Raw genomic sequence first — 220,936 nt, 5'->3', positions numbered from 1 at the left:
AATGTTCTCTCTCCGCCCTCCCCTTCAGTCCCAGCTCTGATACTGAGAGGCGCGCGACACCCATACATCACCGCTAAATCGTAACAGGGCGCGAGACCGCCCCCCCACCCCCACCGTGCCACGTGATCCACCCATCCGTTGTAGGGGCTGGTCGTTCGTGCGGGTGACGAACCAGAGCATTTTATTACGTCATCATTCAGCGCCACCCTCTCGCGTGCAGGCGCGGGTTGCCGGGGCTGTTAATGTTTCCGGGAGCGGGGCCATCACCCGGAACCGTTCCCCTTGGGGTGACCGTTCCTAGCCGGACCCGGCGGCGGCTGCACTCCGCCAACCGCGCCGCCTCATGGCCTTCAACTTCGGGGCAGCCACCGGCGCCGCCGCCGCCGCGAACCCGACAGGTGCGTGCGGGACGGCCGGGGCGCGGAGACCGGCTGCAAGGGGGGTGGCGGGGCAGTGGGTGTGTCCGCTCCGTCCCTCCCCCCACCCCCCATGGCGCTCGCCCTAGCGCCAGGACGGGTCGGAGCGGGGGGGGGCGGTGTCTGGTCGGGACGGGAGCCGGGCGTCGCTGCTGGAAGCATGAGGCGGCTGGGCAGTGGGTCCGGCCGCTCCCCGCCCCCGTGGCGGTGACACCCCGGCCGTTCCCCCGGCTCGCTGCCCGCCTCGCTCTTCCCCCTCCGTCCCGATGAGTTACCACCAAACCAAGCACGTTGGGCGGCGTAACCGCTGCGCTGAGCTCGCGCCCGTCGCGTGAGCTCGGGGCGCCGCTCCGGCCCCCTCCCCCCCCAGGCGCGAGTGCTCGTTGCCCCCAGCCGCGCTGGTCTGTTGCTGCGCAGCAAATGCGTCCCTCTTAAAGCCTCATGCCATTGAAATAAGGCTCGTGCGGGAGGGGCCCCGGGGTGAATTTTTGTATCCGTCCCTCCAGGGTTCTTGCAGGCTGCTTCTGCAGATAGTGTCACGTTATGGTATAGTCCTTTCTCCGTAAAGCCAGCTGAAGGTTCCTTATCTTTGCACTAAAGAGAGGCACAGATGGCAGAGCAGTGTAAAAAAAACAAACAAAACCCAAACCAAAAACTAAACAGGGTTTGTCTTGAATAGACCATTTTAATGTGATTATGAAAAGTTTAATCACGGTTAGCTGAGATGAGGCTGTACATGATGTGTACTAGTTGGCACTGATTAGTCAGTCATGATCATTGTTATCAGGTAACTTAAGTATTCACAAAAGTCTTCATGTTCAAGCACAATAGGGTGGTTGCTCTTTGCTTTTTAAGAGGCGTCCTTAGATAGTTTATCATTTGTGTGACATTTTCTAGTGTGTGGGGAGGAGGAAAGGATACATCTAACTTGAAATCAGAGGAGGGGAAAGTTCTTTTTAAGCTTTGTAAATGTTTTTGGCATGTCTAGGCATAGCTGTATTTGTGAACTAGACACCAAAGCTTTAAGAGGTTGTGCTAAAAGGCAAGTCATTTCCAGACCCTTCAGAGCACTTAGACTTCCAATACTTTGTCTGCCCTGGCATTTATCCTCCCTGCAGAGGTAACTCAGGCTCTTACTTGAGTGATGCCCCTAGTCTGGCTTCCATCCATGCACAAAAACCTCTTGCCTGACTGCTGGTGGTGTTTACACCCAAGCTAGCTAGCTGGCCTAGGGTACAGGCTAAAGCCTGAGTGTTGCTTACACTGAGGCTGGTGACCCCCCCCTCCCCCCCCATATTGCAGCGTAGATACAGGCTAAAACACTCGGGTGCTGATAATTCTCCAGTGCCTTCCCAAAAGTCCTCCTGTGTGCACAGAAACACAGTTTCTCCCACAGTTCACTGAGAGAGAATCGTAGAGTGATTCATATTATGGCAGTGTTAAGAACGCTGGGATATAACCACAAAAGTCCTCGTGAGTATAGTACCAGTGTGGACGCAGTATGGACACACCTGAATATGGCTTTGCAGTGTGCCACTCACACCCGAGTGCTGATCACCCGAATTAACTCTGCAGTGAAGACATACCCCTGGAAAATTGTACTGCTTTAGCTATACTGGCTGTATAATATAGTTAAAATGCTACAACTCCCTAGTCTGGACTCTGTTACATTGTTGTAAAACTTTTCCCATATGGGAGAGGGAATAACATACTGATACACCTGCATCCATGCTAGGGGTTGTACTGGTATAACCATAGCAGAAAAAATCGTGCCTCTGACACAGTTACATGACTGTAACTTTCATGGGTAGATCAGGCATAAGTGTGTGTGGAGCGGGGGCGGGGGGGGGGGGAGAGAAGTCTTACACTTTTTTATTTGTGCTTTAGCTTTGTATCTGCTAACAGCATAGGTTAAATAGCAGAAAACTTTGGACTACTTTGGAAAACTTTCCGTTTGTGTTAAATAAATGAATCTCATTTGAAATGGAATAACTTCTCTTCTCTATGCTTTTTATTTCTTTAACTATTTGTTTTTCTTGTCCCTGGCTATGGAAAACACTATTTTTTTTGCTTCAAACTAATGCTGCGTGCTCTCTTTCTGCTTCCCACCTGTTAGGATTTGGTGGGCTTGAGACTGCAAACTCCACTGCCAGTGGGTTTAATTTTGGGGGTTTCGGATTAACTGCCAATCCTGCAGTGAATTTTAATATTGGGAATTTCGGTGTGTCCACTACCTCAGCGCCACCATTCAATTTTGGTAACAGTCTGGCAAGTGCAGGTAGATAACACACACACACTTGTTTGTAATGAATGTTGATAGCAGGGGTCCAAGAATTCTTTTCAGATCTCTGGTATCTAAGTATAAAAAACTACTTCAATACTTTTTGTATGGCCCAAATTAGGGAACAAAGTTTTTAATAACTTGTAGCAAAATCTCTAAATGTGATTTTTAAAACACTTCCACTAATTTCTGGGTTTTGTATGCAAATCCAGTGAAATAGCTGTTGAAAGAAAACTACTTGGTCTGTCAAATGCCCATTTTCTCTAAAAACAAAATAAATCATGGTGTCCTGCCAGTCTAAATCTAAGTCTTGATTATTTAGCAAATGGTCAGATTTACTGGCAAACTGTAATCTCAGTTCTTTGTTCGGATATTGGTAATATTGAATAATTACAGAGTAAATCTGTAAAGTCGCATTTCCTTACTTTAGATTCTTGGACTACTGTAGTCATGTTTTTCATCTTTCCTATGTCTCTTCATTGGACTTCAGTTGGTTATCATGAACACACCACACTTAACTAGTTTCTGTGGAGAAACAAATTTTATACGATCAGCACAAAATCAATCGCCCTTGCTTTTTGTTTCTGTTCAAGTACTGTTGTTCATCTGCTGAAATAATGCACAGATGCAAGGTTGTCTTTAAAAGATGCTCTAGCTTTTTTTGTTCTTCCTAGTGTGGACACTGGTTATTTGTTGCGAAGTGAATCAGCAATCCAGTGTAAATTAGTCAATTGAGTAATCACATTGATTTATTTTAAATTTAGTCTTATCTTTTTTTACGTGAAAATATTTGTGCCTTGTGTGGTGGTATACTATTTCATATGTTTCCATTTATGTAGGGTTAGCCCTGGGATCTTGTTCTTGCAGCTGCTCGTATAGGAATTACATGCATTCCACAGTCTTACCATATTTTTTTGTATTATAGCACCCATCTCACTTTCATGCACCTGATGAACAATGTAAATCTTATTTAACTGATTTTAGTCTGGTACAAATTCTAATCAATTGTCTTTTTCTAATGGATATGGGCTAAATTAAAACCAAACCTGAGATGCATGTTTTCATTGTGTTAGCAGTTTAGTACTACAGTTAAACAATTTTCAAGCAAAGGTATCAAGTTGGCCAAAGTACAAAATAATAATAATAATTAAAAAAAATCCCATGATCTGATAGTGCTTCTCACACAGTTTGTCATTACACAGTGAGTTTGAAGCTCTGGGTTTATCACTGGAAACCTCTTTCATCCAGTTGCATAAAGCTGATGCTCTGAATGAGTAAAAATCAAGTCAGGTTGAAAATTAAGTCTGGTTTAAGTTTCATTCTGAGTGCACAGGGATGGTAAATATAATAGATTTATAACTAAAACATGATTTGTTTTGATTCAGATGTAAACTGTATTTTGATAAACTGACATGTCATTTCCAATGACTATATCCATTTGTTGAATCATGTACACCATACTGTTTGATATTTCTATATAAAGCTCTTGATTGAATATAATCTTGCAATTTTAACTAAGGTTGTATAACTTTTCCACTCATAACTGCTTTCCTGCCATACATAACATGTCATTTCAAGCTGACTGTTTCATTACACTAAGTTTAAAAAAAAATTTTTTTTATTTTATTACATATAACTTACAAATGGCTTTACAACAGCTGGTCTACATAGTGGACTTTTTTTTTAGTTGGGGTCTGTGAGGTGCTGTCACTCCTCCTGCTCCATATGTGTATAGGAGGCCCCTGGGGGAGACTGAAATAAGTTTGGGCTGTGATGCCATTGTTTTCATCTAACCTATATGATATAATGTCTTTGCTTTTCTGCTGCCTGGCCAAGTTCAGGAGTAAGAACAGAGTGGACTGATCAGATTTGCTGAGTTAAAGAATCTAAAAGGTATAATAGGATGGCTTCTTTAGGTTCTGTTCGAGGAGAATTTCTATCTTTTTGTCTGAGTACAGTTTAGAATTGCTTTTTGACTTCTTAATGCTCCAGGATACCCAAGTCTTGTCAGTGAAATAAAGTATATTTTTCATCTTTTGTCCTCTAATAAGGTGATGGTTACTTTCACACGTGTCCGGATCAGGAATGTGTGTCTGAGCAATTTTACATTGGATTATTGCAATGCACACCGCATGAAGTTACCCCTGAAAGCCCATCAATGTTTGCAGCTGGTGTAAAACACCACTGCTTGCCTGCGGGGAACAGTAGCTGCAAGAAGCTGCTTAGCCCCTTTTTTTGGATAAATGCACTGGCTTCCTTCTTGATTCCAGATTAAATTCAAGTTGCTGATTTCAATCTATAAAGCTGTATATGGTTTGAATCTTGGATATGTAGAAGGCTCTTGCTTTCCCCAGTACAGCTGCAGTAGTTGCGAGAAGCTAGAGCTCAAGAGGCTCAGCTACAAATGTCTGGGGCTGGAAATTGTTTTCTCGGGACAGGGCCCTGGACTCTGGAGTTTGCTCCCTTTGCCCCCCAAAAAGGATGGAGATGGCTGAGTTTGCTGCTCTTGAGCAAAGTGCAAGGCTCATATATATAATTTATCTGGTTGGTTTGTTGGGTAACTTTGAGTGGCAGTAAATTATTATTATACATCTGCTTGAAATTATGTATTTAAAAGGAAATTTTGAGGAGGAAAAATGTGTCCATAATACTTAGCTGCACTATAATATCTCGGTAGAAATAAATGCTGTCCACTTGTGCCCACCACCAAACTATACACCCTAACTATAAAGTGGTGCTCACGTGGAGGCGTCTAAGCTTTTGCCAAAAGTAAAGCCAAAGAATAATCTAAACAAAACTTACAAACTAACTCTCCCCCTCCACTTTTGTTCGCCACCCAAAAACTAAGAAAACCACTTACTCAGCCTTGTCTGGAATGAGACCAGTGAGGCATTCTGGTATATAAAAACGTGAGCATGTCTTAAAGTTACCAGGCCTCCTCTGCTGCCTATCTCTTGAGATTTTACCATGGGATCATCAGTAGATACAGCCTCGGTGCTGTGATGGGAAAGCAGCTGATAGTCCCTCAGGCAGACTGGCCCTATATTGTACAAATTATAACACTTGGACATCTTAAGAGTGTCTTGCAGACCACCTCCTCTCCCATCTATGATTACATATCTCTGTGGCAGCTACAGTAATTGAAAAGTGAATCTCTCTTCTTGTGCTCTTCATTTCCCTACACGTGCTCCCTTCTGTTTGGTTCCCTTTTTCCCTGGATATGCTGCTCAGCCATATGGTCCTCTTTTTCCCTATGCTCCTCTAGTACTTTGTTACTAGGACATGATTCTGCTGTTGGTGACTCCAAGTCCCGGGGGTTCTGTTCCTATTTTTAATACTGTGTAGCAGAGGCCTCTAGTAGAGGCATCTAGTCTGGTTTCTTCAGGTTTCCAGCTGCTCTTACAGACTCTTATCATGAAGAGCCTGAACACCTGTAGAAGCAGCAGGAAATAGAGGGGATCCAGCACCATATGACTAGTCAGCTGTTCACAGACCCCAGGTTTGGGAACTGCTGACTTAAATTTTTGGCTAATAAAAGTAAAACCTCAAGCATGTTTGCTGGACTGCATACAGCCAGTGAATCTTGGAGGGTGCAGGTGTTGCTAGCTCTTACAAATGCAGACCAAGGGACATCCCAAACCGTGTACATTGCAGTGATGTAAAGGGGGATCACAAAGGCATGGCTTACCACTGTGAAATCCACACCCAGAAGGAAAGTTTGCAATTTCCAAATATTTCAGAGATGGAAGAGGACCACTCTTTGCTGTTGATAAAAGATTGTGGGCTTATGTTTAGCTGGTTAAGAGTAATGATTCAAGGTACTGATTTTTTTTTTTTTTTTAATGTGCCTGGGATTAGTGTCAGGGTAAAGGTACCCATTGCGTATATGAAATCCTGATAGCCCTTCATCTTATGGCAATAACTCAATCTCATCCAGTCAAGTCTTTTAAAGTACTGCCTTGTATTTGTTCTGCTGTCTTGGCCAGGCAGTGAGATGGCACAGTCGGCGTTAGAGGTTTGAAGAGGTGGTATTCTAAAATTGGGGGTGCTATCAATTTACTGAGGACATTTCAGCCCATGCATCTGAACTGAGATATAGATATCTTACATATTTACATGTTAAAGAGGTTCTACTGTATGGCCCTTTGACTGTTCCTCTCAAGAACCGAGTACTTCCCTCTGCATTGTAAACTATTCCGACAAATCCATCCTCCTAACAACCTGTGTGCCACGCTGTGGACCTGATCCTGAAAACTGATCTCCACAGAGAGACAACACCAGGGGAACGTTACAGTCTGGACCGGTGTTCTGCTAGGTCACTCCAATCCTTGATTCTGGGAGCCAGCCTTACCAGGCTCTGCTGTGAGAACACCCACTCCTGGGCTGTTCACGCACAGCCTCTGCAATGTAAACTGCTCCTTGGATTGTGCAACCGAATGGCACTAGCCAGTATCTCTGGTCCCTGACACAACCCTAGGAACCTCCGTCTTGCAGTGTTCAGTTATGCCTGCTGGACGCTGCAAGCTTATGAGTTCATCAATTTAACGAAGCAATAGTATGTACCAGGCTTGTTATCCCACGGGGAGTCTCTGACACGCTTCAAACCAAATGCACAGCTTCAGGTAGAATAAACACAGATTTATTAACTATAAAGATTTTTTTTTAAGTGATAAGTCAAAGCACAACAAGTCGGATTTGGTCAAATGAAATAAAAGCAAAACGCATTCTAAGCTGATCTTAACACTTTCAATGCCCATACAAACTTCTCACCACAGGCTGGCTGGTTGCCAGGCTCTCCCCTTCGATCAGCGCTTCAGTCACTTGATGGTGACGTCTGTAGATGGAGGTGGAAGAGAGAGGAAGCATGGCAAACGTCTCTCCCTTTTATCATGTTCTTTCTTCCCTCTTGGCTTTGTCCCCACCTCCCCCCTTCAGAGTCAGGTGAGCATTAGCTCATCACAGTCCCAAACTGACCAAAGGAATGGGGGGAAGGGGGGGTGACTCACTCAAGAATCCAACAGATCCTTTTGTTGCTGCCTAAGCCAGCATTCTTTGTTCCTTTGAGGCTGGGCTGGGTTTGTTCCATACATGCCCTAATGATATGTGAACTGCCTCTCTGCTCTTGGAGAGTTTTTGCCTGGGCTTATTTTAAGCCATGAAGACACATTTTCAGCCTCATCACTATATACATGAAATTACAACCTATAACATTACTGTAACAACCATTTCTATAACATCACTATAACAACAATGCTCAGTGCATCATGAGCCTTCCAAAGACACCCGACATGACAAACTTTGCATTTGATACCACACAATCATTTTATGAGGATGAACATGGGGGGTGTAGTGTGTTCCCACAAGGTACAGAACGTCACAGAGACCCATTCATCCATGCCCATGGAAGTCAGTGGAATTCCACAGGAGTCTACCCCCATAGATTTTTCTTGCAGGATTGGGACATAGAATGTCATCCTTCTGCTGACATGAGGGACACTGGCTTTGCCACAGGGGTGTTGTAGTTATAAAAAAAACAAACACAAGCATAACTCCACAAAAAAGAGAATTCATACATTATTCCAGAGTTTGAAGCAAACTTTACTGTCTGTGTTCTTGCTCATATGCAACCATCGTATGTAAGATGCTTAGTTCTACCAAAGTGTTTGTAGTTCTTTTATAGTTTTAATTAAATAGATTCATAGATACTAAGGTCAGAAGGGACCATTATGATCATCTAGTCCGACCTCCTGCACAATGCAGGCCACAGAATCTCACCCACCCACTCCTGCGAAAAACCTCTCATCTATGTCTGAGCTATTGAAGTCCTCAAATTGTGGTTTAAAGACTTCAAGGAGCAGAGAATCCTCCAGTAAGTGACCCGTGCCCCATGCTACAGAGGAAGGCAAAAAATCTCCAGGGCCTCTTCCAATCTGCCCTGGAGGAAAATTCCTTCCCAACCCCAAATATGGCGATCCGCTAAACCCTAAGCATATGGGCAAGATTCACCAGCCAGATACCCAGGGTCCTTTATATTAAAAACTTACCACCCCATCCAACAAAAATCCAGTTATTCTAGACTCTCTAGAGAATTAATGTGACAGATATTAGTACTAGCTATAATTTTCTGTAGATGGGGAGAGCACATCTGGGACTGAGCAACTTAAGTTAACTAAAGCCTAAGGGTGTGGTGTTTTTTTGTTTTTTGTGTTTTTTTCATATCCATAGGTCACTTGTCATTTATGTATTGCTTTCTTGGTCCCACTTTCTCTTCTGTTTACTTTATTGTCAATAAAGTAAATAACTATGATCAGAAAAATTTGCTTGTGTCACAACACATTCATCTGTCAGCATCTCCCTTCATAAAACTCATTGCGTTGGAATGTGCAGTTTACCGTGACCTACAAGAGATTGAACCTTGTGGCAAAGCCACCTTGTTTATTTGTACAATTTATTTACTAGGTGCTTTTGGAGGATTTGGGACAACTACCACCGCTCCTGGATCAGTATTTAGCTTTTCTGCTCCTACCAACACAGGCACCGCTGGTGAGATACCATCATTCTGATTTAGAATTAAACTTAGCATCAGTCTTCTAGAAGTTTTATCTGTTTTTGCTGTTCATATGTAATTCTTCTATTTATCTTTGATTTTCTCCCCTCCTCTAAGGACTGTTTGGTGCTACCCAAAACAAAGGTTTTGGATTTGGTACTGGTTTTGGCGGAGCAGGAACTGGTACCGGCCTAGGTACTGGTTTAGGAACTGGGTTAGGCTTTGGAGGATTCAGTACCCAACAGCAGCAGCCCAGTAAGTACAAAGACTTCTTTATTTCTTTTAAAAGCTAATGTTAGTAAGCAAAATATCTCTTGTTCATCGCTCCTGAGTAATCAGAATATTAGCATGAGTTTACTTGAGTAATGGGCAAATAATAGAAAATTCTAGCAACCTAATATATTAAGCTGCTTTTTTGTGCCCCCAGAACCATCAGTGAAGGGTTTACAGATCTCTGCACCCTTCATAGTCTAAGCCTTTTACACAGAGCACCAGAACCTGAAGAGGGAGATGAGGCAACTAAACCTCACTCACAGCACTAAATTCACCTCCAAGCCCCATATCTCGCTAGTGGGGAAATTGGTCTGTTGTGGAAGAAAAAGACCAAATAGCCTTGACATTTTAATGTGAATGCTTAATTCACCATTTGGCAGGCCCCTCACTTCAGGTGCCTCTTGCTCAAACTGCTACAGGTTTCTCCATGAGAATGAAAAACTTTGGCACATTCCCAGTAGTTTCAAGATGTACCAATAGAGTGTCCATCCCCTTGGACCAAAAAAAGAGATGGATCACTTATCTTTTGAGTTATCTGCTACCTATCTTGCTGATGCTGTACACTGCCTGTCTACAACAAGGGATCTCATGAAAAAGCTGGAGGAGCAAGGGTTCTATAGAGCATCCTGGAGAGTGTTGTCCTTTTGCAGTTAGGGATGTAAAATAGTAAACAGTTAACCGGTAAGCATTAGTCTTCCCGGTTAACCCAGCTAACCATTAACCCCTGGCCTCGTGGGCGGGCCCCTCTCCCTTTAATCGGTTAACTGGGTAAATGATATAATTTAAATATCATTTAAAAAATTAACGGATTAACATTCCTGTTTGCAGCATAATACCCAGGTACCTTCACAATGTGCCTCAGGATGGCCTTTGCTTTTCTGTTGGCAATGTAGCCATCCTTACTGCAGAGCAAGCTAAATCCTATGGTAAGGTAGTTCTTTTCCAAGTTTAATATTGCCCGCCCTTTCCAAGAGGGATATCTTTGGGAATAGCCTAGATCAGGGCATGGGTTCCATGTCTTAACAAGGAAAGACTCTGTATGAGTGTGGGCATGACTTATCCAAGGGTCTCTCTAAATCAAACAGAAATTTCAGCTCGTTTCTCTTTATCTACAGAACATGTAGGTTAAATTCTAATGGAACTTGGCCTTTCATTCCTTATTTGAAAGAGACCAAGAGAACCAGGCCAAACTCTTTGAGACATTGCCCAAAGGATCGGCCCGTAGCAAGAGACTTGCTTGCAGTTCCTGGCTGCATGGGGCAACATTGCTTCTGAACATAGCTCGCTTTTTGTAGTAACTTTATAAACTGAATTATTTTCCTCCCCTGCCTCCTGAAGCAGTCACATCCCATCTTCCCTCCTGTCATGTAAAGAAGGAATCAGTTTAGAGCACCATCAACTGTCGATTTCAAATTCAGGCAGTGCTCCCTTTTGGCCCCAGCTTAAAAGGTTTACAAAAGTCTGTTCCATTTATTTTTTTGGTCTCCAAGAAGTCTGGGTTTGATCCAACAAATTCTGGATAGTGGAGCATAAATGTATCAAAAAGGAATCCAGCACATTGGTGATCGCTGTTGTCAGTCCAGGAGACTTCTGAGCATCTTGGTTATAGCATGCATATCTGCACAGCCCCATTATAGGAGCCCTCAGAAATACCTACGCTTTACCTTGGGATCTCCATGTGTCGTATTGGTCCCTTCTTTTGGTTTAGCATTGGCACCAAGAATCTTTACCAAGTTGATGGTGGCAGTAACAGCATCATGAGAAAGGAAGGAATTGATTACAGATTTGGTTTAAAGAAAAGTCAGGATATGTATAGATCTATGATCTGCTGACTGCTTTACTGTGTCACAATAACAGATGTACCGTTCAGATTTTAAAGCATCCAAGAATGTTTATCCAATCATGTCCCTCAAATGGGTAAATATAGACACCTCTTTTTAAAAGGTGTGCCTCTATGTAATTGAATGTCAGACAATTCCATCATCACTTTTAAGAAGGGTAGGGGGGTAATAATGTCATTCAAAAAATCAAACTTTGTGCTTTATTATTTACCCACAGACTTCTTGGTGTCTTCTCTTCCCCCCCCCCCCCCCAAAATGCGCAAGAAGCTCTAGTATGGTGTGCATTAATCAGTTAATCTTTCTTTCTTCCTCAAGAACTGTGTGTTTTCTGTATCTGATTTTAGCATTAGGTGGCTTGTTCAGTCAGCCCACTCAGGCACCTTCCCAGTCCAACCAGCTGATAAACACAGCCAGTGCACTTTCTGCTCCCACTCTCTTGGGAGATGAGCGAGATGCTATTTTGGCAAAGTGGAACCAGTTGCAAGCCTTCTGGGGGGCAGGCAAAGGATATTTTAACAGCAACATTGCTCCGGTGGAGTTCACGCAGGAAAACCCATTTTGCAGATTTAAGGTATGATACTTCTGGTATTTATCAGAGTACTTATTCTGAGACTATTTGCAGTCTTCTGTTTTAACCTAAATGCATCATGGGAGTTGCTTAGAATTAGCAATAGCTAAATTATGTAACATAGTATGTTCTTCAAGGTAATGTGTCCCATTCTAATATGCCTGGGACAAAGCTCTGAGTGGCGTGGTTGCTGAAAATCTAGGCCCTGATGAAGTATTACAAATGACATGCATGCTCATGTGAGCAATATGACAAATAAAATATTCCAGGATAGTGTTAAGAGAATTAAGGTCACTAACCATCCAAGATGAGCACTAATCCATTAGAAATGCATTTCTTCTGGTGCAGATCACTTAAATAGTAACACTTAAAATTCTTTCAAATTTTTAAGCTTTAGAAGACCAGGATATTAGGGGTTTTTTTGAGATCCAGAACAGCAAACTTAATGTTGCTCCCTGCATCAACCTCAGCAACAGGAGAATGTTTTCTAAATTTGGCCTGCCCATATTCTCTTTTGCATTAGCAAATTCAGGCCAGCTTATTCTGATTTGAACTCATCTGCTTTTATCTGCAGGAGTCTTTAAGTTGTCCTTATGCCTTGTCCCAGTTTCCAGTTCTGCTGTGTCAGCAAAGAGTACAGGGTTCCTCATCCTCCACAGATCTGATGATGCTTACTCTAGCTCAGCTACAGATCAATTAATGGACATATCAAAGACAGTAATAAGCCTAGCTTTCTGTACACATTTGAGATACTTCCCTAAGAGAAGCAGTTTTTACTCTGAATATTGATGTAGTTCGTTGTATAATTAAGGCTGGATTTGACCTACAAGTCACAGAATATTAGAAATGTTCTAAAACTGAACCTATGTATAGTAAATACATAAAGGGGTGTAAAACAAGATGGCAGGTATTTGTCTGTCTTCATAATGTATTTTATGGTGCAGTCTAGTAATAGGAGCTTCTTGTGGGAAACTTGACACCTTTTGAGCAATCACTTTAATATAGGTATCAATTCTAAAAGTCTTACACCCACTTATAAGAGGACTGCTCTTAACAGAGAGCTACTAGTGCTTTCTGCAAATTATACAATACACTTAATCTTTCTCATAAATTTAGCTTTCCATTAATTCTGGGAAGTGCATTTCTGTGCTATATATTTAATCTTATTTGTCCTAGGGCCTTGAGTAGTGCCCTGGGTTGATTCAGGCTGATGGACTTTTTGTACGCAAGTGAAATTGCTTTGAGGGAACTCTTGCTGAATCTCGTTTGACTTTCTCGTCTAAGAATGTAGAGTGTACACTGACACAGGAGTTGTAAGTGCAACAATGCATCATATATTAAAGATCCATTTGTAGCCCCTCCATGCAATTCACTGTCTTTGCTATATTGTATCAGGAATCGGGAGATCTCAATGACTTGCCCCAGGTGTGCTAAGAAGCAATGCATTTGAACCTTAAAACACTACAACCCCTCAGTGCATGAAAACAGTTGCCTTAAAGCAAGCTGGATAATACTCACTAATTCATGACTGTTTTCAAACTGTCCTGCAGTCTTAGAAAATTACTGTTGCTATAATATGAACAACAGAGTTTCTTTGTGTTGGGATATTGAGTTGCATCAGCCAAAGAGTGTAATACTTAATCTTACTGCAAGTTTATCACAGAAAGAATAGAGAGGTTTTTAAAAGAAAATAGAGAAGATAAGATTAGGGTGGTTTGCTTTTTATTTAATTTATTTATTTATTTATTTTTTAAATACAGGCATTCAAAACTCCATCACTACACATTTGAGATGGAAAAGTAACTGTTTTGGGGGTATTGGAGTTCTCAGATGTTCTGTCTTGATCAAGATTGTTCTATTTCATTTAAGCCTTTATACCTATAGAAGCACTCAGTATGTACACCTTGAGTTGTGTTCCCCTGTATCTTCCTACTCCAGTCAATACTGCATAGAATGGAGGTTCCAGAAATCCCCAGAGGCTGGAAGTGACGCAGTTGTGAAAAAGGCTATAATTCTTTGGTATATTAATAGGAGTGTCCTATGCAAGACGTGGGAGCTATCTGTCCCACTCTAATCAGCATTGGTGAGGCTTCAGCTGGAGTAATGTGACCAGTTCTGGTCACCAGACTTTAAGAAAGTTGTGGACAAACTGGAGAAAATCCAGAGGAGAGCAACACAAATGAAAAAATTTAGAAGACTTGACCTATGTGAAAAGGTTAAAAAAGCTTGGGCATGTATAGTCTTGAGAAAAGAAGACTGAGAGGGACCTGATACAGTTTTTCAAATATATTAAGGGCTGTGGGGGATGACGATCAATGGTTCTCCATGTCCACTGAAGGTAGGACAAGTCAAAAATGGGTTTAATCTTCAGCAAGGCAGATTTAGGTTGGATATTAAGAAAAGCTTTAACTATTTGGGTAGTTAAGCACTGGAATAGGCTTCCAAGGGAGGTTGTGGAATCCCCATCATTGGAGGTTTTTAGGAACAGGTTAAACAAATACCTAGATCATCCCTGACATTGGTCCTGCCTCAGCACAGGGGGATGGACTACCTAGATGACCTCTTTAGGTCCCTATCAGCTCTAAATTTCTATGATTTTTATCTTCCTTTTTTCCTTATTTCTATATTACAAGGGGTTTTTAATACCACGCACAAGTTAAAATCCCCTCTCCTATGTTTACATTTGCATTTTAGAAAATGTATAAAACTCTGTTTTCTGTTTAATTCAGCCCTGTTCCAAAACATTAACAAAATTTCTGTTGTCCAACAGTATGGGGGGAGGGATAGCTCAGTGGTTTGAGCATTGGCCTGTTAAACCCAGGGTTGTGAGTTCAATCCCTGAGGGGGCCATTTAGGGATTGGGGGCAAAAATTGGGGATTGGCCCTGCTTTGAGCAGGGGCTTGGACTAGATGACCTCCTGAGGTCCCTTCCAGCCCTGATATTCTAGGTTTCTAGAATCTTCCGAACAGGCCAAAATTTCTCAAAGGCAGAGAATGGACATTTCTGAAAATTTACCTTTTTAAAAACTTAAACTAAAAACATGCCTTAGAGTACAGTCTGTCATTTTAGAAGTTCTGTGAGTGTTCTCTCCTACACCCATGTCTTGATGTATCCCACTTTCAGGTGAACCTTTAACAACATCCAATTTGGCTTTTTCCACAGGCTGTGGGCTACAGTTGCATGCCCAACAACAAGGATGAAGATGGCCTGGTGGTCTTAGTCTTCAATAGAAAAGAAGCAGACATTCGAAACCAGCAGCAGCAGCTAGTAGAATCACTGCACAAAATTTTGGGAGGAAACCAGACCCTTACGGTCAACGTAGAAGGTGTTAAAACACTTCCAGATGACCAGTACGTGAATATCTTCTTGTGCAATTTTGCCCCCTTCTCTATCTGGTTTTCTCTGCGTGTATAATGTGTTGGCTCTCTTAAGGTCAATCTGCTTCAGTACAAAGCTTCTGCTGAAACTCCTTTTAAGAGTCTTATAGGGATATTCAAATATATGTTTGTTTGTATTCTCAATATAGTATCATCTGTGTTCTTCAACGGTATCCATTTTTGTGTACAGGTTTTGGCCTATTCTTTTTTTTTTTTTTTTTTTTTTTCCCTTCTCCCCCTTTCGTTTCTTTCCACTGTTTCTGTTGGATCACTAAATCCAGTTTCCTTGGTTTATATGGCATTTGCATCACCAGTGAGGCCAGTAAAGTTCTGGCAATAGAATAATCTTGTGATTCCTCTGCTCCGCAGCAGTGCAGGAAAAATCAGGGATATGCGTAGTGGTTACTGCAACTGGGTTAAATGCACTAAATATTTTAGAAAGCGGAGGGCATTCCCCACCAGTAAGATACTTAAGGTAGACAGTGGTGGTGTTTGTTTTTGTTTTTTTGGGGACCAGTGCTGACAAGGTATTCTAGCATTTGAGCCAAGAAATATTTGCTTCGGAATTAAGTCTGCTTACTGACTGTTACTGGCTACTTCTGCCTGTGGTGTGCCAGAGGACTGTTGTTTACACTGGACTACCTTAAGTATTTCTAACATCCCCATGACAGTAGGCACCTTGTGGCTGTTACCATCCACACACTTGCTAAACTTAGAGCAAAGACTCCACTTTATCCTGACATATAGACTGATTTGATGTATGAAAAGACACGAGATGTGATACTCCAGTATCCAGTTTTTTCCTCCAATGATAGAATTTGGGCTGGTTCTAGGGATGGGTGAGCAGGGTCGTCACCCTGAGCACCAACTTACTGGTTGCTTTTTTTCTTCTTTGCTTTGATTAGGCACACTTCCCACTCTCCTCTACTCCTTCCCCGTCTCCCCCTGATTGGTTGGCTGTCCTTTTCTTTTGCTTGGCCACTATGGAGGGGCATGCTGATGTTTTCTGCCCTGGGTGGGCTAGGCTAATGTAATTTAGGAAGATACGTGCATGATATCCTGTTCATTTTCCTTTGTTCCCAAACTGTGAACCCTAGTGGTTTCCAATACATGCTGACAACACATCCGTGCGTAGATATTTTTAAAGCTGTATAATTTTGTAGTTCAGTTATGTTTCATTAAACAAGTATTTGACTTCTGAACAGTTGATTAATATTTGTGGTTGTAATTCTGAATGTGATGCTCACTTTTTTGTTTGCTATATTAGTCACCAGTAAATATTTTCAGCTTTTTTTTTTTTTTTAATTGACTGGAATGTATTAATTTAAAATAATGATGCTGTTCTGTTCATCGGTTGGCTCCAGGCTTATAATTGTATTTCAGTTGTTGTTTCTGTAAACCATTAACTGATCTAGGGTACTTGTATTCTTATAATTTTCTTTTCTGTTGCATTTGCTTGTTCAGGACTGAAGTTGTCATTTATGTTGTTGAGCGGTCACCAAATGGGACTTCAAGGAGAGTTCCAGCCACAACCCTGTACGCTCATTTTGAACAAGTTAACATAAAAACATCACTGCAGCAGCTTGGAGTTACCCTTTCCATGGCCAGAACAGAACTTTCTCCAGCACAAATCAAACAGCTTCTACAGAATCCTCCTGCTGGTATGTACTGGAGTGTTGCATTAGTTGGTAAACAAGCCCTTCCACGTTCTCCAGGTGTCCGAGAGTAAGTGACTGGAAAAAATGACATTTTTAATCAAAGGGTTTTTAAGCTGACCTTACGTACTAACATGTCTGTTCCAACAAAGTAACTTTATTTTTCTCAGTTGATGAGATACAAAGTTATGCAAATAACTAATACAGGGGTAGACAATACTATAAACCAAACTGTAAGAGTCTTAAACTAGTTCAGTTCATCTTATTAACTGCTTCATTGGGTCCAGCAAAAGTGATATGCCAGGACAGTAACTTTTGCAGGTAAAATAAACACCATAGGGTCCTGTATTCACTCCTCCCAACTTTCTGAGTCATTCGGCCAATACACATCAGTACATGTGCACAGGCGGTAATTGTATCCCTTTGGATGAGTGCAGTGACCTTTTTGATTCCTCATTTGTTCACTTGCAATATCATAGATACTTGGCTTCTGTTTGCTAGTCTGTGGCCTAAAGAGAATAGTTTGTAGGATCTTCTCACACTTAAATATGTGTACATTTGGAATAACTCTTTGCCTGCTCTCCAGGTTCAAAAATCTCAAATTGTCTGTTTTTGGCTTAGATAAGTTGCCTGTATTCTGGATGTGTGGGGTTGTGTGTGGGGTGTGTAATTTTTTTTTTTTTTTTTTTTTTGTGGTGGTTTTTAAAGGCCAAAAATAACATTAAAGATTGACGTCTATTTTAATCTTTGATTCCATAGCTGGAAATCAGGCTCTTTGGTAGCAAAATTAGGATAAAAAATTTTTAACTAAGGGAATCGATTTGAAATCTAATCCAATTTCAAAAAATGAATTCAAAATAGTGTTATGTACTATACCTGTGGTTCTGCTATCACGTTCTGCCATTTTTAAATGATTTTTCTCTCCCCTATTGCTATGTGAAAGACCCACAAAAAAGGGGAAACTGACTATATGGGGACAAAGTCTGTTCAATGCACAAAGTAACAACTTCTGCCCCATCTTTTTCAGATATAGTAACTTTAGGTGTAACTAACTACTGATCTGTGTTTTGGAATACATTTTGTTTTTTAGAACTGCTTCTTTATTTTGTGCAGCTAACGAAGCTTTAGCATAATTGAATCATTGGCACCTTGTGCTTCTCCCATCTGTTTACCTTATGCGTAGACTCTAAGCTCTTTGGACATGAACAGTCTTTTGTGTAGGAGCCCAGCACAACAGGCCCCTTACTGGAACACCTGTGCGTTACTGGAATACAGGGGAAATCAGCTGCCTTGCTGGGCAGGTCAGGTGCCGTGTGATGTGAAAACTATTGAAGCACTGTTGAGATTGTCCTTATGGAAAGAATTTCCATTTTCTCTTATAGGTGTTGATCCTATTATCTGGGAACAGGCCAAAGTGGATAATCCTGATCCTGAAAAGTAAGTCTGGTTCTTTTTTGTGTTTTGTTTTTTTTGTAAACATGGATATATGGTGTGAATTTAGCCTTAAAAACCAAACACTTTCTAAAATAACTTTCAGGTAACTTTAGGAGATATTTTAGGGGTACAGCTGTATAATGTGATAACTACAAGGTAGGTAATGAGAGGGTTGCCACAGAATCACAAACAAAATCTCCCTCACAAAAATGCCACTTTAGTAAATCTGCCTCTAGGACCCAGGGGAAGGAAAGACACTCACTCAGCCCCCTCTGCGGCTCCTTCCTTCCCTCCCTCTCTCCAGGGGTGGCAGGTTTGTATAACTTTTGGTGGTGCCTAGAACAGGTCCAAGTCGTGTGTGTCGTTGTGTGGTGTGTCGTGTCGTTCCCACTCCCCCCCCCCCCCCCCCATACCTGCCTTGTAAACCAATATACAGTAACTCCTCACTTAAAGTAGTGTCGGTTTACGTTGCTGATTTTTTGAGGGGGTTACAAATGGCAGAAGGCTGTAAGTTCTTGCTCTAGGGTATATGTTAATTGTCTGGAGTTGTTAGCTCGCTATATCTGTGAACTTCAAACCAGCACGTTTCTTGGTCAACCCTACCCTGCTAGTCCTGCAACTCTAAATAAACGTCATTGCCTACACTGTGGGGATGAGTGGTGAGGACTTTTGAATGTAACACCCATAATTACAGTGACTTCTCATTCTTGTAATGAACAGAGTCTGCAATTCAGGAATATATTGTTAAATATAGCTGTAAATCTTGAGTTGTTTAATAACCAATCACTTCTGTTCCTGTAGGCTTATCCCTGTACCAATGGTAGGTTTCAAAGAGCTGTTGAGAAGATTAAAGGTCCAAGACCAGATGACTAAGCAGCATCAGACCAGATTAGATGTAAGTGTTAACTTGACACCATTCGTTTTGAACATGGTTGCAGACAATAGATTTAGCACTCGAAAAGTGTGACTCTTGTGGCCTTGTAAATCCTGATTTCCGACTGCTGAGAACTAATCTGGGAAGTATTAACACCGAGCAATAGTTCTAAACTGCTGCTACTCTAGAGAAACACAGGATATGTCTACACCGTAATTCAACACCCATGGCTGGACGGGGTCAGCTGACTCCGGCTCATGGACTGTAGAGCTGTAAAATTGCTGTTTAGATGTTTGGGTCTGAGCTTTGGGACCCCACAAGGAGGGAGGGTCCCAGATTCCAACCTGAGCCTGAATGTCTACACAGCAATTTTTAGCCCTGCAGCCTGAGTCTTGAGAGTCAGTCAGCTGACCTGGGCCAGCTGCAGCCATGTCCTGCATCTTTTATTCCGCGGTAGACAAACCCATAGACACTTGCATCTGTGCAGTTATGAGCATTTATGAATTTAGCATAATGTGTTTTGAGTAGGTGACTTGCAGTTCCTGTTTCAGCTTCAGTTAAGACTAACCTTATGGAAGCTGTTAAGACTTTTGTATATGATTAACAGAGATTTCACACCATGCTACCTTGGAGCGGAAGGCTTATGCAATAGCTGTTCTCTGGTTTGTATGAATATCTTCTCTCTCATCTGCTCACTTGCAAGAGGAGAATTATCAGCTTTTTGGCTAAGACAGTCTAGATCTACTCTTTTAGTTCACGCATTTTCAAAAAAGTCTCCAAATTAGGCACCCCATTTGACCGGACTTCCAATGAGTGGGGTGCTTGAAAATTCAAGCCGTAGCACCTGACACTGCCTCAGTTTGGGGAGCGTATATTAGGCACCTATCCCCTAGTGATGGATATGACTAGAACAGATACTTTCACGTTTTGAAGGGACACAAGTGGGAAGAGGGTAAGGATACTGACAGAATAAAGCCCCCTCAGCTGCTCTCCTCCTCAGGATAAATATTTAAAACTTTCAGTTAATTACATACAAAACAGAATGATGGTAAGGACAGAGATGGGCTGCACTAGACCCACTTATTAAACAAGGGGGTATGATGGCATTCTTACGTTATGAACTACTCATCTGATTCTCTCTGCAGGTGTTTTCAAATATGGCCCCTTTTCCTTTAGGACTGATCATTGTTTTGAAACTCTGATGGCAGGGGAAACGAATGCTGCTGCTGCTGCTAGTACATGCTTACAAGCAGGAAAATCTTTTTTTGTTTTTTTATAAAAAGATTAAATTAAATTTTTGGATGGCCACCAGCTGCAACCATGTTTTTTTCTTTCAGATAATATCAGAAGATATTAGTGAGCTGCAGAAAAATCAGACCACAACTATGGCAAAAATCGCACAGTACAAGAGGAAACTAATGGACCTTTCTCATAGAACCTTACAGGTAACACTTGGACGCAGTGAGTAATCTGATGCATGTTCCACGGGCAACAGAGTAGACTTTTTTTTTTTTTTTTTTAAACAGCTCTATTTCCCATTCCTGTTTCTTTTTCAATTTGTGTGCAAGTCTCCCTCTCATGAACATAAGAATGGCCCTACTGGGTCAGACCAAAGGTCCATCCGGCCCAGTATCCTGTCTACCGGCAGTGGCCAATGCCAGGTGCCCCAGAGGGAGTGAACCTAACAGGTAATGATCAAGTGATCTCTCTCCTGCCATCCATCTCCACCCTCTGACAAACATAGGCTAGGGACACCATTCCTTACCCATCCTGGCTTATAGTCATTAGTGGACTTGACCTCCATGAATTTATCCAGTTCTCTTTTACAGTCAAGATCAGAGACTTACCAGAAAAGCTGCTTAACTTTGTGGGAAAGTTGTCCTATTGGAACGAGTCAGGTTGTGTTGTTTTTAAATCCAATTTTAAGTAGTTTCAGATCCTGTACCTGCCCCAACTCCTACCAATTCATGACTCTCTTTATAAACTCCTTTCCCTAGTAGGCCCATGAAACTGAGTGTATGCTGTGCAGACAGAAGCACAAATTAATCTGAAATGGCAATTTTTTTTTACAATCCCAATTAATATGGTTATGGTGATAGTGGCTTGCTGGTTGATTGGATTTATTATTCTCTTGTTCGTGTGGTTGGTTAGCTATATGGCAGTTCTAAACTTCCTTCTGTAAGAAATCCCTAATCTCCATTTGAGTAAAATGGACAAATTAATTTTCTGTTTTGCATTTTCTTTAATACCTGTAACTTGCTTTAAGATAGATCTGGCAGATCTATCTTAAACATTTTTTGCTCTAAAGACAAATACAAGGCAAGAGGGGGAAGTGTAAGGATTGAGTGGAAGGAAGGAGGGTTTGAAGAAGGTGAGAGAATTTTGTCTGGTGGATGTATTTCAGATCTGTGGGGCAGCAGAGTAGAAGACAATCTGAGTGGGGAAAGCGGAATAGATGTACATGGGAGTGTGGGGAGAGATACATTTCCCCTGTATCTAACGTGCCACACGTGAAGTAGACAACTGTGGTTTTAAACCCCAGAAACAAATGTACAGGTAGAACATTGTGACTCTGATTTGTATTTTACTATATAGGATATAAATTGAGACACAGCATACAAGAGACACAAGGTGGGTGAGGTAATATCTTTGGATTTCTGTTAGTCCACTAGAAGATATTACTTCACCTACTGTTCACCTACCTTGTCTCTCTGATAGCATGGGAGTGACAACACTGCATACAACATACAAGGCAGCCTTTAGACACGCCACTCTTCTGTTTGAGACATCTGCAGGAGAATCTTGACATTTGGAGTTTATGCACATAAAACAAGTCATTCCAAAGATCATAACTTCAGTGGTTCCTTTTGCAGGTGTTAATTAAACAAGAGATCCAAAGGAAAAGTGGCTATGCCATTCAGGCTGATGAGGAACAACTTCGTGTACAGTTAGACACCATTCAATGTGAACTCAATGCACCTACTCAGTTCAAGGTGAGTGAGTTATATATAAGCTCTTGCAACAGAAAAGGGCTCTTGGTGTACTTACAATAAAGCTGTAAAATAACCTCCCCAAAGCTTGGTTAAAACCATTTGTAGTTAATGTTTTCTTTCATAGGAAGAATATTGACGTTTTCCCTGTTGATTTGAGTCAGCAGACTTGCAAGTCCTAAACCCAATCTTGAAAAAACCCCTTACAAGGTCAAAAACTACACAGCGAGTACTGAAGCAATTTTTATGAACAGTATCAGACTGTTTATTTACTGTATTGTATCCCCCACCCCACCCTTTTTTTTTTTTAAATTAAAAAAAGGAAAAAAATGCAAGAAGCTGAGCCAAAACCTTCACGCTGATGGTACATTTTTCTCTCAGGACTACGGATGTCAGGGGGAAACTGCTTTTCTATCCTAATACATGTGATTCCCATCTATTTTTAGGGTCGACTAAATGAACTGATGTCTCAGATCAGGATGCAAAATCATTTTGGAGCAGTTAGGGCGGAAGAAAGGTACTACATTGATGCAGATCTCTTACAAGAAATCAAGCAAGTAAGTATTCCTTGTGGAGAAATGCATGCAGAATTCTACAACAGCCTGCTTGGGTGGAGGGTGCACAGCTTATAAAAAGATGGAAAACAGTGGTGTTGGAATTGAAGTTTCAGCATGCCCCTTGCCTCTCAAGTGGACTTAGTATTTGCTTGATGCTGTTGCTGAATTTCCTCTAGACTAAGAGCTCTGTTCTTTGCAATCCTGTGCAGTGAAGTTGTTTTCCTGTGGTACCCCACGCAGTCCTCATGCAGGGCTACCCAGAAGTGCAGATTTTGGAAAACCAGTCCTAAGACTTCAGGCTCCCTGGTCCACCAGAGAGCCAGTGGGGAGCTGTGGGTGTTCTGCATGATTAGGCTGGGTCTTCCATGCTCTCTTCAGCAGTGCTGTCAACCCTGGAACTCGCTATGTTTTGGCAAAAGTTTAATTGAATCTGCATTTTTCCAGCCAGCTCTAATCTTGAGTGAACTCCATTGTTTAGGTTTCAGAGTGGCAGCCGTGTTAGTCTGTATCAGCAAAAACAATGAGGAGGACTTATGGCACCTCAGAGCCTAACAAATTTATCTGAGCATAAGCTTTCGATGAAGTGGGTTTTAGCCCACGAAAGCTTATGCTCAAAGGTGCCACAAGTACTCCAAATTCAAATAGTTGAGTGATTTTTGGTAAGGCACTCAGAGGCCTTCAGGCATGACAGTGGTAAAAATGTATTCTGTTTTGCACAAGTCATGTAGTTTCGCTTTTAAAAAGTAAACTTATAGCTGTTATAGTAACTTAGTTATTTTAGAGAGGTTCTGATCTTTTAACCGTCAAGGACTGAGCTATAGTTTTGTGTGATAAATGCTACACCTGAAGTGTTTCTTACATTCTTTAATTATTCTAGCATTTGAAGCAGCAACAAGAAGGCCTGAGTCATTTGATTAGCATAATAAAAGATGACCTGGAAGATCTAAAACTAACAGAACATGGATTGAATGAGAGCATCCCTATCAGAGGAGGAATCTTCAGTTGACTTGTCATAAGCCATTGTTAGGGGTGTATCAAATGCATTATTTTGTTTCAGGGTTCACTTTCAAAGGCTGAAACTGACCGGGTTTAAAAAAAAAAATGCATATCTTAGTATAGGATTTTCATAACTTTGGTATTGGCTGTAATCTTTTGGACTAGCAAAGCCTCTTCCATGCTTTTCAAACTTGATGACCTTTGGAAGGTTTAGACTTATAAAGCTGTATATGCTTTCTTAAGAGAAACTGAATCTGTTCAGATACTGTTCTACTACAAAAGTTATGTACTATTGTACATTTTTACAACAGCATTGTTCTTCCAGGCAATGCTAAGGGGATCTTGTCTTTCAAGTTTTCATTTTTGCAGTGAGTAAAAACATGAAAGGAATCTACATCACAAAATTATGCATACAAAAACAACTAGGCTGTTGCAAACTTGTACATCACCTTGTAAACATGTTTATTATTATTCATTTATCTGCTGGGGAAGTTGTAGATTTAGTGTTTGTGTATTGTGACTTTTTTTGGACTGCAAGGCTATATTTTTATATCATTTTGCTTATTCAGGAAATAGAATAAAATGTCTACTTTAAACTGTGTCCTTTATCATGTTGCCTTTTTATTTCTAAAAAGGCATACTTACATTGTTCATTCTTTGGAAAGATAGCTACTTGGAGATTTGTCAAATATTGTAAAAGGCACTTGTGACTAACAAATCCTGAAATACAGCAGACTTGTGCTATGAAAAAAAATCTACCAAGCATCATACTGTAAAGAAATTAAGTTTGCCTGACTTCTTCCCCTGCATTATACTAGCATTACTCTAGATACAGCATTTGGAATTTTTTTTTTATAATAAGAAATATGACAGATGTCTGTCTTGGGTTCCCAAACAAGGTGAAAATTCCTTGGTAAATACCATTACTCTCTGCAAATTCAGGGTCAAATATTACCTCCATTATTCAGCAAATCCTAGTGAGGTACTACATTTTGTGACACTTGGGTGAATCTAGCCCTTGATTTGTTCCAACTGTATCAGATAACAGTACTTCCAGTGCATTGTTCAAATGTTTTCACTTTCTTCTTCTGCAGCACTAGTTAATGGTGATGGGTCAATTACCTGAAGCATTGCAGACTGTGTGGCTGCCCCACTAGCTAACAGCCATCTCTGCTGGGTGGGGTGCTTTATCATCACCATGAGTGTGTTCAATGAGGCGGAAGGCCTCTAGGAACTCGTTGAAGTCTATGTTTCCATCCTTGTTGAAATCTAGGCTGCGGGCCAGGTCACTGATGCCATCAGCTGTGAGCTCCATGTTCATAGGGGAGCTGAACAGCTTCCAGGTCTGGTGGAATTCCTCAAATGAAATAAGCCCTGCAGGGAAGAAACTGACAATTCAGTTTAGTGACAGTCCTTCCCTCAAATGTGTACAAGAGGCCATGCAGCCCTCCTCTGAGCCTGCCCCTTCAGCAGCACACGGGGGTAGGCAATGGTGCAGTCCTGCACAGAACCGGCAGCAGTCAGGAAAGCCACGTTCCTCACTCCATGATGTTGAAATCATTTACTGCATATGCCTCATTTTCCCATGTATAAACTAGTGACAATACTCCATATCTCCATTGAGTGTAGAGGCTAAATTATGCTTTTCCAGCACTTTCTAAACATGTATTAAAGTATTGTTATAACTACTAATGCAGAGATGACGGGCAAAAATGAAGCAAAGGTTTAATGCATTGTGGCAGGAAGGGAGTTCTAAACAGCTGAGATGCACCAGGAGTGAGGGGAGAAGATACAGTGCCCTCTTACAGATAATTTTTTAGCAGCATAAAAAATGGCTGTTTACTGGGGTGTTGGGGATAATGGAATAGATACTGCAGGGGAATCTTCACCCATTATTGTTGATGCTGGCTAGCTGGCCACTCCCCCCAAGGGATTAACTAATGGGATAGATCAAATGTAACCTCAAACAGTTACACATACCTTATTCTTTTCTAGTGAACTTATCCAGGATAACTTCATATTACTCTACATGCCTACCACATTTTTCATCTGATGCTCTCAGTGTATTACAATCATTTACTGAATTAAATTTCAGAAGATCCTGTCAGGTAGTAACCCCATTTTACAGACGGGAAACTGATGCACAGACTGGTTTAAGGTCTCGATCCTACACTCCTGGAAATCATTGACAAAACTACCGTTGTCTTTAATGGTGCCATTACAGAAGGTAGCTGTAGCACAACTGGGAACAAAACCCAGATCTCCTGGGTCCCCACAGGGTACCTTAACTACAGAGTCATTCTCAGGAGGTAATATCACTTTTGCACTGACGTCCTACATGAGCCCATTTTCACAGCACAAAAAAGTGATTCATCCACAGTTAGAGTAAACTAGACCCATCCTCAGCTTAACCACAGGGCCATTGTGGTTCCCAAGGGCCTTGTTCTAACCATTGAGCAAACTGCCTCCAGTTTCTGAGGTTTAACATACAATGAGTGTGAGCCCAAAAGTGAGATGGAAGAAAACACATCCTTACCTGAATGATCGCTATCTATGATCCTGAAGATGGTCTCCAGGTTGGATCTGTTTCGATAAATGGCTTCTAGCAAGCTTGACTGTATGTGCTGGAAGATATAACACGTTTCCTTTTATGATTAAAACTTACTACCCAGTCCTAGCATAGGCTGGGATTTCAGGCTTTTGTATAGTGATTCGAGTTGTATTGCATAAATAAAAGCAATTCATCTACACCCGAAAAGAATCACCCTTTCACATTACCTTGTGCTGCAAACTGAAACACCTAGAAACCCTTACTAAATACTTTAACTGTAGACAGATCTAAATCTTTTGGAGTTGTCTTGACATTTTGATTCTCCTGGGTAAGACTCTGCATCCCAGTGTGACCCCCATCTGCAAGCACTTAACAGTATTGTAAGGTGCAAGTGGGTTTGCGTTGAGATATCTGATTACACTACAGTTACGACCTTAGTAATTGGAGGTGAGCCCATTCCTAAATCCAGCAGCATGTAAATACAATGTCTCAGAGCCACATCACTACAACTGGGATCTGAAAAGCCCTGAACTTCAGCAACTCTAAATCCAAACCGGGCTCCAGGCCTGAATTTCGCAAGGGGCTGGGTTTCCACACCTCTAATTTTATGGCTTATTCCAAATCTGGATCTATATATGCCAGTTGGGTCCCCAGTTCTAGTGTTGGTTTTTTTTTCTAATTTTAGGCCCCCTAAGTGGCTTCCTGTGGCATGAAAAGAACCCTAACAAAAGCTAATAAAAGGAACACAAATCCGCTCCTACCCTGAACAAAAAGGTTTGGTCCCTACCCACCTCACAGGATTGTTGTGAGGATTAAGGGATTAACTTGCTGGTGTTTAAGGAATAGAAATAAATATATAATTATTAACTACTTGAATAAAATGCTCATTGGCCTGATCTAATGCCCATCGATTTCAGTGGGGTTTGGATGAGGGCCTACAGGAAGAATTTCTCCTAGGCTTTCCTAGCATATTCATGCACTCATCAGCATGGGATCTGCAGGCCCTGTCAGTTTGGTGGTCACGTGGGCTTCATTGTCCAAGCCTTCTACCGTGCTTTGAGGAATGGCTGCACTGTTAGTTACCTCTTTGCTCCGTTGTTCCACAGCTAAGTCATCCAGCCAGGATCTGTACTCCAGCAGGCCCCCTGCAGTGCCGCGCACCAGCTGTGGCCTCAGCATCCGCCAGGGCAGTCCGAAATGCAAGACTGACTCTACTGCAGTTGCCCAGTCACTCAGTGTGATGGTTCCTGTTTGAAAGGGACACTCATGAAAGCACCTTGGGAACCGGAGGCTGAAATTGCACTTAGGAAAGAATGGCGTTGCTTATTTAGTAATCCTGTTGGTTAGATCGTCCACGGGCTACTTGGGACCTCAATGAGCCTTATTTTCACCCCTACAGCTCTGCACTGGAGTGACATTCCTCCAGTCAAGGTGCAGCTAGATCAGCTGATCTGGGGCTGAGAGGATGTCACTACAGGCAGAGATATGGTATCTTTCCCTGTCCTAAGAGCAAAGTTTCCAAAGGTCACAGGCAGCAGCAACCTGGACACCAAGGCCCAAGTTTTCCCACTCTTGCTTTATGCCCCTTTGAGCCCATTGCCAACCAGTGCTGTACAGCTGCCATAGACAGTCTGCTCCATTACACCAGGGAAACCCACCTGGTGCCCTGTCCACTGCCTACCAGTGCACAGGAAGCTCTTTCTTTGCTTAGTCTTACCAGTTCCATCCTGGTCGCAGCCCTTAAATGCACAGATGAGGTCTGATGTGTGAGCAAAGAGCTTTTCCCTGAGCGCGCGAAAGGCTGACTCCTCCACTCTGCTGATCCTAGAAGAAGCAGAAGAGAGCCAGACATTTTAAAAAAGCTCATCACTTGAGAGCGAGATAAAGAGCATCTGCCCCTGCCGGACCATTCACACATGCCCTGGACAAACCCATGTCTCACATGAGTGTAGAGCATTTGTTGTAGGCAAGTTAAAACCAAACTGCAACACCAGATTACACAAGATACCCTGCCATGTAGCTTTGGTGTAACTCATCCCAACACGAATCACGGCACTATGACCAGTGCTACAAAACTCCCCACCACCATCCCACATAACTAGTTCAGGACCCTGCTAAAATCGGTTCAGAAGCCTCACTTGGTCCCAGGAATAGACACACGTGTTATTCCTAATTCACCGACAAAGGTTTGGTTTGTCCGCATTTGTTTCGGTTGTTCAGATGAGATCAGCCACTTATAACATGCTGGATGATCAGCTTCTGAAGTGATCGAGTCAAACTTCTAGATAGTTTGTAAATGGCAAGAGTTACACTCTATATTGAAAAGGGAAGACTGGAAATGGACCAAAGATTAAGAGTTTATGATCATCTTCTGCATAACACATAGAACCTCACCCAGTAATTCCTGTACCAAGCACATAACTTCTGTTTGTATTAAAGCACATCTTTTAGAAAGACACCCAGTCTTGATTAATCAAGATCCAAACTTTCTCAAAACGTCAGGAATGTTCATATCTGGGGTTTTGGATTAGTCAATCTCAATTCTGGTTTAATCCTAAGGCAGAATTTGATGATCCAAAGTGCATCTCTTAATAGCATGGCTAACACTATAATAGCCTTGTATTTTTACGCCATTTCTAACACTAAACTAGAAAGTCTTGCCTTTGTCTCATAGTTAATGTATGGGCTGTCTTGTTAGCTTGATACTGCACAAAATGAGGGATCAGGTCCGGCCCCAGTTTCACATAGGCTCCTCTGTTACTGCCGATCTCGTAATAGTTTGAAGCGGAAAATATGGTCAGTACCTAAATGAAAAAAAAGGACAGTCATTTACAATACACACAGATAATCCACATTTACCAATCAGAGCTCGGATCAAGGAGTATAACTTGTTTGGGGAAAGGAAATTCTAGGAGAATGTTTGGGAAGGGAAGAATGAAAACGATACATGTTCTCTGTGTGCATGGCTAAAGTCACTGGACACCATCCCCAGACTTTTGTCATTTTACTGCATTCTCTTGGCAACATTCTCCTCTCATACATCTATGAATCCCGGCTAACTCTGCTGAAGTCAGTGAAATCACTCTGGATTTACACTTGTGTATCTCTGAGCAGAATTTGGTCCTGTGTCTGCTCGTTAAACACAGTTGTGGTTTTCAAACCTGGCATCACTGCAAGCAGTTTTGAACAGAACATCTGTTTGGAAGCCCCAGGGGTAATTATGCAACGAAGGAGATAGGATTCCATTTTGCAAAGTACAGCACCTTTCAATGCCTGGTCTGTGTGCAGGGGCAGCATCTGCGGGTCAGATCCATCTGGAGTGTAATTTAGTTCAAGATTCCCAGGCCAGAAAGTGACTTAAGGTGGAAAGCACATATCAGTAACTTCAGAGTAAAAACCATACAGGCATTTTGTCCAGTAGTTATCAACAACAGCTATCAACATTAGACTCCAAGAAATTCAGAGTTAAAGCAAAACTCAAAAGAAGCCCAAAGTGATAGTACGGAAATGCACTCCAATACTCTGAACTCTGACCCGTTAGCACTGGCCTATCCAGCTACCTTTCGATTGTGGCAGAACTCATAGCCTTCCTGTTTGCACTCATGAGAGCGGATCAGGAACTGCAGACTGTGCTTCTGGAGAATCTTCTCTGTCACATCAGGCCCAAAGTAGCAGCCGCCTCCTCGCACTGTATTCATTTTACAGCCCTCCTGAGGCATAGGGTCACTCCACAATATATCTACAATCTGAGAGATCAAACACACATGACGACTCTGTACAGTGGTTGCCGCTGCAATGTCAACATTTACCAACACTGCACACACCAGAGCATCTGAGATTCCACAGGTGTCATTTCCTCTAAGCACTGGGGAATACTGAGATATTTCCAATACCATGGTGCGGCAACACACAACCATGGTCTGTATTCTTATTATAGCCATAACACCTAGGAGCCCATGATGAACCAGAACTCCACTGTGCCAGGCACTGTACATACACAGAACAAGAAGATGGTCTCTGCCCCAAAGAGACAAATAAACTAGCGACAACGTATTAAAAGGAGAAGAAGAGTTCCCAGGACTTTAATTTCCCTCAAAAGTTACATTATTCTTAGTGCGGTCTTCTCTAAGACAAATGAAACAAAGTCGAACTCACCTGCTTCCACTCTTCTTGGCTAGACTCGCTTGTTTCACAGGACTCCAGCTCTGACTCGGTCATGGTGACGGAGCTGACACAGGTGAGCTCCTTGTCCCCTGGAGTCTCACTGAACCCCACCTGCTTGCGGCACTTCTCCAGCTCCTCTTGGACCGTCTGCCGGACCCACTGGGAGAGCTCCGTCCTGCTGGCCGTGCTCGCAGCGCTAGCTAGCTCAGGCTGGAGGCATGAGCCAGGGAACGAACTGCTCCTCGGAGGATCAACGCCCACAGGGCTCTCGCCATTTACCGCTTTGGAGTCCATGTGTCTACTCTTCTCTTTTCTCTTTTTGCCCCTTAACACAGAAACAAACTGAAAGAAAAGAGAGAGAGGGGTGGGTCTGGGCACCAGGCTGGGGGCCAGGAGCTCCCAAGTTCTGACCTTGGCTTCAACACGAACACCATCTTTGTGGCTTTGGCCAAGTCATGCAGCACTCCTGGCCTCAGTTTCCCCCTCTGTCAAATTGGGATTAATCATACTCTCTTACTGGTCTGGCCCTAGCTGTTGTGGAGTCCTGCACAAAGTAGGATGTAACCAAGCTAGCGCTGCTGGGAAGGATGGTCTAGTGGAGACAGGATTCTATTCCCAGCTTTGCCACTGCCTGCTGGGTGACTTTGGGCAAGTCACCCCACCCCCCTGTGCCTCAGTTTCCCCATCTGTAAAATGAGGGCAGTGCCTCACTGTTGAACAGGGGTGATGTGACGATAAAATCCTTACATGCTTATGAGGTACTCAGATCCTATGATCAAGAGACCCATGTCAGTACCTGGACAGAAATCGAACTAGCTGAAAGTGGAAAGGGCTGGCAGCAGGACAAGCAAAAGATACTTGATTTTAGGAAGGTAAGAGGAGAGTTTAGTGATTAAAGGAGGTGGGGGATCAGGGATTCCTGTCATTCCTGGAGGGGATGTGGAAAGCTACAAGGGAGCTTACAGAGAGTTTCAGCAGCTGCGAGTGGGTTGGTTGGGCGTGGTGTTACAGGGAGAGATCTTGTGGGTGTTATCACAGCAGGATCCCTCAGAAGAAAATGTGCCCTCCCCAAACCCCTGCACAATAGGGAAGTGTGGTGAAGCGTGGCACACAGAGAGAAAGTAACTTGCATAAGGTCACTCCAGAATCTGCCTAGGGCAGAGCCAGGACTAGAACCCCCATTTCCTGAGTCACGCTGTAGTGCCTTACCCACACCAGACCATCCTCAAGCCCAGTGTTGAAAAAGAAATTACAAGCCAGGGGGTGCAGAGCAAGGGGACCAGTGCTACCGAGGGAAACAATCGATGAGCAAGGGGACAGAGTCCTAACCCTTATTACTGACTCCCTTTGGATCACAGAGCCTGCCTCAGCCAATCCATTTAACTACATCAAAATCCATCACAACCCAGGACCGAAACTACGTTCTTCCCACTGAAAAGAAACCCAGAAGCTATTCTATTCTCCTCCCCTTTACACCTAGTGCACACGCTCAGTTAAGTCAAATCAGTCCATTTCAAGCTGGGATCTAAACATGCTTCCACTACAAAGCCATTCTCTGGGTTTTTATTCTCTCTGGCCAGGATACCAAAGATAAACAAGCTCTCGCAATCACAAACCAGCGGTGCCTTTGTATTTCAAGGAGTCCACAAAGAAGATGTACCTTGTGCCTTTGGATTTTGGCCAGCAGCACCAGGTCAGTCACGTCAGACACCCCACCGTGTAGAATCAGGACTTTCTGATCGATTAAGGTGGCCAGTGGCAGCCAGCAAAAGACATTCTGGAGCATCTTGAGAATTTTCTTCCCATGCACCTAGAAAGACAAGGGCAGGAAGGAGGAGGTGAAGCACCAGGAAGTGTGTGCCAGACACAGAAAAGAACGTGTGAGATTTCAAAGCAAACCTACCTTGTATTTTTGCATGACCTCCTTGGTGAAACCATAGCTAGATGGAAACAGAAGAGACGATTTTGAGTAGCCATTTAGTAACAAGCACATTGCACTCCAATACCCCGCCACAGTCCACGCCCATACCGTAAGTTGACCATGTGGTCCTCGTGGTTTCCGCGGTTCAGATGAACCTCCTTTGGGTACACCAAGAGAAAAGCAAAGAGAATGATCAAGATCTCAACGGACTGTTTGCCTCGGTCCACAAAGTCCCCGTTGAACACATAGGACTTCTCTGGGGAGGGAAGGCCGTTCTACACAAACAAGAAATACAGTCAAATGCCACAGGGCGAGAAGGGGACAGACGGCAAATCCCACCCCCCCTGCGTCCTCTGCACCGCCACCCATACATATATCCATGTTCCAGCTCCTCTGATTCACAGTATCTTTATCATACACAGGTTTCAGAGTAGCAGCCATGTTAGTCTGTATTTGCAAAAAGAAAAGGAGTACTTGTGGCACCTTAGAGACTAACCAATTTATTTGAGCATAAGCTTTCGTGAGCAGTAGCTCACAAAAGCTTATGCTCAAATAAATTTGTTAGTCTCTAAGGTGCCACAAGTCCTCCTGTTCTTTTTATCATACACATCAGCAACTGAAAAGAATCAGTACTGTCATCTAGTCATTGTGCCCTATGGTGAAATTCCGGCTCCACTGATGTTAATGACAAAACTCCCCTTGACTTTTCTAAGGCCAGGATTTCACCCAGTATAATGCTAACTGTACTGTAAAGGATTAGGCAGAAGGAAGCTGGTGATTTGATTGGCTGACTCCTCTGGTGATCCAAATGGCTGCAGTTCCATTGACTTCCACAACCATTTACCCCACCTGAGCGTCTTGGCCAGTATCTGCTCTGCAGCCTCCTATCACTTTACATGTAGGGATACAAACAAGTGGTAAGAAAACAGTCAGGTGTTGTCTTCTAGCTTTAAAAAATTGACTATTAACCCTTGGAAAAAATGTACAACTAGAACAATAGCTGTAATAACAGATTTAAACAACAACCAGGGATAAGCTTTTGTTTAGGGAAGCCATTTCCAAACCAACTGAGCTGAACGTGAGAAGGCAGCTTTGAGAGCTTGATGCTGGAGAATGCTCCCCACTGCAATCGGTGGGACTGCTCCCATGAGTAAAGGCCGCAGGATGGGCCAGTGTGACTCTTAGCAAAGCACAGTACATACCTTGTAAAATATCAGAAACAAGTCATCCAGCCGGCCATGCAAGTCTCCTAACATATGAAAAGACATTCAGTTCAGGGCATGCTTTCCTCCTCCCTGACATTTAACAAAGCAAAGCTGTTCATGCTGTCGCTTAACAAAAGGGACGGCCATTAAATTGCTTTCCATAAATCAAAGCTGCTTTCCGTGTCCCCGGACCCACTAGACGTTGTCATCAGAAAAAGGGGTCCAAAAGAGGTCGAATCATTAAAAAAATAAAATCTCCTCCTAGAGCCACAGAAGCATCTATTACTGTTTGCTGCTACTTACCATGCATTGCACTCCCATCCACATACGCAAGTCTCCCATGGGCAATTCCTGTGCCCAGTTACACTAACTAAAGACGCTCTGCCTTTAGTTACTTCTACAGACACCAATGGCAAAACTGGGTCTATTCAATAAAGCAGCTAATTCTTAAGGATGCATCACAAGCCTTGTTCATTCTCCTTAATGATTAACTGGGTTTTATGGTTAGGATTCCCTGAACTGCTCTCATGGAGCACCCCCACCCAAGCCCCCTTCCCTTCCACAACTTCTCCTGTTACAGCAGAGCTATAGCAGCCTGAATACTAGCATCACTAGATTCACTGACCACAGATATGCATGGCCAAGTCTCAGGGCAGTTCTATTTATATTCCAGCGGCTGAACTGATCTAAAATAGGGAAAGAATACAACTGACAAAGCTCCCGACGCTGAGCAAAGCCTAGTCAGTATAGAGACTCAGGCCCTCTAACGGTCAGGTTTGATTTGACTTGAATGCAGCCGGTAAAGGTGAGCTTTGACATCCGACCTGATTTCCCACTGTATACAGAGACACAGCTATCCCATTTTGAAGCTACACCACCACAAGTAACAGCACCGGATCCTGCTCTGTTATACCCATACTGGGGTTACACACCTATTACAGAGCAGGATTTGGCCTACACTGTTTTGCGTTTAAGAACAATCACCATCCACATGCATGGCTGCTAGTTCTGGATGTTCGAGGGGGTTTCCTTTCGAGCGCTCTTACCGCAGACAGTGATCTCCTCGCTGTAGCAGGTGGAGACATGGTTGATGTTTGGCAGCCGCATGAGATGTCTCCTGGTCTCGTGCAGGAGCTTTAAGACATAATGAGCGTGGAGCTGCTACTGGGAGAAATCAAGGGAATTAGAGTGGGAAGTTCACCACATGACAGTGTTCAGGGAGCGGAAGCAAACGGACTTGGGCAAGCTGTTAGCATGGTACTTCCAAATGGAAAGGGCCACCTAACATGCTACTGCTGGTAACGAGGTGTCCAGGAGAGGTCCGGGGGAAAGGAGACCTGGACTGTGTACATGGGCCAGCCCAGCTGAGATAGCAGTAGCCAAGTTAGGAAGGACTAGCTGCAATTCTTCTATGTGGGAGTATGCTAGGGGCCAGATTTTGAACAGCGCCTTTCACTGAGAGCAATGGGAGCTGCTGCGGCCTGCACGTGTTTGAAAATCTGGCCTGCCGAGAGACAGCAAGAGTTAGCGTGTTGTGGCACAGGACCAGGGCAGCTGTTTTAGTGGTTACCTGTTACCACCTACACGCTCCAACAGAGATCAGGACCCTGTTGTGCTAGCACGGTACATACACAGAAGAGACACTCCCTGCCGGGAAGAGCTTACAAACTAAACAGGTGAGACAGACACAGGCTGAGATAGGAAACAGCAACAGAGAAGGGAAGTGACTCGCCCAAGGTCACGTGCCAGTCTGGTGACAGAGCTGGCGATAGAACTCAGGACTCCTGGCTCCCAGTCCAGTGCACTATCCACTAGACCTCGCTGCCTCTCTTCCAGACAGCCACAGCCCAGATATTCCAGGTAGGAAAAGAGTCTCCTCCAGGCGTTTCTTATTTTTAGTCTTCCCCTCAGAAAGTGTGACTTTGTGTTGCCTTGTGTCCAGGTGAAGCACACGTATCTAGGATTTCTTTAATGCTGCTGAACTAAGGGCACATCTTGACGAACAGTTAGTGCGTGGCAAGCTGGGTTGTAAATCCACCTCAGACTGCCCTGCTGCGCACTAATTGTCCAAGTGAACCCTGCCTGCTCACCTAGTGAGCACTGACCTACCCCTGTTCCAAAGTGGAGGAGATCAAAGTTCATTATGGGACTTTGAATGTACAGCAGCAGGCACCACGTGGATACTTAGTGCACAGACGGTTTGTCTAGCCAAGCCTTTGTAGAGACACCAGAGGTCTCTCTCTCTCTCTCTCTCTTTTTTTTTTTTTTTTTAACAGCACTGTTCTTGAAGGAGAACATCTCAGAGAACTGCTATTATGCAAGGAGCCACCACCTTGTTAACTGAGCTGGTCGGGAACTGGACTTTCTGTATTACAGGAAATTTGGGGGGTTTTAAATTTGTTTTCATTCTGACTCAGAATGAAAACAAAGCCAGTTAGACATTCTCAAAGATACCCTAAGAGAAGCTAAAATAAAAGAGAAGGGATTATCGGAACAGCTAGAGGAAAAAGAGAAAATACAAAAAGAGAATCAGGTTTTACAGGGAATGGTAAAGAAACTAACGTTAGAACAAGGTAGGGCCTCTGCCAATCACAACCGCTGAGAATGTATTATTAAATGTATCCAAACAAAATTGGGATTTGCCACCCGCCAAAGCAACAGCTGTGATGGCAGGAGAATGGGACCAAGCCCAATACGGCGAGATCCCCAACTGGGAGAGAGAATGGGACCCTAGTGAAGCTTGGAATGGAGATATATGGGATGAGTCCCAGGGATTGGAACCTATCGAACAAAACCCTATTGCAGCCATATGACGAACTACAGTCACAACCCCCGCAGAGGGAGGGGGAAATACAACTATCACCACTGTCCCTGTATCAGCCGCTGACCTAAAAGCCATGGCTGATCGTTTGGGACCCGTAAAAAAGGACAGTTTCTCCAGATGCTGTTCTAATGCGTTTTTGCTCGCCATAAGGGAAGAGCTGAACGCCACTGAAGTCTGCCGCTTGGCGGGCGGCTGCACAGCTTCAGGGATTCGGAGGGTCCTAGACAGGATTAGAGTCGACGAGAACAGCAGCATATTGACTGTAATGGGACTTTTCGGAGAGCAAATAGGCAGGCACAATTTCATAGCACAAGCCGTAGCCACAACCCAAGAGCCCCTTGAAGACCCCCAGAATTATTTAACCCGATGGGGTCTGATGCAGATAATGGCTGGCTTAACACCGTTGGGCAACGCCACAGCACTGGATACAGTGGCATTCAGTGTACAATCCTTAAGAGACTGCTGCTTCCCTAACCCCTTACTACTCCAGGAGACTTGGAATTTGGCAAGAGGGTGGCCCAGCTACCCTAGGGGAACTAAGAGGCTTGGTCCAACAAATTACTACCCATTCGGGACCACAGCCCACTATAAAAAAAAGAAAGAGCTGCCTAGGTAGCTACATTAGAACCAGCAGTTACATACACCAATGAGCGCGGCACAAAGGGAATCACGGGGTCCCGAGGAGGATATACTAGAGGACAATCCCATGGATGGGGAAACCAGGGGCGACAAGGAGATCGGTTATATCCAGACCTGCGGTAATATCAGACAGCCTCCTCCCAGCAATCAAATGAAGGAGGTGGGCACACGGGAAATGAGGTTTGCCGGACAGGGCAAACCGAGAACAGTGGAACGGGGCCCCTACACTAGAACTAGTCATGGAAGCCATGAGGTTGAAAACCCCACCAAAAGAGGTGGCTAGCGTAACTCCTAGTGCACCACCCCCTCCTTCCTCACTGTAATGCTTCCCGGACCCACTCCCTTTTCCAGGGCAAGAATAGAGGGGCCCTCTGAATGAGGAAACCCACCACCCCCCGTAGGGGCACAGAGATGGAGGTTCATAGGCACGGTCTCCTGGGATCCCAGGGGATGACCATATCCACCTATGTTCAGCAGGGTGGATATACCCCTACACTAGCTGTAATAGCTACAGGAGTCGCTGTATCCTTAATCAAAACAACCCCAAAAGCAGAAAAAAAAAAGATTAAAACAGGTAGCTTTGAAATCCTTTCAAGGGAAACCTAGTCTTGGGTGGGAATGGACCCAAGTCCCCTTTTCAATGCAAGGGTTTGAGACATTAGGGGATTTGATCCAAACTCCCGATATGGTTGATGAAATTATTCTGGGATCTGACTGGTTGTTCAAAAACAATGGGGTGATTAATATGCCTAGAGGTACTCTTTGGAAGTTAGAAATTCCCCTCAGTATGGACTCAAAAGAAAACAGACTGCGGTAAAATTAATGCTTGTGTTAAGATTGTTGGGGAATGTGTGCTTCCCCAAAAACAAAACTCCTACCCGAGAGAGGCAGAGGCGCAATTGGTGCAAACCATCCAAGAATTAGAACAACAGGGGGTCATTCGAAAAACGAATTCACGCTTTAACTCCCCTGTGTGGCCGTTGCTAAAGGCAGACGGTCAATCCTGGCGTCTAACAATTGATTATGGAAGAATCAATAAGGGAACCATTCCTATGGTCCCTATTGTGATTGATATGACACAGGTCAAGCAAAAAGTGCAAGCCACATCTAAATATTTCTCAGTTATTGATCTGGCCAACTGTTTCTTTGCCATACCCCTACACCCGGACTCACAAGATCGATTTGTCTTTACAATAAAGGAGCAACAATGGACCTTTTGTCGGTTGCCCCAGCGATATCACAACAGCCTGGCTATTGCCCATTGGCATGTTGTGGCTATGCTAGACCAGTTGAGTCTACAAGAAAGGTCTTTTGTGTTTTCATATGTAGATGATATTTTGATATTTGGGGAAACTGAGGTGCAAACTCAAACACTAATGGAAAAAGTTTTGGCACTAATTCAGGAAACAGGGTTCAAAGTATCCTCAGACAAGGCTCGCTCAGTTGGTGCCACCTCAGGTTACATACCTGGGCATAGTCGTTGAACAAGAAGGGAGACAAGTAGATCAGAGGAAGGTAAGGGCACTGGTAGAAATGCCGGCCCCTACCGACACCCACTCTTTAAGAGTTCTGCTAGGAAGATTCAATTTTCTTAGACCACACATTTATAAATATGCTGAAATAACTCACCCATTGTGGAAACTGCTAAAGAAAAAGACAAAATGGGAATGGAGAAAAGAGCAGGACTCCGCTTTGAGCCTACTAAAACCGAAGGCTCTCACAGCCCCAGCCCTGCGTTTCCCTGATGAATCACAGCCTTCTGTTATTCGTTTGGCAGCCAATAACCTGCCCTTGGCTGCCGCACTATTACAAAACAACGAAGAGGGAAAGCTAGTGCCGGTAGCATATGACTCCTGGAAATTACAAGGAGCAGAAATAAATTTTGACCCCTGTGAATGAGAGTGTCTAGCAGCCGTCAGAGCAGTACAATCTTTTGAGCCCCTCACAGGAACAGCCCCTATTACTATCTAAAGCACCCACACTCCTCTCAAGTACATTTTGTCATGGAGATTGATGGGAGGTAAAGTCTCAAACACGCAAATGGCCCAGTGGACGCTTATTTTAGTTAATAGAGGGGTGACCACAGAAACGGTATCCAAGCCAGACATGCTAACACATGTCCTAATTGAAAAAGGGAACCGATATGAATGTCCAGAGGTCACTCTGGAGCAAAGAATTGCCTTGGTAGAGGCACCCACACTGGAAGAATTAGATCCCGTGGGAAAAGAAAAGCACGTCTGGTTTACTGATGGGAGTGCAATGGTAGTAAAAGGGAAAAGATGTGTAAAATACTCTGCCATTAAGTTAGAAGAGGAATCAGAGTAGCAGCCGTGTTAGTCTGTATCCGCAAAAAGAAAAGGAGTACTTGTGGCACCTTAGAGACTAACAAATTTATTTGAGCATAAGCTTTCGTGAGCTACAGCTCACTTCATCGGATGCATTCAGTGGAAAATACAGTGGGGAGATTTATATACACAGAGAACATGAAACATTGGGTGTTACCATACACACTGTAACAAGAGTGATCAGGTAAGGTGAGCTATCAGGGACATTTAGACAATGGATTGTTTCAGCATACCGAGCTCCACTCAATTTATCAGGTTTTAAGGCAATCTGAAAATTCCCCACGGCCCGTGTATATTTATGCTGACAGTGATTTTTGAATGAAGGGGTTACAGTTCTGGATACATGATTGGTATAGGAACGGGTGGAAAGCAGCAGATGGAAAGGATATTGCATATTCAGAGGAATGGAAATGGATTTACCAGTGGGTAACAAAGAACCCTAAACAGTTAAAGGTGTGACATGTAAAGGCACACAGTAAAGGAACGGGTATGGAGGCCACCTGGAGTAATAGGGTAGATATAATAGCCCGACAACACGACACAGCAGTTGTAACCAAAGGTCAGAAAAGGAATGACTGTGCTGACACATCTGAGCCAACAGATGGCACTACAGACCGCCCTAACTGAGTTCCAGGAAAAACAGAAAGACAGGAGTTACTTAATGTAACCCATCAGTTTATGCATGAAGGAGTGGAAGGGACTTTTAGAAGGCTAAAGCAAGCAGCAGAATGGGAGTGTGTGGAAGATGATGTTAAAACATGGGTGCGAAATTGTGTGCGGTGTGCTCAGGACAAGGCTCATCCTCTGCACTGGCAACCCAGGATGCAGCAACGAAGGCTCGGGCCGTGGCACAGGGTTCAAATTGATTTTATTGACAAATTGCCAAGGAGTAAGGAAGGATTCCAGTACTTATTGGTAATAACGGATTCCTTTTCAGGATGGGTGGAGGCATTTCCCACTAAAAATAACAGCACCAGGGTGGTGGCCAAAAAGTTGTTTGATGAGGTAGTATGTAGATATGGCACCCCTGAAATGATAGATTCTGACAGTGGGGGAGCCCTTGTAGGAGAAATACAAGCCTTGGGAACTAAACAAAAGCTCCATATACCATATTGGCCTCAGTCCTCAGGCCAAGTCGAGCGCATGAACCGCACCGCACTATTAAGGAAGGTTTCAGAGTAGCAGCCGTGTTAGTCTGTATCCCCCCAAAAAAAGAAAAGGAGGACTTGTGGCACCTTAGAGACTAACAAATTTATTTGAGCATAAGCTTTCATGAGCCTATGTAGCTGTAGCTCACGAAAGCTTATGCTCAAATAAATTTGTTAGTCTCTAAGGTGCCACAAGTCCTCCTCTTTTTTTTTTTTTTTTTTTTTTTAAACTATTAAAGAAGTGCTGCAGATGGTAGTAAATCACACAGGAAAAGACTGGCCGGACAAACACCCTCTGATTTTGGCTGCCATCCACAGCAGTAATAGATTAAGGACAAAAATTCAACCCTTTCAAATTCTGTTTGGACATCCAATGGGCCTAATGATTGATCCTAGTTACCTAGTACAAGGTCAAGAAGAGAGCTCTAATATAACTCAGCATGATTATTTTCAATGGCTCAAACAGTTACAAGAAGATAAAACCACCCTCCAGTATAGGGTTAATCAGGCCATCAAACACATAAACAACAAAATTCAGAAACAGAGGCCCACAAAGGCAGCCCTGTGGGAAACGGGACCAAGTCATGTACCTTAAAATGGGGAAAAGGGATCACTCACTGGAATGAGAATGGATAGGCCCTTACTCCATAGTGGACTGCCTTAGCCCATTGGTATACCGCATTGAAAAAGATGGAAAACTGAAATGGGTCCATGTTTCACAAATTAAACTGTTTACATAAATAATTATGTTTGAATTCTTTGCAGAAAAGAACATCCCGGAACCTTAGCACGAGGTGCTGCTTAACCATCAGAATTTTAATCCACAGAAAATGAGACTCCAGTGTAAGGTCTGGCTTTACCTGCTTCTGGGAACTTTTAGTGCCCAGATAATTAAAGCGATCATGGGAGAAGATGCAGCCCTGCTCATAAGCCAATCTTTAAGGAATAATTCACTCCCTGCCAACCAATCATGGATTCCTACCTGTGATCCTCAAGGAATGGTATGATAAAAACACTAGCCAACTCTTAAAACCCTAAGGAAATACCTATGTATAATCTCTGGGAAGGGGAAGTGGGATTTAAGGTTTACCTTATAAACACCACAGGAATACCAAATCACTGGGAAATAGGGATTAAAATAGAAGGTCCTTATGGGGATAACAACTGGCATTCCAGCTACCCACGATTACCATATCAATGAGATAAGCCTGTTAAGACAGGGACAATACTAAGAGTTATTGTGGGATACTGTCCAATACCCCGTAGTAAACTGAGCCTATGGTTCCCGGACACATGCATCAGAACCTGGACCAGGGACTATGCTTTTGAAAGAGGTACCCCAATTAAGATAAAGAAACCAGAATTGTTTGTGACTCAGTGTGATCTAGTAAAAGTCTTGTTAAATCCACAATTAGTAAAAATGAAAATTGGTATGGATTGGACTCAGCTGAACGTGTCTAAATTGGAACCCAAATGTTCACCCTACTCCCTTCCTATTCTAAAGGCCGGGATAAAAACACATCAACACCCCAATGGCTGAGCAAAATGAGATGTCGTAGACACCATATTAGGAGGAGCTGGTTTTGGAGCAGGAATTATTAATACTGTAGACCTGGAGGTAACTAAGAATAAGTTAAGTTCCTTGCCACAACTGCAAGATAGTCTCATTCACAAGCAGGCAGATATGACTGTGGACTTGGTACAAATAGGCCTGGGAAACCTAAAAGCAACATGGAATATGTGGGGGTGGTTGACCACCACCTCCTGGCTGCTGTATAAACAACAAATAGAAGTAGGAAATAAAACTGCCTTGGCCATAGGATGTACTGAGATGCAAATTCTTAGTTTAGCATCACTTGAACACAAACTATTTTGGGTAATATCTGGGAATATACAGGTATTAACGCATCTTTTAAAACAATGGAATAGGTCCTTGTTTGACACCTACAAACATGAATGGATGCAATATGTTTCCAGCATGGTTAAGTCTGATTTGTTATTAGGTGAAATTATTGTAAAAATTGCTCACCCACAGTCTGTGGAGACAGAAATATGGAAAGTGAGCCCGCTCCCAAAATTGACAATGGGATCCTTTTGGCTACCCCAGGTTATGGGTCAGTGGGCTGGGAAAGAGAAGTAATTATTGGACACCCGAGGGTGTACAGACTGGAGCCCTCAGAAATGGGTGTGCTTGTCCCTACCTGTCACCACAGAACCATGCAGCAAGGACACATCCTTGGGAACATGCGTATGGGACAAACTAGAAAACGTGACACGTGTTTTATACAACAAATAATGTGTATGTGTTACATCCTGGGAAACAGTATTCTGGGAGGATGCAAGTATTAGCCAACCCTCAGTGAATGAATGTAGATGTAATGCCCGTGTATTATATACTAGCAATCATACGTATTATTTACCAAAGATAGAAGAAGCACAGAGCACTATAACCGCCGCTCCGGTTAATTTCTCTGTTACCCTTGGCCTGGATTGGCACGATCTAACTGATTGCTTGTTGTCAGAAACAAAGGTGACTCCGTTTTTACAGTAAACACAGAGGGATATAGGGAAGCGTGTCATTCAAATATTACATGCAAATGGAGAAATGCTAAAAATTGCTAGGTCTGAAAAAGAACTGACAGGCTATCACCGGTAAAATGTTTTTACTGGCTGGTCCCTGACCTCTAAGGGCATATTGTCTGTTTCACTCATTACTAGTTGTGTTAATATTGTCCTGTGTTTGCTTGCTAGGAATATGTTGTATGTGCTGTTGGACAAAAAGAATGTTTGTTAAATTACAACCACAAGCTCAAATTGCCTCTCAGTATATTGCTATGAAACAGTTGTATAAAATATGACTCACTCAAGAATTGTTCTTGAGAGGTCAAAAGGGGGACATGTAGTAGTAGGATTTTATGTTTGTATTTTGTATAATTTAGAATGAAGGATAAAGATTAATAATGTAGTATGTATTAAATGTACGATTTGACCATATCCTGCCAGCCAGCTTTTTGACTAGCAGAAAAGAATGGCCTAATGGGCCATTGGTAGAGATGCATCAGCCAGAATCAGTGTCTGGGCTGATTTCAAGGCAGTAACTGACCTTTGAGGGTCACCAATTTGTTGTAAGTTTAGCATTTTAAAATAAGTAAAAGAATGCAATGATTGTTTTTCTTTTGCATTGCAACTTGATGTTCGTGTTCAAAATGTTCTGTGTAAATCAATTCTGTGTTGTGTGTGAATGAGGAATGGGTGTTAAGAGAGAAATGTGAAGGCCATCACCGAACCAGATATTCTAGGAAGGAACTGAAGACAGATGCAAAGGCGCCAGGAGGCTGCAACACACCCCGATTGAAATGTCAGAGGAGGGCAGATTGACAACTCTAAAGATAAGACAGGCACCTATCAATGGTGACAATATAGCTGTGATCAAAACCAGCAAGGGGTAACTCCCTGAGAGGCTTGATGAAAGAACAAGACAAAGGATGAGACAGACAATTTAGGAAAATGAGCACTCGTTAAACAACAATTTATTACAGCATGACGGTGCAAAACTCATTGGTCCCAATGAAAAAAAATCACTGTATAATAGGGGGCCTTGCCATGAAACTTTGGGTTTGTCCTGGCAAGACTTCCCCAGAGCATTGTATCACGACCAACGGAACCCAGCTCCTCCCTATCAGTGATCAGCGAAGCTGGCCACTAGATTGATCCGGACTGGTAACTATAACATCGACTGGCGGGACAGTGTGTGTGTGTGTGGGGGGGGTGATTGAATGCATATGCTAATTCTTGTATCTTCAATAAACACGGCGTATTGCCTTTCCCCCTGAAAAAGATCCTGTGTGCTTCTTATAAGCATAACAGCTTCCATCGTCCAGCCAAGGGGAATGGATTTCCCTTCAAAGCTGCTCCTAGATCAGTTGACAAAGAGGGCTTCACTGGTAAACAGATGCTCACCTCCCCGTTCAAACAGGGATAAATATGTAAGGCCAAAGTCTCTACAGGTGTCAATGGATCCAACTCTATTGATTTTAACTGAGCAGTGCCCATTTACACCCGCCAAAAATTTGAACGTAAGAATATAAGGACGGCCATACTGGGTCAGACCAATGGTCCATCTAGCCCAGTATCATATCTATGATAGTGGCCAGCATCAGGGCTTCAGGGGGAGGGTAAACAACAGAGCAATTTTGGAGAGATCCACCCAGTCTTTTCCCACCTTCTGGCAGTCAGAGGTTTCGGGTCACCCTGAGCATGGGGTTACATCCTTGTCTATCTTGGCTAATAGCCACTGATGATCCATGAACTTAGACTGATTATTTTTTTATCCCAGTTATACTTTTGGCCATCACAACCTCCCATGGCAACAGGTTCTACACTTGTATGCGCTGTGCAAAAGTAATTCCTCTTGTTTGTATTATATCGGCTGCCTATTAATTTCATTGGGTACCCCCTGGTTTCTGTACTCTGTGAAAGGGTAAATAACACTTGTTATTTTTCCACACCAATCATGATTTTATAGACCCCTAACATATCCCCCGTTAGCCGTCTGTTTTCCAAGCTGAGCGGCTCTAATCTATTTAATCTCTCCTTAACTGAAAGCTGCTCCATACCCCTAATCATTTTTGTTGCCCTTCTCTGAACCTTTCAGTTCCACTACATCCTTTTTGAGCTGGGGTGACCAAAAGTGGACACAGTACTCCAGAAGTTGGTGCACCATGGATTTATATAGTGGCAATGTGATATTTTCTGTCTGATTTTCTATTCCTTTCCTAATAGTTCCTAACATTCTGTTCACCTTTTTGGTCAGTAGCCTCCAGAATAATCAAATGTAGATTCTGTGGGCCCGTGAAGCAAAAGAAGGTGATGTTCTCAAAAATTTCCTCTTCATATTCCTGACCACGTGTTTGGAAAAAAAGAGGCAGATAACCCCCTAGAATTATCCTTCTACCACCCCACCTCCATGGCAGTGCAATGAGAGAGAACCACTACAATCCCCCTTTGGGAGTACTTACTTGTTTCTGTTTGAAAGCTTCGAGTAAGGCAGTTGCATGATCAGGCAGCAGGGGGAAGGAGAGATGGGGTCCAGTGTAGGAATCTGGCACCTCTACAGATTCATAGTCGCAGAGTTTTTCCAGCTCTGTGTCTTTGTAGCTTTCTTCCTCTGTCAACATGCGACTAATGAAGTCCCCTGGGTGGAGTTTAAAAAAAAAGGGTAATCGGGCCCAATGTGTAATTTCAATGACTTGCTAAAGATCATCAGGCTGAAGGGGTATTCGAGAAAAACCCTGCAGTAGGCTCCTCTCAACATTTTAGTCTTGATTCCAAAGCACATAATCAGGTTAGAAACTAGATTGTGTCTGCATTAGGAGGAGAGGAGGGAACTCAACCTGGTCAAAACTCAGAATTTGCTGCATGGAGGAAATTTTGACATTTTGAAATTTCTTTTCATTCCGATGCAGAATGAAAACAACTATTTTTGAAATTTCCCATAAAACAGACATTCTGAAAACTTTGAGGTTTTGGAAACTTTTCGTTTTGAAATTCCAAAATGAAATTCAGACATCTGAAAGGAAACTCGGACATTTTCCAAAATGAAATTATTTTCAAATTTTGAAAAATAAAAATAAAAAAAAATTCTCTCCACAGGAATTTTCACTGAAATCAACATGTTTTTTTAAAATGTTTCAATCTTGACAAAAATGGGATTTCCCACAGAAAAAAAATATTTCAACAAAACATTTCCATGCAGCTCTAGATATGACTCTGACTAGGTGTAGGCAAGGCCCAGTATGCTCTGTGGCAAGCATTTCTAAAAGCCCTCCTGATTTCTGCAGCATTTTGGTGCAGCCAGTCTGTGGTGAATTTTTTGTGTTTCTTCTCCCCAGAATTAAATGTGAAAATGAATGGTATAACAAAGGCAGAGTCTCTTGTGTTATTTATTTTGATATAATAGTCAATGTATTTTACTCTTCTGTATCCAGATCTTCAGTGTAGCCCAAATGTATTATGTATTGACAATACAGAATCACGTTGTAGGATTTGTTGAGGGAGAAAAAGGTGGGGCACCCAGTTAAGCGAGAGAGGCACTTTGAGATGATGGGATAAGCACATCAGCTGGATGTATTTGCTAAAGTGATCAGCAGTGAAATAGTTAATGCTGACATGTTACCTGTAGAGTTAGAGGTAACACACCACTGGGGGAAACTGGGAAGTCCATACCCCTTAGAGCTACTGTTTTCAGGCTGTCTATCAACTCAGGAAGGCAGCACTGCACTGGTTTGCAGTCATATTTTTACAGTTCTCGCCACAACCATGAGGGCTAGAAACTTAATATTTTTAAAGAAAATTAATATTCTGGAGCAAGTTCTCCAAGGGTGGAGTCTGCAGCTGCAAAATCATGGAATCCACAGGACCCTGATTATTATCGTTTGGGAACATCTGACAATGACAAGCTCTTTTATAACAATAATATTACGGATGTGTACTTTTATTCCCCCTTCAAACTCCTAGAGGGGTAGTGGCTGCTCCAGATCCCCCTTGGGATCTCCCTATTTGACTCCTGACCCCACTTCAAACTCCTGAGGCCTGCGTTATAATCATGGTCTGTCTAACGCATGCACTATAGTCATGGGTCCATCTGACATCTAGACAGGTCTCCCTTCAGATCCCTGTAAGGTCACTCCTTAATCAGCTAGAAGTATCAGCATTGAGCCCTGTGAGTCCACCTCCGTCTCCACACCCTGCACTGAGCGTGCAGCCTTCAGTGCCGCAAGTACCATATCTACGTATGGAATACACAGGCTTACTCTCTTTGCTGCTGCTTGGTGTGAAGTGGTCCATAAGGTAGCTGAAGAAGTTGTGAAGCTGCAGAAGACAAGAAGGAGCGCCATGTTATTCACCCTAAGTTATGAGCTAAAGCTTTGAAAGCTCTACCGCGAAACGTTCTTCAGAACACAGCTCCTCTTCACCTGAGCCTCCACAACCTCCTTTGCATATTGCACTGTATATACAGCAAATCCGGTCACAGCTGTTCTCATTGTGGAGCAGAACAGTGGTCTATATAGACCAGTATCCACTCTCCCAAAGAAGCCAATGTAAAATAATTCCATGGAAGATGTAAAACCCACAAAATGTAGCCAATTGTGCAGTATTACACCATGGGGGGGAAATTCTCCATGAGCTCTAGGTGGCTATTAATTGATACTGTGACGCCTGTGGATTGACAGTCCTGCTCATTTCTACCCTGGGCAATGAAACTACCAATGTACTCTTATTCCTATAAAAGACCCATCTTTTTTTTTACTCTTGCTGAGCCGTTTGCCTCAAAATATCCCGCTGCGGAGAGATCCACTAATTAATTATACATTGTGTCAAGTGATATTTAAGTAACCATCTTTCCAATTTAATGCTAATTGTTAACAGCCAGATTTTCAGATGAGTTCATCCCACTGGAAGCATGTTGGGTATTGAACAGTAAAAAAAATCTGGCCCTGGGAGACCAAGAATAAAGGGCTTCATCCAACGCCCAGTGAAGACAGTGCAAATCTTTCCACTGATGTCAATGGGCTTTGGATCAAGCTGAAGATGAGCATTACCTTATAACTGCTTCTGGAGTGCATGCAAAGACTCCCTTTGCTTCACTCCACCCTCTTTTATTTCAAGGGATTTGCAGGTGGGGGTATGGAAAATAAGAAATCATAGCATCCCTCTCTGAGGGTCTGTCCAGAATTCAAATTTTCCCTTCACCTACTATTTCTCTGATCTAAAATATCTCACCTGCTGAAACAAAAGATGCAAACTTCTGCTTAAGGCAGTCAGGTGAGAAAATGCTGAGCCAAGTTAAGCAGTAAGCGCTCATGTGGCTTCCCTCCTAGTGTTCATAAACCCCCGGAGAGGAGCTGTGACCTGAGGCTGGGTTACCAAATTACGCCCAATCCTGTCCCATTTCATTTGCTCCCCATGGCTTCACGATTAAGTATTTCTGGCTTCCATCATATACAAGTGAACGGGGACTAACAGGCAAAAGAAAGTCAACGTGAAAAGAGCCAGAAGGGGGCTAGGAAGCCATCCGGACGTCAACACCTTACCAGAAAACAGACATCAACTAATACCAAGTATGAAATATAAATAAAGGAAGCAGCAAATCAGGAGCTGCTATTTCATTGCAGGAGACAACTTTTCCTGCCAACCTTCAGATGTCTACCACAAAAGCCTCGAGATGCCACCCACTCATTGGCAGGAAGTGTCACGCAGCTCATGCCTGCTCAGGCAGAACAGAAAACACACATAAGAAAGGGGAACAGAGAAGCTTGCGAAAAAAATTCCTCTATATTTAAAACCCAATTGTGGAAGTCGCTAAATATGCATATTACTCACTTACCTACCACGTGATCTTACAGTCACCCTTCTCCTCTCCTCGTCTCATCCATTCCCCTCCGCTCACACACATACAGTGGATCTTGTATTTTGTCTTCATCACTGATCAATTTTTATTGCAGTTGCTCCTAAAGGCCTCAACCCAATCGGGGCCCACTGGATTTAGATGAAATGCTAAAAGATGGCATGTGCAAGGCCCTGTACATGCACATAGTTTCTGCTCTAAAAAGATTCCAATTTAAACAGACAACAGGAATTGTATTATCCCCATTGTACAGATAGGGAACAGAGGCACAGAGGATAAGTAAGTGACTTGCCCAAGGCCGCCCAGAAAGTCTGCTGCACAACTGGGAACTGAACCCAGGTCTCCAAAGTCTCATCCCAGGGCCTTCCTCTCCAGGAAAGGATTGTGTGGGCCTGCAAAGCACTATGCACATCCATGGCCCGATAAGAATTATGAAGACAACAACGACAAAGGGCACATGATTCCATTGTCTCCTTCTCTTTAGCACCATACCTTGATCTGATCCTGCTCACAGGAGTACTCTATGGATTGGAAAATTCTCCACGTGCACCTTCGGCGCATCTCTAGCCGGGCAACATAGCGTCGATACCATCTTTGGATCAGAACAGCGGCCTTGAAGGCTGTGATGCAAAGAACAGAACCAGAGAGCTGAGCTGCAGTATCTCAGCACCAGGGCGAGTGCTCTTCTCCCTCCCAGCTATGCAGGGAAAGAAGGGAGTTTTCTCCTTCACAAGTGAATCGTAGGAAAGAATTAACTCAGGCTGGCCAGAAAAAGAGAATTCCATTTTGGCATTTGGTTTCGTATCAGGATGAAACCAAGATCACTTCCCATTTAAAAATGAGAGAACGAGACAGACCTGAGACTAGCCAACAGCCCACTGGTTACGGCACTCACCTGAGATGCAGGATGCCAGGTTCAAGACCCTGCCCCAAATCACAGAGAGCAGGGTCTTGAACCTGGTCTCCCACATCCCAGGTGAGTGCCCAAATCACCAGGCTCTTGGGTGTTATGGGGTCTCTCTCTCTCAGTTCCATCCCGGACTCGGGAAACCTTCCCAGAGAAAGTTTAGTTGAAACAGACAGGTTTTTATGTCAACAAAAGGGTATTTTCCAAACAAAATCGTTTTGCTGAAAATTTCCCAGCCAGCTCAGATGTTAACATGACATTATCAGTTGTTCTTCTGGGTAAATCCTAACTAAGAAACACTTTCTCCACTGTCATGAAAGAAAAGTCTGATCCCATAGAGCTCTGTCTATTGTCAGAGACTCCCAAGACACTTCTAGCTCTACCTGGTGGCTCCTCATGGCACGGTTATTATTTAACCAAATCCTGCCTCAAAAAGCTTAACTCTAAATCGACAATTTCCACTTGACTCTCAAGTATCATTATTCTCATTTTACAGATGGGAGCTGGGCCATAGGGATATTAAGGGATTTGCCCAAGGTCACAGAGTCTGTGGCAGAGCCAGGATTTGAACCCAGGCCTGACCTCTGTCCAGCACCTTAATAAAGCTGGGCTTTGCCTGCTCTAAGTCAAATAAATACAGGGCCTGATTCATCACTGCCACTCTAGTTTTACACAGCTGTCACTACACTGATTTCAGAAGGGTTACACTGGCACAGAACTGGCCTAACACAGTGATGAAGCAGACCTGAAATCTCTACCTCTGCTTTAACCTAGCTCTCAGCACATTTCTGTAGGCGACTCTTGCCCATCCACTCTGAGGTGAGCCTCCAACCCATGCACTCCTGTATAGGAAACAAGCAACTACTCCCCAGAACCACTGGGAACACACAAAAGCCACCGCCTGGGTTTGAAACATGCTTCCAGCCAATGAACCGTGCTAATACTTAGCACGCATATATCAGTAGTGCTTTGCATTTTATTCATTCATTAAGCAATCCCTGAATTTACAGCTATTCCCTGCGCTAATAAAAACCTGAACACAAAGGCAACATCCTGAACAACCCTAAAAACAAGGGCACCCATCGTAAGTACAGTAGAACCTCAGGAATGGAGGTTGTTCCTAACTCTGAACAAAACATTGTGGTGGTTCTTTCAAAAGTTTACAACTGAAGATTGACTTAATACAGCTTTGAAACTTTACTACGCAGAAGAAAAATGCTGATTTCCCTTGATATCTTTAGTAGTTTACATTTAACATAGTCCTGTACTGTATTTCCTTTTTTTTGTTTTTGGTCTCTGCTGCTGCCTGATTGTGTACTTCCTGGTTCCCAGTGAAGTGTGTGGTTGACTGGTCAGATCGTAACTCCAAGGTTCTACTGTAATCCATCACAGTCAAAAGCCACAATGAACACACACACTTTGCACACTGCCCTATAAATGGCTGCAAACGTATGTGACCTCAGACTAGTGGGTTAGCGTGAATTTGAGGCTACCAACCTCAACTGTTCAAATCTAAGGACTGTTAGTAACAGCACCTCAGCTGATCTCATCACGGCAATGGGACATGAGTGGAGGCAGATATCTCAGGTTTAGGTCCTCGCAACCTGAGCTAAGATTTCAAGATCAAAATGAACACCTGAAATTGCACCTGGGGACAAACAGGAAGCTAGTGCAGCCTTTGGACTGTTAGTGTAATGTCCTCTCTATGGCCAACCTGCAGGCAACCATGTTCTGCAGCAGTTGCAGTGTCCCAGCGGTCTGCAAGGTTAGCCCGGCATGGAGCACACTGCAGTAATCCAAGCTGGAAGTGACAGATTACACACAGGAGAGATGAGGTCTCAATCCTCACACTCGGCAGATTCTTCGCTTCCAAGGCCAACACTATGCTCATCTAGTCTGACCTCCTGTCTGACACATGCCACAGAACTTCCCCAAAAGATTTCCTAGAACAGATCTTTCAGAAAAACATCACCTCTTGATTTTAAAATTGCCAGCGACAGAGACTCCCCCCCACAACCCTTGCTAAATCGTTCCAATGGCTAATTATCCTCGCTGTTAAAAAACGTACACGTTATATCTGGTCTGAATTTGTGTAGCTTCAACCTCTAGCCACTGGACATTACCCAACCTTCATCTGTGAGATTAAAGAGCCCTTTGCCACGTATTTGTCCCCAGCTGGGAATATGCACTTCCACCCAGTGAAGCCAGCTGGGAAAGCAGGATCAATAAAGGGTCCAGAATCAGGGGTCAGCACCACCATGTTGCGTGACGGACACTTGACAAAATTACCATACTTAGTGACGGACACTGGGGGGGGCTATGTCATTCAATTTTTTGAAAAATTACCACGGACCTCAACATTTTTCCCATGGACACATTGCTGACCCCTGTCCAGCTTTCCCCCTAAACTATGGGCCCCAGGAATGGGTATATGCACACAATGACAGGACATGCACCATCCCGACCAACCTCTCAAACTCTGAGTCTTTCCCTAGTCGGCCAGCACTCATCCAGCCAGCTCACTCTCACAGAAGTCCCTACATTGGTCTGGCACTGGGAAAGCAAGGACACCACCCTGTGCAAATCAGATACAAAGGAGACACAGATTGACACCATCAGCATATTAATGGTGCTTGCAGCCCTAATCAGTTCACTATCTCCTGAACAATGAATAGGCGAGCAGGCAGACCAGAACTCTGTGAGGCACTGGAAAAGATTTGGGGTGGGGGCCTTGTGGGGTGCCAGCCTCAGAAGCTCTGTAGAAGAAGGAATGGAACCACTCGCCAGCTAGCCTGCCAACTCCATAGATGAGTGAACAAAGCCCTGAGTTCAAAGCACTGTACACACATTAACTAGTTAATGCTCGTAGCACCCTGAGAGTAAAATGAGGACAATACTACACTTGTGGTCAGGTGACTTGCCCAAGGTCACACTGCAATTTACTGGCAGGGCTAGGATACAAACCCCAGGAATTTCTGGCTCACTTCCCCATGCTCAGTCCACCGTCCGACACTGTAAATCTCTCTCCTCCTGTGCCTAGTTACTGCAGGTGTCTAAGATCAGGGCAGTATGTTACCTATCCTGGGTATTTAAAACCTAGTCACACCTTGGAAAATCCTAGCTTTTAGTGGCCTGCATCAAAAGTTAATTTAAGTGGGGAGGGGGGTTATTATTTTTATATATATATATATATATATATATATATATATATATATATATATATATAAACACACACACACAAATTTGCCAGTTTGATTTCCTGACCTGATTTAGCCTGTGGGACTATTTGGGAAAAATCCATGCCATCTCAGCAGCCGCCTCCGTCATCTGACGCCTACTTCTTTGTTATGCGCAATGACTTTCTCATTATTTTTAGGCCCTACTCCAGACATTGAGGCTTAAAGCATATTTTAACACTGTTCCTCACTGACAGCTTGGGTTGCGGGACAGGCAGCTGCTTCAAAAATCTAATAGCTGGGCCAAAAATAAACCCACCCCTGGACAAGCGCATTAGGGTGTGTCTACTTTGCAACAAAACACCCGCAGCTGGCTCGTGTCAGCTGACGGGGGCTCACAGGGCTATAAAAGAGCAGTATGGATGTTCAGGCACGGGCTGGAGCACAGGCTCTGGGACCCCACAAGGGGTCAAGTCTCCACTGCCTCACTCAGGAATTCATACGCCCACTTTAAGGCCCTTATCTGCCCTCCACACAGTCCGCAAAGCAAGCAAAAGAGACTCATAAATCATGGTCCAGACCCTCAGCTGGTGTAAATCAGGGCCTATTCTGACTATACTCCAGCTGAAGATCTGGCCCCATGATTCATCTGACTTACCACAAAATCGGCCTGGGAAAATTATATCAACAATTTGTTCGTGCTAGGCCATGGTTTCAGATCACAGAGAGAAAGGACCTTGAACAAATTGGCAAACTGCAGACAGAATTATCGGCAACAGAAACTGCCTAATATACAGGTGCAATTAGATAACATGATGCCTGCATAACCTCATGTGCAGTACTATATGTATTATATAGCTGGACCACCTAAAAGAGAAGTGCCCAAGGTCACAGAGTAAATCAGTGGCACAGATGGGACCAGACTCAAGAGTGAAAGCCTGACTCCACTGAAGTCAATGGGACTTTCACTATTGACATCAATGGGGCCAGGAAAATCCCTTGGTAACAATCCCTCCCTCGGGAGACAAGATCTACCCATGTTCCACACTGATATCCAAAGACATTCTGCTTAAATACTTGGGGCAAAATATTCCAGGTACTTTATCTTAAATTGAATCCACGGACTGAAATTTAAACCCAGTCCCCCTACGTAAAGCAGTACTTCCCTCTTTCTCTAAAGCCACTGCACATTAGAAACAGCAAAGACAGCCCTCAGAAAGTTGAGTTACCAGTCATTTACATTTAAAACCAGATCTTCTAAGTCCACAAAAGATTCAATAGTGACCATACACTGAGCATCTAACATCACATGTGCATTATTTAGTACTGCTAATGTATCAAAAGGTAAGTGACTGTTTTGTTGTGCTGCTTTATACATTATTACAATTGAACAACTGAAAAAGCCATGTGTTCTAATCAACCAACTTACCTGGGTGAGCTGCATCTGGCAGTGTTTGAACTGATTTAAAAAAAGAAAGAAGAAGAAAATAAAGATTTTCTCACATTTTATGGGGATCTGAGTAATAAATTGAACAGCAGACACACACAAAGTAATTATTCACTAGAGGATATAACTCTGCTTGTTCAGCAAACCCAAAGAGTGGTAATCAGAAACTAAAATATGCCCATTCATTGTAGCAAATACAATTCAATAAAACCCAAATCAATGGTGAATAAAATATTGCCCTTTTCACCTTGTCTGAAATCATTAATAACCAAATCTGGTCACTCAAATGAGACTCCTCCAGGAGTATCCCTTAAACAAACTTCCCTGGAAGAATGTCAACCTGTCTAGATACTACAGGGATGAGCACATTAGAAATACAAATAGGTAGTTGAATAAACTGTCTGATTTTAATTTAATGCCTGTGTAATTAAGGAAACCCTACTTTCAAACCTCTACACCGTATCAAAAGTAGATCAATCAACAGCGTAGGTTCCCTACCCTAAGTGAAGATTTATGATTCTTAGCAACTTTAAGATAGATCAACAAAAATATGAAGTAAGGTGCATTATTTTGGCAAATTTTCAACTTAATGTTTTAAATTTTAAACATTAAGGTTACGTGCCTAAACATAACAAAAGTCAAGAAATAGCAACATTAAGACCATACACATCTTCACCACTGCCCCTTTGTGCACATGCATTGCAATGCAGTCTTCACCGACAGTCACATACTACCATATTTCCCAAATAATACAATTACCATACTAAAAGAAAATAGACCCTTGCACAAGTGACATTTTTGCTGAGGATTGTCCTGGATTCTCCAGGAATTGACGATTAATCTTTAATTAAAGACTATGTCATGTGATGAAACCTCCAGGAACTTGTCCAACCAAAACTGGCAGCCCTAGATAACTGTCTAGCAGTCTGGAGTCCCCTTCATGTTCCCGCTCGTATGCCTCATTGATCTCCAGTGCCTCTGGCCCTACTGTGTATAGCAAGATGGAAGATTTCACCCTCTCCAGGTTGACCACAATGTCATTCACTTTAAGGAAAACGTGAAAGCACCTCAGTGTCTTATTTTCTGCCTGGTTCCTAGTGTTTCAAGTGGCTTGGTTCGCTCCATTCTCACCTCACACCCTGAAGATTACATTTTCTATTGACACCCTGTAATAAGTACCTTCTGGGCAGAGACTGGAGTTTAGTTCTGACTTCAGTCAGTGGAGGGGTCAGAGCTACAAAAGGTTATACCCCCATTCAGTGGCTACTTAGGCACCTCTCACAATCCATAATTTCAAACATTCAGGAAAGTTGGGGTGCTCAGGAGAACAAGTTCAAGCAAGCAACAACACCCTTGCTTCCCAATGTGGACAAATGGACAAAACCATTCTGTCCTTTGGGGGATGTGCCACAGGGTTTACACATTGCTCAGCAAAACGTCCCATTGGAGTGTAAGGCAACATACAAAAAGCAGATGAGACATAGGATCAGTTTGAGGCCAAGTCAACTGACCAGCAGCAGGTAGGATGCGAGAGAGAAGGCAGCTCCCTGGTGGCCTGTTGTAGCATTAATAAAACAAATGGGGTTACATTTTACTCAGACATATGCAGGGACTCTGGCTGCAGTGGGAAACTCTCAGACGAATTAAAAATGGAGATAGCCCCAAATGGTTAAAAAAGAACCAGCTTCAAAAGGGCAGATGTTAGATCCTGATCCAAAGTCCACCAGGAAAGACTTTCATTAACTTCAGAGAGCTTTGGATCAGCTTACGCAATGATCTCAAGCCTGAAAAGAAGGGAAAGAGAGACTCAAACTGCACGTATGGATTCCTCACTGAAAATTGGTCTAACAGATCCTGTCCATATTAAATAAAAGAAAATCAAGTATTGAAATGGGAACTGGAATTGGTGAAGAACTCCAGAGAGCCAGATCCACAGCTGGTGTATCTCAGCGAAACTCCATGGCCTTAGTCTACACCAATTTACCCCAGCTGAGGATCTGGTCTTCTTGTTCATTATAACAGCATCAGAAGTGGGAATTTCACACTAAAGCTACAAGGGGAGGCTGTAGGGTTTTGGTTTTATAGTGGTGCTTTCCCCATCTTAGAGACTCAGAGGTTAGAAGTGGAAAATGATCTAGTACATTGAAATGACATTTTGAAGTTTCTCTTGTGGAGCTTCCTCTCCACAGTTCCATCAGAGAGATCAGAGATCGCCTCGCTGGGACATGGACAGGGGCTTGGTCCCAGTGGATCCTCTGAGATGTGTGTGCAGTCCTGGCCCTCTGCACTCTTTCTTGGGCTCCCTGTCCAGGCTGCCCCCTTCTTGGTTCCACTGCAGCATGGGTCTAATGGAGTCATGCTGCTAGGGTTTCTGCAGCCCATGTCTTCCAACAGAAACATTCCCAGGTGATTCCACAGAATGCAGGGTTATTGCCCGTAGAATGGCCATGGGGCTGGTTGAAGATGATACATGTCCATCTGGCTCTGCCCTTAATCCCTCTCCACACAGCTGTGTAGCAGTGCTTCTGAAAGGTCCAGGAAAAGCCAGTAATGCAGCTGCAGAGGCAGGGATTTTGTGGACACAGGACAATTTGGACCAAATAACAGATCCAGTTGCACATGCATAGCTTAAAACTCAGATTCCTTGTCTGAAGAAAAGCTGAAGATTATGTTCAGTTTGTTATAGACAAGCCCCTGTATACGCTGCAGCAAGCTGGATCTGAACCACACAGCAACACCTTTGGTTCTGTAGTACTCTGATGTGGCAGACACATTCTGTGACAGTCTCATTAAATAACAGACAGTTTTTAAATGAATGAAATCTGAAAATGAATATTACACTCAGACCAGTTTCCTCTGTTTTACTTATTTTAAACTAAATTCCATTGTATGTTCTAGTTTTCAGAATCTCGTTTTTAACTGACAAGCGCAGCTGCATGGGAAGTCAGCAGGAGGAAGCTGATTATTTTGACAGCAGGGTACAAGGCACGTGAGACTTTTGGCAGTTGGGGATGCAATTTCGGATTGCGGAATAAACATTAACTGGATGTTTCTGGTAAAATGATCAGCAATGAAATTAGTAATGTTCCTATTTAAAGTGCCATCTGTAGGTTTCAGAGTTAACATACATTTGAAATGAATGAAGCCGTTGTCGCCACTCAGAGCTAGTATTTCAGGTTGTCTATGGACTCAGGAAGACAGTACTGAACAGGTGTACACTCAGCTACCCTTTCAAAGTGGTTGTCACAACCATAAGGGCTGGAAACAATTACAGTTAAAACAAAGATTCTGAAGCGTGATTCCAGGGTATGTGATAGACTCAGCAACAAGTACCATGGCTGCACAGTGGACAGGGCCTTGATTATAGGTTTAAGATGTAAAGATGCTCTGTTAGGGGTACCTCTGCACATGGAACATACAAGGTATCTATTGTGTCTGTGCTACCAGCCCCACCCTGTGTGACATGGAGCTCTTTAACCGAACCCTAATGTTCAGAAAATACTTATCAGAGAGACAAGGTGGGTGAGGCAATCTCATTTACTGGTGAGTGAGACCAGCTTTCAAGCTCACACAGCTCTGAAGGAGAGCTCTGTGTAAGTTTGAAAGCTCGTCTCTCTCACCAACAGAAGTTGCTCCAATAAAAGATATTACCTCGCCCACCTTGTCTCTCTCATACCCTGGGACTGACATGGATACAACAACACTGCAAACAAAATACTCATGTAAGATACCGGCTGCATTTACCGAGATTACTTGGGAATGTGGAGGAACGCATAGGGACATACAGAACATGGTTAACAATATGTATGGACTTCACTGAATGTAGATACCGTGGCTATCAATATCTAGATGCCTTATTGTATTTACAGCTGGGCAAGGTTTTTTGACCGAAACTTTTTTGGGCAATAAATGCAGATTCGGTGCCACCAAAACAGTGCAGTAATTTGTGTTTGTTTTGCTGAATGGTTTCAGGTTAAAAAAAAAAAAAAAATCAAAACACTGTTTTTTTTTCAAAATGATTCCAACCCTGTTACAGTCTTAGGCAACTGATGCATTCTGTTGAGAAACTGATTTTTTATTTCTTTTATGTCCAAAATAAACAAAAAACCAGTTTATACTATAGTGGAGCTACAAATACACATCAGTTTCATGATGCCAGCTATGTGACGGCAATATCTGCGAAAACTGAAATAGAGAAAAATAAAAAACCTCAAACAATAACCATTGCCGTGATCCATTTTAATTAGAAAAATTAAAAATCGAACTCTGTCAAACCCAATCACCAGTGACGAGACAAGAAGATCATTGCATTAACACAATTTAATATAGACACTGTCAACCTGCTTAACCCCAAAATCTAACCTCTAAAAGAGCCAAACCAGTTAATTCTCCATCATCCCAGTTTAGTTTCGCAAACCCACTGCACAAACCAGCCCTCATTTTGGTTTCAATTTCAAAGTCCGTAGAAAGTAGTGTTCATGCCAGCACAGCTCTCGCTATCAGAGCATGAGAGCACAATACGTGCATGTTTACCAGTAACTGACAAATTAACGTGGGCAACGACTGCAACAGATTTGCTTTGCTTTACAGCTTTGCCTCTGCTGCCTTTAATCTCAGCCTCACCTAAAAGCTATTTACTATTATCTTCTTTGGGAACTGAATGTCTGTTTTTATGGGACACAACTATACAACTGGGCCACACAATGTCATCAGGCAATACAGCTGATGCATCTCTATGCTGAATATTTGTGACTTTCTAGCAGGACCTTTATAATCCACCAGGAAAGACTGAAATATTTTATGAGACACACTCACCTTTTTCTGATTTCCGCAGGAAGTAATAGGCATTTGTGGAACTACCACATCCCATGATGGCCGAACGTTTCTATGGGGTTGCAAATAAATACAGTATCATCAAAATCAAGCAAGCAAGCACTGGAAAGAGCATTCAATCAGAATCAGGATGGGTGCCCTGTGTCCCAAGCTGCTGGGAGACAACCATGAATATATTAATACTCAGTAAGGTTTAGAAGCCACAGCTTTACAGGTGATCTATCTTGATTCAAGTATAACCCTGACATCTAATTTTCCCAACATAATGTACATCTGCGCGCAACCTGGGATGGACTCTTTTGGCATGGTCACCAGTTTGATTGTTCCAAGCTTCACGTCAGATATATGAAAGGAAATTTTGCAAGTTTTTTGTTTTTCAATTAAACAGAGATGTTTTAGAACGTTAGGTGCCTACATGCCACGACTGCATTATGTGCCTAAAACAGGTACAGTATTTAGGTTTCAATATATTGATGTAGATGTCTAATTTTAGGCTCCCATGTCTGAAGAGTAGGTAACCCACAAGACTAACTAGTCTGAACCTTGATTTGATTTATAAAAAGCGAAAGGTTGTTAGACAAATATTTATGCACCCTAGACCATATTTTATGATTTGCCTAAGAAATTCAGGCCAAATAGCTTCATTTGAGGCCAGTCAGAACCACAAACAGTCCATACAATTAGATCATTTTCACCTGGAAACAATGCATATTACAGGGGTCCATTCAGAAATTCAACCTGAATGGCAGGGTCACACTAATCAGAGGTTGCAGAGGTGCAGATAAATGATAGGATGTCCAAGACAAGCCTGGAAGCAGGAAAGACGTATTGAGAAGGTGGCTGGAGGCAGGCATTTCCCGTGTATGCATGGGGTGGAGTGGAGTGGAGGGATCAGGTAGTTCACCAAAAGTTTAACGCTACAATAAAGTTAGTCAGAACAGGGCAATTAAAGGAATGCACTCCCCTTGCACTGAACAAGTTTAGTCATTTCTAAATATGGGATGACAACCGTATGAAATTATACATGGGACTTTTCCTTGGGAGTTTGGGGATGTGATAGCATGAGAATGATGCAAAGCAAGCCCCAAGCACATATGACATATTAAAATAAATAACTCTGGGGTGCACTACATCATTCGTTCCATTGGGTGTCTGTGTTTGCGCACACACATAAGCATGCCCTCTCCCTAGGGTATATCCCTAATTATAAGGAATGAAAGGACAGGGATGGCATTTAAATCTATTTGCTATATCACAGCTGGAGTAGAGACTGGTCTAAAATAAACAACTAGCTGTCGTAAGAAAATAATCAGCTTTGTTAAATAAATACAGCTTTTCTTCACCTTCTGGTTTTACTCCTGGGGGGTATTACACCATCAATGAATTGCTTGGATCCCAGCCACTCTCTTTAATTCTCACCATTGCCAAGGGTGCATATTGACAGCACCCAGCCAGCAACACATTTCAGGAATCAGCCAAATTCTGAAATCTCTCCCTCTGGGGAACAATAATAAAACGAAGCCAGTGGGATTCCTTTTTCATCACCCAACGTGCCATTCGTTTCGGAGCCCACAGACACATGAGCTCATACTCCTTCTCGGTACAGAAGAAACTAGAATGAGCAGAGGAGTCCCGAAGGCTAACACAGCTAAGGTGTTCCTGTCCGTTCCTTCCGAGCCTGGAGTGGATGGAAGGTGCACTGCTTTGGTTTGCGACGGAAGGCGGCAAGTGTCGTACAAAAGCTTGTGGGACAGAAGCCTACATTTTAGGAATCTGCCATGAAAGGAACGTGCAGCATTTCGGTCAGCAATATTCCTGGCAACATCTCAGCCACCCACACTCAACTGATGGTGAAGCATTGGTCACAGACAGCGCAATGTGAAAGCTATGGGGTTTACTTCCAACAGAATTCTTGAGGGACAGAAAGATGGTCAGGAAGGAGATGCAGGGGGTGGCAGGGAAGGACCTGACTGAGGGGTGAAGAGGGGAGAGATTCATGGTGGGAGTGGCAGACCAGAACTCAACTAGCTTTGAAGGACATAGAATCCTAGCTCTGGAGGAAGGGGGCCCCTCACCTCTCCCTCTCCATGCCCTCTGCACCTGCCTCCCCAAACTGGCCACGTGCATTCACAAACACTAAGTAACAACGCCTACAAGGCATTACAATAAGAGGGCATTTGCACAGCTTATTCTCACCTACATAGGAAAATCCAGTTCCGTTTTGGTGCCATTAAAGGTGCGAAACCACTGAAGTGAGAGCTGTGCAAACAGCAGCTCTAAACCCAGCATTAAATCCCCACCACCATGGGGCCTTGGGGAAAAACTGCGGAGAGGTGCCAGCCCTAGACTCCAGCTGGCAGGGGCAGCAGCAGCCAAACAGGGACCCCTGGACATTCCAGTCTAAACTGTACAATTTTCTGACTCTCCCTGCCCTGTGCTGATTGCAGGGGCACCATTGCGGGGGGGGGGGGGGGAGAAGAGGAGGGGGGCGGAGCGGGAGAGGGAGGACAGTAATACCCTCCTGCTATCCTGAGTAGCCCTGGCTGAGCTGCACTGCAGCCTCCCCAGGTTGTAAGTGAAGTGGGGTGCTCTGAGCAGACCCTGGGGTTACTTCGCAGAGCCTCACCCTCACAGGAGAGCCATGACTGGTCGGTCCACAGTGTTGTCAGTCAACAGAGCTCTGAGTAGGCGGGGGCTCCCCCAATGAACCAGGTGAGTGGGGGAAGGGGCAGGTCAAACAGGGACTCTCTCCTCCCCCCCACCATCCCTTTCACATGCCTCCTCCCCCGGACCCTCCCACTCTCTGCAGGCAGGGGCCATGGACCTGTGATTGAGGGGGAGGGGGCACTGCCAGGTGATTTAGGGATGGCTGGAGGTAGGAGACACTGCTGGGTGCCATAGGAAAGAATCACACCAAACACTGCCGGCGGGACACCACCCGTGCAGTGCAGCAGCACCAGCCCCAAGACGGGATGCACCACAGAAGTCTGCTTTAATCCCAAAATGCTGCCCTGGAAAACATCCTCCCATCTAATCCTAGACATCAACTCAACCTTACTGCCAGGTCCAGATCGTCCCTCCTGGGTCTCCCCCACTGCTTGGTCTCACATGACTCCAAGGACAAGACTTCACTTCTGGAAAACTATAGCACAGTCAAAAACATCGCAGCATGGGATCTTGTTTCTCCATCTAATTGTGATGCTGTGTTATTTGTATTACCCAAGTGCCTAGGATCCCTAGTCCTGGGCAAGGACCTCGTTGTGTTGTACAAACACAGAAGAGAGAGTCCCTGCCCCAATGAGTTTACAGTCTAAGTGCATGGAGACCGTCCTAATAAACAGACATTAAAAAGCAAAGCAACAGCAATAAAAAACTGCACAATGACCAAGCACACCCACCTACTCTTCAAACCAGAGCCGAACAGATGAAAAAATAGAAGACAAAGAAAGAACAAAAGCACCAAAGAATGACAACTGCGTTGCCAGTCAGGTTTAGCCTGTCAGCAAAGCAGTACAAGTTACGTCTTCGTGAAAAAACAAAAACATATGCACAGTGCAATTTCGCTGCTCAGCAGAGTTATAATCATTGTACTTAAATATAGACAAGTCTTACAAGAGTCCACACCTCCTACCAATGCAGCACATATACTCCTCTGTTGGGTCAGGTATCAAACTGAGACTACAATAAATCTTTGCAGATTTGCAAGTTTCTTTTGGTGTGACGATTCTTATCACTGAGTTTTCTAAACACCCAGGATACATATATTAAAAAGGCAAATGATTCAGAAGAAATAAGGTTTGAGTCAGAGCATGTCTTAGAGAAAAGAAATAACTTGCAAGTCAGAGCTAAAAATTTCCTGGGCAACCCAAGAATTATTGGTTTCAGAGTAGCAGCCATGTTAGTCTGTATTCGCAAAAAGAAAAGGAGGACTTGTGGCACCTCAGAGACTAACCAATTTATTTGAGCATAAGCTTTCGTGAGCTACAGCTCACTTCATCGGATGCATACTGTGGATGAAGTGAGCTGTAGCTCACGAAAGCTTATGCTCAAATAAATTGGTTAGTCTCTAAGGTGCCACAAGTCCTCCTTTTCTTTTTCCAAGAATTATTTTTCTTGATAAAACTTTATGGGACTCAGTTTTGCACTGAGCAGCTACATGAACTTCCCTGAGATTGTCCAGGATGTAAATCAGCACAGAATTTGCTGCCACAGCTAAAGGAATCTAAGGCATCACGCGAAAACACTATGTTGTTTAGGTGCAGGAAAATGCATTGTTACAAAGTAGAAACACAGCTGAGAAAGATTCTACCCAGGACGTATGTCATGTGGGGCTTACACAACAGAATCCAAATTGCTTTGGCAACTGCAGATATGCCTGGATAATCAAGAGCTCAGATAATCAGAATTCAACAGATAGGGAGTCAACAGAATAGACATACACTGGCACCTCATTAGATAGGATCATAGATGCTGGAACTAGGGGTGCTGCTGCGCGCCCTGGCTTGAAGTGGGTTTCCATTATATACAGGGTTTACAGTTTGGTTCGTTGGCTCTCAGCACCCCACTATACAAATTGCTCCAGCACCCCTGGATAGGATGGATAGGACAAGGGGGAGTTGGAATAATCGGGATTCTACTGTATTACTAAGTAGTGGGACCATCTATGGAACGTGGCCAAGCCTGCTGTCAAAAGGAAGATGTTACCATGTCATCTACAAACAACCAATAAATACAAATTAAGATTTTGCAAGAAAAAAAATAAAAAAAGGTTAAAATAAAAGTCCAACAACAAGAAAAAATTAAAGGTAACTGACACTAAAGACCCAACACCTTGTCTTTACCTCCTGATAGCAAATACACATGTTCCTCTGTTTGCCGTAGAATTGGATCCAGCCATAGGCTGGTAAGGGTTATGTTTTATAAACAGTCATCTGCACATGGGCAGCAGATGGGGTGTTGGCAAAGAGAACTGCACTTAAAAAACACTACCGTCTCACGTAGCCGAAAGCCAAAGAACTTCATCAAGGTCCACTTTCCTCCACAGGAGTTATTTAATAACCCTACCACAAAAGACACTGCTACAAAGAAAGAAAAAATAGAAAACTTACCTTGTCCCCAATCTCTAGTTTAAAGAAGGATTTATTTGGATAAACACTTGAAAGCTCTCTGGGTTGTTTTTTTTAAAACGTGGTTTGTTGTTTGTGCATGTTTACACACACACACACACATATATATATATATATATATATATATAAAATCAGCCTTTGATGCCCAATATGATCAAGAGTCTCTGAGATGATTTAGTTGGACAGTCCCATCTGAGGCCTTAAAATGATGAACGAGCTTCTCCAAGCATATCTTCTCCCCAGCCACTCTGTGAAAATTCCCATTTCCTTTTGCACGTCCAGCATGAAGCACATGTGATGGTCTCCAAAGAGAGCACAGACCTTAGGATTTATTTACTGCACAGTTGTTTTGAGATGCTTTCAAAGCCTCCCCATGTGACTCTTACAAAAGGCAAGAGATCTGAAATGGATTAGGATTACTAGCAGGGATTATGGATGGGAAATATAGCACGCTGGCCTCTCACGTTTTAACTGACCAACCAGCTCTTATACACCTCCCGCTGCCTTTTGTAACATGAAAAGTTTCTCTGGGGAAAAAGTTCCCACTCAGTCCCTACTTTGGGAGGAAAGGTCCCTTGCTCAGGTCAGGATTTTGCAGTGCAGAGGACATAGGCAAATTAAAACCCAAAAGAGAAAGCTCCTGGTTCCTGGAATTGCAGAATGGCTTTGTCTTGGTTCCTTTTAGGACTAATCAGACAAAAAGCTTCAAAGTAATACAGATACCCTTGCCAGCACAGGGCAGTTCATAGCTAGAAAATCCGTAGTTAACTCATCTCATCTGGGACCACTACGCTTGCTGGGAATATAATAGTGTTTTTAACCAAATGTGAATCCCAGTGGACGCAGTTTTGCATTCCTAGCTAAATTCTGGATTCGGAGAACTGGAAAGGAGCCTCCTCCACCATCCTTGTATACTGCAGTTCTAAAGGGTTCATCCTCCACATAGATGCAAAAATCCTTATTGAACCATAGGTGTTGGAAATAAGGGTGCTGGGGATGCTGCCACACGCCCTGGCTTGAAGTGGTTTTCATCATATACAGGGTTTACAGTTTGGTTCAATGGCTCTCAGCACCATCACTATACACATTGTTCCAATATCCCTGTACCGAATCCCAGTGAATTTATGTCATCTCTCCTTGTGGCAATCCCTTGCTTAGGAAAAGTAATGAAGAGACTGCCCGAAGAAACCATTATAAAAGTCACACTGTATATGCAGCAGCAACTCTTTCGTACTCGTGGGGCTCTGCCACACTTGGAAAAATCAACCTAAATTTAAAAAAAATAAAGGTACTTGGACATTATGCAAGGCACTGAATTTAGCCGTATGGAGTGGAAATCCATCAACTTCATTTACAGCAGTTAACCTAAAGGCAAATTAAAATAGCGGAGCTCGGTTCATTGTTATTAGATGTTCATGAGTAACCAGACTGCTGCTGGGTGTTTGTGAAAACTGTTTGCAACAAACCACACTGACATGTGTTTGCATAAACTATTCACTGGGTACTTACAGATGACAAATATCTGCAAAACCAGGATCCATTTGCAAACAGGGGGGAAAAAAGCTATATTCACAACAAATGTTAATTGCAATGAGTAATTTGATCATATCTATAAACCACAAAGATTCTGGGTCAGATCTTTAGCGAATGTAAATCAGCAGTCCTCTAGGAAAAGTCCGTAGACCTACGCCTATTTACACCAGCTGAATATCTGGTCCCCTAGCTTTGGTGTGGCTGTTATGAGAAGATATGTGAATGAGAGAGAGGCAGGAGCGGCTGCCAGCTCTACAAATTAAAGTGACAGATACGGAATTAAGAAATCGGTGTGGGCTCCTTTATTCCCACATTCTTCCTGGAACCCTCTGTTTCTCTTCACATCAGTTACGACACTAGCTCTATAACTGACGCTCCTGAGTAAACTGGGTCATAGAAAAGCTTGCAGTGCCTTTATCCAGGTAAAAGTAGAGCATGTAGGTAAGTACGTAATGACATTTAGCTAGCTACAGCATGAGGAGATAAAGGACACATGTTTCTATAAAGCTCTGGTAGGAAAAGCTCACACGACCAATTCAAAAATGTTGCAAGGGACACTGTGAATCAATGTTTTAAAGGGAGCAATTGCTTTGGAAATTATTTTGCTACGCAATGAATTGTATTTAAATTTGATGGCAGAAGAGCACTCCAGGTCCTGAGATGCTGTCTGAATTTATCCAGCAGTTCAACCTCCTGGACTTCGGAAGGGCTGCATGCCCAGCCTCCACTTCCACACCCAGACAACAATCCCTGAAGTCCTGCTATATTGAAGTGTCCTGCATAGAAAACCAGAAAGGCAAAACCCCAGCTATTTTTTTTTAAATTATGTAGAAAGACAGTCAAGATACATTAAATACTTGCCCACTGTTACTTTTTCACATGAGCCATTGCTGAAAGGACCATGTGGATGTTCTGTGATTCCAAAGGGAAGAGAAAGGGGCAGGTGGAGGCCGAAAAAACATGCATTTGTCTCCTCTTCAGTCAGTTTGAGTACATTTCAGTTGAGCTCTCATCTTAGCATGCTGTGCATATACCTATGGTGCGGTACTCAATATAGAATGCCATGTCCGACCCACTTCACCAAGGCCCTGGGGTTTAGCCTGGCAGAGGGTAGGTCTACACTGCAATCGGAGGCGTTACTGCAGCTCTTACCTAGGTCTTCAAATAAAAAGTTTCTTATCACCCCATCCTACAGTTCTGACTCAGGCTAAATTCCCACTGACATCAATGAAAATTGTGCCCTGTTAGGAATCAGACCCTAAACACTGAAACTATAAGGGTAGGTATTTACCTAAATCAATCCTTCCAACTCTTGTGGTTTTGCTACAGTATCACAAACTGAATGAGTGACTGCACAATTGCAGCACGATCAAAGGGAACATAGTTGCAAAATTTCTACTGATGTGAACTTCAACTGTGCAAAGGAAATTCAGTCTCTGTTCAACCCCACAACCCCCTTAGATTTGAGGCTCCTCCAATCTGTTAGGGAAACAACAACCAGTGCCATTATATCCCCTAAGCTGAGCCTGGCTGTTCTATCCTGGAGGAAAGCACATTAATTGTAAGTTACACACAGTCCAGACTTGCTCTGCACATTCCTTTAGCATAAATAGCCACCTCTCAGATTGAGTGGTAATTTTCAGGGAAAACCAGCAATTCAGATCAAAGACAAACGGTGTATTTCCATCCACTCTACAGCAATGCTAAGGGAATGCAATTTAAATTGCTCTGGGGTATCATTGGGAAAACATACCCTTCCATCACCTATCATCCTGCAGTCCAACTAAGGGCCAAATGCTGGAACACAGGAGAACCAGTCTGGTTCCAGGGTCCCATGGGAGGAGTATTGCAGGGAGCCCGCACTGGGGATCCAGGCCCCTGTGTGCTGGGAAGAACACAGGCCTAACCGTTAACCAAACACAGTTCCATGGAGGAGCAGCAATTTGAAGGGCTGCTGTAACCCTGATGCTGTAGCAGTGCCTGCAGACTTCTCACAGCCCATTCCAACCTGCCTAGGGATTGATCCAGATCTCAGCTCATTTTACTCAGGGGTGGTGCTAAAGAGAGGACTATAGGGCTTCCACTATGGATGTGGATCACAGGCCCCTTACATGTTAGATGAAAGAACAACAACAAAATAGCCCTACACAAGCCAGAGGGCCTGCTGAATATTTTTATTTCAGTATTTTCTTACCAGCCAAGCAAAAATAGAGACTTTTTATTATTAATAAACTCATCAGTACATTCATTTAAAGTGCACATTGCATTCCAGAAACACGAGTGAAAATCAGTTCCCTCTCTTTTAAAAATCTGCTAGAAAGCCAACGTAATTAGTAAAACCTTCATTTCAGAACATGAACAAAATCAGAATCTTGCAAGTCAGCTTTACCTGAAATGTTCATGGAATTGTTTTCAACAAAACAACTACAATGCATTAATTTAGTTTAAACGTAATGCTGGACTTGGAAAGCTTCAGCTTTTCCCCCTTTTGTCTGTTGAGAGAGAGAGAGAAAGAAAGAAATGAGCATGGATCCGCACAGATCAGAGAAATAAAGCAAACACTTTAAATTCTCCAACAGAAAAAAAATAAACCCTGCTATCTCAAAAGCTCAACATGACCACTGCTAACCCTCGAGTCAAATCCATGTCCAACTAAAGTCAACAGCCAAACTCCCACTGACATCAGCAGCATCAGGATTTGGCGCTGAAGGAATTCTCCTCTCTTCCAGGAATGGGAGTGCAGCAGCAGCAGTCACAAAATTTCTTTGCTTTGTAATTTTAGAAGGTCAAAGTACAAATATCTAATTTAGACTGCAATTGCCACCCCCTGTACATGCACATGCTGTTTCTTGGGGGCGGGAGGGAAATGAACAACTGAAGTGATTTGTAGTTTAATTGACATATGAGACACCCAAATTCATTCAAATTACAGCAAAATTGGACCATCAAGGAAAACTTACCGTATAGTGCAGCGGCGGGCAACCTGCGGCCCGTCAGGGTAATCCGCGGGCGAGCCACAAGACAGTTTGTTTACATTTGCATGGCTGCCTGCAGCTCCCAGTGGCCGCGGTTCACGTTCCTGGCCAATGGGAGTTGCGGGAAGCAGCAAACGTCCCTGCACCCCAAACCCCTCATCCCCGGCCCCACCCCAGGGCCTGCATCCCCAGCCCAGACCCCCTCCTGCACTCCAACCCCCTGCCGCAGCCCTGAGCCTGCCCCCAACCCGGATTCCCCTCCTGTACCCCAAACCCCTCATCCCCAGCCCTACTCCAGAGCCTGCACCCCCAGCCCAGAGCCTCTCCCACACCCCAACCCCAGCTGAGAGCCCCTTCCACACCTTGAAACTCCCTCTTTCCCGGCCCCACCCCACAGCCCTCACCTCAACCTTCTGCCCCAGCCCTGAGCCCCTCCCACACCCCAAATCTCTCATCCCCAGCTCTATTGTGTCATGGGCATCAACAATCTTCTTCAACTGGGTCACCAGAAAAAGTTTGAAAACCACTGTTTTATAGGACTGTACCTCTAGTCCCTGCTGGACATTTAAACCGCATCATTAAAAGCTTCATAAATTAAGTGTGATTTTTAGGCCCAACCCAGGACTGGAAGAGCAGGCCACTGAACTTCAATGGGAGTTGGGCTCTTATGAAAATCTCAGCCTAAGGGAATCAGGTGCTAAGTTCCCTCACCTCAACAGGACAGGAAATCCCATCCACAGGTACCACTGAGAGCTCATAGTCATTGAAAACAACTATCAGCACCAATATGTTACTTACACATGTTCACTCCCAGGTTCTGATCCGTGTCATGTACTTGTCTGGGACTGCAGCACTCATTACCGTGGTATATATTGTGTAACTGGGGGAAAAGGGGGAAAAAAGATGTACTGTGTGCTTAAAATACCATCTCAAATCCAGGAAGATACGGGTAACAACAGCAAAGCAATAGAATCAATCTTACTAGAAAGAAGCATTCTGCTTGTCCAAATCAAAACAATCAAAAGGCACAGAGTGTTGAAATATCCGGAAGAGTTTGGTAACGCTGACAGCCAAATTCTCTCCTGGTGCAAAATGGCACAGCTCTATAGAGATCAAGGGAATTTTACCCAGCAGCAAATATGCCCTAAATTGTGAGTCTGCATCTATTTGATCAGTTTACTAGAATATTAATAGTATTGATCTCAATTGTTACAGTGACAGAATTCAAATTGTGAGGAAGAGTATAAGCACAATATATAGGGGATTAAATCCTTGTTGCTGACCCTGAGGAACCAATTCCAGAGCTCTTTGCGTGATTGAGGGAAGCTGTGGAGATACTGAGCTACGTATAAAAATAAAACAGGACAACAGGAAGAAGGGGAGATGCAAATTTTTGTAAAACATAGAGCCATTATGGAGCAAGTGAAAGAACTCAGCGCTGGTTAGGCATGCAGTAGCTTGTAAAACTACACTCAGTAGCTATGGTATGCGTGTATTATTTTTTCCTCTTCAAAGCAAAGCAAATTTACTAACACTGATTAACAAAGGCAAGAGTTGCAACAAAAACTAAGTGGAAAATGAACGTTCAACATATCAGGAGCAAGATGCATCACTCAGCGGAAGAGTGGCTGGTCTGAGTATCAATTTGCTTCATTGTTGCATATTATTGTGAAGTGTAGACTCCACACACAGGAGGACTGAGCCTTATGAACTATGGTTCTTTCACTGGACAGTGAGTGACCGACAAAGAAGTCAGAAACCCAAGTGATGGCAGACACTGAAAAGCACTGAGCACAGAAGCAGTGTTTATGGCTGGGGAAAATCATGGGATATTTTGCATAGTTAAAGGAAAATCTTCTGATAATCTAAATCGAAATTAAATATAAACTGCCCTGGTGTGGCAATGGGCATTGATCTATGTTTCTAAACATGATACTTACTTGTTTAAGACCGGCCTCACTGATAATACCTATTCAAAAAAATTAAAGAGCCTGTCATTTTGTCAGATTAAAAGAAATGTTTAAGGCTATTTAGAAACAGTCGGATACAATTATTTAAGATGGATAACGCAAGATCAAAGGTTACCCTATCCATTTTTAAAAGTCAGAGCACTTTATTGAACATTTTTAAACAAAAAAGCTTTGCAAATGCACAAAGTTTTGTCAAGTTCCTGCATTTAAGAGGAACTTGTATCAACCTTCTACCCCTCTCTCTAAGTGTCTGCAGTATTTATACCTGTGCTTGTACCAAAGAAATCATCTAATAATGCTGGTGATACAGTCAACCTGCGTTCCTCACATGCTCCTGTCTGAGCAGTCAGAACACAGCTATGTTACACATGTTCCTCATTTAAAAGTAATAGTTCATAGCATCCTAAAAGGAACCACTACAATTATAGTATATAATGGGTAGAAATCAGTGGAGCTTGTACTTTTAATTTCCTAATGTGCTTCTGAAAGTCTACCATATCTGAATTACTGCCTAAAAACCCCACACAAGAATCAAGGCTGCCCAATTAATTCTGGATGCTCAGTTTGAGACCACTGTAGCCTAATTTTCAGAGAAGCTGAGCACCCACAGTGTCAGCTGAAGCCAATGGGGGCTGAAAATTAAACCCCAGGATTCTCAACTTGGGCGCTCCAAAATTGAGTCACCCACAATTTACAGACACTGGAAAATTTGGGTTTAAGTGACTTGCCCAAGGTCATACACTGAATCAGCAGCACAGCCTGGCTCAGTTCTCCATCACTAGAGCGCAGTTCAAGTGACCCTTGACGACAATCGCCACTCAAATGAGCAAACATGAGCCCTTTGCTGTATATCCTTAGCCATGAAATGCCTGTGTAATTTTCCAAATCCTCACTAAAAACCATCACATTCCTTAATCGCTGTTCTAACCTTCTCTCCAAACAGCAGAATTTTTAGTCAACATCCAGACATCATGATGCAAAATTTAAAAGAAATACCTGAAAGAGGGTCTCAAAATTAATATTCTCCCATCCAGTGGCATTGAGAGCTTTAATGGCTGCAGTTCTGCAAGGAAAGGATGCAACGTCACTCAACAAAAATAATGGTCATAGAAAACGTTATGCAGCCTGAATGAGAAATGTTGGCCACTAAATCAATCCACATCAAAACATCTGCTTGGGGCTTAATTACACTAAAAGATGGTATGAGCTGAATCCAATCGACCATAACTGAATGAGAGGCATTACCATTAGAGGATATAGCTACAGAACTGCAGCCAATCTGCCAACACATTTTGCCCCCTTGCAACAAATAGTCAAATCAACTAAAAACGTTGCTGAGGCTTTTAACAATGCCTCCAAACAGCCTGTCATTTTGAGGCCTGAACACTATGGCTAGGGTTAAATTCTGTCTTCTACTGGGACACCAACACCAAGCATCTTTCCCTTCCCACGATTTTCTTCTGCCTCATGTTAGAGAGTCGTCACCCTGTAACCACTGTGCTTCCAGCCAAAGAGCACTGGAACCAGGCAGTATCGCTCCTTACCTGGTCTAGTTTCTTCTGAGTGAGGCTGCAGGAGCTGAAGTGGCTGCCTGCTCAGCACATGAAGCTGCCCAGGGAAGCACCCAAAAAGCCTGTGTCACCTCTTAAATACAAAAACGGCATCTGGGGTCACAACTCCTACTCAAACTCACCTTCGTTTATCAAATGGAGGAGGAGCTACCCAGTGGTCATAGTTTGTCTCCACACGGAACCACCTAAACAACAAAACAAACCAAAAAAGCAAGTGTAATTTCACCCAGTTGCACAGGTGGCTAATAAAAACAGACATGAGGTTTTTTTGGCATGTTTGTTTGTTTTACTTTAGTGAAAAAGATAAGGTTTTTTAAAATGCTTTTTACTTCTGTTAGCCCTGCAAAGCCAGCATTACTAACAGAGAATCAGCTGGATTCATCTTGTGCATCAACTGAATTGTCTGCTAAATTCTAGTTACGACGACAAATTATTTACCCAATAGTAATATCTGAACCTAGTAGGGTTGCAGATAGGTCATAGATGGCCCAGTTTAGCATGCAAATCTTTTATTACCAGCGATGATACAAAAGGAAGAAAGAATCCAGCATAACTTTCAGATCCCAAAGTGAGTGTGCAAGGCTAACAGTCAGAAAAACATCCTGTTACTTGTAAATTGAGCTGTACATCAGTGACACACATGAATTCGAAACATCCCTGAATCTCCTACACACATGCAGACTAGCATATTATTGCCAGTGAAGCGGATCAGCATTGGATAGCATTCATATCTGTACCAGTAACTGAATTGTACTTCTTGTTGCAGGCTTATATAATCTCAATTGTGTGTATTGTCCTCAGTAAAGAAAAAACAATCCACATGTCCCTTTTCTCCCCCCGGTTCTCAGAGGACTGCCCCTGCCCTGTCCGAAAGTGGCTTCCCTGGCTGAGGAGGGCTGGATGGAGCTCCATTCAGAGACATTAGCAAAAGCATCTCCTGGCTCAACCATAGTCGACACTACAGACCACAAGATGCTGCCCTCCCACCGCGTCTTGGGTCTATTGAACACTCTTCCCAATAGCAGCTCACAAAGGTGAAACAAAGCAACGTTTGTGGCCACTTACGCTCCGGCTGTGGGCTCAAGAGGCCAGATGTCTGCCGGCCCCCTTCTATTCCTTGTGATGACCACGCCCTCTTTGGGCGACGTTCCTGCGACGATGTAGTAAACATCCGCAATGATCGGGGTCGCAGCCAGTTTGAGAACGGCAGCTTGAAAGTCTGCAGCTTTGCTCAGGGTCTAACGCAAAACCAAAATCACTGGGAATCAATACTGCACAGCCTGCCGAGGCACTGCATCAAGACAGCTCAGAGCTGGGGGGCTCTTGGCTCCAGTGAAGGCTGCATTTTATGGAAAGGTCAGTTTTGGCTTAGTGATCAGTAGAGTGGGTATCTGTGTAGTATGGGAATGGTTTTTCATTTAGGCCCTGATCTTGCAATCAATGTATGCACTCTAAGCAGGCCCACTGAAGCCAAGAGGACTAAGCAATGTGCTTGAACTTAAGCACGCATCTAAATGTTGGCAGGACTGGAACCAAATATAAACCCAAATTGTAAACCACATCCTCCCACTAGTGAAAAGTTAATGCCAAGAGTCATTATGTTGGATCATATTAAAGAAGTTCTGTATTAAAATCACAAATGAGTTTGATTCCCCATAGTTTAAATTCCAGGGTATTACTAATTAAGAGGTCTCTTGGGTTTTGGTACTGTTTCTCTCCCTCTATGTGTGAAACTTGCAAGCTGCTAATTGTGTTAGTACATTCTAAGACAGAGTCTGTTCTCAAAGCAATTCACAGAGACTCAAAGCAATACTCTAACAACAGAAACAGCACCCAGAGACTCCTCGCCCTTTTGTTGTATTAACAATTGTGATTAAAATAGAGATAGAGGATGTATGTGGATGGATGCTTGGTGTGGATAATAACTGAATGATCAGGGAGGTGCCAGCCTAAGAATCCAGTGTCCATCGGCTGAAGAAGGCGTCAAGTGGAAATAACCAGAGGACCCCCGGAGGGCAGACTGGAATCCACCCAACAGCCTCAAGAATGGGAGAACCAAAGAACAAGATAACATCTAGCAGCACGGAGCCGTCAGGAATGTGCCATCTGCTGATTGATTCAGCAACAGCATGATGAAGCAATTCCCACAGACTGGCCTAGGAAGAAATTCCTATAAAAAGAGACTCTAAAAAGTGAGAACTTTGGGGTCTGATTCTGCAAACCAACTTCCAGGAGCATCAGATGAGCATCTGACAAGGCCCTGCTCCCTCCTCATGTCCAGGCCACCTGGCCAGTGGCTTGGCATGAGCAACTCTAAGGCTGGTAACTATGATGACAACCTTGCAGAACCTGTGTGTGTGTGTGTGAATGTGTGAATGTGTGAATAAATATGAGATTGAATGGAATGTTATAGCTATAACTAACTGCTTACTATGATAACAACCTTGCAGAACCTGTGTGTGTGTGTATGAATGAATGAGTGAATAAAGATGAGATTGAATGGAATGTTACAGCTGTAGACTATGATTCTTTCTGTATTCACAATAAATGTGGTATTTTGCCTTTTTCCCTTTAATAAGATCCTGCTGGTTTTTAATTTATTGGTACAACATTTTGGTGGAGAATTGCGAAAGGGGGAATATTGGTAAAAAACCTCAGTTATTGTAAATATTGGTGTGCACACCGCCAGCTCTAGTGAGCTAGGCATTTCTATTAGGTTAACCAGACCTGCTGGCCTCCGAGAAGGTAGCAGGGGACCTGCTGGCCTCCGAGAAGGTAGCAGGAAAAACAGATTAAACCAGACCTGCTGGCCTCCGAGAAGGTAGCAGGGGACCTGCTGGCCTCCGAGAAGGTAGCAGGAAAAACAGATTAAACCAGACCTGCTGGCCTCCGAGAGGGTAGCAGGGGACCTGCTGGCCTCCGAGAAGGTAGCAGGAAAAACAGATTAAACCAGACCTGCTGGCCTCCGAGAAGGTAGCAGGGGACCTGCTGGCCTCCGAGAAGGTAGCAGGGAAGAACAGATTAAACTAGACCTGCTGGCCTCCGAGAAGGTAGCAGGGAAAACAGATTAAACCAGACCTGCTGGCCTCCGAGAAGGTAGCAGGGGACCTGCTGGCCTCCGAGAAGGTAGCAGGGGACCTGCTGGCCTCCGAGAAGGTAGCAGGGGACCTGCTGGCCTCCGAGAAGGTAGCAGGGAAGAACAGGTTAACCGGACCGGCTGGCCTCCGAGAAGGTAGCAGGGAGAAATAGGTTAACCAGACCTGCTGGCCTCCGGGAAGGTAGCAGGGGACCTGCTGGCCTCCAGGAAGGTAGCAGGGGAAAAACGCATAGATTAAGCTATGATTTCAGAATCTAGGCTGTGTCACTTGCTAAGTAATACCAGCAGTGACAAAGAGATTGAAATATCCATGTTAAGATGTTTAAAAGAAAACAGGGTAAGCCAGTACCAGAGGGAGGAATGGAGTCAGAAGGAACTCCAACCTCACCTTTTGTTAAAGAAATTACACCTTTTAAACAAAACCTTCAAAAATTTGGGCACAGTCCTTGGACTAAACAAGCCCTAGCTGATCTCTGCACTATTTCGGACCTAGAGGATAGATTGGCTCAGTATATCCTCATATACAAACCTTCTAGTGCTGCCAAAAGAGATGCAGCAGCAATTTGGTTGTTGTGTGAGGCATGTAAGGATTGTTCCCTCCGCTTGTCTTCACATAAAGAGGAAAAGGCACAAACGGAAAAGGGAGCAGACAATTCGAAGGTGCTGGCTACAAATACCCAAAGCCAGCTGAAAATAGTGAAAGAGGCACTCCAGGAACACAAAAAGAGTGAAAAAAGTTAACTCTGCAGAGGCTGGAGGGAGGCAGATAAAGGGGGAGAAGGTCCTATGTATGGCACCCCCAGGCATAATTACAAAGATAAAGAGTTAAAAAAAAAAAAAAAAGTTAACTCTGCAGAGGCTGGAGGGAATTAAGCAGCTAAACTTTGTGAAAATGTTAAAAAGGAAAAGTGTTAGAGAAAGAGCATTCTTGGTTTCTTTGCAGCCATTCTGAAAGAAAAATGGGCCCTTTTCCAAAGGAATGTCTGTAAATTAGCCAGGCAAAAATAAACTGATTAAAATCATTTGACTGGACAATTTAGTCAAATTTGCTAAAAGAACATAAGAGGGTTCTATTGGAATTTAGCTGCCTCAAATGTATAAAGGGAATGTAAGATGTAAAAAAACCAGAGCAGTGTGGAAGGGATGTTAAAGAAAATGTGTATGTATCTATCTCTGTGTGTGTAAATATGTAAAGTTCTAAGGACCAGTTGGTTTTGTTTTAAATAATGCCACTAAAAATCCATTTGACTCTTTAATTCAAAGTTGCAAAACTGACAGACCTTTTTGCTAGACACAGGTAATTAGTGTTGTTTGGCTTTGGGATTTGGCATTTAACCCTTAAAAGGTAACTCAATGCTTTACAAAATTTAAAATGTTTTTAAGTTGTGGCTGCAGCAGTGCAGTCAAAATCAGGAGAATATAAAAAAAAAAAATTCTGGATTCTTTTTGTTTGTTTGTTTTTGTAACAAAATAGCAGATGAGAGTTGTAGTACAAAAAAAAAAATTAAAGACAGTGCCCCTCTGAAGCAACAGCAGGGGTGAGGTGCACAAAACAAAAAGAAGCAATGTTAGAAACACTGAGTCTTAAAATGGCTCTGAGTAATCAGACTGTCACTTTGATAAAGGTACATGAAACCTCTGTAAGCAAAAAAAGAAATAGTGACACCTTATGTAAAAATGGATCTGGATAATGTTATAGAAGTTAAACTATGGAAGGAATGTGCATTTGCCCCAGAACATGTGCAGGGTATATTGTAGAAGGGGCAAAAGAAATGCAAACATACCATGCTACTTAATTAAAATGCTATTAGGGCTCCAAAGGGAGCCACAATAGGTTGGGTTTTCTTTTTCAGATTGCTGTGTGTTTTGGAAGCAGAAGTTAAAAGTAATCAAAACTCTGGTGAAAGTTGATGGTGTCCCTTTTAGTGAGCTGCTGATGGCTTTAAATCCAAAAGCAGGAAGCTTCTGTGAAAATGCAAATTACCTAAATGATAAAGGAAGGAAAGAATTAGCAGCACAAAGGAGCTGCAGATAAAGGACATACCTGGTCAGCAAACAAATTGTCTAAATAAAAGGCATGGGATAACAAGATAATTTTAATAAATTTAATGATAATAAGTATCCCTGTAACAACGTATAGTGTGTATGATTTTTGGAAAAACCCTTTAAGGTCGTATGGTAATGATGCTTCTCAGTTATTACCTGTAAATAAAACTTAAAGCTTAACACAGCAGGAAAAACATTATTAACTTGGTCTGCAGTATAAGAAGAAAAACTCAGGGATTTAATGACTAAACAGTGGGATAATTTCCCCATAACCCTTAAAAGATAAAAGCCATTGAAACCTGGCCTGCCTATAGAACAAAAACAGGAAAATGTGGGGGCAATTCCTCTGTTTTGCCTGCAATCAGCAAGGGTATTTGTAAAAGAAATATTTTAAGCAATAATCTGCCACCCCAAAAGGGGTAGAAACATGTTCTTTTTGTCTTTCAGAAAATCAGGAAAAGCTGATGCCAGCTGAAGAGCAACCCAATACTATGAATCTACTAGAAACTGTGTTTTGTGTTCTATGTGTTGTCTTGTGTTTTGTCTTGTTGCTAGCACCGTTGTGTGTTTTTTAAAAAAAAACAAAAAACAAAAAACTAAAGACCTGCAGGTAATTAAAAATAAATTAAGCTCTCTGTCCCAGCTACAGGACAGCCTGACACAAAAACAAGTACATGCCAATGTAGACTTGGTCCAAATTGGTCTGGGTAACCTAAAAGCCCGATGGAATCTTTGGCAATGGCTTAATACTACCACATGGCTTATGCATAAGAAAAAAAAAAAATTAGAAATAGGAAACTACACAGCCATAGCTATGGGATGCACTGAAATGCAGAAACTTGCACTAGCTACTTTGGAACACAAAATGTTCTGGGTCATATTGGGAAATATTAAGGTTTGATGCATTTGTTAAAAAAGAAAGAGATCATTGTTTGACACTTATCAATATGAATGGATTCAATATGTTTCCAGTATTGTAAAACCAGACTTGTTAATGGGAGAAATTGTTGTCAAAATTGCACACCAACAGTCCCTGGAGGCAAAGGTATTGAAGGTTAGCCCACTCCCCATATTACACATGGGATCCTTCTGGCTACCCTGGACCTTGAGCCAGTGGGCTGGGGAGGGAGGGAAGCTATTGGACACTAGAGGTTGTATCGAATGGACTCCTCAAAAGTGGGTGTGCCTCACCTTGCCTGTTGCCCCAGAACCTTGTAGTAAAGATACATCACTAGGATCGTGTATGTGGCATAAATTGGAATCACAAACTCAAATTGCCTCACAGTACCTTCTCTTGAATAGGCTACATAGAAAGTGACACTGACGATTATAAATCTTAGTGTCAAAAGGGGGATTATGTTGGATCATATTAAAGAAGTTCTGTATTAAAATCACAAATGAGTTTGATTCCCCATAGTTTAAATTCCAGGGTATTACTAATTAAGAGGTCTCTTGGGTTTTGGTACTGTTTCTCTCCCTCTATGTGTGAAACTTGCAAGCTGCTAATTGTGTTAGTACATTCTAAGACAGAGTCTGTTCTCAAAGCAATTCACAGAGACTCAAAGCAATACTCTAACAACAGAAACAGCACCCAGAGACTCCTCGCCCTTTTGTTGTATTAACAATTGTGATTAAAATAGAGATAGAGGATGTATGTGGATGGATGCTTGGTGTGGATAATAACTGAATGATCAGGGAGGTGCCAGCCTAAGAATCCAGTGTCCATCGGCTGAAGAAGGCGTCAAGTGGAAATAACCAGAGGACCCCCGGAGGGCAGACTGGAATCCACCCAACAGCCTCAAGAATGGGAGAACCAAAGAACAAGATAACATCTAGCAGCACGGAGCCGTCAGGAATGTGCCATCTGCTGATTGATTCAGCAACAGCATGATGAAGCAATTCCCACAGACTGGCCTAGGAAGAAATTCCTATAAAAAGAGACTCTAAAAAGTGAGAACTTTGGGGTCTGATTCTGCAAACCAACTTCCAGGAGCATCAGATGAGCATCTGACAAGGCCCTGCTCCCTCCTCATGTCCAGGCCACCTGGCCAGTGGCTTGGCATGAGCAACTCTAAGGCTGGTAACTATGATGACAACCTTGCAGAACCTGTGTGTGTGTGTGAATGTGTGAATGTGTGAATAAATATGAGATTGAATGGAATGTTATAGCTATAACTAACTGCTTACTATGATAACAACCTTGCAGAACCTGTGTGTGTGTGTATGAATGAATGAGTGAATAAAGATGAGATTGAATGGAATGTTACAGCTGTAGACTATGATTCTTTCTGTATTCACAATAAATGTGGTATTTTGCCTTTTTCCCTTTAATAAGATCCTGCTGGTTTTTAATTTATTGGTACAACAGTTCCTTTCAACTCATCAGGCCCATTAGGAAGAATGAGGAAACCAAAAAAGAGAAAAACAACCCCAAGACTGGGATTTTTAAAGGAGCCTAAGAAAATTAGGCCCCTGCTCCCAGCTGACTTTCAATGGGACTTGGGTAGTTAACTCCCTTAGGCTCCTTTGAATATCCCAGCCCAAGCACATGATTGTCAGGTAAGTCCAGGTTTGGTGAACACACATTTTTCCCCACAGCTAGTAAGTGACATTTTTAAAAATTCCATGAAAATAGCTGTCCAACCCGACTTCCACCATTCGGCATAAGAACCAGGAAGGGACAATGACTGGGAATTGAGTACTCTGGTTTCACCATCCGAACTGAGTAAAATATAGAAAGTAGCCAGAGAGCATCAATGATCAAAAGTAAAGGACCTGAGCATGTTGTCAATTTCTACTGAAGCACTTTGCAGGACTGAGCCCTAAATTATGGGATGAAAGAAAAAAGGCTTCTCCAGGCCTTGGTTTTAACTTTGGTTTATGTGAATATTGGTGGCAGTGGGGAGATAAAAATGCAAATGAGTTATTTAGACCTTACTCCTGCAAACTTATACACGTAACTTCATGCACATGGCTAGTCCCATTGATGTCAATGGAGTTACTCATAAGTGTAAAACTATGCACATGCTGAAGTGTTTGCAAGATTAGGGCTGTAGGAAATACTCCCTTAAAAACTGACCCTAACAAATTAACACAGTGCAGGAATTAAAAGAAAACAGGGCTTGTGAAATAAAAACAAACAAATGAGACAGCAAGCACCTTGTATAACAAGGTACATGAAGAAATTAAATGTTTAGCAATGTCAGGCTCTCGGTAACCAAAGGTTTGGTTTTTTTTCCTCATATACAGCTGTCTCAATGTTTGCTCATTATTCCACTGCAGTTATGCAAGAAACATATGGTGCGTATGGTACAAAGGTCACTACCATTGTCTAGACAGCACCTGCAAATTCATTTCAGATGTGCTGAACTAGTATCAGGTGTGTGAATGAGAGCCAAACAGGAAAGAAGCAGGAGGTTAGATTTGTGTGTCACAATGTGTAAGTGCTCTCCTCTCATCACCTTGTTCAAAGTCACTTGTTTGGTTCCCTTAGGTAGCCTGGGATCTGTGCACTGAAATCCTAATAATTGCTTAGAGCTTCGTGCACATACTTCCTATGCAGCCCTCTGTACATTTCTATCTTCATTCCACATAACATGTCAAGATGGAGTTTGGTTACAGACAGTTAATTTTCTTTAGCTTTTGGACAAGATGTACCTGGCATTTCAAAAAAATTATTACTATTGGGGGTTCAATAATCAGCTATAGGGAGAACTCTGCAATTCAGGAAATCTAGTATACTCAGGTTTCAGAGTGGCAGCTGTGTTAGTCTGTATCAGCAAAAAGAACAAGGAGTCCTTGTGGCACCTTAGAGACTAACAAATTTATTTGGGCATAAGCTTTCGTGGGCTAGAACCCACTTCATCAGATGCATGGAGTGGAAAATACAGGAGCAGGTATAAATACATGAAAAGATGGGAGTTGTCTTACCAAGTGTGAGGTCAGTCTATAAAGAGACAATTCAATTAACAGTAGGATACCAAGGGAGGAAAAATAACATTTGAAGTGGTAATGAGAGTGGTCCATTTCAAACAGTTGACAAAACTTCAAAAACAGACTGCAACGTGAAACTGCAGAACTTGAATTAATTTGCAAATTGGACACCATCACGTTAGGCCTGAATAAAGACTGGGAGTGGTTGGGTCATTACAAAACCTAAACCTAATTTCCCCTATACTAATTTCTCCCTACTGTTGCTCATACCTTCTTGTCAACTGTTTGAAATGGGCCACTCTCATTACCACTTCAAAAGTTATTTTTCCTTCCTACCAGTGCAGCTATGTCATAAATATAAAGTGAAGGGTAAACACCTTTAAAATTCCTCCTGGCCAGAGGAAAAACGCTGTAAAGGGTTAAGAAGCTAGGATAACCTCGCTGGCACCTGACCAAAAGGACCAATGAGGAGACAAGATACTTTCCAAGTTGGAGTGGGGGAGAAACAAAGGTTCTCTTTGTCTGTGTGTTGTTTTTGCCGGGACCAGAGCAGGAATGCAGGTCAGAACTCCTGTAAAGGGCTAATAAGCAATCTAGTTAGATATGCGTTAGATTCTGTTTTGTTTAAATGGCTGATAAAATAAGTTGTGCTGAATGGAATGTATATTCCTGGTTTTGTGTCTTTTTGTAACTTAAGGTTTTGCCTAGAGGGATTCTCTATGTTTTGAATCTGATTACCCTGTAAGGTATTTACCATCCTGATTTTACAGAGGTGATTCTTTTACTTTTTCTTCAATTAAAATTCTTCTTTTAAGAACCTGATTTTACAGAGGTGATTCTTTTACTTTTTCTTCAATTAAAATTCTTCTTTTAAGAACCTGATTGCTTTTTCATTGTTCTTAAGATCCAAGGGTTTGGGTCTGTGTTCACCTATGCAAATTGGTGAGAATTTTTATCAAGCCTTCCCCAGGAAAGGGGGTGTAGGGTTTGGGAGGATTTTGGGCGGAGGGAAAGACGTTTCCAAGCGGGCTCTTTCCCTGTTATATATTTATTAGACACTTGGTGGTGGCAGCAATAAAGTCCAAGGGCGAAAGGTAAAACAGTTTGTACCTTGGGGAAGTTTTAACCTAAGCTGGTAAAAATAAGCTTAGGGTTTTTTTCATGCAGGTCCCCACATCTGTACCCTAGAGTTCAGAGTGGGGTAAAATACCTTCCCTATCGCATACCCACCCGTATGTCTAGCTAACAGTGCAGCTATTATGCATTTACACTACTTTGTAGCCACCTGGTCCCTTAAAATACTTCCTGTTCTGTGGGACGGGCGTCTTTTCACAGAAACTTAAATGTTACTGAGTGATAAATTCAGTACTGCAGGGGCTTCTTGCCAAGTAGCTTGAAAGGGCCTCTATTTCCTGCCTTCGGACAGTTTATAGCTCAAAAACTCTCAGCCAATACAATATGCTCCTATACAGGTCATATACTTGCCAGGGTATCTATGTAATTTTCCACGCAAATGAAAAATGGAACGACAAAGTTCTTATTATACTTTGCGTCTTCAAACAGCTAGTGGTATGTGACTAAGATAAAGAAGATAGAACACTTAGCATACGTACATCCCTGACAAGCCAGCTGACTGGGACGTTTCGACTCAGGAAAGCAGCTATTGCATTCTCCCACCATCTTCCCTTATCTGAAAAAAGAAAGGGGAAGTGCTATTATACTTGCAGGCAATTCCTGCTGCCAACCAATACCTATACTGTGTATCTTCATCATCTCTCCCCATCTTACCATCCTTCACTTCTCCTCTCAAGCTCCGTTTTCGATCTCTATAATCCTCTCCCTCACCAACAAAGTACAGTACAATAAATTCTCTAGCCATGCTGCTATTGGGAATCAAAGTGGCAGCCACTGATTACCAACTTCAGCATCAGCTGCAGCAACTTTTGGGTGGAGAATGACCCACCAAGTAGCCACTGCGTCAGGGACCAATACTGCAACAGAGTTTGGGACAACTAGTCTTTTCTCACTTTACCTACACCAAAAACCCAAAAGTAAAATCACTGTAGGAGACTTAATATCAAGTGACTTTAAGGGGCACTGTCACAAGAAGTACTCAACACCTCTCAAGAAAGACCAACACTAACAATTTCAGTCGTAAAGTCCCCACGTTCCTTTCCCATTACAGTTGATGACTCCCTGACTTTTCCATTTATAAACATTATTTCTTCATAGCAGAATGCTGGGCAAGAGAAAGGCTGAGGTTAGTGTAACAGAGGGCAGAGTCTTGTAACACACATTAACGACACGGTCACAATTCAGCCAGCCACACCTAAACTGTTAACAGATTCTAGGGGAAACGCTCCTACTTTTATGTTCCCTGTATAATTTATTGTATTTTAATTCTACAAAGAATGAAAAGTACTGGACAGAAATCTGGAGCACAGCTAAAAAAGTAGTGATGACTCTTTGGCTGAAGAAAACTAAGCAGAACAGAAACTGACATTCATGGTTAAAATTATCCACGGGCCAGAAACACAAATGAGAAAGTCCACAGGAAGAATCCTTCCTGTCACTTAAATAACTTTTAGGCTAATGTAGAGCCATCACCTCCTCTAGTCTCATGACTCCTTCCCTCAATTTTATCTCAATGGTTCAGCGGTAGGTAAAAAAAGCAAGCCAGTGGCAGTTGTTATTCTGCACAACAGCAATACATGCTCCCCACACGCTGCTGTTGGTGCTATTGATCTTTGTAGAGACCAAGGTCATACATCCTTATCATATAAGAGTATATGAAGCAAGATCATCATCTCAGTCCAGTGCCTGGTGGACAAGGGTGCCCTAACTTGACCCACATCGAACTACCTCTCAACTCTGGGGCTCAGACTCATCTCTAATATTTACAATGCTTAATTCTCCTTTTGCCTCCCCCTCATTAAACATTGGTTTGCTTCTTTCAAAAACTGGGATCCAAGGTCTGACCGTTCTATACATGCCTCTACATCTTTCAATCTAAACTCAGGTTCCCAAGGGAGAGAGACTGGCCTCTAACTTAAAGGGACATTGCCACCTCTGCCTTCATTGCTCTCAAATGCTTTTCCATTGTCATCAATTGTCCCTTCTCTCTCCAATGACCCTTCAAGTGGGTCTGCACTGCTTCTCAGTCTTCCTTCATCCCTTAATCCACTGTCTCCAACCACTTCTTCAACCCTTCTTTTCCCACGCTGCAGATCCAACTGCCTCTCTTCTCCTCTTTTCCCCTGTATGCATGGGCCCTACCATACTGGAACAGGCCAGGGGATCCAGGCTTTTGACTCCCTGCACAAGATGGTCTCTTTCTCTCAGCCCCATGTCTCCCTTCCTCAGTGGTGTCTCCTCAAAGGGCCACAAATTCTCCTCCTGCTGCCTCCCCAGAATTCCCCCATCTCCTGCTTCTGCTGTTTGAAGTTCAAATGCTGCCATGTAGACATCCAAACATCTCTCCTCTTCGGGGTGGCCACAGGTGCTTATGTATGCAGGAGGCCAGAAAGTTGTGCTCTACCCCACTTCAGCGGCCAGCATGTTTGAGGGAGACTCTGGCAGAAGAGTCGGACAAGGATAAAAGCAGCTGAACTGCAGTAAGTCCCATCTAACGTAAGAGAGTTGTCAGGCATAAGGTGATAGCTCCAACCTCACTTAGACAAAAGTGCTTTAGAACAATGTTCTACTACATCATTTACAACTAAGAAGTTAAACTATTGAAATGTTTTGGTATGACAGCGCTATGGTTGTGAGCTTGACTTACCTCGTTCATCACCAGAGATTGTAAACTTGTGTGGACTCTGTCCGGTCCATAAGCCCACATAGCCCATAAATGTGGTACCCTTATACGCTACCTGAAATCAGAAAATGTACACCATTCTACAGTTATGGGACAGACATGTTTTTAATACAATGTTCCAAAACAGATTCTTACATTTTACCTGTGGATTTCCAGTGAAGAAATAACTGGATTCCACCATATGTCATTTGAAAAAGTTAACGCAATAACATTATGACATTCAAATATCTGCATCATGATTGAAGAAGGAAACTAAAGATAAAAAAAAGAGAAGATTAAATTCCATTGCATTTCATTGCTAAGGATAACCCAACTGCTATTAAAATGTTGTTCAAGTTAGCGAGTGTCTGACTGTGAGGCAGAATCCTCCATTTCTAAGATAGACAGATATGAAGAGACTGCAACAGCAAATACATCATTTAAAATATTAAAAACTAAAACACACACATTGGTCAGCGCATATAATACTTGCAGAAGTTGTCAGACTGACAGCCATGCAATAAGATTCTTAAAAAGGAAAAGATAATGCTGAAAGGGAAGAATCAGAGAAATCAGAGACGAAAATTACCTGTTAGGCTCTCCAATCCCTCTCCTCACCAAAACTGAACTCTACTGCATGTGTTCAAATATTTTGATCATGTTTTAAATGTGCTCTGCGTTTGGTCTCCTTGGGAGACTATTCTCCAGCCAAATACATCGCACAATCAAGAAGATTTTTCTCAAACTCAGTCTGAGTTCCCCTTTTCTTAACTTCCTTCCATTAAACTCCTGTTATACCCCCATGTACCACCTTAAATAATTCCTCTCCATTCTTGGAGTTTTCACCATTCTAATATTTGTAAACTTGTGTTCTCCCTTCACTATCCTATACATATTTTGCTCTTTCAATATTTCCTTGTAAGTAGGTCTCTCCTGGCCCCAGGTCAATTTTGTTTTAGTATGAATTCTGTCCGGTTTTTCAATTTCTCTCTGATATTGTGGTGCCCAAAAATGAATAACTCAAATGCAGTTACACCATAGCCCCAGAGAGAGAGGCTGGGGTGCTCAGATACTACAATGAGAAACAAAGCTCTGTTATATAAACCTGGACAGATGGCAAAGCACTCTAAATAGCAAATATTCTATTACTCATTTTCTTGCACTCCTCTGTGGATTTGTTATTCAAACCACTAAGTCCAGCTGCTTAAAGATATGCAGACCTGTGTGCCATTCTCAGAAAACAGCATCAACCCGTGCCAAAAACAGACCATACCTGCCCATTTTGCATAAACTGCACGTCAATTGTCATCTTGCGTAAAATATCTCCGAAAGCATAGTCCATGTTCCGACCATGGTAAATCTTTCCCTTGGAATCTTGAGCAACAATACTGGTACAGAACCTTGGAAAACAAAAGCAGAAGGGAACTATCTAAAAACCCCCAAAACACAGAGATTTTTTCAATATTGAATAATTTTTCAGGAAATTTCTTACAGCCGTGACTGAACCTTTATTTTATTTTCTCTGTAAAATGCCATTAGCACTTATGGCGTTGCATATACAAATGTTAAACAGCTACAGTTTAAAAAACCACATGTGGAGACCACAAAGCAACGTAAACACTCATCTGTGACAGTAAAAGTTGCGTTTGCAACCTTCTCTCCGCCCCTTTCAGCATATGTATTACGATGCCATCTTTAATTATATACCATTTCTATACTGTACATATTGCCATCCAACTGTTTTTACTGACTTAGATACACATCTATAATATCCTATAGTACTATGTGCTACTCTTTGTCTGACAGACCAACAGAGTCCATGAAAAGAAAAGGAGGACTAGTGGCACCTTAGAGACTAACCAATTTATTTGAGCATAAGCTTTCGTGACCTACAGCTCACTTCATCAGATGCTGTAGCTCACGAAAGCTTATGCTCAAATAAATTGGTTAGTCTCTAAGGTGCCACTAGTACTCCTTTTCTTTTTGCGAATACAGACTAACACGGCTGCTACTCTGAAAAGCGTCCATGAAAGTTATTTATAGGACAAACACAATTATAACCCAGCACTATAATTCCTAGCTATAAAGGTCAGGTGCTACTCTTGGTACGTAGGCATCTCAGTTTCCTCCAACCATAAAAATACCTTTTCAAGCAGGTAACATGCTGCTTTCATTCACTAACCTTAAAGGTACCAATTCCCAGCCCGCTGCAAATTATCAACCAGTTCAGCAGTTTCTTTGGATACAAAAAATCTAAAATTATGCCCATAAAATAAATGATGTATCTACATTTACCTTGACAAGCCCAGGGTCAAGTTAAAAAGAATTAACTTAGCTAGGTCTCTCTCTTCTCCCTTGACTAAAACAATAATTACCCTTAATATAGCAGGATTGGGCCCGATATTAAAATGCATGCTTTATATATTGGTTCTCAACGCTCTAAAGGCAAAAATCAAAAAAGATATTGAATTATTGACAATGAAAATGATAAAAATATATCAGAATTTAAAAAATTATGTGTACTTATGGTTGTAGAAAAAAATTATATTATTTAAAAAACAGGATGTAATCATGTAATGAAAGACTGTATTATGATGTATGTACACAAGAGAGGCATTCAAATTACACATGCAGCTCTTAACACTGACTGCTCCTGACCTGAGTGCTTACTGTGCAACTTAAAATCTCTGCAATGCCCTAGCCTACTCATCATGAGGTCCATGGAAGTGAGTCCCAGGAGTTGTGCAGTTTTTTGTCTTACAAGACATAGTGAATAGAGCTGAGTGGGAAATGTTTTTCCTGTCTTGGGAAATTTTTCAAAATCTTGAAAAATTTTCCCATCCCAAATAGGGACAAAAAATTGAAGTCTCAAAAGTTTTTGCAAACTGACAATCCAAAAAAAAAAAAAAAAAAAATTAAATAAATCAGTTTAGGTCAATCAAAATGCTTTGTTTTGATTTCAGCCTTTTAATGTTTTATATTTTAAACTATAATTAACTTAAATTTCTAAATGAAAAATCATTTTAAACAGAAAAATGGAAATTTTTCATTTCAAATGTTTCAAAACAGGACATTTCGACAATTTCAAAACTTCCCAAAAACTGAGACAGACAAAAAATCTGTCGAAACCAACCCTTTCCCACAAACAATTTCAGTTTTGATGAATTGGCACTGTCTGACAAAAAAGTTGAGTCAAAAATTTCACAACCAGCTCTAATAGTGATTGAGGCATTCACAGCTCATTGTTACTGGATTGCTAAATTTGCCACTCAAGCATTTGTAGCATGACCTTTAGCAGTGCATGTTATACGTTTAGCATTCCTTAGTTAAAATCTCACTGCACTTAGAATGTGATTTTCAAATGCTCAGACTTGGTAAAATCAAAATAAATTTTCATCAGAACATTAAGACACTTTCCTTCAATGAGAGAGATATCCCCACCAAATTTCAACTTCAGTTTCCTTACACCAGCTGTTGCAGCATTTAAACTTAAAAAAAAAAAAAAAAGCCACTAAGAACATTTTTATACTGATGAAAGCATAACTTTTTCCACTCTCCCGTTACTTGAAAACTAAACAATTTTGGCTCAAAGTTTCCCAAAACATAAAATCCAATTCAGGCAGATTTTAACCCAAAATGTGAGAGTTCAGAGAAGTTATGAGTAACTTAAACCAGTAACCAGGAGTTTAAAATGCAAATTGTTATAGAACCCTAATTATAGCAATCGGTCTCACTCTAATACTGCTCTCTCATAGCAAACCATACCTTACAGTCTTTAACTCTTAATAGACAACTCTTCAGCTAGAAAGTAATTAACCAGAGCTATCTGGCCTTTATTAGCATTAAGAAACAACTTACACATCACAAAATAAAAATCTCCTGTTAAAAATATAGAATTTTATCCATTGTGAGTGGCATCCGAGTCATGCAGTAACACTTGAATGATTACTGAACATTTGATCATCACTTGTAGATCATGGCACACTCAAAGGAGCACATACCAAACTCTAAAAGCCATATTCAGCTCTTTTTTCAACAGGTGCAACTCCAAGGACTCCAGTGGAACTGCACCCAATTACACTTAGGATACCTTTGATCTGAACTAGAAGGAATGTGTTAATGCAATATTTTTCCCTGTCTAGACAAGGTACACACACCTCTATGTAATAATCTACTGCTTATGGTAATAGTGGCACACTGTTTCCATAAAAGAGAACAGATGCCTTAGGATCCTGGAAGAAAACTGATAAAGAAAAAAATATGTCACCCTCGTTTCATAATATGCAGCAATCTAGGATTCCAAACACAGCACCCAGGCTGTTTTTACAGGATTACATGTAAAATATATTATGTTTAGATCATAGAAACGATTAGCAACAAATTAGCTTTCTGTTGCTATTTCATCACCACCTCGCATATGTTTTAGGACCCAATCCAGTGTCCTGCGGAGAATCCTCAACTCTTAATGGCTTCATTGTGAGCAGAGGGCACTGACTACCTCACAGCAGGGGCCCCGCACATATCAGATAGGTTTCAGAGTAGCAGCCGTGTTAGTCTGTATTCGCAAAAAGAAAAGGAGTACTTGTGGCACCTTAGAGACTAACCAATTTATTTGAGCATAAGCTTTCGTGAGCTACAGCTCACTTCATCGGATGCATAAAGTGGAAAGTACAGTGAGGAGATTGGAAAGTACAGTGAGGAGTACAATCTCCTCACTGTACTTTCCACTTTATGCATCCGATGAAGTGAGCTGTAGGTCACGAAAGCTTATGCTCAAATAAATTGGTTAGTCTCTAAGGTGCCACAAGTACTCCTTTTCTTTTTACATATCAGATAGTTATGCTTGCAAAGAGACAGTGTCACCTAGAGTAAGCCCAACATTCAGCTACTGTGATGAAAAGGGGTCAAAACCAAACATGGAGAGCGAATTTTTCCAGATGAAAAATTTGAGTGTCATTTTTTTTTAAAATTAAACATTGCTCTGCAGTGCTGTGAACTCAAACAACCTGTTTCTGTTTCCTCATGCACTAACTAACTGACTGAAAATAAACAAAAGTTAACTTTTCCCCCCCATTTAAGCTTTGTTCACAGTAGGAAAGAGAACTATCCTCATTTTCCCATTGTAGACAAAGCCAAAAAGTAAGTTGCGGCTATAGCCACAATCAGCTAACATGACAGTTTTAAACACAAATGTACTTGTTTCCAAGTGGAAGCTAAGTGATACTTAACAAACAACTTTTCAAAAATAAACAAAACAAAAAACAAAACTCATTTTCTCAGAGCAGACAAATCCTCCTTACTTCTGCTTCTTGAGTGAAATCCTACAGCCTAAATGATTAAACGAATCTAATTTACTTTTTAACTGTTAAGAATCTAATGAGCTTTTGAAGGGATGCACCCTGCCGGTTTGCTTTGACGTTTCAATTAGGGCTGTCAAGTGATTAAAAAAATTAATTGCGATTAATCGCTCTGTTAACAGTAATAGAATACCATTTATTTAAATATTTTTGGACGTTTTCTACATTTTCAAATATATTGATTTCAATTACAAACACAGAATACAAAGCATACAGTGCTCACTTTATTCTTGATTACAAATATTTGCGCTGTAAAAAACAAAAGAAATGGTATTTTTCCATTCACCTAATACAAGTACTGTAGTGCAATTTCTTTATCATGAAAGTGCAACTTACAAATGTAGAATTATGTACAAAAAAACATGCATTCAAAAATAAAACAAGGTAAAACTGTAGAACCTACAAGTCCAATCACTCCTACTTCTTGTTCAGCCAATCACTCAGACAAACAAGTTTGTTTACATTTGCAGAAGATAATGCTGCCTGCTTCTTGTTGACAATGTCACCGGAAAGTGAGAACTGGCCTTCGCATGGCACTGTTATAGCTAGTGTCACAAGATATTTACATGCACGATGCACTAAAGATTCATATATCCCTTCATGCTTCAACCACTCTTCCAGGGGACATGCGTTCATGCTGATGACGGGTTCTGCTTGATAACCATCCAAAGCAGCGTAGACTGATACATGTTCATTTTCATCATTATGAGTCAGAAAATCAACCTTCTGCTCGTGGCATCTTTTTTGGTGGTTTGGGTTTTGTAGCTTCCACATCAGAGTGTTGCTCTTTTAAGATTTCTGAAAGCATGCTCTACACCTCGTCACTCTCAGATTTTGGAAAGCACCTCAGATTTTTAAATCTTGGGTCGAGTGCTGTAGCTATCTTTAGAAACTTCAGATTGGTATTTTCTTTGCATTTTGTCAAATTTGCAGTGAAAGTGTTCTTAAAATGAACAACATGTGCTAGGTCATCATCCGAGACAGCTATAACATGAAATATCTGGCAGAATGTGGGTAAAACAGAGCAAGAGGCATACAATTCTCCCCCAAGGAGTTCAGTCACAAATTTAATTTTTTTTTTTTTAACAAGCGTCATCAGCATGGAAGCATGTCCTCTGGAACGAAGGCTGAAGCATGAAGATACATATGAATCTTTAGCGCATCTGGCACATAAATATCTTGTGATGCCAGCTACAACAGTGCCATGTGAATGCCTGTTCTCACTTTCACGTGACATTGTAATGAAGAAGTGGCCAGCATTATCTCCCGTAAATGTAAACAAACTTATTTCTCTTTGTGATTGGCTGAACAAGAAGTAGGACTGAATGGACTTGTAGGCTCTAAAGTTTTACACTGTTTTGTTTCTGAGTGCAGTTAACAAAAAAACCTACATTTGGAAGTTGCACTTGCATGATAAAGAGATTGCACTACAGTACTTGTGTAAGGTGAATTGAAAAATACTATTTCTTTTGTTTATCATTTTTACAGTGCAAATATTTATAATAAAAAATAATATAAAGTGAGCACTGTACACTTTGTATTGTGTTGTAATCGAAATAGATATATTTGAAAATGTAGAAAAACATCCAAAATATTTAATAAATTTCAGTTGGTATTCTATTGTTTAACAGTGCGATTAATCGCGATTAATTTTTTTCATCACGATTGTTTTGAGTTAATCACGTGAGTTAACTGCGATTAATCGGCAGCCTTAGTTTCAATATATACATTACTGCACTGCACCATCTCACCCCCCATTAGAGCATTAATGTTGCTTGATTGATTTATACGCTCAAAATGCAGTCTGATTCCATCTCATATATTAGACCAGAGATTTATCATCTTCAATCAATTATACTTTATAGCCATTTTGCATTAAGACACTCTGCTCCACTGCCTTAAAATTGGAATATTCTGAGTTTATTTCCCAGGATAAGTGAGATACTTACGCAGAAAATTCATAGGCCAAATTCACGAGAATTCCATCTCCAACACTAATCCCCAGTGCCTTGCATATTCCCAGGATCTCTCCTGCAAAGGGTTGAGGGATAAAAGACTCCAGTTCTTTTGCTACTGGCCGAATGACAGCATGGACCCACTTAGGTACACTTTCACTGAAAAACAAATCCAAAATATCAGCTAATCTTTCCCTTGAAGATGGGTGTGAGCAGTCAGAGTGGTATGTACAGTATCTACACCTCACACATTAACCAGTTACTGGATTCACTGCCCATCTGCTCAGCACAAGACAGAAAGTTGTTTTGCGTTATCAAATATTAATTAGCAGCCACACTTGTGCTAGACTACCTGTAGGGCTCACGATCTTATCCCTCGATCCCACAGCCATTGATCCACATAAGTAATCCCGCGGCGTTCAGCAGGATTCATGGAAGGGAAGCATGTGCTTAAAGGTGTACAGGGTGCAATGCTTTTTCCTCTCCCATTAGGTCCCCTCAAACTCCTAATTTTATACATTTCTAACCAGCCATCACTGTGGTATTGGGGGTTTTAAAATTGCTATTTATCAGGGTGACATTCACTCTACGTACATAAAGCCTGAGTATTGGGGCTTGATGCTGGCAAAATCCACCATCACTCAGAGCACCCTCGCCCAGCCCATGGGCCAGAACCAGCTACCTCCCCTTCCTCCCAGGTGTACAAAGTATGGGCCCGGCCCATCATCACCCACTCGCAACATGGCCTTCCAGGGCCCCTCTGCACGGCCCCTAGGCCTGCTACCAAGGCAGCTGCTCAGCCAGCAGAGCCCCAGGGCAGGTTCCAAGCAAAGCAGCAGCTCCGGTACCATCCAGCAGGGGCCGTCCCGGCATGGGGAGATCTGCTAAGGACAAGACCGGGGGTTCTCAGACTTTTGTACTGGTGACCCCTTTCGCATAGCAAGCCTCTGAGTGCGACCCCCCCTCCAATATATTAAAAACACTTGTTTATATATTTCACACCATTATAAATGCTGGAGGCAAAGCGGGGCTTGGGGTGGCAGCTGACAGCTGGCGACCCCCTGAGGGGTCCCGACCCCCAGTTTGAGAGCCCCTGGACAAGACACCAGGCAAAAGAAGCGGGTGGGGAAGGCGAGTGGAGAGCAAAGGAAGGCGGGACGATGCTGGTTGCCCGCACTCGGGCTGGGGGGGGGGGGTCTCCCTGCACCCTCAGGGTGCTCTGCTGGCTCCATGCCCCCCCGCCCCCCGAGTGGGGCTGTGCAGAGCGTTGCTGAGGCAGGGCCCACCAGTCGGGCGCCACGGTGATGGGCGCCCTCAGAAAAACGAAGGGGGGGGAGGGGAGAGACACCCCCCCCCCGAGCTGGGTGTGTGGGACCGCGGGGGGCCCAGACAGCGGGGCCGGGCGGCGCCCCAAGGGGCGCTGCTACCCCCCCCCCCAGCCCGCCCCGCTCACTCACTCGATGACCCGGGCCAGGGCCGCCCGCAGGAAGGCCGGGTCGAAGTGCCGCAGGGCGGGCAGCCAGCGCTGCTGCGGGGCCTGCTCCAGGCTCACATTGCACAGCGGGGGAGCGGCCGCCGCCCCCCAGAGCAGCAGCCCCAGCCCCAGCGCGCAGCCCCAGCCCCAGCCCGCGCCCATGGCCCCGGCGCCCTCGGCCCCGTTCCGAGCGGGGAGCGGCCCGCGGGGCAGAGCGGAGCCGGGGCCGCCTGGGGCCGAGCAGCCGCCGCCCTCCGCTCCGGCAGGGGCGGGGGCAGGCGGGGAAGCTCTGCCCCCGGGCGGGGGAGGATGTAAATCCCTGGCGCTAGATAAGGAAACGGATTTCTAACCCCAAAGGGAGCTCAGCGGGCTGTAAAGCCGCCAGGTTTCAGTCAGGGCCCGAGCAGCAGGCTGGGCCTTGGGGAAAGCTTTTAAAACATTCCCTTCGCTTGGCTCCAGCCCCACAGACCCAGCCAGGCCTGGCCTCCTTCCATCCCCGTTCAGCCAGCGCCAGCCTTAAACCACGAACGCTGCGTTCCTAGGGCTTCTGGTCCCTCTTTATACAAGGCTTTTTCTGCATACGTGGGGGGGCTTGAACCTTTTCTTTTTTTAATAGTGGGGGTGCTGGGAGCCATTGCACCAAACTGTAAAGCTTGTCTATAAAAGGGAAACCACTTCAAGCCAGGGGGCGTAGCAGCACCCCTACTTCCAGTACCTCTGTATGCATACACACATGGACCCAGGGCAGCAGTTCCCCTTCCTACAGGTATGGACTCACGCTTCCGGCCAACTCTTAAAGCTGGTGTGGGTATTAGATCAACAAAGCATTAGCTATTGTTTACATTTTCTAGAGTAGAAACTTTTAAAGTGGAGGGAAAACGAATTAAAAAAAAAAATCAATCCAGCTTCTAACTTCGAGCTTTGCAACGTAGTGTGAAGCGTTTTTAAAAGGGAACTTGTCAAAAGAAAAGCAGGGTGGGGAGAGGGACAGCCAACAAAAAGGACAGAGATGAGAGGGGGAAACGTGACGGAAACAGGATGCAAATTATTATTTTTGAATAAAAAAACTGCATGGCAAAACGCTACAGAAAAGTAATTGGTTAGGTGCTATCAGAAGGGGGGTGGTGGTGGTATAGACATGCACTTTTTCATCTTTCAGCAGATTTAGGCCTCATTCTGCAATTGACTCAGTGTGGCCAAATCTCTGCCCCATATGGTGTCAGGTTCAGGAGAGGGGCATTGTTTTAGAACAGTGATGCAGATCCCATTCTTCCACTAACTGTTCCAGTTTTGGACAATAGAATACCCTAACTGTGCACATCCACAATCATTTGGTTAAACAAGCTGTGAAATACAAGTTTGTGTTTTATTTTAAACAAAAAAGGGGAAAGTATGCAGTGTTGATGTAGCTGTGTTGGTCCCAGGATATTAGAGAAACAAGGTAGGTGATATATCATCTTTTATTGGAGCAACTTCTGTGGGTGAGAGAGACAAGCTTTCCCGTTTATTGGGAGTTCTTCAGGTCTGGGAAAGGTAAGTGTCACAGCTAAAAACAAGACTGAACCTGCACTTTAGCATAAGCCATTAACACATATTCTAAAAGGACCATTCAAGATTAAGGGGCCTGTTAACACCTCTGTGATCATAGGACACAAAAAGGGGCAGGGAGAAAGGGGTGCTATACTAGGACAAGTCACCAACTCAAAGCAGCACCAGACTCTGCCACAACAACAGATGCAACACTTGCAGACAAATCTCCACGGCTACAACAATCAATGTCCACCACAACACACCTTTCAAGATCCATGGGTCCTACACATGTCACAACATGTGGTGTACCTCAGCCAGTGCACTAAATGTCCCAACAGCTATGGGGGTGAAACCAGACAATAACTACACCCTTGAACGAACTCACAAGAAGATGATAAAAGACAAAACCACCATATCACCTGTGGGTGAACACAGTCCTCATCCTCAAAGGAAACCTGCACAACACTTTCAAAAGACAAGCCTGGGAGTTTAAATTCATAACTTTGCTAGCCACTAAAAAACACAGCCTTAATAAAGACACTGGATTTATAGCTTATTAAAACACTCCGTAACCCACTAACCCTCCTGGAGCTGAAGCCGAAGCCTGAGCAACTTATTTTTGCGGTGGCCCCTGGGGCATACTGCCGGGGCAACTGCCCTGCTTTCTACTCCCGAATACTGGTCCTGGCTTTTATACGCAAAGAAAAAGTTGTTGTGACACAGGTGGGCTGTGTAATTTTTACATCATGTTGGGGGGGTTCAGAAAGAAAAAAGTTGAGAACGCCTGCCTTAGAATATGCGCTAACTACTTATGCTAAACTATCTGCTCAATCTTGTATTTAGCTGTGACACTTTGGTTACCTTTCTCAGACCTGAAAAAGAGCTCTGTGTAGTGTGAAAGCTTCTCTCAGACCAACAGAAGTTGATCTAATAAAAGCGATTACCTCAGTCCTCACCCACCTTCTATTTCTAAAAGCGGGAAATTAAAGTTAACCGTTTTCAAAGTCCTTTAAAAAATTACATGCTTATGAAAGGCACAAAGTTTTTAATCTATGTAAAAGTTATTTTACATGGATTGATCTAGGACTTACATTTTCCATGATTCAGGCAAAACATTTAACAATGAAATTCTCCTTGCTTTACAGTTAATATTTACAGGGACATAACCAGTTAACTCAAAATAAGTTCTATTCAATAAAAGGTAACAGCCTCCCTTCCGAAGATGCTTCTAGAATGCAAGATCTCTTGACGCCAACATGTACAAATGAGACTCATTTGGTGCTGCAGAGTTATATTCAATGGACATCCAATTCTTCAGTACAAGCGATCTTGTACTTTCCAATATAAAAATTATTTTCTAGGGTTATTACTATACCCACAGTAAGGATATAAAACAGTCTGCTCTTTTGTTGTTTTAAGTTATTTCACCAGCCTTTTTCTCTTTTTCAAAAGTGCGTCTCGTAATGCCAGCTAGAATACAAAAAAATAAATTTATTAAATAATAAATAAATTAAATAAAATAAATCGTGTTGCATAACAGTGCAATATTGAGGTATTCTGACTACAAGTTTTCAAGTATTTAACTGGTTGCAGAGTAGCAGCCATGTTAGTCTGTATCCGCAAAAAGAAAAGGAGTACTTGTGGCACCTTAGAGACTAACAAATTTACTTGAGCATAAGCTTTTGTGGGCCACAGCCCACTTCAGCCCACTTATCATAGAATCATAGAATATCAGGGTTGGAAGGGACCCCAGAAGGTCATCTAGTCCAACCCCCTGCTCGAAGCAGGACCAATTCCCAGTTAAATCATCCCAGCCAGGGCTTTGTCAAGCCTGACCTTAAAAACTTCTAAGGAAGGAGATTCTACCACCTCCCTAGGTAACGCATTCCACTGTTTCACCACCCTCTTAGTGAAAAAGTTTTTCCTAATATCCAATCTAAACCTCCCCCATTGCAACTTGAGACCATTACTCCTCGTTCTATCATCTGCTACCATTGAGAACAGTCTAGAGCCATCCTCTTTGGAACCCCCTTTCAGGTAGTTGAAAGCAGCTATCAAATCCCCCCTCATTCTTCTCTTCTGCAGACTAAACAATCCCAGCTCCCTCAGCCTCTCTTCATAAGTCATGTGCTCTAGACCCTTAATCATTTTTGTTGCCCTTCGCTGGACTCTCTCCAATTTATCCACATCCCTCCTGTAGTGTGGGGCCCAAAACTGGACACAGTACTCCAGATGAGGCCTCACCAGTGTCGAATAGAGGGGAACGATCACATCCCTCGATCTGCTCGCTATGCCCCTACTTATACATCCCAAAATGCCATTGGCCTTCTTGGCAACAAGGGCACACTGTTGACTCATATCCAGCTTCTCGTCCACTGTCACCCCTAGGTCCTTTTCCGCAGAACTGCTGCCTAGCCATTCGGTCCCTAGTCTGTAGCGGTGCATTGGATTCTTCCATCCTAAGTGCAGGACCCTGCACTTATCCTTATTGAACCTCATCAGATTTCTTTTGGCCCAATCCTCCAATTTGTCTAGGTCCTTCTGTATCCTATCCCTCCCCTCCAGCGTATCTACCACTCCTCCCAGTTTAGTATCATCTGCAAATTTGCTGAGAGTGCAATCCACACCATCCTCCAGATCATTTATGAAGATATTGAACAAAACCGGCCCCAGGACCGACCCCTGGGGCACTCCACTTGACACCGGCTGCCAACTAGACATGGAGCCATTGATCACTACCCGTTGAGCCCGACAATCTAGCCAGCTTTCTACCCACCTTATAGTGCATTCATCTAGCCCATACTTCCTTAACTTGCTGACAAGAATACTGTGGGAGACCGTGTCAAAAGCTTTGCTAAAGTCAAGAAACAATACATCCACTGCTTTCCCTTCATCCACAGAACCAGATGCATCTGATGAAGTGGGCTGTAGCCCACAAAAGCTTATGCTCAAATAAATTTGTTAGTCTCCAAGGTGCCATAAGTACTCCAGTTCTTTTTAAGTATTTAACTGAAATACCAATATAGCACCCATCATGCAGCGATCCGTGTGTGTGTGTGTGTGTGTGTGTGTGTGTGTGTGTGTGTGTGTATAAAAAATCCTGTTCATTGCTGGCATGTAGCCACCTACAGGGTGGGAGACATTAGCAGGCAAGATCGCCACACAGGAATTCAAAAAATACACCATAGTTAAAACTGTGGCCTTAATTCAGTTATAGTTTGGAGGACAAGTGCTACTAATTATAGCAGGGACTAGATTTTCCTGGATGAAATAGCTGACAGATTTCTTCACCTAACTGTAGCCAAACCAGCAAGATGTGATGCCATTTTAGATTTGGTATTGGTGAGTAGTGTGGATCTCATAGAAGAGCTGGTTGTAGGTGACCCTTGGTTCACGTGATCATGAGCGAATTCAGTTTAAACTAAATGGAAGGATAAAAAAAATGGATCTGCAACTAGGATTTCAAAAGGGTAAACTTTAAAAAAATTAAGGGAAGTAGTTAGGGAAGTGGACTGGACTGAAGCACTCAAGGATCTGAATGTGGAGGAGGCTTGGAATTACTTTAAGTCAAAGTTGCAGAAAGTATCTGAAGCCTGCATCCCAAGCAAGGAGAAAAAGTCCATAGGGAAGGGTTGCAGACCAAGCTGGATGAGCAAGCATCTCAAACAGGTTATTAAGAGACAGTACAAAGCCTATGAGGAATGGAAGGAGGGATGGATCAACAAGGAAAGCTACCTCTTGGAAGTCAGAAAGTGTAGGGGAAAAGTGAGAATTGCCAAAAGCCAAGCAGAGTTGGACCTTGCAAAGGAAATTAAAACCAACAGTAAAATGTTCTATAGCCATATAAATAAAAAGAAAACAAGGAAAGAAGAAGTGGGACCACTAAGCACCAAGGATGGGGAATTTTCCCCCGGGTCAGATTGGCAGAGACCCTGGAGGTATTTTGCCTTCCTCTGCAGCATGAGGCACGGGTCACTTGCAGGTTTAAACTAGTGTAAATGGTGGATTTGCTGTAACGAAGTCTTAAATCATTATTTGAGGACTTCAGTAACTCAGACAGAGGTTATGGATTGATTACAGGACGGGGTAAGTAAGGTTCTGTGGCCTGCAATGTGCAGGAGGTCAAGAGATCATGATGGTCCCTTCTGGCCTTAAAGTCTATGAGTCACCCGACTGGAATCAAGCCAGCCTGCCTGGGCTAGTGCCCTAGGTACTCTATGCACAGATGTATTAACAGCTGTGTATTTAATGTCACACACTTTGCTACTTTGAAACAGAACTTGGCACAAACAATTAAGAAGAGGTACATTGAGATAAAATTGGATATTCACTGCCAAAAGCTTTTATAAAAACAGTAATTTGGAAACAATTTAATTCTTATTTTAAGCATTTAGGAAAGTTTAATATACTAACTAAAATTACCCTTTTAAGGAAAAGCTATTATAACTTTTCTAGTGACACACTAATCAGGCTAGACTTAATAACTTAGTCTAGAAAATATTAAAAATGCCAAGAAACCAAGCAGATTATTTAATACTTTAGGAAAAAAAAAAATCGATATATATTGTAAAAATGAGAGACAAAGACCGCTCATAAACCCCTACACCAAAAACCATGGCAGGCACTATCGTGACAGGGATCATACTCGCACCTAGATAGAATTTATAATACAACCAAGAAAGAGTCAGTGAACTCCTAGATTCAAGCAGTAAACATAGCAGTAGTGACACTTCTTAAACACTGTACAATAAAAAAATCACTAATGTAATTAATGTAATATAAATGTTATTGCACTGTGTCAATGGTGTTAAACTGGAAAAGATCAGTACAATATCACTCTTGTCCCTTTAAGTAGGTATAAAGTAATTTCTTTAAAGGGCAAATGAAGCTTCTTAAAAAAAAAAAAAAAAAAAAAAAAGGACCGACATTTACAAGTACAGAGTCACTCCAGAGAGGTTCTGCCAGAAATGTAGACACATTTAACACAGGGCTGTCAATTAAACACAAAACCAATCAACTAGATTAAAAAAATAGTCACGATTAATCACAGTTTTAATCTCATTGTTAAACAATAACAGAAACACCAATTTAAATTTATTATAATATTTTAGATGTTTTCATTTTAAAATATATTGATTTCAATTATAACCCAGAATATGTGTACAGTTCTCACTTGATATTTTTATTGCAAATATTTGCACTGTAAAAAAAAAGAAATAGCATTTTTCATTCACCTCATACAAGTACTATAGTGCGATCTCTTTATCGTGAAAATTGTTGGGATTTGTAAGGGTTAAGTAAAGACCTGGGAAACCACTGGTGTGCTATCATGGTAATAGAGAGTAGGCATAGGCACGCACTATTTCTTCGCTTAATAGATAAAGTTACCATCCTCTCCCTTCCCTTCCGCTTGTTAAGGATAGATAAGCGCTGCAGCTACATAAGGAATGTGGTTGTCTGAAGGATACCCTGTGTGTGAAGAAGTGTTATCCCCCCCCCCCCCCTTCCCAGCTACATAAATGAGCTCGAGACATGGCCCCTTCCTCCCTTCCCTGCAAACTGCGATTAAGGGAACCTGTGGCTACAATTACATTTCTCTGCAGTATCTTCAAGGTAAAAATGTCTGTAGAATATGCTTAATGCTATAAACAGTGAACGGGGCGGATATATGATATTCAGCATATAGCTATTAATATTCACTATATGGGCATTCATATTATCAAATAAGGGGTTTGGGGGCATTGTAGTAAATGTGGGTATTTACATATTAACTTAGATAAAAGAGCGTGATGTGATTAACTCAGGGCTCTCTCAACAATTGGGTCAAGGGGAACAAGTACCGTAATAAAGAAGTCCATTCACTCAATCCGCCTCTGGGTCCTCCTGCTCATTCTTTCCATCTCTAACAAAAATGCAACTTACAAACGTAGATTTTGTTTCCGAGTGCAGTTATGTAAACACACACAAAAACAAACAATGTCAAACTTTAGAGCCTAAAGTCCACTCAGTCCTACTTCTTGTTCAGCCAATCACTCAGACAAACAAGTTTGTTTACATTTACAGGAGATAATCCTGCCCGCTTATTTACATATGTCACCTGAAAGTGAGAACAGGCGTTCACGTTGCATTGTTGTAGATAGCGCTGCGAAGTATTTACATGCCAGATATGCTTAAAATTCGTACGCCCCTTCATGCTTTAACTTGTAGTCTCTCAAATGTTTTACATTGTTTCGTTTTTGAATGCAGTTATAGTAAAAAAAAAATCCTACATTTGTAAATTGTACTTTCACAATAAAGAGATTGCACTACAGTACTTGTATGAAGTGAATGAAAAATACTCATTTTTTTACAGTGCAAATATTTGTAATAAAAAATATAAAGTGAGCGCTGTACACTTTTTATCCTCTGTTGTAACTGAAAATCAATATATTTGAAAATGTAGAAAAACATCCAAAAATATTTATAATAAATTTAAAGTGGTATTCTATTATTGTTTAACAGTGCGATTCCAACTGCGATTAATTGCAATTTAACGGTTTGACAGCCCTAATTTAAAATGGGGATTTTAGCTCTGGATTTTAAACTATAAAATCAAATTTTAGTTCTTTTAAGCCGTTCCCTTCCCAACAGGGGCTAGTTCGAGCCTTTTGGCTCAAATCACTAACACGCTGCTTGTTTTGCTTCTCGCAGAGATCTGATGTACTGAGGTAGTCTGGCTGCCTACCAAATCAGAGACGTCAACACCTCAATGCAAGTGCAGAGGATTAGTGAGCTCATTAAAGTACCTAAGCTGCTCATTCACAAAGTGAACCTCTTGTGTTTTATAAGAGAGGGTGGAATCAGCACATTGCTGCAGTCAGTGGGGTCAGCCTAGATCCCACTTTTGTGGGAAATGGAGAAGATACCAAGTAAAGAGCAGATTTAGAGGTACTAGTCCAGGGTCATGTTATTTAATAAAACACCATATAAGAATACCCAGGATCTACTTTCCTCATTTGGTTTGTAAAGACAAAAGCCACTGGCGGACCATTCTCAACACTGTTTGGCTGCCCTTAGCAGGGAATAAAAAACCAGAAACAGACCCTGGAGCTACTCACTGGGACCCAAATCTTACCGACAAAGGTGGGTTTATAATGAAGTCAGTACATATGCTCTACCAAAGAGACAGCTTGGTGAGAAAGCCACAAGGCAGGATTTTCCTGGAAATGGCTCTTTGAACACTTCAAAACAGTCTGAGCAAGTATAGCGGCATTATAGTAGTCGGCAACATTTTGGCCTTGAGATTTTCCAGAGCAGATGAGAGGATTTCAGGAGGCACCTTTGATCATAGACACAGCATGCCCAGCCAGAATGAGAGGGAGGACAGACCTGTCTCTGGTGAATAAAGTAATCAGGAAGATGGTGACTGTGAAATGAGGGTTTGAAGAGGAGCCCAAAGGAAAAGAAAAGGATAGACTAAAAGGCCTGTCTGCAAAGCCAATTCTACCACGCAAAGGCAGCATGTTTTGTCACACTGGTGTCCCTGATTGTAGTATAATTAAAGTTTGATCTTGCCGATGCCAAGGGGCCCACGCTGTGTTATAATTACATTCCCATATCATGCTACAGCCCTAATATAACTTCACCACATGATTTGGTGTTTTCTACGCAGACAAGTCCAAGCCAGTTATAAGAAAGCCCCCCAGTACTGGCAGCCATTGGTCTGCAAGAGCCCAGATCTGTGACCTACCCAGGCATTTGGGTAGGACATAGGCTAAGGGATGTATAGACTGCACAAGGGGCTTTTTTATTGGGTTGGTTGGCAGGTGATCATTAGTTTAAGAGAAGCAGCCTATTATATGTTCATTTGAACTAAACTTTGTCACGGGAAATCTTTAAGCACACATAACCTAATAGAGCACGTGAGGGGCGCTTATTTTAGCTGAAATACAAATAACTAAAGTTTGTTGCATACACTGCCCCTGACTAGTCTCCAATTTACTTTGTCACCAATGGGCTGAGTATTAAATACTGACCTGTTTTTCCCTGAAGGAACGTTTATTTTTTGTTCGGACATTGTGACTGTATCTCATCATCATAAAGTTCTTCTGCTTTTTCTTCTCTTTGTTAGTGGAGCTAGCGAACGGATTCATTTTAGTTTTCCTTTTCACAAATTCTTTTCTGTCTGTCTTTCCAGCCTAGGGAGGAAAAAATATCCAAACAAAACAATTAAAGCCCACAGGGTTATCTTCCTTTCTCACAAGTCAGATCATCTAACTCGTCTCCATAGAAATGCCATTTACCCCTGCACACTTTCCACTCCCGGAGCTGCAAATCCAGACTCACTTTGCTTTCCTGAGCGATTTTATGTGCTTTGTGATTGGCTGTTTAACTGTATCTTTTGAATAAGAGCCTCTATTTAAAAAAAAAAAAAAGAAGGTTTTAAAATTCCCAGCATCAGCCACAGTCAGAGACAGGGAACCAGACTAAAGTTAACCATTGGTCTGTGCCAGGTCGGCAAAGAACCCAGGAGGGGGAGGCAACAAGTTACCTAGCTGTCATTCAGGCCTGAGCCCTTTGAAACCTGCCCCTACTGTGTTCTTGTAACTCTGCAGGTTGCAAAGCCTGAAACCCCTGAAAATCTGCAAGGAAGAAGATCTGGAATATCATGGCTCCTCACCATGGCTGTGGCCAGTCTTGTTTCCTTGTCTGATTTAGGCTTCTTATGTAGATGCTCAATATCTCTGAGCGAAAGCAACTCTCCCCTGCAAAACAAAAAGAGATTATGATGTTGTCTGGCATCACGAGAGCTTCCACCATGCACGGATCTATCCCCACCCTCTCTATCATCTCTCATTCGTTCTTGAGATATGGCTTCTGAGCTCACTGCCCACTTTCACACAAGCACCTGTATGCTTTGACCCATGCTGCCCTTATGCATGGGAGGAGCTACCCATAAACATCTGCACAGCTGCCTCAGTGTCCGCCTTCAAATCCCTTTTTAACTACCATACCTACAAAAATCTCAGCAGCGGTCAGTCAGCCGGTGTGCTGAGACCACAGCCTATCAAGCTGATGAGTATCGTCTCATTGTTCCCTTGTGCTGACCCCCCTATATTCACCCGCTGCCTTGTCTCATACTTAGATTGGAAGCTGTGTGGCATGAGGACACATCTTTTTATTATACATTTATACAGCACGTAACACAATGAGGTCCTGGCCCATGGTTCAGGCTCCTAAGGGCTCCTGCAGTAGAAATAATATCCATTACACCACCTGAGTGAAAAGGAATTTTGTATTCTACCTGCTCTCCTCGTCGCTGTCTATTGCAATGTTCTTCCTCTTTGCAGCTTTGCCAGGTGCCGAGTTGAGCTCTTTGGCTATCTGGGCCAGGTGTATTTTCTGGAAGTCTTCTTGAGTTAAAACCCGGCTCGTGCTAACTGCTGCTGCTTTGGCTTTCTGTTCTTCTACAGGCATGCTTTTGATCTTCTCCCCCTTTAAATTCGGACAACAGTGACGATCATCAGGGTCTTTAAAGCAATGGTGTTGTATGGTTTATTTGTACACTATAATCTTATTGTAAAGGCAAGTCCTGTTTCTCTCCACCTAAGCAGGTTGCTGGAGAGAAACAGGACTTGCCTTTATAATAAGGGCATATGGCTGGTTAGGGCAGAAGACAAGAATACGTGGGAGGTGAGAGGCGTAGGGGAGGGAGTAGCACTGGCCTTCTTCAGGTCTACAGCAAAGTTCAACGGTGGGTGTAACATTACCAACAGAGCCCACGTTGGGGCACCACGCAGCCTGTGATCAAGGAGTTCCCAGGCTTTCCAGGAAATCGGTTGAGTGTGCTTGTTCATGTGTAAGGGAGAGAGAAGGAGTAAGGAGCATTAGAAATGTGCCAAAATACTCCTCCTCTTTGCTGAAGATGGAGAGAATTTGCCCTATTCCCCATAGGCCAGTGGTTCTCAACTGTGGTTCACTGCTCGTTCAGGGAAAGCCCCTGGCAGGCCGGGCCGGTTTGTTTACCAGCCATGTCCGCAGGGTCAGCTGATCACGGCTCCCACTGGCCGCGGTTCGCTGCTCCAGGCCAATGGGGGCTGCGGGAAGGGTGGCCAGCACATCCCTCAGCCCGCGCTGCTTCCCACAGCCCCCATTGGCCTGGAGCGGCAAACCGCAGCCAGTGAGAGCCGCAATTGGCCAAACCTGCGGACACGACAGGTAAACAAACTGGCCTGGCATGCCAGGGGCTTTCCCTGAACAAGTGGTGGTCCACAGTTGAGAACCATTGCCATAGGCTGTAAAATATTTACACACAGGACTGATTCTCCCCTGCTTTGACTTGTGGATATTCACTTATACCTGTGCAATGGTGGTGTGACACACCCCTTTCTCATTAGCTACTGTTTATACACCCACTTGGCACAGCTGAAAACTACATTAAAGGTGCAAGCCAACGGAGAATCAAGCCCAATCTTTGAAAATCACATTTATATTTAGGTCAGAAAGTGATGACAAAACTCACTACTTCTTGCTGCTCCTCATCTGAGGAGTGGTGCACATCTATCCATTCCCCATCTTCATCGTCTTCCTCCTCACCGAGACTGGCACTTTGCCATCCATCTGCCAGGGCAAGAGGCACACACAGTGACTAGAACAGACTTAGTTCAATTGCGTGACAATAAATATAGCAATTAAGACTGGATCCCAGATTTGTTTCCTTCCATGTTATCTCTACCTGCTAAATGCACTACTGTTTTTAAAAGCCCTCCATTTGCAGTTCTCAAATCACCTAGTCCAGATACCACTAGAAATAACAAGCAAGCATTAAAGGGTTGTCAAGTTACGGTAGAGGTTGACTGCTATTTAAAAACTATACATTTCAAGTATCATCCACAATGTGCTAGATCACGGATTGGCAACCTTTGGCATGCGGCCCATCAGGGAAATCCACTGGCGGGCCGGGCCGGTTTGTTTACCTGCAGCGTCCGCAGGTTCGACCGATCACAGCTCCCACTGGCTCTGGTTTGCCGTTCCGGGCTAATGGGGGCTGCAGGAAGCGGCGCGGGCCGAGGGATGTGCTAGCCGCCGCTTCCCGCAGCCCCCATTGGCCCGAAACAGCAAACCACGGCCAGTGGAAGCTGCGGTCGGCCAAACCTCCGAACGCTACAAGTAAACAAACCATCCTGGCCCACCAGCGGATTTCCCTGATGGGCTGTGTGCCAAAGGTTGCTGATCCCTGTGCTACATGCTGTACAAAAATAGTCCATGGACCACAAAGTTGTGTCTCTCAGCAACATTCAGATGTGTGTATTTATATAAAAACAGGTAGTTTGGTGGAAATGGCTTGTGGAAGCTGTCAAAGACAAGACGTGCCCCTAACCAGTTTACTTCAGGCACCTGTTGCATCTTGTAATTAACATAGTACACAAGCTATTTAAGGAAGAAACTGTCACTTTATTACAAGTTTATACAGTAACTAGAATCAGATCCTTCATGGAGGTTGTGATGTCATCATCAGTTGTTGTAAGTGGGACCAACCATAGAAATAAACAAGTTATCCCCAAAGTTGTAAGAAAACACCAAAGGCAGCTTGCAAAACACTGGTGTGCCCGATGTCTAAATAACTGGCAATGGAGACAAGCTGTCGTGTAAACCTAATTTACTGCCAGCCTACGTTGCAGTTATTGTAAAGAGCTCTATAAAGTTATAAAATGTGTTTGGAAAAGGCTCTGAAGATAAACAGCGCTACACGAGTGCCCCATGATGTCTACTGCGCAGGGCACCATACAAGCATGCGGTGATATTTTGCCGCATCCCCAACATCCAACCAGTTCACACAGATATAGAAGCAGCACACATTGTATGAAAAAGTCATGTTACATTTTCAACAGCCTGAGCACTGCTCTTCTTAAGTCTTCAAAGTGACTCAAGGACATAGTAAGCAAGCAGTTCTTTATCTTGGGGAGAGCTGAACAGGTGCACTTTTGAAGCCGTATGACCTGCTTTTCCTTGAAGATTAGTCACACAGGCAACAAAACCCCTTTGTTATCTCTTGCTAAAGCAAATACTGCATAAAGCAGCACAGACCCAATGTCAAATATAACTGGGTGTGTATTGCATTCATTCATTCAAGGGCAGCATTAGTGCTGTTTCACTGGACAAATGCACACATGGCCAGGGTTAACTCAAGACATTACAGTGTCAAAGTTTCTGCTTTACAACAAGAGACTTGCACCACACTTTCACATGTAACTAGAACTCTAGTGGCAATGCTGTACTGCCTGGAAGTGAAGAAAAACTAACCAACCTTCCTCGTGTTTCCCTCCTTCTTCTTTCTTATTCTCAACCTCTAATATTTCTGCTCCTGGAATATAATCTTTGGCATCTAATTCTCCATACTTGTGGATTCTGGCTTCTGATGAGGCCTCAGTAGGTTTACCCTATAAGTAAACCAAGTACATGTTGTAAGTAGCTCTTTGTTTTCTTTAATTTCACCAACAGAACATTTTAAAAGGGGCATAAGGTTGGTGGACTCAATCACCAGCCTGGGAAACATGATATGGCAATATACATAGTACTGCTCACAACACACACTGTGGTGTCCCCCCAGCCTCTGGCAGTTTAGTCTTATTGGGATCCAGGAAGTGGGCGGGGAAAGCTAAAGGATCCGCCCCCCCCAGCCCAAGACGGGGGTCCAGGGGGTCCACAGGACCTGGAAAACCAAATAATTACAGGGGACAACTAATGAACAACATGGACAGGAGTGCGGTCAAAGGGTCAAACGAAGGGAACCGGACGGGGACTGGCAGTTTAGTGTCAGGATTTCCACCCTGCCTAGGAGGTCCACAGGGCCTCCTGCAGTCCTCTGCCATAGTTACAGGAGAGCATTCTCCCAGCCCTCTCCTGGTCCTGGACTGCCACAGGTCCTCATTTATATCCCCTAGTGGAAAACATCAGACCCAATCAACTGCTGCTACCCAGCTGGGTCAGTTAATTCCCAACACCTGCCTGCCACGCTGCTCCCCAGAACGGGGCTGGTTGCTCCCCTTAAAGGGCAGACTGCCCTGTTACAAGGTGTTTTTTCACCAATGAAACAAGAAGTGATCAGCCAGTGTTAGAAATCTGCCAGAGGCACACATCCCAGCATGCCCTCCAAAACTCTGGATTAAACTTCTGCAGCTTGGGCCTATTCCGAACAAGCTTTATACATTAATGAGCATTGGAACGACAGAGATCCACAGCCCTCCAGGTTCAGATAATCCCTCCATCCACTTCTTTTAACAAGGTTAGGTTTTAGTCACACAGAAAAATAAATGATGATGAAGAGCTTCTGATATTGCATTTTCAGAGCATAGCACTTTATTGAAAAACATCTCCTCTCCATAGATTAACGATGGATTCTGCAGTGAAGCGGTAAGGACAAAGATACTCTACAGCTCTCAAGGCACTTTGCAAAGAAGCACCGTTATCCCCATTTTACAGATGGGGAAACTGAGATGGGAAGTGACTTGCCCAAGGTCACCTAGTAAGCGAGTGGCAGAGCCAGGAATAGAACCCATGTCTCCTAGGTCCAGTGCTCTGTCCTTAGGCCACACTGCCTTTTGCCTTTAGGTGATCTCTCCAGGGCAAAATGCAATTCACATATTCTTAGTTAAAAGTATGCACACAGTTAACCATGTTCACTGGCTAGAGATGTTCAATTTATTTCATCCTCATTTTCAGGATCACAACCCTGCATTTCAGATACAAATTAATGCACATAAACATCACTTACCCTGAATTTTTTTTGTAACATTTGCGGATTCAGTGATCGGAAGAGATGTATCAGAGTTCTTGCAGACATCATTACATCTACAAAACAAATACCAGGAATAAACAAACACCTTGGAAAAAGCAGGATCTGGATCAAATGAAAAGGAAAGCATTGAGCTAGAATTAGGTTTTGTTCTGTGGGTGGGGAGGAGGGTAAAAGGAAAAGCGCTATATTTCCTACATCTTTCTCAATAGTAACTTCTTAGCATTAATCTATTTGAGAATCCATGTCTTTCCCTTCTACTCTGGGCTACCTACTTTGTAAAACTACCTTCTACTCTTAGCCTTCTTTGCTCTACTCTAGTTTTGTTTATTGGATACATCTCCCCAAAAATCCTTTTTCAAAATTTAAGCAGCTACCAATATCGGTGTGAATCTGTTACTTCTAAAAAAGAAGTGAAGAAGAAAGTGTCTCCAGAACTAGATCAGACATTTCCAAGGTAACTCACACAATCAATATTTATTTAGGACATGAACCTGCATCCCCTACAGTCAGTGATCAACCAATTGACAACGTTCCCATTGATCAAACTGTGCAAGATCAAGCCCTTACGTAGCTTCAGTTCAGGTAGCTGCTAGGCAACTACCCTTTTCCCCTCCCAACTGCTCCATCTCTCACATGAGGACACCTGAAACAGACACAGAGGTGCAGGAGACTAACATGAGAAATACTCTGAACTCTAACCTATTCCTTACATCAGAACACTCAGCATAAACATGGGTAAAAAAAAAAAAAAGCGCAACACGTTTTTCCACCTGCAAAGCACTAAACTTACTTTTATCTTTATGAGATTTGTACAGGGCAAGGTCTTGGAGCAGGTCTTCGGTCATAGCCAGAGGACATCTCGCAGTTATCTCTTTTATCGCATTCATTCTAGAAAAATCAAAGTTTTAAAAAAAAATTTGTCTCAGTTAGAAAAGACCCTGGCTGCAGCATGTTGCACGACCGTGTCTGAGACTCAGGGACGGTCATCTTGAGGCACACAACTCAGTGTCAGAGAAAAAGAGCAGCACGAGACTCAACCCCCGAGGTAGCCGATCCAAAGCATGGCAGCTTTGCATAGTCTGTTCTCCTAGCCACCATGACGGACCAGTTTCCAGAGGTGCAAGTGCTCAGCATCTTTGAAAATTAAGATAAAGTACTGGCACAGCAATCACTAACTAGCTAGAAAGCATCCAAGACCAAAGGGTGGAAGTGGGCAGCCCATACTGAAAAGCTAAAACCCTTTAAATCTGTGGACCATATCTGTGCCTAGAGGAGTCAGGAATCTTGACTGCATTCATCCATGGTTAGATCAGTAAAGGACAGCCTATGCTGGGGACCTGTATGATCACACAGGAGAGTTCCCTTTCAAAGTAACTTTACCCTCACATTGACCCTCACCCTCCCCAGTCTCTCTCTTTAAGGTCCACCCCCCACCCCCCACCCCCTCCTTATGGTTGAAACAATTTTAGCAAGAACCATTCTTAAAGCATGGCTCGAACTAGTGAGCATGTTTCCACCCACAGCCCCATGCAAGTGGTATGAACAGGGACACCTTTTCCTCAGACTCATCTTAGATCTCGATTATAAAAAAAGAGATACAATACGTTGTACAATTACTATTATTATACATCAATCAGTCTATGGCACAGGTCTCGGCAAAATAAGCCAGTTTATACTGGGCGCAGAAACTGGGTTAGCATTCTGCTGGCAACAGCTATGGTTAAACTTAGTTGTAGCTAGCACAGTTTCAGTCATTGTATAGACAGGGAATGAAGTCTTGACCATCATGGTATCTACACCCTGAAAAATCATGGCGTACTTAAGAGTTTACAGATAAATGGGATACGCACAGAACATTCCCAGAGATCTTGTTACCCAGGAAAGCAGGGATTCAGCCACATCTGGGGAGCATCCTGGTGCTCACCAATGACCTCTACGACCAGTGACATAGCAGTGTTGGCAACTAAAAATAAATGGTTTACCAAACTCAAGGCGCACTGCACAAAAGGTTATTTTTTTATTTCAATGGGTGTTTTTCTAAAGAGATATACCAAGCTATTTTCTATGAGTTGTACATTGTTTCTAGCAACCCAGGTTCCCCACGGATCCCAGACTGAGTTATCATGAACTTTCATACCTACCCTACAGTCATAACTTCCCCAGAATTCTTGTCAGTGACAAAGTTGTTGGCTATGGTCATTAATACTGACTGGATGATCTAGAAAGGAAAGTAGAGACAGATGAACACACATTCTTATTATAGTTATACTCATTTGCATACAATGCCATATTCACAAAGGGCAAACTCACTCAAAGCTTGGGACTTGGCCCTTTGAGAGACATTCTAAGCCATGGAGAATTTTTGCGATAAAAATCTTACTACAGGGAGGAAATGCAGCCTAGTGAATACAGCACTGAATGGGGATTCAGCAGACCTGGATCTGCCACTGGCCTGCTGAGTGACTTCGATCAAGTCACATCACTGCTCTGTGCCTCGGTTTCCCTGTCTGTAAAATGGGGGTAATGCTTCTGACCTCCTTTGTAAAGCCATTTGGAGATTTACTTTGATTCAAAGTGATATATGGGAGCCAGTCTGTGACCCTAAGAGTATCCCAAGGCTAAATGGCAAGGAGCTCCAGACTCAGCTGGCCTGACCCACTCAGTATATCCCCATCCACTGTCGTCATGATATTTATCCAAAAAGTAGCATGTGATAAATCATTGAAAAACAACTAACTCACTGATCATTCACATGGTTGTGTGATGTATATACGGTTAACCTGCAAAGAGTTATCCACAAATGTGTGACTAAAATGTGTTTTAACCAGGCATGTCAGGGGAAGTTGATAAATAGGTTTTTCGAGACAAATGAAAGGGACCAGCCCCACAAGACAGGTGTTGCCACGGACAGGGGGCTATTTACTGGTATGGGAGATTGCAGGAAAATCATTTGCAGTGTAAAAATTACAAGCAGGGGTGAAGTCAGCATGGTGTCTGCACCAGGCAGAATGGAGTCTACACCCAGCAGGGGAAAGAACCTCTCTCTTCAGAAGAACACGTTTCAGAGGTTTACTAGACTATAAAAAGAGAGGGGGAGAACCCCTAAAGTTATCCTTCACCTGAACAGTCAAAGAAACAGAGTACTGTGGGCTCCGTGATTGAACCCTGGCTAAGAACCAGCCAGCCATGCAGGAAAACAACTGTGGTGAGACTCTTACTTTGAACAAAAACAACGAGGAGTCCGGTGGCACCTTAAAGACTAACAGATTTATTTGGGCATCAGCTTTCATGGATAAAAAACCCACTTTACAGAAGCATAGGATTTAAGACACCCAGAGTTGCAAGGCAGGTGTTGACTGAACCCCCTACTGGCCTAGGTGAACCCCAAAGAGTCACAGGTATTCATTACCTTTTTTTTTATGGAACATAAACCACAGAATAAGCACAAGTGTTCCCATTTTGAAAGATCAGCGTGTGCTTTTCAATCCCACCTGACACCAAGAGGATGTAATCTCAGAGGAACTGAGCAGACACAACGGAGAAATCACTCCTTGCATTACTTTTCCCCCTACTTAAACAATACCCAGCATCCAACAACACTTCCAGCCTGTGAGTTTTAACACGATTGGGCAGGTTTTTTGTCTCTCTCAGCATAGCTCTGTCAACACGCTCAGCAGTTATATTTCCAGTGTTTGCACACAGTCTACTGTTTAATATGAATGAGATTTGGAAGGATCCTGACCTCTGGCGGCACCAGCTGATGAGATGCTTGCGCAGCAAAAAGAAGGATCTTGGTCACTTCTAGAACAGTAGGAGAGAAAGAGAGAAAGGTTCCACAGTCAACAGACAGCCATTTCTGCTTTCAGAGGCTTATAAGTATCTCCGTGCATCACAACTTCTAATTCTGGGTCCCATCCTGCAGGAAGCTCAGCACCCTGAACTTCCATAGAGAATATGAAGGTCATTTGGAGCCTTGCAAAACCAGATCCTCTGGACCACTCGCTGTCACAATAACGCACACAATCTGATACCACAAAGTTTATCCCAGGCCCTCAGCTGGCCACCTCTTTTTAACCACTGCATATGGGCTGGAGTGCACTTTGAAAAGTCTGCTCTAGAGCACTGGTTCTAAACCACGGGTACATGTACCCCTGAGGGTAGGCAGAGGTCTTCCAGGGGGTGCATCAACTCATCTAGATATTTGCCAAGTTTTACAACAGGCTCCATAAAAAGCACTCACGAAGTCAGTACAAACTAAAATTTCATGCAGACAATGACTTGTTTATACTGCTCTGTATACCATACACTGAAATGTAAGTACAAGATTTATATTCCAACTGACTTATTTTATAGTTATATGAGAAAGTAAGCCATTTTTCGGTAATAAAAATACAAAAGCGTCACAGGACACTATGTCTGATTTTGTAAGCAAGTAGTTTTTAAATGAGGCAAAACTTGGGGGCACACAAGACAAATCAGCATCCTGAAAGGGGTACAGTAGTCTGGAAAGGTTGAGAGCCACTACTCTAGACTGAAATAGTGTTGCAACGTTAACTATGGTGCAGCAAGAGATACAAACTTTGCTAAACAATTACAGACAGCTTCTTGTAGCAGCTTGGTTTAACTCACAGAATTCAGGGGATCCATTCTAGTCTGTATTTAAAGAATTCTAGCTCCCACTTTCAGAAGTACGGAACACACCGTTTCCGTATCCCATACCAACACCTGGTAGCAAAACTGCATCTCTGTTCTTCACCCTCCTCCTTCCATGCCCTCCCTCTCTGACAGGGCAAACTTGATTGTCCACCCTTTATCCTACAGCACCACTGCTCGAAACCGACTGCACACAGGGCAACATGGGAATGCACAACCCAATGGCAGGGAGAGGATACATGTTTTGTCGATGGTTGCTTACCTCTCTGATGGGGCTGCATGAACCGCTGCACAAAGGGATAGAAGTTAAAGAGAAAGAGCTGTGGGGAGGAAAGTTGATACTGGATTAAAAAACCCTGCCAGCGTTTCCTCCCTTATATCTGCCTGTCTAGATGGAGGGGCTGTGAAACATTCATAATCATTTTGTACAGACAATGGTATACACAGACTGCATTGGTGTTACTGGACAACGTGTTTGTAACAGAGAGTGGATTCTAAATGTGTTTTCCTGCTTTGGATTGGGGGGGATGTCGGGGGGGAAATACTGCAATGAGATGTTCAATATTTTCTTTAATAAAGTAAATACTGATCCCAATCCAAATCCCATTGAAGTCAATGGAAGGAAGGGATCCCATTGGCTTTCACAGACTTTGAATTGGGGCTGTCATGCAAGTGTCCCATTTTAGGTCCCCTGTAAGCACAAGTGGGTAACTGAGGAGCGAGTGGGCATGGAAGCTAGTCTTCAAGAAGACTGTCAAAGGGGCACCTGTCAGGGGTGTGGCCTTCATCACATGGCCATGTACCCACTAGGCAATGGACCCGAACCCAAAACCACTGCATTTCAATATTGAACATTTAGGGTTTCATATAGTGTCTGTTGAATTCAAATTTTCAAGTCACTCAATTTTTCTTCTGTCACAGTCTGGAATGAAGAGACAGTCCCAGCAGAACCAGATGGCATGGGCCCTGGCTGGGCAGGTTCCCTCACACACTCAGTACCACCTGAGTTTGCCAACCCCCAGGACAGGCTGCAAGGCCCATCTTTTCTCCTGCGCCCACAGGGAGCTGGACAGAAGGAGAAGTTGGAGGACTGTAGAAATTCTGTTTGTGGGGATTAATACCGTTCAGTTATACTCAAGTTGCTGTTAGGTGGGGAATTGCCAAAGTCCATTTATGATTGACAGTACTTTGAAGAGACTGCCAAAAGCATTCAGATCCCAGGATGGACACTCCTTTATGTAGTTATCATAAACCTCAGGGATTCCTGACCCACAGGTGCTCGAGCTAGGGGCTTGAAGGGGTTTCCATCATATACAGGGTTTACAGTTTGGTTCTATGGCTCTCAGCAACCCCACAATACACATTGTTCTAACACCCCTGGCCTGGCCTGTAAAGCACTCACTGTTACACTGCTGGCCCTCTCAGGCCAGCTAACAGTGCCAGACATGGAGTGGCGTGGTGCGATAGACATAAATCCATTAGGAAATAAAATTAAGTCAAACTCATCTTCACTTACAACAACAAAGTCTCCAGTAGTGAAAGGCCAGAGCGTTAACCCACCGTGCCATCTTGATCATATTCAGACCCATTACTGCCTGACAAGCCGACTTCCGACATGAGAGCTCAAAACCCCAGTGCAGTTAACATGATGTGTACCTCGTGTATTCCAACTAGTCTAGAGATAAGGTCCATGAGCATCATCTTCACTTCAAATCGTTCCTTGGAGGTCTCGAGCTGCTTTAGGAGTTTCTCTGCAAAATCTGGAACCAACATGGAGTGTCAGCAAGAAGTAATAGCACTGGGGGTTCGAGGATGTCAGAGCAGGATGTGCGTCAGTGTCACATCCCAAGAGACTTCACAGAATAAAACAGTCACAGATCATTAGATAATCAGCTATTAAGGCTCAGATAGCCTCACCCTGATGATACAGAAGGTGAACTGGTTCTGCATTAGATCAGCAAGAAGAAAAAACATGAATAAAGAAAAAAATTGCTCATAAAATTGGGAACAGGATAAATAAGCAAAACGGTAAATCAATGGGGTTGTCACAGGGTGGCTTGCTCCTTTAAGGGCCAAGAGGCCTGGGGCCAGCCAGCCCTGTTCAATCAGCTCTGCTTATGCCGTACTTAGCTGCTTCCCTGCCTAAGGGGGCTAGACTCACTGGGATCGGGTGACAGCCTGAAACACCTGGGCCTGAAAGGGTGGAGAAAACTCAATTTGCAGGAGGAACCACAGGGAGCAAAGCTGGGCTCCTGTGTAAGGCCCTGAAGTTGGGTCTAGAAGGACTCCAGAGAAGCATCCTGGGTGCAACCAAGGAGGCCCTGTACCATCCTGTGGGTGGGCTATTTAAACAGGAAAAGGAAGCTGAGCAAGGAAAACAGGACTAGAAGCATCAAGCACAGCCTGCATGGAGCCTCTCTCAGTCCAGGAGACCAGCCTGGCCAGAGACTTTGCTCTGCAAATTAAGTTTGGGAGCTCTGAACCAAAGTCTCGAGATCTATTAAAATCAACTTACTGACGCCCAACTGGGGAATTCAAGCAGGGCACACCAGGCTGCCGAGGGGGGGGGGGGGCAGGGATGGCACATGCCTTTTACACAGCTCCATAGCTTTAAGGTTTTAGGGTCAATATTTCAAGCCAGTTAACATGCACTAAAAAGGAGGCTGAGTGGAGGCCTATCTGAAAAAAAACCAAGTTCATGCTGTCCAGAGGGAAAGAGTACTATTAGACAAAACAGACTAGAAATAAGTGGCAAATTTTTAAATGACTAAGTGATGAATGGTAATTAGTTTCCACTATTTTCCTCGGTTTCTCCAGGAAGTCTTTAAAGCAAGACTGGATAAAGATAAGCTTAGCTCGGACAGAAGTTACATACCAGAAGTTACCAGGTGAAGCTCTGTGGCCAGCGTTATGCAGGAAGTCAAGACTAGATGAGCATAACAGTGGTCCCATCTAGCCTTAAAAATCTATGACTATTCCTCCTAACTTGCAAGGTGCTGTGAGATTTAATCAACATTTGTGAAGTGCTTTGAGATCTGGTGACGAAGTGTGGTATCTAAGCATTCCATATCACGCCCACGTTCAAACAGTGGAGCATAGGTGTCTCTCCCATTGCAGTTTTGCCTGAACATCAGTAACTTGGCTCAAACATGTATTAGAATTTCCAAGGCGCATGTATATCAATTGGCTTGGACACCACGCTTACCTTGGGGATCATGAATCAAATGAATAGCGGAGAAGTTAAACACCTCTGCCTTTTTCTTCTTCTTATGTTTCTGTAGGACAGCAAGAGACAAGGAGACACTTTTTCCTTTCCATGGAAGAGTTGTTTTAAACTAATTTCAGACATTAGTTCTGGAAAACTGCCATTTCACATTACCAGCTTTAAGAGGCATGTTTTGATTTTAAATAGTAAAGTTCATCAGCACTTTCAACATTTCCTGAGTTACATGTGGTTTTCAGCCATACGATTCTAGGCAAAGTCAATCCAAACTGCGTAATGAAAGCTCCACTCAAACTCTTGAAACATACCTCTAGCTATATAGATACTAGTTCCCAACCAGGCACTGGGCATGGGAAACAGCAGTTCAGAAAACATGCCACAATCGTGCCTGACTTACAGTGTACCCCACGCAAAAGGATTGAATGAGATGCAAATCAAGGCAGAACCTGGTCCACAATCTAACTTAGCAAAATCTCTTTTCAACACGTTCTTCCACGTGAACATGAGTATGTCAAGCTGGCTGCTGCTAGAGCAGCAAAGGGAGCTTTGCTTAGAAGACATGACAAAGGGTAGCTGGCTAAAAAGGGACACAGGAGAGCACAAAAATCCAGGTCTTCAAGGGTCCCGGTGTATGAACCAATGAAGGAGAGAACCGGACGTAGATGACTGTGGTCTCAAAACGGGGAAAAAGAGCATGTCGTCTTTAGGCGTTTGATTAAGTTGAGCCCTGCATTGTTAGGGCCGACTGCTTCTAAAATCCTATTTAGCTTTACAAGTATTCAATTTACTACTGTTTCCCTTTCTACCAAGCCACCACTTGGATTCTGCAGCTAGTTCCATGGCAATGCCAAAATGTCCAACTGGGCTTCCCTTACCTTCAGAACCTTCATGGCTTTCTCCATCTTCTTCTTGTGTTTGGTGGTTTTCTTTCCGGTTGCATATCTCACCATGAGGTCTCTGGCTGTGGGCCCTTCATCCTTCGGAAAGGATCATCAGACAGAGCATGACTCAAGGGAATGAGGCTTCAAATAGGATATTGCAGCTGATTGACAGCAACAACTGTCAGGGTCACACACCAGGTTTTCAAAAATAGGAAACCAATTCACTCTACCTCCAAACGTTTGCCATGTAGCCAGCCTGACATTCATTTCAATACTTAAAACTTTGACTTCATACAAGAGAACACATACACCAAGGTTTAGGACCAGGTAACAGCACGTCAATAAAGCAATACAACAGACATGGTACTAGTCATTAGGCAATAGTAACGTATTATTCAACAATACCCAATTCATGAGTAATACTTTAAAAGGATCTCAGTACAGATCAGATAAAGTAGCTGGGGGTGGGAGGATGGCTAGGGTAACAGCATCTATGTACTTGTCTGACCCCCATCACTAACCTCTGTGCACTCCCCACGTATCAGTAAATTTATTCTCACACCACCACGCGAGATAAAGAAGTGCTATTTTCCCCATTTTGCAGATGAAGAACTGAGCCACAGAGAGATTAAGTGGTCACATGCAAAGTCTGCAGCAGAGTTTTAATTTAAAAAAAAACAAAAAACAAACAACCCTGGTCTCCTGATTCCCAGTCCAGTTCCTCAATCACAAGTCTACATGAAGCCTCTGGTAATTCTTTACCTTCTAAACAATCACAGAGCTCAATCCCCAAATCCCCACTCAAGCACATCAACAATTGACTTTAACTGGAGTTTGGCCAGTGGTCAACTACAAGACTGAACCTAAAAGCATCACACTCTTCCTGGAAAAGTACTTTACAGTGTAAGCTCTTCAGGGCAGAGGCCACACCTGCTTTGTATCATCAATGTGTAGTGCCCAGCATGTTGAGGGCACTACTAGAAACAACTACATTCTCACAGTCTGTAAGGGGAAAAAAATTGTTTTTCCTACTAGCTCATTCTTATAATGCGGGTTATGACTTCCCATGCTGCCAGTCACGCAACCATCAGCCCCGGTACTACAAATGGGCCAGTCACTAAGTGGCCCTTAATGATTTTGAAAACGAAGGGGACTGTTTTCCTGATCTTCCCCTCAACGTGCAGGCGTCTTTCCCATTAACAATAACAGCACATGTCCTGAGGAGACTGAATCTCTCAAACTGATGGGCAAATTAACACACAATCCCGTCTATTCTTTCTGGCTGGTGGAGGGTGGGGAGACCAATCAACAAATGGGTGTAGGTGGCTGGCATCCTGGATGGAGAAGAGAGGACAATGCAAGACACACAATACCTACTGTAGATACATGTTGCAGAGTTTGAGAAAGTGACAGCAGGAGAATTAGCCTCTGGACTAACCTCAGATTCTGAATCACTCTCTCTTTTCTCATCTTCATCTTTCCCAAGGAAGAATTTCAAACCAGCAACTAGTATCTGAAAAACATGAGCATTTGGGGGGATAGAGGGGGGAAGAATTAGTTTACAAGAGGCAAAGGTCCCCATGTTAGGTCACCAGTTGCTTATAACAAGAGATAGGAAATGGCGTAAAACGGACAGGCTGACTGAAAACACTAGACATGCAAAAAACCACTGTCAGTCTTTGTTGCCAGTCTTGCAACAGCGAAGCACTGGCATGCAACTGATCGAAGTGTAGCAGGACTTTCACAATGGCCCAAGTGAACCTGTACTATTGCACGAGGGCTGCTTTACTAGCACAGGTATATCAGCAAAGCACCCCAGTGTGGATGGATCTTATTACCGGCTACACTGCTCATCAGCATAGTTTATTCTACCAACCCCTAAACAAGACAAGCTATGCCAGCACAACGGCATCAAAACCAGGAGCTGCGGCCAGCAGAGTTACGTCAGCCAAGGACGTGAAAAGGCGTGATCCTCGACTGACACGACCGTAGCGTAGACACAACTTATTGTGCAAAGTCTAGTTTCCTGAGTTGCTAGTACAATTTTAGTTTTATTGCTCTGAGCAATTAGGCCATTCATGGTAACTTTGGCAGCAACTTTAGATCCTATGCTCAGTTTCACAAGCTTATGGTGGTTTTAAGAAATAGAGTATGGGCCTTTATCATATAACGAACCCACCCATGGCATCCTAGGCATTTCTAAAACCACCACCATTGCAGCATCCAAATACAGGGCTGTTTCTGGGATCGGGCAGCTGGGATACCAGTTATTTTCACTGTTGGAGCTGAGAAAGCGCAACAGTGCCGATCAACGTGAGGCAATGCTCCCAAGAGTCCCTTTTGGCTAGCACTGCCCAGCGTGAGGGGGTACGGACTCTCACACCAGCCAGCAATAGCTAGGCTACTAACTTCTATCGCTGCAGCTCTGTGGGCAGAAGTGACAAATCTATTTCTCTACATCAGAAATAAATTAAGATGTGCTCCAGCTATTTGTAGCCAAAAGTTAATGAAACACCTTCGTGAATAATTACAGTAGAACCTCAGAGTTACAAACAGCAGAGTTATGAACACCAGAAGTTCATAATGTTAGATTTTACTTTATGGGCTTATATGGATCTCATTTGGAACCAGAAGTACACAATCAGGCAGCAGCAGAGACCAAAAACAGAAAAAAGGAAATACAGTACAGTACTGCGTTAAACGTAAACTATTTAAAAAAATGGGAACGTTTAAAAAAGATTTGACACAGTAAATTGTTTCTGTGCTTGTTTCATTGAAATTAAGACAATTAAAAGCAGCATTTTTCTTCTGCATGGTAAAGTTTCAAAGCTGTGTTAAGACAATGTTCAGTTGTAAACTTTTGAAAGAACCACCATAACGTTTTGTTCAGAGTTAGGAACAACCTCCGTTCCCAAGGTGTTCGTAACTCTGAGGTTCTACTGTATAGAAAGGAAGTTGCACAAATACATTTTTTATATATGACAGACAGATATGGCAAAAACAGCTGAAGCAAAATATACTGGAATTTCAGATCGATTTCCACCCACCTTTGTGACTTTGGAAAAGCAGGCTGTTGTGATAACATTGACTGTTTTGGCATCATTCCTGAAATAAGCAAAACATTAACGTACCTTCACCAAGAAGTTTGCTGATTTTAAAAAACAAAACATCATGGTAGATTTAATGCAAAGCAGATTCACTGGAAACAAATCCCACAATACTAGCTGCTTTCATCACACCATCAGCGATTTCAAATGCAAACCAAGAGATGATGTTTCTCCGTTCCATTTGTTGTCATTTTTCCTACACGAAAATGATCAGGTCTAGATACCCAGAAGCATATATGCTTTATCTAAGTTCACACTGGAGAACACCACACAATTGCACTTTGACAACGAAGATGACTCCATAAAAGCAATGACAGGCCCCACAGTAAAAGATACTTCAGGTAATAAGACATTGCCTGTTAAAATTAAATGCAGAGAGATTTGGCTTTCATTACAAAAGCTACTGGAAAGGTTTGACAGAAACAACCTCTAAGAGAGATTTATAAATTCTGTTGGCCCTGAACTGAATTTGAGCTGACTCTTAAATACCTATAAAGCTATTTAGCAATACTGCAAAAGCCCTGTCCTTAAAAGGGGAAGGTATGATGTAGGCAATCTCATCATACCATTCCCTCCAATGGCACATGGCCCATCTGCAACTGCTGGTAGCAAATATCCCCAACTGCTGGAGATGAGGCACGACATGGGAAGGGTTCTGAGTTACTACACAGAATTCTTTCCCAGGTGTCAGGCTGGTGAGTCTTGCCCACATGCTCAGGGTCTAACTGATCACTATATGTGACATCAGGAAGTAATTTTCCCCCGGGTCAGATTGGCAGAGACCCTGGACGTTTTTCGCCTTCCTCTGCAGCCTGGGACAGGGGTCACTTGCTGGGTTGAACTGGAGTAAATGGTGGATTCTCTGTAACTTGAAGTCTTAAATCATGATTTGAAAACTTCAGTCATTCAGCCAGAGGAGTGGGTGGGTGAGGTTCTGTGGCCCAAGTAGATGATCATGATGGTCCATTCTGGCCTTAAAGCCTATGAGTCTATAAGTAAGATGGTCATCTATATATTTTAAGGTTTCCCAGTTTTTACTCTATTGCAATATTTCTTTCCCCTCCATTGTACCAGAGGCATTATTACGCTGCTGTTCTAGAGCTGGCAGACCCATTGTGGCCGTGCCTGACTTATCTGCCTGCCTGTCCAACAGATTCATGGTATATCCAAGATCAGCCCATGAACAAAGCTCCTGAAGCCCAAACACACTCTGCCAATGTGCCTCATGCACCAGCTGTTATCTCTCCTTTCTGTAAAAGGAGTCCTGCCGCACACAGTCAGGCTGAACTCCTGCTGAAGTCCCTAGGAATTCTGCCTGGAATAAGGAAAGAAGGGCTGTGCAAACCACCCCTGCAGAACACTGGGGAGATCCCAAAGAGGCAGCAAATGCTCAAAAGGAGCAGTATTTCTCATCTGTACAGTTCCCATGGCAGGACCAGGAGGTTAAAAGGTGGTACGTACGAGTTAGGTGACAACTCCCCCCCGACCAACCGACACACACTTAGGGATAATTAAAACCTAAAACAATGGGCGAATGAAGATCTTCCCTTGCTATTCCTCACTGTGAAACATCTGCTGAGAGCAGCAGCACCAGAGCTAAGGCAGCAGTGGAATCAGTAAACATCTGTGTTACTCCATTAATACTCAAAGTTCTGTTTTTCTTCTAATACATCGCCATCTTGGCGCTTACTCCGCCTCCTGCTTATTCAAAACGACGCTTGCTTTTACTCCGGAAAACCAACTCACAACTAAAAATATTAATTCACCAAGCACGTAGCATCTATGTACAGGCTTCTTTTCAAATCCTAACCATGCAAATCCTATTTCTTCTCTTGAAGTACATCTACACTTGCAGCAGTGTGTAGAATACAGACAGCGCGCACCCGGCTAGCACGGCTGTAAATATCAGTGTCGCTGGGGAGACACTGCTTAGGCAAGTAGAGTACAAAACACGCCACAAACTTCGGGAAATACCCTACACATTCTTGACGCACCCAAGCAGTGCCTCCCAGGTCTACACTGATATTTTTTAGCAGCGTAGTGTCCCGCTACCTCCTCCCTGCCGGCGCCTTTCCCCACTGCATGGAGCTACATGCACTATACACACTGCCGCAAATGTACCCAAGGGCTTGGACATCAGCCATAGTTGGACTTCACGACTTACTATACAACAGAACTATATTCAAGATTTAATGCATCAATAGAGAGGCTCAAGAAAGCATGTGTATGTACAGGTTTTGGTTGATGGTTTGAAGTATACTTGTTTATTGTTCTTAAAAGGAAAACGTCTAAGATTCTTCCTACGCACCTTCTCCTGCAAAGCCTCTCAGTCATTTCTGCCTTCTAGACTGTGTTCTACAAAACACAATACAACCATACTACAAATGGATTGCCCCAGGGTGCACTGATTTAAAATCAAAGCAATTAAAATCTGTGATTAAAATCATGACTGAGATCAGCAAGTGGAAAACCTTGATTTAAATAAACAATTTTAAACTTGTTTTGCATTTGTACCTTTTTGTTATTTTCCAAAAGAGGGATAGCTCAGTGGTTTGAGCATTGGCCTGCTAAACCCAGGGTTGTGAGTTCAATCCTTGAGGGGGCCATTTAGGGATCTGGGGCAAAAATTGGGGATTGGTCCTGCTTCAAGCAGGGGGTTGGACTAGATGACCTCCTGAGGTCCCTTCCAAACCTAACCTTCTATGATTTTAAAAGAAAGATTGATTCTTATTGGTTGGGAACCATTAAAACAGGTTGATTTGCAAAAAATATAGCCTTTACATCACACTTGATGCTTCTTTTTTCTAACCAGGAAGATGCACTACCTCTAGACACATTTATTTAAACAATTATATTGCTTAAAATACATGTATTCAGATTCTTAATTTTTACATTTTCTGTTACGTTAGAAAGCAACAAATAACATTTCTTATTTATTAGATGATTGTTTTTTGCTTATGATTTGTGTAAGATCTATTTGGATGGAAATTCAAAAATCAATTAAAATGCACAAAAACAGCATTTTAAGATGTTTTTCGTTCGTTAAAGCTATCTTAAACATGCTGGATACAAAAGGAAAAAAGTTTATCAAAACATGTTTTGCATTTAAAACTAACTGACTTATTAAACTAAAGAAGTATTATCTGTAATTAGCGAACTGAATTGATTGCCACCATGTCTCTCAAGATTTTAGAACTAGGAGATCTCATCCTCTCCCACTTAATTTTTATTCATAGATTGGAAGAGGAAAACAAGCTTCTCTGCTTTTTCAACTCCCAATTTGTTTTCTACCTATGAATAAAATAGTCATTGACCTGAACTAGCTGAATAAACTGAAATGAAGAAAATATTCTCTCAGTGCATGCAATAGAGGCTACTGCTGTGAAAAGCTGAGTTAGCCCTTCAACAAACTCTGGTTTCAGGTACTTAGCCAGTGACTTCCACCAGTGCAGTGGTCTGACTTTCTTTAGAATTAGGCAGCAAAGATGTACTTCTTAATATTATTTTTTTGTGTTTAGTTTAAATGATTGTAATAGATTGCAGTATGTTTAGGCCTTAACAAAAGTTGTCCATTTCAAATTTAAATAAAAAAGTATTTTTTTTTTTAAATCAGATTTTTACCCATCCTGGGTTTCCCCAGAATAATCGAGAACCAATTCTGTGCAATCAAACTCACCAAATATTCCTTCTATATAGTTCGATCATCACATCCAGAGATATCTTGGCCGCAGTGGGGTTGCTGTCTCTTAACATAGTATACATGAAGTTCTGCAGTGCCTTAAGAAGAAAAAATTGGGAAAATTATGAGCGAGTTTGAAAAAGTTTTCATAATAAAAAACATTCATTCAAAGTAAACCTGGAAGCCAGCATACTTACTGTATTCACTTTATTGTTCTTGTGTTTAGCATTTATATTCTTGATGTCTGTCACAATGTGAGTATATAAAGTCTGTAAACAAACAGTGACATGCACGGTAAAGTGAAGTGTTTACACTCTGCAGCCTACAAAGTTAATTCCCTAAAGCCCATTAGTACTACCATGCAAGGAGAGCGCCAGTCACTATGGCAAAGAAGTTTTTTCCAAAGCCACAGTTGGGAGAGAGAAAAAAAAAAGTCATTGGCCCCAATCCTACACAAAGATTTATTCATGTGTTTAACTTCACACATGGCAAATGGTCCCGCTAACTTCAATAGGGCTACTCACGGCACACAGAGGGGATGCTACAAGGGGATGTTAGTGTGGAATAAACTAGGGTGTGACTTTAAAGAACAATAGCTATGCTGCACTAGTCTCCCGTGTGGACCCTCCTATTTTGCACTGAGTGATTTTTTGCACTTAACCTTAATCCACTTCCAAAGTGAAGTAACGGTTTGATGAACAGTGAGTGGGTAGCAAGTTGGATTATAAATCTACAGTGCACAAGCCTGCTACACACTATCACTGCAGACCCTACTACCACATCCTACAAGTCCCGTAGGGCACTTTCATCTAGTCCTGTTTCAAAGCAGAGCAGGTCAATGCGCACTAGGGAACTTTTCATGTGTGGTAGCAGGGTCCACACAGACAGCACACTAATGCAATGTAGATTTACACCCTAGCTTGCGGCATACGATTCATCTAGACAACCCCTAAGTTAAACCACAAAAGGAGAAGAAGAGCGTTCACATGGGGAGTTAATGTGGAATACCTATTCTGCACGATTTCCTTATGTAGACAAGACCACAGTCTTTGCAGAATAAAAACCATAGAGAATTGAACAACATCAAATATAGCTGTAATTTAAAAAAAAAAAAAAAGAAAAACTTGTATTGCTGAAATTTCTTTTGCAAATTCAGCTAAGTTTTGACTGGTCTGTTTGACTGATTGTTGTAGCAAGTTTGATTCCAGTCAGTGATAAATCTTTCTGCAACAAAGAAGGCATTTAAATATGTTTATGCCCAGCAGCGCTTTTCATTTACAAGTTTCCCTAAAGAACTCAGGAGTTCCTGTTTGGGTGCTGCACCTACAACAGAAAAGGCCTCAGTGAATAGGACTGTCTATCTCATAACTTTAGGAATAAACTCCTGAATTCCATTCCAGAAATTAGTATCATTTAGGAATGTAGAACACATTCTAACTTATGCCTAGACAATTATCCACAGTATCTCCAAGAGAGGTCAGATATGTTGATTTTTAAATCAATGTAATTATGTTTATTCCTAGTACACCTATGACACGCTGTAGCCCACATTCACCACTTTTATATGGTTATATTTTGTACAAAGTATGCCTTGTGTAGTATCATTTGAAAACTCAATCTGCTGAATATTATGATCCTGTTGAAATGTGTGCAACAACACTTGCATGTAAAATTATGATGGTTACTGAAACATGTTGGAGTTCTGGGTAACGTCCACAACTCAATTTCTCAGAGACAAAGATACCCTAGCATGCCAGCAAAGTGCTAAAGAGTCATTACCAGCTTGATTGGACATTCTCCAGAAAGGAGGGGGTAGCGAGGAGTTGCAAACAAGAAATTTACAATTCATCCAAAGGACAGTTTGCCGCTCACGTACACAATGGAACTGCCTGTCCCTATGATCCAGCAAGGCTGTTTCCAGCACAAAGGGCTAGGGTGTAAGAAGGCGGCGAGGGGGAATGTCCCTAGCCACCTCTCTCCTCCTTCCATCTCTCTGCTCATGACAGCAACGACTCTCAGAGAACTGAGCAAAGTGCGGGGAGGCGGGGGGACCCAGCCTGGAAATGTATTGCAACTCACAGTGAGACACATCTTTTGCTTTTAAGCTTATTAGCCTTAGTAAAATTTAGGAATTAGCTTGCATGTTTATCTGTTTATTTCTCTTGTAACCAATTCTGACTTCTAGAGCTTATCACTTAAGATCTATCTTTCTCTAGTTAATAAACTTCTTTTGTGTTTTATCTAAACCAGTGTGTTTTGGTAGAAGTGCTTGGGAATCTCTACTTAGGTCAATAAGCCTGGTGCATACTTATTACCCCTTGTTGGAATGACGAACTACCTATGAACTTGTACTGTCCAGTGGGCTACTGAGCAGTATGAGACGTACACTTCTGGGGAGCAAGGCTGGAGCTGAGGGATATGTGGGTGCCTCTCTGTATGTAATTCACGGCTGGCTAAGCATAGCAGTCATGTACTCAGCTAGGAGTGACTTTGCCTGCTGGTGGCTGAGAGTGAACAGAGCCTGGAGGGATTGCTGTTCCTCAGCAAAGCAGTGTAAAAGGGATCCCAGGCTGGAGAGCTAAGAGGATACAGCAGTCCAGCGGTTCAGATCGCACCCTGGGGAATGTCCCAACACCATCATCGGAATGATTTTTCCACTAAATCTTAAATGAGTGGCACATGAGCCCACACAAGGAGTTACAGCTGCTCAGGCCCCAGGAAGTCAGGGACACCAGAAAATACTCAGAACTTCTAGGAACCAAGCCCATAACCCTCAATGAACGGCCAATCCCCACCCCAGCCTTTTGAGGTCTCGATTTCATCTCACCTTTCAGGTTTCTAAAGCTGGCCCTTTCATACTCATTGTATTTATCCCTGAGTGTCCATCTCCATAATAGCTGGTCACAGGCACATCAAACTGCTAAAAGCCCAAATACACTAAAATCTTCGCTACTGGAACCAACAGAACTACAATAAGATTATATATTTAGCTACCTGGAAGACCGAACAGGCTGTCTGGTACTGCTGAATTACTTGTGTTTCCTTCTCATAAGAGAGGGGAAAACATTAACAAGAGGCTCACCAAGGACATAAAACCAATTCTTATTCTGCAGCTTACTTTCCGTAGAAGTTTATCATGGCAGCGCAGGAGTTCAAAGAAGAGTTCCAGCAAACTTGTAGGGTTTATTAGATTCTTGTTTCTTAATAAGATCAGAGCTTTGCAAAATGTCTGCAACAAAGAAGTGACCAGAATCACAATCTGAAAATGACTGAGACAAGAGCATTTATTATTCATCTACAAAGAAAAAGAGTCAGGCCCAAATCCTTTTCAGACTTTTACACATGCTTAATTTTACACCCGACAAGTAGTTCCAGCGAAGTCAACAAGACTAATACACATGCTTAATTTACTGTGAACAGTCTTTGAAGGATCAGGGCAAAGATGTGCTCCTGGAGCCCAGAGTGGCTAACTCTGTGGTGGTCCTCAAAACGAGGGTACCACTTCTCTACCAAACTGACCACTCTGGCCTTGATTTTTGGATGCCCAATTTGAGGCATCTTGAAGGAGTCCAACTTTCAGAAAGCTTGACACTGAAAAACTGAGGCACACAAAATTAATAGTCACTTTGGACAATGCAAGTCCTTGCTTATACTGTAAAATAAAATTCTTTACAGAATCCTCTTAAAGACCTTAGCAATAAATATCAGTGCTTTAAATGTCAGATTTACCATTCGAAGATCTGCATCCAAAACGGTGTGATTGTAAGAAAGCAGTTCTTTCAGCTGCTGTGGAAAATCAACAAGATGTTCTGGATAGCAGTGCCCAACCTGTTTCAAAAAACAAAATCTTTATTGAAGTCCCTATAATAAACTCTAACAGTGTAACAATGGTATATTTGCCTGAGAGGTGAATCTGACTCCGTAAAAATATACCCCTTAACCAAATATACATTAAATGACAACTAACTTTTTCAAATTTTGTTGATGTGCAATATATCTTTGAATGCTGAAGTTTCTATCATATTAACTTCCTACATAAAAGCTCACTTCTTTATTAAAGGATTAAGAGTGCTGTAAAATCTGCATTTAAAGGTGATCTGGAACACCCATTCCAAAAATAAGATAATTATGAGTAACAAGTTCTATTTGGCACCACTATGATGTTCCTGAAACATTCTGAAGCAACGCACCTATTAAAAATTCTGCTGAAGCAATGTAGTCCGTCAATGGGGCACAACTGGGTTATTGTTTGTTTGTTTTTTAAATAAACAGTTCAGTTTTTAAAATGTTTTGTTTTTACCATTTTATACTGTAAACCACAGAAAGCAACACTGGAGAATGGAAATTTTAAAAAATATATTGTTAAAATCTTTTCATCTGTTATTTGTCACCTGCTCCTAGCTATATGGGCCATTTGTATATAGCTTACAATTATTTCATTGTGGGGAAAGGTTTTGCAGGTCACCTTTTAATAGTTCAATTTGTTTGTTTTTCCTAGAATTACAGAATTTTACCTGTGCTAAGAAGATCACCAATTCAGCCAGCTCCTTACTGGGCTTATCAGGCTGGAGTTTGAAAATCTCCACATTGGACTGGTAGTGACGATACTGCTGGAGAAACTGAAACACAAATATGCCATTTCACTCTTAGTTGTCATTACTGGATACGACAGCTTCTCAATATCAAGAGATCTAAGGCCCCCATTCTGCTCCACCTGAAAACAGCAGCAAAACTCTCAGTGACTTCAGTGGTACAGGATCAGGCCCATAGAAACCCATTCATGTCAGAAAATCCCCCCCAAAATGGCACTCTTTTTAGCATATGCGCAACATGCCTCAGGTGGCATGTGACCAGGATTCATCTGCTGGTGGGATCATTAGCTTCCCCAGCTTGGCCAGGGTACTGAAGGGGAGCGGACGTGAACACTGCTCCATGCCCCCTGAAATGGCACTGAGTCCCTTTAAATATATAATTATATTTTCCCTGCGACATTCAAGCCAAGCAGCTTTTGATGATACATCTCAAGCGTCTCACGGATGTGACTTTAACAGCTTATCCATGTGAGATGGGAGTAAGTCTCTTATTAGGGTGAGATATTAATATTTACAGTGGGGCACAGAGGCACCAATCAAAATTAGTTTACCGTTCTGCTAGAAACTGTGTGGACCCCCAGGCCCTGACCTTGCAAAGACTTTATGCACTGTGAGTAGTCAAGCACAGGCTTAAGTCTTTGCAGGACTGGGGAGCAGCAGAGCACAGTCCCTGTCCAGAAGAGTATGCATCAGAAGCTGATAAAGCACAAATAGCTGCAGTGAAGGTATAATGCATTCACATTGCCTACAGGCAGGAGGGAGACCGGTGTTGCATAATGCCAGGATGATTAAACAATCATCCTGAGAATTCCTGAGGTTTAAAATTCTGGTTGCAACTCAACCTCTAACCACAGGGGAGATGGAACAGCAAGGAAGGTATCCAGACCTATTGACCATATGTACATTGTGAGAATGGCTGTGTTTAACATCAAGGATCAAACAGAACAGTTCCCCCGCGCCAAAGTTAATGTTCAACATGATTATCCCACTGGCAGAGACACTATCTTGGACCATGCATATGCCAGCAGGGTAACAGTCTTTAACACCCATTGAGAGAGTAGAAATATATTTACAGTTTCTCTTCTTGTGCATCTGACAACGCTTAGAGCTCATCTACACTACCGCTTAAGTTGAGGTAACTTACCTCGCTCAGGGGTTTGAAAAAGCCACCCCCCTGAGCGACACAAATGCCATCCACCTAAGTTCTAGCCACACCAGTGCTAAGTCAGCAAGAGATGCTCTCCTGCCAACAACATCGCTTCTGCCTCTTGTGGAGGTGGAGTAACTATGCCGACGGGAGAGCGCTCTCCTATCGGCATAGCACATCTTCCCCAGACATGGTGCAGCTGTGCCGACGTAGCAAGGTAATGCAGACTACCCCAAGTGTCTTGCCAGTTTTGATGTCTCCCCTACCATCCATCAGTTTCAGATGCCTGGGTATGACTTTCAGTAGCAAAAGGGGAGTTTTTATTTTAAAAAGGAATAGGTAATTGTAAGACTACAAGAACTGGTAAGGGGACTCAGGGCTAGCATAAAGTTACTTCTAGCTTTTTTAAGAAGCTAAAGAGATGGCAAGACGGCAGTTTAAGGGTTCACCAATGCTTGTACAACAACTCTGAATAAGGTGCAATAGCTGTTCCTTAATACTTCCATGAGTACACAAGCCCTAAGGCAACTTTTCAAGTCTCTCCTAGGCATTGATCTACACACAAAAGTTGTACCATATTAACTATACTGGTACAGACTTCGCAGTAGAACTGCCGGTCACCCCTATGGATGCAGTTACATTAGTATAGCAGTGCTTTATAATGGCATAGCTATTCCTGTACAGGGAAACAAACAAATCACACAAGCATAAGGCACCTTTATACTGGTCTAACTATACTGGTAAAAAGATAACCCTAACTAAAACAGTTAAATTGCTAGCAAAAGGTGTCTAGACCAGGGCTACAGCCCTGGCTCAGCTTGATGCTTTAGCACATGCCTAACTTGAAGCATGTAAAGTCACATTGAGTTTAAGGGGTCCAGCCCCATGTGAGAAGGAGAAGGAGTTTTGCCTTATATGCCACCATTTCTAGTGAAGGCAGCTATACCTTAACGGGGGAAAAGGGCGTTTTTACATCAAAACACCTAACTCCAGGCATTGCAGACCAAGCACCTGCATGTGGCCAGCCGAGCTGAGAAGCACAGTGCCTCGTCACCACTAGGATCTCACTCCCCTCCTCGTCCAACTAGTTATCGCCAGGTACACACGCCCTGTGTGAGCAAGAACATACCGCCCTGTGGGGGCAGGGGGGGATCGCGCTGTGGGCGTGACACCGACTGGGGGGGGGGGGGGTCACTCTGGTTACTTTCCCCAGATCCGAAGGGGCGTCCTGTGAAGCTCGCCAGCCTGCACCTTCCCCCAGCAGAAGCTGGTCCATTAAGAGATATTACCTCCCGCGCCTTGTCCCTCTCTGGCCCCCACAGGCCACACCAAGCGGCGTCACTGCCCTCCGGGCCTCCCAAGAGAAAGGGGGTTTTTATTAAGAAGGCACAGAGACCTCGTCCTTGCGCACCGAGGATGGGGGGGCTGGGGCCCAGGGGCATCCTGGGGGCTGTGCGTGGGTCTGACCCCCCCTCCCCTGGCGCGGCGGGGGGGCTCGCTCTCTCACCTCCTCGGTATAAGCCGGCGGGTCCCGCTTGATCAGGTTCTGCAGCTGGGGCAGGTTACTGGGCAGCTTGTTGTTGTTGCGGCCGGACATGGCTGCTGGAGCCGGGGCGCTACTGCCTTCGAGACGCTCTGCCCCTCCCGGAATGACCACGTGAGCTACCACTGGGCGCCGCCATCTTGGCTCCCGGCGCTAGGGGAGCGGCAGAGGGGCAAACTTATTCCAAAAGCGACCGCTCGTGCGTTGTTCGGAGTCTGGTCTCCTGCGAGCGCTGGGAGCCGCCTGCGCCCCCTACAGGCAGAGGGCGCAGGAGAGTGCTGGGCAGCAAGGCCAGCACGAGAGGTGGCGCTCCTTGGGGCAGGCACAGTGATAGGTGCAGAATCATAAAATATCAGGGTCAGAAGGGACCTCAGGAGATCATCTAGTCCAACCCGCTGCTCAAAGCAGGACCGATCCCCAATTTTTGACCCAGATGCCTAAATAGCTCCCTCAAGGATTGAACTCACAACCCTGGGTTTTTAGCAGGCCAATGCTCAAATCACTGAGCTATTCATTAAAGTCTTCCTGCTTAATAGGAATTAGTTGCATTAAAGAGAAAGAGCTGCCCTGGCCAGAGGAGGGGGGATTCCAGATGGGACCGGCAGGCCCAGTTCCCCAAATGAGTTGGGCACCTAGTTCCTGCTGAAATCAATAGAAATTAGGTACCTAAATACTCTGGAGGATCTGGGCCCCTGTGCTGCTCTTCTGGGACCAGCTCCTTTGTGTCACAGGATAGGGATGCACATCTCAGCCCCTTTGCACTGCCACACCAAGGCAAAGAATCATAGAATATCAGGGTTGGAAGGGACCTCAGGAGGTCATCTAGTCCAACGCCCTACTCAAAGCAGGACCAATCCCCAATTTTTGCCCCAGATCCCTAAATGGCCCCCTCAAGGAGTGAACTCACAACCCTGAATTTAGCAGGCCAATGCTCAAACCACTGAGCTATCCCTCCCCCCCACTGTAGAGAGGAAGAGCTGCAATGTAAAGAGGAATCAGGCCCAGAGCCTCTTCAGGGAGGTGCCCTCCAGTGTGGCACTAGCTTTCCTGCCCCACTTTGCCAAAGGCCAAATGTGTTGACCTTCAGGTGAAGCTGCAATGCTTATCTATTCTTCCAGTGTTTTCTTTGGGGTGACAGGGAAAGGTGAGGAGATCAGTGGGGATGGGGTGCCGTTCTGGTATTAGAGCTGTAGGAGGAGGACTGGAGAAAGTTCTGTTGGTTGGATATTGCTTCACTGGAGTGTGAATGAATGGACGCAAGCATTGAGCTTTCTATACGTGAATTTTTATCAAATTAATATGGTAGGATATTAGCATTAATTCTCAGATGGAGTTACTCAACTGTAAATATATCTAGCACTATGAATGAAATTTCAGCTCATGAATGATTACATAGTACAAACTCCAAGGCAACTGTTACAACTTTCGGTGTCTTTTATTCACTTTAATTGGTGTATCTTTAAAAGGAGAAGTCTAACACAAGGAATGTTTGTCAATACTATATTACATGCATTTGTTATATTACATTTCATCAAGATCAGATCCATTTAATCTATGTAATAAATGTTTATACATCAGTTAAACACACAGTGTGATAGGCTTTAGATTATAAGCCTTCTTCAATTTTATTTATAAAGCCTACACACAAATGTTACACATATCCTAGAACAACAAGCATGTGTTATATTATATAAATGAACATGGAACATGTATATCTAAGAATTAAGTTAATTTCAAATCTGCTAGAAAAAATAAACTGGAATTCTTAGTATGTGTTACCTGAGAATATTTGTATCTCCAAGTTATGATTATAATTATATAATAACCCAACCATGTGGCTCAAAGAAACCTTTGCTAATTAGATAAGCAGAAGCAATCTATTACCACTTATAGCCACCAGGAGAGCCCACAGACAAACTGGGCCTTTACTGTCACTGGTTTGCCAGTAGGATTACTGAGGTTACATTTGCCTCACTGCACGTCCTGCCGTGACATGCTGATGTTCAATCACAGTGTTGAGATGATGTCACTGCCCAGATGTTACCTTAATGGATGCAACGACTGTATGTTGGGAACAACTTGCCTCACTGCAGCATTTGTATTTTAAAAGTCGAAGAGCCAGGTGGAGGAAGCAGACTCAAGTTCATTGCTCATTGGAGAGGGAGCCTGAAGCGCTGAAATCCTAAAATCTCACCTCTGTTGAAGTGATCTTTAGCTCTTCCCCTTTACCGGTGAGTGCTTTGTGAAGACCTGTCAAAATAAAACACAGTGGGAACTTTATCCTTTAGAATTTTTCTTTCTGGATTTCACATACAGAAGGGCTTGATTTTCCTCTCACGCTAGCTTTACGCTGTGCCACTCCATTGGACTTACTTCTGATTTACACCAGTTTAAGTCACATCAGAACCAGGGCCATCGAGTACTTGGTAGAACAGTAGGTTACATTTAAAGGACCAGATTCTGCCAGGGTTAAGCTGATTGGCACCTTACTCTGTGAATAGTCCCTTTGCTTTCTATCGGATGACTTGTGGAGTAAGGTGTTACTCAGCGAGGGTAAATGTGGCACAGTCTGGTCCTAAAGGATTATGGGATTTCTCAATAGGCATCAAGGGTGGCCATTCTTCCCAGCTTTTGAAGCCCACACATGGGTAAAGATCCCCAAAATTCAGCACAAGTGAGTTTAGTACTGAGCCTGAGACACACAGGCTGTTTAAATGAACTTGTTGTTCCCTTTGAAACAATGCAGTGCATTTGACCTGCTCTTCTGCGTGAAGCAGGGGGTATTGCTGCAATGGGGGGTTCTGTATACGCCAGATGCCTTATACTGTGTCCCAAGAAATATGCCATTTTTCTGGGGTTGCAATGCAGGATTCTGAGGCTGTGAGACTGCTGTGACCATCGATTGAGCCCAAAGTTGGATCTCACTGATGTATAAGAATAAAGTGAGCTCTTAAGCACATGAGAGTTTTTCCTTGCAGACGGATGGGAAACCTACCTTTTCCTGATGAGGGTTGTCATCATCTTCTGTACCCATTTGGAATTAGGGTTCAAGCATCTTTGCTCTCCAGTGGGCTTCATTGTAGCACTGAAATGAACAAAGAAAACAGAATTTATTTCCATATAATGGAAAGGTCACCATTGTCTTTGTTATCTAGGATCAGGGTCTGAATAGCAGGAGTCTAGCCCTTGGTGAGCTGAGTGATATGCTACATTGTCGCCATGAGCTGGGAGTGAATATAAAATCGAAAGACCTCAAATCAGCTAAAGCATTAGAATGATCTACCTGACATATTTATGTGCACCTAGGAAGCGGGATCTAGGTTCTCATCTAGCCTCAGGGCCTGATTCCCTACAAGCTGTGTAGTCATTTACCCTGTCCCAAGAGAGTGTAAAATGCTCCTGTTCAGATCTGGGGTCATTGACTAAACAAGGCACAGAGCCCTGGAGAATCCCACCCTCCAGGCTAGTCCTTGGTTGGCGTATTTCCATTGAAGTCTGTGAAGCTGTGTTGATTATACCAGTTGATGACCTGGGCCTTAGTCTCTAGCCTCATTGCACTTCGCTTTGCTTGGAATACGGAGATGGACATCAGAACCTGGGGTTACGTTAAAGGGGGAAAAATCCCCATATTTCCTGCCATTGCAACAAGCAGCCCCTCTGAGTGGCGATATCTGAGCAGTTATTACTCACATGATCTCAACATGGTCACAGGAAGAGCTCTTGGGAAACACTTCTATTTTTCCTAAGGCTTTTCGATGAACGAAATCAGAACCTTTCTCTGTGCATCTGCAACGTCCATGTCCATAGGCCAGCTGCCCTAAAAGAAATGGGCCATGAGAGAGAGAGATTAGAATGATATTAGATACCTGAGATGCCTTCAGTAAAATATGTTTAAGTTGGAAAAGGAGAGGTTGAAAACACTCCATTTCATCCTCAGGGCTGCAGAGTCATTTGTCCTGCAATGTTACCATGTGCATATTTACATTAGGTCAATGTCACAAAAAGCGCTACACTCTTTTGCCTTCATCTCGTTAGTTTTGAAGTCAGAGAGCCTGATTCTGCTCTCACACGAGTCAATGGAAAACAGGAGTCACCCCTGGTGTAAAAGTGATGGGAGTGAATGAACAGAGGGAGCAGTTGGACCTAAAATCATTGTTGCTCACAAAGGCTCTGATCCAACACCCATTGATATCAGTGGGAAAGTTCCCTCTGACTTGAATGTACTTTGGATCAGGCCCAAACTGTCTTCCTCTGGTGATTAAAACAAGACAAAAATATGATAGACTGAGGCTGATTTCACACCCTTACAAACTAGGGGACAGTCTGGGCAGAAATCCAAGCCTGCCAAAAACTGTCATATTCATTTCCCTGCTAAATACAAGCAGATCAGTCCGAGTCCTGTGAGGACAACACACACCTTCTAGACACGAGCAGAGCGGACAGATGTTTGTGAGTGGCAGTAGAACACAAACCCTGAACTGAGATCACTTTTTTGCCACAAAAGGAAGTTCCAAGCGTTTATTCTGCACAGCTCTCCAGTTAATCACACCTCTGGCTTTCTCACTGTATTACTCGTCTTTTTTGATACTGCTGCCTCTTACCTTGAATTTCAGCTGCAAGCAGGAGCACTGAACAAAGGACAACAGCCCAGGTTCCCTTCATGGTGATGAGAGCGAAGGTTCTTCTGTATTATTCTTGGATGTCTGGGAGAGGTTGAGGAATGCTTGAGACAAAGTGTGTCCCAGTGTACATTTATACTCTCAGCCTTTTCCCTCCTTGATGCTGATTGGTCTTGATTATTGCCATGACAGCTAAAATAACCAGAGATTATTCAATCTGTGCGGGAAAGTCCCAACACGTGACCATTGTTTTGCTTTGCCAACTGTTCCCTTTTATTTGAAATTCCTGATTTCTCGTAAGGCAACAAACTCGGTTTCACTTTCAGTGAGTCTTAGGAAGTGATCAATGCTCGCCTCTATGTGTGCAGGGAGCTGAGCTGCCTTTATGCTCTCCGAGGCCAAAATAACACCGGGGAAATTCTTGAAGTGAAAGCCACAAATAAACATTGTGTGGGGTGAGGAGTGGGGAGAAGAGAGTCAAATTATCTCAGCTCCTGGCCCTCCATTAAGCGTGCCCTGTTTTCTCATATCTCTTAGGAATCTTGCTCGGAAACATGGACCAAAGTTTTCACTACAAATTCTGTGCAAGTGTGAAGGACATACTAATCGGAAAAAAGTGCAGTATTTCTGTTAATATTTAAAAGCCCCAAAGATGAGTCAACTCACATTTGGGATTAAGCCCTGGTCTACACTAGGAGTTGAGGTCTAATTTAGCAGCATTAAATCGATTTAACCCTGCACCCGTCAACACGACGAAGCCCTTTTTTTCGACTTAAAGGGCTCTTAAAATCGATTTCCTTACTCCACCTCCGACAAGGGGATTAGCGCTGAAATCGACCTTGCTGGGTCGAATTTGGGGTACTGTGGACACAATTAGACGGTATTCGCCTCCGTGAGCTATGCCAGAGTGCTCTATTGTGACCGCTCTGGACAGCACTCTCAACTCAGATGCACTGGCCAGGTAGACAGGAAAAGGCCCGTGAACTATTGAATTTCAATTTCCTGTTTGGCCAGCGTGGCAAGCTGCCGGTGACTATGCAGAGCTCATCAGCAGAGGTGAGTATGCAGAGCTCATCAGCAGAGGTGACCATGATGGAGTCCCAGAATCGCAAAAGAGCTCCAGCATGGACCGAACAGGAGGTACGGGATCTGATCGCTGTACGGGGAGAGGAATCCGTGCTATCAGAACTCCGTTCCAGTTTTTGAAATGCCAAAACATTTGTCAAAATCTCCCAGGGCATGAAGGACAGAGGCCATAACAGGGACCTGAAGCAGTGCCGCGTGAAACTTAAGGAGCTGAGGCAAGCCTACCAGAAAACCAGAGAGGCAATCGGCCGCTCCGGGTCAGAGCCCAAAACATGCCGCTTCTATGATGAGCTGCATGCCATTTTAGGGGGTTCAGCCACGACTACCTCAGCCGTGTTGTTTGACTCCTTCAATGGAGATGGAGGCAACATGGAAGCAGGTTTTGGGGACGAGGAAGATGATGATGATGAGGTTGTAGATAGCTCACAGCAAGCAAGTGGAGAAACCAGTTTTCCCGACAGCCAGGAACTGTTTTTCACCCAGGACTTGGAGCCAGTACCCCCCGAACCCACCCAAGGCTGCATCCCGGACCCGCCAGGCGGAGAAGGGACCTCTGGTGAGTGTACCTTTTAAAATAGTATACATGGTTTAAAAGCAAGCATGTGAAAGGATTAATTTGCCCTGGCATTTGCGGCTCTCCTGGATGTACTCCCAAAGCCTTTGCAAAAGGTTTCTGGGGAGGGCAGCCTTATTCCATCCACCATGGTAGGACACTTTACCACTCTAGGCCAGTAACACGTACTCAGGAATCATTGTAGAACAAAGCATTGCAGTGTATGTTTGCTGGCGTTCAAACAACATCCGTTCTTTATCTCTCTGTGTTATCCTCAGGAGAGTGATATCATTCATGGCCACCTGGTTGAAATAGGGTGCTTTTCTTAAGGGGACATTCAGAGGTGCCCGTTCCTGCTGGGCTGTTTGCCTGTGGCTGAACAGAAATGTTCTCCACTGTTAGCCACGGGGAGGGGGGAGGATGGAGGTGCTAGCCACATGCTGGGGGGAGGCAAAATGCGACCTTGGAACGAAAGCACATGTGCTATGTATGTAATGTTAACAGCAAGGTTTACCGTGAAAGAGTGTACCCATTGTTCTATAAAATGTGTCTTTTTAAATACCACTGTCCCTTTTTTTTTTCTCCACCAGCTGCATGTGTTTCAAGAATCACAGGATCTTCTCCTTCCCAGAGGCTAGCGAAGATCAGAAGGTGAAAAAAACACACTCCTGATGAAATGTTCTCTGAGCTCATGCTGTCCTCCCACACTGACAGAGCACAGACGAATGCGAGGAGGCAGACAATGTCAGAGTGCAGGAAAGCACAAAATGACCAGGAGGAGAGGTGGCGGGCTGAAGAGAGTAAGTGGCGGGCTGAAGAGAGGGCTGAAGCTGAAAGGTGGCAGCAGTGTGATGAGAGGAGGAAGGATTCAATACTGAGGCTGCTGGAGGATCAAACTAATATGCTCCAGCATATGGTTGAGCTGCAGGAAAGGTAGCAGGAGCACAGACCGCCTCTACAGCCCCTGTGTAACCAACCACCCTCCTCCCCATGTTCCATAGCCTCCTCACCCAGACGCCCAAGAACGCAGTGGGGGGGCCTCCGGCCACCCAGCCACTCTACCCCAGGGGATTGCCCAAGCAACAGAAGGCTGGCATTCAATAAGTTGTAAAGTTTTAAACTTTTAAAGTGCTGTGTGGCCTTGTCCTTCCCTCCTCCACCACCCCTCCTGGGCTACCTTGGTAGTTATCCCCCTATTTGTGTGATGAATTAATAAAGAATTCATGAATGTGAAGCAACAATGACTTTATTGCCTCTGCAAGCGGTGATCGAAGGGAGGAGGAGAGGGTGGTTAGCTTACAGGGAAGTAGAGTGAACCAAGGGGCGGGGAGTTTCATCAAGGAGAAACAAACAGAACCGTAGCCTGGCCAGTGATGACACTGGTTTTCAAAGCTTCTCTGATGCGCACCGCGCCCTCCTGTGCTCTTCTAACTGCCCTGGTGTCTGGCTGCGCGTAACCAGCAGCCAGGTGATTTGCCTCAACCTCCCACCCCGCCATAAACGTCTCCTCCTTGCTCTCGCAGATATTGTGGAGCGCACAGCAAGCAGTAATAACAGTGGGAATATAGGTTTTGCTGAGGTCTAACTGAGTCAGTAAACTGCGCCAGCGCGCTTTTAAACGTCCAAATGCACATTCTACCACCATTCTGCACTTGCTCAGCCTGTAGTTGAACAGCTCCTGACTACTGTCCAGGCTGCCTGTGTACGGCTTCATGAGCCATGGCATTAAGGGGTAGGCTGGGTCCCCAAGGATAACTATAGGCATTTCAACATCCCCCAACGGTTATTTTCTGGTCTGGGAATAAAGTCCCTTCCTGCAGCTTTTGAAACAGACCAGAGTTCCTGAAGATGCGAGTGTCATGTACCTTTCCCAGCCATCCCACATTGATGTTGGTGAAACGTCCCTTGTGATCCACCAGAGCTTGCAGCACTATTGAAAAGTACCCCTTGCGGTTTATGTACTCGCCGGCTTGGTGCTCCGGTGCCAAGATAGGGATATGGGTTCCGTCTATGGCCCCACCACAGTTAGGGAATCCCATTGCAGCAAAGCCATCCACTATGACCTGCACATTTCCCAGGGTCACTACCCTTGATATCAGCAGATCTTTGATTGCGTGGGCTACTTGCATCACAGCAGCCCCCACAGTAGATTTGCCCACGCCAAATTGATTCCCGACTGACCGGTAGCTGTCTAGCATTGCAAGCTTCCACAGAACTATTGCCACTCGCTTCTCAACTGTGAGGGCTGCTCTCATCTTGGTATTCTTGTGCCTCAGGGCAGGGGAAAGCAAGTCACAAAATTCCATGAAAGTGCCCTTATGCATGCGAAAGTTTCGCAGCCACTGGGAATCGTCCCAGACCTGCAACACTATGTGATCCCACCAGTCTGTGCTTGTTTCCCGAGCCCAAAATTGGCATTACACCGCATGAACCTGCCCCATTAGCACCATGATGCCCACATTGCCAGGGCCCGTGCTTTGAGAGAAGTCTGTGTCCATGTCCTCATCACTCTTGTCACCGCGCTGACGTCGCCTACTCACCCAGTTTCGCTTTGCCAGGTTCTGGTGCTGCATATACTGCTGGATAATGCGTGTGGTGTTTAATGTGCTCCTAATTGCCAAAGTGATCTGAGCGGACTCCATGCTTGCCGTGGTATGGCGTCTGCACAGAAAAAAGGCGTGGAACGATTGTCTGCCGTTGCTCTGATGGAGGGAGGGGCGACTGACGACATGGTTTACAGGGTTGGCTTACAGGGAATTAAAATCAACAAAGGGGGTGGCTTTGTGAGAAACTGAATGGCCCCCTCAAGGATAGAACTCAAAACATCAAGGATAGAACTCAAAACTGGGTTTAGCAGGCCATTGATTTCACAGAGGGAGGGAGAAGAAAATGAATAGAAAACAAATCTGGTCTATTTCTTGTTCTGAGCCACTTCATCTATCTTTATACATCTTGCTGGCAGCAGACTGTACAGTACAACCGCTAGCCATCGTCATCTCCTGGGTGCTCGGCAGAGGACGGTGCAGTATGACGACTAGCCATCATCTTCTGCTGGCTGCTGATTAAAAGACAGTGCACTGCCGGTAGGACTCAATCGCCATGAGACGAAACTTAAAAGGGAAATAACCTGGCTGAGTCACTCCCATGTTTGCCCAGGTGCCCCTGACCTCATCGAGGTCGGTTAAAAGAGCACCCAGGACTACGTTTACGACGGCTACCTGTCATACTGCCCTGTCTGCTGCCAAAAGGCAATAAACTGCTGCTGTGTAGCAATGCAGTACCGTGTCTGCCAGCACCCAGGAGACATACGGTGACGGTTAGCTGAGCTGGCTCCATGCTTGCCGTGGTATGGCATCTGCACAGGTAACTCAAGAAAAAAGGCGCAAAACAATTGTCTGCCCTTGCTTTCACGGAAGAAGGGAGGGAAAGGGGGCCTGACGATATGTACCTAGAACCACCCGCAACAATGTTTTAGCCCCATCAGCCACTGGGATTTCTACCCAGAATTCAAATGGGTGGTGGAGACTGTGGGATAGCTGTGGGATAGCTACCCACAGTGCAACGCTCCGGAAGTTGACGATTGCCTCGGTACTGTGGACACATTCCGCCGACTACATGCACTTAGAGCATTTCTGTGGGGACACACACAATCGACTGTATAAAAACGCTTTCTACAAAACCGACTTCTATAAATTCGACCTAATTTCGTAGTGTAGACATACCCTAAGGGACTGGAATTGAGATAATTTGACTGTTTTCTCTGTCCCACCCCTGAAATATTTTGCAGGGCTTTAACTTTAAGAAATCCTGCGGGGTTAGTTTCTCTTTTGAGATCACCCAGACAGCTCCCTGCACACATCCCATTTGCGGGCTGATCATTTCCTAAGAGTCATGGAAAGTGAAACTTACTTAGTGTTCCAATGAGAAAACAGGCGTTTAAATGAAAATGGAACAGCCGGCAAAGACAAAAAATTCCACAGGACTATTGGCTTTTGTGACTTCTCCACCTAGACTGTATGCTCTCTACTTAGTTTAATTTACAAGGCAATATTTTCAATGATATTTCAGAAGGAGTGTGGTGCTATGTCGTGTGAGTACGGGCCCTGGATTCTGGCCGTTAGCAATTGTTGTGCCTTCTGCTCTTTCACAACATATGAAATATTAAGGAACTACACAGGTTCGGTGAGGTCCAAACTGTGGTATATTAAAACTGTGTTAAAATTGTAGGTTTTAACTTTAAATTTCGGGGAGGGGGTGGTTCCCCTGGTTCTGCTTGCAGGCTAGAGGGCTCTGTAGTGAAGTGTGTGAGCTGGGCCTAATATTAGCAGCAGCGAGTTTGCAGTCAGACAGCCTGTAGTAAGATAGGGTGAGTCATTCCTTGCTGCTTTAGGGAGCAGCCTGCTTTGTCTCCCTCTGTTTTTGGGTTCTTGTGTGATAGAGTTCTGAACTCTAAGACATAAAGAAGTGTTACATTTGAAGGCTGGAGGGCCACATTGCAGGAAGAGGCAGACTACCACACAGGCGGCACAGACACCAGCAGGAGACACACACCCACACACACCCCCAGTGAAGAGAGAGCTGCTACACCACACCTGGCTATAAGGAGGCACCAGATGACCCCTTCACAGGCCCCTAATAAAGAAAACACTTTAAGCACATACCTAAGTCTTATTTGCATCAGTGGGAACCAACTGATGTGATACAGCATATCTGGGGATTTCTACTCTAACTAAAATAAACTAAGAATTTCCATATTAGAATGGCACGCTAAACAGATAACAAGCAATTAGGAAACCAAAAGGGCAACAGAGCTTCCTGCCATTAATACAAAACAACTGTGGCGTAAAAAAAGACATTGTGCTAGAAAATAATGAACTAAAATGGAAGAATCCTTTAGCCTTGAAAGATATTCTGCATGTTGAAGGACTGAGTATTTCTTGTGTGAGAAGAGTCATTGATTCCAAGGCCAAAAGGGACCATTGTGATTGTCTAGGCCATGTCTACGATATGGGACTATAGCAGCATAGCTACCGTGTTGTAGCTACGCCACAATAGCCCCATCGTATAGATGCAGGCTACCGTGACATCACTGTAGGAGCTCCACCTCTCCAAGCGGGCGGTCTGTCACATTCTTCTGTCACACTAGCTGCATCTACCCGGGAGTAGGGTTGGGGGGGTTCGGTCAACATAGCTACATCACTCAGGTGTGTGAAAAATCCAAACCCCTGAGCCATGCCGACCTAAATTTTAGGTCCTAGTCTGACTTGTATTATGCAGGCCATAAAACTTCCCCAAAATAATTCCTTTGGGGCTAGAGTATCTCTTTCAGAGAAACATCGAATCTTGGTCTAAAAATTGCCAGTGATGGAGAATCCACCACAACCTTTGGTAAATTGTTTCCAGGCCCAGATTTAGGGGCAGGCAACCCAGAAGACCGCCAGGGGTGCCGGAGTTGGAGGCGCTGGGCTTGGGGTGATGTTTTTATTGTACAGATCCTAGCATGCAAATTTATCATCTTATATGACACGGATAAATCATGCATGCAAATCGCGCGTTAAAGTCGTGAAATGGGCTACAAATGCAATAAAAAATGTGCTCAAAATTTTAACAAATGGGCGGTGGGGGGAGCACTGAAGATGCACCTCACCTGGGTTGCCATTTGGTATAGGGCCGGGCTGGATTGTTTCAATGGTTAATTACCCTCACTGTTAAAAAAAATATCCTTTTATTCCAGTCTGAATTTGTCTAGCTTCAGTTTCCAGCCACTGGATCATGTTATACCCTGGCACTAAGCTTGACATAAAGATCTGTACGAGACCCACATGTTTAGAAGAAGTGAGTATGGGCTTGTCTATGTGGGGAATTTAGTGGCATACTTATACTAGGATATTTATACTGCTGTAGGCATACTGGTATAAATCCCCATGTAGACACACTAATCCCAGAATAAAAATGCCTTTTTCCAATTTAGTTTATCAGTTTAGAAGCAACTATTTTTATCAATGGCCTGGAAGAGAACATAAAATAACCACGGATAGTTTGCAGGTGACACAAAGGTTGGGGGAGTGGTGAATAATGAAGAGGACAGATCACTAATACCCAGCAATCTGGATAACTTGATAAACATAGCCAAGTAAACAATAAGCACTTCAATATGGCCAAATGTAAAGTTATACACCTAGGAGCAAAAAGTATAGGCCATACTTGCAGGACGGGGAACTCTATTCTGGGGAGCAATGATTCTGAAAAAGACTTTGGGCTCGTGATGGATAATTAGCGGAATATGTCTTCCTCTGGTGATTGAAACAAGACAAAATATGATAGACTGAGGCTGATTTCACACCCTTACCTTACCTTACCTTACCTTACTCTTACCCGTGTGCAATACTGTGGTCAAAAGGTTAATGCAATCCTGGGATGAATAAACAGGGTAGAAGTAAGGAGGTTGTGTTACCTCTGTATTTGGCACTGATGCGATTGCTACTGGAATTTGGGTCCAGTTCTGGTGTCCACACTTCAAGAAGGATGTTGAAAAATTGGAGAGGGTTCAGACAAAGCCACGAGAATGATTAAAGGATTAGAAAACATGCCTTATGGTGAGACACAAGGAGCTAAGGCTATTTAGCTTATCAAAGAGAAGGTTAAGCGGTGACTTGATCATAATCTATAAGCACCTACATGGGAACAGGAATTTGATAATGAGCTCTTCATTCTAGCTAATAAAGATACAACAAGAACCAATGGCTGGAAGCTGAAGCTAAACAAATCAGGCTAGAAATAAGGTGCACATTTTTAACAGTGAGGGTAATTAACCACTGGAACAATTTACCAAGGGTTGTGGTGGATTCTCTGTTACTGGCAATTTTAAAATCAAGATTGGGTGTTTTTCTAAAAGATCTGCTCTAATTCAACCACAGCTATTGGACTTGAAGCAGGGAAGGTTTATGGCCTGTGTTATGCAAGAGGTCAGACTAGATGATCGCAGTGCTTGGTCCCTTCTGGCCTTGGAATCTACTCATCAAATACTTGACTCAGATGAGTCATTGTCCTGTGGTGAGTTGGTTCTTAAAGGGGTTTTGGAGCTCAGCAACACATGTGTCAGGCTTAGCTCACCTCACACGGTGAAGGAAATCATAGAAATGTAGGGCTGGAAAGGACCTCGAGAGATCATCAGGTCCAGCCCCCTGTGTTGTGGCAGGAACAAGTAAACCTAGACCATCCCTGACAGGTGTTTGTCCAACTTGTTTCTAAAAGCTTCCAGTGACAGGGATTCTACAGCCTTCTTCTATTCCAGGATCTGTCGCTCTAGGACAGCCTGCCACACAGACTGCCCTGAGCGGGAACCCAAGGACTTGAAGACATCCTGGCCAACTGGCCTCCTCCACTGCCCAACTCCAAGCAGGCAAGCATGAGAGCAGAAGCTTTGGGGTCCCTAGCAGTCCGAGTGGACCAAATTGGACAAAAATAAAACAATGAACTTTCCCACAGAGCAGAAATCCCAAGCTTTGACCCGCTCTTGTGTGGGCTGAGCAGTCTTGAGTGAGGAACTTGAGTTAAGGCCAACCTGGAGAGAAGCCATGAACTGATCTTTGTGATCTTACTGTTATTAAAGCCAAAGTTCAGGGAAGGGGTGAATTTATATTTGATAGATTGTAGAGCAGGCTGGGAAGATCCGTGCTGACAACTCGCACCAGAACAGCATAAGAATTCCCCTCTTCACAGATAAGATGAACAGGATGTGTATATAATACACGCACAAATAAAGCCAAGGTCTTGTACATAACCTAGGCAGCTGGCCATAAGCCTTTGTACACACTTTACCCAAACATGTATTTGTTTTTCCTCTAAGTTAGGGTCAAAGTTCTACCTATCCTCAATGATGGCTGGGTGCATAGGCGCCGACTTCGTGGGTGTTCCAGGGCTGGAGCACCCACGGAAAAAATTAGTGGGTGCTTAGCACCCACTGGCAGCCAGCTCCCCCGCTCCCACCCTGCTGTGCCTTCCATCTGCCTGTGGCCCCACTGATCAATTCCTCCCCCTTCCTCCCATGGCCTCCCGACCGCCACGATCAGCTGTTTCGCGGCGTGCAGGAGGCATTGGAAGGGAGTGGGGAGGAGTGAGGACGAGGCATACTCAGAGGAGGGGGCGGAACTGCATGGGAAGAGGTGGGGCAGGGGCAGAACAGGGCAATTTATCGAGTGATCCATCCTGTGTCATCCAGTCCCAGCTTCTGATAGTCAGAGGTTTAGGGACACCCAGAGCATGGGGTTGCTTCCCTGGACATCTTGGCTAATAGCCATTGATGGACCTATCCTCCATGAACTTATCTAGTTCTGTTTTGAAACCAGTTATACTTTTGGCCTTCACAACATCCTCTGGGAATGAGTTCCAGAGGTTGACTGTGTGTTGTGTGAAGAAGTCCTTCCTTTATTTGTTTTAAACCTGCTGGCTATTCATTTCATTGGGTTTTTGTGTTATGTGAAGGGGTAAATGACACGTCCTTATTCAGTTTCTTGACACCAGTCATGATTTTATAGACCTCTCGCCTGTCCCCCCTTAGTTGTCTCTTTTCTCAGGGGAACAGTCCCATCCTTTTTACTCTTGTCTCACACAGCTGTTCTATACCTGTAACCCTTTTTGTTTGCCCTTCTTTGTGCTTCTTCAAATTCTAATAGATCTTTTTTTGAGATGGGTTGACCAGAAAAGCACACAGTATCCACAGTTTGGACATTCCATGGATTTATATAGTGACATGATGATATTTTCTGTTGTATTCTCTATCCCTTTCCTAATGGTTCCTAACATCCTGTTAACTTTTTTTTTTTTTTTTGACTGCTGCTACACATTGAGCAGATGTTTTCAGGGAACAGTCCACAGTTACTCCAAAATCTCTTTCATGAGTGGTAACAGCTAATTTAGACTCCATCATTTTATAGGTATAGTTGGGATCTATACCTATAGTTATAAACTATAAATCTATAGTTGGGATTTTATAGGTATAGTTTTCTGATGTGTATTACTTTGCGTTTATCAGCATTGAATTTAATCTGCCATTTTCTTGCCCCATCTCCCAGTTTGGTGAGATCCCTTTGTAACTCTTCAAAGTCAGCTTTGGACGTAACTATCTTGAATAATCTTGTATAGTCTGCAAACTTTTCCACCTCACTATTTACCCCTTTTTCATAGAATCATAGAATCATAGAATATCAGGGTTGGAAGGGACCTCAGGAGGTCATCTAGTCCAACCCCCTGCTCAAAGCAGGACCAATCCCCAATTAAATCATCCCAGCCAGGGCTTTGTCAAGCCTGACCTTAAAAACTTCTAAGGAAGGAGATTCTACCACCTCCCTAGGTAACGCATTCCAGTGTTTCACCACCCTCCTAGTGAAAAAGTTTTTCCTAATATCCAACCTAAACCTCCCCCACTGCAACTTGAGACCATTACTCCTTGTCCTGTCATCTTCTACCACTGAGAATAGTCTAGAACCATCCTCTTTGGAACCACCTCTCAGGTAGTTGAAAGCAGCTATCAAATCCCCCCTCATTCTTCTCTTCTGCAGACTAAACAATCCCAGTTCCCTCAGCCTCTCCTCATAAGTCATGTGTTCCAGACCCCTAATCATTTTTGTTGCCCTTCGCTGGACTCTCTCCAATTTATCCACATCCTTCTTGTAGTGTGGGGCCCAAAACTGGACACAGTACTCCAGATGAGGCCTCACCAATGTCGAATAGACATTTTTCCAGATCATTTATGAATATGTTGAACGACACTGGTCCCACTACATATCCTTGGGGGACCCCACTATTTATTTTTCTCCACTGTGAAAGCTGACCATTTATTCCTACCTTTTGTTTCCTAACTTTAACCAGTTACTGATCCATGAGAGAACCTCCTCTCTTATCCCATGGCTGTTTACTTTGCTTAAGAGCCTTTGGTGAGGGACCTTGTCAAAGGCCTTCTGAAAGTCCAGTGGATCACAGTGTCATGTCTTTCAGTGTTTCCCACCTTGCCTAAAATATGAGAATGTATCTGTAGTGTTCATAGACTGCTCCTTGCTGCCACCCACCAGAATGGCAGGTCCCTAAGGTCTGTTGTGCTCTGGTGCAAGTGTGAATGGAAGTGGCCTGTTAGAACAAGTAGGGTTAAGGACTAGGAGGAAAATCCTGGACCCACTGAAGATAATAGGTCTGCCAATGATGTCCATGGGGCTGTGATTTCACCTGGTGTCGAACTCTGCTTGAGTAGTGGTGGTGATCTCCTTGAGCAGCTCACTTGAAAAGTGCAGGCTAAAGAAAGGGTGGCTGAGAATGGATTTATCTGAGGAGACATAGGCTTCTGTGTGACCCTCCTCATGAAAATGAGGCTGCACATCACCCTCTTTGGTCTCATTCCTGCTGCTATTTGGGAACAGCTCGTGTCTGGGCAGCCATGCTCTCATCCATGCAGGACTGGTTCCCCTGTGCTCTGCCCCTGCCCATCCCTCTTGGCTTTGCATTTCTACACACAACACACGGCACATTTGCTGTGCAGGGTCAGGCAACTTCAATTCAGGTGCCAGGTTTAACCCATGAATCATTTTAAGTGTCCTTCCAAACATGCCCAGGGAGCAGAAAGGGATGGGGAAGAACCAGGGCTAAAGCTATCTTGCCTGAGCACCTGGCGAGCTCCATCGGCTGATGTTGCAAGGTTCCGTGTTCCTGATCCACAGCCACTCCCTGCAGATAGCTTGAGCTATAGAAACATACTCTCAACTTTGGAGATTCTCCAGCTCAGTCCTCAGCATTGGCCAACATGCTAGCTGCTGTACATGCTTCCCCTGCATGCTGAGTGGCAAAGGGTGGGGTTGTACCTCTTGAAGCACAATCCTTCCCAGGGATTTCCTGCCCCAACACAGACCACAATGCACAGCTTGGCCCTCTGTTTGGGGAGGAAGAGCTGCGAGACTTCCAAAGCCGAATTTTCAAACATGACCACTACTATTGAGTGCCTCCATTTTTGGGTGCTCATCTTGAGACGGTTTAAAGGGGCTGCTTGCCTCTCAGAGTTAGCGAACGCACACACAGCCTCTTGATTTCTCCTGGAGCTGCAGCCACTCAGCACCACTGACAATTGGGCCTAGGTGTGAGCTGGGGAACCTAGAAAACAAAGCACCCAAAACCAATGGTCACTTGAAAATGTTGGCCTTAGTTTCTGGACACTGGTCCTCCTCATGTATTTTTTATTTAAATAGAGAGTGCATGCATGCAGAGCACCAGATGGGTGCACTGTAACTAACAAAATTTAATTCAAACTAATCCCAGAGTGTATATATTGACCTGTCCTACCATGCTGTAAAACCATGTTTGTACCCCTGCATTCTGGATCTCTCAATAGCTGGCCCCCACTGCCTCACCTGATGATGCTGATGACGGAAGATTGTGGGTGTCTTTCACATGGTGCAATGTATTTTGGGATGCCCTCCTACAAAGAGCCCCAGGAAGGAGGAAGTATAGCCAACCTGGTTGCACAGGCCTTAGGTACAGAAGGAGAGGGGAGTCCAGGGGGAGCTCACTGCCATCCTACTCTGGATGGTGGCATAGTAGAGACTTGAGGCTGGATGAGGGCCATAGGCCTGATCCAAAGCTCCTTAAAATCAGTGGGAGTCTCCCACTGCCTTTAATGAGCTTAAGACCAGGAACCAAGAGGATACAATGGAGGCAAAAGGCAAATGGAGAGGGGGCATAAGGGAAGACATATGGATAGAAAGAGAATGAAATCAAGAACTTTGAAGAGAAAGTGTTGGCAAACCACAGGAAAATGGCGTGGCAAAGAGCAAAAAACTCAAGCCTTTTGTGATGTCAGTATATTCCCCAAATGGCCTGTCTAATTTGGTTCTTCCTATGTGAATGACCAAATTGAGGGCCTGATCCTAGCAGATGCGAAGGGCCATCCATCCGCATTGACCTCAAGAACATGAGGCTGCCAAGGGATAACAGGAACCCCTGCGTGTGTGGCCTGGGTCTGAATGCTGTCGCTGCACCACACGGACATACATCTCCGACATGTCTAGCCCAACACATACACCACTTCTAAAGCCACTTCCCCCGAACTCCCCTCCTGGACTTCCATTTTCTTGTTCACTTATACTAAATGGAGTGTTTGTCTGGAAAAGAAAAGAAAAGCAGTAAATCCCCGTAAGTTTTGATGTTCTTTGCCAAACCACAGTCTGCGGCTTAAGCCGCTATTGAAGTAACCATTGTGCCCCGGCAGCCTGAAATGATTACCAACAGAAACAAGCCTCCTAACTCCTTTTTACTCGGGAATCCTCTCTGCTTTGCAGAGCTACTAGGAAGCAGCAAGAAAACGCTGTTGCTCACTAATCCCAGCCAGCTGCCTGGCTGGAAAAATGGTATAACGTGCCCGTCCGTTAACAAGACTTCGTTTTAATTTTCTCACCTTCCATTTAATTTTCTAACATTAAATCAACCGCTCTCTTCCATATGACAGGTCTTCGTTCTCCAGTAGCGCTGTACATTGCATGAAATATTTGTCTACAAAGGTCAGAACAATTACACTGTGACACACCGGAGGCAAAGCAGCACTAAAACGTGGCTTTCAGCCCGATTCACCACTGCCTTGCAGCTTGTGTGGCCACCCCCAATTGTGCAAAGTAATGTTCTAACCCTGCTATCCCCTCATTTTGCACAGGTGTGGTGAGTATGCAGGAAGCCAGTGCAAGCCACTGTTGGGTGCGTTGGGTACACCCTCTGCCGCATCCCCAGAATCAGTCTATTACAGCTGCCCTCTGGGTGACTTAGCAGTCTGCGGTTGAATTCCCCCTGGAGCTCCTTACATAAAGGCTTTTCTTGGTAGTCAGGCCCTATGTTAAGATAGATAATTAATCAAATGGCCTTCGTTTAATCATGATGTGAAAGTGAGAGATTTGCTGTGTATATATATTTAGGCATCAAATGGCTGATGATTAACCAGGGGAATGCACCTCCCCCCCCCGCACCCCCGCTTTGCTTTTGTTTTCTCTATATTGAACTAATATCTTCATTATAACCGCAGGAGACCCCCCCACCTTCCCAGTTCCTCTTTCAGTCTGAGTCTTGCTGACAGTCTGCTAGCTGCATAACTAAGACAGAAGGGAAAAAATAAGAGATTTTCCATTTTATAAATCTGAGTCATAACCCAATTCTAGGTGATCACTTCCTAGATCTTCTTGGGCTCGATCCTATAAGGTGCTCAACATGGTCTCTGATCCAGCAAGGACCAACTCTATGCTTCAGGTTAAGCATGTGGCTAACCAGGGAACATCATGATACCCAGGAGAAAGGGAAAGTGTGAGGGAAGATACAGATCAGAAACCTTGATCCGGTGATTGGGACTGCCTGTAAGAGGAGGATGGGGGAGTAAAGTGAGATTATAGAATTTCTTTGATAAGAAAACTGCAGTTTGTATTGATTAAAAACGTGCACTGTGAAGGCCATGAATCAATGGGCCAACAGGACAGAGCGCTCTGGCCTCAAGCCAGCAAAACGCTGGCAACTGAGAAATAAACAGGACTTGTACCCACCATGGAAGGACATTGCCATTTTGAAATCCAAAGGTCCTAGCATGTCTGTAATCAGCCGAAATGTTATTCTGTCCAAGACCAGCATTGTTCACTTGGGTACATAAAAACGGCCATACTGGGTCAGACCAATGGTCCATCTAGCCCAGTATCCTGTCTTCCAACAGTGGCCAATGCCAGGTGCTTCAGAGGGAATGAACAGAACAGGTAATCATCGAGTGATCCATCCCCCGTCGCCCATTCATAGCCCAGTGAAGTCAGTGGAAAGAATCCTATTATTCCACTAGGCTTTGAATCGATATCTGTATAATAGAACAGAAAGAACTGCAAAAAAATATTCTGTATATATTTGGCTGCTTACAAAAACTAACTTGGATTTGACCATATTTGCAACCATTTTGCACTGGCTCCTCGTGAACGGCGGAGCTTCATTAATACAAAGAACGCTGAACCTGAATATTCACTCAAAGCAAATTTCACATTGTCTATGATCATGATATTCAGAATTTGAAATTTGCACCTTTTGTTTGCATAAATCATCCAATCAGGGAGTATAAGCAATGCCATGACTTAGGTAACCCTCACAGTGTAAATTCCAGAAACTGAATGCTAAATTTTGACAACAAACTGTTTAAAAAATGCTGTCACAATGTCAAGGATAATTTTGAAAAAATGAGAGTCTTGCTATACGTCTTTGACGTTCCAAGGTGCAATGCAGATCAGCGAGGGGTTGTGACATCCCTCCCCTGCAACCTGGAGCGCCTCACAATGCTTTGCTGCTGTAGCTCCCACAAACAGCCTGACGGTCACACCCTGAGGATCTGTGTATAGCTGCAGCCTGCCAGCCACCTTCTGGCTTCCACCTGCGCTGGTTACCACTTTCAGGGTGACCCCAACACACTCCCAGTCCCAAATGTTTCCCCAAAATGTGTGTTCTGCACTGGCCAGGATTTTCCTGGACAATTCGGATATTTTAGGCCCTGTAAGGGAACAGTATCCAACAGTTTGCTTCTTTAAAAGGAGTTACCTAAACGATTTAGCTTGAATGCAGCACTGGATTAGTTTGATTGAAGAATAAACAAGTTTATTTAACTACAAAGAGAGATTTTAAGTGAGTACAAGTACAAGGCATTAAAGTCAGAAATGGTTACAAGACAAATAAAGATAAAATTATTTCTAGTAGCTAAAATTTAACCAACTAGACTTGGTTCGAGAGCAAATTCTTACCATATGCTCCCGACAACAGGGCTGACCAAATTTCAGGTCTAGATCTCTCCCCTAAGTCAAATGGGCTGGTTTCTTTTTTCTTCTCAGATGAAAGAGTAATAGATGGATAGGGAAAGATACCTTGGGGTGTTTTTGCCCCTCACTTTTATAGTCCAGTCCTCCTTTGAAATGCATTTTTCTGAGGGTTACCCCTAGATGAAGTTCATTCCTACTGTGAGGATGGAGACATGGAGTCTTGTGGTGAAAGAGGTTCCATGCTGTTGTTTGCTAAAAGCTAGATGGATCTGTTACTGCTCCTCCTCTTTGTTCAAGAATGGCCACTCGAGAGGTGCTTGCCAATCAACTTTGGTACCTGGCTAGAGGTGTCAGCTTATCCTTTGTCTTTGAGAAACTGATTTACCCTCTCCCCAGACTTGTCTGGTAAAAACATTTCAGACCTACATTCAGCCTATATTTATAAATGCACATATAATGTTGCACATTTCAGCATGATATTATTGACCGGTGAGTTAGTTTTCAAATGATACCTCACAAGGCACATTTTGTACAAAGATGATTACAATAGTGTGTGGCATGTGAACACAGTGGTGCATTCAGTCACAATGCCTCAAACATTTTGCAAACCCCCAAAAACGGCAAAATTCAATTTGGCATGAACCATTCATCATTAATATGATTAATCATTTTAATATTGATTAAATATAAATCCCATTTATCTACATTTCAGGTTATCTGAAACTAATTTGTCTCCCATTCCTGAAACTTGTCTAGACACCCACTTGTTTCCTGAAACTTTGATTTTCACCAAAGCTGCAGATGGCCAAGACATTACAGAAATCATCATATGCCTTTATTGGTACTGGAAATGCACAAACTGAACAGATGTCAATAGCTCGATGATAGAATTTTTTTTAATGTTTATAGGTTTGCAAAACAAACATTGAAAATATCAGAGAATAACAACTTATTGACATGAAGGGCCTGATTCTCCACTGTCCTCCTTGTGGAATTATCTACACCTGTGCAAAGTGGGTGTAAAACGCCACCAAATCAGCATGGTATCATTTTGCCCAATTTGCCCTTAGCTTGCACAGCTGTAAATGGCTACACATGGTGCAAAACAAAGGCGAATTGGGCCTTATGTCTCACTGGGGTTTTTTCCAGCTCTCATTGACTTTAACTAGAGCTGTGGGTATGCAGCATTTCTGGAACTCAGACCCTATGAACATAATCCAAGCCTCGATCCTCCAACCACACTCATCCTTAACTTGACTCACACAAGTATAGGGCCTCATGGGCCTGCTTCTGTGCTTAAACTTAAGGACATGGATACGGATGCGTGTGCAGGATCAGAGCCTGAGTTTACACTAGTGTCTGTGCTTGGATCAGGGAAGGAAGGTTGAATGTGGCTATGCCATAACTTTTTTCCTTCTGACTGCTACCAGCTAAAGAAAGGGTGAGACTTCGGGGGCAGGGGGAAGGTGCAAGGCTGAGTGAGGGGAATGCTGTGTGTTCCCTTTTTTGCCACCTCAAGTATCGACTGTAATGCAATATTGAATAACATCCCTTCCTAGTATCTGAGACTTATCATGACACCGGGTTAGCAAAATGGGATGATCTGAGACTGCAAATGCAGAGATCAGGCATGATTTACAAGAAATAAAAATGCTTTTATATCATAATCTAAACCAGCTCAGCTTTTGATACCCATACTCCCACTGAGTAGTTATTCTGTAATCAGTGTTGCCAACTCTCGTTATTTTTATGGTGAGACTTATGATATTTGTTGTCTTAAAGTCTTAGCTTCTGGAGTCCTGTGATTCGATGAAAATCTCAGCCTTTGTTGAAAATATGTCTGGCCCTCGTGGTTGAAGAGGAAAACCTGAAAATATGACCTGAATGTACCCTGAAGACTCAGAAACCAGAATGAAAATAAAAACCTGGTGGCTCTTAGATCTCGTGATTTGCAGGCCAATCTTGTGCTGTTTTTTGAGGCCTGACTTGCAATTTCTGAACACTTGAGGATAGCAATGCTGAAATGGTAGCCGTTGCTTTCTCCCCAACCAAAAAACGAAAAAATCTGTCCACTCCTGAGGGAAAGAGGAGAGCTCTACTTGCCTTCTGCCACACTGAAAGCATGGGTCAGTGCTGCTCTTCTCTATCTGCATCAGCAGGCCTGAGCCAGAGGGGGCATGTGAACGGCTCTGGGAAGGGCCACAACTTGGGAGGGGATGTGAAGAATCTCCACATCTGCAGAAGGAGCAGAGGTGTACTGGGGACAAGGGGCAGATGAACACTGGGGCTATGCATATAAAGTGAACGTGAGTTTGGGAGCAGGGACAGATACGAGGGCTGGGCACACAAAACTAATTGATTTGGGTCTGGGTGTGCAATGGTCTAGAAAGGAACCAAAGACAAACGCAAGGGCGCCAGGAGGCTGTAATACACCCCTATTAAAATGTAAAAAAAGGGCAAATTAACAACTCTAAAAATAAAACAGGCATCTATCAATGGAAACAAAATAGCTGTAATCAAAACCAGCATAAAAGAACTCCCTAAAAAACTTAATAAAAAAACAAAATAAAAAAAATAAAAATTTTTTAAAAACAAGCATTCATCAAACAATTAATTACAGCATAACGGTGCAAAACTCATTGGTCCCAATAAAAAAAAATCACTATATAAACAGGGTGTCTTGCCATAAATCTTTGGGTTCGTCCTGCCAAGACTTCCCCAGAGCATCGTGTCGCGACCGACAGAACCCGGCTCCTCCCTACCGGTGATCAATCTAGCTGGCCACTAGGTTGATCCGGACTCTAAACTGGTAACTATAACATCGACTGGTGGGACAGTGTGTGTGTGTGTGTGTGTGTGTGTGTGTGTGGTGTAATTAAATGCATATGCTAATTGTTAAGCATCAGAGGGGTAGCCGTGTTAGTCTGGATCTGTAAAAGCGGCAAAGAGTCCTGTGGCACCTTATAGATTAACAGACGTATTGGAGCATGAGCTTTCATGAGTGAATACCCACTTCGTTCATCCTCCCTGATTGAACTAACTTCGTTATCCCTAGCCTGATTCTTGTTTGCATATTTATACCTGCCTCTGGAAATTTCCACTACATGCATCCGACAAAGTGGGTATTCACCCACGAAAGCTCATGCTAATTGTTGTATCTTCAATAAACATGGCGTTTTGCCTTTTCCCCTGAAAAAAATCCCGTGCGCTTCTTATAAGCATAACACTTGGTTGATGCAGGAACATGGGACCCAAAAATGAAAGTTACTTAGCAATACCAGGAGTTCTTGGCGATGAGTCCAGCAGGTGGAGCTGAGGGGCACAGAATTAACTGCCATTTTGGGGTCTGAGGAGAATCCGAGAGCCCTCCGCACCCTGAGGCAGCACTTCATACAAATTTGCGACACTTGATACAAATCTGTGTAATTTTATTGACATTAAAGATCTACTGGCTTTGTATCAGGTCATGTTAGGTCTGGGTTCTGGAGAAACAAAATGAGCTAGAATCCATATGACAAGGACTTAGCTCACTCACGGCTTGCTCAACATCACTCCCCCTTTGGTTGATGGAGTTCAAAAATCAGAAGACAGACCAAACATGACTAATCTTTTTGGCCAAGCTTCTGAGGCCCTACACTCACCTCAAGGGCATTACTCTGTCTACAATGCAATCACTTTTGAAATCTACATCCAACCAATTCCTAAATTTCTGAGAATGTTCTCAGCATCAAAGGGGAGAAAACTGCTTTTGGTGAAAACTGGAAGGGGAAAATGGGGGACATGTGGAACCCCTGATATCTGGTTAGTAGTCTCATCAGCTTCAAACACCTCTAATTGTCTATATATCCCTTAACAGCAGCAATTAACACCTTCCAGCATAATATCCCCATCTCAGTTTAGAATGTTGACATTTTGAATGGCCTATTACAGAGACTATGGACATTTCTGTGACAATTTTATGCAGCGATGCATGACTCAGTTTCCCCCTCTGACTTTGTATTGCTACCCACTGGTTGTGAAGGAGTTAATTTCTCCCATGTGGCAGGGAAATAAGGGTGTTGGTGTTACTTAGACATGGGTGGGTTGGTGTGAATTAACTGTCAAAGTATCAAAGGAGTTGCCTCAGAGGTATAATGGAATACAAACAACCAGATAACACCTGGAGCCAAGGGAAGCAGAACATGTGAACACAACATGCGTGCAACTTGAAAGAAAGGCCTACATGTGGACATACTATAAAGGCCTACAAGGGAATATATGGTTGCTGCTGCTGCTACCTAGGGCAGAGAGACAGATGAAATCCAGGAGGCTTTGGAAGAGAGGGTGGGTAATTTTGCAAACATGGGCTCTCAGTTAAATTTTGCTTTTCCATGGTAACCTGAGGACCCTTAAATATTGTATTCCAGTTGACTGTAAATGCTGGCTTGTTTTGAAGGGCTGTCCTGCTGGCTGTGTCACTCCTCAAAGCGGTGAAGTCTCTCCCAGGGGTCTAAACTCACTTGGACTGGCAGAAGAGCCATGCTGAGAAGCCAGAGGTCCCAGTGTTGGGGTAGTGGAGGTGCAGAACTCACCACTGCGAAAAGTGAAGGTCTAGGGCCTAGAACAAAGGTGATGCTCCCAGAAGGACTGTATGAAAGCTTTCAGAGTAGCAGCCGTGTTAGTCTGTATTCGCAAAAAGAAAAGGAGTACTTGTGGCACCTTAGAGACTAAGGTGCCACAAGTATTCCTTTTCTCTTTGTATGAAAGCTGGAGACACAGAGCACACACCCTGTAAATTGTGACACCTGTCTGATAGAAATAAGAGACTAAGGTACACAGACCCCAGTAGGTGGCAACCCAGCACCTGCAGCATGGGGAGGAATCAGGGAGGGGAGCACACAGAACTACTGGTATGTACGAGGAATAGGGAGCAAACAGTGTCTGGGGAGGGGGTGGGGCTGTGATAGGGCTGAACCCCCATCATCTGCAAGAGTAACACAGGTACCCAATTAGTCATGCTCTGCAGCTGGGGAGGTGAGTCACTACCTGGCTCCTGGCCAGAGGGAGCAGAGCTAAGCCATAATAAGTAGACTGAAGGTGGTTGGTTTGTAGAGGAGACTGGCTTTTTCAGCTGAGAGGAGTTCAGGGTTAGGGTACAGAGACAACAGGGAATATGGGGGTGGTATAGGCTCCTGCAAGGGAAGTCCTGAGATACAGTTTGTAAGGATTTTGGTAGCCCAGAAGGGTAGGAGAACTATTCAGTTCTGTTTGGACTTGTTTATGATACCTTGGAAGGGGTCTGAACTTAAGTGATATGGCCAAAGGGCTGAGCTGCAGAAGACCTGGGCCTGGAGGCAGGCAGCTGGCAGGAGGTGCTGGAGCCAAAGGTCGCAGCAACATCCTGCACGGATGCAAGGGGTGCTCTGAGGGTGTGTGAGCCCTGCTACAGGGGCAAATGGAGTCCCTGGCATGGGGTGGGGGCTGGTTACAGAGAGTCCTTGAAGTACAGGAAGATGGTACACATGGTGCTTGTGGGTGAGAATGGAGGGATAAGGAGCCAGTGGTGTGCACAATGAGTTCAGTTTACTGAAGTAACAAAATGTTACTACCTTAACTCCCCTAGCTTAATATATATATATATATATATATATATATATATATATATATATATATATATATATATATACACAAAACCCATTTCTTGTGTGTGGGGGATCCTAACTCATGATTTTTAAACTTTGGGGTTGATAATATTGCTCCCATGAGAACTGTGAGCCCCTGAAGTGCAGGGGTAAGTTGCAGCATGCTCCTGTAGACGTTCTTTGGGAAGGGCAGGGCTTTGTTATACAGGACGAGTCCCTCAGCCAATGCAAACACTACTTTGTTGAAATCAGTGGTGCTAAGCTGACTTACGTCAGCTGAGGGTCTGTGCCAAAATGGGTCCAGTAATATTATTCATAGTGTGTTTGGGGGAGGTACGTATTTTTTCCTTAGAAGAAAAAAAAGCAATACTTGTATCCAACAAATCTATTTATTTACAAAACACTTGTACAAATTCAAGATATTATTTCAATGTTTAAAAAAAAAATCTAGTCAGACAAAAAACAAAATGTACCTTTATGTATTTCAAAGTATGTCTTTTGAAATGATTGTACATCGATACTTACTATTCATGACAAATTATGTCTCAATGTTACAATCAGTATGATACAAACTGATGGAGGATAAAAATCCGAAAACGGAGGGTGACAATCCCTCTTAAACTCCCTTGTGAAACAAACAAACCAGCACTTTGAGTTAAAGCTAGGGTTAAAACTCTGACCTGGAGTTTCCTGGCTTTTGTTAGTTTGCATCAAGCATATTTTTATCTAAATGTGGGTTTCCCTTGCACACTTTTTAAAAAGCAGAATGCTCTTCCTGAATATTCATAGAATATGAATGATTTACCCAAAAGACTCAGCTGGTTTCTTTGGGATAGGGTTCTACAGCATCTCTAAGGTAAATGCATATTTAAGCATATCAGAGAGGATCGACTTTTTTTTCATGTCCTAGCAAATCCTCTTTGGCTGAGGTCAAGTCCCTGATACCAAAGGACCTGACAAGGCTAACAACAGCAGTTGAAATAACCCAGTGTGAAGAATGCTGACAGATGCTGACACACAGAAAAACAGATGCAGATATTTTATCTTCTGTGGGGCTGATCACACATCATGATGTTCTTGCATGGCTAGAAGCTATGGAATAGCACTCCAGTGAACAGTTAGGCTTTCTGGGTGCTCGCTTCAGATGTGAGCAGGTAAATGGCATGAGCAGTCATGTCCACTAGTAGTTTTGCACAGTCTTCCTTTCTGGTTGCTGCTGTTAGTTATTTCTCTTCAAGAATTTCTGGAAGGGGGAAAAATACTGTCAGTTCTCTGGTCTGGCCTCCTTCAAGTGCAGTGGAAACTATGTTCCATTATTGCATCGCCATGATAGCAAAGTGCATTACAAAGGTAGGAAAATATCCATGCCCCCACTTTACAGGTGGGGAAACTGAGTCATAGAGGTTGAGCACCTTATACTATGTCACACAAGACTAGATTCTGGTACCCTTACTTATGCTGAATAGCACCTTATTCTATGTATATTCTATTGAAGTCAATGGGACTACTTCTGGATAGCGTAATACTTGCTGGGTGTAAATGTGTCAGAATATGGTTTACAGTCACTAGGTAGCAGCACTGGGAATAGAACCCAACAGTCTTGATTGTCAGGACCCCACTGTAACCAACAGAAGATACTGCTTCACTTGAAAACTTTGCGTCAGTGAACTGGAAGCATGATGCACCACAAAACCCACAAATGCTCACAAGAGCAAACAGCAGGCAGGCAGGCAATGCCAAACCAGAAACACACACGACTATACGTGGGCCACATTCGTGATCAGATTTCCCTTCCCAGTCAGAAAACTTTCAAGTGCCCAGGACTGAAAGCCTCATATCTGCTATTCGGACTCCATTACAGGAGTCTGTTAAATGGTTAACCTAGTAACCATGTATGTTTCCACAGGCCTGGCTCTTCTATAAAGTTAAATTAGAGTTGAGCTATGCACAGTCCATCTATTCATTTAACAATTCTCGGCTATCAGGTCAACTTCCTATTGGAATTAACTTCAGTGCACCTGACAGTATGTTTCTGAACAGCTGTTTTGTAAGGTGACCTTTGGAAAGAGCCATCACTGTGTTTCTGCATGTGCTCTAGTTTAGGGCATGCAATTATTATTTAAACAAGCTTATTCCACTACCCCATACTGTATTCCTATACTTGGGCTTCACCATCTCCCAAAGGATTAGTTTCCTACTGGAGTCACTTATCCATCAATATTTTTTCTTCTTCTATGCTTCTGAGAATAATGGAAATCATTTCAGTGCATTTTGTAAAGGGTTATATTGTGCATTTGTTTTACACCAATATTATGGGTCTCTACTAAGGGGTGACAAATTAAACTCTAGGCCCTGATCTTGCTGCCTCTCATGTCAATGATAATACTTCATGCAGGCAGAGAATCCGCTTCCTCATTGCATCTAATATGTAAATACAATGCATGTAAGCTAGGCTTTTTTAAAATTAAGGGCTCATAAGATCTTGTCCAGGCATATACCACAATTCCCCTTCAGAATGAGCATCTTGATGTATTTGATTTAAAGACCCAGAAACAAAGCCACACAATGATGACTCCGTGATTTAAGAAAAAGGGGTTTAAACCCAGTGTTTTCAGGACTCCTGTATACTGTGCTGAAAGGGGATCCTCTCATCCAATGGTATCTCCCAATACCAGAATGTCAGTGCTGTCAATCCTAGGGTTTTGAGATCCAGGAAACGCAGCTGCTAAAGATATGTAGTAGACTGATAACAGGTTCTGAGACTTGTCTTTCAAATGTCTAACGTTGGAGTTATAAAGGGTTTAGTACAGACTAAAGTAAAATATTTCCTCAAATCCCAAAGTTGCATTCCCTACAACTTGCATCGAAAAACCTCAAAGTGGAGCATTCTAGAAAAAGCCAGGGCAGAGGAGGCATCCTAATGACTTACCTGTATCATGCGTGATGCTAGCTTGGATGTGCTGTTCAGACATTTTCTTTGCCCGCTCCCTTTCAGTGTGACGCTGTCAGGAGAAAAGATGACTTAGCATGAAATGGGACGTGACCGAATAAATACTAAAATAACGTGCGCTGCACAGTATTAATTGTGCACTTACATCACTTCGACTTGCTGACAGCTGCTGCTTTGCCCATATATTTCAACCTTTGCAATATGTTTTGGGTGGATTGCAGGCACACCAGCTGTTACACAAAGACAGCGTCCTCTGCTGGAGGTTGGCATTCCTACGATGACATAAAGAATACGGACATATAAATACATTTGAGCACAGCATTGTTTATTATGATAAAACTACTGGGCCAAATTCTCCTTTCTCTTACGCTGGTGTAACTCCACCAAAGTCAATGTAGGTTTAGCAGATGTGAGAGGTGAAATAAAATAATAGATTTTCGGGGAAGGGGGGTCTATTGCCTGTGTCTGAATTGTCTTCTGACAGATCAGGGCGGAGAGAGACGGTTCTTCAAATGTATTCAGAAAATCAAATAATTGAAATCAGTGGAAGTTAGGAACCTAAATACCTTTGAGAAGCTGGGCCAGAATCACTTGTTAAGCAGTATTTAACCCTTTCATTTCCAGCAGAGGTGGTTCCAAATAACGTTTCAGCCACTGCCTCAATAAATGAAAGTTCGGCATGATCATGGTGGCGTCGGAGACATTTGCACAACAGCACCTGCATGGAGCTGGTGGTGTTAATCCTATACTTTCCCTTTCCGTGATCATGGATAATAAAATTATATCTCTGTAGTGAAGAGCATCTATATTACCATAAACTGAGCATTAATTTACACTTTGCTTGACAAATCAGACTTTTTCTGCTGGGAGAGACCAGTTTCCAGAAGGGGAGGGGAGAAACCACTTTAAGTAACAAAATAAGATTGTACAAAACGAGTGAATTTTTTCCTGTTTGTAGCTTGCTTTGCATTGCCAATTACAAAAAGCCAACAGCTGCCTCTTATTTACTGCCTTAAGTATTTCCTGATATTGTGTCTGAGCAGCTGTTAGCAGGTTTGATCTCTAACATAACACTTGTAAGAGACTGCAAAGCGTTTAACAAGGGGTTTTGTGCTAAGGGTTTGAGATAGTTGATAGTTTTAAGACATTACAGGAAAGAGGAGTGAAGAGCAATGAAAGTTTGCAGGAATAATGTAAACATCAAGCTGTGCCAAGGGAAATGCTACTGTACCTTGCACCAGAACTGCAGCCAGAAGAAGCAGGAGTGAGAGACGAAGAAGAGACTTCATGTTCAGTGCTGTAGCTGCTGCTGCTCCTCTTCCACTTGCTGCTCACTCGGAGGCAAGTAGATGTGGTGTGGGGTTCAGAGGGAGCTTCTGGACTGCTATTTGTAGGGCATTTTCACTTAGTCTATAAGTCTGTAGGCGGGAATTCCCACATCAGAAAACCCCATCTATCTTTCAACAGCCCGGTTTTCTTCCCCGTAGATAAGCAAGTCTGTGCTAGTTTCATTTTCCCATTTAGAAGAAATCCTTACCTATTCCTCTCAATCCAAGGATCTGATCATTTCTGATTTTATTATTTAGTTAGTTTTATATTGGCAGGCCCTGGCTCTATGTGCCGGCTGACTTAGGCATGCTAGTTTCCATCCAAAAACTCTTCCCTCCTCCTGCCCTAGATTTACCATTTTATATGTGGTAAGAATTGCACCTCAGCATTAGAAATTAAAGTATATCATCACCGGGGCTAAATGGGTGCAGATGATCATAGGAATTGCAAGACTGGCTCAGATCCAAGGTCCATCTAGGCCAGTATCTTGTCTCTGGCAGTGGCTGGCCCCAGATGCTTCAGAGGACAAGAAGGTGTAAGAGGCCCCCAGTACGCAGACGTGAAACAATCATCTCCTCTCCCCCTCCCTCCCCGCCCCCCACACCCCATAGTAGGTCTCATCCTGGGATCTAATATTTGGAGAAGGGCTTAAACTCTCAAACACAAGTTTAATATTGCTTCAGCAACATTTTTGTTCGCATTGATTATAACTCTGGATATTCTTGATATCGATATAAATGGCTAATCCCTTTCTGAACCTCGTTATGTTCTTGGCCTCAGTGAAGTCCACAGTCTAATTACATGTGTGAAGAAGTATTTCCTCTTCTTGACTTTTAATTTCCTACATTTTAACTTCAACTGAACCCTTGCTCTTGAGTTATGAGACAGGGAGGATTTTTGTGTATATGTGGTTCCCTCAAACCTCCTATTCTCTTTCCATTTACCTTCATATCTCCACCACTTCCATTAATTGCTGGAACCCCTCATTGGCAGAGGATAGCTGGATGTGGCTACTGCCAGAATTACAATACTGTTAGCCAGGAGGAGTTGCCCAGTGCCCTATGTTTCCTTTTATGGGACTATTAGTCACTTGGAACCCACATTAAACAAAATATTAAAATTTTGACTAGTGTTATCAAAAGGCTGATTACTTCCAACAGGACAAAGTCCAAACGAATTAACATTCAGTAAAGCTTAAGACTGAGGACTCAGGTTTCCACCCATGTAATAAACTAAATTATACTTTTTTGCTAGCTGTTAAAAGCAGGTCACAACAGAACACCCTGCAATTCTGTAGTTCATATTAGGTTGTACTGAAAGGCAGATGACAGGTCTCCTTTTCCATTCAGTTAGCAGTGTTCATTGTCAGCTGCAGACACAAAAAGGGTCAACCTAGACAAATGTTTCAATGCCTTATTTAAGTAAGATGTTAAACTTTTAAGTTACTGAACTGTTTGTTCTTCTTTTCTCTTGTAGGGTACAGGAGCTTTCAGATTAGTTTTTGTATTTTAAAGGCTTCTTAGATGGATATGATGATAGAAAGTCCTAGCTATTACTCCACCTAGGCTTTTAACATTAAGTCTCTAGTTCCAGGTACAAGGCAAGACAGCTGGTTGGATGTACAGAACAGGAGCCTCCACTTAAGTCTGGCTTGGTTTGGTTCATCTTTTACTGATTTGGGTTCTCAAAAGACGGCTTTCCTCCTCATGATTTGGTCCTTGATTCTGCAGGAACAGAAGTACCCTTAAATGTCCTAAATAATTCTCTTAAAGTATGGAGATGCCTTTCTCTGACCTTAGTGAGAAACAAAGTTACCCTTAATTACTGAGTTGTCATTCTTCAGGTTCTGCTGAACAAAATCTTAAGAACCTTTAACTTCTAGTCTAGGTTTTAATTCTGAATATGCTTTTGCATCTGCTGCCTAGTACTCTTGGCACTTACTTACACCTCTGACTTTCAGCTTCAAACTCTGGGCTAGTCTACAGTAGGGCCTTGTCTATAGCACGTCTGGTGAAAATGCTCTATGCCATGGGAAAGAGCTCTCCCGTCGGCATCATAACTCCACCTCTGTGAGAGGTAGTAACTACATTGGCAGGAGAAGCTCTCCTGCCAACATAGGGCTGTCCACACCAATGATTATTCACACCCCCGAGTGACATAAGTTATACTGAAGTAAGTGGTAGTGTAGACAAGGGCTCACTTGCACTCTACTTCTCTCTCTTTCTCCCCCGCCGCCCGGCCCCAGAAATGCCCTGCCTTCATCCTCTTGGCACTAGTTCATTTCCACTTCCCACAAAACAATTTGCAAAAAGAAAAGGAGGACTTGTGGCACCTTAGAGACTAACCAGTTTATTTGAGCATGAGCTTTCGTGAGCTACAGCTCACTTCATCGATGCATCCGATGAAGTGAGCTGTAGCTCACGAAAGCTCATGCTCAAATAAATTGGTTAGTCTCTAAGGTGCCACAAGTCCTCCTTTTCTTTTTGCGAATACAGACTAATACGGCTGTTACTCTGAAACCACACAAAACAATTTGTATTCAGAAGTGAATAGGGTCTTTGAACAAGACTTCTTTGTGTGGGTGGGTGAGTGGGTGGGTGGGCTTCTCTTTTTCTGGGTAGGAAAAGGGCAAATTGAGATGGTTTTTATTTATAATTGCCTAGAATGCTCTTACTTCCCCCCCCCCAATTGCAGCACAATCTCGTACTCTTTGCCTTTTGTTAAAATTAGTTCAAACTAAACTTTGGGTCACACCAGTTTCAGCTAACACAGCTAAAAATCACAGAACACGTAAAATCAGAAAGCTTCTTGCCAAGGCTGGGGAGCATAGAATGGAAAATGTCCAGCCAAGCTCTATTGTGCTGTCTTCTTTTAAAAGAAATATTACTGTCACTTGATGGAAGAAGCACAACATGTGAATAAAATTAATGGTGATTCCTCAGTGAGTGTTCAGCTAATACAGCAATATTATAGCTCCAGGGATTCAAAAGGCCGAAATCTGCCTTCAGAAATGTGCCCAGGACTTCCTTTGAAGTTAATGGAAACTACACACATTAATCCAAGGGCAGAATTTGGCTTGTAAGTATGTCACCGTCATCTTCTTTATTTCCATGACATGTTTATTCCAGATCAACTTTCAAAATGCACCTTGGAAAGTTGCTTAAGGTGTGATTTTTCAGAGGTGCTGAGTACCCAAAACTTCCACCTGAAGTCAGTGGGAGCTGCAGGTGCTGAGTAATTAGGCCCTCATGTCCCTTTTTGAATCTCACCATCTGTGAAACAAGAGTACATAATTAGGCCATGATCAATATCCCACTGAAGTCACTGTGAGCCTTTCCACTGCCTTTGGATCAGGTCCGCAGCTACGTCATGATGGTGTTTGTTCAAACATTGATTGATGAGCGTGAAGCATTTCTAAAGTATGCCACCTGGGAACTTAATAACTGAGGCCCACGTGATAAAAACATGACTCATGTTCTAAAATGGGTCTTGCATCACTGCAACTATTTCAATATTCATTCCTTCAAAAGGTTTGTTTCTTAGATCCACATTAAAATAACAGATCAAAGGGCTGTTCTTAGAAGATGGCCCCTTCACTCCTGATGCAAGTTTGCCTTTTGAAGCTCATGTCCTCCACCTGCTCTGAACGACTAAGAACTGCTCTGGTGTTAGGGGACCGGACTGAAAGGGAGAGTCTGGCAAAGATATGCCAAAGTTTGTAGGTAGAAGTAGGCATCATTTAGCCATAATCTATCCCTGTCCAAGGTAAATTCACTACTTTCATTTAGCATCTTCTTCATGAGCATGGACTTAGAACTCATGAACTGCACAGCAAAAACACATGGAAGGGCCTTTTATGGCCCATCAGTTTAGCATTCTGAACTGCACAGGTCTGTAAGGTAGTCTGGGGTCGATCCTCAACTGCTGTAAATTGTTGGAGATGTATTGTTGTCAATGGAGCAAGGACAATCCATATCCGCTAAGGGTCTGCCCCTCTGTCTGGAAGAGAACACAGCTCTGGTGGCAGAGACCATCCCAGAGGTGGAAGCAGTATCGTGGAAGTGAGTGAGGTCTGTTTTCTGGTCATCTGCTATAGATTAACAACTGTACTGAGGTTAAGAAATCTGCATATTTACATTCTGAATAATGACTTTCTCAGTACATCAGGTGACAACGTAGTTCCATTAACAACCTGTGTAAATAACAAGGTGCATCCACTTTATCTATAATAGTGTGATTTTTATTATTACTACGTGTTCCAGTGGACAATTGGTGCTTCAAAGGCATTCTCTGGTGTTTTACCACTGTGCAGAAACTGGAGTCATTCGAAGGGCAGCCAAATGGCAAACATTGTCTTTACTGTAATTAGTTAGCTAATTTAATACATTTGGATGTCTTGTTTTACTGCACAGATTCTCCCTTCCTCTTACAGGTTTCAAAATGACAAACAGCTCCTGCAAAAATGTATTATACAGCAGAGCAGGAAGCTAAAAAGATGAAGAAGCATTAACTACAGCAGGGGGTGGCAGCCTTGGCACGTGGCTCATCAGGGTAATCTGCTGGTGGGCCACAAGACATTTTGTTTACGTTGACCGTCTGCAGGCACACTCTCTTCCCCCACCCCACCCCGCAGCTCCCAGTGGTCAGGAATGGGGAGCTGCAGCCACTGGGAGCTGCGGGAGGCCGTGGCTGAGGACGGTCAACATAAACAAAATGTCTCCCGGCCCGCCAGCTGATTACCCTGCTGGGCCACTTGCCAAAGGTTGTAGACCCCAAACTACAGTATATACATGCTTCTACAAAACTAGCATTGTAATTCTGAGCTCTAGATTAGAAACCTGAGCCAAAAAACAATCTCGCTGTATGTGAGGAAATTCCCCAGTCATTTGTTTATAGGACATAAGCAGCCGCAAGATACAGCTGTGTGACCTGTGCCCTTTATTGTCAGACATGACCCTGGTGCCCTCCAGTCTCAAGGAGACACAGAATTGTCTCAGCAATCCTTGAGTCTCTGTGGGGAAGTCCCAGTTTTCTTAGGGATTTCAGAGGGATTTCCACAGCCGCTTCAGCTTTCCTTTGTGGCCACGACCTCCCCCCACCCACAGCTACGCTGCATGGAAAATGGACATCTTACGCTCGTCGGTAAAACTTGTGTGCAGGAGACAGAGCTGTTGTGCAGAGGCTTGCACTCTAAGTTGCCCCAAGTAACAAAAGTTCAACCCAGCCTGTTACAAAAAATTGCTTATAAAAGTCAGCAAACAGACGGACTGAATTTGTTCAGATGAACATGTCTACTGACGCCACCCAACGACTGTGTTAAGATCATAAGTAGTGAGCAAAGGCGAATGGAATCAGAAATCAGTGGACCAAAATCAGGGTGTCAGAAGTTAGGTGTAAGTGGTCAACAAAATAATGAGGGGATGGACTATTCTATCCATCACCCTCTTCTTTGGAGTCCTTACGAGACTTTGGGGGGAATCATGAAGCTGGGGTAGAGATGGGTGGACTGGAAGGAGCGAGTGTTACCATCATGGTTGCCACCCCCACTTCTCCTGGGTCCCTAAAATCTACCATGGTACCATTGGTTCTTTATCATCCTGATCCTGAAAGGCATCCTGACCAGTCTGGGCCAGAGAGCGAGAACCAATGACAGCGCTACTTCCACTGGCTTTGGCTAAATCCTGAACAACACCTGAAATGTGAGCTGTGGAATCGTGCTGTCGCTCCCTCTCTTCTTTCATTTTTTTTCTTCTTTTTTTTCCTTACGTTTAATAAGTGCCCAGCTTAGCTGGCCAAGACTGCATCTTTTGCAACACTGCTATGAGCCTGGAACCAGCAAGGCTGCTAAAATCAATGCCTTAAACACCCTAATGCTAGCCCAAGTTTGCCAGGTTTCATACATGCTGGTCAGACCGAGCGTGGAGCCTGTGTTTCTCTAGTAGTGAGGTAGCAAGGAAGAGTTTGCACCAGACATCAGCTTCATTGTTTATGTCTGATTCTGGAAGCAAGTAGTTTTTAAGTAAGGTGAAACTTGGGGGTACAGTAGTCTGGAAAAGTTGAGAGCCACTGATCTAAATGACTGACAAGTCTGTGTTTCCTTATTTAAAAACTCTCAACAGCTAAAGCGAATGAACTTTTAAGGGGTATTTTAAACTAAAACCTCACTTAAAGCAATTAAAAATGTAAAGCATTAACTGTTCTCTTTCTCTCTAACAAAAGGTTATAAAGTTTTAGTTTTGTAATGGTAGCTGTTGCCATTGAACTGAGCAGGCTGAGATCTTTGCACCCAAAACCTCAAACCGTGTTTGACTGTTTAGTGTTCTGCAGTGACAGGGTCATGTTAACTAACATCTGGCTTTCTGGGCCCACTTATTCCATCATGGCACATGGCCCACAGCTGTGACACTAGTACCAGAATTGATCAGGATGAGCACAAAGCACAGCACGTGCAGATCAAGCTGTGTAAGCCTCTCCTTCACTCTAGCTGTGCCTCCTTAGCGCCAACAAACCCCACAACGAACCCGTCTCCTGAGAAGAGTCACTCTGTCAAAATGGTCCCTCAACCGGGCTCTTTGCATTTTGTGGCTGGTGCCTGTCCTGAGGGTGGGGGAAGGTACCTGGAGCAGACACTTTGGGTGGCCTGACTGAGTCGAGAGGGAGGAACTGGAGGCTGTAGCACTAAAGCAAAAGCTTATATTTTTAACAGCTTTTTTTCTTGTCTGCTGTATTTTCTTGTTATATGGCAGCTTCATTACTGGAGGTTTGCAACCACGGTGGCCCTTCGGTATGATCCTCTGCTAATCTTTGGATGAACAGTCCTTTTGATCCACCCAGAATACCACATCATCCATGCGAGATCTTTTTCTGCTATCAGCTTTCCCTTCCACTGCCCGTAAGCATGCATTGCCCGCTGAACTGAGCGTGTCCATGGGTTGCAGATAGTGGAACGACCTTCAGATATGGAGGTTCTCTACGATATCAGCAGAGAAACCTCTCAAATAAAGCAGTCTGGGCAACATGACGGCATTACTAACAGGGTGTGGTGGAGCAGCACAAGCCACTGCTGCCCCTATAAAATACCACAAATGTCCAAAGACAGTACTGTGACGTGGCGAACGCAGGCCACCATGCGATCAGCCTGCAGCCAAAATTCCTGCTGCTTTTTGGCTAAACGTGAGGTTCCAAACTGAAAAGGTGGCTGCAGTTGATTCTTGGGGCCTTTGTCCAGTATTAGCCCCAAAGTTACACAATGATAACCCATTATACCATGCTTTGTCGTTTTCCAACAGATTATCTATGACTATGTAGCCCTGTGGCCTGAAGATCATAGCGAACCAGTCGGAGAACACTTCAATCTCTCTAGTCACTCGATTTCTGATCTCAAAGTGACTATCCTTCAACAAAAAAACTTCGAAAACAGACTCCGACGAGAGACTGCTGAATTGGAATTAATTTGCAAATTGGATACAATTAACTTAGGCTTTAATAGAGACTGGGAGTGGTTGAGTCATTATACTAAGTGAAACTATTTCCCCTTGTTTATTCCTCCCCCCCCCAACCCCCCCTTCCTCAGACGTTCTTGTTAACTCCTGGAAATGTGCTGGAAATGGCGCACCTTGATTATCACTTCAAATGGTTTTCTCTCCCCCCACCCCACTCTCCTGCTGGTAATAGCTCATCTTAAGTGATCACTCTCCTTACAATGTATATTTTTTCATGGTCTGTGTGTATATAAAATCTCCTCACTGTACTTTCCACTTTATGCATCCGATGAAGTGAGCTGTAGCTCACGAAAGCTTATGCTCAAATAAATTGGTTAGTCTCTAAGGTGCCACTAGTACTCCTTTTCTTTTTGCGAATACAGATTAACACGGCTGCTACTCTGAAACCTATCGTAGGGAAAGGCATTCTCTGCTGCCATCTACCAGTAGTCTAAAGGAAGAGACCGGATGAGCCAGACCTTAGTTGCAGGGTTGACAGCAGAGCTGGGCAGAAAATGGTTTTCATGTCCCAAGTGAGGTCCTTGGCCTAAGAACACAATAATTCAACAGAGATTTGTATGGCACAATATCCAGGAGTGTAGATGTGGGAGAGGGAGGAAAGCGGGGTATATCTTATGAGCTCCAGTTACTGGTTTGTAGCCTGTTTTATTTTCCCGATTCCTCTGTATTTCATGGGCTCCAGGAAAACCTGCGGAAGCTGCCTGAGAGCTGCTTGGTGGGACATCATCATTACCCATATGGAGTAGGCTTCAGTGTCTTCTCTCGGTAACTTTTTGGAAACCGCTAGCTGTTCAGTGCAGTACAATTTCGGTGAAGTTTGAGAGGAGATTTAAGTGCGGGCTAGTTAGTCCCTGGACTTTCCCAAACCATTCCTGCTGGGCACCTTCATTCCCAATTAGAAATTGTTTTTAATCCATGGAAGTCACACCTTGTTCTGACATGACACAGGGCACTGCGGGTGTCTCAGAGGACTCTGAATTTGAGCAGTTAGGAAGCTGCACTTTGCTTTGTCTTTTTCTGAAAGAAACCCCCTGTGCAGAGAGTGAGATGTCACTGGAGTCCTAAATCCTAATGTCAAGACACTTTCCCACACTTTTCCATGTTGGCACTGGTATTAGTCTAGATAACTTCTGCTCCATTATTTCCTCCCACTGGAAAATACAATTGGAGACGACAGATGTGTACTTCTCTAGTGTCCTAAAGATTCCTCCCTCCTTCCTTTTGAAGGGAGAGAAACATCTGAAGTTGCTATCCTTGTCCAAAGCTATTATGGAACCCTATGCTCTGGCTCCGATTATGCTCTTGCAAAACATGTTGTTATAATGTGCTTGTGCACCGCTAGAGCAGATGAAGAACTGTTTCTTGCTGTAAAACCCCTGATGACTTACCCATGGACTGGTAAAAACAATTCCTCTGGACTGCGGTAATAGTTTGAGTCAGTGAAAAACCCCATTTTGAATCAAGCTTGGTAGAAACAGTTGCTACATGACATGGAGCATTTCTTCAGTTGTGGGAATCGGTTCTTGCTTCCAAATTGCAGCTTCATGCACCCGGTGCACGTCAACACAAAAATGGACCTCTGAATTTTAAGGAACTACTATTCAGTAGTCACCATATGCTCATCCACTGCATTTGAAACCCATCTTTGAATATGAATAGTCTTCCATTTGTAAATGTAAGTAAAGAGAAAATTCTTTCAGTATAAGATCTAGAAACAATTGGTCCTAGGTTATACATAGAGTTGCCAATCCTCCTGGTTTTGCCGGGAGTCTCCCAGAATCAGGCCATATCTCTTGGAGGCTACTGAAGCCAATATGGGAGATTTTAGTCTAGCAGCACAGTGGTGCTAAAGCAGGCTCTCTGCCTGCCCTGGCCCCACACTGCTCCAGGAAGCAGCTGGCACGTCCCTCGCTGCAGCCCCTGAGGGAGACAGGGGTCTCTGCATGCTGCCCACGCCACAAGCACCGACTCCACAGCTCCCATTGGCTGGGAACTGCAGCCAATGGAAGCTGCAGGGACGGCGCTTGCAGGCGCGGGCAGCCCCCTGCTCCCCGCCAGGGGCCGGACATGGCGGCCGGGAGTGGTGCGGGGCCAGGGCAGGCAGGGAGCCTGCCTTAGCCTGCTGCACTGCTAACCTGGAGCAACCCAAGGTAAGCACCTCCCAGCCAGAGACTACATCCTGCACCCCCTCGTGCACGCCAACCCCCTGCCCCAGCTCAGAGCCCCCTCCTGCACCCAAACTCCCTCCCAGAGCCCACACCTCCTCCTGTACCCCAAGCCCCTGACCCAGGCTCAGCCCGGAGCCCCCTCCCACACTCCAAACCCCAGCCCCCTGCCCCAGCCTGGTGAAAGTGAGTAAGGGTGGGGGAGAGCGAGTGATGGAGGGAGGGGGGGATGGAGCGGGTGGGCCTTTGAGAAGGGGCGGGGCCTCAGGGCAGGGGTCGAGGCAAGGATTTGGGGTTTGTGTGATTAGACAGTTGGCAACCCTAGTTATACAGGAAGCATCTTCTTGCAACTTGATACTCTGCCAAAAAGAAAAACTTTGAATAATCTTTCTCTAAAAGAAAACATGGTGTTCATTCTGTAATTGTAATGCAACTCTTGTATGGCAACGGTTGGTGAAACTGCTTGACCTTCTAAATAAACAGCTATTTAAAAAATGTAGCTCCCTATTTACTGAATATTTGACATGTAGTGTGTAGTGAGCCACCATGAACAATAGGCCATTGCATTCTTTTAAAAAATATATACAGATATTCCTCCCCCTACAAAGCGTTTTCCTTCCCTTGTCTCTGAAATGGCCTCCCCTTGGTGTATTCAGAAAATGCACTTACTGGCCCTTTTTCCCCAGCAGTGACTTCAGCTCTCTCCTTGCTCTGAAGGCAGGGAGTGCCTCATATACCTAGCCCCGGAGACAACAACTCCAGCCTGCCCTGCTGCCTTGGTCTGGTGAAAGGCTAGGCTAGCTGACAGCACAGTAGCTGTCTGGGAGTAGGGAGAGATGCGAGTTCCTGCTCTCTCAGAAAGCCAGTGTGAGGCCCAAATCCGAGTTACCAGTTTCTGCCACAAAACTCAAAACTACCTACCTGAGACCACTTCCTCTCCAGCAGTGACTGTCCGGCTGCTGTGGCTGCAGAGGTATAACCTGCTCCCTACGATTTACCTTGAGCTGTTTGTCTCCAAGGGCTGATGCCGTTCTGTATTGGCACTATATTACCATTGGGGATGCAGCAGTAGCATGCAGGTAAGTGACGGCATGGGGAGCCGCTATACGCAGTGGTACACAAATGCAAAATCCCCCCTGCGTACGTGTGCAAAACATCTGGCAACACCTTTCATCTGTGTGTTTGTAGTACGCACATCATTGGATTCCAAAACTCTGCTATATACATGTGCACAACAGCTATATAACACCTTTAATCTGTGCATTTGTAATATGCACATAATTATTTTTAATTATTATAGGTCAGATGATTGTCTAATTTCTATATACAAGGGGAGTTGCAGTGGTCAGGAACTAGCTGGATGTGGCCTACTGCCAACTTAATACTCCATTTGGTCTTGATTCTGACACATTTGCTCACAAGATCAGTCCTTACTTACACAAGTAGTTCCATTTAAGTCCATGAGTCAGTGATTGCATTTTCCCTTTAAGTCCTGACCAGATCAGAAATTGTTTGTTTTATTCTTTAAATGAACATTCCCCCACTTGTGCAGAGCAACACTGAAGACAATTTAGCATAATCGTGTGAAGGAAAACATCACCGAAGGAGAACATTATTTCATTTTATAAACATTAGGGACGAATGTCTAGTCAAGTTTTTAATGATAGCGCTTCATGCATGCAAACTCTACTGGTGTGGTGAAATCAAATTTAGCTTTTAATTCTTAAATTGCATTTCACAACAAACTGTTCAAGAATTCTGTGTGCGTGCCAGAGAGAGAGTGAGAGGACTTGTGAGTCTATGGGATTTGGTTTCCACAACAACCAGCTCCAAACATGCCAGCAGTATGCAAGATACACTAGGAGTTTATCACTTCAGCCTGCCTGCCCTGAAGCAACGCTGTAAGAGTTTGTATTTTTAAAAACGTAGCTACACACTTATTTGCTCTGTCACAGAATGGGGAGCATTTTATAAATCCAGTCCATGCATCAGTGACTGAGCTAGATGCCACCTTGCATGTGAGAGTTTTACCCTGAGTTGTGCAACACGTAAGGTATGTATTTTGATTTTTGCAGTTTCAGCTCACAATCAGATTGCAAATGCCATGGTATCCTAACTAATTATTGTAATATACCTCTGGAATTAAACTGTCTGATGCTCAGAGTAAATTGCATGTTTCCTGGAATCTTTTTTTAAAATTTAGATTATATGCAATCTGTTTGATAGATCATCTGGGCTTTGGCAGACCAGGATCATGCTGTAGAGCTGGTAGTATCTGCTGGAAATAAGAATCCTACTCATTCATGCAGGAAGTCCTCCTGAAGTCAATGACTAGGACTTTCCATGTAAGTAAGGTGAGCAGCATTTGGGCCACTGCTACCCATGGATAGTTTTGAACTATTTAAAAACTAGAAGAAAAGATCATTCGGGGCAATAGAAGAGATAAGTGGTGGTAATTCCGAATCAGTGAACATTTTAAGTTCAAGGCATTGGAAGTTTTCAGTGTGACTTCAGTCACATTTCCTCCTTTTCTGAATGTAGCAAAACTAAGATGTGGTGGGCAAACTAGGTGATGGGCAAGTATATATAGATGCAGGATTTAGTTGTTGGTTACTGATTATAATGTTTGGTCCTGTAAGTCTCTCAAAGTATTTATAGGGCCTCCATAGCATTTGAGCACCTCACAATCTTTAATGCTTTTGTCCTCACAACAGCCTGTGAGGTAGGGCAGTGCAATTATCCCCATGGAAGGCCAAGTGACTTGCCTAAGGCCACACCCACAGTCTGTGGTATAGCAGGGAATTGGTCCCAGGTTAACCCCCTAACCACCAGACCATCTTTCATCTCAGTGACATTCCGTACTAAAGCCCTTTAAATGATGACGCAGGAAAAAGAAGATGTCTGTCTATTTTTTTTTTTTTAAAGCGGCATCTGTATTTAAGAATACAATTCTCTTTCTCTCTGTATCCACACATACAGCTCAGCTTGGAAACCCAGTTCTGCACATTTCATTTAAAACAAAAATAAAATGAAAACCGTAGGGTTAGTATTGTAATTCCATAGTAGGGTGACCAGATGTCCCAATTTTATAGGGACAGTCCTGCTTTTTGGGTCTTTTTCTTATATAGGCTCCTATTCCATCCCCCCACCCCCCCAAGTCCCGATTTTTCACATTTCCTGTCTGGTCACCCTATTCCATAGTGTTCAGCAAGTCAGAAAGTTTGCAATATAATTAGACATCGATTTATGATCAAAACAAAATTGAGTACTGGGTTGAACAGGGAAAATGAATCTGCCAGTGCAAATGTGTAGTATAATTATACACAATTCTTTAGCTTGTTTGGTTTTATCAGTCTAACAATACTGTTAGTCCAGTCAATTCCATGTCTGAATTTGCTGAATAAAATTTAACTTTACCATCCAGTCAAATTCAGCTTTTACTTTCTCTCTCTGCACTAATAGGATTTTACATGGTGCATGTATTCTGGGTATTTTAGGAGCTAGATAATGTAATTTATTCTATCCTTAATGCTCCCTGTCTATTAAGCCTCAGATTCTCTTAGAATAATTTTTTGTACTCTGTTCACTAGACAAGTTACACAGTGATTTGAAGAGGTGCACTTGTACACAGTTCTTCAACCAAATGAACATAGGACTTCCCCTTTCCACAGTTTCAAACAGAGTGGTATTCCTATAAAAAGATATGCCAGTGTGACTTTGGCACAAGGGCTCATTATGCTCACTGTACGAAGCAGGATTAGATTTCAGTTGGCACTTCCCGGTCATTAATCCTTTGGTATGTGCTTGCTGTGATTACATTACATTGCACGCAGCACTATTATGTGTTTCGAAATTCACTTTTTGTTTCACACGTAACAAAATGATGTCTAAAACCTTGCTTTGTAATGTATTAAGAGACTGAACAAAGAATAGTTTCTGCATCGTCTTCAGAGTCTTGTCCTCCACCTGTATGTTATGCATGTACAGTATTTCACTTTTGCATTTCTCTAATTTATCCAAGTACCACTCATTTACAAACTGTGGCTTTTATTGTGTGGATACCATTCCCCTCTCATGCTGGACACCTTTATCTTGTGTTATGATGGCCTCCACAATTATTCTATACAAATCTGGTCTCTGCTGTTGGCAGTGTTGCCAACTCTCCTGATTTTAGTGTGAGTGTCACACTGCTTGGTATTTCTTAAATCCCCAGCTCTTAGAGTCATCTGACTGCCTTAAAGCCTCAGCTTTCATTACAAAACATCACGTGTTTATAGCCCTCCCAGTTGCAGAGAAAAGCTTAACAACTTGACGCTAATGGTTCAGAAAACAAAAGGACCCTCAAATTATTAATTTTAAATGTAACTTTAAGATCTAACATCTGTATGTTTGTTTTTGAAGAGGGTGGGGTGTAAACAAGATGGCTTGTTCACCCTTGTATTTGTGCCTCCCTGTTTCACTCTCTAAGGCTGTGTCTCTACACTGGCACTTTCAGCACTAAAACTTTAGTCGTTCAGGGGTGTCAAAAAACACCCCCCGAGCGACAAAAGTTTTAGCGCTGAAAAGCACCAGTATAGACAGCACTTTATTGCCGGGAGCTGCTCTCCGGGCGATAAAGCTACCACTGCTCGTTTGGGTGTTTTGGCTAGAACCTGACCTGTAATAGAGTCTCGCCGGTGGCAAACCGCGTATGCTATCTCTGCTCCAGAAAACCACTCCACCACCACATATTTCCAAAGTGAAAGTCAATTAGTTTAGGATCAAGGCAATTCGCAAGAGGAAAACAGAAACCAACCCCGTAGTCCACACCCTTCAGTTGGGTTTTACTTTCCTATTTCTCCCTGGGACTTGGTAAAACATAGTAAAACCTTTTCACTCCATCCCTGCTCCCTGAGATCTTGACACATAGAGGCAACCATCCCCAGGCCTTCCTCTTGCCTTCTCCCCCACAACCACACTTTAAACCTGCCCCTAGCTCCACCAAGGGGATGGGAGATGCCCTGCCTTACTGGACCCTGTAGTTTTTATACTTTGAGGCCTTGTGACAGGAAGTTGGGGTGAAACACTGCACATACCCCTAGACTCGACCAGTCAGTGTTCGAGCATAGTAAGTGAGAGAACCCAAGACATTGTAACATTCAGGCTTTATTTCTTCCTCCATATGCTGCCCTCTCATCAAGAGTTCTCCAAGTTCCTAGACATTATCCTCTCCATGAGCACGCTGGCCTACTATAACACCCCCTACTGGGAAGCTATCTGTCATAATATCCATTTGTCAGCTTTGCGAGAGCAAAATTTACATATCACCCTATATACGTTCCTTGCAGAAAGTCTCTGTGTGGGCCTTACTGTCACGCCTCCTGCTCTCGCTGACAAACAGCTGTTTTTAACCATTGCCCTGCAATGGGACAGTTAACACTTCCCTAAGCGTACCTGTTCCAGGTAGTGGGACGTGCAGGCCTCACTTCCCTAAGTGCCGTCAACAGCTTTGTAGGCCATAGAGAAGGGCATGGTCATGTATGATGTAACAATAGCAGCCAGCGAGTAACAGAAATCCCTTGGCTCACGGTCCCTCTTCTAATAGACCAAAGAGAAGCTAATCAACTTGTCCCACTTTGCATAAGTGGTAACTGTACTCTGTGGAATTGATGGTATCCAGTGGGTCTCAAACTTCATTGCACCGCGACCCCCTTCTGACAACAAAAATTACTACATGACTCCAGGAGGTGGGACTGAAGCCTGAACCCGCCCAAGCCCCACTGCCATGGGTGGGGGGGCCAAAGCCTGAGGCCCACCACTCCAGGCAGGGGGGCCAAAACTGAAGCTCAAGGGCTTTAGCCCCAGGCAGGGGGCCAGTAACCTGAGTCCTGCCACCCAGGGCGGAAGCCATTGGGCTTTGGTTTCGGCCCTGGGCAGTGGGGCTCGGGCTTCAGCAAACAATCCATTTCCTTGCAAAGGTTTGTTAGCAATGAAGATACACACAGTAGCAGGGAGCATCTCCAGACAGGCTGGCCTGTAATAAAACAATATTACACTGGAAGTGGAGAAAGAGCAGAAGAAAGTTCCACTCTAAACCATAGGATTTATTGTATACTGGAAACATCACTGATCTGAAAATGTTCCTGATCTGGTGAACTGGTGTGATCCTCCAACTGCCCTTTCCTTTAAGCAGATTGCCATCAAATTTTTCCCCTTTCCTTCTCTAGCCTTAGGTGACTGGAATATATTTGGTCCTCTGTTTAATAACTTGGTAAAATAACTTTTGCAAACAAAAAAGCAACCAAACACACTGACACCTAGCACATAAATAGTGATTTTCTGTGTCTTATAACTTAGCCAAATCTGGTGACACTTCATACCACAGGACCATCTCCCTGCCAAATTGCAAGTTCTGTTCCAAACCATTGAGGCATTATAGGCAGAAACTGTAAAAGCACTTAAACCTCATTGAAAGTCAATGGCACTTAGATTCCCCATTTTCTAAGTCTGCTTTGAAAATGGGACTTTGGTGCTTTTGAAAAAAATTGCCCTAGAGCTATTAAAAAAAACAACAACCACATAAATTCTAAATTGGTAAAACTACTGTTGTCCCTGATCTTGTTCTTAGAAATGACTAAATCATTTTCAGTGAAACTTAAAAACAATAATTTCAGTTTGAGGCACAGACCATGAGTGACTGATTTCAGCCTGAGCAGTGAAAATTTGTCAACGTCCCGGGCATTGAAGTCACATAGCAATGAGGTGTAATGACAACCTGAATAGCAGCACTGGTCAAAAATTTTCCAACCAACAGTTTTCCCATTAAAAAAACATAAATGCACATTTGACAAAATCTAAAAGTGTCATGGGAATGTATCAATTTCCACAAAGCTTTTGCTAGAATTATCACATTTCATTTTGACTTTATCGTTTTGGTTTGACGATCACTTCAATTTTGATAGTACAGTAGTCCCTCAGAGTTATGAACATGATGGGAATGGAGGTTATTCGTAACTCTCAAATGTTCATAATTCTGAACAAAACATTCTGGGGGTTCTTTCAGAAGTTTACAACTGAACATTGACTTCATACAGCTTTGAAACTTTACTACGAATAAGAAAAATGCTGCTTTCCCTTTATTACTTTTAGTCGTTAACATTGAACAGAGTACTGCACTGTATTTGCCTTTTTTTTTTTTTTTTTTTGGTCTCTGCTGCTGCCTTGCGTACTTCCAGTTCCAAATGAGGTGTGTGGTTGACCGGTCAGGTCATAACTCTGGTGTTCGCAACGCTGAGGTTCTATAGTATATAATATACTATACATTAAATAAACTGTAACATATAAACCATAATATATCAGTAGAAATGATAAAGTAGAAACAAAATGTTTCAACCTTATCTAAATCAAGGCTTTTGATAAAAATGAAATATGTCAGAATATTTTATTTTGCAAAAAATTCCCAGATTTTGACATTTTTGTCCCAATTTTGGACAAAACCAAATGTCAACATTTCCCCAGGATGGCAATTATGTCATTTGGCCAGCTCTACTTTATAGGGTCAACTACCAGCTTCCCCTAGAGCAGTTCTTCGGGCCAAGCTTTTCTCTGAGGTTGAGTGATGGAACAGGCTTGTCCCCTGGACAATGTGTGCCAACATGGTGGAGTTGCTTAGCCATTTGGAATTTGAATGTTTAACAGCACTGCAAATAAGAACACCAGAGAGACTCCAGTGATGTTCATGTGCTTAATTAAAAGCCCCATTACTTTCAGCACCGACCAGAAGTGTTTGCTTTCAGGGACCAGGGGAAAATGCCATCTAAGTACTTTCAGGAACACAACAAACGGAAGTTTTCGGATTCCCTTAACAGCCAGCGCTGGAGATTCTTGAAAAGTGGCCTGGATGATTTCAGAAGCGGCTTCCCTCCGCCATCTGACAACATCTTCATCTGTGGCACAAAGGGGCCTGTACCGATTGTTCTGCGTAATCCCGCATATGATGCTTCACGCATGGCCCAGCAGAAGGGAAGGAGAAAGTGCACCAAAACCCAAGTCAGCCCTTCCAAGCTCAGTCCATTGCAGAAATCCAGGCGGGATCACATTGCACAGACAGAATACTGCCTGATCCAGCACCCCCTAGCCCTCTACCCTCATCTGGAAGAAAGCGTCCCTCCAGAGGTAAAGGCCCTGTGATTGCTGCTGTTCTTCTTTCAGACAAGTGTCCTTCTGGCAAGTTTTAAACACAAAAATAACCCAGTTGTCAGCTGTTCCTTATATAGAAAATCTGCAGAATATATGACTCATCATGGCAAGGTGAATGATCTTAATAATAGTGAGAGATCTGAACTGGCAACAGTTTTGAGTTTTGTTACATTATTTGCAGTCAGTGACCCTATCCCCATTCATTTGTCAAAATGTAACATGAGAAAGCATTATTTTAAAAGGGCTGCTTTAGAAGTCAAGCACACGGGGCTGTATTGAGGCTGTATTTAGGTAGCCAAAATTAAGTTATTACCAGACATCAGATATCACTGGACATTCCATGACAGTAAGTGTCTCTGCTCAAAATGAAAGAGCTAAGAGTTTGACCAAGACACCAGAGCGAGTCCTGACCTGATCCAACTCCCGTTCTTCCCCAGCCTGTCTCTCGAACAGCCCCATCTTCCTCCAGCCTCTGTCCCTGCCCATTCCCTGCCTCATGCAAAGAAGCAGCAGAGAGTAGTCAGCACACAGTTCTACCTCGGGTTTGGGGCAGGGAGCCTCTGGTACAGAGCTCAGAGGGACTCTGTACAGGCAAGCTGGGGGAAGACAGTGAAGGTGAGTGGGAGAGTTAACATGGTCATTTGGAGAGGAAGGGACCAGGCAAAGGGACAGGGTTAGTCTCATGTTGGGAGAGGGGCATGGGAGAGAGGAGTTCATGGCAAGCATGCTCCTCGTCAGGGCAGAATGTTATGGAGGAACGTACTGGGGTAAGGTTAAGAAGCAATAAGATCATCAGGAGAGTGTATTTAGTGTGTCAGGTGAACTCTTCAAAATTTGAGGGGTAAATGAGGAATCTTGGGTCTGATCAGTGAGACCCCAGGTCACAGCTTAGACTCAACTTCTGTCCTTGGGTTATGAAACAAAGGGACTTTTGATGAGATTAAAGGCAGTAAATTCAAAACCAATGAAAGAAAAATCTTTCACCCAATGTATGAGTAGACTGTGGAACTCACTCCCACAGTATACTGTTCAAGCCAAGAGCTTAGCATGAATCAAAGAAGGACTGGACATTTATATGGATAACTATCCAGAGATACAGTAGTTAATGCTAAACAAGGTTTTGGAAGGGATGTAAAAGCTTATGCTTCAGGTATGACACCAATCTCTAACTAGTGGGGGATTGGATGAGTCCTTCATGGGGGCAGATTATCCCACATCTGCCAACTGAGGGGTTTCTTGCACCTTCCTCTGAGGCATCTGGTGTCTGGGACAGGTGAGTGTACTAAATGGACAATAGGACTGATTCCACGTGGTTATTGCTATGCTGTCCAGGGGCTCTGTTTGTAATGTGCCCCCTTACGCAGTCTCCATAGGAACTGCGCTGGTGTGAATACCGTGCTCTGTTCTTGTTTGGCTCTCAGCTTTTCGAAGAGGTTGTGGGCATCCTGGATCCTGAGATGCGCTTGAATAGGGAAGGTGGATATGAGGATTGTGACCGGGAGAGCCACACTCCTCAGCAAGTGCTGTATCAGCTGGAGGATGGGAAAAGTAAAGAAGCATGTCCCAGGTCATCAGCACTGTGAGTACTGGACGGGACAGTGCGTGCAGCACCAGGGCCAACTGAATCCACTTTCTGCTGCTGGGCCTGGGTTCAGTTCAGTCCAATCTCTCTCCTCTGAATGTAGCTGTATTGAAAGAGAGGTGTTGCCTGTTTCTAAGGCTGGGGGTACTCCATACTCTGTGCCAATTCACCTTCAGAGAGTCTTGCCTGTCAGAGAGCATGTTTCACAGCCATGCAGAAGAACTGGGTCAGGGAGTGACTGTGGAAACCCATGTTCCCCAGATAGGTGGAGAACAGACATGGCCGATGCATGACTTTTAAAGTGTCTGTTTACACATGTGATATGGTAACGGTGCCAACTAGGGCCAGACACAGGTGAATTCTCTGCTGATGTACACCCCACGTAACCCTGACAAAGTCAGTGGTGTTTCATGGGACAAAAGTCAGCACAGAGCTTGGCACATAGCGCAAAACAAGTTTCCCCACATTACTCTCTTCTGCAAATACATCTTAATCCTGACACATAGCCCCCAGCTATGTCAATCCTGGTACTTTCCTGTGCAGAGATGGACAGTTGTCACATTTCCTTTCCATATTTGTAACCTTTGTACAGTATTTTTTACTGGTGTGTCCAAAAAGAGTTTGGGAGTCATCTAGACGCACATAATATAGCTTGAAGTGGTCAGTGTTTTGAGAAACACCTTGTGTCTTTTCCTGAAAAATATTTCTTGGGTCAACCTTTTTAACAAAACCCGATACCAAAGGGATGGTATTTTTAGTTGATGTTGGTCCTGCTTTGAGCAGGGGATTGGACTAGATGACCTCCTGAGGTCTCTTCCAACCCTAATATTCTATGGTTCTATGATCACAAAATACCCTTACTTGCATCCTTCAGATTATACTGAGTATAAACAGATGTCCTAGAATGCATGAGTTAGTCTTGCCCGGAGGCCGATATCAGCAATGTGGTCACATTGTGCCGCGTGCTGTACAAAACCACAAGGAGACAGTCCAACTCCAGAAGAGTTCACAGTCTAAATCAAGACAAGACATTAAGTAGTGATACAACAAGCAGGTAAGGGAGGATGAAGATTACAGTGACAGAACGGGGTAGTAACAGACATATATCATTTGCCAGTTTGAAGGGTTGTTTGTTTTTAGCCAGATTACTTTTTTCCCTCACAAAAATGCAGATCTGAATGTAGGCCTGGCCTTCAAAACATGGGACTTTCTCACTAGGTGTAGGATAGGTGACTTCCCTATGTTTGTGAGACCAATTTGAACCAAGTCCTCCAGAGGTGAAAATTTAATGCATGAAATCACTGTGCTATTTTACTCCCAACTGTGCAAGTCATTTGGACCATCTGTGATCCAAGATAAACACAAGTTTTATGTGATCCTCTGTAGTAGTTACTGTGTTGTGCCAGTTATTACTGGGTCTTGTTTGTGCTAATCAAAGACATTTAGATGATATTTTATGACATTAATATCTTAAGTAGCAAAGAGTCCAAAGACAAGAATCCGCAGTGCACCTACCTGTCCAAGAAAGAGGTAGCAGCAAGGGAAAAGGAGGCCAGTCTGAGCTACATTCCTCCCCTGGATGAGAACGTAAGGCGAGTGACTAAGGAGTTTTGTGACTGGGTGGCTTCTCTGGTAAGTAAAAGAACCTGTAAAACCCCACACTCTCATTCCAGAAATGCAGTGATCAAGATTTAGGCCAATGTTCTCCCGACTTGGGAACCTAAATAGGACTTTGGATGCTTAGCTTCAGGCACCCAAGTCTGGAAATGTTCGTCCTAATGTACAGGAACATTTGGGGCATAACTGAGCTCAACCAGCTGGAAAGCAAGCAAACAACAAATGGCTTATTCTGGAATACTGTCATGTCAATTTGTTTACTCAGAGCATTTCCCTGCAGAGGGGGACGTAGTGTACTTGTCTGATTTCATATAGCTGCTCCATTCTGTAGTCACATCCATTTATTTGATCAACATTAGTTCACCAATTCGTGTATGGTTGTTAAATCAACTTTAAATGTGCCTACAGATTACTATGAAGGGCACATTTTAAACATGTAAAAATCAATAGAATCAGCAGAAATCAGTTGTGGCTCGAGAGATATACCTTGGCTATCCTAAGGAAGATGAGGTCTGGGGATATGAGTGCTGGGCTAATCAAACCAGAATGACAGGGAGAGAAGCTGCTTTCTCCCACTCTTACGCTGTGCACTTGGGTTATTACTGCAGGGAGGAGAAAAATACAAAGTGGATGAAGCCACCATTCTGAGCTTGTTTGACACTGGATATGAAACCAAGCTGGTGCTGTCTGTGCCCATCCATGTTGTGGAACTAAACAACGTGCCAGCAGAGCTGAGAAAGTATGTGGGTGTTTCACCTCCGCTGACTGCTGTCAAGAGTCCTCTTCGTACCAGGTGCCATCCAGGCCTTGCCAAGGTAAATAGGCCTGGACCTACATTTTCAGATGTTTCTAGTTATTTTAGGAGCCTTAATTTTTGGGTGCCCAGCTTGATATGTTAAAGGGGCCTGGTTTTCCAGAAGTGCTGAGTACCTGCCTTCTGAAAAACAGGTTCCTCTAAGGTGTTTGAAGCTGGGCACCAAAAATTGAGGCACTCAAAAGCGCTGTCTGTTTTGAACATTTGTGGACGCTTATTTTTGCATGGGGCAATACACTAGAAAAAGGGCAAGATGGGAACTGGGAACATCATTTAGGGCCTAACCGTACAGTCCCTTTACCAGCCAAACTGCCACTGACTCTCAGAAGTTTTGCTTATATAAAGTACCTGATCCATGCCCGCTGATGTTAATTGAAAGACTGTAGTTGAACTCAGTAAGCTGTGGATCAGGTCCAGAATTGCAGGCTCCCAGCCAATGGGCCAAATTCAGCAGTGGTGTGAGATGGTATATTTAGACCTTCTGAAACCTATGCTGGGGTAACTTGCAGACTGAGGACTGGGGAGCAAGTTCAAGTTAAACGTACAGGATGACCACCTTTTAACTTACAAATTCTAACCCCTCCTGTTCATGGCTTTTCTTGTTACACGCTTTCATCTTAATCACCTAAAACTTGGGCAAAACGTTATCTACTAGCCACAGACCACTTGTGTCAAAGCTGAAGAGGAAGTGACATTTCTGACAATTTTAGGGGAGAGGGCAAAGTTGGGCTAGATCTAGGCTTATAACAGAAAGCAAATCACAAACGGAGCTATGGAGAGACTACTGCTTCTCCAAAATTGTAGCTAGTTTTGCTTTAGAGACCATGATGGAAAGACGTTCACTAGGTCAGTGACTCCAGAGCTGTGATTCTCTGAGACATCCCTGATCATCCACAAAATTAACAAGTCTGAGATGAGAACCACGCGGTAGTTGCCTGCCTGGGATGAAGGGAGGGGTTCTGTGAGTGGATTGCTGTCTTGTGTGGATCCTTGCCTAATGCTGTTGCAATACAAAGAAAAATCAATAAGAGCTGGTAATTATTAGAGATAATCAATGAAACATTCACACTTGTAGCAGGGCTAGGACTTATACCTGCTGTAGATACCAATGGAGACATAATCAGCTGTACTTGATCCATCTCACATTCAATGAGTGCCGGATCCCATCCGTTCATGAGGTCTGACATTCCATCCAGACAAAAGCAGTGGTTCACATACACATGGTAGGAGGAGAGGCAAACACAAACAGGACTAGAGAGTATTACCAATTATCTTTTTACAGGGTCCATCCCAACCAAAATGGGAGAAGATCAGGTATGGAGCCTGGTACCTTGAACCAAAAACATGGAGAAAACAGAGAGCAAACGAACCTTTAGAGGATCCAAACACAGCAGTTGATGCCTTTCATAATTTAAGGAACCAGTTTGGTGAAAAGGTACTGCAAGCACCCCTGGAATCTCTGTGGTATAGTTCTCAACCAAGTTAATGGACTTACATTGTTACTGGAATATGCCTGCACATCATATATTGTCTGACACACTCACAGTTGTGGTCCAGACATGGCAGTTAATTTAGCCCACTCTAAATGGTGGCACAGCAGTGCCTGTATGTGGGCTGCGATTGTAAAAGACAGGTACACACAAACCAGCATTTATTCTGAAGGATTTTGTTTTAATTCAAGTGATTCTTTAATGCGGGTGAGAGTGATTTGCTTGAGTAAATAAGCAGATTAACCAGATCCTTTCCAATGTGGCAAAAATTCATTCCCTGGGAGGGATTAGGCATGTGACATGTCAGCTCAGAAAGCATTGGGTTTTGGCTGCAATAGCCACCCATATAAACAAGGGCTCAAATTCATCATGGATGTAAACAGACAACTCCCCCCTTACCTACCTTAGGGGATGTGATGAGTCATAAAAAATGCTATGATGAAGTGCTACACAGAAGGTCGAGCATTATTATCAGACTGACGGTGAACAGCAGAGGGGCTCATTCTGTGATCACGGCTTTTACATTTTGTTCTAGCAAACAAGTGTCCAAGTGGTGCTAACCTCCCCCAGACTCCCTAGATTTATGTTTAAGGAACAGTAAAGATAGCCCTGGCCCACTAGAGGGCAGTGCTTCTGAAGTTAAAGTCAAGAGTTTAGCCATTGCTCACTTTGAAAGAGGGGATCAGATTTTTAAAACAATGATTGTCATTCAATCTTGGTTTGTTGAATTACAATGAATAAGTAGCAGGCTCAGTGTTTTCTACTTTAAAGCTGTCAGACAGCATCAGATTCTAGGACCCTTCATAAAGATGCAAAGGGCTTCTTTTGACTCATTCTGATGTCAGACAAGATGGGTTCTGTTAGCTCCAAACCAGGAGTACAAGAAGGTTTGAATGTCTCTGAGAATGAAGGTTAGAGACAGAGGAATCCTGCAAGGAAAAATTGATGGAGACAACCAAGGTCAAAAGAATGCTTAGGTGGAGAATAAGATTCGGGTTTGTTAGTACTGTTTAAGATAACAATAAAGGCAAAGCCCAAGGAGGTAAGTTTGAAACAGATCCTGTGTTAGGAGCAGGATGGGAGGTCTGCTTCATCTGAAAACTTTACAAAATCTGTTGATCCTTGATTTGATAAGGCATTTCTTGAAAAACAAGGTACAGTTCAACTGCAAGTTATTGGGCTCGATAGTGTTCACTTACATAGTAAGGAAGAATAATTTCCTCCTCTGCAAGAATTCCTGGGTGAGTTCTATGGCCTGTGTTATACAGGAGGTCAAGCTAGGTGACCATAAATTTGATTATGATTTATTTTTAAAAAATCACACTTCAGGATTGTGAAGTAACCAGATCTCTATAAAAACAGCAAATCAGAAATCAGTTAAGCTAATTAAAATGCCTAATGGTTAATTGGTGTTTGTTGTAGTGATGAGAATGTCACAGAAATCCCCTTTGTGGTTGACTCAATGAGGGTGTAAATAAAAATAAGTTTCACAGGCTTATTTTAAATTTTCCCTTCATAAGAAGCTGTTCAAGTCTATTTTGGAAATTCCCCTAGGAGGCAGAGCTCATGCAGCTCCATGGAACACACGCTTTTAAGGAATTCCTCGAAAGGAAGGGCTACCGGAAGCCTGAGGTAAGTCAGTGAGAGTGTAACAGCTGGTCGATATGATCACAACGGCATGGGCCGTGGTGCCCTAGGTCTGTGTGTTCAAGAATCAGCGCTGTGCTTGCTGTAGCTCTGTTCAGGCTCCATTGTTTCTAGCCCACGTGGACAGGGATTTTTAGTCTCAGACCCATATGAGAAGCTGGTTATACAGCCATGCTATGCATTAGCAACGGGTGTAATTTATGGGCCCCATCCACACAACAAGGTGTAACATATCCGGGTACCATGCTACAATGTGCTTTGGTTCTGCTCAAGCAAGCCAGAAACAGTGCTCTTAGCTCGGGGGCCAGATTCAAAACCCTGATGCAAGTTTATGCCACTTCACATAGCCAGACTGCTAATACCAGGCCTGCATTTGTCCCCAGTGCAGTTAACACAGCTTGGATAAATCAGTTCTCCCTAAGAAAACTAAGAAAAAATACGCACTGCTTAGGGAAATAGCTTAAACCCTGCTGTTAATAGCTGTGTTGGAACAGTGCTGCTGCCATTTGGACAGGATTTTTATAAGGTGTAAGCATAAGGGAAGCTTGCACTTCTGTTGTTACCTGTATGATAACTGTGCGTATACAGAAAATTTCATTATTGTGGGCTATCAGGCACCATTCCATCAGGTCTGAACTGCTTTCATTAAAAAAAAAAATCTATATGTAAACACAAATCACACTGGTTTCTTGATCCCCTGCAATTTCTTTAAAATATTTTTGTATTAATCAGCCATTTAAGTGCATTGCTGGTAATTGTGTGTGTGTGTGTGTGTATATGTATATATACATATATATGTGTGTGAGTATGTATGTATGTTTTGTTTTAGTTCCTTCTGCGGATGCTGGCTGCAGGGGATGCTAATGGAGCACAAGAGTGGACTTCAAAGGGCTACAAGAAAGAGTCTCTGAAGAGACCCGAGGGGATCAGAGAAGGCTCTTCCTCCACAATTGTTAATTAACACAGAGTTCGGACTTTATTCACAAGAAACAGAAGAACTCGTGAAGCTGCTCCTGGAAGCGCCCGTAATAGTCATCTCAAAGATAGGTTGATTGTTTCCTTCTTTAGAAGTTGCTAGTCAAATATAGTTTAAAGAGAACTACTTGGATTAATGAATTCCAGACACATTCCAGCTGTCCTGGCTGCTCAGCCACGGTAAAAGAGTGGCTGGGACACCCAGTTACGTTCGAGAGATTTCAGCTCGATTCTGCTGCCCTAATTTGGTTAAGAATCATGGTCTGGTTTGTTACTTGCTAAGTACTCATTGCTGTACAGAGCAGAAGGAAGTTGAAGTTGTCCTCTCCCGTAAGGAGCTTGCAATCCAGCTACTAGATTGTTTCTTTAGGTGCATAAATGTTACCAATCTAGGTACCCGCAAGAAGCATAGTGTCTCAAACCAAGTCTACGCTAGACAAGCTTTGCCTTCAGAGGAAACCCACCCAGTGCTCTGGGCAGTGTAGCGTATACCGTACCCCAAGTGAAATAAGTTGTACGGCAAAAACACTTTTAGGACACTGTCTACACTATGGCTTCTACTGGTATAGAAATTCATTTTAAAAGAAAAATCACCCCCTTTAACCAATGTTCTTGTATCAGCAAGAGTTCTAGTGAAGACCGGGCCTCAGAGGCAGAATTTCTGCCTTGCTTACTGTTTGCACCAGGCATAGGTGTGGGAAATAAGGATGCGGGGGGTGCTGCAGCACCCCCAGGTTTTGTGCCTGGCCACTGGCCCTGCACCTCTGCAGCCCACCATCCCGGCCACTGGCCCCTGCCGCCCACCATCCCGGCCGCCGTCCCCTCTGCTGCTAGGGGGCTCCACTGCCAGCCCCGGGCCCGCTCAGCCACTTGCCCCGGGTCCCACTCAGCCACTTGCCCCATGCCCAAGGGCTCCGCTGCTGGCCCCAAGGTCCCACCCGGCCACCAGCCCTGGATGCAGGGTCCTGGCCGCTGGCCCCAAGGTCCTGTCCCCCAAAACCTGGATCCCGGCCACTGGTCCCTGGGTCCTGGCTGTCAGCCTTGGGATCCTGGCCACTGGCCTCGCATGAGAGGTCCTGGCTGCCGGCCCCACGCCTGGGGCTCCACACCCGCCTCTAGCTGGGGCCTCAGCCTCTGCCGCCTTATCCCTGTCTGCGTCCCCTCTTCCCGGAGCCACAGCCCCGTTCATCTGGATGTACATTTCAGTCTTTACCGCAGATTGTCCAGCCAGCCCACCCTGCTTCCAGCTTTGGAATAAACGTAGATTTCCCTTTACTAAAAGGGTCTCTAAAAAGCTAGCAAAAATCTCTTTCTTTGTCTCAAACTAGTGGGAGCAGCCCCACACAGTTACAAATTAAAATGAGGACAACAAACTCACCTTCCTCCCAGTGTCTAGGGACAAAAATAGTTCTGGTCAATACATCCCTATGCATCCTGACACAGAAATTATTGCAAATGGGAGATGCACTGGAAAAGAACCATGTCTGATCTGATAGGCCAACGGCAGAGACGTCAGGAGGGGGCACCACCTACCACAGTGGCGGCGGCAGCAGCAGGAAGCCCTGCCTCACCGAAGTGGTTAGATAAAGAACAGAGATGGAATATTTTCTTAATGACAGTCATGTCTATTGCATCAGACACGATTACTCACATATCCCAGTCCTGCAAGCTACATAGTGATCTAAAGTCTTTGCCAATTAACGTATCCCTCATCAGTGTTCCAAGGTTCGCTAGGCAGCACCTAAGCGCTCTCCTCCTCTAACACGAACAGGAGAGCCTGTGTTATAAACGGCCTCTTCCCAGCATGTTGTGCTAAGAGGAGATGAACTGTTTCCTCACTCCATCAGTAGAGCGAGCCTGCTCTGTATTACTTCCCTGGGTGAATTCTTCAGCCAGGGAAGGACCAATCTCTCAGCCGGTTTTCTGTTTGGCTGGTTTGTTTGCTTGGTTGGGGCTTTTTGCCTAAACCCAGGCCACCCCATCTGATAATGGGTAGGGGGAATCTGAGGTCTAGTTACCCCTTCTTCAGTCTCAGGGTCCCGAATAAACGATTTGGAGGGACTCAGTCCTGCTTTCTTAAAAATGTGGCGTGAAATCCTGGTGCTACTGAAGTCAGTGGAGCCAGGATTGCACCCCGGTGTTCCCACCTCCCAGGGATGGCTTGCTCTGTTACAAATGGTTATTAGATGAGGTGGGTTTTAGCCCACGAAAGCTTATGCTCAAATAAATTTGTTGGTCTCTAAGGGGCCACAAGTCCTCCTCGTTCTTTTTGCTGAAACAGAAGAGAGGGTCTGAGCATGTAAACCTGCTAGGAAAAGCCTCCTGTTCCTCTTTGCTTTGCTTTTCCCCCCAGACTAGATTCCTCTGTTGGTGTTACTGGGCGCCCCCAACTGTGCTTCAGTAGGGATTCGGGGACCTAGGCTCCAGTTCTGCTCCCTTGGAAATAAAAGGGAAAACTCCCATGGACTTCACAGTAGCAGTACAGGGCTTCTAGTGAGTGATGTGGAGCTAACCTCATGAGTGTGGCCTTATTGCATGTCTTCTGGGACTGTCTTGTTTATTGAAACCAAATTTGTGCCTTCTTCTAACCCCACTTTATTGGGCATAGTATTCTGGGTGGGTTTTTTACACCCTCTGAGAGCACGCGCCCCGCTCTGGTTGTGTAGAACCAGCTATGGGCACAGTTATTCCTACATTTTCAAAGCACTACCCCAGCTTTTGCCCATGAGACTTCCAGTAAAGTCCACTTGAATCCCCCTGGGCGGGGGGGACCACTCTCTGAGCCCAGGTGGGCAGAGTCAGGCTGTGCCCACCCCTCCCACCGGAAGTTAAGAGGCGGAACCAGAACTATAAAGGGCAGGTGCTGGACCTCAGTTGGGCGGCAGCTGCCGGAGGAGACAGACACCTTCTGCCCGTTCCTTAGGCTGGAGACCGAAGAGGAGCCCTGCCGAGCTGAGGGCTGGCCAGAGCTGCCAGTCAACCGAGAAGTCACTGGGACTGCTGCTGGCCATCTACCTCGGAGAAATGGTCAACACCCACAGATCCAGGTACACCCCGAGGGGAGGAAGTGGCCCAGCGACAGCCAACTCCAATGCTGCCTGAAACCTGGTCGGTGTGTTGCGGCTAGGATCCCTGCTGAGCCAGTGCCCTCTGCCACTGTTAGGGCCCTGGTCTGGGACCCAGTAGAACAGAGTGGGCCTGGATCTCTCTTCTCCCCCACCCCACCACTCCACCCCTGGGGTGGCAGCCTCCCCCCTTTAGGCAAAGAGGCCTGCATTTATCGGCCGTCCCACCAGAGCCAGGACGCCCGACTATTTGGTGCTCTGCACCTGAGCCCCTGAACCTTTACTGCTCTGCCCTGCCTGAGGGCTGGAGCACACAGACTGCTTACAGCCTGAAAGCCAGAGCCCCTTCAAACTGTGAGTCTGCTCCCCCCGGAGCCTCACACCAGACTTCGCTAATTCCCTGACCGTGGGCAGCGCCCACTGGCTTCCCACTGACACAGAGGAGGTGACCACCGCTAATCCACTACACTCTGGAAGTCTGTGGCAGAGCAGGGAATTGAACTCAAGTGTCTCAAGTCCTAGGCTAGTGCCCTAACCACTGGACTGTCCATCCTCAGTCTCATTCAAGTGTGACTCCCAGGCACACCCAAAACTCCCACTCTCTTAAAGGCCTTACTCTGATATTTTACCACTAGGAATTTGTTGACAGTCAGAAAGGACCACAGTGGATGCTAAGCCCTGCCCTGAGACAAGGAATATTGAACTTTTGTAACCCTGACCCTAACAGGTGACTGAAGTCCGGAAATAAAATTCAGTCTCTTCCCAGTACTGTTATGTGTCACAAAGCTCCTACATGCTTAATACACTGACATTAGCAAAAGCCCAGAATCTCACAACAAGATGCTCCAAGTTCCTGTGTCCACATTTTAGCCCCCAAATAAGTGGTCTGGCTTTCAGAAGTACTGCGTACCCAGAAAGTCACTGATGTCAAGAGTGCTTTCTCCTTAACCATGTCAGTACACTATAGAAATATTTTATCTTGAAGGCTTTCTTCCTCCTTTGTGTTTTTATTTCTTAATTAATCTGATGAACTATCTTATTTCATAAGCTGGAAAAAATAAAATTTGACATGTATGCCATTTAATGCCAGGCTGTGATATAAATTGGCTCAAAAGGATATTTTAATCTTCTGTGGCCTCTTAGTTTGTTGATCAAATGTGGGTGCTATAAAGATTGTCATCTTGTCAGTAGGGAAGGTGTTTTGGATTTGAATGGACAGCCCCGATGACAAGCACTGTTTGGGTTTCTATTTGAAGGCACTCATGCTGTACAGACCTAATATGCCAGCCACACAGTAAGATCGTGCAATTTACAACATGCAGGTGCACCTCTGTGCCATACATGAACTGCAGAATTAGGGTCTAAACTGGCTCACAGTGGCCCTTTCATACAATGTGTTGAGCACTTTGAACATTCCCACTGATGTAGGATGGATCTTGATATGATAAAGCAATGGAGCTTCATTGCATCTTTGAAATTCCTTGATGAAAGTATAAGCATCTAATCAGTACATCACGATGAGTTTGCCTGTAACTATAATTAAGGCTACAATTTAGTCATGGGTATTTTTAGTGAAAGTCATGGACAGGTCATGGGCAATAAACAAAAATTCACAGCCAGTGACCTGTCCATGACTTATACTAAAAATACCCCTGACTAAACCCCGTGTGGCTGTCCCTGGGGCCACTTGAGCAGCTGGCCCCGGAGCCAGCTGCTTGGGGCGGCCCTGGGATCAGCCTCACTGGCCGCTGCAGAAATCATGGAGGTCATGGAAAGTCAGGGAATCTGTGACTTCTACGACCTCCGTGACAGACATGGAGCCATAACTATAGTCAGTTATTTAGTGCAAATTCTTCTTCTTCACCTTGAAGATTGGAGGAAAACCAGTAGAGACCAGATTCTTCCTTTTAATGCCATTTACATTTCACACACAGATAGTTGCAGAAAAATCTATTTAATTATTTCAATCTTGCTAACAAAGCTGAAATCATGGGTACATAGCTCTTGCTCTATTTTGTTACAACACGAAATATGCCAGGGTTTCTCAGAATAGCCTAGGGATGTGCAACCAATTTTTTAATGGGGAGGAATGTATGAGCCTTCTCAGGGGTAATGCTGCACACAGTTTATGGACTTTCATACATGACTGCCTAGTGAAAACACAAGGTATGACGCACTCAAATGTGATGAACGGTGCGACGCAATATCAGCCTCTTTGATGGGTGAGAATTCCTTCTACAAACAAGAGAAAGGAATCTGGTGTAGAGGACTGGAAGGAAGCCCTAACTAGGGCCCCATTCTTGCAGTCAGATTGTGCAAGCCCAAAGGCCGCCAGTGCACCTCTGAATGCAGAATCAGGACCTAGACCATTTATTTATTTCTTTAAACTGAAAGAAATAAGTGGTTCTCCACAGTGTTAGATGAATTGGAGACAGCATTAATAATTGCCAGCATGGAAACACAGAGCAGTGAAATATCATTGGGCAGTAGCTCAATCTCAAATATATAGTGAAAGAATAATGTACCATTCCTGTAACACATGATATTTTGGCACCATTTAAAAATACTCATGAGCAGCAGCATCTTCAGTCTTCTCTAAATATGCTGAGATACACTGAGAATGTGATTTTCAAAGCCACATAAGGGATTAATAGAAACTGGGTTTCCAAATCCCATAGGCATCTTTGAAAGCCCCGTCCTGAATGGCCTCCTTCTCAATAATGGCACTGATTTCTGTTATGCTCGCAGGTGGAAGTGTAACAATATGGTCTTGTGTTACTTAAAGTTTGTGCAAAGGATTATTTTAGATAATTTAAGTGGGGGGTTTCCAAAAGAACACAAACAAGGGGCCATCTCAAATTGCACACTGATATTTTATGTGCGGTGGCATTATCTCTTGGGGCTAAAAGGTATTGTATTAACCAAAAAGACCATGACACTGGAGAAATTGCTTTGGAAAACATAATTGTGGAAATCTGAATCCAAACACTGGCATGGCATTTGGATTTCACTGTTTCTATGTACAGAGAGAAGAACAAATCCTGCCTTTGTTACTAGGGCAAAACTCCCACTGACTGTATGAAAGTCTTGTCTGAAGGAGGACTGAATGAAAACTGTCCAAGCCAGATCCCCCACTGGGGTAAGTTCGTGTAGCTCCCATGATTTCAAGGCAGTTACATTAATTTATACCAGCTGAGGATCTGCCCCACAATATAGGATTTTTCCCACCATGCATAATTGGCTTAACTATTCCGTTATATTTATAACCACCATGTGCTATAGAAGGAAGGCATTACTTTTCATGTAGCTAACACATTAACTGTGAGGAGCTGATATTTCAGACACTGTCTTTCTTACCATGCTAACATAAATGTGTTTTGGTCTGTGGGGGCAAATTACAGTATAACCAGGCACTCTAACAGCAGTGGTTTAATCTAATTAGCATAGCAGGATTCTGGAGTCAGGGCTGCTTGGAGGGTGTTGGTCTCCCCGCGGTAGAAAAACGGAAAGGTCGTGGTGTAGCACTTGTTCCTGTCATAGGTGTAGCAGGTATCGGAACTGCTGCAGTTGTTGCTCTGCTCAGCAGTAACTACCTGGTCACCTATCTCCACTTCTGTGGGATCACATTTTTTGCAGCTGGAAGACAGATAGGATGGAATGCATGTTAGGCAGTAGTCACTGAAAGAGGCCACCGCCCGGGAGAGGGCTCAAGTCCTCATTGCTACTTTGGCAGTCACACGTCAGTCGGGCTTTGCTGTCTCTTTAGGCTCTGGAGCAGCCAGGCCCTATCCTGATTTAGGAGCAAATGGCCCAATTCTCTGGCACCAGGGCCAGCCCCCAAACCTTCAAAAATGATGAGTCAGGTCCCCAAAATGATGAGCTTGGTTAACAATAAACGTGGGTTTCTTTTTATTTGCTTTTCAGTTTTTGAGCCTTCAGCATGCAGTTGGGTCACTTTTTCAAGCTTTTCTCTGCAACCATGAGGGCTGGAACTCACTTTCATCTTTAATGAAAACTGGGATTCTCCTCTGATCACAGGACTCCAGGAACTGGAACTTTACTTAAAACACCAAATATTTCAAGACTCAGGATAAAATCCTGAGTTAGAGCAGCAGAGAATTTGACCCAACATCTTACATTTACATTGAATCTCACACACATTGGAGTCAGCCTCAGCCTGAGCAGGCTCTGTGCAGAGGTGAGATCCCTGCCAGCTTCATCACTGTCTATGCTAGAAGTCAAGGTCTTGCTTTTGCCTCATGATCTCACACGGGAATTGGATTTTAATGTATTGGTGCTCTGTGCATCATGGCACTGTTTTAAAAAATGACCTTTTATGAAGGGATTTGTTTAGTTTCTACACCTAAATTCACCGTGGTAAATCCTGAATTTCCTCTCCATAGGAAGGACAGGCTTGTGGTTAAGTCACTGGAGTGGAGGTTGGGGATTCTGTTCCCAAGCTCTGTAGCAGAATTCCCGTGACTTTGGACAAGCCACGAAACTTCTCCCTCAATTCTCATATCTGTCTAATGGGATGTGGTGAGGATTAATTCATTGACGTTTGGACAGAGTGATGGAAGGGCAAAGTGTTCTGAAATTAATGCAGTAAAGAAAATTACTCACAGCTCAGACAGCCGATAGACAAAGGTGGTTCTCACTGGTGAGGTGGGATCAGTGATGTTCTGTCTGCTCAACAGGGGGACTCTAAGAGGAAAAAAATAAAGAACAGGACTATCAAGTGACCACAAATTAATGAATTCTGCAAGCTCCACAATGTGTCATGATTATTCTGATTCACAGAATCCAAGTTCTTATCTTGTTCTGTGTTCAGATATTTTCATCTCTTCCCCTTCCACTCCCCATGAAGTTTCAGATACTTGATCTGTAGAACGGATATGTGTTATACCTGACTGAGCCTTCAAATACCCTCAAGAGCAACAGGGTCTTTCTTGCATCATTGCCAGACACCACCATGGAAAGATCGGAGAGTGTCAAAGCATTGCACCATGTTAGGCCACTAGTGAGTAATGGAACAATTTCCACAAGTGCCACTTGCTACAGATTATGCTTTCAGTAATGACATCATGGCACTGATGTTCCTCTTGCCCTCTCTTGAGCTGGTGGAAACTGGGACACAACACATATGAGACTAGCTCACTTTCAGGTGGCTGGATGGGTGGGTGACTGACTCGCTCCCTTTCTTGCAGTGAGCCCTTCCTGAACTCCCATGGCTCCAGTGCTGCCCTCCTTACTCAGACAAAATGTCCCTCACTCAATGGGAGTAAAGAGTGCAGAATTAGGCCCTGTGAGCAGACAATTAATTAGCTGATTGCAGCATGGGAGTTTGGCATTCCCTGAGAAATCAGGCATTGGCCTCTCCCAGGGACAAACACTCAGATTTTCTGGACCAGGAGTCCACTCTGGAATGGCAATCCTATGTTCTGTGCCAGCCAGTGTCCCTCATTATCAGGACAGGAGAAAGGCTACTCTTGTCTCCTTCCGTGTATCTTACAAAGCTACTGTCAACCCTTCAGAAACATTTCTGAGCTGTGTTTTGGACTGATGGAAAAAGCACCATGCAGCTGGAATTCAGCAACATGTAGTGTGACTTGGGCCATTTTCCACTAGTCTACGGTACTATACGCTACAGGCCATTAGAGCACTAGGTGGGTGTCAATGAAATCCTAATTACTTACACTATAACATGAAAACCAGGACATAATGAAACACGATCATGTCCCATAACTAATATGCTGAAGTGAGACAAAGAAAAGGAACCTGGTGTGCCGTGTCACCTCATCTTTACCTACTTCAAATCAAGCATTGTTTGCCACTTACATGACTCGTATGTTTCTCACCAGGACTTCTTCCTCGGGGTTGTCTTTAGAAGGGACAAACCTTGAGGTCACCCTTGCACATTTACACTTGTTATCAACTAGGACGTGCTCTTTCGCCTCCTCATCCTCATAACCTGGGAACACAGGATGGGTTTTAAAAGGAGAGAAAAACAAGAGAAAAGAAAATTCTTGCCAGTTCCTGGAATTGATTTACTGTATTGTTTGGACAACTTATCAACCGCTCAGTGATGTCCAATGTGGTTCTCATCTAACATCTGTTCAGTCATCGCAGGCCCTCCTGCAAAATTGAATCCCTCACTGCTCAGCCCTAAAGTCAGCGTGGTCTCCTTTCACCACTTACTCAACCAGCTGGGTCTGAATGGGGAGGCAGTAGGGAACGAAGCCAGAACTGATGCATAGCTGGAGAGGGTCTGAGAGACGAAAGGTGCAGGTTTCCTGTTAAACAGGAGTGCAGAACCTGTGCCAATACCCCAACTTTAGCCAAGGAAGGTGTTCTGCTGCATGCCTGGCAGCTCAAGGGTTGTCTTTTGCTTCTTACGCAGAATATGAAGGAGCCACAATGGATCGAGTATGGTCCAAATACCTGTGTATCCTAAACATAAATGACATGGAAAGCCTAGCCTCGTATACACACTGGCTTCTAAAACAGAAGACCATGAGGGCCAATAGAGAGTTCACAAGCTATTTAAAGGGAAACCACTACCCCACTTCTGTACGTTAGGATCAACACAGAGCTCTGCCATCCCAAAGCTGGCTGGAGCATGAGCAGTAACAATCCCACCAGCATTCCAGCCTCTCCTCAGGGTGGTGGGGTCCGCCCAACACTGAGCAGCTTCAGCAGCACTGTCAGAATCAGTCCTAACTTTATAGTTACTCCTCCAAAGCAGAGGGAGAACACAGTGGTCAGCTGGGAGTTCCCACTGGCAATTCTGAAACCCTTCAGCTAAAGTTTGGGCATTTTTATAGCTCCTAAGTAGTGACTTTGTCTTTACAAGGCCAAATTCACCCATAGCAGAAACAGATCCATAGACTTTGCTCACGATGTACCTGGTGACGATAGCAGGGTTTGACCCGCCAACACTCAGGGTTTGTTCTCCAAAGGTAGAAACCAACTTCAGTGCAATAAAACCCCTTGGGTGCCTGATTGTACATGTGCCACCAGAACTGCAAACCTGCGTGCAGACTGGCGAAATACAGCTGCAAATATCTAGCCAGGTCCCAGATGGTATGTGGGGCACCGCTGGAGCATTCACCGGGTTTGAAAGAGGACTCTGGCCGTTGGGGCTGGAGTCACTTGGTAAGAGTCAGCCTCAGGATCCCTTCCCTAGTTTGTTTGGGATCAGGCAGGAAAAAGAAAAGATTGAGACAGGCTGTGGGGGGAGGGAAAGCCACTCCAAAAACAAGGACCCAGCATTAACTATGGACCAGCTGGGAGGGTTTGAGCCAATGAACAGAGGTGGGTGGCAGAGGGAATAAGAGTCAGACTGAGATGGGGCAAGAGAAAAGAAAGAGCTGAGCAGGAGCAGCAGCACCCTGAGCTGGGGAGAGACTGAACCTGACCTAGGAGCTGCTTGGAGGAGAGCTGCCAGCTGCTGCCGCCGGCCAAAGGGGATCTTACTGACCCGCAGCATGCAGAGCTGAGACCACAGGGCAAGACACTAGACACACCAGTTTGAGCTCACAATCTGTGACAGCCTCAGAGTGCACAGCGGACAGGCTTGACTAACCCAAGAGGAGAGGTGCAGGACGGGGCTGGGGGGGGTGCCGCTGTGTAACTCCTACGAGAGAACCTGACCTAGGTCTGCTCTTGGGTTAGATACACGTGTTGTGTTGTTAACCTGGTGCTTGTGCCAGGGGTTGACTCCCAGCCTCCTAGGAGGGAGGTTTGTTGCTGTCTGCAGAGGCACATGGCTGGGCCTAGGGACCCCACCCTCAGCCCTGGGAATCCCCCATCTCACAGAGTGTGCTTCCTAGCTGAAGCCGACAGACGTCAGATGTGCTAGCTCAGCTTGAGCTCGCGGGTTAAAAATAGCAGAGTGGTGGCCACAGCAGCACTGCTAGCAGCTTGGGCCAGCCACCCGACTATGTATCCGGGGGGCTGGGCAGGTTTGTACTCAGCTGGCTAGCCCGTGCTACCCCTGGTCACCCCGCTATTTTGTAGTGTACTAGCTTGAGCAGAACTAGCACACGTCTGTCTGTCTGCTTGAGCTGGGACATACCCCTTAGGCCCCACTTAAGTTAAGCCCCTACTTTTTCATGGGACTCAAAAGTTCCATAGTCCTGAAGTGGCCCCGTGAACACCGGAGAATTGCATTCTTTGAGTCACCACAGAGCTGGCTTTCTGCGGGGTCTTTTGCACACCCCGTTGTATACTTGAGTACACCTGCTGCGTGAACATTTTTTGTGCCCTGTCACTGGCTCCCACAAGTGAAGAATTCTATGGGTGGCATGTGCAGGGGATTGTATTCAGTGTGTGAGTGCAAACTTAGAGGCAGCATCTCATTTCAGATGCTAAGTGTTGCCCAGGATTCAGAGCTTCCCATTCCTGCACATTCCAAAGACTTCCCCTTCTTAACTGCCCTCTTGTGCTGTTTTAATTCTGACTGAAGCCTCTGCAATGCCATTCCTCACGAGAAATAAAGGCACTGTTGTCGAGTGGCTAGAGCAGTTCCCTGGGACTCAGGAGTCCTGCGGTTCTGTTCTTGGGTCTGCCACTGACCTGCTGTGTAACCTTGAGAAAGTCACTTCACCTCTATATGCCTCATTTCCCATCCCCACCCCTGTGCAGTCTATTTAAGCAGGAAGCTCTTTGGGGCAGGTATTGTAGAGACACACAGTGAGACAGCACCTAGTCCAATGGAGCCCCACCCTACTTAGAGACCTGTAGGCACTAATGTAATGCAAAGAATGTAGGTAGAGTATAATTCTGTTTACACTGTACTCTTCTGATGCCATAGTACTTTCATATCCCCTTACTACAGACCCAAAATACAGAACTCCATAATCGTATCTGACATATAACTATGAGTCAGGTTTCATGGCCCTTATCCTTCTCTGCTCTCTGCCCCCTCCACAATCTAGGTAACTGATGAAACAAGAGTCCTTTCCTCGGAAAGAATGGAGCCTTCCTGTGTCTCTGCCTCAGTGATTCTTGATCTCTTTTCAGATTTCACCTCTATAGCCTTTTCTTCTTCCTCTCCATCTCCCTCTGCCGTTTTGTAACTGTATTATGTATTGCGTCTGTTACTGTTCTCCCCAAGGGTTTGATCTAAAGGCCACTGAAGTCAGTAGACTCCCACTAGCTTAGCCAGGCTTTGGATCAGGCCCTAATTCTGTAACTGTATTATTCAGAGCAAATCATTAGTGAACACTTAGGAAGACATGCTCTAAAGACTGTTACGGTACGCTAAAAATAATGGGCCAGATTCATCCCTGTGGTGTAACTCCATTGACTTCACTTATAATAATAATAATTAATAATTAAGAATAAATGTAATTATATGAAATAATAACTGCTCTATAATTTTTGTAAAATTTAATACATCTTATAAATCACAAAAGTGAAAATACACCATCATCCCTGGCACTTCAGCTATATAATAATGTCTGCATGTCCCAGTGGAGCAACAAAGACTCCTTAGGAAAAGCAAAATTTAGCAAAAAGAAAAGGAGGACTTGTGGCACCTTAGAGACTAACAAATTTATCTGAGCATAAGCTGTAGCTCACGAAAGCTTATGCTCAAATAAATTGGTTAGTCTCTAAGGTGCCACAAGTACTCCTTTGCTTTTTGCGACTACAGACTAACACGGCTGCTACTCTGAAACCTGTCAAAGTTTAGCAGTGGTTAAACAGGGCATCGGGAGAGCTGCTTATGAATTACTGGAGGTTGGATAAATCTATTCTGCATGTGGCTGAGTGTAAAATGGATTTGAGAAATGTCTCTCTTAACATTGGGTTGTCAAGTAAAATGCCATGATATATGGATGTGGCATTCAATAAAATCAATAAACAATCATCTGCAGCATATTAAAGAAGCAAAGAAATTGCAAAATGGCTGCTCACGCACTGCTGAATTTTAAACCGTTTCCATTATTAAAGCAAGAATAAATCCAATTAGACCCAAAATGGATTCATTTAAAAACAAATGGGCCAAATTATGCTCCCAGAGAGGCACTTAGCTCACATAGACTTCACTGTGACTTGCACACACATTAGAGGCTGTAATAATTCCAATGAGAAGAAGCAAGTTCAGCTCTCGGTTGACCTGGTGCATATTCGACAATCGACCACAGTCACCGATTACTGTACACTCCTGCAGCCAAATTCTGCACTCAGCTACATCTCTATGAAATCAATACTTTTAAAGAAATTATAAATTAATGCAAAATGTAGCCCTTAATGTTAGCAAGATTAGAGAAAATGCAGGATGTAATGGACCCTGGGGGTGTACTGTTCCAATTAACAGTGGAATAGAATACAGAGAAGAATTTGACCTAAGTTACACCATTGCGTAAAAAAGTCACATCAAAATAGTCAGTATATACTACCTGTCAACCATTTTTACTATTCTCTATGGACAAGATTCTTATCTCACTTAGACAAGTGTAACCCAGGAATATCTCCATTTAAATCAGCAGAGTTACGTGCTGTAAAACTACAGTGAGGTCAGAATCCAGCCCCATTGTAACAGGCAGATACACTCAGAAAGAAGTATTTAAAAGCCTTTAATTCCAGTTAGGCAAAGTCAGCCTTGTGAGCTTCCCAAGTGGGAGGAAGAGAAAACACCTGCACTTTCAGCTCATTGATGCAGAACCTCTGATTAAAACAGGGGTTCTCAAACTGGGGGTTCTGACCCCTCAGGGGGTCGTGAGGTTATTACACGGGGGGGACGTGGGCTGTCAGCCTCCACTCCAAACTCCGCTTCACCGCCAGCATTTACAATAGTGTTAAATATATTTTAAAAGTTTTTAATTTATAAGGGGAATTGCGCTCAGAGGCTTGCTGTGTGAAAGGGGTCACCAGTACAAAAGTCTGAGAACCACACAGCTAATACTAAGGCATTACTGAGTAGCTAGCGATCACTCCCTGAGCACTGCAACAGGGATTTTTCAAAACACCACTCTTTGGGTGCAGAGACAGACCAAGGCCCCAAGTCAAGTCCAGTGCAGATTGATTTCAGTGGGTGTTGGGTCCGGACCTAGCAGAAAGAGGCTTGTCTTGCCTGCCTATTAAGATCACTGATGACAGGTGACTGTTCAGCACAGCTACCCAAATGCAAGTTTATAGTTAAGCATCATTTATAATGGTCTTCATTTCATTTCACACCTACCTGCCACAAGAGCAACCCCCAAGAAAACTGCCAGGACTCCCCACAGTAACAAAGAGGTCTTCATCCTGCCTTCCCTTCTTTTGAAGAACTTGAGTTTAGAGGAGTGTCATCTGCCTATAAGGGTGTGTGCAAATGATAGAGCTATTTGTTTCCTAAAATAACAGCCCAGAGTGCTAGCTCTCGAACACCGCTGTAAGATGTGGTTGGGGGTGTTGAAACCAGACACTGCAATTGGTTTAATGCTCAAGTGAAGATTTGGTTCTTTCAAAGATCTACTGATGGGTAGAATTATTGCAGCACTTTTAACTTGGTGTGCTGCCAAGCAAGCAGTAGGACAGCAAAGGATCCCAAAGGGCCACCAAATTATGCTGGCACGAGGGCCAGGATGGATCATGTTCATTCCTAGACCAGTGACATGTTTACAGGCAGTTACGCAGAGGGCTACAAGTGTGGGGTTGGGGAGGAGAGTGATTTCCAGATTGACAGTGGAGCACCACTCTTGCTTCTAGTCCTGAGATGTCCTGAGAAATCTGACTTTAAAATCACGTGTTCGGGCTACTATTATTTGTATTGTAGTAGCAGCTGGAGGATTCAGGCTCAGAGCCCCATTGTACTAGGCACTGTACAGATACATAGGAAGAGCCAGTCCCTGCCCCAGAGAGTTTATAATCTAAATAAAGGATGAAGGATAAACAGAAGTGAAGTGACAGAACTGGAAATAGAACTCAGGTTTCCTGAATCCCACCCTGGTGCTTTATCTGCTACAGAGCACTGCCTCTCTGCTTAGGCAAGCTAAGAGATGATTAGGCAGTAGTCATTGTACCTTTCCTTGCCTGTTAATGTCTGCATAGGCACATTGGGGAACCCCTCTTCCCTTCTGACGCCCCCACAGGATACCAATGCACTTCGGTTACGGGGTGTAGATCCCATGATCAACTCAATGACAGGGGTGTCATTTCAATGGGTGACTTTATCATGACAGTGTCCATCTCCTCTCCAGCACCCCCTTTCCACAGAGAACAGAGGCACAAGGAGACTAGGTGATTTGTCCAACTTCATTTCACCCATAGGTCTCACAGCATCTTACAAAAGAGGTGGTAAAAATTATTCCCCCACCTCCACTTTACAGAGGGTAAAAATGAGGCACAGCAAAGCAAATTAATAATAGAGCCATGAACAGAACACCATTAAATCTCTTCACTCCCATTTGAGGCTGTACCCACTAGACCTTGCTGCCAGGGAGATCTAGATTTAAAGTGTTTGTGCGTGGAATGTCTTGGACACATAGTGCCCTTGGTAGGATAACTACTCACATGCTGTCTTCCCTCACTCCACATCTTACTAACTGTGATCCAGATCCTGCACCTATTAGAGTCAATGGGAGTTTTGTCATCGACTGTAAGAGGGGCAGGATTGAACACAGATGCATCTTGGGACATTGGCACAATGCAAAGAGCATTTGTACTGGATTAACAAGTATCTTAATGCAAGGCTTCCCCACCGGGGGGACAGGCGGGTGTCAGTCACAACTTCCATCATCATTTCATTTTGTCGCAATTATTTTGGCTTAATCCCGCTGTGTCTCAGATCTGTGCAGCCCCCAGTCCAGTCAGTGGGGCTGCCTATCTGTAAAAGCAGAAGTTGCTCTTCTGTCTCTTCTTCTGTATACCAAGATATCTAGACAGCATTTCCAGCTAGATGTTATATGGCGCTTTCTTATGCTATTGCTGTTGGATTCCTGCTGAGCTCCACCTTTAGCACAGGTTTAAAAATAGGCTTGAGTTAACCATGAGGGAGTTTCTGTTCTCCAACTGCTATTTGTTTCGGTCAGCTGTTCGATAATCCAAAGATAGGTTTAAAGAAAAAAACCCGAAAGCAGCAGAAAGCAGAATATGCAAAGGAGGCTGATTCTGTCCAGTTCTGCCTATGCAGGAGGGTTTAATTAAAAAAAAATAAAAAATCAAAGGTCAACATCCATGAATATTTTAGAACTATGTAGTGCCCAAGGGCAAAATTAGGTGCTGATTTACATCCTGGGTGATCCTGCTGAGTTCAGTCGGCAGCACCCCTGGAAATCAGGCCACTTATTTTTAGGAGCCGAAAGATGGATTTAGGACACTAACTTTAGGCACCCTAGCAAATTACATTCTTGAGAGCCTAATCTTGACTGTGCACATACCCCCTCCCCTCCTTCCCTGCACACTCAGATTGGATCCTTATTTTGGGATTACACTGCTTCAGCTGCATGCCAGGCACTTTACTTTTTATGTATTTAGTGGTATCCGAACAGCTTTGCTTCTGAAGCGAGACATGTGATTATAGGAGATTCTCAGCTTTAATTCTTTTAAAAATTAAAGTTTCCAGCCTTCAGGGTTGCAGCAAAAATCTTTAAAATGTGAGCCCTAAAGGATCATGAAGCAAAAAGGCAAAGAAAATGAACCCAAACTTTATTGATTTATTTTTTAAAAAAAACCCTCAAGATTTTGGAAGCCTGACTCACGGTTTTTGAGTTCCTGGGATTCGCAGCATTGCAGTGTGGACCACATAGCGCCTGATCTTGCTTCCACTATAGTTAGAGTGTGAAATCCAGGCCCCTGCCCATTGACCCATCCTGATCATGGAAGTCAATAAGAGTTTTGCCATTGACGTCACTGGAGCCAGACTTCGCCCCCTGGTTTGCCTCTGACTTCAGTGACAGAAGGCTCACGCTCTCAGCTTTTTTTGCTTGAAAGCCTATAGGGCCTTGGTTCTATGCAGGCTGTAAGAGGAAGTCCCCAGGTCCATGCACAGCCGTATGGGACCCACACTGATCATGGCACTGGCATGAGCATGGTGAAAGCAGGGGCTGAGCAGGGGCTGTTCCTCCACCCCACCCTGTGTGTAAGTGGGCAGGAGGTGGTGGGTTGAAGAGAGGTCAGAGCCATGGCTCCATGCCCCTCGATGAGCCAGCCAGTGAGCTGGCCTGGCGCAAGAGAGGAAATAAGCAATACCTCAGTTCATGGTGCTCTCACCTCCTCCCCACTCCAAGCAAAAGGACTCCGTTGCAACTGCATCCCCGGGACGCTTGCCAGCCCTTGCTCGGGAAGGTGAGCATGTGCAAAAAGGACGACAACAGAAACTGTTTTGCAACCTTAACTACTAGCATCCACTATCGTTATTAGATGTAAGATGATGATGGCAACATCTAGCTTGTGGCAAAGTGGGGTGTAAATCTACCCCACTTTAGCCTGCCATGCATTAACTGTCTGGGTGGACCCCGCTGCCACGCACTGCAGCTCCTTAGTGCACGTTGATCTACCTCACTTTGAAACAGGGCTACATCAAAATCCACTCAGGAAGTGTTACCGCATGTCAGCCGGGTCCACACAGACAGACAGTCAGTGGCAGCTAGCATGGGTTAGATTTACACCCCTGTTTACAGTCCATTAAATGTTTGTGTAGACAAGTGCTGAGTGAAGGCTGGAGTGTCAACCTGAATTTTCAGCCTTAAATCTTTATTACTGAATCTTCTTGCCATCTAAGTCAACTTTAATGTTAGTTTGACAGGTCTCCTGTTTTTCCCCCTGTGGTTAAATATTTATATTAATAAGAAAAGCTGCACCTGTTCCGTGGTTTGGTTTTTAAACAAACTAGCACCTGCACTTGTTTCACATAGAACTGTTGCTGGGTATGGTATATGTCAGCTTCACTTACCAGATCAGTGTTTCTGAGGGCATCGGACATAATTTACTATGACTCATTCTGCCATGCCTCTCTGCATTTGTCAATGACCGAATTACTTCAGGTTTCAGAGTAGCAGCCGTGTTACTCTGTATTCGCAAAAAGAAAAGGAGGACTTGTGGCTAAGGTGCCACAAGTCCTCCTTTTCTTTTTGAGAATTACTTCAGTCAATCTGTGTTTGATTTTCTCCGCCTCCCCCTTTGAAAGGGTGGGAGAATAGATTAGGTGCCTCTCGTGACTGAGAGTGGAAACTGTAAAAGGAAACATTGATGTAGACAAGAAGGCAAATAAAGATGGCTTAAAAATTGCAGAAGCGAAGAGCCACATCCTTCATTGGTGTTAATTAGCATAGCTGCATAGACTTCAATGGAGCTATGCCAGTTTACACCCACTGAAGATCTGGCCCTGAATAGCCAGTCCCAAAACAGAATTTGTTCAAACAGTATAGCTAAAGTACCTACTGAAGGAGTGTGGGCACTACCCCTGGAACGCCACTTTAGGCCCATTGCATTACCCAGTTACGCCAGATTTTAGACACTGTTGTATCTTGTAAATTACATAATACAAACAATGGGCCTAATTTGGCATAACTGCTGAAGTTAGTTATTCTACGTATTACTCTTAGCATATGCGCAATGTACTTCAGATGGCTCGTGACCAGGATTCATCATCACTGAATTTGGTCCACTGGTTGGTTTATTAGCTTTCCCAGCATCGGCTGGGTACTGAGAGGGAGTGCGACATGAACGTTGATCCGTGCTCCTCATTCTAGGTATTGTTCCAGTACCCCTGTAGGCATCCCCTGGCAGACTATGATCTCACCGGCTCTCATAAGCTGAGCACTGCTGGGTCTGGACAGCACTAGGATGAGACCTCCAGCACCAGAGAGGAAATATCAGCATTGCAGAGGTACAGTACCAGGTGCTGGCAGAACTTGGCCCTTCATAGGGATGGGGTGCTCTCCTGATGGAGGTGCTTTCTTTCAGATGAGAGGTAAAATGGGGATTCTGATCTCTCATGATAATAAAGGTCCCCTGGCACATTCACAAAAGTAGAGATTTTTTTGCCCAAAGTCCAGCCCACAGTTGCTCATAGGCATCCTCCTCACCAATCTCTGCCATCTCAACTGGAGGCAGTGTGCTTCTCCAGCTCCTGTCCTACACTGCTATGTAACATTGCTGTGCTGCTCCCCCAAAGCATTTTTGTAGGGCATGGAGGGTTAAATTCACCATTGTGCACAGGTAGCACAAGGCCTATGCACCACTTACATCTCCCTTAGGTCCCCAGAATAAGGAGGCTTCTGGAAACAGTCACTAATGAAAGTTGTCAGTGTGTGAAGGTGCTGTAAAAAAGAAGTGAGAGAGCTGCAGAGGATTCTCTTCAGGACACTGCTTCCTGACCTCCACTCGGCTCCTGTCTCCCTACATCAGCTACTCGTAGGATCCTCTCTGCGCCTCCTTTCATGCAGCTTCCTCCCTCCCCCAGCTCATCTACAAGGACCCTACCTTCCTACCTTTAAGGCTCTATGCTGCTTGCAGTGGACTTGAATATACATTCTCTCTTTGTTATTCCCCTTCCCCAGCCTCTGTCTCCTTATCACTGTCCCCTTTTAGATTGTGAGCACCTTGGTGAAGGACTGCCCCTTCGTGAATGTTTGGAAACCACTTAGCATGTAGTGGATGCTACCATAAAAATAAAAGCTTTATTTGACTAATATATATTTATACTGTATCCTTGTGCAGTGCTGCAGGAAATCCAACATGCAAGATACTTCTCTCGCACAAGTTTTACCATGTCACTCCATTGACTTCCATGGAGGTACTCCTGACTTACATCCATGTGCAGTGAGATGCAAAGCAGGCCCATAATGCATTAAGTCACCTTTGACAATGGCCAGTCCTAACTTCTCCATAGTTTACAGCATTAAGCAAAGAAAAGCAACAAAATGTTAGGTGAGTTACAATTTGAGAAAATAAAAATTCCTAAGAGGTCAACTTTATGTAATAGTTGCTTCTTGTTTTCCAGTAGTACCTACAGCATGCTAGGTGCTGTACAAATATAAATGAAGGCACAATCCCTGCCGCCAAAGAACAAAACCTACTACCCAAGAGAGAGATCTAAGAAGGTGCGTATATATACAGAAAAAAACATAAGAAGGAAAACTTGAATTGCAGGGAGCATTCATCAGGTCTATTGTAAGAGGCGTTTACATGTAAATGGAGGGTCTTTGTAAAGGGCAAGAGGTCAGGACGGTTCTTGTTTTGTCCCTCATATTTGTCCAGATAATTTTTCAAGTATTGTCTTGTCCTCCCTCTGTGGTCTTCTAGAGTGTGAGACACTTTGGCAGTCTGGTTACAGGGAATTTGGTAGCGAGCAGTTTCAGTTAACACGCAGTCAGATGCCAGGTGCACTTCAGATCTTCCTCTTTCTGTTAGGCTAAATCCCAGGGAGGTATTGCAATGGTTGTTACCAAAAGGCGTCTAAAAAATGAGCATGTACTTTTAACACCAACAGGGTGGGGAGCTCATTTCCTCTTGAAAAATCCCCCTCCACGTGGCAGCATTCATTACGGATCCCTGCAGGGTCTGAGAAATGCTAGCCTAATAACAGCACAGAGCTGCCAGCTCTAGCCACAACTGAGCCTTTTTAGATCAGTCATTCTGATTAAAAAGGATTCCTTTTATAATAATGGTGTCATTTACACTCCAGAGCAAGCTGATAATGATTCTGTACCTGATCTACTTACTACTCATCCAGCAGAGCTGAAGTTTAATTTCAAGACATTATAAAACCTTATCTGGAGAATCAGCATTTCACAATGCTTTCTAAGAGTTTGTGTCACTGATTCTGCCCTAAGAAAATGCAGCTTATTGTTTGTATTGTGGTAATGCTTGGGAGCCCCAGTCAGGACCCAGGACCCTGTTGAGCGAGGTGCTGTACAAACAAAGAAGAAAAAGAATGCCCCTGCCCAAAGAGTTTACTATCTATGGAACCTTCTTTAATATGCAACTATAGGGCCATATGTTTAAAATATGGTCTTGAATATTGTGTGTGTAACTTATGCACACATATATGTAGCTGCAGTTACTACACTTGCATTCAATTACTTGATACATGAATGCAAAACTTGCACACTCAGTCAAATTTTAAAGCTGGGCTGAAGCCATCTGAAAATTTGACCCCTTACCCCCTTGTCTGCCAAATGGAGAACATATATAATAGAAAGGATTAACCAGTTAGTAAAGTCCCTGCACGGTGTCTAGTCTTACTGAGGGCCAAATCCTGCTTGTATTACTTAAACACAAAGCATCCTATTAACATCCCTGGATCTACTCATTTGAGTAAGGTGAGCAGGATTTAGCCCTAACTGGGCAACATGCACATTGTCACAGGCAAGACTCAAACCAGGGCCTTCATAGTATGAAAACATCTTTTATCACATGCCCTTGGGCCAAACTGGACCATTCCTCTGGCCAAGTCAGGAGGTAAACCATGCAAAGTCCTGCTTTCCTTATCTTACAGCAGTATCTGATTTTTAAATGAGCTGTCATCTTCTAACCAATTTTCCACCTGTATTAACTGAGCTGCAAGGTCAATGGGTGGTCCATAGCTGACTGAGGGGAATGGGAAACTCAGCTCAGATTAGAACTCTGAATTCACCATTTACAACTAGGGAGGACAAACCCAGAGAACTCTGGCTTCTGTCTTCAACTTTCATTGAAGCCAAACACTAATCAAAATCTTTCCCCTGTGCTCTAAAGATTGGGTTCTAGACCACAGGCCTTTTCTGAATGTGCAGCATGGCACAACGATGTTGTATTGCAGTATCACAGTGCTAAGTGAGCTGAACCCAAACTTGTCCTCCTGTATGATCGATGGAATGGTAACTGCACCCAATTCATTTTCTCACCCATAAGGTTCATCTAGTGATATTTCCCTCTGTAATTAATGCATACTAGTACTTTTCAGAAGAAAGGAGGGTAAGATAGTGGCAAAAAAACCCAACTATCCAACCATAATGAACAGCTTCATGCAGCTACAAATTGAACTTATATTAGATGTGGCTGACTGCTGTGTACCTGGAATACAGAAAGCATGTGAGTGGTGCTCTGCTGAGAGATTTGAATTTATTCCTTATTCACTTAAGCTGGCAAACACAAGCAGAAGTTACAATAATGTCTTAAATATCACATCTGGAAGTGGCTTTACTTTATCAGCTTGGTTTCACTAGCAAACCAGATGGTAGCTAACACTAAGTACACTCGATTGACTATCACTTGACATGTTGAAAGCAATTTGTGCTGCTATGATGGAGATGCCTGACAAAGCAGCTGCCAATTTCTTCTACAGTGCTCTGCAATGTCATATTGATTCTACATTTCATTGCTTTTTTTTTTTTTGGCACCTTCTGTTACAATTACATCTCATTTTTTGCTTTTCCTTTGGATATTTTAGTCTTGAAGAGGTCTGAATTTACTCTCTCACATAATTTAATTACTCTCTCACATCAACGCACCTTATTGGAGTAGCACAGTGTTAAGAAGGATAGAAATCCCACCCCGGCCAAATTTATCCCCAGGGTAATCTCACTGAAGTCTGTGTTCTCTCCAGCTTTCCTCATTGATTGACCCACCCTGACCAAATCTGGAAATACACAAACTCTGTTTCTAGTATGAGATCTTTGTTATTAACTATACTTAGGACTCCTACTAGGTCTACAGATCTCAAAGCACTACACAAAGGTGTGCAAGTGTTGTGAATTTTATTTCACAGCTGTGGCTAGCTAAGACATAGAGCGATGGAGTGATTTATCCGATGGTGATGGGGGCGCTGGGGAGCGAGGAGGAGGCGGAGGAGGAGACATCCCACGTTGTGGCAGGACTGGGAATAGACCCCTTGGGCTGATGAGAACCCCACCGGCCAGGGCGGCTGGAGTCGCAGGAACCCCGGGGGCTTTGGGGAGGGGGGGCCTGCAGGAGCCGCTCTGGGGCGCCGAGTGTCCGGCGTGTCCAGGCCCGTCTCCCAGGCGACGCTCTCCCGGGGCAACGGGGTCCACACTCCACGGCTGGCTCCTGCGTGGACACAGCGCAGCGGCCCCGCGGCAGAGGGCCGCTAGGAACCTCTGGGTGGACGCGGGGCAGCCGGAAGTAGGGAAGGAGATCGCTGGGGCACAACACTTAGCGACCGGAAGAGAGGAAGGGCATCACTCGGCATGCGCTGCGCTACCGGAAGTGGCCGGAAGAACGTGAGTGGTGACGACGGTAACCGCTTTGGCAGTCGGAAGTGGGGAGGGGAATGGCGGTCGCGCACGCTGCGCCGGAGCCGGAAGTGGGGAGGGGAATGGCGGTGGCACACGCTCGCCCGGTGCCGGAAGTGAGCCGGAGAAGCGCCGGGCCCGCGCGCACACGCCCGCTGTCCGCACCATGGGTAGGCCGCGCCGGGCCGCGCCGCGCCGGAGGCTGCCGAGGGCGGAGGAGGATGCCGGGGAGGAGCCCGCCGGGCCGGAGCCGGGCCCGCTGGCCTCGCAGAGCTTCACGGACGAGGTGGACGATTTCCACGAGGCGCGGTTCGAGGCGGTGATGGGGGCGCTGGGGAGCGAGGAGGAGGCGGAGGAGGAGAGCGAGGAGGAGGTGCTGGGGCTGGAGCTGCCGGAGGAGAGCGAGGAGGAGGAAGAGGAGGAGGATGGGGAGGAAGATGAAGAGGATGGGGACCTGTCTATGCACAGTGACCTGGAGGAGCCAGTCAGGGGCTCCGGCCTCCCCCACGAGCTCTCCTGGGGGCAGCGCAAGCAGCTCTATTATGACACGGACTACGGGGCCGCGGCCCGCTCGAAGAGCAAGCGGAGCCGCGAGGAGGCCGAGGCCGAGGAGCTGGAGGAGGAGCAGGAGGCTCAGGCCATCCAGAAGCGTCTGGCGCAGGCCTTGGGCGAAGACGACTACGGGCTGGACCTGGTGCAGGCCTACGCGGATGGGCAGCGCAGCACCCAGCGGCTGGAGACGGGGCCGAAGATCGCCAAGGATTTGGAGACGCTTTCTAGAAAGGAGCAACTGAAGCTGCTGAAGCAAGAGTCACCTGAGCTGCTGCAGCTGATTCAGGACTTTGAAGCCAAGTTAACTGAGCTCAAGGATGAATTGGATCCACTCATGCACATGGTCAGGCATGGGATCATCCCGAAGGGAAAAGGTAGCCGTTACCTGCAGACCAAGTATCATCTCTATTTGAATTATTGCACCAATATCAGCTTCTACTTGGTTCTGAAGTCAAAGAGGGTTCCAGTTCAGGGCCACCCTGTTATTGAAAGACTGGTTGCTTACAGAAATTTAATCAATGACTTGGGGATTGTGGATGAAAAGTTATCGTCAGAAGTCCAATGGCTCCTTAATGAGCTCCACAATAATGAGAGAAATGATGTAGGAGGAAAGAAGAAACCCACAATGCTTCTTCAGAGAACTGTTAATAAAAATAAACCAAAATCTGCTCCTAAGATTTCTAATGTTGAAGCTGCTGCTAAAGAACCAAGAGATGATTCAGACTTAGATGAAGAGGCTGCCTTGAAATTTTACAGGGAGATGGAGGAGAAGATGAAACTCAAGAGGAAGAGAAGAGAAGATCAGAATGCTATGGAAGAGGAACTGGTTCTCGAAGAAGATCCAAATAAAAAGAGAGGTATAACATATCAGATTGCCAAGAATAAAGGCCTTACACCCAAAAGGAAGAAGATTGATCGTAACCCGAGAGTCAAGCATCGTGAAAAATTCAGGCGTGCTAAGATTCGTAGAAAGGGCCAGGTTCGTGAGGTTCGAAAAGAAGAACAAAGATATGGTGGTGAACTGTCTGGCATTCGTGCTGGAGTTAAGAAAAGCATAAAGCTTAAATGATTTCCTCTGCAATTTGTGGACCTGAAGATAGTGGATGTGAACATAATAAATCATTTCTAAATAGAACATTGTGGGTTTTTAAATACTTATTAATGTAGAAAGTATTCTGGTTTTTTGTTTTTTTTCCAACAGACTGTTCAACCACGGCTTTAATTGTACACCTCTCTGAACACTCAGTCCTGTGTGCAGGAGCTATTCCCTGTATCACTGTCTCTTACTGTAACTCCCTATACAGTGTTATTCACTGAGAAGCAGAAAGAGTTGTGAAGGAAGGGAGTGAAATACGGATGATGGGGTGGGAATCAGGTTGGGTAGGACTTTACAGAGGGTGTCAAAGGATTTGGCAATTGGGAATAGACTTGGCAGCATCTGCAAAAAGATTCTATGTGGAGAGGGAGTTGGGGAATAAAATGTGTGTAGCTACCATTGCCATCTCCTTTACCTAGATTGTTGCCTGTTTCTCTGGTCCAGTAACTGTGATGAGCTGTAGAATTAGGTGCTTGCTATGGTAGTTCCTCTAATGGCTGCTATACTTTGCTCCCACCTTTCCTCTGGTTCTTTGGAAAATTGTAGATAAGATAAGAATTAGATAATCTAATTATACAAAGGAATGAATCACTAGAAAGAAAAAATCTTAGGTCTAGTAAACAATAATTAGCAATTCAATAGAAAGCTGCGACCTTCACAAGTTTATGTATTTTCTATACTCAGTGGGCCAATTTATTTTTAAAATTATTTAGTGGTTAAACAGTTTAACCCATTGTTACCTTATTTCTTTGGCCTGGTGTGTACTACCATTTTAGTATGTGGTTGTCAGCAATCTTTGTTATTCGCATTGGTGCTGAGCACAGTTGAGGTATAAGCAGAGACAAGGGCAAACTGACCAGCACCAGTTCATTTAAAATCATTAACATTTGCTATAACCCCTGCTCTGTTTTTTCCGTGTCTGTACTCATAGCTAAATCATGCCAAGTGCTGAGGCAGCAAAAACAATTAGGAAACAGGACTGTTTCTACAATGTAGATGCCTTTAATTTAAAAATAAAAAAAGCCCCCCTTTTTTTAAATCTTACAACAACTTTCAAAGTCTCCTATTTTTTCCATGCATTCTAATGTGGTACTGTATTTCCTGTGTTTTAATCTCAGACTGAAAGTCCTGCTGGGAAGTATCAATAAAATGACAGTTTCATTTGAGAGACTACTGACGGTTCTGGTTATGCTGAAATAGTGACAGGTGTTTATAAACGTCTCTTGAAAATGCGACAGTGTAACTTGCACCACTGTGAGCCATATCCTGAGAGATGCTGAACATATACAAATCTAGTTTTGGGTGCTCATGTCTCAGGATGGCAAGTCTGGCTTGATTTTTGTCCTAGGTTAGCAGTGTATGAAAGTCATTATAATCTGTCCAGTGGTTTATGTGAAATGAGTGAATTAGTGGACATATGGCCACATTACAAAACCGCTATTATAATTAGTAGCCTTGTGACAATCTCCATGGGGAATCCAAGATTTGAAAGTGCATCATAACTAAATCAATATTCTGACTTTTAGGCTGTGACAGGTTAACAATAATCTAAATGTATGAGCATTCCATAAATGGTATATACAGCATCACTGAAATGTGTAGTTCCCTCTGGAATGTAGGGAGGCAACCAGCTGCTGTACAGCAATGCTGCATAATGGTAACATGTCAGTGACGCAGTTCTGTTTTTCACACTTGGCATAGTCTTTGGTTATGTAATAATACTGCAGAGATGACACTTTCTCTTTATATTAAATTTGTATGGTTGAGTTCAGCTCAGTCTAATTGTTTTTTCCTAGAGCAACAAGTTCAGAAGTTATGTGCCATCTACTTCTAGTGACCAGTCATGTTTCCCCCCCCAGAGTAATGTACATAAGCTTTTATGAAAGGAAAAAAAATGGGTGGGAAAACAAGCATAGCAGAAATATAGTCAGATGGGAACATATGAAAGGAGATTAATTTCAGCTTGTACTAGTCATGTAAATTACTGCCGAAATTGGAGCTGTGCAGTGTGATTCTAAAGACAGAATTTATCTCAATATGTGGATACACAGGGACAGATCCTCAGGGTAAATCCATGTAACTTCATTGACTTCAGTGGTGCTGCACCTGTTTGCACCTGCAAATGGTTTGGCTGATTAAATGCAGCACAGGAATACATGTTTACACCATACAAATACCATTCATACCACATAGCAGCATTCTGAATAGAGCCTGTAATTTGACCTTGGTAACAAACTAGTATTTTTGTGTTTTAGTAGTGGGTGTGACAGAGAGAACTTGTGTTCGATCTGGCCACTGAGCAGTGGCACCTTAGAAGCGGGAGGTGAGCCAATGCAGACTACTCCAGAGGGCCAGGGAGCAATAGTGGCTGGCCGCTGTGGGGGCGATTTTCACATCTCCGGCTTCTCCGTGAGATTGCAGTCCATGCTGCAGCAACATCTCAGAGAAAGAGGGAGGACTGCAGGTAGGTGTAGGAATGAAGCAAGGGATCCCTTAGGTCCTGGAATGATTATTTGTGAGCCTATGCATGTTTTCTGCTGGTACAATCCACACACAAACAATTTACCAAATTTCCATTGAAGAGAGTCTTGTGTAAAAATCCCAAATAGTAGTGCAGGTTTCTTCAACTCTGGTTTTTATTATGAAAGATGCATTTATTACACGTTTTATAGAATGGGTTTTTTGAAAAGTGCTCAGTGGCGGCCTAACTCTGCTGCAGTTGAAATCACTGGACATTTTACTGTTGGCCATTGACTTCAGTGGAAGAAGAAATGGGCCAAACAGCACTTCTGAAAATCTCACCTTTGAAGGTACTCTGGCTCTGAACTATGCCTTCTGTAATGTGGTTGTACTTTGTAAAACCTGTCTGCATAAAAATGGCAAATGCTTGGGCTGTACACTCAGTCCTTGTAGCATCACTGCCAGTGGGATTGAATAAGAATAGGGTTAGCGTCAACAGTAGCAATTTGAAGTCCTTTGCTCTTGTAGCAGACACAAAAATGTGTCTTCCTTATTTAGTGTTGCTCATCTTAAAAACAGGTGTAAATCAGGCTTGTGATGGGAACCCGGGTTTAGCCTTATACATGGAGGGAGTGTAGTGCTCCTTAATAACTATTACCTTTATTTACTAAGTGTGCTGAGAGCATGATAAAGCCAAAAAATATCATTGTGCATATCACAGCTGGTATTTTTTCAATACATTAGCTGCACTCCTGGAAAGACCTCAGTTATAGGTGATTTTTTTTAAATAGGCCTATGTGCTTTTGGGGGGAAAGAGTGGGGGTGAGGGATGGGGAAGGGAATATCAAAACCTCAGCCCAACTGGGTGATTATACCAGTGTGTAAAAATTTTGAAAACAAATTGATCTTATTACTCGGATGGCCACTAACTGTAATGCTCATTTCCTGTAAAGATGATTTTCATATTACCAGTCAGGGTGGATTTGATTTAAATCACTAGTCAGGAAGGTCAATTTAATCATGGTTTTCTACATAAACGTGCATTCTTGTTAGTTGTTATAACAATACATATCCTTCACAACTCAGTGATAGATGTAGGTTTCATTTTTAGAAGGTACACACTATACATTTTTAAACAGTGATTTATTTTGAAAACTTTTCAGATTAGTTTTACAGCTATATCAGAAAATGAATGATTGGTTATTTCATTTACCAAAGGTAATTGAAGCAGCTATTTATGAAGTCAGTGGAAGGTGAACTATCTCCAATTCAACAGGTTAATCATTAATATTTGGAGGATTTTCTTGCCATGCTGTATTAGAAGGAGAACATCACCAGACAGACACTTAAATTGTTTTATTTAAGTAAAACAACGTTAAGTATTCTGGATTTTTTTCTTCAACAGCAAACATATAATATTTTAACAAAACAAGCATATGTCTCTCGCTTTTCACATTTATCTCCAGACTTCTCCTTGTCCAGATCTATTCCACCCCCAACAATCTTCTATTCATTGAACTTTTTTGAAACTTTGCACTTTTAGAGAGAGGTAAGGGATTGACTCTGCATACACAAATTTGCAGAGGGACAATAGAGTTGAGGTCTGTTATTTCTCACCTCTCTATATTATTTCTTTATTTTAAAACATTTTTGCTGTTAACAAGCATGTTACCTCTGGAGACACAAATCCACAGTTTGAGAACAAGCATCTCTGATGGTATCTTATAGACTGAGCACTGAGTCCCATTGGGTAGATAGAAAGATTTACCTAAATAATCTAAACTGTATAGAAGCCTGTGGAACCCCATAAAATTGGGTCTCTAATCCATGAACCATTTGGAACTCATTTACAAAACTTTTCTTAAACATTACATGAATATATTGTCTCATACTATAGAATTAGAATTTATAATCCCTATTCCATGATGAGATATCTTTGAGCTATAATGTATCTTAATTAAAACTCTGTTTTGATAGGTTTTTTCCTCAAAAAACATTTTATCAAAAAAATCCGATTTAAATTAAAAAAATCATTGATTTTTATCCACCCTGATACCATTCACATCCTTAAAGGTGTAGAACATACAGAGCTAGCAAATTAATGTGCAAAACCGTAGGGCAATCAAAGTATGCAGAATGCTTTGTGTTAATGTATAAAATTGATGGGCCTTTGACAACAAGAAGACTTATGGAAACTGAGGATGCATTTCTCCCTTTTTCAATATCAAAAATTTCCTTGCCTTGCCTCTAGAAATTGTAGACTTATAACTTAAGCCAACATTAATTTAGCATACTGACTTTAGCTTATACCTTTAGTCTTTTAGGAAACATTATATCGCGGTCCAGACAGTAGATGGTGCACATAATCTTGTAGACTTGAAAGTAGTGCCAACCTGTTCAACCTGAAAATGAAATCTCTTGGGATCTTATTTACAGTTTGCTAATTCAGAGCCTAGATAGTCTTCATTTTTGAAAGATGAAATAATTTTTTAATAGGGGCTTTTAAATATATTGAATAAGGAAGGACTACTGAACACTACAAGGCCAGTAATGTAATTATGTCTCTAAGTGGAACTAAAAAACACTTCTAACAGGCTACTGATAATACTGATGGTAAATGATTTTAAAGACCTCATAAGAGAGGATGTGTGTGTGACGGATTCAGTCACGGGGACCTCTGTGGGATTGTCACTGGATGTGCTGAAATTACCTCTGAGCCAGGAGGGAAGCTTGGGAAGAAATTAGGGAAACGCTATACAGTGACAAAGAGAGGCAGAGTGGGTTTATGGATAATGTTTTCCTTATTCTAACAAAGTTCCTTGTTCTCAGAAAAAAAATGACACCTCTAAATTACCATTGTTACATGACATTATAGCTCTGCCACAAAAAACTTCAGCTTAGTGATTGGCAGGATGCACTGCTTAGGAAGGAGTTGGAGAGGCAGAGAAAAGGTTGATCAAATGGCCATGCTAGAGCTATGAAACACAGCAGGGAACTTCTGTAAACTAACGGCAAATTTTGCAAAGCCCTTGCCTTACTGTCTACTCCCTTCCTGTTCAGCAAACAAAATTTTTGATGATGAGGTTCCTGGGGGGGGCTTTAATATGTCTTCCCATTCAGCTATAATTTCTATGAGTAAGCTGGACCAGACCATTTGCAGGTTCTATTCCTCCTTTATGTTCAGGAGTTACACACTTGAAGCTGCATGACTCACCAGAATTTTTTTTTAACCTTTTTACAAAAATATGTATTTGAAAAACACTAAGAAGACCTGTAGATACCACCTTCTAGCAAGAGGGACAGGACACCAAAGATTCTGGTAACTTCAGACACAAAAGAGACCAGCACCTATTGTGGTTGGCTTTATTTTTGTATATGTGACCTTGGTTCCTGAGCATACATTCCCCATTGCTGAGACAGAGCGAGCAAGAGAAATATACAGACCGGTCTACCTAGATAGAATTAAATCTCCTTGTAAACATCCACACCCATCACTCACAACATCCAGTCTATTTGCCTGGTAGTCATTCTGTAGTCATCCAGACAGCATCAACATTTGGATGTGTGAACAAACAATAAAATGGAGGGTAGAAACCCAACAGACCATTCTAAATCAAAAGTGTAGGGCAGTAAAAGTAAACCTGCAGGTACCTAAAACCATACAAGTGCATTGCATCTTCTCTCCTTTCTATGGAACTTCTAATAGAAACAAAATATCAGTTACACTGCTTTACTCTTCCTGTCACTGACAAAACCCATTGAAAACTCTACCATACTGGGGTAGCAAATAATTAGTGGCAGCACTAGAAAAAAATTAGTCTCCAGGAATGAGTTGCCACTTCTGCAATTTTGTCCTGTGGGAGAAAATATTACACTGCAGTATGACATGATGTTGCGACATGATGCAAAGAAAGACTGTAGACAGGATATTTTTCAGAGCCTGTGAATTAGTCTCGCAAGATTCAAGAAAAATGAATTAAGGTGGTGAAAAGTGGGAACCCTAAAATCAGCACCAAAATTTATTCCACCTCTGAAAACCTTAATAAAAACTTTTCATACCCATCTTTTACAGCTAGAATTCTCTGATTAATATGTGAGCTAGTTATTTGTCTTAAATAATAAAAATAACATAACTTTGCACTTCTATCCAAGGATCTGAAAATGCCAAATAAAGAAAGCCTCACTACACTCCTGTAATGGAGGAGTATATATAAACATTCTCATTTTGCAGCTAGGAAATTGAAGCACAAAGCAGCTTTGACTTTCCTATAGTTGCATAAGGATGTCTATGACAGAAATAGAATGTAGATCTTCCCATATAAGGTCTGAT

General features: G+C 43.6%; 9 protein-coding genes across 15 annotated transcripts; 3 read left to right on the top strand and 6 right to left on the bottom strand.

The window, feature by feature from the left end:
* The first annotated feature begins 233 nt into the window (after positions 1–233).
* NUP54 (nucleoporin 54) lies at positions 234–24,376 on the top strand. Of its 2 annotated transcripts, XM_074950446.1 has the most exons (13): positions 234–398; positions 2,533–2,694; positions 9,157–9,240; positions 9,362–9,499; positions 11,703–11,929; positions 15,090–15,277; positions 16,769–16,965; positions 18,342–18,396; positions 19,195–19,288; positions 20,605–20,712; positions 22,141–22,260; positions 22,704–22,814; positions 23,692–24,376. In XM_074950446.1, the coding sequence occupies exons 1-13, from the start codon at positions 344–346 to the stop codon at positions 23,818–23,820; spliced, it is 1,668 nt and encodes a 555-aa protein (XP_074806547.1). In that variant the 5' UTR covers positions 234–343; the 3' UTR covers positions 23,821–24,376. The 2 variants fall into 2 exon arrangements, with proteins under 2 accessions (XP_074806547.1, XP_074806548.1); XM_074950447.1 differs by lacking the exon at positions 2,533–2,694 and having other exon boundaries at positions 239–398; positions 23,692–24,372.
* PPEF2 (protein phosphatase with EF-hand domain 2) lies at positions 22,640–59,445 on the bottom strand. The gene is made up of 18 exons (XM_074950445.1): positions 59,360–59,445; positions 54,527–54,556; positions 49,507–49,634; positions 47,420–47,477; positions 45,626–45,801; positions 34,698–34,785; positions 33,649–33,695; positions 32,555–32,721; positions 32,429–32,465; positions 32,186–32,335; positions 30,517–30,867; positions 29,922–30,107; positions 29,023–29,165; positions 28,079–28,185; positions 27,445–27,608; positions 26,347–26,434; positions 24,933–25,184; positions 22,640–23,317 (listed from the first exon to the last, which is right to left on the bottom strand). Exons 1-17 carry the CDS (start codon positions 59,412–59,414, stop codon positions 24,964–24,966), a joined length of 2,196 nt encoding a protein of 731 aa, XP_074806546.1. The 5' UTR covers positions 59,415–59,445; the 3' UTR covers positions 22,640–23,317; positions 24,933–24,963.
* An 8,758-nt stretch (positions 59,446–68,203) lies between these two features.
* NAAA (N-acylethanolamine acid amidase) lies at positions 68,204–94,379 on the bottom strand. The gene is made up of 11 exons (XM_074950444.1): positions 94,194–94,379; positions 92,731–92,895; positions 86,698–86,824; positions 85,410–85,500; positions 83,242–83,318; positions 73,618–73,790; positions 72,675–72,737; positions 71,978–72,044; positions 70,952–70,980; positions 69,810–69,891; positions 68,204–68,528 (listed from the first exon to the last, which is right to left on the bottom strand). The coding sequence occupies exons 1-10, from the start codon at positions 94,370–94,372 to the stop codon at positions 69,816–69,818; spliced, it is 1,047 nt and encodes a 348-aa protein (XP_074806545.1). The 5' UTR covers positions 94,373–94,379; the 3' UTR covers positions 68,204–68,528; positions 69,810–69,815.
* Positions 94,380–96,790: 2,411 nt separating this feature from the next.
* Positions 96,791–132,439, bottom strand: SDAD1 (SDA1 domain containing 1). Its single transcript, XM_074950443.1, has 22 exons — positions 132,307–132,439; positions 129,575–129,679; positions 128,790–128,888; positions 128,179–128,289; positions 125,258–125,329; positions 125,058–125,158; positions 121,322–121,379; positions 119,713–119,787; positions 118,269–118,370; positions 117,376–117,445; positions 115,827–115,930; positions 114,433–114,490; positions 113,260–113,318; positions 111,659–111,735; positions 110,308–110,405; positions 109,494–109,570; positions 108,027–108,159; positions 106,242–106,339; positions 105,024–105,214; positions 104,400–104,484; positions 103,756–103,917; positions 96,791–97,210 (listed from the first exon to the last, which is right to left on the bottom strand). The coding sequence occupies exons 1-22, from the start codon at positions 132,394–132,396 to the stop codon at positions 97,160–97,162; spliced, it is 2,076 nt and encodes a 691-aa protein (XP_074806544.1). The 5' UTR covers positions 132,397–132,439; the 3' UTR covers positions 96,791–97,159.
* Positions 132,440–134,324: 1,885 nt separating this feature from the next.
* Positions 134,325–137,068, bottom strand: LOC141985749 (C-X-C motif chemokine 10-like). The gene is made up of 4 exons (XM_074949938.1): positions 136,944–137,068; positions 136,033–136,159; positions 135,338–135,427; positions 134,325–134,592 (listed from the first exon to the last, which is right to left on the bottom strand). Exons 1-4 carry the CDS (start codon positions 137,002–137,004, stop codon positions 134,568–134,570), a joined length of 303 nt encoding a protein of 100 aa, XP_074806039.1. The 5' UTR covers positions 137,005–137,068; the 3' UTR covers positions 134,325–134,567.
* A 23,068-nt stretch (positions 137,069–160,136) lies between these two features.
* On the bottom strand, positions 160,137–163,332 carry LOC141985748 (C-X-C motif chemokine 11-like). Its single transcript, XM_074949937.1, has 4 exons — positions 163,201–163,332; positions 162,115–162,241; positions 161,949–162,021; positions 160,137–160,262 (listed from the first exon to the last, which is right to left on the bottom strand). The coding sequence occupies exons 1-4, from the start codon at positions 163,256–163,258 to the stop codon at positions 160,239–160,241; spliced, it is 282 nt and encodes a 93-aa protein (XP_074806038.1). The 5' UTR covers positions 163,259–163,332; the 3' UTR covers positions 160,137–160,238.
* Positions 163,333–174,792: 11,460 nt separating this feature from the next.
* LOC141986187 (protein FAM47E-like) lies at positions 174,793–193,425 on the top strand. Of its 6 annotated transcripts, none has more exons than XM_074950436.1 (9): positions 174,793–175,018; positions 175,192–175,310; positions 180,741–181,119; positions 182,565–182,722; positions 184,201–184,357; positions 184,951–185,157; positions 186,439–186,591; positions 188,201–188,278; positions 189,123–193,425. In XM_074950436.1, coding segments are annotated over exons 2-9 (1,266 nt in total). In that variant the 5' UTR covers positions 174,793–175,018; positions 175,192–175,308; the 3' UTR covers positions 189,255–193,425. The 6 variants fall into 6 exon arrangements, with proteins under 6 accessions (XP_074806537.1, XP_074806539.1, XP_074806538.1 ...); XM_074950438.1 differs by having other exon boundaries at positions 175,192–175,319; XM_074950437.1 differs by having other exon boundaries at positions 184,204–184,357; positions 189,123–193,424.
* A 2,342-nt stretch (positions 193,426–195,767) lies between these two features.
* JCHAIN (joining chain of multimeric IgA and IgM) lies at positions 195,768–203,585 on the bottom strand. Its single transcript, XM_074949936.1, has 4 exons — positions 203,522–203,585; positions 198,172–198,304; positions 196,957–197,037; positions 195,768–195,969 (listed from the first exon to the last, which is right to left on the bottom strand). The coding sequence occupies exons 1-4, from the start codon at positions 203,583–203,585 to the stop codon at positions 195,768–195,770; spliced, it is 480 nt and encodes a 159-aa protein (XP_074806037.1).
* A 9,079-nt stretch (positions 203,586–212,664) lies between these two features.
* Positions 212,665–215,905, top strand: UTP3 (UTP3 small subunit processome component). Its single transcript, XM_074949935.1, has one exon. It carries the CDS (start codon positions 212,665–212,667, stop codon positions 214,117–214,119), a length of 1,455 nt encoding a protein of 484 aa, XP_074806036.1. The 3' UTR covers positions 214,120–215,905.
* The last annotated feature ends 5,031 nt before the right edge of the window (positions 215,906–220,936 follow it).

Source organism: Natator depressus, chromosome 4 (assembly GCF_965152275.1).
Source record: "Natator depressus isolate rNatDep1 chromosome 4, rNatDep2.hap1, whole genome shotgun sequence".
NCBI lineage: Eukaryota > Metazoa > Chordata > Testudines > Cheloniidae > Natator > Natator depressus.
Note: the sequence above shows the minus strand (reverse complement) of the source record. Positions and strands in the feature narration are given on the sequence as shown.

Bases quoted from the DNA above. Each gene is read 5' to 3' on its own strand.
- NUP54 (XM_074950446.1), top strand. From the start codon at position 344: ATGGCCTTCAACTTCGGGGCAGCCACCGGCGCCGCCGCCGCCGCGAAC. The intron at 15,278-16,768 runs GTACGTGAATAT...TTGCTTGTTCAG, and splicing joins AAAACACTTCCAGATGACCA to GACTGAAGTTGTCATTTATG. The intron at 19,289-20,604 runs GTAAGTGTTAAC...TTTTTCTTTCAG, and splicing joins AGCATCAGACCAGATTAGAT to ATAATATCAGAAGATATTAG.
- SDAD1 (XM_074950443.1), bottom strand. From the start codon at position 132,396: ATGTCCGGCCGCAACAACAACAAGCTGCCCAGTAACCTGCCCCAGCTG. The intron at 121,380-125,057 runs GTGAGTTTGATT...TGCTTATTTCAG, and splicing joins CTATATAGAAGGAATATTTG to GAATGATGCCAAAACAGTCA. The intron at 103,918-104,399 runs GTGAGGAGCCAT...TTTCCTCCCTAG, and splicing joins CAAGACTGGCCACAGCCATG to GCTGGAAAGACAGACAGAAA.
- UTP3 (XM_074949935.1), top strand. From the start codon at position 212,665: ATGGGTAGGCCGCGCCGGGCCGCGCCGCGCCGGAGGCTGCCGAGGGCG.
- NAAA (XM_074950444.1), bottom strand. From the start codon at position 94,372: ATGGGCGCGGGCTGGGGCTGGGGCTGCGCGCTGGGGCTGGGGCTGCTG. The intron at 92,896-94,193 runs GTGAGTGAGCGG...TTTGTTTTTCAG, and splicing joins GCCCTGGCCCGGGTCATCGA to TGAAAGTGTACCTAAGTGGG. The intron at 69,892-70,951 runs GTAAGTATCATG...CTTTTCCCCCAG, and splicing joins GTGAGGCCGGTCTTAAACAA to TTACACAATATATACCACGG.
- PPEF2 (XM_074950445.1), bottom strand. From the start codon at position 59,414: ATGGGATGTGGTAGTTCCACAAATGCCTATTACTTCCTGCGGAAATCA. The intron at 45,802-47,419 runs GTAAGCCTGTGT...AACTCCACCCAG, and splicing joins ACCAAGCAGCAGCAAAGAGA to GGGACTTCATTAGTCGCATG. The intron at 25,185-26,346 runs GTAAGGATGTGT...TCTTCCCTGCAG, and splicing joins CATAGATAGCGATCATTCAG to GGCTTATTTCATTTGAGGAA.
- LOC141986187 (XM_074950436.1), top strand. The intron at 181,120-182,564 runs GTAAAGGCCCTG...TTTGGCTCTCAG, and splicing joins AAGAAAGCGTCCCTCCAGAG to CTTTTCGAAGAGGTTGTGGG. The intron at 185,158-186,438 runs GTAAATAGGCCT...ATCTTTTTACAG, and splicing joins GCCATCCAGGCCTTGCCAAG to GGTCCATCCCAACCAAAATG.
- JCHAIN (XM_074949936.1), bottom strand. From the start codon at position 203,585: ATGAAGACCTCTTTGTTACTGTGGGGAGTCCTGGCAGTTTTCTTGGGG. The intron at 197,038-198,171 runs GTAAGTGGCAAA...TTTTCCTCTTAG, and splicing joins GTGAGAAACATACGAGTCAT to AGTCCCCCTGTTGAGCAGAC. The intron at 195,970-196,956 runs GTGAGTAATTTT...TCTGTCTTCCAG, and splicing joins GTCTATCGGCTGTCTGAGCT to CTGCAAAAAATGTGATCCCA.
- LOC141985749 (XM_074949938.1), bottom strand. From the start codon at position 137,004: ATGAAGGGAACCTGGGCTGTTGTCCTTTGTTCAGTGCTCCTGCTTGCA. The intron at 135,428-136,032 runs GTGAGTAATAAC...TGTTCATTTCAG, and splicing joins TGTGACCATGTTGAGATCAT to TGCTACAATGAAGCCCACTG. The intron at 134,593-135,337 runs GTAGGTTTCCCA...TTATTTTGACAG, and splicing joins ACAACCCTCATCAGGAAAAG to GTCTTCACAAAGCACTCACC.
- LOC141985748 (XM_074949937.1), bottom strand. From the start codon at position 163,258: ATGAAGTCTCTTCTTCGTCTCTCACTCCTGCTTCTTCTGGCTGCAGTT. The intron at 162,242-163,200 runs GTACAGTAGCAT...ATGTCATCGTAG, and splicing joins GGCTGCAGTTCTGGTGCAAG to GAATGCCAACCTCCAGCAGA. The intron at 162,022-162,114 runs GTAAGTGCACAA...TTCTCCTGACAG, and splicing joins TGTCAGCAAGTCGAAGTGAT to CGTCACACTGAAAGGGAGCG.